The 227356-nt window shown below is 42.8% G+C and overlaps 4 protein-coding genes and 1 non-coding gene across 7 annotated transcripts; 2 read left to right on the top strand and 3 right to left on the bottom strand.

The window, feature by feature from the left end:
* Positions 1 to 5193: 5193 nt before the first annotated feature.
* On the top strand, positions 5194 to 76778 carry COL28A1 (collagen type XXVIII alpha 1 chain). The gene is made up of 36 exons (XM_053359616.1): positions 5194 to 5346; positions 7904 to 8073; positions 10412 to 10968; positions 13834 to 13854; positions 23358 to 23414; positions 24196 to 24249; positions 24470 to 24511; positions 25780 to 25806; positions 25945 to 25989; positions 30081 to 30125; positions 33586 to 33639; positions 42114 to 42182; positions 42300 to 42368; positions 44145 to 44213; positions 46725 to 46793; positions 47654 to 47722; positions 48279 to 48347; positions 49631 to 49699; positions 50141 to 50212; positions 51038 to 51106; positions 52352 to 52423; positions 53279 to 53347; positions 53451 to 53519; positions 55828 to 55896; positions 56871 to 56939; positions 63908 to 63976; positions 65524 to 65592; positions 67988 to 68056; positions 68409 to 68489; positions 68581 to 68616; positions 69515 to 69551; positions 70670 to 71224; positions 73115 to 73296; positions 73855 to 74089; positions 75291 to 75467; positions 75934 to 76778. Exons 2-35 carry the CDS (start codon positions 7947 to 7949, stop codon positions 75461 to 75463), a joined length of 3507 nt encoding a protein of 1168 aa, XP_053215591.1. The 5' UTR covers positions 5194 to 5346; positions 7904 to 7946; the 3' UTR covers positions 75464 to 75467; positions 75934 to 76778.
* Positions 76779 to 82468: 5690 nt separating this feature from the next.
* Positions 82469 to 89619, bottom strand: C1GALT1 (core 1 synthase, glycoprotein-N-acetylgalactosamine 3-beta-galactosyltransferase 1). Its single transcript, XM_053359619.1, has 4 exons — positions 89277 to 89619; positions 86651 to 86891; positions 85009 to 85676; positions 82469 to 84483 (listed from the first exon to the last, which is right to left on the bottom strand). Exons 2-4 carry the CDS (start codon positions 86874 to 86876, stop codon positions 84259 to 84261), a joined length of 1119 nt encoding a protein of 372 aa, XP_053215594.1. The 5' UTR covers positions 86877 to 86891; positions 89277 to 89619; the 3' UTR covers positions 82469 to 84258.
* Positions 89620 to 95314: 5695 nt separating this feature from the next.
* ASNS (asparagine synthetase (glutamine-hydrolyzing)) lies at positions 95315 to 109199 on the top strand. Of its 2 annotated transcripts, none has more exons than XM_053359617.1 (12): positions 95315 to 95506; positions 97018 to 97284; positions 98171 to 98408; positions 101570 to 101755; positions 102385 to 102486; positions 102729 to 102856; positions 104236 to 104362; positions 104677 to 104783; positions 105408 to 105508; positions 105984 to 106065; positions 106455 to 106610; positions 108825 to 109199. In XM_053359617.1, the coding sequence occupies exons 2-12, from the start codon at positions 97036 to 97038 to the stop codon at positions 109032 to 109034; spliced, it is 1686 nt and encodes a 561-aa protein (XP_053215592.1). In that variant the 5' UTR covers positions 95315 to 95506; positions 97018 to 97035; the 3' UTR covers positions 109035 to 109199. The 2 variants fall into 2 exon arrangements, with proteins under 2 accessions (XP_053215592.1, XP_053215593.1); XM_053359618.1 differs by having other exon boundaries at positions 95316 to 95438.
* Positions 109200 to 117387: 8188 nt separating this feature from the next.
* Positions 117388 to 117465, bottom strand: TRNAK-CUU (transfer RNA lysine (anticodon CUU)). The gene has a single exon. It is a non-coding gene; the product is annotated as a tRNA-Lys (tRNA).
* Positions 117466 to 123077: 5612 nt separating this feature from the next.
* Positions 123078 to 144578, bottom strand: TAC1 (tachykinin precursor 1). 2 transcript variants are annotated; one of them, XM_053359620.1, is made up of 5 exons: positions 144125 to 144578; positions 136250 to 136346; positions 134531 to 134554; positions 130062 to 130115; positions 123078 to 123767 (listed from the first exon to the last, which is right to left on the bottom strand). In XM_053359620.1, the coding sequence occupies exons 1-5, from the start codon at positions 144245 to 144247 to the stop codon at positions 123718 to 123720; spliced, it is 348 nt and encodes a 115-aa protein (XP_053215595.1). In that variant the 5' UTR covers positions 144248 to 144578; the 3' UTR covers positions 123078 to 123717. The 2 variants fall into 2 exon arrangements, with proteins under 2 accessions (XP_053215595.1, XP_053215596.1); XM_053359621.1 differs by lacking the exon at positions 130062 to 130115 and having other exon boundaries at positions 144125 to 144570.
* Between the last annotated feature and the right edge of the window lie 82778 nt (positions 144579 to 227356).

The following is a 227356-nucleotide window of genomic DNA, read 5'->3' as shown; positions in this document are numbered from 1 at the left end:
ATGTAGCGGAACATATGAGAGGAAGATTACAACATTCATTAGTCTTGTAAAGGTTGCAGAACCAGCTGTTTAACGGGACCTGAATTAAATGATGTGCTCTTGAGACCCACAAGGTGGAGCTCAAATCATCTTTCTTTCTTTCTTTTTGCAAAACTAAGGACTGAGAAGAGTGAGCCCCACATTCAGTGCTGTCAAACAGGCAATGGATATTAACAAAAGTACAAAACTTTCGACACAGTTTATTTAGTGTGAAATACCAACTGCTTAATGGTTAAAGATACAATAAAATACAACTGCTAGCCCCTCAAGTCTGCCTGAAAGCTACATATAGAGTAGCTCTCTGTTGCTTCATCACAGATCTTTGAGGGGCTAGCAGTTGTGTGGGAAATACACTTTGCAATGAGTTGACTCTGGCAATGGAAACGATCTCAGATGGGGGGCACCAACATGGTGTCCTCCAGATGTTGTTAGACTCCCAACACCCATCTTCCGCAGCCAGCATGGTCAATGGTCATGGATTATAGGAGTTGTCATCCAGCAACATCTGGAGGGCACCCTGTTGCGTTGGGTACTCCTGGGAACCTTGTTCGGTTTTGTGAACAGGCAACAAATTGGTCCCAGATTGAAACTAAATACCACACAGGCATCTTGTATCTGTTCAGCTTGTCAAAAGCAAAAACTTTGTTGGACTACAGCTGAAGCTTTTTCCTGTTTGCTGAAAAACTGTAGTTTTTATTCATTCATTTCTGAATTTCTGAATTGTTTACTACACGTAAGGTACATCTCAAATTAATGTTCACAAAGCAATTCACAACATAATTACATATGTAAAGGTTAAAAAAAGGTAAGGACCCCTGGATGGTTAAGTCCAGTCAAAGGCGACTATGGGGTTGCAGCGCTCATCTTGCTTCAGGCTGAGGGAGCCGGCGTTTGTCCACAGACAGCTTTCGGGGTAATGTGGCCAGCATGACTAAACCACTTCTGGCACATGGAGGACCGCTGTGAGTGCCAGAGCACATGGAAACACCATTTACCTTCCCACCAAAACGGTACCTATTTATTCATATTTGCATATGTAAAGCAGTTATATAAATTGGTGTGTGTGTGTGTGTGTGTGTGTGTGTGTGTAACAATTTATATTTTACAATTTACATTTTATTATGGAAACAGTTGAAAACAATTACATTTTTTAAAAAGAACAACTATATAAAATATGAAAATATAAATCTATAATAGCTGCTTCCCTCTAATTGCAATCCAACAACCACAGAGTACAATGCCATCTATTTTAATCCATTATTTACTCTTTAGATATACAGTTATCTCACAATCAAAGTAGTTAATAAGGAGTAGTTAATCCTTGATTTCTGTGTATGTGATACAGGTAGTAGATCCCTAATTTGATCCTAAATGATTCCCAGTTTAGAAAATAACAGACCAAGATATGTGCATGTTGGTGGATTTGTTTAACCTCTCTCTTTAGGTTTTCAGGGAAAGTGAACTATAAGAGGAAAAAGTTTGGAAGCTGTGAGGCAGCATCCAGCCAGCCTGCACATCAACCTTTTCCCAATATTCCCACACATTCAGGGTTTGCCAGGTTTCCAAGAACATATCCATGAAAAGAGGCTAATGGAAGCAACATTTCCCAGACAGTCTGGAGACCAGCCTGAAGTTGTTACATAACAACTACCAAATGAGAAAAGAACTACTAACTTTCCTATAGACCAGGGGTGGCTAACCTATAGTTTTCCAAATGTTGTTGGATTCCAGCTCCCAAGAGCCCAAGGCAAGGCTGGCAAAGGTTCAATGGACCTGTCATGTGACTTTCATGAATGCTATGAAAGATAAGAATGCTAATAGTAAACTGCTAATGACACAAAGAAAGAACTACATGATAAACTTGACAATAAATTTATTTCAGATAATTCTGAATTAATAAACATAGTGACACAATGTTTGCTCCAATCATATAGGTCCCCAAAGGTGGCAAACTGGTTCATTTCTGATTAGATTTTCTGTATAGCTTGAAATAATTCATACCCTTACAGCAGCATATGTTAGTCTGCTCAAATTACTTGGTTTGGGAAATGCTGGAGCTCGTAAGTGCACTTCCTGGACTTTACATGACTGAGTCCTTATTTTCTTTGTAAGGTATTCAGAGGCAACAGTTGCCATGTTGATCTCAAAGAAACAAAGTTGCTGGCATCCATCTGTCTCAGGAGACAATGGAAGAGTGCAACTTTCGGGGTGAACTCAAATTGCTGGAAGGTTGCATCGCCTGCTGTGGCTTTAGAGAAACGTAGAGACATGTTGATCTCAAAGAAATGAAGTTACAATTACGTACATTAACATTTACAATAGTGAGTGGAGAATAGTGAGTGGAGCCTTCATCCCCTGTCCTGAGGAAATAGGTCTGTATAAGTGGACTTTGAAGACTCATCCCCAGAACCACCAACAGCCCAGGAGAACCATCTACTACAAAGGGAGGCCCACTGTGTGCATTCCAGTCCATTGAAGCACCTGGCTGTGTAACAGAATGCCAGCTTTCTCCAGGGAAGCTAGGATGATGATCAGAATGATAATGATCATTTTATGAATTACTTTCTACAAGTGTATGAAGACAATTTACAAACACAACTAAAAAAACAACTAAAAAAAGTTTCAAAAACAGTACCAAAAATAATAGAAGATCAGTTTACAACCAAAACAAGATAACATGCAAGCCAGAGTCAAGTTGGAAAGGCCTGTTGAAACAAAAGTGTGTTTAGTTGTTTGGGGAAAGTACAAATAGTGGATGTCTGTCATATCTCAACAGGAATCCTGTTCCACACAACAGGGGTATACACACTGAGAGCTTTGCTCCATGTTGCTGTGGAGTGGACTTCTGATATTTTAGGAATTGGGAGGAGAAACTCTCTTGCAGAATGCGGAGGCCTACTGGGCATATCAGAGATAAGGTGTTTTCTCAAGCTGCCCCTGAGCTGTTTATGGTCATAAATGTTAGTACCAAATCCTTGAACTTGACCTGGTAGAGTATTGGCCACCTTGCTCTAAGACAGCTTGCCATCAGTTGGCTCCAAACAGCACAAATAAGCAACACTCCAAGCTCCGAGTGAACTTGGTATCTGGCTGCTCTCCTGAATCCAGCTTCACAATGAGCTGTCCCTGGTCCTGATCATTTGCTGCCGGGCCTGCACCTTTCCACACACCTAGCCAGAGCATCTCTGTGGGACCCAGCCTGGAATGGGAGACAGACAAAGACTGCAATCCTAATTATGTCTACTCAAAATTCAGTGGGACTTTCTCCCGAGTAAGTAGGATTATGACTGCAGTCTTAGGCTGCAATCCTGAGCCTATTGAAGAGGAAGTGAATCCTATTGGGCACTGAAGCTTCTGACTAAATGTACTCAGGCTGTGCCACCTCTGCAGTACTTATTGTGCTTGCCACACAGAGGCATAACAAATCTGATAAAGTGGACTGTAATCTATGAGAACTTCTACCATTATCAATGTGTTAGTCTTTAAGGTGCCAGAAGATTACAGTGGTATCTCAGGTTACAGATGCTTCAGGTTATAGACTCCGCTAGCCCAGAAATAGTACCTTGAGTTAAGAACTTTGCTTCAGGATGAGAACAGAAATCGTGCAGCGGCAGCAGGAGGCCCCATTAGGTAAAGTGGTACCTCAGGTTAAGAACAGTTTCAGGTTAAGAACGGACCTCCAGAACGAATTAAGTTGTATTTGCTTATTTTTTTCTGCAGCAGGCCAACCTTTGGAAAGAAATATTTAGTAATAATTGGAGTGGTAACAGAATGTGTTGATAACTGCAAATGGTTGTTTGGTAGGTGTTGTCCCCTACCCTTTGCAGGACACTGTGCAGCCTGTTTCACGCCTTAGACTGAATGCATGGAGGGCAATTGTAGGGTGCTGCCCCTGCTTACAACCTCCATGTGTGCAGTTGATTGATAGTGTACAGCTCTATGTGTGTAGAGCTCTCTCCCCACTGCTTCGGGACCCTGATTTCTCCTGATTGTGAGTACAGATCTTTACATACATGTAGTCCATAGCAGGGATGAGTAGATGGCCAAGGACTTAGGACACTCCAAAGTAGCAGCTACAAAATGACTCCCTAATTTATACTGTTGAAGTGAAAAATGTTGAAGTAGATATGTTTTTGGAAGCACTGTGAACTCTGTTTCTTTTTGGTATTTGAAATAATTCATGGGAGCAGAATTCTTCAGTTCTAATTGTTGAACCAACTGTTGAAGAATACACCAAACCCAAGGGAGAGCCTAGAGAAAAAGTACCTTCGTAGGTTGTGAAATTCATTGCTGCACAGGTAAGATAATGTGTATCTGAGTAGAGTGGCTGGGAAGTCCACCAAAGCACCTTATGAGCAGTCTGAATCTGCACAAGTGTGCAGGTGGACATGCTCCAATTCTAAGCACAAAAAATAGCTCCGCCTACTTACACCCATCTGCCAGGGGTTCTAGTTTGGCCTATAGGTCAGTTAGCTGATATCACACCCATAGGCAGGTGATGGACAGGAGTGTGGCTTTCAGTTCTGTATTGGCACACACAACCTAGACATCAGGATTTAACACCAGCAGCTGATGAGTGGTGGTTAAATCCTGTTCCGTTTTTGGCAGTGCATGCCAGTTCCCAGCCATTGTGACATCAGGTGATTGACAGGTAGCAGCCCAATCCTGATAATGACCTGGCCCTTGGCACTGAAAAGCTTCCCCGCCTGTGGCATAAAGGTAACTGCTAGCATTCACTGGTGTGTGTGTAGTGAATAAACAGGTGTACCTGTTTCCAGATGTTTTCAAAGCTCATCTATAACCTTCCCCAAATTTTGGCCATTCACTGTAATGCACACATAGTATCATGGTTGCTTTCTTATATCATACAGGAAGCATTATTAAATAATAAGCATGGGTATGTTTTGGAGGCATGTCAGGGACAGCCACAATGCCAATAGAAGTTGTTTGTAAGAAGTACCGCTTTCATTTACCGAATAGCAAGCAGCAACCAACTCTATAGCAAACTCTCTGAATGGCTGTTCCTTTAAAGTTGTTTATGCTCCCACCCAGATTGCTAGACCTGGCTGCATGCCTAACCACTCTGCATTCAACTTGGACTAATAAAACATGAATAAAGGATCATGAAAAATCCAGATGCAGGGTTCCCTGATTTGCATCAGGACTAATTATTTATTTAAGGACAGCTGTGCTTAAAAGTATTTAAAAACAAACCAAAAAACCCAGCGACCCTAGGAATGCATTTTCTAGTTCATTTTTGTTTACAGAATATTTATTCCCAAGCTTGCTGATTTGGTGTTCTATAAGGTAAGATACCAATATTTTAGAAGTTGTTTTTCTTAGCAAAAAATTCAAATGGGACTTGAAACAAAACGACATAATAATTATTGTCATATTGTTAAAATGACATTGTATTGTATTTTTTTTTGGGGGGGGAGAATGAATTAATTAGATCAAAGTACTGGGTGATGTTAAACAATATTCTGTAAGGAGAGTTTGGAACTGGAAAGTGAAGCATATTGTTTAAATGTTTCATATTAGTGATGTATTGTAAATGCATTTCTCTAAGATATTCTTGTAAGTTGCATCTAAGGCTAGAGGTGCTTTTTTACTAGGATAAACTCAGTGGAATTAACTTCTGCGTTGATATGTATAGGATTGCATTGTAAGGCTGCAGTCTAATGCACAATTACCTGAGATTAAGTTCTACTGAGCTCAGCTGGATTTACTTCTGAGTAGACATACATGAGCAGCATTTGGCTGTAAGTCACAGTATAAGTGTGTTCAATCAAGCTGCTCATCTATCTTGTAAATCTAACCAAATATGCATATGCCAAACAACATCCCGTGGACTATGTTAAAGATAATGCTATAATAATGAAAAACTTAGTAGTGGCTTTTTGTTGCTGAATAGTTTTCTTTCTAAAATATGGGGTTACATAAATTAAAATCAATGCCTATGAATTATTATGGACACGCCTGTGTGTTAAAATGAAATTTTGAGGCACGCTCACTTCAGGTACCCAAATGAGCAGCATTGTAATAAAGGGGTAAGGGGGGCTCAAAAGGTTTTCTACACAGAATGGAAAGTTTGAATTTTGCACATATCTCAGAATATAACCTGCGGCATGATCTCATGCATGCCTACTCAGAAGTAGGCCCCATTCACTTCAATGAGACTTGCTTCCAGGGAAGTGTGTGCATAGGATGACAGTGCTAATTCCTGCTATTTAAAGTGATTTCTCTGCATCAATTATTTCCAGTGTTTATAATAGCTGGTATTAGACCACAGGGCAGCTTGTAGGAGAATGCCAAGTACAGTATACCTGAGAATATTTCAAAAAAGTGAAAAGGTTGATACGGCTTTGGACAACAGGAACATAGGAAGCTGATGTAAACCAAGTCAGACCAATGGCCTATCTAGTTCAGTATTAGTTACTCTGACTGGCAGCCGCTCTCTGGGGCTTCACTCAGGGATATCTTTCAGCCCTACCAGGAGATGCCATGGGATTGAACCTGGGACCTTCTGCATGCAAAGCAGATGCTCTGTCCCTGAGCTATGGCCCTTTCCCCAAGGGAAACGTTTATCATGCTTTCTGGAAAATATGTGTATCTAATTCATGATCTAGAAGGGCAAAGCTGTCTGTCTGTCTATCTGTCTGTCTGGAACAGGGGTAGTCAACCTTTTTATACCTAGCGCCCACTAATGCATCTTTCTTGATTGTACAATTTCCTTACCGCCCACCAGCATTCAATGGAAGGAGGATTCAGCTTGTGCTGTAGAACCCCCTACTGCCCACCTAGAATCCAGAAACGCCCACTAGTGGGTGGTAGGAACTAGGTTGACAACCCCTGGCTTAGAACATTTCCCCACAATTTCCTACCATATACAGTCGTACCTCGGCTCCCGAGTTTTCCAGTTTTCCAACGTTCTTTCGGAAGCCGAACGTCCGATGGGGCTCCTGCAGTGGCAGAGGAAGCCTCTGGGGCACCTGGGGCGGTGTGCCCAGGGGCGGGGCAAACCGCCCATAGGGGCCCATAGGGGCTAGGGATGGGGAGCGCCACGCGGTGCCCCGATGGCACCCGGGGTGCACTGCACCTGCTGCGCCCACCTAGCTATGCCTCTGGGCTTCTGCGGCTTCCGATTGACTACAGGAGCTTCCTGCAGCTAATCAGAAGCCACGCTTTGGAAGTCGGACATTTTGGAAGTTGAACAGACTTCCAGAACAGACTCTATTCAACTTCTGAGGTATGACTGTATACGCGAGGCAACTTGCAGTATAAGAGCTTAAAACAAATCATTTTAAAGCCAATAGTAAAAATAAAATTAAGGAAACAAAAACAAAAAGCAAAAAAGGCAGAACAATGGAAGGAACATTGCTTAAAAAGATAATGATCATAACTTAAGCATAATTTTAATATAAAAAAATGGGAAGTAATTTTATTTTAATTTTTAAGCCTGGGAAACTGGCGGCACGGGGGGGGGGGGGGAAATGCCCCCAAACAAGGAGCTTGCTATCCTTGTCCCCCATTTCTGAATTCATTGAATAATAATATTGTAAAGTTGGAAGCGACCCCAAGGGTCATCTAGTCCAACCCCTGCAATGCAGGAATCACAGCTTAAGAATCCCTGACAGATGGCCATTCCATCTCTGCCACTAACATATGCTGCTGTTTTCTTTCTTTCTCGCCCACCCAGAAATATAGTACGCCCCTTCTGTTCTTCCCCCAATATTTTTTATCGGGTGCTGGCTCTGGTATGTGGTATGGTTGCATTATATTCATTGAGCAAATGTGTGTTAAGTAGTTACAGATTTATTATTAATATGCACGAGACATTAACAGCTCTTTTTGTTTTTATTAGCAGGAGCAGTAAGTGACCCTTTGATTTTTGAATCCCCGTCACTATGTGGAAAAAACATTCTGTCTTTTGCCTTTTGGTTTTGGCTGTTGCTACAAACTGTGTAGTGTATGGACAAAACAGAAGAAGGGGACAGAAGCCAAGTTCTCTAACAGGAAAAGCGAACCTTCAGGGTAAAGTCATTTTCTTAGAATTTACTATAGGCTGCATGAAATGTTTCCAAGCGCAATGGAATAATCTCCAAGGGAAAGTGGCAAATTATTAATATATGGGGATTTTGAATCATTTTGGTAACAAGTCCTGAGTTCTATGGGAACAGCATGTTTTCCATTAAGATCAGACTACAAGGGCCATAATTATTCTATTCTAAAAGGCACGTTCCCTTTCACATAAAGAAACTCTACAGACTTTTTTTCAGGTGGAATGTGCTACTGGAAAATGCATATCGCACACCCACAATTTCAGAATAGATTGGAATATTTATTTCCTTATTGAATAAACAAAATATCTTGTTGCAAGGAAACCTCTAAGCAGTTTACAATAATGGAAAATGAAACACTAGCACTATAAAAAATTTTATTTAAAAAATCCCAGTTGAAACCAGGTATTTAAAAACTTTCAAGAGACGATTCTAGCCAACAGTAGCTAAAAAGAGATAAAGCACATGTGACTTCTACATGTTTGGATTGGCTTGCTGAAACAAAAATGTTTTAAGCAGATGCTGAAAAGAGTATGATGAAACCATCTGTCTGGTGTCAATTGGCAGGGAGTTCCAAAGTATAACTGCTGCTACACTAAAAGCTTGATTTCTTACAACTGCACAGCTAGTATTATGTGGCACCTACAATAGTGTCAGTTCTGCAGATCAAAGTGGTCTAGAAGCATATATGGGATCAGGTGATCCCAAGCTATTAAGGGCTATATATTCTAGTTGTGACACCTTGAACTTGGCCCAATAGCAAATGGGCAAACAGTACAGATCTCTGAGCAGGGGTGTTATATGCTGAAAGGGTCTCACTCCTGACAGCAATTATGCTGCAGCATTCTGTACTAACTGGAGCTTCTAGATCAAGGACAAGAGAAGCGCCATATAGAGTGCATTGCAGGTATTCAATTTTGCAGTCACCAATGCACAAACTCCTGGCTTCTCCGGACAGCCCTAGATTCAAACTGCATGCCTGCTCCTTCAGGGCAGTGCAGCCCCATCCAGCTCAGGCAATTGACTCATTTCTAGTTGTTGTTGTTTTCATTTTCCCTATAATACACACATAACAGGCAAACTTCTTAGGGTTTTCTTTAATACAGAGCAGAAGAAGCCATTGTCATGTAAATAGATACAGTGCACAAAAGGTTGCCTTCAGCAATATGCAGGCTGTCCTGATTCTATGAAATGTATGTCATATTAAAGCAGATGTGAGAAACCAATAGCCCTCCAGATGTTGTTGGATTCCAGCTCCCAACAGCTCCAGCTGTTGGTCCAGCCAATGGTCAGGGGTGATGGAAGTCGTAGTCCGACAGCATTCAGACGTCTTGCAACAAAAAAAATCCCCTGTGTTGCAAAACAGAACGGTCTGATAAACATAAAGCAACACACAGGCTAATAGTATACTAACGATATTTATATGAAAGAGTTGAACTGTTTCTTAATTTACAATCAGAAAACATGCAATATTTACATGGAGTCATGAACTAATAAGAGAACATTCAGACATCAGCAGGTTTCCCATGCCTATAGTAAAGGACTGCAGCCCTATGTTAAATCAACACTTCCAATCCCTAGTGAATGAATATACTTCAGCAATACTATTATGGCGGAAGACCTTAACGTCTGCAAATGACAACATTTTGGAGGTCCCAAGTCTCAAGGTGGTTAGATTGGTCTCAACTAGGGCCAGGGCCTTTTCAGTACTGGCCCCGACTTGGTGGAACGCTCTGTCACAAGAGACTAGGGCCCTGCGAGACTTGACATCTTTCCGCAGGGCCTGCAAGACAGAGCTGTTCCGCCTGACCTTTGGTTTGGACTCAGTCTGACCCTTATGTTTCCCTCCCCTTATGGTTTTGATCTATGCGCTACTTTTAAAATGAGGCTGCATTTTAAATTGCATTTTAACCTGTATTTTAAATTGGTGCTTTTTTCTATTATGTTTTTACTGTAATTTTACTGGTGTTAGCCGCCCAGAGCCCGGCTCTGGCCGGGGAGGGCAGGGTATAAATAAAATTTATTATTACCATTATATTATTGTTATCATGTGAATTGAGAACATAAGAACTGCCCATCTAGTCCACCATCCTGTTCTCACAGTGGCCAACCAGATGCCTTTGGAAACCCACAAGCAGTACCACCACTGACTCCTGCTTGTTCCACCATCTTATGAGAAGAACCTAGAATTAGATTGGAATCCCCCTCACCTCTTCCCTTTCTATTTGAAACCACCCCATGTTGTTGTCTTCTCCCACTGCGGCTTTGTTCCCCGTTTTTGAATGATCTCTGTCCCATCTTGCCCTCCACAGCTTCCGTCTGCTTCATCGATATCATCTTCGTCCTGGACAGTTCCGAAAGCGCAAAAGATGTCCTGTTTGATAAGCAGAAGGAGTTTGTCACCACCTTAAGCGACAAGGTTTTCCTCATGAAGCCCACCAGAGTCCGCAGGTACGACTTCAGACTGGCAATCATGCAGTTCAGCAGTTCGGTCAAAATCGACCATCCTTTTACCGAATGGAAAAACTTGCAAACCTTTAAGCAGGAAGTCGCCGGGATGACCTTTATCGGGCATGGCACGTATTCCTATTATGCTATTTCCAACGCTACCCAGTTGTTCAAAACAGAAGGCCGTAAAATAGGTGTCAAAGTGGCTTTGTTGATGACGGATGGGATCGACCACCCAAAGTCTCCTGATGTGCAGGGCATATCTGAAGCAGCCCGGGCCCTTGGAATATCGTTCATCACCATTGGCCTTTCTAAAGTCGCCAATCAAGCCAAACTGCGTTCGATATCTGGCGATTCGCCCGGGAAGCCTGTGCTCATCCTCAACGATCCCAACCTGTCAGACAAAATACGGGACCAATTGGTAAGTAACATTTTTTAAAGGGTTCTTCTTCTAGTAATAGTTTCGTAGACTTGTAGAGTTGGAAGGGACCACAAGGCTCACCTAGTCCAACCCCCTGCAACACAGGAATCTTTTTGCCCAACAGAGGGATTGAACCCATAGCCCTGAAATTAAGAGTCTCACACTCTACCAACTGAGCTATCCCACAGCAATAGTAGCCACCAATGACAGGGCCCTTTCAGTAGTGGCATCCCAGTTATGGAACAGCCTTTTAAAAAAACTGATGTGGCCTCTCAGTTTTTTAATCTGAGGGGGTTTTCTTTAACTTTGAGGGTGCAATGATTTCATTGGCTCCCAGTACGTTTCCGAGCACAATTCAAAGTGTTGGTGCTGACCTTTAAAGCCCTAAACGGACTCGGTCCAGTATACCTGAAGGAGCGTCTCCACCCCCATCATTCTGCCCGGACGCTGAGGTCCAGCGCTGAGGGCCTTCTGGCGGTTCCCTCATTGCGAGAAGCAAAGGTACAGGGAACCAGGCAAAGGGCCTTCTCGGTAGTGGCGCCCGCCCTGTGGAACGCCCTTCCAGCAGATGTCAAAGAGATAAACAACTACCTGACATTCAGAAGACATCTTAAGGCAGCCCTGTTCAGGGAAGTTTTTAACGTGTGATATTTTACTGTATTTTTGGTTTTTATGGAAGCCGCCCAGAGTGGCTGGGGAGGCCCAGCCAGATGGGCGGGGTATAAATAATAAATTATTATTATTATTATTATTATTATTATTATTATTATTATTATTATTTGCTTATTTTGATTGTATGGTTTCATGCCTAATAATAATAATGATATTTATTTTGTACTCCACCCATCTGACTGGTTTGCCCCAGCCACTCTGGGTGGCTTCTTCATATCAAAATTGTTTTTCTTACTCATTGATTGTAAGAGAAGTTAATGTTATGAAGTGGCATACAAAGGCTGCAAATAAATGAATAATTAAGAAATAAGGACTTGTAAAGAACCAATTTTTTTAGCATGGCAGCATCGACACTTTGGAACTCCCTGCGTGTTGACATGTGGCTAGCGCTTTCACTGTACTCTTTTCAGCACCTGCTTAAAACATTGTTGTTTAGGCAAGCCTATCCAAACATGCTGAAGTTTCATGCAGCTACCATTGATTTAAAATAATCTTTTGGATATTTTAAAATGCTTGTTTTAACTGTTTTTTAATTGCTAATTTCAATATTTTTTTCTAAATAGCTTAGCGGGTTTAAACACCCCCCCCATCAAGTGGTATTTAAATTTTGTTACATAAAAATCAAACGGTCAATCCATCAATACGGTGATCGCCTAAGAGGCCACAAAGAATGACTTTAGCCATGTAAGTTCTCCATTCCTGCTCAGCTCCTGTGACACGCAATGGCTTGAAACAGTAGCATACCAGCCTTTTGCCCATTCAGATCATACACCACTCTTAAAGTGCTAACTTTAACATATGAATGGGGCAGCACATGTTATTGGGAACATTCACGTGGGAAAAGAGGGCTTATGTTGGTCAGGTCTTATTTATTCATTTATTTAGAACATTTGTACCCCATTCTTCAGCCAATAATGCTACCAGAGCAGCTTACATGTAATCAAAACAAGGCAGACCCTACCCACAGGCTTACAATCTTAAAAATGGAAATGACACACAAGGAAAAGGGAACAGGGAGGGAAGAGGAAAACCCAAATTCCAACTCTGGCACTAATTTCTAAACAGCCGTTTCCATAATGACCAGCTGGCACAGTTCAGGGGCAGGAGGTGCCTGATGGCGATGAGACGAGCCCTGCTCCATAACTCTTCCCCCGACTGATGGAAAGTCTGCCCCCGGGTTCACCGTTAGGGGAGAGGAGGCCTGATGGAGCTGGCCTGTCACAACAGAGCGGATGCACTTGAGTTCTACTTCCCAGCTCTGCCACTGCTGGAATGGCTGCCTGCAGGTGATGGTTGTAGGCAGAGGAGGCCTGATGGAGCTGGTCTGTCATAGCAGAACCTATGGAGATCTTTCCCCATGGCCAGCAGTGGCCTGTGGCTCAGGTGAATGAAGCCTTGTGGCTGGAAACAGAAGGAGGGAAGAATTCTCTTGTGGTCAGGTTGTGCTTGTGGGCTTCCCAAAGGCAACTGGTTGGCCAGTGTGAGGAGGTTGGGTTAGATAGGCCATTGGTATGTGATCCAGTAGACTCTCATTATGTTCTTATCTGGAGATGCTGGGGATTGAACCCAGAACTCTTTACAAGCAAGGCAAATGCACTACTACTGAGCTATGCCCCTTAATTATACCATGACATAATGAGAAAGATTAGCAGTTTGCTGGCAAATAAAAACACAGAAGAAGAACAGGATGTGGTAAGGTCAGACAACAAGAAATATTAGACATTGTAGAAGACCGAAGCTCTCAAGGGAGAACTGGATGCGGAAGTTGTGAATACATACATGACAAATAAGGAAATGAGCCTCTAGTGGCTCATTAGAAGAAAACATATTACGGAAAGGAATAAGTGAGGCAGATGGGATTTGTTCTGATCTTCTAATAGTCAGCTGGGTTTGAGCCATGCTGTTCCATTGTACATATTCATACTCACCACAAAGTTTGGGTAAACAGAGCTAATGACTCTATCATATCAGGTTTACTTCAGTATTTCCAGAAGTGTTTTTCCTGCTGCACCTTGACTTTTTATGATATTGTTTTAGTAATGCTTATTCTTCCAATATGTAAGCAACTTTGTGAGATTCACCTGAAAAGCGATTCATAAATGCCTGAAATAAACATTGTTGTTAACCAGACAAATCTAAGTTGAAATGGCATGTCATGCTAATATATATATATTTAATTGTTTTATCTTCCAGGCAACTCTGTTTGATGAGCGGGTAAGTTGATCAGCTTTTGCGTATTCAGTGGCATGTCCACCATCCCTTTCCATTTGTTCAAGCTGTGAGTGCCGTTGCCTTTGTAGTCAAAGCAGCACCATTCGCACATGCACAACAGTGAGGTATCAACAGACATGAAGGGGAAGGTTTGCTGAAGTACAACAAAATGATCTTTAAGAGGGAAGCTTTAGAATGGAGGGATGAGGGGACACACAAAAAAACAGACCAATGACTTGAACATGTTCTGTGACAATGACATGTTAGAATATTGTGGGGGGTGAAGAAAACTGGGTGGGAAGAGGAATGAAATGGAGAGTCTGGACTCCTGATCAGCAGCACTGCACACTGCAATGTTTTGTTGCAGGCCCCACTTTTCATGGGGAAATAAATGCTGATTCTCAGATAACATTTCCCTGCAAAAAGATAACGTCCTCATAAGAAAAAGGGATGCACATGTGCACAATCATGTGATTCCTCCATGATCCAGCTGGCCCCACCCCCCAAATACACGCCATCGCTACCATCATCATCAACTTGAGCTCTTTCCAACCAACACAACCCAATAGTGCCATTCCACTGAATGGCACATGCGTTGTTAGAAATTTGCCAGGTGCCAGGCGCGTTTTGCTGCTGGTGTGGTTCCAATTGCAACCACGTGGAGATTTCTGGGCGCAAGGTTGGCAGCCACAGTTTAAAAACCTCTGCCTTTGTCCATCATTTATACCATTTCCATTTCCACTTTGTGTGTTTCTCCTCCTTGCATACTGGGACAAGTGAATTGTTGTAAGAGCAGTCAAGCAATGTAGTTGAGATCATAGAATCATAGAACTGTAGTATTGGAAAGGACCCCGAGGATCATCCACAGATCAGCATAAACATGGAATTCCTCTCCTCCCCCCATGTTATCTTTTGCTGTGTATACACCATATATTTAAAGCACATTCCACACACACCACACAGAATCCCAGGACCTGTAGTTTTTACCTCCCACAGAGCAACAGTTCCCAGCACCCTTAACAAAATAAGCTTTACGTAGAATTTACTGAAAGGAAGGGACCTAACTTAGGCATGCTAATTAACTTCGATGGGTCTGCTGTGAGTAAAATATAGTCTGCATCCACACCATACATTTAAAGTGCTATGATGCCACTTTAAACAGTCATGGCTTCCCCCAAAGAATTCTGGGAGTTGTAGTTTGTTCAGGGTGCTGAGAGTGGTTAGGGAGTATCTATTCCCCTCCCAGAGCTACAGTTCCGAGAGTTCGCTGTGAAGAGGGATTGATTGACCCACATTTCCCAGGATTCCTTGCGGGTGGAGGGAGAGGAAAATGTTCTTTAAATGTATGGTGTGTATGCAGCTTTTATCTCTTTAAGAGGAATAGATCAAACAAAAACAGCATGGAAGTGTTTTTTCTCTCTGAGAGGCCCAAGCAGCTGTGCAAGGACTAAAGGTCAGGAGCATTCCTCCTTTTCAAGGTGGCTGCCTGGGCCTGTGGGACCAGAGGAGCGGATGCAGGGGTGGGAATCGGAGTGACTTGTTCTCAGAAGCAAGAAGCCAACAGAGGCATGAAAGGGAAGTTGCAAGGGAAGGGAATAGAAAAGATTTCATTCCATTGGGGAATCAAGGCCACTTTGGATGCGACAAAACTTCCCACAGGGGAAGCACTTCTTTGTAACCAGGCAAGATGCAGGATGATAAAAGCACATGTGCGTTTTGCCTGCGCATGAGTTTTGCATGTTGAGAGCTGAGCTAGATGTCATGGATCCAGGTGATCTACCAATTTCCTATCAAGTGGGAGAAGGGGTGTGGATTGCTCTGTAAGGTGGGCAGTAGTGTGGTATGCGTGTTAAATTCTTCTCAGCCAGTTTTCTCCCAGTGGGGTTTTGATAGTCATCTGAAAAAAATTTTTTTGGGGAGGGAAGTATTTTGAGAGAAGATCACATCAAATAAATGTCTCCTGTCTAGCCCTGCTGGGCTTTAACTTTCCCTAGACTTCAATGGAAATCTGCACTACCTACAATGTGGCACATGGGTTGTGTTGCCATGACATCTAGTCAGTCTCTGAGAAATTGTAATTGCATTTAACTGCCTGGTGCATGGACACTGTGATACCCATAGCTATACCCATACCCAACACACTTTTGTGGGCCTCATGTAGCCAGTCTTTGTGGGTGATTGCCACTTAACTTGTGTGCGTTCCCATAAGGACCAGGGTTCAACTTTGATGCTACCCTTAGCTTCAGAGGCACTCAGAAGAAGCAAGACCTTTCACTGTTTCCAAGTGGCTCTGAAGCCAAGAGTGAGGACAAGCTGGAGATCACACTCTTATTCTTAAGTTCCAGGCTAAGGAGAAGGGCAGGCACTTTCTGTATGGCCTTGCACTGAGCCTGACTTTGTGCAGGCACCAGAGCTCTACATAATATAATAGACAAGACACTTCCCTTCTCCTGGGGTCCAGTAAGAACTTCTTTCTGATTATGGGAGCCGCCAAAGTCCAGCATTACGTTGGAGATGAGACTTAACTCCAGTTCTCCATTTCTGGTGGATAGTATCAGGTTTTCACCAGACTAATGAACCACTAGTATCCTGGGACAATTTGGGACAATTACGTTCATAGTTGGAAAGGTGACATTCTAGGACTTCCGGTTTGGGTCGCGGACAGCGAGGAAGCGCAGAGAGCCCCGGTAAAGGGCTTTCTGAACAACACGGAGGCTTGGGGGAGTCGCAAAGGCACTGCGCCCCCCAAAAATCCCAGGGGGGAGACCCCTGGGGGATAGGCTTCCCGGCAGCGTGGGAGCGGTTTCCTACCGTCTTTTCGGGTTTTTTTTTTCGGAAGAAACTCGGGACGGGACCGTGAGCGCAAAATGGGAGAGCACCGACTCCGTGTTGTGATGCCTCTAGCTTCTGCTGAGAAAGGCGACGAACCTCTTTAAGACAAAAATGGATTCTCCTGCGTGCTGTGATTTAAAATATCCTAAAAAATTGGAACTTAAGCGAGGAGAACCCTGGATGTACTAAGATTCGGCAAAGAATTCATCCGGCTGAGAGCAGAAAATGGCGCGGGCTACAGAATCGCAGATATAAAAAAAAAGGAAGTAGCTGCTTACCGGCCTGACTGAGTGAGTACAGAACGCCGCGACAATTCGGCTAAGGCTAACAATTTACCAAATACAAAGTAACAAAGAGGATGCCTGCTTGAACCTATTTTTTACCCCCCCCCCGCACACTTTGTTTCTTTGGCGGAGGGACACAGTTGCAAATAAGTAACGGAACTCAGCGGTTGGGGAGGATATCTATATATGTATTTAAAGGCTGCAAGAGCTTACTGTAAGTGGCGCTGAAAGGCGAAACATAAAGAGACTGAAGGGAGAATTTTATTACAGACGTCGTGGAAGTTTGAACACAGGGAATATAGCGAGGAACGCAAAACCACTTTAAGGAGACTTATAACCCCCCCACAACTTTCTCCCTTTGGCAACTTCACCTTCTCCCGTTTCTCTTTCTTTTTTTTACTCCGTTGAGCGGCATCAGTTCCTCTTTGGCTACTTAATAACTACAGCGACCAGCCCCGTAACCTCGTAGCTGTGGGAACATAGTGCGAAAGCAATTCTGAGCACCAGACCACCTATTTATAATATAGAGGGACCTGTGTATTTAACCAACTAGAACTGATCTCTTATCCTCAACGTTACAGACTTCTTAAACTTCTGCTGGATAAATTTCCTGTTGGAGAGACATTTTTTGCCTACTCCCTGGAACTGTGTTAGATACCTTTAGAAAAAAAAAAAAAGGAGAAAGAAGGTGGTAGAAGGTGGTAGAACAAAGACAACCATTTCTCCTTATTTTTATGAACTTTAAGTGGACTGGACTATACTACCATGGTATATACTACCACGTTGGATTAGGCCATCAAGTGGCTGAAGAATATAGGACCACGCTGATCTGGCCAAAGTAGCTTTTGTGAAACACCTTGGGTAACATCTTTGAACTTTCTCCTGTACACTTCAAAAAGACTGTTGACGTGATTTAGCCCAATTAATTACCTTATATAGAAGGAAAAATCTTTACCACTGGGCCTTTAATCTGACATACATCAGTGTGGTTTGACCCTCTTTTCGGTTGGGTTTACACTCTTATTACTCTTGGAAAGTAATTGGAAAATATTTACTCACTCCATTCCCCCTCATTTTTGCTTATTTTTGTGAGATAAGATTATCTGTCTTTTGGTTTATAAGCACAGTAAATTGGGTTTAAATTTAGATATCTGAAGGAGATATTTTATAGGATCTTAGAAGAGATTGTGAGCCCCTAAAGGGAGAGAGTCAGTTGCAAAACATAAAGTGTGAAAATAAGGATATAATGTCGGGGAAAAATGGGAAAAAGATGGGGGGGACCCCAGCTGAAAGGAAGATATCCAGGCAAGAGGAAATTAAAGATTTAGATTTTTTATGGTTAAAAATCAAGGATGAGTTTAAGCAGAGTGAAATACATATGGAAAATAAATTAGGAGAAGTGCAGGAGATGATAGACAGGAAAATAGAAGAGGCAGTAGGTGAGCTCTCCACTAAAATCCAAGAATTATCAGTCAAATCAAAAGTATTTGAAGAAACTAATAAAAAAATTCAGAAAGAGATGAGGGAACAGAAAAAGGAGACAGAAAAGTTAAAGGAAGAAATGAAAGAGGTGAATAAAATGCAAGAGCAAATATGGGATAACTTAGCGATGACAGAAATGCGACAGAAGCATCTTCACTTGAAATTCAGAGGAATAGGAGAAGAAGCGAAAGAGAATATAAAAGAGAAAATGATTAAGGAGCTAACTAAATGGCTAGAACTAAAAGAGGAAGAGGTAGCATATGCGATAGAGAATGCCTTTAGAATAAGAATGAGAGGTCAACAAAATAAGTTAAAAAAATCCCTTGGGGACTGTCTAGCAATCTTCAACTCAATAGAGATGAAGAACTTAATATTAAAAACAAGCTACCATAAAAAATTAATAATTGATGGCAGATCAATTATTGTTCTTAAAGAAATACCAGTTAGACTCCTTCGAAAAAGAGAGGGATACAGACAAATAGTAGGCGCCCTGAAGAGAAACGCCATACAATATAGATGGGAGTTCCCTGAAGGGATTGCCTTCTTTTTTAAAGATAAAAGGTTTAAGCTGACAGACGCCCAAGAGGTGGAAAATTTTTTGAGAAGGTATGAGAAAGAACTGGGTAAGGTTGAAGACGGGATAAGAAACAGCGAGGGAAGCAAAGCCGAGAAAAGAGGAAGGAAAGAGAGGAGAGGGGCTCAGGAAGAGAAAGAAGAAGAAGAAGTAGTAGAAGAGGAAAAAGGCGCCGTGGGAGGTGAAGAAACAGAGGAAGAAGAATACACAGAGAACGGAAGCTCCAAAACACAAGTTTGAAAATTTAAATCGAACAAATAGAAAATAATTTTAACAATGTCTTTGAATTTTTTGTCCTGGAATGTTAATGGTTTGAATGAAAAATCGAAAAGGAATAAAATAGAGAAAGTTTTGAGGAATAAAAACTATGATGTGATTTGTTGTCAAGAGACACACGTGGCCAAAAAACACAAACATTTACTGATAAGTAAAAAATTGGGAGTTGAATTTATTAACTCAGATGTAAATAAAAAAAGAGGATTGGTGACCTACGTTAAGGAGAAATGGGAACCGGAATTAATCTGCAAAGATGACGAGGGAAGAATCCTGGGAGTACAAATTAACTACCAAGGCGAAAAATTTAATGTGGTAAATGTTTACGCCCCTAATACAAACAAAGCAGAGTTCTTTAAAAAATTAGAACAAGTACTATTAGAATTAGAAAATCATAAATTAATTCTGCTTGGAGATCTGAATGGAGTACCAACACCAGAATTAGACAGAAGTGAAAAAAAGACGAAATCGAACCAAGGGAAACTTCCAAAATCCTTTAATAACCTTGAAGAAAACCTAGATTTGATCGATATTTGGAGGCATAAAAACCCAATAACGAGACAATTTACACATTTCTCAGAACCACACCAGAGCTGGGGTAGAATTGATCAGATATGGGTCTCAAGAGAACTATCGACAAGAATAACGAGATGTGAAATACAACCCAGAACCCTTTCTGATCACAATCCAATTACTTTGGAAATAAAATGTAGGTCATCGGGGCCATATAGGTGGAGAATGAATGAATATTTACTTGAAAATGACGAGACGGCCGAGAAGGCTAAAAATACTTTAAAAGAATATTTTGACATAAATTTAAATAAAGAAACAAAAATTGATACAGTTTGGGACGCAAGCAAGGCGGTTCTCAGAGGATTCTTAATCCAACAGAACAACTATAGAAGGAAGTTAAGAGAATCGAAGAAAGAAGAAATTATTAAGCAACTAAGAGACTGTGAGAAAAAATTAACAATAAACCCTAGGGATGAAAGGACTAAACAAATTTCTGGAATGTTGCAATCACAATACTCAATCTTAATAAGCCAAGAAGTAGAATGGAGAATCAAATTAATGAAGCAAAAATATTTTGAATCTGCGAATAAAACGGGGAAACTACTGGCGTGGCAATTAAGAAAAAGGAAAAAACAAAGTGTGATCAACAAAATTAAAATAGAAGAGCAGATAGTAGAAGATCCCAAGGAAATAAAGGAAAGGTTCCTTCAATTCTATGAAAATCTATATAAAAAGGAAGACGAAAATATAGTAGAAATAGAAAAATATCTGGAAAGGAATGGAGGAAAACACTTGATGGATGAAGAGAAAGTTTATCTAAATAAATTAATAACAGTAGATGAGATTAAGGAAGCAATTAAGAAGATGAAACCAGGGAAAGCACCAGGTCCAGATGGTTTGTCACAAAAGTACTATAAAGTTTTGGAAGAATACTTGACCCCGGTTTTATGTGACGTGATGAATAATATTCTACAAGGAGGGAGGATACCTGACTCCTGGAAAGAGGCACACATCACGTTAATACCCAAACCAGACTCAGATAAACTGGACATAAGAAATTATAGACCGATATCACTACTCAATAACGATTACAAAATCTTCGCAGAAATAATGGCGAATAGACTTAAGAAATATTTGACAAAATCCATTCATAAAGATCAAGCTGGATTCCTCCCTAACAGACAATTAAAAGACAATGTAAGGCACATAATAAACATTATTGAATATTTGGAACTCAAGAATGAAATTCCCGCGGCATTAGTCTTTGTCGACGCCGAGAAGGCTTTCGATAATGTATCCTGGCGGTTCTTATTAAAATGCATGGAGAGGGTAGGAATAGAGGGGCCTTTTATGGAAGGTATAAAAGCGATTTATTCAAGCCAAAGGGCTAACTTAATCATTAACAATAATTTAACTAACCCGTTTATGATTGCGAAGGGTACAAGACAGGGGTGCCCTCTGTCCCCTCTATTATTTATTATGGTGTTGGAAGTAATTGCAAATAAAATAAGGGAAACCTCAGAAATAAGAGGAATTAAAATTGGAACAAAAGAATATAAATTAAAGGCCTACGCAGACGATCTGGTAATATCGTTAGAAGATCCAGTGAAAAGTATCAGTAAAGTCTTAGAATTATTAGAAGAATTTGGGAAATTGTCCGGCTTCAAGCTAAATAAGGTCAAAACCAAGATGCTGACAAAGAATTTGGCGGAAGATCTAAAAAATCAGTTAGAGTTACAATCAGGAATTAAGGTGGTGAAAAAGGTGAAGTATCTGGGTATTTGGGTCTCCACAAAAAATATAAACCTAGTAGAAGATAATTATGTCAGGACCTGGAGAGAAATTAAAAAAGATTTAGACACTTGGAGTAGGATAAAACTCTCCTGGTCGGGCAGAATGGCCGCAATTAAGATGAACATTCTTCCAAGACTGCTGTTTCTATTTCAGAACATCCCGGTGATTAGAGGTATGACAATGTTTAAAGATTGGCAGAAAACACTTTCCAGATTCATTTGGCAGGGCAAGAGAGCAAGAATTAAGTTTAAATTACTCACAGACCGAAGAGATAGAGGAGGGTTTGCTGTCCCGAACCTGAAATTATACTATGAGGCCTCGTGTTTGTGTTGGATTAAGGAGTGGGTCATTTTGAAAAATACAGACTTGTTGGACTTAGAGGGATTTAACACCAGATTTGGCTGGCATGCATATCTATGGCATGATAAAGAGAGGGTACATAAAGGATTCTCTGACCATATTATCAGAGGTGCGCTAATTGAGGTATGGAATAGAAATAAAAGATTCTTAGAAAAAGACACCCCTTGGTGGTTATCACCAATTGATATCCTAACCATTAAAAAACTAAACATGGAAAGCCAAAGATGGACTTATGAAGACCTCCTGGTAAGAACAGATAAAGGGTGGAAAATCAAGACATATGAAGACTTAAAGGATAAATTATTGGGTTGGCTACAATTCCACCAAATTAACGCTTTATGGAATGAACATAAAAAAACAGGGATGAATGAGAAAAAGTCTAGATACCAGGTGGAAATACTAGAAGGAAACTCCAAACTCCTATCTAAAATGTATAATCAATTATTAGAATGGGACACCAAGGATGAAGAGATAAAGGAGGTCATGATCAAATGGGCTATTGACTTGGGATACAACTTAGATTATGACAGGTGGGCAAAACTTTGGAATAAGGATATGAAATTCACAGCATGTGTTGGACTCCGAGAAAATATGGAAAAAATGATGTACAGATGGTACATCACTCCCGTGAAATTGGAAAAAATGTATAAGACAGGGGACAAAACATGCTGGAAATGCAAAACAAAAGAAGGTGATTTCCATCATATGTGGTGGGCTTGTGAAAAAGTGAAAAGGTTTTGGGGACTTATTTATGATGAATTAAAAAAAATTCTGAAATACACTTTTCCAAAAAAACCCGAAGCCTTTCTCTTAGGAATGGTCGGAGAGGAGATTAGGAAAGAAGACCAAACTATGTTTCAATACGCAACGGTAGCTGCCAGGATATTGCTAGCGCAAAATTGGAAAACCTCTAATATCCCAACTGTTAGAGAATGGCAAATTAAGCTATTTGAGTATATAGAACTAGCTAGGATGACACAAAAAATCAGGCATCAGAAAAATGTAAAATTTATTAAGGATTGGAATAAATTCGTCACATATATAGAAACAAATTTAGGATACAACAAAATCACAGTAGGTGAAATATAAAACCTGCGAAGTAAAGATAGAGGAGGTAAAAAAAAATACCGTAGAAAGATACTGTGGTGATATAGCTCAAAGCCGAGATGGAGGGAAGTCACTCACTGTTATGATGTTTGGAGTTTGTTTTTTGCGTTGTATGTTTTTCGTGTTGTTCTTTTTTTCTTTCTTTTTTTTTTCCTTCTTTTTTCTTTTTTTTTCTTTTTTCCTTTTTGTTTGTTGTTGTTGTAAAAAAGAGCTCAATAAAAAGAATTTAAAAAAAAAAAAAAAGGAAAGGTGACATTCTAATGTTGCTGTTTCTGTTGAACCTGTAGTGTGAGCAAAAGAGCTGTGAATGCGAGAAGGGAGACCGAGGACCTCCAGGACCACCTGTGAGTATATATGATGGGCAGTAGGAACCTTCAGATTTCCCGCTTATAGTTTATAGAAGCAAACTACCACACATAAAAGCTTAAAGGAGAATATAATATGTTTAAGTGTGCCTGAAGGAAAAGAAGGAGGAATTGTTCACTCAAGAAGAAAGTATAAAAAGCACCAGGTTAAGTTAGGCTGACCATGTGTTCTGCTTTACAGGGTACAGTCCTCTATTTTGAGGAGTTCTCTGTTTGACAGACTGTCCAGTCCAAATGTGGTTTAAAGATAAAGAACTGTAGGAAGGGAGAGAAAGCAGGGACCTTGTAGTTATCCATCAACATTTAGGACCTGGACAGCTGTCTGAGCATGGACACAGGTCACCTGGTCACACTTCCCCCCGCTTTGGAGCCATGCATAGCATTTCAGTACCAGTAATGATTTCTAAAATTGCATCTATTCACAGAAATTGGGATGTGCAACCTTTATGCAATTCTATGTCCTGGCATTCTATGTCCTGACTCCCTGGAGAAGACACTGATGCTGGGAAAGATGGAGGGCACAAGGAGAAGGGGGCGACAGAGGACGAGATGGTTGGATAGTGTTTTCGAGGTTACCGGCATGAGTTTGACCAAACTGCGGGAGGTAGTGGAGGACAGAGGTGCCTGGCGTGCTCTGGTCCATGGGGTCACGAAGAGTCGGACACGACTAAACGACTAAACAACAACAAATGTCCTGGCAAACAAAGAGGGTACGGTATATACTCTATTAATGATATTTCTCTCTCCTTGTCCCCTCAAGGGTGGTCATGGTGGCAGAGGAGATAAAGGTGATCGAGGAACTAAAGGAGAAAAGGTAAATCACCACAAACGCCTCCCTTGTTCTCTTACAATGGCAATGGAGCCTGCCTGAGCGGTGCTAGAACTGAGTTCCAGCAAGTTCCAGTTGAAGAAAAATGCCCTGGCCTTGACTGTTATATTTTTTAACAAGACTATGGTCAAAGTTGGGTGTAAATGTAGTATAAAAGGAAAAAATATTTCCAAATATTTTCACTGGTTTCTACCTTTTCCCCCAGGGTGAGGCTGAGAAAGGAGAGCCTGGAGAAAAAGGTGCAGAGGTACGTGAATTATTGCTATTTCCAATAATTCAGTGTGAAGTGTGTTTCTGCTTTCTCACAAGCCCTGTTCTTTAATCTGTCTCCTCTCTAACTGTTCTCTGTTTTGATACGCTGTTTTGTCATAGTGGGACTCTGCAAGCAGAGCCATCATCGTAACTCCTCTTGCGGCCTTTAACTTATCATCTCAGACGTCACAGCAGCCTATGCAAGACTTAGCTGCTCTGCCCAAGGCTAAGAAAGATCAAGGTGGAGTTGTGTCTAACCATAGCTGGTAGGACAGAAGGCAGGGAGCCCAACAGTAGGTTAGAGACAGAGCTAATGGTGGGAAGAGCCAACTAATGAGAGTTTTGTCTTCTTCATTGCTGAGTTCTATAAGGGCAATGATGAGACTAAGGAGGAGGAGGAAGCTGATAGGCAGTTCTTCCCCCTGGGCTGGTACTACCTAAGAAGACAGGCAGATGGGGCTGGCCAAAGGCAGACTGAGATTGGTGGGGCAGTGTTTCATTTGCCCAAATGAACCAGCCTCACTGGTTAGAGTGCTGGACCATGACTGGAGAGACTCAGATTCAAACCCCTGCTCAACCATGAAATCCACTGGCTAATCTTTGGCCAGTCTCTCTATCTACCTTACCTACTTCACGGCGTTGGGAGAACCGTGTCAACTGCCTTGACCTGCTTGGAAGAACGGTAGGTGGTAAATGTAATGGTGAGGATATTAATCATAGTATATAGCGAGGTCTACAATCACAGTGTAAATCAAGTTGCCAGTGGTACTGAAACAATGGGTCTTCAAATGACGCCTCCAAGAGTTGATGGATTTTGAAATCTTTGGAAGAATGCTTATGTATGTGGTGTATAACCATTGCCTCAATATCCTATAGAAATAGCAGCCTGTCTTGCACGTGGAAACACTAATGCTAACACTTCCTTTCTCTCTGCATTTTAATGAAGGGAGCCAATTTGTTAATTCATTTCTTTGCACATGAATACTGCCTTCCTCCAATTAAACGAATGGAGAAAGCTCTGTGTGAAGATCAGAAGCATGCTATTCTCTCTCTCTCTCTCTCTCTCTCTCTCTCTCTCTCTCTCTCTCTCTCTCACACACACACACACACACACACACACATTCTTCCAAGGATGGCATTTCATTCTTTCTCCAACCAGGTTATTACTCTGCCCTCCATGCTGATTAAATAGCATATTTATTTATCATATTCTTGATATTGTATTAGCCACGTTAAAATAACTTTATTTTGTTCTTTTAATAGGGAGGTGCTGGTTATAAGGGAGACAAGGTGAGATGATGCACAAATGCTTACTTATATTGTCAGAATAACTGGAGAATGTGACACTTCAACTTCCTATACAAAAAAAATAATAATTTGTATGAAGCATCACCATGAAATCGTGCCAATAATATATACTTTTTGCAGGGTGAGAGAGGGGAATGCGGAACACCAGGACTAAAGGGAGACAGAGTAAGTACTGTAAACAACTTGCCATATGCATACATACAAGCTGCGTCAAAATTCTGTTCAGAACATTGTGTGAAAATGCAAAGAGTGTTTTTCTTAAAATGGCAAAAGGCAATTATAACTGTTCTCGTTGAACCTACCGGTGTTGGTGGAAGGTTAGTTAATTGTTAGCTTGAAAGCGTTTCATCAAGAGAAATGGATCCAATCAGTCAAAGTGTACCAGTTTAATTCTCTGGGAACACCGTGGCAATAGTCACACTGTTTCAGACCTCTGGGTTGCTTTGAGATTCTGCTGCCTGAACAGGCTTTCCTTAACCTGATTGAGAATTTCCATACCGCTCTAGATTTGAAGTGGCCTATAAAATAAAGGTGCTTAGCAAACATACATAAATAGAAGAGTGTCATGTTCTGGCCCCATGGAGGAGCCCAAAGGGTGCAAGGAAGCAAAGCAGGTTGGTTGTTGCAGCACCACAAGAGAGCTCCTGGAGAGCAACTTGCTCCAACTCAGACAGAAAGTGAACTGGGGCCTTTTTAGTCACTGTTTCCAGTCCACCTTTCTTAAACTCCTATACCTTAAGGACCACTTTGCTCTATATGCTCCAAGTGGATCACTAAAGCACTTGAGGGAAGCACCATTAGTGGTCTCCCATGGACTCAAGTCAACAAGTAGTTTAACAGCCAGTCCCAGGGAATGGTAGCTTTGTGAAGGGAATAGGGGCCTCCTGACAACTCTCAGCATCCTTAACAAACTACATGATGCTTTGGAGGAAGCCATGACTGTTGAAGTGGTATCACAGTGCTATAAATATATAGTGCAGTCAGGTCTGTTATTTTCAGTGAGTGTCCTCTGAGCAAAAAATAATTGAATACCACCCTATGTTTTAAATTTTGTAGGCTTTTTTGTTGCTGTAAGAAACATGAGGTATATAAATTTCTTAAATAATATAAATTTCTTAAACTCTGCCCCCTTTTGGAGAACTAGGGCTAACTTGCTGAAGACAAGACCTCCTCCTTGGAGTGCTCCCACATACACCATTGAAGTTGTGAGGAAGGCACTCAGTTTCTCAGGTCCAGGAGAAGGAACCTGTGATGGTCCTGGTGTCATGGGGTTTGTTTGATCAGGCCTGTAGCCTCTGGTTCAGTGCTTCACCAGTCACTAGCATCAGGCCTGGAGCTAGGAACCTGGTCCAGCTCCTAGGCTGGTGACACTGTAACCTCCAACCTAATGTCCAAGTCACTACTTCACTTATGGGTCACAGCAAGGAGCTGGAATTGGGCAACCGAAAAAATCAGTACATCTAATATAAATATAAAATTATCCAAACTCAGCCTGAAATGAGAATGAACTGTGGCTTTCCAGATATTGCTGCTCTTCTGTCAGCCCTCAAACAGCATAGTCAATCTGCAGGGATTATGGGAGTTCTAGCCCAACAACATCTGGAGGGCCACAGGTTCCTCATCCCTGATTCAGACTCAAATTTGATTGGCCTGTTTTGTTTGCTCAGTCTGGTTTTTGTGGTTGATGAGAGAAAAAACTAGTGCTTAAATATTTTAATTTGCTAAGAAGGAATCCATGTGAACTGTCAGATTCTTAGTTCTTATAGCTCCATACAGCAGTGTCAGTTTACACGGGTAGCAGGTGAAGAAGTTGTAAGGGAGGATGTGAAATGTACACATGTGCAAAGTTAAAAGAAAATTAGTTAGCAGCTGGCAGTTAAAATGGAAAGGGGAAAAAATGGACATAAAGACCATATGTCAAGATTGTAGAAATGTAAGGAAATAGCATTTTAGTTGTTGTTTTTACTGAGGGCAAGGAAGGAGAAGGCATTGAACATCTGTAAAGGATTAAAAGGCCATAATGGATTAAGCACTTGCAGAAACTTCTGAACAGGCCAAAGTTCTCATCACCCACAGGATTCCCACTTACAACAGGAGATGAAGCGGCATTGCCAAAAATGAATGAAGAGGTTTTTTAAAAAGAAAGAAAGAAGAATAAGAGGCAGCAATCATGCCAGTGGAAAATGAGCAGACACGGAGAACACACAGCAGAAGCACAGAGCAAAAGATTGGGACACACAGCACTAATATTCTGGAGCACATTTATGATCTGGAAAGATCAGCACAGCAGTATAATTGACTGTACTGTTGGGTGTCCCAACAAAATGTAAAAAAAGAGAAAGAAATGAGGGAGATTTATTGCATAGTATTCATCAGTGTTTACTGGTGTTTCCCACTGCCCAGAATTCTGGGTTTCCCTAAAGGGCAGTCAGCGGAGGGTACAGCTTTTATATTAGCTGAAAATGCAAATAACTGCTGGCTATTTGAATTCAGGTTGGATGTGGATTGTGTGCACAAGTCTGCAGAGGCCAAGCTTAGCTGTAATTGTTTCCATTGCTGGTTTTGCTTCCTTGATGCCGGAGCCCACTCCTCCCGCCCAACGGCTCACAAGTTCAAAGGGGGCCACTTGAGATAGCAAGCAGCTGGGGCTAAAGCTAAGGACGAGAGGGGTGCTCCCAAGGGAGAAAGGCACATATTTTGACCACAGAGTTCCATCCCGGCCCCCATCCCGCCCCTCCTTTAGCCTAGAAAATGATTGATTTTAGGATGGAAGAAAACATGTGCTTGTCTGGGAGCATTTTTATCCTCCTTTTCAGTCAAAGAAGGCTCCCTGAGCAGCTGAGCAAGAAGATGGTCCCTGTAATCGGACTTTCCATTTAAAAGATGTGACATGAAAGAAAAGGGGAATGAGAGGAAGAAGAAAAAATAGCAAACTCCAGCATTAGTTATTAGATATGAATGACTGACTTTATAACTTGTTAGTCATTAGCCATACACAAGAGTAGACCCATGGAGGTTAATGGGCATGACAAACTCAGGTTCATTCATTTCAATGAGTCTGCTCTGGGTGGGATTTAATTGGCTACCATTCAGAGTCCCGTCCCCCTAATGACCAGATCAAATGGAAACAGCTGGAGAAAAACAGGAGCCAAAAGCTGCTGGTCTCTCAGCAGGGTGGGTGGCGGGTCCTGCTCCCCTTCCTTCCCCCTGGGGCAGGCTGATGGAATGACGGCTGCCAGGTGACACTTCGTGGATGGAGGTGGCTTCTTTGAAAAGCCCGCTTCCTTTCCTCTTCTCTGCTGCAGACTGATATTCCAGCCATTCAGATACACGTCCTCATTTTTCAGAGACTCCATTCCCAAACCAAGGCATTATTGCTAGGAGAAAGAAAATGATCTTGCACGGTCTGCATAGCAACCTAGAGAGAGAGAACCTTATATTGACTTCCGTTCAAAATATATTTTGCGATTGATCTGTTTTAAACCTTCATGGCTTCCTCTCAGAAACTGAGATTTTTAACTTCCTAAGGGTGCTGAGCAGTCTTTGTTTTCCCCTTCCTTTCCTTTTTAGAGGGTAACAATCCCCAGGAATACTTGCCCTGCTCTGATGACAACAAACAGGGGTACAATGGAGATGGGGAGGAGCAGAATTGCTCTTGTAGGTCCTTTCACAGCCTATGCCATGTACAATGTTGTGCAGGCTTTGTACATGAGACGAGGAACCCTGCAAAAAACAAAAACCAGCAGCCTCACCAGCTACATTTTGAGAACCTGAGCACGTGCAACTGTACAGGGAATGGGTTTGGGATTTGCTACCATGGTCCTGTTTTCTCCTTTGTACATTCAGCTAAAGCTGCTTATATTTTGAGTGCAGTGTGCTACATGATGCTGAATATTTCCCAACATAGATCTACTGGACCAGCCTTTGCCAACTTAGTGCCCACCAAATGGTTTGGACTGTAACTCCTATCCATCCCTGGGGCAGAGAGGAGTTGTAGTGCAAACCATCTGGAGATGACTAGGTTGGCCAAGGCTGTGGCAGCCCATTGACAAACCCTAGTTTCAGGTCAGAGATCTGAAAGGGGAAATTTAGGCAAATCTGCCTAAATATATATGTGCAGATAACACACATATATATAATATATGTGCAGATAACAGCAACCACAGCTGCAGGGAGAGAGCTGAGAAGTGTTTTAGTGAGCCTTGGCTGAATCAGAACATGCAATTAATCTTTCTATTTTTGTTTTATTTAAACAGGGGCTAGAAGGCCCTTTTGGCCCAAAGGGACCCAGAGGACCTCAGGTACGTTTCTTTAAAACCTAATTCTATGTGAATATTATTATTTGTTTGCATTATTCAACTCCAGGGGACATTTAGCTTGTCATGTGTGGATTTATTTGGCTAGAGGTGGTCAATCTGTGCCCGGGCTATACTTCAGCAGAACTAGGTGGCACCTTTTCCTGTTCCATGTGCAAAATATGACTGGACTGATAGCAATTGAACACTTGTGATAGAACAGCATCTTCCACCACACCACACCCAACTCTGTCTTCCAACATCACACACACACATCACTGTACACACAGGTCTGCCCTACAACAGTTCACCACCACTGTCTGCCCAGCATCATCTGCCACTACATTCTGCTGAATGGTAGAGCTGGCCCTACATTTCAAGATACATGACTGAATGGCCCTTTATGTGAGTTCCTCCCTTTCCAAAGCCTGAAGAGATCCAGCCTCTGTACATTTATCACCTCATTGTCTTGTCTATGTATGCATCAGTTGTTGCTTGCCAGCATTCCATGCTCTGTTTCAGAACTAACTCGAATAGAAGTGTCAAGGGGATGAAGTTATTGGACAATTAAAAATTAGTAAGTCAACAGGGCCAGATGGCTTATGCCCAAGAGCTCTTTGAAAACTCGAAACCAAAGTTATTGATCAGCTAACAAAAATATGCAACTTAGCGCCACAGTGGGCCTCCTTACCAGAAGACTGTAAGATAGGTAGATAAACACCAGTTTATAAAAGGTAGGTGAAGCAGAGCCAGGAGATTACAGACCTGTCAGCCTAACCCAGGCATAGGCAAACTTGGCCTCCAGATGTTTTGGGACTACAACTCCTATCATCCCTGACCACTGGTTTGGGAGTTGTAGTTCCAAAATATCTGGTTAGGCCATGCCTATGCCTGGCCTAACCACATTTCTTGGAAGCAATTATTAAAGTTAACCCCCTCTCCCGCAATAATAAGTAAATATGAGAAGAACAAGTCATGCTGGAAAAAAGTCAGCATGGCTTCTACAGCTGGAAAAGTAGAGTTTGGGGGCAAGGAGAGTCATAATAAAAAACCCCAGTGTCGTCATGTTCTTATATGAATCTATAGCTGTAACAAAAAAGGCATATTGTGCCATTCAGTGAGGAACATTGTGTGATGATCCAAGATATGATCATTTCCATGACAGCACTGTGGGGCTCCTTCCCTTCTGGAATATGGTTGATGCCATCTATGTCCACCTTTCAATGACAATTAAAAGCATTTTTATTCTCCCAGGCTTTTAGTGAAAACTGATGGGAGAAATTCTGTTGGCTATATCTGCTGCTGTAATGCTGCTGTAATGATTTTGGTTATTGTTGCTGTACTTTTGTGGGGGAAGGTCTTGTTAATGGCTGTTGACTGCTGTTCTACATTATGTTCGAGTATAAATTCTCTTTGTGTGTTTCTGTCCGACAAACACTGTTAGTAGCTTTTTAAATTGGTTTAAATTTGACTAAGATAGAACAGACTCACTGAAATTAATGGATGGCTACCTTAAGTCTATTGATTACAGTGGGTTTACTCTGAGTAACACTTGGTGAGATATAACCCATTGGCACCTACCATGGAATCAACAAAGTGATGGATGGGATATAAATGCAAGCAATAAAAATAGATAAAACGGAAGATATATATCTGAATACCAGATACAGGAAACAGCAGGAGAGGGCTATTGCCTTCACACCCTGCTTGTGGGCTTCCTGGAGGCCCTTGATTGGCTGTTGCTAAGAAACCAGATGCTGGGCCTTTATTCCGACCCAGTAGGCCTCTTGTGTTCTTATATGGCTCAGTAGCAGCATATCTTTTGTATCCAAGGAACTCAAGCAATGGAGAACTTTGTGCTGTTCTGTTCTTGAAATGTACAGCTTTCCTTCTGTGTGATTATTTTTAAAAGCTGTCATTCTCAAGGGGAACCTGCTATCAATCTCTTCCTTGTCACAGTGTCCTGTTCTGCAGCTACAGTGCTGAGCTTAAAGTAGAACTGTGAGAACATTTTTGACTTCTTAGTGGAACTGCTGAACCCCCTCCCTTGCCAATTCTTCAGCTTTTATTCCAGTAGAAAAATGTCTAGTATTTCTCCATAAATGCTTTGTTGTGATCAAGAGGAGTTCCCATGGTAGAAAATCATACTGCTACTGAACAGCACCAGTGATAATGTCAGGCAAGACTTAAGCAGGGATTTCCCGGAAAGTTTGATGAGTTCTTCTTATAGCACTGTTGTATAGCTATATCCCTGAAATACCGCTGAAATTGAAATTACAGTATCTTAGCAAGACTTGTGTACTTTAGCTGATCTGTACAGCTCAACTACTGTATATCCACATTGTACACTTGTTGAATGTAATGTCTGAACACCCTATATTCTTCCTGGAAATGTCTTCCCGGACATTTGCACGGCAGCAGCTCATTCTGAGACTGCACTTGTTGATGTTAAGCCATGAGAAGTCTCCTCCCACAAACCAATATTGCACCCCAGAATCCGATTCTCTCCCTGCCCACAGGATAGTTCTGACTGACAAGAACATTTCTGACAATGTACATACACAGTTTTCTTCTGTAAACACTGAAATCTTTGAGTGGGCAAGCTCATGTGCTTAGAGATAGAGGACAGAGTTCATATATATTCTGTACATGTCTGCATGTACACATCTTAGTATTGCCTTGACTATAATATTGTTTTGCTCTGACTTCTTAACTGATCGCAAGTTATTGGCTCCTACTCACTTGAAATCCTCCAGAATGTCAATAAGACAAGAAGATAGTAATAAGGTATACCAAGAAGCTGAATGGTTTTTAGCCAGATTCCAGCAATTCCTTCAAATTCACGTTGAACTCCTGGGGTTAAGAATAGTGGATACTATTCTTATTCTTATTATAACCCCCCCATTTTATATTATATTTATTTCATCTCAAATGTAATAGGAAGTTTGGGGGTCTGTATTGAAAGGTACTGTCAGTGTGTAGACCACTGGCCTGTGAGCACTCCAACTGGAGAATAGCCTCTACCAAAGGCGTCATGGACTTTGAAGAAGCGCATACTCTGGGCGAAAGGAAGAAATGAGCTAAAAAGAAGGCACGTTTGGCAAACCCTCCCCGTGATCAACTCCCACCCTGAAACCTATGTCCCCACTGTGGAAGGATGTGTGGACCCAGAATTGGCCTCCACAGTCACTTACGGGCTCACTGTTAAGACTGTATACATGAAAGACAATCTTACGTGGCTATGAGTGATCACGAAAGAAGAAGGTCAGTTGGAAAGTCCCCCTGAACAAGGGAATAAAAAAGTTTTACAATGAAAATGAATATACACAGTTATGAATTCTCTCTTATTGCAAGGATCCACACACATATTTACAGGTTTGTGTTTATTACTGAGACTGTGCCTGTGGTTATGCATAAGATGCTTATTGGTAAAAGTCAAAATTCTCCTTTCTTTATCCTTCTAAAGGGGATCAGTGGCCCTCCAGGTGAGCCTGGTCCAAAAGGCATTCAAGGAAATAAGGTAAGATGTACCCTTTTGCAAGTGGGATTGGCAACAGAATGTTGCAGAGTGGGAGTACAGGCTGTAACAGTTTTAGGTGCGTCCGATATGTGCGTGACTTGAAACAGAGGCATTTTTTGAAATTTGTACTTCTCTGAAGTGTGCCATGCAGTTCTCTCACCAAGCAATGTGCACAAAAAATGTATCATATAAGGGAAAACTGCTCTGGAAAAAATATGTATATTAGACAAACTTGAGTGCGAAGATGCATATATTAGGAGAAATTCACACCAAAATGCTGAAGGATTTTCATGAGGACTTGGGTTTGTTAAAAGTGACACATTCTGCCATCCCTAGTTACAACTCTGTGTATTTCCCCTATGCCCCGTAATTGCCAATCATTGGCACGCCAGTATGTATCAATATATTTATTGTGCTACTTGGGTCTCTTTGAACATTGAATAGCTAAATATTTATAAATGCCAGGACTAGTGTTAACAATACTATTTTGCACTTGACTGTCAAGACACGGGAGTTTTCATGAATGCGGCCTCTATTACATTGTATGTGGGCGTTCATTATGTGAAACATCCTGGCCTTGTTTCTGAGGCAACCAGAACATTTGAAGATACAGAGGAACTGCTATATGTGGAAAGTATTTGTGACAGTAAAAGATGCTGGAATCTTGGCCTCACACAGGCTTTTTCCTTGCCTTGAATTTTCTCGTTCTTTGTTTGCTGTCTTTCGTACAGATCGCTACTGTGCCATCTCAGCAGACAAAAAAAAAGGGGGGGGAGAATAAATCCCACACGTTATCAGAATCTTAAGCTTTTCCAAAACAGAATGTATTTTGATTATAATATTGATTTGATGTGAGTTTTGGGGAGCAGAGACCACGTGCAGACAGGGGGGAGGAAAAAAAACACATGTCCACAACTTTTATTGGTTGCAGTCATAATAGCATAGGGCAAAGAGCCTGCTATAAGGCTGCCCAACTGATGGCCCTTGCCTCCAGCTCTCCTGGATGGGGGACCAGAAGGGATTTGCTTGGGGATTAGGGGGCCATCCTGGCACAAGCCATTCTGGAGAGCCATACCCACAACCTGGGTGTGCGGTGACCAGCCTTAGCCCTTGGGCTCTAGCTGATCCCTTGGAATAGCCCCATCCAAGGTAGATTAAGCATCACCAATTGCCCATGCGTCTCATTGGCCAATCGTCTGTGATGCTGTGACACACCAACAACCTGTCTCCCACTCATTGCGCCAGTAGCGGGTATCATTTTAGGGGGTGAAACGTAATTTTTGCAAACGTCTTCATTGAGGGGGGTCTTAAAAATATGCTTTTCAATGTGATGAATTCAAACCAGTTATTATTTTTGTGACTGGACAACATTTAGCTTGGCAAATCTGCATTTGATTCAAAAGCACATAAACTTGGTCTCGGAAAAACCAAAAAATTTAAATTTTCTGAAAATGTCAGGTAATGCAATAAATTTTTAGGTTTCTCTGCATAAAACATATCCTACTAAGCATGCAACATCACCTTGTTTCATTTTTTTCACCTTTTTAATAAATAGGACAAGTTTAAAATTAATGGAAGTTGCATTAAAAAATATAAAAAGCATTTATCTTTATAGAGCTATACACCAAGCAAAACTAAATTTAACCACAATATCTTTTGAATCCCCAAGTCATGATACAGCTTTTCAGCATCACTCGTTTTTGGAATCTGAAAGTTTAAAAATTCAACATGCTCTATTGTGCATACCTTAATGAGCTACCTTAATGAGAAGAGGGAGAAGTGGAGATTAACTGTTTTTTTGTGTGTTTTTTTAAACTTATTTCTTGGCTCTGACACATTTATTTGCCTTTTGTACATACAGGGTAAGTTAGACATGATGTTAATTGTGTGAATGCAGTGACCATGCATATTTTGCAAAGAGCCTCCAAGGACAAGTTTGAGCTGCCTTAGAACCAAGCATTAGGGCCAGGGAGTAATTTTCTCTCCCTGCCACAGCCCCAACAAAACTCTCCCCTCTGAAACTGCCAATTGTATTTCAAATATAGCCGTTATTGGGACCTGTGGATAAACCCCTCCCTGTGCTGTGATCATGATCCAGGTTGGGGGATGCCACAGCTGCAGTTAGTTGAAAGAGAATCCCAAGAATCCCAACCATGTGATTTAAAGGTGTGTTTAGCATTTTTGAATCTCTCCCTAATAACTTATTTAGAAGCCACCCTTGGAGAACAAAGTGGTGATCAAAAAGGCATTTCTGGGATATTGTATCACAGAGAAGGGAAATCAATTGACTGCATGTACCAAATGTGAATGACTGTAACTCAGGGACAGTTTCTATGTGTAGGTTTTATATACATTTTTAAGCAGTTGGGGTTTTTTTTTTGGGGGGGTAGGTTTATCTAAAATTTTGGGAATTATCAAAGTTGTTCTGAATTACATTCAGGGCCGGATTTAGGTTTGATGAGGCCCTAAGCTACTGAAGGTAATGGAGCCCTTTACATGTCCAGCTGTCCTTTGTCAACAACAAATTGTCGCTGTTTTTTGTGTTGCATATATGCTATATGGTACCCTGTATATAGAAATGAGCAAACCAGTGATATTTTAGGGAGCAGGCTAGCAGGCGGGGCCCATTACTTACTTACACTGTTGCTGTATGTAGGTTTTATTTTATTTGTTTTTTATTTTATATTTTGGAAATGTGCATCCAGTTTTTTCCCCTTTATTTTTGTTTTGGGGTGCCCCAAGAAAGTGGGGCCCTAAGCTATAGCTTCTTTAGCTTATACATAAATCTGGCACTGATTACATTCACTACATTTTTAAAGCACATGGTTTGTCGTGATCTTTACACATGCTGGAGCATTCAGAATAATCTCCAATCACTGGAAAAGTTAACTTGTATTGACTTCACCATGTAAAAAGCTGTAACGTCACTTGCTTCCTGCTTAATTCCATTTAAGAATTGGTCAGTGTTCTCCATCAACAACAATAATATAGAGATGACTCCCTTGTTGTGGAAGCACTACCTTGAAACAGTATATTTTTTATCTTTAAAGCACTTGATTAAAAAGAGTAGTATTGCCAATAATCTGCTCTTAAGTTACATTGTTGTTTTATGGGCTGAAGGGAGATACAGAAAAAAGCTTTTATGAATAAATGCATTTTCAGCAGACAAATCCTGAGAGATCTCTTGCTTTCTGTGTTTGCAAAGTAAATTTGGATCTGAAACATTTCCATCCTTAGCAAAGCCTTGGCAAGTCATTATTTACAACTCCTTTATTAAACAACTCCGTTATTTATCTTCTGGACTGAAAACTGTATACAAAGATACAGAAGCCATCCATTTTTTAATTAGCGGGTTTTAAAGTGGAGTTTGCATCTTGGCACCCTTTGGTTCTCAGACAAATGAGCTTCAGCTAGTAAATGAACTTGCCCAAGAAAGAGTTTTGCCCAGTAAAATGAATGGCTGTTTACAGCTCAATAAATACCCATTCAGCCTGTAAAGGTCAGTGCCTTTTTCATGTGAGTACTATGGCAGACAGATACTTAGCAACCTCTCCAAAGTCTGTTATCTTTACAGAAAGATCATTCAGTGCCCCCCTTTTAGAAAAAAAAAGTTTCCATACACTTATGAATGAATTCAAAGTCTTGCAGTTATTTATATGGTGGACAGCTACTTTCCCCAAGTGTATAAATAATAAGTCTGTTCTCAGGACAATACCCGTGGAGCAATTCAACTGCTGTGGAAGAGGTTTCCGAAAAAATTAATGGAGAAGCTACCGATGGCTTTCCAACTGGGACACAAATGTGGCATGCATTTAGGATTGCCACTGCCAAAATTTTCTGTGGGTCTCCTTAAGCACTTGATGAAGGCATTTGTTTAGTTTTGTAGGTTGTCAAGGGGGAAAGAGAATTCCATTCTTGTGAAACAAGCCAATATTGATAGCCGTGGATGTTCCCTCTGAGTCATATTCTAGGAAATTTCGATTCTGTGCTAAAAATACATCCTGCGAAGCAATGAAATTAATTCAGATTTTTGGGCAGGGCTAGCCTAACTCCCCAAACCTAGACAGCATCTTAAAAAGTAGAGACATCACCTTGCCAACAATTGTCCGTATAGTAAAAGCTATGGTTTTCCCAGTAGTGATGTATGGAAGTGAAAGCTGGACCATAAAGAAGGCTGATTGCCGAAGAATTGATGCTTTTGAATTATGGTGCTGGAGGAGACTCTTGAGAATCCCATGGACTGCAAGAAGATCAAACCTATCCATTCTTAAGGAAATCAGCCCTGAGTGCTCACTGGAAGGACAGATCCTGAAGCTGAGGCTCCAATACTTTGGCCACCTCATGAGAAGAGAAGACTCCCTGGAAAAGACCCTGATGTTGGGAAAGATGGGGCACAAGGAGAAGGGGACGACAGAGGACGAGATGGTTGGATAGTGTTCTTGAAGCTACCAGCATGAGTTTGACCAAACTGCGGGAGGCAGTGGAAGACAGGAGTGCCTGGCGTGCTCTGGTCCATGGGGTCACGAAGAGTCGGACACGACTAAACGACTAAACAACAACAACAAAAAGCCTAACTCCCAACCCATTGCAGCAGTTGGGGGTAAAGATATAGCAGAAGTGTCCCTCTGTTTGGCTCTACAAGTTTGGCCTTGAGGTGGGGAGGGGGAAGCACAGGTGAGCAGATGCAGAAGCTACCACTGGTGACATCTTTACCTGCAGCAGCCAGAGTAAACCCCTGAAATATGGTGTTAGGTGGGAGAGGGATGGGACAGGTAAGAATTAGCTGGGCCATCTGCCAGTGATGGACCCAATCTGGAGCTCTCTGCTGTGCCAACCTGGGGCTGGTGCACCTGAAACATAGATGCAATAGGCATCTTCTATACCAACTTTTAAACATTTGCTAAAAACTTTTCTATGCCACCAGGCTTTCTCAGACAATTAAAACAAATAGTTTCTGGAATAGTTAGCTGGACAAGGGTGGCGCTGTGGTCTAAACCACTGAACCTCTTGGGCTTGCTGATCAGAAGGTCGGCGGTTCAAATCCCCGTGACGGGGTGAGCTCCCCTTGCTCTGTCCCAGTTCCTGCCAACCTAGCAGTTCAGAAGCACATCAAGTGCAAGTAGATAAATAGGTACCGCTCTGGCGGGAAGGTAAACACCGTTTCTGTGCGATGCTCTGGTTCGTCAGAAGCGGCTTAGTCATGCTAAGTATTGCCAAAAGTGGCCACTCTGAACTCATCCCTGACTATGCCGTGGCCTCTGGATTCCCAGAGTCTGATTTGCTTGCACTGGCTTTGACCTTGCCTGTTTGGTTCACGTCCTTGTCTCGACACCTGACCATCCTGAGGCACAATGGAAACCTTGTGATTCTCAGCATTCTTGCTTTGTACGGGAGGAAAGAAGCACAGAAGTTGCCAGATGTAGCCCCTTCCCTCACACAGATAAAATGGGAGATATTTCTTTTTAAATGGCTTACATAAGAAAAACCCCAGTCTTCACCCTACCCCACCCACAAAAGGCATTGCAGCCTTAGGGCTTCAGCTTAATGCCAGAAAATGTCATGGGTGCATATATGTTAATTGTATTAGCAGCTGCTAAGAATCTGGAAACAATCCAGGAGTTACTTGAAAGGAACTAATAAAGTGCATCTTACATAGCCAAGAAGAAGAAAATCCAAACAATTATATGATCTTCATGGGTAGCCTTTTTCATTCCACTTAGTCAGACACGCATGGATGTACATACACCTCTGGATAATGCTGGGACAAACAAGTGTTTTAAATTAGGAAATGTTCCATTGTGCTAAATATTCTGGATGATTTCTTGTTGTACAAGCTCTTGGAAGCAGGGATATTTGGAAAGCAGAAAGCCAGCCTTGTAAGAAAACTGCCAGTTCCAGCACAAAGTGAAAACACTGGGTCAGGTTAAGAGATTTCAGATGTTGGCTTTCAGAATCTTTCCACCGAAAGAGGCTACAGTCAATATTATAGATCTTGGAGTAAGGTGGATTCTGGAGGACGTCCTCATAAACCAAAACGAGCGTGTAAGCCATGCTTTAAAGTTATGCTGCTAAAAAAAAAAAGTTATGGTTCTGCCTGTGCAAGAAAAGTAAATGAGAGATGTTAAAAATTAAACCCCATCTTACTCTATGTACTAATAATGAACCAAATTCTCTTGAGTGTGGGTCTTTCTGTAGTCAACAGATCCAGACAGAGTAATCGGTAGGCTTCAATGAACCCCAATATTTGAAATGTACAAAATGTCTTTAGGGAAAAGCCTAGCCAGGAGCACACCAAAAGCAACCCACCTGAGGACTGAGCATGTCTGGTGGCCGCAGAATGCATGCTGACTGTTTGCTGGTAGAGGGCGGGGAAGAAATCAGTGGAGAGATGAAATGGTGTTTCCTAGAAAAGAGCATGTCTGATTGATTGGAACTCTAAACAGGAGTGTACATTTTGTTGCAGGTTCCATTTGGGGGGTGAAACCTATTGTTCTTAAGGGGTGGAGAGGAGAAAGACCTTCTTAAGCCTTCCTCTCTTGATGTACATTTGGCTGGCTGATACTTGCTATAGAGAAGCCTGCCCTAGATACCTGGAAAGGGAGATTGGGGTTTCTTTTTTTAATATCTTGATATCATCATGGATGCATCTGGACATTAAAGATCCTTGTGCCATTAAGAGTTAATTTGCCTGGGGGGACAGAATCAGATGCTTTTGGAATGGAATATATTTGACCAAATGACAAAAATCGAGATACAATGTCTTCTTTTTTAGAAAGGCTGGTTCTGATGTCCTCATAGGGCTTTCTTGCATGAATCCTGTCATTGTATAGTATTTGCGGTAGAAACTCTGCCAAGATCATTAGAAAGCAGACATGTATTAGCTCTCATGTTGTTCTTGGCTTTTCTTCCTTTTCCTGCTGTTGGGAAAAAAGAGATTTCTTGTTGATAATTAACATTGAAAAAGTATTAACTTTTTCACCACCAAAGCATCTGTGTGTAGCAGACTTCTGAAAACCTCACATTTCTTCCTAAGATATTTTAGTCTAAGAAAGAACAAATAAATGGAAACTTAAGGATGTGCCTTCTAATTTGAAAGTCAATAGTTTAAGGGTGCAATCCTATACTTGATTTCCACTGGCTGAGGGCCTCAGAATTTGGGGGATGCCTTATTCTGCCAACAGGCCACCACCTATGCTGCTGTTACTACAGAAGCCCTGGTAAGGAAAGAGCTAAATGGGGCTTACTCCCAAGTAGGGATGCAAGAGACTTCCTAAGAAATGGGAGTGGAAATGGCTGCAATTCATAGAGCTCAGGGACAGAAAATATGAATATGAGCAGTATTCACTTTTATTGTTTATTATTGTTTTAGTTTGCAGGCGTTGCATAAGCAATTGCTTTGTTTTCTGCATTGGATTTGACAGTAAAATGCTTTGAAATTAATGATGTCATTAATGATGTCATTAATTCCATAGCTAAGTGTTAGTTTTGGCCAGGGCACGTAGAGAGATGCATAACGTAGGTTTTAGTGGAAGGCGAGCTGTAGTGGAATGGAAACAGTACTGATTGCAGGAAACACAGAATAGGACAGAAATTGCTGCCTCATTACATTCCAACTTCCAAGTAAAACAGGTGTGGCATTGTAGCCTTGGAGTAGTGTGTTAATTCTGCTGAACACAGTGGGACTAATTTAATCCATTCCGAGGTACATGTTACTTTAGAAGTAAAATCCATGAGGTTCAATGGGACTTACTCTCAGGGGACTGTGTAAAGGATTGCGCCTTAAATTCCATTGATTTCACTTAGACAATTCAGCACGTGCTTAAATCTTCCGCAAAAATAAATGGGGCTGGATCTGTAAGTTTTGAGTCCTTACTTTCTTGTAGATAAGCTGGCATTTTCATGAATTTGACATACACCCGTTTATAAATTCAATTATGTTGTCTGAAGATGGAAAGCCCATATTGCTTCAGATTATCTCATCTGTGCAGTGCTGCTGAACTGTACCCAAACCACAGGAAATCCAGTTTCTTTGCTTTGTTATTTTAACTTCTAGCTAAAGTAAAAGCACTGAAAAAGATTCTCTGTGCTCGTTCACTGCCACATGAAGAGCAAAAGATACAAGAGAAACATATGTTTAAAAACAACCCAGTCATAAAGGGACTATTTCCTGGTATGGGAATATGTTAGTGTGTCAGAACACCTGCTATTTACTGTGTTCAGTGGAGTCACACACAGATAACTTAGGAGCCAGAGCTGAAATGCAGGGCAGCAATAGAGCTTGGGGAAACGCAGCAATTCCTAGAAGCCATTTTGCTCGATCCTTGTACTCAAAGTCCAATGGGATTGTAAAGGATCAAATCAACACGGTTCTCAGCCTGGGTACTGTGGATCACGAATTCATTAAATTGAATTTCTTATTCACATTGTTTGCCACTCTACAGACTACTCATTTGTTTATTTCTGCTTCTTTTAAGGGGGAGCCAGGCCCAGCTGGTCCTTATGGCCCTGCTGGAGCCCAGGGAATTGGATATCCAGGACCTAAGGTAATGTATAAGATCAGCATTGGTAATATGCTCATGGAAACATCAATGGTTATTGGACTGTGTTGCATTCAGAACAGCAACACCTTCCTTTAAATTCTTATCCTTTAATTTTACAAGGGTGACAGAGGTCAGGAAGGAAGAATCGGGCTTCCAGGACCTATTGGGATTGGTGAGCCAGGCTTAACAGTAAGTAAAACGGTCAAGTATTTCAGAATTTTTTTCTACGCTGTTGGAATTTTTGGGTGCATCTGATTGAAATGCAGTGGCAATGTGTATTGATTCATTACGAAGAGTAATGAACAAAAACAAAAGTAAACCATAGGTTTTCTGCTTCCTGCAATAGAAAGTTGTGCAAGGGATCAAAATGAGACTGAGAATTAAAAATAACATACTGTTAAAGAATTTCTGCATTTTAGCTGGAAACAAGTGGCACAATGCATTGGGCACCTCTCCTGTATAAGTCCCATTCAATTGAATGGAGTCATTTCAAGGGGATTTGTGCAGAACTTTCTAGTTTGGTATATTAAATCCACCCATTTGACATGGCCACTGGAGCTCTGATGCAGAATTCTACCATCTGCAAGACTGTCCCATGCATTTCAATAGAGGCAATGTGTTTTCCTTAGGATCATATAGTTTGCCCAAAGCATCCCTGATTATAGAACATTTATTCATTTTTTCACCCCTTGTATTCTTGCTGTATTCAGTGCTGTTTTGTTGCCAGCAGAAAATAGCAAGGGGTTGGCTCAAGGCTTCATCATGCTTAGAGCAGACCTATTGAAAACCAAGGGGTCTTAGGTTGTTTCTTTTGTTAAGGGACCTTATTTCCCCTACCTCATCTTCTGATGGTTGCATACTTGAAATATTAACTATAGCTTTAGCAGCTTTAATGGAGTGTACATTCTTGATCCCAACCCAAGTCTCTGGCATGCATGCAGGGGATTTAGTGCATACATGAAGTTTTGCAGAGTAGCTTCCTCTAGTGTCTTAAGCATGGAGACCTAACTTCACATGGTGTTAGGCTGGGGAAGAAAGTCAATTCTGTTCACATTGAAAGATGAACCTACCTAATTTGGGGCAACCCAGTCAGATGGGCAGGGTATTATTATTATTATTACTTTTCGAAACAATACACAAACTGAAACGCAGCCCTTCTTCACAATTTGCACCTCTCCAAATTTTACAGTGCAGCTCCCCAGCCAAGGAATGTATACAAAAATGCCTAGGATGAAGTGAGCATATAAATGCATATATTGGTCAAAAGGTAAAGGTAAAGGACCCCTGACAGATAAGTCCAGTTGTGAACGACTCTGGGGTTGCGGCACTCATCTCGCTTTACTGGCTGAGGGAGCCGGCGTTTGTCCACTGACAGTTTTTCCAGGTCATGTGGCCAGCATGACTAAGCCGCTTCTGGCGAAACCAGAGCAGCTCCCGGAAACGCTGTTTACCTTCCCGCCGGAGCGGTATCTATTTATCCACTTGCACTTTGATGTGCTTTCGAACTGCTAGGTTGGCAATTGGTCAAAGCCACATGCAAAAATGCATTATATTTGAGGAAACTGGGTTGCAGAAAAGTGTATGTTAGGCAAAAATGACATAGAAAAACATGTATGTTAGGAATATGCTAAAATGTTGGGGTCTACATGAAGACTACTTAAAGTAAAATCCATGAACTGATGTGGAAATGTGAACCAAACAATGGTTGGATAAACAAGAAACTGAAAGAAACTGAAACTGACAGATGAGCCCATCCCTGCTTAGCCAAATGTGATTTGCTAATAGCATCCAGTTAAGCCCCAATGTGGAAATACAGTTCATACCTCATATCCCTAAGATGCATTTTGTAACTTTGAAGAAACTGGAGGGAAACTCTTTCATGTACTGTGGGATCCAGGTGTAGTTCAGAGACCCAGAGGGCTTTGCATCACAGCCTCTAAACACCATTTGTCCATTCAACTCCAGGGTCCACGTGGTCCTGAGGGCGTGCAAGGCGAAAGGGGTTCACCAGGAGAAGGAGTTCCAGGACAGAAGGTAAATGTTTCAGTCAAAAAATTTGAAGATTTCCAGTTCACTCAATTTATTACCTCCCCCTCCACTTCTTTGAGTGAATTATTAGGCATGAATTTGGTTCTTCAATATCTTCTCGCCACAACTTTCCTTTCCTTTGTCTAAAATATGTTAGTATTTCCTCACTTTGTCCCAGGGTTACCATTTAAGGAGGTTAGGAGTGAAGTTTATCTTTTCTATTCAGGAATACGTGTGAGAATGCCTCAGTAGCCATCAATATCTCTGGTCAACTCTGTGTTGTTAACAAACAACCTTCATAGCGAAAATTGACAACAGTTAAAACACCCTAAAATAACTAAATTCTTTAAAAATCACTACTGTTTTCTCTTAATCCTTCCTTAAACAGGGCTTTCCTTGGGTCTTGTAGACCTCATCAGCCAGATGTTATTGACAGTTCCTGCCTCTCAAAACACTCAGTGGTGGTAGCTATTGGAGGTGATGGGGGTAAACAGTGGTGACAAATGTTCCCCACCCCAATCCTTCAGTTTCTTCTGTTGCTGCCTTGTTGGGTCTGTGGTGATTCCTATTCCATAGATTTATGTTACCAAACACCAGGCCTACGTGACTCCTTCGCAGGCAGTTAGCATTCTCCTCCCTCAGGCCAATTAGTATTAACAGCCTAGTGATTGCTATGAACCATTAATTAAATGGATCTCTGTACTAGGCCTGCATCCCAAAGCACCAGTGCCTGCTCCAAGTTTATTTAGAAAGGGAATTGTTTGACCTAGCCCAATAATATTCCTGCAGTCGAGGAAATGCCTACAACAAAGGCTTGGTTCTATTTTTTCTGTAGCAAAGTGGGATAAAAATGTCAGAAGCAAACCAATAAATCAAATGCTCTTTGATTTATTACACAAAAGGATTTGTGTGTCTGTAGTATATGCAGAGCTTTTGTTCAGTTGGAACTCGCCGGAACTCGGTTGCAGTGCCTTTCAGGTGTGTGCCATTGCCATTCTAAGAGAACAGGGAGGTGTTCATGGTGAGTTCTGGCACCTCTTTTTCTAGAAAAATGGCATTGGGTATATGGATCAAATTTCGTGGGTTGGTAACATGGCCAACAGCCCAAATCCCTAGGAGGGCCCACAGCTGAGTCTCTAGCCAATCCAGAATCCATCTGCAGTCATCTGAGGTTAGTGGTCCTCTCAGCACCTCTTTGGAGCCTGGGTGGCTGTAGCTGGCATCCATCGTTTTAATGCCCCCACAATGTCTCTGGGACCTTGATATGGCATCATGAGCTCTCTGTGTGTAGCATTTAGGTTGTGATTTCCTGTCTGAAATGACTTCCTTTTGTAACTTCAATGAGACCATCAGGAACCCAGCTGTCCTTAGCAGCCCCAGCTGTCCTCCTACTCTCAAAGTGGACCTGGTTTCTCAGCATCTTCATGCCACTCATTCTTCACCCTAAAAGATAATACCATTTGCAGTTGTATGTTGGGAAAGCAGGGTCTTTACCTGGGGGTACAAGGGGTATGGGGCACCTGGGTGCCAAATTCTGGGGGGCACCAGGCGCCCACTGCTGAAGCCACCTAAGCTTCTACCTGTTATGAAATAATAAATAATTTTGATCAAGCTAGAAAGACAAAATACATATATACCTAGTTATTACCGAAATGTATACCTACTGTTTCACGAAAGGACTTTCGACTTTGTGCGCTCATTTACCAAAGACATGGCGCGCTTGCCATTCACAACGGCGGCGCTTGTCATTCACAACAAGAGATAAGGCATAAGCGCGGTGTCTGAGATAAGCATAATAAAAATTAATTTGGGGGCTAAACTAAATTTGGGGGCACTGGGCGGATCTTTGCACCCCAGCAGCGCATATGCCAAAGTCAGGGCTGTGGGAAAAGTCTAACATCAAAGAATGCTAGACTAAATCTCTGTGGAGACTTGCATCTTCATGGACCATTAGCAGTTTCTGGAAAATTAAACAACCTACTCATTAACATACAAGTTTAAATATACAAAAGTGATTAACTGTGGGGGAAAAAGCAGTTTTTATTGTCCTGTTCCCACATATATCCTGTCCTAGCAGATATGTACCGGAAGAGCCACAACCTCCTGTGGCTTGAGAGAACTCATTTGTTTTTCTACAATATTTTTCCCTCCAGTATGCAAATATTGCATTCCACGTACTCTAACTGAAAAGTTGCCTGCAACTTTTACAGAGTCTAGACTGAAACTAAATGCTCATCCCACTTTAATGTTGCTGTATGTGTCCTACTACTTCAATATTGCTATGCCTGTTTTATTTCGCTACTAGCAGACATTTAGCTACTAGAGGAGATACGCATAAATTGGTTGTTGCCTGTATATAAATAATCTAGGGGTTAAAGAACTGAACCTTGCTGTGAAGTAGTTGATGCCTGGCCATATCTGATTCTAATCCGATTTACATGTATGCATTTGCGGCAGTCCTGAAGGAATGTAAAAAAAGAAGAAGCTTAATTCAAAGCTAACATCATGTATTTTCAGGGTGACAAAGGTTCTGAAGGGCCAGCAGGACCTGTTGGAGCACCAGGGCCCTCCATCAAAGGAGATAAGGTACAATGTGTGGAACAGAGGGTATAAATTGTCTGCTGCAGTGCTGAACCAGTAGAATTAAAGCTTATATGAAGATGGTGCCCTAGGAAACTGAAGGACAAAGAAGAAATTCATTGTAATGAATGCAGGAAAAGTGTAATGAATAGTTGCCTTGATTGTGAGAGAGCCTACATAACGTCTGTGTTCAGGTATAATGGTAGACTGTGGTTTGTTGTGATGGAAATGAGCCTAGCTTCCCCGTACCCTCCAGACTTGCACAGTCCCCCTCTCAACTTCTTTTCTGGCATGGCTGTGGGGAGGAAGCTGAAAGCTTTCACTGATGATTTTGATTAGCCACAGTATAGCATTGCATGTGAACTGCATGTGTTTAATCACTGTGGTTTGTTTAAAGTCAGGTGGCTTCCTAAATCACAATTTGGAGTTGGCTTGATTCAATAAAACCATAGTTGATGTTTACCATGGTTTGTCAGATTTGGTTGACGTGACAAGCTATGCGGAAGCAAAAGTTCCTGAACTTGTAGGCATGCTAGAGGAAGAAGCGAGGAGGTGGAAGTGCTTGAGACTGGTGGGAGGTTAGGTTTGTTCCCAACATGATTTATTGTGACATCCAAATGCGCCCCATGATGTCATGACCACATTTTTTCATAACATTTTGTCCTGACTAGGTCTCATTATTTCCCCAAATGTTCTCTATCCCATGATCTTTCCCCCCGGGAGATGTTCCTCTTGAATAGCTTGTGAGCCAATGTGCAAGAATGTGGGAAATGCATTATAAACTTAAAAATAGTATGGTGATGAAGATGATGAAGAATGCCTTGACTAAAGCAATAGCTTATAGGAGAGACCATATTTTCATGCAGGGCGAACGAGGGATGGATGGACCACAGGGCATAATGGGACCACCTGGAACTGGCATCCAAGGAAAGCAGGTAAATGTACATCAGGGGACTACCTACTTTTGACCAGGTATTTGGTTGACTTATGAACAAATCTGAGAAGGAATTGTGGATATGTGATTCCTGTTGAGGATGAGGGCATTATGCAACCATAGCCTGGACAGATTTATTGAGCTTTTGGAAGTCATTGCCCAGTCCTGATTCACTTCCATGTTTGGATTATGCTTTTAGCATACAAGTCATGTGTGAACAGATAATGTAGAACACATAGCCTTTAAAACAACAACAACAACAACAACAACTGTCACCCTGTTCTTCCAGGTTTATAATACAAAATATGAGATAAAAGAAAGGCTAGAATTTAATAGAATTTTTAATGGGGGAGAATAAGGAAAGTCTTAATGTTGGGTTGAACTTACAAGTTACCCTGCATGCCTGTCGGTGTGCACACAAAATCACAATATGCTTTTGTGACCTACCTTTCCTTGTGAATAAAGCTTGTAAGGTCACTCCCCTTGGCTTTATTTTTAGGATCTCTAGCGTCTAAGGAAGGGCAGTTCTGATTAACTTCATAGTTTTATCTCTTTAGGGCATTCAAGGTCCCAAAGGTGTGCCTGGGGTGAAAGGGTCACGAGGCCTCGGTCTGCCTGGACCAAAGGTATGCATTGAACTTGGAATAAATGTATTGTACAATGGGGGAAAAATCAGATTCAGTTTCAGATTTGTCCATGGCTACACAAAGATACCATACACATGGCTGCCTCATTGTGTTTATTTGACCCTTACAAGGACTTGACAGAAATCTTAGTAAATTATAGGTTTTGAACCATATCTGTTTTGATAAGCCCATTCTTATCCACCTAAGCCATCATAATGGATAGGCTTCTGGGTTGCCATATTTTGAAGAGCAAAAAAAAGGACACATTTGCCGACATCTACTTTTAACTATGGATGACAACTCTACCCATGAAAAAGAGGATGTGTCCTGGGAAAAGGACAACCCTACTAGTAGAAAATTACCATTTCTGTGATCTGCTACTACATCTGCATTTCCATGACTGACTGAAAATCAAGAGCTGGGAAGTGTGTGCACAGATACTCATCAGACCAACTTCCTGGTCAAAGATAAAACATTTCTTGAAGGATATTATTTGATGGGAGCAATGGAAAGAAAACACAGTTCTCTTCTCTTTTGAGCCACATTCCATCCTTGATCTTTGTGGGAAACATCCACAATATCAGTGGGTGATCTCAAAGACATGTACATCACCACATTCTGACCAGCACTTAAAGCTTCCCCTCTGTTGTATTGGAGGAGTGTTCTTGCCTCAAAACGCACAATGCCGTGTTTTAGAAATGGAACAATCACTGCAGCTAGGGATGCATTAAGGCAGCGGTTTCTGTTCTGACCTGTCTCCGCCATAATTAGTTCAGTTTCTGGGAACCACTGCCTTCAGGTATTTGGATTCCAAAGGGTGCAGGCTAAAACCAGCACTTTGATTGCGATGTGGAAATGTATGGGAAGTCAGTGAAGGTGAAAAAGGACCAGAGTTGTGTGTTCATGCTATCTGGACTCAGTTGCCTGCCTGCACCCTTAAGATCTTCAACAGAGGCTGTTCTTCAGTTGACCCCCTTCAGCAGATGGGTATAGCCGAAAGGGCCTACTCAGTGGTAGCACGAAGACTGTGGAATGCTCTCCTGAGAGAAGCTTGGCACCATTTTACCTTCAGTCTCTCTCTTGGAATTTTTAATTCTGTTGACTGCTTTCATCATGCTTTAGTTTGTTTTATTGTAAGTTTAACTTTTTGTTAGGTGCTCTGAGAACCTGTTGAAGGAAGGGCTGTTGAATAAGTACACACACATACACACACCCTACATTAATAGGAAATTAGGAGAAAACGTTACTTAGAATGCTCAATATAAATACTTTTGTTTTCTAAGGGACAAGAGGGTGCATCTGGACCAAAAGGAGAAGTTGGACCAACAGGAATTGGACAGCCTGGACCTAAAGTGAGCCTGTTTTGAACACTTGTATCTAAATGTTTTAAAACTGCCTTTTTAAAGGAAATTGAGTTCCAGAGCTTCCTTCCAGTGGTGTGCCTCGCTCCCTGATAGTTCAGCTTTGTAACACTGATGGCTACTTCTTGTGATACTTTTGGAACTCTGGTATAGGTACCAGATATATTCCAGTTGCACCAATTGCTAATAGCTCAACTATTAATAGCAGTGCTATTTTTGACAAAATGTGCAGAAGTAGTGGTCCATAAAGCATCAGTGCCTCACTGATTGTTGACATTATCAAGGGAAGTTAAAATAAGGAACAGATATTCAAACAACCTATGCTGAGCCCACTAGACCACATCGTAGGATAAAAAGGAAAAAGCATCCCTCCCCAACTGATCCAATGGTGTGTTCCAACTTGTTGTGTTTTTTTTTAACCTTCTTCCAAAGGGCGAACCAGGAAGACCAGGATTTCCAGGAGAAAGTGGGAAGCCAGGTCTGTCAGGAGGATCTGGGAAAAAGGTAACACCATTTTGTTTGTCAGCTGCTTGTCTAAAACAAAAGGTCCAAGTTCGGTTTGCAGTGTACTCACCCTTGACAAACCATTCCTCAGCATAAAGACCCGTGGTTTCGGCTTTCGACCTGCAAAATCTTATTTGTGCCCCCTGCAGTGGTATAATGGAAGGGGAATGTGAGGGAGCACAGCTCATGGCCTTTTCTCAGAGCAAGAATGACAATACCCTCAGTAGGGCTGCCATGTAATTGGAGGATAATTTAGGAAATTAACGTACAGTAAGGTAGAGATTGAGGAAAATAATAAAAAAGAGAGGCTTTATACCATGTATTTATTTACTATCTATATCCCACCTTTATCTCCAAGGAACTCAAGGTGGTATACACGATTCTTCTCATTTAATCCTCAGAAGAACCCTGCGAGGTACATTAGACTGAAAGAAGATGGTGACTGGCCCAAGGTCACCTAGTGAGCTTCATAGTCTAGTGGGGATTTGAACCCTGGTCTTTCAGGTCCTAGTCTGACACTCTATCCACTACACCTCAGTGGCTCTCAGCTGCTTCCAACGCTACCTAGAGATACCTGTGATTGTGCCTGGGACCATCTACATGCAAAACAGATGCTCTACCCCTGAGCTATGGCTGTCCTCCAGATGTCTTGTGCTGCTGAGATTTTCCTGTTTCAGATTGTTGTGTTTCCCCTTTGTATTTTATTGTATCTATAGGAAGTATTTAAGCTGCACTGGAAATGCAGTTTACTGAAAGGTGGAGCATAAATCAATAAGGCAAATAACTGCTGTGTGAAAATTAATACCCTCTTTTTATTTTTGTTAGGGGGAACAAGGATTACCTGGCCCAAGAGGCCCAGAGGGAATTCCTGGAAAGGGCGAGGTGGGTCCAAAGGTAAGATTGAATAAATGTGTTTTAGAAGTGTGAGAGTGAGTGAAGTAAAATCTCTCTCTTTCAGTGAAGGAAGTTGTAGGACTGGCGCCTTTTAATCACTAATATTCCATAGTTCAATTGTTTTCAATATTGCTTATGAAAACAAAACTGGATAGAGTTCTTGTGGGCTGCAAGTCTTCCCAACTGTGTAGAGATACACTTATGCACCCGTACAGATGGGGAATTGAACTTGCGAAGTTCACAGGCAGATGCTTCCACTGCTATGATGTCCCTCTGCATTCCTACCTGCATTTGTTCTACACACAATTCATGTCAGGAAGGGGCTCTAGTTTCAAGTCAGGAAGGGGCTCTAGCTAAAACTACAAGAACTTCCAAGTGTGCACATCCTTCTGAAAGTTTTTCTTTTTAATAGCAGATTTTATTAATTGAGAAAAGAAGGGGACTCCAAGATTTGAAGAAGTAACACAGAACAGGCAGTTATTAACAAGGCAGGACATTAATAATGAAATTAATATTAGTACACGTTTGTATATATACCAATACCTGTACAATATATACAAATAGAAGATCACATAAGGATTGCTGCAATAAAAACATCACAGCACCTTCCTTATCCTTAAAAGTAAGTCGCCCTAATAAAGAAGATTCCACAGGGCTGATTGTGGCAAGCTCTGATCTGTAGGTTCACCCTATCTGTACTAAAAATAGGAAGAATAAAATTACAAGATAATGAAATATTAATAGCATATTCTGAAAGTCAACACCAGAATTTTCGTTGAAATTAATGTTCGTCCAGCTGAAAAATTAGGCTGCTTTTTCCTCCTGGAGACTCTTTAATGAAATACTGGGCAAAGGCATTAATCTAGAAGTTTGACCTCATGGTCTGTTGTTTCTGGAGCTCCTTCTGTCCCTCCACTCTTATCTGGGACCATGGCACTCATCAGTATGTGACCATTGTGTGGTGACAGCTCAGAAACACTTCACTTGCAGTTGTCCAGCAGCTGAATGGCAGATTTCATATGAAAACCCAAAGGAAACTGTGTTGGCCAATAAGAACCCCACCCCCCATTTTGCAGACCTGCCCTAAAAAAAAAAAGAATTCATGGATTGAATTGATAGTTAACCACTTCAGGGCCCATCAATTATCAATTTTCATTTTAGATATTCTTAAAAAAACCCCATAAATATATGTTGGATGGAAATAACTTTGTGCCACAGTTTATTTTATTTTATTTTATTAATTAGGGTGAAGAGGGACAAAGAGGAGCAAAAGGAAATGATGGTCAAAGAGGTTTGCCAGGTGATCCGGGACCAAAGGTGTGTTACTTTCATTTCTGTGTTTCTTCTCTGTGTGTGGGTTCTGTCTGCTAAGAGCCTGTCTGTGTGCAGGGCATCAAATGCAATTCATATAACACACCTGACTTCCATAGTCCATGTTGCAGAAGCTAGTGCTCAACTATCTTGGCCACAAGTGGGAAAGACTTTTCAGCTCAAGGGCTGCATCCCCTTCTAGGAGAACTTCCTAGGGCCACAGGTCATGTACACATTATAACCAGGCAGAAATACTCAGGGAGGATGCAAGTCAGAGCCAGTGAAGGGGGTGGCCTTGGGAGAAGGGGGTGGCCTTGGGCAGAGTCCTGAGGATTAGACGGAGAGGCCTGAGGGCCTGCATTCAATGCTCAGGCTGAGACTTCCCATTCCTGGACCTGGCAGCTGATTGGTATGAAGGAGGGACAAACAGTGTGGGCAGAGAGGTCCTTGGTCTTAGCTGATTTCCAAATGAAGACAAGGAACCTGACTTCTCCACAATCACAAACACCAGAGGGAGAGCACAAGCTACGTCACCGAAGACGCATCCCGCTGAAATTAAAATTAGCAGAAAGGAAACAAAATGATAGAATAGTTGCTAGATTGTAGCTATCCTGAAAAACGCTATGATCGAGATGAAGAGCAATTGTTGTGGGTCCAAAACCTTAGTTCAGAAAACTGAGATGATCCTTGAAGTCCTTTCTAATGAATTCAGGAACCAATTATGGATATCCAATCATCATTTTGCAGCTAGGCAAAATGTTTTAGGATCCTCTTGAAAGCCAGTACTTTAAGACTCCTTGTCATTGTGTGAATATGTTGCTGATAATATAGACATGCATTGATTATATATTTCTTCTGCAGGGTGAATCTGGTATCAAAGGTTCAGTTGGTAGCCCTGGACCTTCCATTCGTGGGCTTCCTGGCCCCAAGGTAAATGATGCCAAAAAGCAATGTGAAACACCCGATCCTGGTACTTTCCTCCAAAATTGAGCGATCCTTTAATAAAGATGTGTTCTTTTGTGTGTATGTTTAGGGGGAGCAAGGATATGCAGGACCTCCTGGGAGCGATGGAAACCCTGGAAATTCAATCATGGGACCTCAGGTGTGCAGTTTTAATAAAACAAAATATTGGCAATATGATTCAATATGACCACATACAAAGAAGCAGAAAGAAATACTAAATTGGGTGTTTTTAGGCTTGTTGGGCAGGATCAGGGCTGGTTAAAGACATGCTAAGGCCCTAAGCCTCAAATTACTGACTGGGATTCCATTTAAATCACATATCACCTCTGTTTTGAAACATTAGCTGCCAGCTTGTTTGGGGCCCACTTCAAGATGCTCACATTAGTGTTTAAAGCCCTAAATGACTCAGGCCCCAAATGTCCCCCCTCCTCTGCCTACAGACCTTCTCAAGTGTTAAGATTGGCAGAGGGGGCCTTTTTGGTAGTTCCGTCACCCTCAGGAATTTGGGGTGGTGGTGACCCAGAAGAGGGCATTCTTTGTAGCAGCCTCTAAGTTATGGAGCTCCCTCCCTACAGAGGTGCATCCGGCCACTTCATTATACAGTTTTTGGCAAAAAGATGCATCCCTTTATCCTGGGTTTTGACACCTGGAATGTGTATTTTTAGGACCCACCTTATTTGTTGCAATACCATTTTTTGTACTTGTACATTTTTGAATCGTTTTTAATTTTGTGTTTTAAATTGTTGTAACCTGTCCTGGGACCTTAGGGTTAAGGGTAAGTAATAAAATAATAGTGATATCAAGCTTAAGTGGCCCACTTTATTCAGTAATCAAATGTTATGATGTCAGCAGTAAACTGAAGTTGTATCCAACCAGGTGCAATGGATTTATAATAGCAAGCTGCCATCTGAGTCTTTGTTGCAATTCATTGTAAAATATTTTGATTACCCAATACAGTCGTACATCGGAAGTCGAACAGAATCTGTTCCGGAAGTCCGTTTGACTTCCAAAACGTTCAGAAACCAAGGCGTGGCTTCTGATTGGCTGCAGGAAGCTTCTGCAGCCAATCAGAAGCTGCAGAAGCTGCACTGGACGTTCAGCTTCCAAAGAACATTCGCAAACCAGAACACTCACTTCCGGGTTTGCAGTGTTCAGGAGCCAAAACGTATGAGTGTCAAGGTGTTCAGCTTCCAAGGTACAACTGTAAAGTTATTTTTTAAAAAACAAAACATTGTAAACACTTGCATTTTAAATGCAAAGACACATTTAGTGGCATGTCTAGTCTGGCCTTCAGAAATCCCAGGAGGTAGAGGAGTGGAAACACTTCAGTTAACCACATATTAGGCAGCTAGAGATTGCAGATTTCTTATAGTTACAGGCACCAGGAAGGAAAATTGTAAGCTGCTATTCCATGGGCCCTGGTCATCCCAACCTGCCCAAAGATGGGGACTTGTTTTTATCTAAGTACATTATGTTTTGGGTCAGGAAAAAAGTGTCCATAGTTCAGATGTGGTTTATATTATTTATTTCTAGTAAATATTGGTTGATGTATTCACCCCAGGGAATGAAAGATAGAAACAGATAAATTATGATGGCAATAATCCTGACATGCTAGTTTTATATGTACACAGATTTTATATATATACATATATATAAAAAAACATACTTAGGGGAGCATTCAAACACCCTCAGTCTGAAATGCCACAGTCCATCAATTGATGTAAGCCTTTCGATGGCGTGGATGTCAGATTTAGGATATTGTGTAATGAAGATGCAGCAATACTTATGCCTTCTAAAATCAGGAGGAATATGTGGGACAAAATCCTCAGTTCATAAGAGAAGGGTATTGTTATCCTATTTTGGTTGTTCACAAAGTGAGAACATCTGTTTGGCAACTCTTCCCAGTGCAGGAATTTGGAAGTCAAAATAGAGACAAGACCCCTTGCCCCCGATTTCCTTCGTTATTGAAATAATTAATGGGGAAACTACTTGATATTTTAAAACACTGGCAACAAACCAGAGGAATCCTTTAGGCACACCCTGAGGACTCAGACAATGTCCAGCATGACTTCTGCTCCTCCCATCTTCTTAGAAGAGGAGCTTGCCTTGCACTATATCGTATACCACTTCTGAATTTCCCCAAGCGCGGCATGCGGTTCATTGTGGCTTGTGGTGCAAGCCAGTTCTCAAGTATTGCCAGTTCTCAAACTTGCAAATTAGCTGTCAATGTCCAGACCATGAACACTTTGCCTGGTAGTATTCTGCCTGATGAGCAACAGCTCCAACCTTCCTCCCCGAGTCCTTTTCAATCAGAAGTACAACAGGAAGGTGACATGGCAGGCTGCCAGTTTTGCCTTCTCACATGCCGACATTGAAGTCTGGCAACATTAAGAGTTAATAATATGATGTTTAGATAATTTATATTGACGTTGATTATTTGTCTTCAGGGTTCTCCAGGCTTACCGGGGCCACCTGGACTTCCTGGAGCAAAGGGGGATGGTTTTCCGGGTGCACCAGTAAGTGTAATTTCACCACTAATTTGTGATAGGTAAGAGGTAAAAGGTAAATGGTTAAAATAATTTTTCCTTTATTATACATAAACAATGTGATACAATTCAATACATACAATACATACCACACCTACCAAACCACACCATACAAAACATGCATACCTGGAAAACATACATTACCTACATACCTACTCAACATAAATACACCATCAGTGTTTGACTTCCGACTGTTCTCATTGTGCTATTTTGCAATTTATTAATCCATACGCATTTCATTTTTGTTCGTTCTATTTTTCTAAACGAATTTTACTATGTGTTTTCTCTGCTTTTTTAGATTCATTCTATGTCTGTCAGGAGATCCACCTTATCTGTATAGTTTTTGAGATATTCTTTAAATATCATCCATTCCTTGTTAACTTTTTGTATAGTGTTTCCTCTTAGTCTCCCTGTTAACTTTGCAATATGCTAATATCCAATCATTTTTGCTAAGCAGTCTGTTTTTGTGAGGACATTGTTACTTTTCCAGTCTCTCCCCCCTTCAAGGTTAGGGCTCTTCTCTGCCCTTGACACAATATTAGGCTGGTTTATTTATGTTTCTGCCACTTAGCCCATCACTGGGGATATTCTGCCCCCAGCTTTAGGTATCTCCTTCCTCTCTTATCTTATGTATTGAAATTGGTTTTATGTTTTGATTAGATCTTATCGGTGTTTTACTTGCCTTGTTATTATGCTGTTCAATTTCTGTTATTGCTGTTTTGTTTTATTAAATGCATTTGTTTTAATATGGTTTTGCCACCCTGATGGAAAGGTAGGATACAATTTTAACAACAGATTAAAATAAATACATAAATAAATAAATGCAGTTGTTGTTTTTTAAATGAAGAAATAAAAGCTTGTAGATGGAGGCCAAAATCCCGTTATTTGTACATCCTTCGGTTCTGTGAGACTAACCAGCCTGTATTTTTCTGACGTCGTTCTAGGGCCCTCAGGGAATGCCTGGCCTTCAGGGACCAAGAGGTCTTAAAGGAGCAGGGGATCCTGGCCAAAAGGTACTCATGCTAAAGTAACACCTATAATTTTAATAGATAACTCTGTCATTAAAAGAGAGCCAGTGTGGTGTAGTGGTTAAGAGCGGTAGTCTTGTAATCTGGTGAACCGGGTTCGCTTCTCCGCTCCTCCACAAGCAGCTGCTGGGTGACCTTGGGCTAGTCACACTTCTCTGACGTCTCTCAGCCCCACTCACCTCACAGAGTGTTTGTTGTGGGGGAAGAAGGGAAAGGAGAATGCTAGCCACTTTGAGACTCCTTCAGGTAGTGATAAAGCGGGATATCAAATCCAAACTCCTCCTCCTCCTCCTCCTCCTCCTCCTCCTCCTCCTCCTCCTCCTCCTCTTCTTCTTCTTCTTCTTCTTCAAACAAATTCTATGCACTGTTTCCCTCCATACTGAGGAGAATGTTCTTGTGCTTGGATGCTTGTATGTTTCCCACAGGCATCTGGCTGGCCTCTGTGAGAACAGGACGCTGGACTAGATAGGCCATTGGCTGATCCAGCAGGTTCTTTTTGTATTCTATTTCCTCGGAAATGAACATAAATCACAGTTTCTTCTTGATCGATAACATAACTTTTATAAAGTTGACAGAATCCATCTTGACATAGCCCTTTAATTGTTAACAGAAGTTAGACCTCTGGCACGACGTTTGCTTATTTGCTTATGTCAAGCTGCCATTTGAGGTAATGGCCCACCCAATGTGACTAGCTTGCATTTCCAAAATAAATAAATTAAAAAAATCTATACCAACTCTCAGAAATCAGCAATTTAAGACTAGCAGCAGTACAGCAAGTGTTTTCAAAGCATAGGCCATGTTTTCTTTTTAAAATAGAGAAAACAGAAAAACAAAAACGCTGTCCTCTCACCTGTGGGTGTTTAAAGAAAAACTGAAATTAAGGAAAGGTGGCCCCAAATAAATGGCTTTTTGAATGCTACTTTAAAGTTGGAGAGTCTATAGAAACTCTGTGTGAAATATTTATGTGTGCTTGTCTAAATCTGCCCGCTTTCAATCAGTCCTCTGCTTTAACAATGTAAAAATCTGCTGTTGCCTTCTGCTGCCCAATTTACATTGGGAAATCAAAACCTGTCACAGCTGAGCCATTGAATAAAATGCACATTTCAGTATGTCTTGAGCTCTTTGGTGGCTGCCCTCAAGGCTGCTAAACACTTCTGTCCCCATGTGAACAAAACAGCACAGGAATTTGTCAAAACAAACAGATAAATCACTTATAGTACTCTGGAGCATATTCTGGCAATGGCAAACCAGTTTGGTATTATCCTAGTAAATAGAAGAGAGAGAGAGAGAGAGAGAGAGAGAGAGCACTTCCTACATTCCATGGTTGTCATATGAGCATTCTTATAAAATCATTCCATTTGCAGAATTAGAGCTATTAAAAATTAGAAGCAGCAAAAGTTCTGCTGCTTTTTCTTCTGAGGAATGCAGTGTGCTAGGGACTCTGCCTCTCTGTTTGTTCTGCTCACCGTTCCTCCTTCCTGCTTCTCCTCACTCCACTTCCCTGTGGTAACCCTCTAGACCAGTGATGCCCAAACTTGGCCCTCCAGTTGTTTTGGGACTACAACTTCCACCATCCCTAGCTAACAGGACTAGTGGTCAGGGATTATGGGAATTGTAGTCCCAAAACAGCTGGAGGGCCAAATTTGGCCACCACTGCTCTAGACCATGTGGGGGGGACTTCTTGACTCCATGGGGCAGTTCCTTATCGGGACCCCTGTATATTTGTATCCAAGAAACTGAAAAAACAATAATCCACATGTTCATTAAATGAGAGACACAACCTGTGCTTCAGTGGCCTTATTCTTTCAGACAAATCCTTGAAGCCTATTATGGATCCCTGCAACTGTAAGAAGGAACAGTCTGTGTGGTGGAAAACAATCTCATATACAGTGGTACCTCTGGTTACATACTTAATTTGTTCCAGAGGTCCGTTCTTAACCTGAAACTGTTCTTAACCTGAAGCACCACTTTAGCTAATGGGGCCTCCCGCTGCTGCCGCACCGCCGGAGCATGATTTCTGTTCTCATCCTGAAGCAAAGTTCTTAACCCGAGGTACTATTTCTGGGTTAGCAGAGTCTGTAACCTGAAGCGTATGTAACCTGAAGCGTATGTAACCCGAGGTACCACTGTATTGACTTTAGTGCAGTTATGCAAATAATACCTTTTACCCCTGTCCAGGGGCTGACACAGGTATAGCCATTGATGCACGAGGCCCACAAGCAGAACCTGAGCATTCTCCCCAACTATGATTTCTCGCAATTTGTATTCAGAGCCATTGTCAGGCGTCAGGGACTCGGACCCCCCCCCCCAGTAGGTTGCCAGGAACAGATAAACAAGGAGAATTCTTACCAATGTCTTTTATTCAATATTCACTGAGAGAGGCTTAGAAAAGCTGTCTCTTGGAGCAACAGCATTGCTCCGAGTAATCTCCACCCCATTTCTCTCCTCAATTGTCAACAGTACCACCCATCTTATGGTGGCCGCTTAGGGCCATTTGCCTCCGAGCCCTTTGCTCTTCTACTTTCAATGCTTGCCTGGTTCTGGGAGAACAGGGAGGGGGGTCTGGCATGCTTTCTAGTGATAACATGTCAGCCAGCTGCTCCCGCTCTGCTTTCCCCTCTCCCATTACTTCCCAACTTTTCCCCTCATCTGCCTCTGAGCTGTGACCTCCCACAAACCCCTGTTGTAAATCTATACTGTCTTCCTCTTCTCTGGAAGGCCTGGGCTGGGAAGGCGGTCTCCACCATTCCTCCTCTGTCCAGTCCCTGACAGCCATCTTGCCTCTGCCTGTGGAGGTGGAACACAGCCATTGTGGTTAGAAGCCATTGGTGACCTTGTCCTCCATGGCTCTGCCTAATGTTCTTTTAAAGTCCTCCAAGTTGGTGGCCATTACTGTCTCCTGTGGGAAGGAGTTCTATGAGGAAGCGCTTTCTTTTATCTGTCCCAAATCATCCCAGATCCAGCTTCATTACTGGTTACTGAGATAATATTTGGAAATGTGGTATAGAAATTGTTCCGGCTATTGTTTTCCTTCTCACAGAGGTTTGGCAGCCACTTTCATTGTCATTTATTTTCCGTATTATTGAGGTATCGAAAACACACACACACACAGAGCGACCAGTAGGACTTGGTTTCCTGCTCCAATCCTTCTTCTGTACTGTTCTAATTTCCTCAAATTTTTTTTAAAAAAACAAACAGCTTTGTTTAACCGAAGAGCCCCCTATAAACACATTTACATACAAGTTGGAATTCCACTAAGTATCACTCCGTAAGAATGTTCCCTCAGTCTCAATTGGAGCTCTGTTCTTTGGGCTTGAGAGATGGCTCACATATGCAGGCAGCAGAAAGGAGGAATTTGGTGAAACAGAGGCCCGATTCACTCAAAACCGCCTGTGGGATGCGGGAACACTATAGGCGTGACTTTCTTGTTGTGTATAGGATAGACATGAAGGGCAAAGGAGCAGGCTGTAATCACAACAACTGAGTATATATATAAAAGGCATGCAAATTGTAAAGCCGCAGCCTTGATACCACAACAGTGGGAATAGCTTACCCTAGCATTTTTACTGAAGAACAGAGCCAAAGCTTTTTTGGGGGAAGGGGAACCCACCAACAGTGGTCTCTGGGGGCAAGGTAGAGCCAGCTGCAGGAAGCGTATCATGTTAAGATCCTGGCCTATCAAACATAGGCTCAACTCCAGTAAAGAGCTGAGTGTCTGTTCCTCGCCCCAGGCGTCTTAATTGATCTCACACACGGTAACTGCCCCGAGAGCTCAATTTCAGCTGACTGCATTTTCTTTCTCCCTCGCCCTTTTTAATTAAGAAAAAATAAGTATGCAGAAAAATTCCTGCGGTTCAAAAAAACAAAAACAAAGCGAAAAGCCCAGCATGGTAACTCTTTGTATATCTTTGGATCCATTTCAATAGATATACATAATACTTCCCTTATATAGAGTTGTTTCTAACCCATAACATTCCATAAATTTATGATGCATGTGCAGTTGCTCAGAGAACCTTACCCTTGTGTTTCACAGTAGTGGAACAATTTAAAAATAAATGCACCAGAGGTCACAGAGTTAATCGAGAGGAGCAAAAAAATAAGACATACACCCCTGTCTATATAATATATATGCAAACTGTTTAATGTTTGATTTCACACCAATTTAGACTACGTATCACATAATAACTATGATTAGCTCCAAAACAAGTCAACTTCAAATCACAGGCTATGAAGCTGTCTTGCTGAAACTAACCATAATGCTAAACCACAGCCACTGGTTCAGACAACTCCAGAAGGCATTGTTAATTTAAAAAATTGAAAGAAAAGCTTCTGATTCCTCGTCCCCCCTGCCCTTGGACACACAGGGGAGAAAAGAGGGTTGTGTGAGCTTGGGAGGAGAATAGGCCCATTCATGTAGCTCTAAGTCTGTGGTTCTTCAGATGATATAGGTCTCCAGCTCCCATTATCCTCATCCATCATGGTCAATGGTCAGGAATGATGGGAGCTGCAGTTAAGCAATAGTCCTCCTGTGGCACAATGGGTCAGTGCTCCTGGCTCTTAACCAAAAGGTTGGTGGTTTGAGCCCACCCAGGGCCGGCTGTGGACAGGATTCTTGCATTACAGGGGATTGGACTAGATTACTATTAGGGTTCCTTCCAACTCTGTGATTCTGTGATCTGGAAGGTCATGGAATCCCCACCTTTGACCATGCAGATGTTGTCGAACTACAAATCCCGCCTTCCCTGACCCTTGGTGATGTTGGCTGGGGCTTCTGGGTGTTAGAGCCAAACAACATTTGGAGGACCATAGAGTCCCCATCTCCGCTCTAAACTGTGGTTTAGCTCCAAACTTCCAGAAGCCCCAGCCAGCACATACTATTGCACTCAGGTCCTGCTTACAGGTTTCCCATCTGCTTGACCTGCATGAGAACATAATGCTGGACTAGATAGATCTTTGGCCTGATCCAGAAGGGAGTGCTGGTTTAGCAACATGTCTAAACTGTATCTAAGTATTTACAGTAAATGTTTTGAACAGCCTGTCTTTGAAATGGTTAAGAGGAGAAACATTTGCTTGCAGTAATCCTGTTAGAGTAGCCTGGTCCTATTCAGGTTTACCTGAAACTGAGTGAGTGAGTTCAGAGGGGCATAATAATAATAATAATAATAATAATAATAATAATAATAATATAACCACAAACAACAACAACAACAACAATTTTATTATTTATACCCCACCCATCTGGCTGGGTTTCCCAAGTAGCCTGCAATCCAGTTAAATCACAATGTTTTAGGTAAATAAATCAGAAAAGCCGGTGGGTGGGTGGAGATACAAATTCAACTCATCCACAAATACCAAAAGGCCCATACAGAAATTGACCCATCCTCTGGCACCACCTGCTGGTAGCACATGGAATCAATGTGCCTCTCAATGTGCAAATAAGAACTGCTCGGGGGATGGGGTTGGAACAGTGCCATCATGAAAAAAAAGGATTTGACACTTCATGTGTCAGCTCCCCCTCCCCAGTCCAAATGGGAACATGTCACAGCTGCTTTCAGATGTTTTCCAGTTACAGATCTATAACATGTAGTTTGGCCCCATCTTTAGCATTCAAGATCAACCATGTAAGCCTACACGTGTGTGATCCATGGTAAATTCCTCTGAGTTTAATAGGACTTATTCCCAAGTAAGATTGTTGAGTTTTTTTAAGGACTGCTGCAGCTCTAATCTTCATGATCTTTTCACAGTCTGATCCACAAACCAGTCAAACAGGCTTCTCGGATTTAAGCATTGAAGTCGCAGCATTCCAGCCCTGAAAGCTTCTCCATTAACTAGTTTTTTAAGGTTGGGCTGCCCCCTCTCTAATATCACAGACGTCTCCTCCCCCTAAACAAACCACAGTTGTACGCAAATTGTCAAACAGACCTTTGTCCTTTAGGGATTTCACCAAGATCAAGTTGCTCTCAGCCATCTGTCAACAGCTGTCCTATTATTTAAATCTCTGGCAGCTTTGCTGAACATTTCTCCATGATGTGTTTGAATTGTTAAACCTTTAAGTGCTGGGCTGGTTAGAAACTCTGTGGGAGAAGAAGGTTGCTCCAAATAACAGTTCCTGCAGCTTTCCCCATCATTTAGAGAGTGAGAGAGAACTTCGTGAAGAACGAGTTAGGTGACCTCTCTCCACACTCCTCAATATTTACCTGCTCTGAATTGCCTCCCTCTCTGCCATAGCAATTGAAAACAGGTTGAGAGATCAAGTGCAATATTCAAAAGCCAGCCCAATGTCTATACAGACATTGTGTTTTGCAACACCGGTGGCACCAGTAAAAAAAGTCTGTCTTTGAGTTGCCCCAGGCAACTCCTTGGACTTGGGCAAGGATAACCTACTCCAACCCTGATATCTTTATCCCAATGCTTTCTCTGGGTGCCCAAGCCAAATGAGGTGTCTGTTTGTGAAAGGGGCATCTCAGTGGCTGTGTGTCCAAACTGCAGAATGCTCTTCCCAAACAGGGCCACGTGTACCTACTTTAATGCCTTTTTGCCACCACATTTTAAATGTCTTTTATTTTCCAAGACCTTTTTGAATTTTGTTGTAGCTCCTAATATTCCCCTGGCTCTGTGGCTTTGATTCTCTGCTCTTTGGTTTGGGTGTGCATTTAAATATTCTTTTAAAATAATAATAAAAAAACACCTTAATTGGAAATTGCTTTAATGGTGCTTTACATTTTACTGTATTGTGCATTCTTTTATTCTATGGGCTGCCCTGAGAATGCACATAAATAAATTAATAGCACATGTAATGTGGCCTTTAGCTATTGATATCTATGGGAGGCTTGCCGGCTTTTAAGTTGGAACATCCTCTGCTATGATTTGTTTTGAAAACAAGCAGGCTCGTTCATAAAATTCTGTGGATGTAACACCTGTCTTGAACCTCTTTTTGTCTTTCTTTACTTTAGGGAGAACCAGGAGCAAGAGGATCCCCGGGGCCTCCTGGTCAAAGAGGAGTAGGAATACCTGGGCCCAAGGTTAGCAAGAATCTCTGCAGAGTCTAGCAGAAGGATTGGGAATATGCAGTGTGGCCCTCCAGATATTGTTTGACTACAATTCCCATCTTCCCTGACCACTCCCTGTGCTACCTGAGGCTGATGGGAGTTGGAGTCCAACAACATCTGTAGGTACCACAGGTTCTCTTTCCCTGATCTAGAAGTTCCTGCCCCTTATATATTTAAATTAAACCTGATAGCTACCTTTCTTGGAATGCTCTGGAGCTAACTTACATTCAATATCTTAGCAGCTGCTGCTTCTTTTTTGCCTGATTTAATCTTAACGAGTTTGTGAATGCCTTGCAAAAGAAGCACGTCTTTCTATAATATTGCATTTTGTGGCTGAATTGTTAGACGCAGTGCACCCAGCAAAGGAATGCAGAGTTGCCTTTGTTTGGGGGGTTAGTTGCAGAAGAACGCTACTGGTCCTAGGCTCTTAATAATGGGGACTGAGTGATTCACTCCAGCCATCAGGCTCTTTTTAGCCCGAGACTTCAGGTGACTGCTGTGGATGTACATTTGCTTACCTTATGGAGCAAAGGATAAGCGCTTGCACACAGAGAATCAGCATGTCAGGGGGAAGGGTTCAGCCTGTCTTCTTTCTGTGTGCGGGGAGTTGCTTTGTTTTTAAAATGTGTATCCCAAGCCTGAAATGGTATAGTCTAGACAGCTTTGCCATTTAATTCGGCTGGCTGTTGAACATGACCAAGGGCAGAGAGCAGGGGAATTAGGTGGGGTTGTGCTATCAGTTTCCTTACTCCCTAAACACTTCCATGGCTGCCCTTACTCTGCTGGCCTCTTATCCAACTTTTGAATTACCTGGAGTGACTTCAATAGGACTTATTTCCGAGTTGCGGCAGGGGTGCAAAATTGAATTTGTTTGCATTTTAATGAGAAACCATTTAATCCACACTTTTTGAACCAATACGTGAACCGAAACATGGCTATCCTTTGAAATTTGTACTTCTCCGGATTTTTCAATGCAGTTTTCCAACCAACCAATGCATGCAAGAATACAGACATGACTGGATGGCATGCATAAAGAGACATCTATTCACGAAAATGACTTACAAATGAATTATGTTAGTGGGAATTGCTTTGCAAAAGTGTATACATTAGTCCAAACTGCATGTGAAATTTCATTGATTAGGAGAAATTGCACTAAGATGCCGATGGGTTTCCACAAGGATTTCTTTTTTAAAAAAAGAAAAAAGCCAATTGCCAAAGAACTGAAATTAAGATGGGAAAGAAGGAGAAGCTGTAAGAAACTGAAATAGATCAATCTGTCTATCCCTGTTTCTGAGTAGACATATATAGGAATGCACTTAAGTGCCCCCAAGCAGTTACAAAGGCTTATATATGTAATTCTTTTCACAGTTTCCAGCATTTGGAAAAGGCAGAGATGGGCACAAAATTTTACATGACACTATGCAATTCTGACTTCTTCCTGGAGTTGTCTTAAACTACTCCCACCTCCCCTTAATCTGAGACAATTTTATTTCCTTTCCCCCCTTTTTTTAAAAATTTAGGGTGTTATTGGACAAAAAGGTCTGCCTGGGCCACAGGGTCCTCCTGGAGATAGTATACAAGGAATTAAGGTAAGAATGTAGGTGCTGACATAAGTTTGTTTTGCAAATGACTCCCCCTCCCCTGTCTTCATTACACAGTTGTTTCATGGAACTATTTATGTTGCTGCTTAAGAGGGGAAAGAAACCCCAAAAACCTAAATTTTAAATGTCCACTTGGTTGACAGACAGTGGTTTCTTAACTGAGTGCCAGCTCTGTTGGAGTGAAAAGATCAGGCCTTTAAAACTCTATCTTGATCAAGGACAGAAATTTGTTCTGGAAGAACTGATGAACTGTGGATGTACCATACCCTGGACTTTCCCCTTCCATGGAAGTGAAATAACTGAGTAACTGTTTGCTCTAACAAATTAAAAGGCCGTCATGTTGTGTCAGGGTGTCCTAGCAGTGACATATCCTTTAAACTAGAATTTAACTTTGGCCTTTAGAACCTGATGACTTCACACAAAGAGAGAGACACACACCTGCTGTCATCCAGACTAGGCAATTACTTATACCAAAGCTATAAATATCTGGAAAAATGTTGAGCTGGGAGATAACAGAAATCACTGAGTTAAAGTTGACTGAAAATGCAGAGGTGCCATTATTATCAATTTACGATGGGGGGGAAAGTTCACAGGCTATGAAGGACTTGCTCACATATTTATTGACAGCTGCATGAATTATGATAGCTAGAGAAGTGGATGGGGCAAGCAGAATATAAAATGGAGGAATGGTATAAAGAGGTGTAGCTATTAATGATAAATTGAGATGTGCCATTAAGGTAAGATGGGGAATATGTAGGAGAAATGATTTTGATACGGAAGGTGTTTGTAGAATTTGTAAAGCGGAAAGGGGTCAAACCATCAGAAGAGGTGTTGAAATTTTGGGAGGTTGGATAGTTACAATGGAATGGTCTCAGTGGTGGGGTGCACATTTTTATTCTTATTTATTTATGATTATTACTTTGTCAAAATTAAACAAAAGCAAAACAAATGTTGAGCTGGATCCTTCCCACAAGAATCTGACTTAGAGCAATGCATTTTAAAAACACTTTCCCATTTACGTGAACCTCAGTGAGGGCGCAGAACACGGCTTGTGAGGGGCGTGGTCTGGGGAGGGGGTGTGGCCTGGAGGAGAGTCCCAAATGTTGAATGAATGGAGATTCCAGGAGGGACTCCTCTGGGGCAATTCAAAATTTAGAAAGCAAGTGTGTTGTCACCTACAAAAATGTCATCGCTCCTTATATGGCCCCAGAGATGTCAGGAATGTGACATTTCTTGCGTATGTAAAGCTCCAGGTCTTATGGTTTGGACGGCTAAGAGCAGTGGTTCCAAATATTTTTTTGGGCCACTGTTCCCTTGGCTCCATAAACTCATCCCCGGCGCCCCTTGCCCTATAAAGAGCATTATTCAGAATAGTGGTTGAATCACGATGCACTAAGAAAGGTGATTAGTAAAGGTAAAGGGACCCCTGACCATTAGGTCCAGTTGTGACCAACTCTGGGGTTGTGGCGCTCATCTCGCTTTATTGGCTGAGGGAGCCGGCGTACAGCTTCCGGGTCATGTGGCCAGCATGACTAAGCCGCTTATGGTGAACCAGAGCAGCGCACGGAAACACCGTTTACCTTCCTGCCGGAGCGGTACCTATTTATCTACTTGCATTTTGACATGCTTTCGAACTGCTAGGTTGGCAGGAGCAGGGACCGAGCAACGGGAGCTCACCCCGTTGCGGGGATTCAAACCGCTGAACTTCTGATCAGCAAGTCCTAGGCTCTGTGGTTTAACCCACAGCGCCACCTGCGTCAAGAAAGGTGATTACACAGCAGCATTAAAAGCTGTAACCATTAGTTGCACATTTATTCAAAATCCAATGTAGCTTGAGTCAACAAAATTGATAAACTTGATACAGCAATGCCAGCTTTTCAAAGCCTGATAGTCATTAACACCTCCAGTGCCCGCTCAGGTTTGGGAACCACTGGCTTAGAGCCATAGAATCGAAAACTGTTTCCCATCATGTGAAGCTGTCTCACAAGAGGAGCATCTGTGTATTAGGTCTCTGGGTCATGTAAGTAAACCCTGTGGCTGAGAAATATTGGTGGCTGCTTAAGCTGAGCAGCTGAGCCCTGGAGATGCTTTTGGGCCACATTTAACATAACTGTTCCATATGGAAGTGACAGGAAAGCTGCTCTGCTCAAAGGGATAAGACGGCTGGCTAAACATCTGTCAGTGGATTTCCTGCATGCTTGTTTCCTGTATGTTTAATAAATGTCCATATGGGTATAGCCAAATGCAATCCTTGCAGACAGTTCTGCATTCAAACAGAAAACGACCTAAATAACCGAGGGAACAGTAGCTTGCCTGCAGCTGCTAAATGTTACGGCCTTTTTTACAAAGGCTATTTCTAAGCAAATCTCTATGTTGTTTTTAGGGAGATCGGGGTGTTCAAGGCTTACCAGGACAAAAAGGCTCTGTGGGGGTTGGACTACCCGGGTCTAAGGTAAGAGGGTTGCCCATCTATCTCTTTTTTAAAAAATCAGTTTTTATTAAAAGTTTTCAACATAAAATACAATAAAAAGCAAACTAATTTAGAAAGAAAAAAGAGGGGAAACAACCAAGATTAAAGAAATAAAGGAATAAAGAGAAGGAGAAAGAAGGGGGGGGAGAGGAATTGGAAATTAAAAAGCCTTCTATCCATAGGAGCTAAGGCTCCTTCGGACCCCCCAATAAAATATTTGAGGGGGCTGCCCCCCAAGTTGATGGGCATTACCATTCAAATGGTGTCTGTGTGCTGTATCATGTGACCAATTATGTAGGGCCAGGCTTATAGCCACGTTGTGTCTTCTTATTAGGGGGATTCTGGAGAGAAAGGAGACCAGGGAAAGAGAGGTAACAAAGGAGAGATTGGAGAACCTGGACCTGCAGGACCAAGGGTAACACTTAAAAAAACACAACTACTTTATTTATTCTTTCACAACAGAAGATAGTGCACTTAATAATTTATATCATTATACAACCTTTCAGGGATTTTCAGGACTCAAAGGTGAACCTGGTCTTACTGTAAGTATATCCTGATGTGTTTTATCATAAAAATGTGACTGTTGGTAAAAGCTGCATCTTGGCACTCTTTATGATCAGAGATGGGGAATCAGTGGCTCACCAGATGTTGTTGGATTACAGCTAGGAATGAATCAGTCTTTTCCAGGTCCTGCTTGTGGACTTACTATAAGCTTCTGGTTGGCCGATATGAGAACAATATGCTGGACCAGATGGGCCACCAGCCAGATTCAGCAGGGCTTTTTGTATATTTTGTGTTGCGTCAAATAAAAACAATATTTCTGTCACAGATTAAGTATCATTTAACTACATATTTTGTTGGAAAATGTGTTCCAACCTGTTCTGAGCCATGTACACAGCGCTGTTTCTAATCTGCTACAGTTCAGCTTTTGGGGGAAACCATGTTGTTTGTCTTGCCGTGGCAGACAGAATTTTATGCAATCAATTACATATTGTAGCATTGTGCCATACCATTAATTTCAATGCAAAGGCCATTCATTTCAACGCAAAGAACACAAAATACAAATGGCAGGGGGAGGAGGACAACAACAATACACATTCTCAATTATGTTTTGTTTGCAAAATGTTGTGAAAACAGCAGAAAACACGGATTGCATTTGCTGACTAATTTCCATTCTGGACATGAGAGAATTGAGTGAACTTTGACAATTTCCACTCCCATGCAAGTAGACATGATTCTTTCCCCTTTTAGACATGTTCAGAGAACCATCTGAATATCACTGTAACAATATTTTTTAGTGTTTCAAAACATCCAGTCACTTGCTTTATGCAAAGCAAGCATCCAATTTTCCATTAGAAAACAAAACAAAAACAATTAGGCAATGATGCATAACTGATTTCCAAATCTGAAATCACAACTGAACTGGCTCCTCTCTTTCAGAAAGAAGATGTAATCAGACTCATAATGGAGATATGTGGTAAGATCTACCTGAAGGAATGAAACCATTTCATCGTATTAGTTGTTTTCCCTAAAAGAATTCAGAATTGACCTTAGAAGTGTGTATATTTATTGGGTAAGGTTGAAAGAACCATGAATGGAAGGAAAATAGCTGAGAGTGGTGTGTCACAAGTGCTGGCCCATGTCTCTGCAGTGTTAAACAGTTGCACCCTGGAAGTCAAATGGAATCTGTTCCGGCAGTCCGTTCTACTTCCAAAGGATTCGAAAACCAAAGTGCAGCTTCTGATTGGCTGCAGGAAGGTCCTTAACCGTCCAGGGGTCCTTTACCTGTTTTTTACCTTTACTGTCTTGCTGCATCTCTACTTCTGTGTGAGGTGAGGAGCACTATACCAATGAAAAGAAGAAGAAAAATCACATGTATGAAGCCACCGTTAGTGGAACAGTTATTCGAAATAGCATGAATGTGCAGTGTTCACCAGTGCTGGGAACAAAAGACTCACATCCACAGAAAACAGGTGGCGTTGTCCACTGTCTTTCCCAATTTTCAACAGCATGTACACACTTATTCCAAGATGTATCTGAAGTTGCTGTCAGAAGGGAATGTAGGAAAGCCTTTCTCATGCACACGGACAGAGGAAGCACCTTGTGTGCACATCAGAACATTTATTTATTTTTTGGACCCCAGTCTGCAACTCTTGGGGAATTATTTAAAATCTACATAGCAGATAAGGTAAAGGTAAAGGGACCCCTGACCATTAGGTCCAGTCGTGGCCGACTCTGGGGTTGCGGCGCTCATCTCACTTTACTGGCCAAGGGAGCCGGCGTACAGCTTCTGGGTCATGTGGCCAGCATGACTAAGCCGCTTCTGGCAAACCAGAGCAGCACACGGAAACACCATTTACCTTCCCGCTGGAGTGGTACCTATTTATCTACTTGCACTTTGACGTGCTTTCGAACTGCTAGGTGGGCAGGAGCAGGGACCGAGCAACAGGAGCTCACCCCGTCACGGGGATTCGAACTGCCAACCTTCTGACCGGCAAGTCCTAGGCTCTGTGGTTTAACCCACAGCGCCACCTGTGTCCCTACATAGCAGATAGCTGACTTAATTCTAACCCCATCTCATCCCCTTTTTAACAGGCTGCGGTGTTAAGTGCAAAGAAAACCCTCTGGAGCTCGTGTTTGTGATTGACAGTTCGGAAAGCGTCGGGCCCGAGAACTTTGACCGGATCAAACGGTTTGTGAAAACGGTGATTGACGCCGTCACCGTCAACCAAGCTACGGCTCGCGTCGGCATCATCAACTTCAGCCACAAAGTCGAGCTGGTGTCCACTTTGCAGCAGTTCCCCAACAAGGACAGCTTGAAAAGTGCCGTCGATGCCATGCAGTATCTGGGGGAAGGCACATTCACTGCCACAGCTCTCAGCAACGCCATTGATGTGTTCCAGGCTGCCCGGCCAGGGGTGAGAAAGGTGGCTATTGTGATAACGGACGGGCAAGCAGATCGCCGCGATCAGAATTCGCTGGAGGTTGTTGTGAAGAACGCCCACGCTCTCAACATTGAAATCTTTGTCATTGGGGTGGTTCAGAAGAGCGATCCCAATTTTGAAAGTTTCCGGAAAGATCTGGACCTCATCGCTTCAGACCCGGACCCAGAGCACGTCTACCAGATAGATGATTTCATGACCCTGCAAGGTAAGAGGGAGCAACCTCTCTGGAATGTTATTTGCTGGAATATTAGCAATGCATATTGGTATTATAAATGTTAGTTGCTATAGATAGCAGCGGGAGCTTTTGCATGATGATAAAGTATAATAAGGAACATCAGCAATGCTTGTTTTTAGTGTGTGTATATATTCAGAATACCTATATAGCTATGGAAGCATTTCATGCTGGTATGTTGCTAACTGTTGCATTTGCTGACTTCCTTGTTTTAATGTTTGCATGCAAAATCGTTTTAATCAAGATGATAAGGATAAGGCATCAGTCCTTAAAACTTCCCTAAACAGGGCTGCCTTCAGATGTCTTCTAAAAGCCAGATAGTTGTTTATTTCCCTGACATCTGAAGGGAGGGGGTTCCACAGGGAGGGTGCCACTACCGAGAAGGCCCTCTGCCTGTAGTATGTGAAGGGTGAAGGGAATTGTAGTTCTGGGAGAGAGAAACTTCCGTTCCCTTGATTCTTTGGGGGATGGCATGTGTTTTAAAAGTTTTTAAAGTATGGGGTGTACAAAGCTCTGGCCCAGGCATAGGCAAACTCAGCCCTCCAGATGTTTTGGGACTACAACTCCCATCATCCCTGACCACTGGTCCTGTTAGCTAGGGATGGTGGGAGTTGTAGTCCCAAAAATCTGGAGGGCCGAGTTTGCCTATGCCTGCTCTAGTCTGTCTGCTCTTCCCCCACATCCCAGGTTTTCTCCTCAGCTGAGCTCTACTTCTCAGTTAGCTAAGCTATTTAAAAAGTAGTAGTGTGATATTGCAGAGAGGTATGTGGCAAGCACTCTTCACTTCTTTATAAAGATTAGATTCTTATCCTGCCTGCTAGGGTGCTCTTCCTTCCATGGTGGCTTACAAGTAGTATTAAATCACATTACAGTGGAACCCTGGTTGTTGAACTTAATCCATTCTGGGAGTCGGTTCAACTCCCGGAACCGTTCGAAAACCAATGTGCAGCTTCCAATTGGCTGCAGGAGCTTCCTGCACACAAGTGGAAGCGGTGTTGGAAGTTTGGCTTCCAAAAAACGTTCGGAAACCGGAACACTTACTTTCAGGTTTTTGGCTTTCAGAAGCCGATTTGTTTGTCAACCAAGCCATTCAAGATCCAAGGTTCCACTGTAGAAAGAACCTAACAATGGACAATGTCGACATTGAAAATGTCCTCAGTAGTCTTCCCAAAGGACGGTAGTAGAATGGCCCAGGAGGGATGGAGGTGAAGAGTCCATCTGGCGATGGTCTTCTCCGGAGGGGGCCTTCTCCTGCCTCCTCCTTACTCCTGCAGTCCTTCCCACAAGACAGTTTAATGCCCATAAGTTCACTCTCTTTGCATAAAAAATATACAATTTTAACCCTCCCACAACACGTACACATCATACAGTGGAGCGGACCTCAATTTAAACAGGGGTGAGGAGCCTGTGACCGTCCAAGATGGTGTTGGGACTATAATTCCCATGGGCCAAATTTTGTGGGATTGCTATAAAACGTAGGGAACAAGCTGTCATATCATCATGATTAAGGTTTTAAATGACAACTTCAGGTTATATTTTAGTGAGTAAGATCTAATTTGTATATTTTAACTGCTGCTATATCTGTACTGTCCCTGTTATACCGAACTGCCAATTTAAATGTATCCCTATTGTGTTCTGATTTTGTATGTGAGCTGGAACTGGTCTGTGACCAAAATAATAAATTCATTCATATAATTCCCATGGTCCCTGACCACTAGCCATGCCAGCTGGGGCTGCTGGGAGTCCAACAACATCTGGAGGGCCCCTGGTTGAAGCAAACGGGCCTGTCACCATCAGCTCGGTCTCATTCCTGGTCGATGTGTATTTCCATCTAACAGCATTGACTTTTTCAAACCCTTCCAGCTCTTGAGAATAAGATCTTCAAACAAATTTGTGAGAATGATTTCAGTTCCTACATCACCAAAGTGCTCAGCTCAGCCCTTTCTCCAGGACTTGAGACAAGAACGCAGCACACTGGTCAATTTTCTGTAGTTGAGACACATGAGCCTTACGTCCCTCCACGTAAGCCAGAAGATACTGATTTTGTAAGTATTTCTAAAGATTTGTGCTTATATAGGAAGGGCTATAGCTCAGTAGTAAAGCATGTCTTCTTCTTTTTTGCACTTAGGAGTTCCCAGGTTTCAATTCTTGGCCTTGGTATTTAAGTTCACCTACTTTTACCATGAAGGCTGGAAAGTTTTGTCATTTTTCCAATCTTCAGTTCGCCAAATTTCTGCAGGAATTTGTATTCAAAAAATCCTCCTGAAAATTCTTCAGCATTCAGGAGCAAATTTTCCCTAACAAATACATTTTTGCATACAATAGATGAATGTACACATTTTTGCAAGCAATTTCTCCTAATACAATGCATCTTTATATGTTATTTTCACTAATACATTAATTTTTGCCATACACATTCATTTTCATACACTTTGGTTGGTTGGAGAACTGCACTGAAAAAACGGATGAATGATGGCTGTGTTTTAAATTTTCATATTGTTTCAGAAAGTGCGAGTTTGATAGATCTGAGATGTGAACTGAATGGAATTTCCCCCTATTCCCATTTGCCACTGACATTTAATTCTTTATTTCCTTTTCTATAGCTATCGCCAGGGGTTCCTAGTGAGAAAGGAGTGTCGTATTCTGAATGGGACCGCTATGTTACTACAGCTCCTCCTAAGCAACTTCCTGATAGTCACAGGCGACCAGCTGCCCCTTCTGTTCATGAGACACAAGAGTTTTTTGAATTCAGAACTCCCAAGCCAGATATAACTCGCATATCTAATGTAACTAGAGATGTGCAACCTCTGCCAGCTGTTCTGCAGCCTCATACGAAAGGTGTGAAAAGATTCTTCTAATGGAAAGTGTTAAGGGATAGAATCCTAGAAGTTGGAAGGCACCATGCGCCTCATCTGGTACAGCCTCTTGCAATGCAGAAATCTTTCACCCAATATAGGACTTGAACCCACAGCCCTCAGATTAAGAGTCTCAGGATCTACCAACTGAGCTATGTACAGACTTTATGGGCCTTTATGGGTCTTGAGTTTGCTTATACAGTCGTACCTTGGTTTTCAAACAGCTTAGTTCTCAGGCGTTTTGGCTCCCGAACGCTGCAAAAGTGAATGTTCCGGTTTGCGAACTATTTTTGGAACCCGAACGTCCGAGGGGGCTTCCGTGGCTTCCAATTGGCTGCAGGAGCTTCCTGCAGCCAATCAGAAGTCGTGCTTTGGTTTCTGAATGTTTTGGAAGTCGAACAGACTTCCAGAACGGATTCCGTTCGATTTCCAAGGTACGACTGTATGGGCCATCTCCCCACAAAGTTGAAGTTATAGAGGTAGCAAAACTGAAGGCTATCACATGGCAACAGAACAAGGCCACCAGTTAAGGAGAAAGCTTTCTTCCTCTTTTCATAGATCACTTCATGGCCTGAAGCAGGTAAAGATAGAATAAAGCACAGGTCTTTAGCATGTCATCAGTGGGTTTGTGGGACATAACAGCCACAAGAGGGGCACATTAACTAGACAGAGTTTTGTATGTCCAATCCCAGCCTGGGAGTAAATGCCATTGACATGTTGTCCCAGGTTATGTGTGTGCAAGAGTGCCTAGTCAGTAAATGATAGAACAAAATAAGCCTCTGTAGTTGAATGGAACGCGGACAAACTTGAAGGGCTTCAACACAGAACGTAAAAAGAAAACTATGGTACAACGGCATTACGTCTTCTAGGGTTGGGGAAGAGGGACGATAGCTGTCAGTTAGTGCTGTGTACAGCCCAGCTCTGTAGCAAAACTGGCAGAACCGGCAAACACAGGAGTAAGCTAGGTTTGCCTTGGTTGTAGAAAAGAGGGGAGTGGCTGTTGTTTACAGATACACCCTCCCATTACCAAATACCTCAGGTGCACCTATTCACAGCACCATAGCAGGGGAAGACAAGGCCCAAGATTTTGTGCTTCTGTAGAATTTGAGCAGGTCTCCGTAGATGTAAAAAAAAAAAAACCACACACACAACCGAAAACAAAATCCAACCCATTTTGTTTCCAGATGACAGATGTTTCGAACCAATGAAAACCGGAGACTGCCGAAACTATACAATGATGTGGTATTATGCCAAGGACGTAAATTCTTGTGCTCGCTTTTGGTATGGAGGCTGCGACGGTAACCAAAATAGGTTTGAGACAGAACAGGAATGCCGGGAAACCTGCGTTCGTGACTGAGCAGGTACGTCATGTTAATAGCCTCTGTAGTTGAATGGAACATGGACAAACTTGAAGGGCTTCAACACAGAACGTAAAAAGAAAACTATGGTACAACGGCATTACGTCTTCTAGGGTTGGGGAAGAGGGACGATAGCTGTCAGTTAGTGCTGTGTATAGCCCAGACCTCTGCCAAAGAGTGTTTTCCTTATAAGAGTCAGGCGCAAATCTTATATGCACAAGAGATCATGCTGACTCTTCTCTGACTTTGCAATTATAGTACCTTAAACAAGTGTTAGTGCCTCTAAAATCTATTTATCTCTTGCCTGCCTTTTCTTTAAAAAGTTCAAGGCTGCTTGTTGGAAGTTTGAGCAGGAGGGAGTTAATATTTAGAGCTGCACTAGTTAAGAGCAGAATACTCTTATTACAGAAGTGAAAAGGTTCCATTGACGTATTTCAGGTATGAATGTTGTTTTTGTGTTCTTTTACAGAGAGAACTCGAGCTTTGAGAAGAAAACAAAGCGAACTATTCCTGGAGTTTGTATAAGAATACTAGAGAGTTCCAAATGCTGTGTTAATGCAAGTACTAGTTTTGTACCACGCCTGCTGCTTTTTACAATGCATTCAATGGATTTTATAGAACATATTATCTTCGTAATTGATAGCTTCACTCGCCAAAAAGCCTCTTAATACTTCCGTGTTTGTGTTTTAGCTCTAGTACTGCCCATGGCAGCGTTTCAGGAACTTTTAACAAGAAAGATACCAAGGATTTTAATGTTTAGCTTTAGTAGAGCATGACCTTTTGTTATTTGGAAATGAAGAGCAGAACAATGGAGGATACCTGAAACTGGTAAAATCTGTCAAAGCAACAAGTGGAAAAAAGTGCCTTTGAATGGGAACGTCTACATTTAGCAGCCAAGGATCATCAAAAGACGTGGCATTTGCTTTCTTTCCCTTTAGATGTCTACAGTAGCCAAGATCCCGTTGTAGTGGTGGGCAGCTCAACACACAGGACTGGTGGCTCTCCATATGTATCCTCATCACAACAAGAGCCACCAAGTTACTCCAGTTAAGCTCAGACGAATAACAAAAATGGCTTATGGCCAGATCAGGGCTGGTAATTTTGGGATTTTTGTTAAAGCTAAGTCCACACATTTTTATTTCTCAGGGCTCTTGTACAAATGAGTGCAGTAAAGAGTAGAATCAATTTATAGGGGAATTTTAACAGAAAAAAGCACTGAAAGATGTACATAAGTGTATTTTTTTTGGACCTTACCACTACGCAAAAGTACTGTACAAGCTAAATGGGTAATGATTAAACTGATTATATGAACAAGAGGGGGTGTGTCCACTCTTTTTACATGGAAATGCTGCAGTTACGCATTTGTGTAATTTTCTACATATTGAACACTAAAACATGGATAATTCAATTATCTCCTTTAGGGATGTCCACAGCATGTTTCATTTATGCCATGGTTCCTCATTCAGAAAGTGGTTTGATACACAGCAGTAGTAGTTAACTTGTGGTCCTCTAGCTACTGAGCTACAGTGCTGACCTGTAGTCCAGGATGATAAGACACTGTAGTCCAACATCATCTAGAGGACCAGGTTAGCCACTTCCACCCCCACAGTAGAAGCTTGCTCATGGACTAGTGGAGTAGAATTAATGTACATGCCTGTCATTTGCAGTGCCTCCCATTTATACTAATTCTTTACATAGACCTAAGCCAGGTGTATCTGGTAAATGTCATGAATGTGCTTATCATCATTCAGCACACAAGGTCTTGCCTTGTTTTCTCTATTATACTCCAATAAGGTTTTGCCCTTGCACTTTATAAACAGCAGAGCCATCAGGTGTCATCACATAGGGGCCTTCCAGTGAAGAAATAAATAGCTACCACACCCCACCTGAATCTTGGCCATAGGTTTATTAGTTCACTCTGACACCACACCGAGTCAGGCTCTTTGTGGTGATTTCTAGTTTAAATTTTAAAAAGTAATAAATCTACAGTAGTACAACATAAGTAAACTTTAATTCAGGCACACGGTTAACCTATTGGCGCACAGAGAGATTGTTCTGAAGCTCCAATGAAGAGAGTAGCTGAAAACACAGGATAAAGGGGCTCTCTTGATTTGAGGTAGCAGAGCTGGCAGAATAAGTGGGACCCTATAAAGCTTAGTTTAATTTCTTATCCACCCTTCACCACAACATCCAGGGTGGGCTACAGCAATTTTAAAATACAATGTTAAAGAGAGTTTAAAACAAATATATCAGGTGACAATAGTAAAGTAAACATGTCAGCTGCTGCATCAGAATAAAGTTGAGCTGGATGAGCCAAAGATCTGACAGCTCTTTGATTCTCTTTATATGATCCATCTTTCCAGGAAGAAGCATCATAAACACAGTATCCATCCATATAAGGGGATTTTAACTAGTGTTAGTTACAGTCATGACTAGTATGGGTCCATTTAAATAGGTGTCTACTTAAGTAAAACTCAGATACAACTCAAACACTTTGTATCTCTTGATCCATTGCTCAGAACACTATAATGGAATTCACAACATATACCATTGAAAGCCACAAGGGAGTTCTTTTTTAATTGAGATAAGTTATTTTTATTTGTGCACTTCATTTAAATTAATTGCTAAAAAATGGAGAAAGGCACTTCAAAGATGATATTTAAAAACAGTGATTTATATTTATCACATGAACAAACCAGTCAGCCACCGTTTGCTGTGAAAAAACCCTCAGCCTGTCACTTAAAAACTCAATACACTGCTCAGCAGTTAAGTCTATCTTTTCAGATGTGTTTCTAGTAAGATTTGTACAGTTTGTTGTACACAATATACATTGTTAATACACGAAACACAACAAAAAAAGCTTTACAATCCGACTATGGTATCATTTTACAATATACATCGAGATCAAGGATGGGACCAGCTTGTACTTTCTCCACAGATAGAAGTCTCACAATCTTAACCTTTATTATTATAGTTAAATGGAAACACAAAGAAGTTAGAAGTGTAATATGTACAGAAGCAATCTCATCACTCTGGCAATAAAGTAATTTAAACACTGCTTTAAAAGACGCTTTAAAAATGGTTAAGTGAATTCAACGAAAAGTGATTAAAATAATCTGATTAGGAAACAATTCGCAGAATGTTTTTTCACAAGCTGAACAAGACAAGCACATTTTGTATAACACAAAAGAATACGAAAGCAATGCAGATCAAAACTGACATTCAGTTCAGCAATGTTCATATCCACACTATACGCTGGAACTCTACATTTGTAGCACTTTAATAGTTACGGCTTCCCCCAAAGAATTCTGGGATCTGTTGTTTGCCCCACCCCCTTAGCTACAATTCCCAGCACCTGTAACAAAATACAGTCCCCCAGTTCTTTGGAGAAAGTCATGCTTTAAGCCTATGATGTGGACGTGGCCAACTCAGCTAGTCATTATTTTATGCCAATCCACAAGAGTGTACACCAATACCTAAAGGGATCTCTTGTGCCTTTAGATGCAAACATGCTTTTGTAATTAAGAATACTGGATATTTAATAGAATACTACAATTTCCATCTTTTAGAACCAAGATCAGGGATGCGATGAACAAGGAGTCGAGCTTCAGAATTTGGCAGCTGGGTGCTATTCTGCTTCTCTACACTGAACATACAACACTGAGAGAGAGAAAACAGTTTAAAGAAAAGGGTGGAAGAAAACTTGAACCCCACAGTAATAAGCTGCTTCCCAGCAGATAACCTGTGCCTCCTCCTGCTAAAGGCACTCCTGGTCAAAAAAGTAAATAAATGTTTAGCTGGCTCAGTGGTAGCCTTTGCACTCCCAATACTGAACAATGGTGGCTCACTCAGACTAAATAATGGTGCACACTCAGACTTCCAGCTACAGCCGCTGCACTTGAGGGTTGGGGGGTGGCTGGGGATCTTCTAGAATGATGTGTTATGTAACATGTGGAGGTACCTGGTGGAAATAGATCCAAGCCTTTACTTTGAAAATCAGCAAATAAAACAAGCGCCAATGTATGAAGCAAAACACTGCTCCCTACGTGGTACTATTGCTGCTGTGCCAATACAAATGATGGACAGACCCCAACTGAAATAACTTTAGATGTACAAGTGGGACCTGCGGTAAAATGCTGTAGTGCATCCCCAAGCCCCCAAAAGGGCCATTCCTATTGGGACCTCTAAACAGCATGAAGCAGGAGCCTTGTAGTGATTTTTGGATGTCATGGGGGAAAGGAAAGTTACAGGGGAAAGGAAAGGAATGAGGAATACCCCCAACCACCCTACTAAGGACTTCTGTAACTGTGCTTCAGCAAATAATGTGAAACTGCCTAAGATCCACTGTGGAACAGAAAAATCAGTAGAATAATGACTGACAGCAAGGGTGTATGATGGAAAACTGGAATCAGAACAAGAACAATTGAGGGGAGCGAGAATAAAGGCATAGGTAAGAGTTATGACAGCTGTAAAGAGAGAAGTCAGGTATGCCAGGTTAGTATAGTAAAACAATTTGTTCTTCTTTATCATTTGACATACTATTTTCTATAAATACAGCCAATGTTCTTAAATTCATCTAAGTGTTCTGGCTTTGATGATTCTAGGATCAAAGTGTCATGCCACATCTTTGGCTGATCCACGCAGGTAGCAGGTTGTTCTGAGAATAGGAAGTCTAGACTGAGTGAACCAGCTGACAAAACAAGCCTAATGATGCCCAGGGGCCTTCTATAGGACCCCAAGATGTCCCAACTTGGCAGCAAAGTGGTAGCATCCAAATTCATAGAATTTAGAAATCATGGGATAAAACTGGTGAAGTCCTGAATACCCCAGAATTTTGGTGACCCGGAACTTTAAGAGAAGACCCAGAGCCGTGCAGTCAAGTGTTATTTTGGTCTGGAGAGGTAGTAGAGGCTAGATAATGCCTTATAAGAAAGCACCAAATTCAAATGGAGGTAACAAAGATGCTGGGATGAATCCCGATTCCATAGAGGTTTAAAAAATGGCGCTTGAGCTTGAGGTGTCCTGTCTGGAAATTCAACTGACTGGATGCAAACGGGCAATTGTATTCATACATTAAACTTGGGGATACAGGTGAATATGCAATTGTCACTGCAGGAGGGCAAGGAACTGCTAACCTTGTGGGAATTTTGAATAATCATTCTGTGACTCCTACAAGAAACATCCTTGGAAATGTATGCCTAGATTAAATGTGGGCCTCATTCTTGTTTCTGAAGAAACAGATATACTGAAGGAGGCTGAGACTCTGAATTACCAGTTGTGGTTCTTCAAATCAGATTCCTTAAAAGGAACTATCAACATGAAACCTGTGACAGTTCAATGGGCATTGTACATATTGGCGCTATTAACTGTGAAGTTTCCATTTGATCCAGGGAAGGGGTTGTTACAAATGAGTTCTGCAAGTGGAATACAGACCTGTGGAATTCAGTAGTACTGTTTAAACTATGATTTATATTCTTTTCTGTTGTCATGGAACATCAAATTCAGACAATTGTTCGGAAGGGGGGTGTAACAGAAGAGGGAGAATGATTAACAGCAGGGGCGTGTGACGAAACATTTGGGTGGATTCTGACAGATTTTTAAAATGACATGTTGAGGAGAGAGTTAGAAGCGCTGAAAGAGTGTATGGGGGGAGGGAATGAGATGAGAGAGAATAGAGGCATTGATAAGTGTTCAGATAGGTATAAACAAGGGGAGAGCAAAATGCCAGGTTTGAGTAGAACACTGATCTTCTTCATGAATTGACTATTTGTTCTGCTGTTATTTCCATAAACAAAAAAGTTTCAATATTTTAAAATTAAGGTGTTTTAGTTTGGATGTATTCTAGGATTTAAAAGTCTCATCCCATGCATCTTGTAACAATATACACAACTAAGCATATAGAGGGAAAGTCTTATACTATTCACAATAACTCAGTAGTTGTGGCAACAAATTAGGGAAGTCTGGACTCAATGGACCAGCTGAGTTACTGATCTATTGAATTCCCAGGAGCCAGCATTTTGTCTCCTTGGAATGCCAGGAGCGGCCATGTCAATACAAATGATTGTCAAGCACACCCCAGATGAAAGAATATATTAAGCATGCAAGTGCCACCTGCAAGAAAATGCTGCAGTGTTTCCCAGCACACGAAAAATAACTGCTCCTGTTCAGGGCTCCCACCAGCCCGGAACGGTAGCCTTCTATTGTTTTTCAGATCTCACAGGGGAAAGCAGGGGCAAAGTCCTCTCCTCCAAGGCCTTTGGATGCTTAAAAGTATCCGGTAGAAAGTGATGGGAAAGTCCTCTGCCTGAGATCCTGGAGAGTTTCTGCTGGTTCGAGGAGACAATAAAGGGCTAGGTGAACAAGCAGTCTGGCTATAAGGCTGATTTCTGTGTTTTCTATGTTCCTATAGTTAGTGCTAGAAGGCTCAGGTTCCAAACCAGAATGCATATACATATATATTTTCCTTTATTACTAAAACATCTCTGTATAATGCAGAGAGAAGAGGTTTTTTAATCAGATGCAATATATCCCATCATACTTCCTGTAAGCTGTTAGGTGCCCGAGAAGGTCAATTCCTTCTAACCCCACCCCTATATCTGGTTTGCTTTATCTTCACTCAACTGACATCAATATTCCATGCACCTTGAGGAGAGTTTAATTTTAATTTTAGTTTCTGTAAACCTAGAGAGTCCCTCAAGTATGCAGATATGAGTACCCTTTTGCTGCCAAACAGACAGCAATTCAACTACCTAAACTCATGAATAGAAAGGGTCTAATAATTAACAGACATTCTGATGCTTTAATGCAAAATGACTTAGAATAGTTCACTCTCCCCATCCTAAGATTAGCCACACACTTCACTAAAGCAGTGGCAATTTATACCAGGTGCTTGGAAAATACTTTGAGGTAGATTGCCATGTGACAAGGGTCGGACAGATGAATGCCACTAAAGTTGAAACGAGCAAAAGAAGAGACGGGTATAAACAAGCTGGAGACTAAAAAGATGTTACATATCACATAAGCAAAAATTTATTCTACTACTGAGCAATAGCTTAACATTTGTCTCAGCAATGCATCTGTCACCAGAGATGCTCTGAGAATTTGGTATGCCTATTATTTTTTGCACTTTCCCCTTGTGATGGATGTAACAGAGAAACAGCAGGTCTAAAAGCCAAGATCTGCACCATTCTGGAAATTTCAGTTTTCAAAACTTCACAGACAGTTCTATAGTATAAATTTTAAAAATCTAGTCTGTTATTTTCATGTGCGGTAAAGCCTACCTAGTTAAGAAGAAACATTAAGATTGTACTGAGCATTCATTAAGAGCAACAGTGGCAACAGAACAATACTATTATCCCATGCCTAAACAATGGAGAGAGGCAGAGGTGTACTGCATATGGAAACCTCGAAGTAAACAATCTTATAAGACAGTGGTAATTCTCCAGAGCTCCATTTCAATTAAAAAGCACATAGTAATGAGTTCAGGAAACTTGGTGATGATTTCTAACCAGCAAACACCATCAAATACAAAATCTCACTGTTATCATCAATATGATGAATTTAAGGCAAACATAAAACAAGCCTTGGTAGATCACTTTAGCAGGACTACAGAGCGAGAAAGTCTAAATTTGAAGGGGGGGGGGAACTAGTATATTTCAGTACACAGTATCTAGAGTGTGAGTGCATGATGGCTACAGGAAAACCGCACTACTGTTAAGTTTAGCACAAAGTACACAACTCCTTCATGTGTGGATAAAGATCTATGTTTTAAAACAGCCTAACACAACAACACAACCATCTGAAACACACAAGGGAAATCATGTTTTAGACTGACCAAAAGGATGTCACACAAGAAATAGGAATATACTATTAAAGTTGAACTAAATAATAACAGCCATCTAACCCTAAATGGAAACTAACAAACACTTAACATTCTAGACAGGCAACAAAATATCACATTATGTTGCAAGTCCAGCTCTATAAACAAAGAAAGATTTTTCTTTTTTTAAAAAAAGGAATCAATAGCATTAAACCAGAATGGAGCTATGGACAGTTTGCTGCTTCCTATAGTACTATCATAGTAGTTCTTATAGTAATCAACTTTCTGGATGAAGCATGATAAATATATGTGGATATGTTTTTAATTTATCTAGTGAAACTGTGCCCATTATAATACTACAGAACTCAAGATTCTCATTCAAGTTTCTACCTAACCTTCTGCCACATCTCAAACACTCTCAGACTTCCTTCCAATGTATGAAACTAAAACCCAACATATTCACCAACATTTCGAAAATTAGATCTAAATGTTAAACTTTGGCATCTAAGCAGGAGGCTTATTTCTTGACTGCTAACTTTGACAGGATAAGCTTCTGTTTAAATACTCCACATTTGAATCCTTTCGCAAAGAATGCAACAGTATCTAATGTAATTAATTGAAGTGTCCAAGAATTGACACAAAGCATTGTTTCATGATAAAAACGATTAAAATACTGCATATTGTGGGTCAATGTGGAAAACAGATATTTGTTTCAATATAAGATTTGTGTGCATACATTACTGAATCAAGATTAAAGACATTTAATTCCTCACTACGAAGTTTTATAGACGTGACCTTGCAGTCCTCATGGCATGTGAAACGACCTTGCTACCAGCATGATTAGAAAAGAATCTGCTGGCTGCAGCCACATGAAGGAACACTTATAATTATTTAAGAAATCCATCTAGCTCCACTGTAAGCTAAATGTTTTAGTTCAGCATTCCATAAGGCGCCTTCAGTGCAGTACCAAACATGTTATTTAGAGGATTTCAAAGGCTTTTCCATTTCAGCTTTGACTTTTATATCACCCTTTGCTGCATCACTTAAATTTTGCTTTTCTTGATCCTTAGGAGCATCAGGATTGTACCTGAACTGGTACCCATAAGGACGGAGATGATAAAACAAATACTCCAGCTGATACATAGTGATGGCGTCAACATAATGAAAAGAAACTGCCAGGTCAGAGCAGCAGCCAGGACCCTGCCGTGAAAGAGAAAAAACATGATGAACAGGCAAGATAAAGAAATAAATGTTTTAAATATATTTTAAGTGTTAATATGGACTATGGTTTGTCACTTAATCAGTGCTCAGGATGTGTTTTTTTGTTACGTAAAAGCAAAAAAAGAGTTTTCTTTTGAAATGTACTTTGTTTCAGAGTTGGTCATAAGAGTACCAAACTATAGCAGAATCACTTTGGGGACATAAGAAAAAGACTATTTCAAACTCTTTCTTCCCCCACCTGCCCAGTTTTATTTGGCAAGATAGTCATAAAGCTTAAGTGTTAGAAAAAATAGATTCAATATAGAAAGGCTCAGATACATCCAAGTGTGTGTGAGAGTGTGTGTGTGTGTGGTAATCAATCAGAATACATTTCTCAATTGGATGGGCCAACAACATGACAGTATATGGCAGCTATATATAGACAAAGTTAAAAGGTATTTTCTAGTGGCCTATTTAGACTGTGAAAAGATATTATAATAGCTCCAATCACTGCAAAAATCTTACCTCTATGGGAGGGTAGTAGTTATAATTCCAGTACCAAAAAGTTTTGGGTAGGTATCCCTTAATTAAGTGGTGCTCTGGAACAAATGGATGAAAAGTTTCTTTGCCAGTTGTATCCCTGGAATCTCCAGCTTCTACATTAATACTCTCCATGCATTTGCCTAATGCCAAGTCTTCAATAGAAGAGCTATGAGTACATTTGTTGGTTTTAAAAGCATCCACAAATCTCTTCAGAGCTTCTTTGCTGAGCACATAACCTGCGCCTCCGCTCATGTAGCCCTGTTTCACAAAAGGCTTAAATTTCCTTCCAAAATAAATTGGTTTTTCAGGACTGTGTTTTGAAAGAAGCCACCTCAAGTTGTCCAGTGCAACATACGTGTCATCATCTGCCTTCATGAACCAGTCCGCTTCATCAAGATGGTGATCGTGTACATACTGGAAAGCTTTGATGGTTTTCCAGTACAACTGATCCCTGCCTTCTTTGGTTTTTAATCCCACTGTTGGGAAGTCTTTGTTCTCCTCAGAGCTCATAAATAGCACTCTGTTGCAATGCTGGGCCCAAGTAGCTTTGACATGTTTGGCTTTCGTTTCCAGATTTTGAGGTCCAGTCATCACCCAACAAAGTATTCTTACTTTCTGGTACAATTCTTCAGCAATATTTTTATTTTCATCTGGGATGTGGGGAAGCAAAATTGCAAAATACCATTAGTATGTTAGAATTCTCACACAAGTAGAACACCACATATTTAAGCACTTCCAAATACTTATATGCCACTTTTTAGAGCTACACCCTCAAAAAACAAAGTATGTTGAACTAAATGACAGATACAATACCTAAGTTGGCACATCAGAAAGGTGTACTTCTAAAGAAAGCTCAAAACAAACACGGTTTTGCCATAGCTCTGGCAGCCACAATAAGGGGACAGCTGCTCCAGCAGTCTTTATGGTGCAAGATTCTACAAACTTGGAATGTTGAGGGAGGGGTGATACTGAGCAAGGCTAATGGAATAAAGATTTGTAAAAGTATGCTGAAAGCTTTGAACTAACCTTGTCTACTCTGCAAATGAACATCACCTCAGTTAAAGTTTATCATGACATCCACTTTCTTTTAAATGATAAATTATGTTAAGATATTCTCCATCCCCTTTAAACAGGATAAGAAAACTATTTCAAGTTCCCAGGCACTTTTACAATATCTGAGTGCCAGAGTTGGGAAGATGGAGAAATTATCAGATTCCCAGATATCAGCACTATGGGGTTTTTTTGGGGGGGTGGGGTGGTAGAGCCACCAGCAACAAGTTTTCAGCTTTACAAGCTTAAACACAATCATATACGCACTTCCATGAGAATAAGCCACATTTAATGCAATGTAACTCACTTCAAAGTAGATGTGATAATGAGCTGCTGGCTTCTTTAGGCATTTGGTTTCTCTTGGCATTTAATTGTGGACTCAGAACATTTTAATGTTACAAAACAATTGAGGGAAAAACTTAAGCCTGTATCCTAGAAAGATACACAGATTATTTATTTAGTTTGAATACTTATAACATGGGATATGTGTACAATCCATTTCCGAGGGGAGTACAAGGTTATATATTGTAAAGAAAATTAAACTGTAATGCTCTGTACAGCTGCATAAATATACCTTTATGTTGCCCAGCATCTGCATTGAAATTCATTTGTCCTTTCAGCTGATGGCTTTCATCATCATCATCTGAGTGATGGCCATGAGGATTGTTGTAAAGGAGATGAGGCTCAACTTTAACTTGTTCTTCCAACACTAAACTAAATAGCAAATAACATAAGAAAAATCCAATTGCTGATCCAAATGTAAAGGTCAAAAAATGCATTAAGGATTTAGGAGATGCCATTTCCTGAAGAGATTTCTGCCGAGAGAGAGAAAGAACACTAATTATGTTATGCTTGAAAACATAAGATAAAAATGCAGAAAAACACTGACCATATAAACATACTGTTTCTTTCCATGCAATTAGTTTGTGATTATACCTCATTTTGAAGATGCCTCATACTTAAGATAATATTTTACTATGTTTTGAACTAGTATAAAAACATTTTGTTTTTCTAAACATAGTAAAATATAAATCTTGGCCATTTCATAAGAAAGTATAACAATAAAGTAATAACCAACAACGGCCACATCCATAATTTCATGTTTAAAATTTTCCATTTGTAAACTTGCTTTAAAATTGGGGAAGTGTGTAATAAAAGGCATCCAAGAAATCTGAAGACTGACAAGTAATATTGGTCAACAACTTACACTGAAAAATATATATTGTGTGTTTCATCTTCTAACAGCACAAATTCAAAGTGTGCATGCTGGGAGAATAGTGTGAGCACCAGTATGGTATAGTGGTTAGAGGGTCACTCATTACTTTCAGCCTAACCTTAATCTCCTAGCCTGCCACCATGTAATTTGCTTTACATACACCTTTCCAGTTCTGCAGTGAAACTTGACAAAGCTAGGTGGTTTTGTCAGTTTCACCAATACTACGACACTTTTCTTTTTTATATATACACCAGTGTTTATACACTTTTTATCCCACTCCTATCCTGGGAGCAGCAACAGCAAAGAACTGGAACACGTTTTCTAGGAGTTGGTGCAAGTTACACGGCTCCCTCCTTCCCACATATTCCCATACTGGGAGAAGTGGTTAACGTATGGGGGGGGGAAGCATTCCCTAATATTTAAAACTCCACAAGAAAAAGATATGTGCTGGAGGACTAGAACTGCTATAGAAAAGAATACATTTCATAGATGGTGTGATACAAAAAAACTACAGGAAAGTTTAAACATTTTAAAACCACCTTCCTGTAGGACCACAGGTGGTTTTTTTAAAAAATCATCCCTTTTTGTCTTTCAGGCTTCTGCACCAACAGCAGCAGAGAGGTACGAAACCATCTAACGAGAGAATCCAATGCATGTTTAAGCGAAAGTACGGTGAGTCTCACTGCATTCAATGGGGCTTTCTCTCAGGTAAACGTACCTCGGACTGCAGCCAAACAGATCTATCCTTTGCAAGCAGAAGTACCATGTCCTTGCTTTAAATGGGATTTGCTCCTATGTTGCAGCTCATGCAAGATCTGCTTTTCAAAATGTTCACAGAAATACTCCCTCGGGGCGGCACCTCGACACAGCAGAGACGTCAGAAACTTCCTGTTTCTGACAATTGGTTTCCTCAGATAGTGTTATCTAGTGGTATCAAGGCCCAGCGCCTGCCACTCGTGAGGTGGCCTTTAAAACCCTGCCAAGCTGCCTCCCTACTTCCTCTTGTGAAATACTCAGCTTTCAGTCCTTCCAGCAAGCTCAAGCAGTAGGCTGGTATAGAGGTAGTTAACCTATAAGATCCCCTTACACACACACACACACACACCGTGCCCACTGAACTTTGATCTGCGGAATTGGCACTGTTGCAGGTGCCACATGATCCCCGTTCCACACTTGTAAGAACTCGCATGTTTTAAGGTGACAGCACCTACACTTTGGAACTCCCTGCCTAGTGATGATAACCAGGCAGGCGCCTTCGCCGTCCTCCTTTCGGCACCTTCTAAAAACATGTTTGTTTAGACAGGCTTACCCCGAAATTCAGAAAGTCTAAGTGTGTTTTATCTGTGGCTTCCCACTGTTTTTGAAGGTTGCCAATTCTCCTATTTTTTTTTATTTCTTTATTATTTCCACAGGCCACAATCAAGCAGTGTGTATATAAATTCTATGAAATAAAATGATTTCTCCCTCCCAGCACTTATATGGAATCCTCCGCTTCCAAGTATGGGGCTGGGAGCCCGCGGATCCTGGGATGCAACCCAGAAAAGCCGCCCCAGCCCCGCTTTCCTCCAATGGCGACGGTGTGGATCCATCACTACTGTAAGATGTAGTAAGCGAGCCCAGCTGCGTTTTTTTGGGGGGGGAGCCGATCTGCGTTTAGTGGGGACTCTGAGTTTCTGCCCGTGGACACAGCTAAGGGGGCCTCCCCTCAAAAAACAGTAAAAATCAATACAAATCTGAGGTCCACCCCAACAAAAAACCCCTCTGGCTACGCCCATGTTTCTGGCCCCAGGGCGCCCCGGCTATAAGGGCGGTTGACACCTCTCCCTAAAGGCTCCTTGGGAGGCTTCGTCGGGGTCGAACCAGGCCGAAATCTCCCACCCGCGACATGGTTTCCACACGACACTTGTGACCCCGACCTCGGGGTTCGCCACGCCGCCCTCCCCGCCTCCTCCGGGGCGAGCCCACCTCCCTCTCTTCCCCTCACCTTGCCCCGGGCCTCGGCCAAGACAGCCGAGGTGGGCGGCGCGGGGCGGTGGAAGAAGGCGCCTCCTCCTCGTCGTCCTCCTCTCAGGCGCCCCGGAGCCACGAGAGGCTTCCAGGCGGCGGCGGCGGCAGCGGCGCTCGGGAGCGAGGTCCTGTCACGGCCATCGCGCGAGGGCTCCTCTGAGCAGGCCGGCACCTACTCGACGCCCATCCTGCTACCCTCGGGCCGCCCGACCTGAGGGAGGAGGAGGAGGGCCTAGGCCGGCCCGCCCCGGAGCCAGCTGCCTCATGAGGCCCGAGGACGGAGCCAACCAGCCCGGCCCGCGGCCCTGCGATGGGGCGGCGCCTGGCCGGCCTCGCTTCCCGCCCACCTGGTGACACAGCTGAGGGAGGAGGAGCAGCCCGGCGCCGGCAGTTGCTTTCTCTCTCCAGGGCCGTTTTCCGGGGATGGATAACTGACAGCTTCTGGGGTGGAAATACCCTTTAATCCCCGAGGGCTTCATTTCCTCGTGACTCAGCTGCAGCCCGAGGAGTTGTCGCTTAAGGGAGTCGCGCCCTTTGACTAAACAAGCAAACAAATAATAAAAGTTCTTACTAGGCAACCATAGCCTCGGCCCGGCATTTCATCCCCAAAGCCAGCTTGCTTTGGGGAACAATAAACGTGCCCATTTGCTTTTTGCTCTTTGCCCTGGGTGCAGGGCACTCCCTGTGTGTTTTATAGGGCTGTTGCAAAAGATAGAATATAAATTATAAGATTAATTTGGCAGAGCAGGGGTGAGGAAATTCAAGCCTGGGGTTCAATGTGGCCCTGTCAAGGGCATAGCCAAGGGGAGGCAGGGGGGCAGCTCCCTCCCCATCAACATCAGTACATATCTGAGGTTCTGTGCTCCCCCAACAAAAATCCTGACTATGCCCCTGTTAAAACTCGGGGCATGAAGTTTACCCCATAATACAGGTCAGCACAGTGTGTGCTGCCATGCAACAGAAGTTGCATTACCTCTTCAGGCTCAGATATAAGTAGCATTTCCTGTAGCAGCCAGAAACAGCTATGCTTGGAATCATAGAGTTGGAAGAGACCACAAGGGCCATCGAGTCCAACCCCCTGCCAAGCAGGAAACTTGTAAAATGCATGAACAGCCCCAGGGACATGGGCACTCAAGTCAGTTTTTCAAACAGTTTTCCATGCAGGCGCACCACATCATACTACATACATGTACCAAGGGGATGCTTAGGATGATTAAAAGAAGGGGGAGAGAGAGAGAGAGAGAGACAGAGAGACAGAGACAGAGAGAGGTCTACTGTTAGGGAGGAAGACATGGGTGTAGTCAAGGCGGGGGCAGATCAAGTAAAACAACTAAGTGACCAATCAAACAAAAGTCCCCCCCCCCAGTCCTGCCCCCACTAACAAAAATCCTGGCTACGCCCATGGAGGTAGACAACAGTTTGTCTGTCATGCGTAATGTTTTCACCTTCTGTGCATTTTAAAATGGCCCTTAACAGTCTGACGTTTGGATAGAGTGAACTCAACTACAACCACCAACACACTCCTTTGAGATTGGCCACTATGCATTTATTTTATCTCTCGTTGTGTCAGTGAAATAAGTGGCAGGATACCCAGATATTATTAAACACACACAGTTTTTTTCCTCATACAGTATAGGCTTTATGGAGCCCACACCAGAAATGTCTAGGTTCATCTAAACCTGATAGCCATCAAGTCATATGCAAAACCAACCAACCAATTTTTGCATAAATACTCAGTTAGCACACACAAAATGTTTCAAAAGGAAATGTTCCTAGGCAAGAATGTCACAGCTGATTTAAGATAAGTGATGTCAATGGTATTACAATCAGATAAAAGCTGTGTATACACTAACCTGTTTGTAGCACACAAATGTAGTTTTTATTCATCTGGAATAATTTATCCTCATCAACATGTTGCTTTCAGTCTAAATTGGTTCCTGATCCTGCTGTCCACAAGGATGTTTGAAAACTCCTTGATTGGGGGTCCATGCCTTTTCCACATTGCACGTGCCCGGCCCCCTTGAATGTAGTGGTGATTGCAATCTTGTTATACACTCACCCACAATGTCAGGTGTGAGGGTACATCACACACACCCCTCCACAGCCACATCTGTTTTTAAATGGACACACTGCAGGCAGTGCAGGGTCATGCAAAACTTACCTCAATGTGATGAGGATAAAAGTATTTGGAAAACGAATAGTCCAGTGAACCTTGAAGTTCTGTTTATGCGCATAGCAGGAAGTAACTGCAAGCTTATGGTAAAACAGAAGTGTATTTAGCAGTGTGTTTGGCTTCATCTGTTTAATTAACCTCTGGTGCCACTTTAAAACAGCTTTTTTATTACTTTATCTAGATCCTGTTTGTTTTTCTGGTAAATGAGGAAGAACCATTGTTAGGATCCAGCCTGCTCTGTAGAGCAAGGTCTAATATCCTGGTAGCCCTTCCTGGAGTCCAACTCAGCATGAGTCCAACTCACAAAAATATATTTGTGAAAGATAAAGGCTTTAATGAAAGGCTTGACTGAAATTATAGTTCATGAAATGCTTATTCATCTTTGCAAGTATGCATGTTAGGACCTGTGTGTGTGCCTAAAGGTTTCCTGCAGAGTTCTTCTTTCAAATATTCTCAGTGTCTTACATAGGATTGCATATGCTTATCCAGCTAACATACTCCATGCGCCTGCCATCTGTCCTTTCAATATATTCATCGTCAGCATTTACAACATGCTCCATCCCCAGCATTTTCAGGATGGGCTGTAAAAAACAAGTGTAAGCAATACTGAGCTAAGTGGACTAGTGTTCTGACTTTAAAAGATGCTTTTTGAATTGGACATAGTATAATTGCTTTGTGGTGACTATAGTATATCAAAAGGCTGTGTGATAAATGGGCATTTGCCTCTTCAGCATTGTGGAATGATCAATCGTTTTAAAATATTATTTATTTAGAAGAGTTTTAGATTGCTTTTCACCAAAGGACCCGTAAGCTGTTTCCAGCAATAAAAATACAGATTATACAGATTAAAACCATATACAATTTAAAATAAAAATGAAGATGTACGAACAATGCAGGCCTACAACCCCAGGGCAAACTAAACAACCCATCTGAAAGCCTGGGACAACCTATAGGTTTATGTGCAGGTGTCAAAAGGCCAGCAATGATGTTAACATCCATGCCTCTAGAGGAGAATATTGCCAAAGTTAGGTTGCTGTCACAGAGAAAAACCCATCCGGCATTCCAGCACAATGAGTGACAGTTGCCAACAGCACTGCAAACCCCACCCCACCCCCTGGCCTGCCTCTGGTTGTTTTCAGGGTCCAGGCTGGCTGATGTGGAGAGAAACACTCCATCAGATAGCTAAGTCCCAAGTCGTTCAGGGCTTTATACGCTAACATCTTGAATTGGACTCCAGTAACATATAGGCTGCTCCTGAGTGTCTTGGTATACTATTTCAGATCTTTTATCTTTTCCAGTATCGTTTAGCAATGCTCTTTTGATACTATTCCTCTGCACCATTCTAGGGCATGCCTTCTCCCAGGGAGAGTTATGCAGTGTAGCTGGAGTGTATGCCCTGTGTACTGAAAAATAAATCCCATTGAATTCAACAGGACTGAATTTCCAGTAACACCCATTTCCTTTTCTTTCCCCTTTGAAAATGGGGATGTGAAAGCTGAGTTGGGCTCTGACTTGGAATGAAGAATTGTGTTGAATGTGCACAGCAAAGGTTTTAATACTATCTCAATGTTTGAAGCAGATACTCCATTACAAACACATTTTCAGAGAATGCGAACCTGTTGAATTAATCCGTAGGTATCACTTTGCTTAGCTGAAACCTATGCCTCATCTATTTCAGTACACACCTATAAGGCACTAAGAAGAAATATTCCCATTTATTGTGTTTTAATATTTGGTACTTGATTATTATGCCAAATATACTGTAATGTGGTGTCTGAGTATATGCTAGTAAATGTAATACGTAGTTTGGTCCTCAGATTCAAAACTGCTTGGAAAAACTGACCTAATTCTGGCAACCTTCTTATTGAAGGATATTGCCAAATACAGGTCCTTTTTATAAGTGTTTTGTAAATGCTGCACACAATAGCTTTTTTTCATTCAGCTGAAGCTGAGTTGATTTGGATGTCAAAGCAACAGCTCTACCTTGTGACAAAAAAGGGTACTGATTCTTTTGTCCTTGGCCTAAAGTTTTCAAATTCAGATTGAACAATTAAAGTGGATTTGTAGAAAGGATTTTTGAGGTAAGAAAAGTGAAGGGGAAATGCACTGGAAAGTGTAGGATAACAATTTTTGGCAGAATGGTGTACAGTATAACCTGCCTGCAAACAAACTGGGATGAATGCTCAATAAACAAGATGCCTAGAAGAGTTCAAAGAGTAGCTGTGTAAATCTTACGGCTACATTAAGCGCACCCCCCCCAAAAGGTTCTTCTCATTCTCTCCCCTCTCCCCCTGCTTCCTGTCTATAAAATCTAGTTTGATGAAGAGTTCTGCTGAACTTTAAATTTTGCTCTGTGTTTTGTGATGACTCCCCGTGGTTTGTATGGGCAGCGTATGTAAACTGAATTCTCTCAAAATACTAGAATGTAGGGTCATCCAGTAAAATTGATTGGCAGTAAGTAGCCGCACAATACAAAATTAACTTACTGCAAGATAGTAATAGCTTAGGATAGATGAGATAATGACTATCGGCTATGTGTAGCTAAAATGGAACTGTTATTGGAGACAATCAGCAGAGGTTGGCGCTTGGTAGGAACTGAGATGGGAGGGACTGAATTTGCGGGGGGGGGGTTGTTGTGTGAATGTGGTCTCAGGGTGTACAGTGCTATAAACAAAACATTTCAATAATAATCACAGCCATGAAGTTACGTACATAGCAAGCAGGTGTGGTGGCCTAAATTAAAATCTGGGTTCAAACCCACTACTTAGCCAGTGAAGCCAGCTGGGTGCCTTATGCCAGTGGGAGGCAGATTAAGAAGAATACGTGAGCTGGTTGCCGCTGGGGGGGGCATAGGGCCACCTACCACCAGCTGCTCTTTGAGAAGGATTCGGAGAAAGAGAATCACAGGCAAAGCCAGTCCCACCCTGCTCCAGCTGCCTACTCATTCAACCACCAGGTGCCCTTGGGGAAGGAGCCTGGTAACGTCTTAATATGTCAATATTGCTTTTTCCCATTTTAAAAACAGTGGAAGGATTTGGATCCCCAAAGGTGGGAGCTCAGTAACTGTAAACATTAAATAAACACCAGTTATTATTCTCTCTCTCCTACTCCCTGCCTCGCTGGGTTGACGTGGGATGGAAATAGCTGCAAGAAATCAGTATCCATGACTTTCTCTCCCTGACCAACCTCCAGGGCTGGATCTAGGTTTGATGAGGCCCTAAGCTCCTGAAGAGGCCCTTTATATGTCCAGCTGTCCTTTGTCAACAACAAATTGTCGCTGTTTTTTGTGTTGAATATATGCTATATGGTAATTGATGGACCTAATAGGTATCTAAAGCCATTTGCACATGACAAAATATGTACTGGTATTTTATCAAAGTAATTGTTGAACTGAAACACAATTAAGAAGAATGTAGGCACCCTATGTATAGAAATGAGCAGGCTAGCAGGTAGGGCCCATTACGTACATCTCATAGGATAAGTTTTATTTTATTTGTTTTTTATCTTATATTTTGGAAATGTACATCCCGTTTTTTTTCTTTACAATTTTTTGGGGGCGCCCAAGAGAGTGGGGCCCTAAGCTATAGCTTGTTTAGCTTATACGCAAATCCGGCACTGCCAACCTCTCAGGGTTGTTGTGCGGGGTGACAAAACTGGGTGGTGCTGGTGGTAGGCCGGATATATACACAGCCTCGTGAGAAGAGCGGGACTAAACAGCTACAGGTGATAAGAATAGCGGGCGGCCACCCCCTTGACACGCCGCTAGCCAACCCGCCCAGACTGATCTGCATCGCCTCCGCCCAGCGGGACCGGGAAGCCCAAGCAGGAGGCGGGGCGTAGCGCGGGGCTGATGAAATCCGCCTGTGTGTTACACGAGGCCGGCGCAGGCAGCGGGCGGCTTCCGCTTGCCTCCTTCCCGTTTAAGTCCTAAGCGGGCAGCACGAGGTTGAGCGGCGGAGCTGGCCGGTGGGTGCAATCTCTTCTGGCTTGCTGCGGAGCTGTCATTTCATTTCCCGGTGCAGGATCACCGACAGGTAACGGGCGAAGCGACGAGGGGAGACTTTCTTGGAGTCCGGCTTGTACCTGGTCCTTCGTTGCTATTCTCGCCCCACCCCGGCACACTTTCTGCAAAAAGAGCTCAGGTGCGTGGCAGGGCGAGATCCAGCATTCAGACGGAGTGTGTGGTAGCTATTATGGAGATGGAGGGTGGGGTGAGAGGCAGGTTCTATGCTTAGGCGTCGTCAGGAAACGAGTTTGTGGGGCGTGTCATAATGCCGTTATACCGATCTGTGATGTGAGCACGTTAGCAATTATGTGAAAGGTCTGTGGTCTCCTCTGCTCCCTTGCGGAGTTGGCAAAGGTTCAGAAAAGGTCAACCAAGCCACTTGACAGGAAAGGTTGCAACATTTGGGACTATTTCGCACCTGTTGAATGTCTGGTTGTCATGCGGTTCTTACAGGTGCTTGGGTATGTTGCCAGGCAAAAAGAAAAAGGAGTGGTCCCCCCACCTTGATTATGTTAGACATTCTCTTCTGATAGCTATCCTTGAGTTATAACTAACTTGTGGTCCTCCATATGTTGTTGGAGGACAGCTGCAATCATCCCTGGGTGGTCGAGGCTGATGGGAGTTGTAGTCAAACAACATCAGGAAGAGCCCCCTTCTCAACTTCTATGAGTAATATGTGCTGAACTGCAAAATGACTAGAATCTTTTCTCTGTAGTTTGGGGAAAGAGTATAAAGTGTAAGAGTGTAGAAGTCTGCCCTAGGGATACTCTCTTGTCTTCTCCCCTCCCCATATGTTAACCTTTCTTGTCTTCAGAAATTAAGACTTATTCCAAATCTTGTCATTCACTGCGAACCAAGTCCTTAGCATAAAATGCTCCTTAGCATACCGGTAATTATTATTTATTTAAGATGCGTGCCACTGTGATATTTATTTTAACAGTGCAATCCTATAAACACAGAGTGGGTGGTATTCAACTAAGTTTTATTCAGAGTTGAAAGTAATGGACCTACAGTTAGTCACGTTCATTAATTTCAGTGGGCCTGCTCTGAGTAAAACTTACAACTGCTCCAGAAGTAAATCCCATTGACTTCAGTGGAACATACTCCCAGACTGGAGTTACAAAGTGATATACCTAGTGTTAGTCATACTTTGCATGGGTCTGTTCTGAGTATGAGTAAGTGTTGGCTATCACCCTTCACTGTCTGAAGAGTAAAACTTTGGATAGTGTGAATAGTTGTGTAATACTTTCAGACCCTCCAAGTTTTTCCTGTTGGCTTAGCTGGCAAGTGTCCATGAATCTTGCTTTCCTGGATGAAGGACAAAGAAGGGTGGCTGGGTGTAGAAATTTTACAAAGGTTAAATGTACATTTATTGTTCTGCCCCCTTGCCTCTGGTGCTTCCCATCACTGGCACAAAGCACCTGGAAGCTTGTCCAGAAGGCAGTGCAGCCGTTGGGCAGAACATTGTGCTACCCACCTTGCTCTGGAGGTCACTGGCTTGTAACTGAACTCAGGAACTTTGCTACTTTCCCCCAACAGCCTTGAGCAGATACCACCATGTGTGGCATTTGGGCCCTTTTCGGAAGTGATGAATGCCTCTCCGCTCAATGTCTTTGTGCAATGAAAATAGCCCACAGAGGTCCAGATGCGTTTCGGTTTGAGAACGTCAATAGATTCACTAACTGCTGTTTTGGCTTCCACCGTCTTGCGATTGTTGACCAGCTCTATGGAATGCAACCCATACGGGTGAAGAAATTCCCTTACTTGTGGCTGTGTTACAATGGAGAAATCTATAACTTCAAAAAGGTAAACGACAACAACCACCTCAACGCTTGCTTCAATGATCTCTTTAGAGCTAGCTTTGCATGTTCAAAATATTTATTTGTTGTTTTAACGAGTTTTTGTAAGCTGCTTTGGAAGGACTTGAGCTGAAATGCAGCATATAAATAAAAATTGTTTATAAACAACACCCCCCCCCCAATTTGGGAATTTGGGCTGGCCATTTTAAGTAACTGTAAAGCATTAGTACAGAAGCATCATTTATGTGATGCAGCAGTTAGGGTGTTGGACTTGGACTTGGGAGACCAGACTTTAAATCCCCACTTAGTCATGAAGCTCAGTAGTTGGCATTGGGCCAGTTATTGTCTCTCAGTAACTGGGTTATTATGAGGGCAAAATGGAATGGCAGGGGGCAGAAGAACCATATTTGCTGTTTTGAGCTTCTTGGAAGCAAGGTGGCATACAAATATAATAATAAATAAAAATATAAGTTTGTGCTACAAAATATTTTTTGCTTTGGCTCCGTGTTTAAAATGTTCAGTAGAAATATTTGATAGGATCCCTCCTTTTTAACCTTCACAAATGCACTTCTCTGAACGCATTCAAAGCTTTTTGTCGTGAAAGGTGTAGGATGAGGGGAAAAAACTTTATCCCAAGCTTAATTCATGAGATTGGATATTCTGAGACAGCAGCCCCTTAGTTTACTTTTTGAATCATTCAGATGGTTTAGTTGCATTCCGAAGAGACAACTGCACATCTTTCCAGCACCTGTTGACAAAACTAATCTATGGCATTTGAATGTTAATGTATAATTATTTCCCTTTTAGGGTGTAAAAATGCCTTCCTTTCATGTGTGCCTGACAATATGCATTGGTTTCATTCTTAAAAAAACTCATTTCTTTCTCTTTTGTAGCTGCAAAAGAAGTTTGAATTTGATTACCAGACCTTGGTTGATGGAGAAGTAATCCTTCATCTTTACAACAAGGGAGGAATAGAGCAAACAGCCTCCCTGCTAGATGGTGTGTTTGCATTCATTTTGCTTGACACAGCAAATAGAAAAGTGTTTCTGGGAAGAGATACATACGGAGTCAGACCGTTGTTCAAGGTCCTGACAGATGATGGATTCCTGGGCGTCTGCTCCGAGGCCAAAGGTAACCTCAAACTCTGAATCTCTTTTGAAATTGCCTTCATGTGGTACAGATATTGCTGCAACTTGATCCTGCCACAATAAACCTAATTGTTTAATCTCTTCTCTTTATGAAAGATGTTGCTTCATCTCACTTTTATGAAAGTATGTTTGCCCTGAATGAAGTAGTGTCTACTTGACACCTTGCTTTGACCAAATTTGTGACAGCTTTCAGCAGTACTTGCAGTAATTATTTGGTGCCTTGTTTTGGTGCGCACCTTAGCTTTCTGTTTGTTTTATCCCATGATAGAAATATGTAGGATGTGATCAAGTTTAAGATGGGTGTGATGGCTTCCAGACCAGTTTTCGCTCTGTCTCCCTCTGCCCCCATTCCTCAAATTCTTTATGGTGTGTATGCATTTTCACACTAAGCAGTATAAATAATGGAAGACCCATCTCACTGTCCAGCGCCACCCCTACACGGTTGCACTTATTCACTCAGCATAGTGGGATACGTCTAGACAGAGATAAGGAGTTACTCAGAAGCCTCCTCTTGCCTGTACTAGCCTAGCACACACAGTATCCATGCACACACTGCAGAAGATGGAGATAAGTTTGTCTATACTCTACGGCAGGTGTGGGGAACCTTCGGCCCTCCATATGCTGCTGAACTACAACTTTCATCATCCCTGGCCTTTGGCCAGACTTGCTGAGGCAGATGGGAGTTGTAGTTCAGCAACATCTTGAAGGCTAAAACTTTCCCTACCCTGGTACTATAGAGATCTCTCTGTGCTTGAGCGTTACACCTGTAGCAAACTGAATCGAGCTTCTAGTACTAATAAGAGGAAAATATGCCTCTCCTGGTATGTCCCACGGAGGACCTTATGGTCTTCAAACAAAACAACTTGGAGATCCCGGGCCATAGGGAGGTTAGGCTGGCCTCAACCAGAGCCAGGGCTTTTTCGGCTGTGGCCCCGATCTGGTGGAACGCTCTGTCACAAGAGACTAGGGCCCTGCGGGACTGGACATCTTTCCACAGGGCCTGCAAGACAGAGCTGTTCCACTTGGCCTTTGGCCAGGGCACAGCCTGACCCTCCCCCTTTGGTAATTCTTCACAGAGCTCTAGCCCAATGGTTGCCATCAATTTGATTTGAACTGATTTTATAATGAATTGATTTTAGAATGCTGTATTATTTTACTGTTGTTAGCCGCTCTGAGCCCAGCTTTGGCTGGGGAGAGCGGGATATAAATAATAATAATCAAAGAGTGTACAGTTTCTTGTGAACAAGCAAGATTTGTTAGTATGCAGGTTGTTAAAAAAATAAGAGATAGGTTTGCATGGTTAATTGTCAAGCTGGCCCAGCCATTGTCTGCTTAAACCGAAGGGGCAGTAGAGGCAGGAGGAATTCATTGAGGAGGGAGGCTGCACGGCAGGGCCGGTTTAGAGAGGGAAGCTAGAATGTGTTACATTTCCTTGCTGAGAAGCAGCAGGGGTATCTGCATCAGAGCTGAAGGGAGAAAGAGAAACTCTGTAGCACAAATGTGAGCTATTCTAATGCAGGAAAAGCAGAGAGCAGCTCTTCTTCAGCAAGCTGTGCCTGTTGAGGAGGCTGTCCTCTAAACCAGGGCAATAGAAGGAGAGGGGGCTGTTACTGGGGACTCTTGGGGATCAGCCCCCTGGCTCATGGAAAACAAGGTGCCTCTTGTTGCAAGCAAGCAACCAGAGGAAACACAATGAGTGGAGGCTGGGCCATTGTAAATACCCTTGAGCCCTGCATTGCATGGAGCTATTGTTGTGACAAAGGGAGCTGTGTGCCTCTTGTGGAGCTCTGGTTGATCAGAGTATGAAAACAACAAAGACGAAAGGGAAGCCATGCCGACTTGAATTGGCACCATCTAGGCAAGGGCTGAACCACAAATATTTGGGGAAATAACTCCTTCAGGTTCGGGTCATGTGAAGAAAGTGGAGGTTTTTGTTTTTATTAATAGAACACGAGACAGAGGTATCTAGTATACTGAGGGACCAATGCATCTCAGCTTGTGCGTCACTGGGTTCTGTTTCTCTGCAAAGATGGCGAGTTCAGAGGGTACCGTCTACAAAAGTGTAGTGAGGTGCTCTAACTCCTGGGGATGGGGAAGATGCTGTCGGACCCCATCAGCCCCCAGTCAACATGGCCAGTGGTCAGGAACGATGGGAGTTGGAACGTAGCAACACTGAGAGGGCCACAAGCCTTGACTAATGAGTGCTGATTCACTTACTGGCAGTGATTGTGCCTCCGGCATGGACTTTCTCCAGCAGGGCTCTCAGCAGGTCGGATGTGTGCAGGGTTTGATTAGATTTGAGGTCGGGTGAGAGAGAAAGACATTTGCATTTACTAGAGTCATCGCACTGATATGTGTACTTGTCTCCTTTATTGATAGACAAAAAAAATTGTGTGCCCTCCTTTTGCTTTGCACGTTTCCCCCTTCGTAAACTGTTCAAAATACAGTGGTACCTCTGGATGCGAACGGGATCCGTTCCAGAGCCCTGTTCACATCCTGAAGCGAACACAACTCGCATCTGTGCGGGTCGCGATTCGCCGCTTCCGCGCATGCACTGACGTCATTTTGAGCGCCTGCGTGAGCGGCAAAACCCGGAAGTAACGCATTCTGTTACTTCCGGGTTGTCACGGAGCACAACCCGAAAACGCTCAACCCAAAGCTACTTCAACCCGAGGTATGACTGTAGATATAAGTCATCTGCATCTGGCCATGCTAAAAGAAGAGAAAGGGGTATATGTGTAATAGTAGCTTTCAGCACCCTGGTGCCTTCCAGATGTTATGGATTACAATTCCCATAGTCACACACTCTTTCATGTTATATTAGACAGACAGACAGACAGATAGATAGATATAGATGATACAGATATAGATATATATAGGGTGTGTGTGTTGCAGTTTGGTCTTGTAGGTGGCTCCTCTATTTGCAAAGGTTGAAAGCTACTGTCTCCCTATATATCTTTTTCCTAACCTTGTGCTGGCCCAGGGTTAGATTTGCTACATTTCTTATAATGCTGTAGTTAGCTGTTCCAGTTCTGAAAATTTCTGATGCTTTGACAGTGCATATTTTATGTTACATGGGCAAAAGCTAACACCATTTCTGCCTTCTCTCCCCCTGTACCCCACAATGTCTTGTTACATATTTAGGTCTTATCAACTTGAAGCACAGCATGTCCCTTGATCCCAGAGTGGACCCTTTCCCTCCAGGACACTATGAAGTGTTGGATTTAAAGCCAAATGGCAAAGTTGCATCAGTGGAAGTGGTGAAATTTCACAGCCCTAAAGATGAACCTCTGCATGCTGCCTACAGCGCTGTACAAAATCTCCCCTCGGGTAACAGCAAATCTAAAATAGTCTTCTTCCTGCCTTAGTAAAGGTGCAAATTTACTGTTCTAGGGATATGATGCCTTGAGGCTTCGTACATTGCTGTTGGGGAATAGACTACGAATTATCAAACCATGATTAAATTATGTGTTTCTGATGGAGAACTTTATGTTCTGTCTAAACAGTCTAATTTCGAAAAGCCAATGTGTGGGTAGAGTGCTGGGTTCAAATACTTGGAAGATTCTGCTTTAAACAAGCCATAGTTCCCTGTGACATGCAAACCCAGGGAACTGCGGCTTGGAAACACCTCACCCTCCAAATGTTGTTGGATTACAAGTCTCGTAATCCTTGACCATTGGCCACGTCTGAGGCTGATTGGAGTTGGAGCCCAACAACTTCTTGAGAGCCACATCACTGGTATGGAGAGCCAGGATGGTGTCATGGATAAGGTCTTTGTCCACGATCAGGGAGACCATGGCTCAGCCATGAAAGCTCACCTTGGGCCAGTGGCTATCTTTCATCTTAACCTACCTTGTAAGAAAATTAAAAGCAGAGGGTGAGGAATACTTACATGCCACCACCAGCTTCTTGGTTAAAAGGTGGAGTATTAATAAATGAATCTTTTTTTCTCTTGATAGGTTTTGATGTTGAAACAGTTAAAAGCAACATTCGGCTTTTGTTTGAAAATGCTGTCAGAAAACGTTTGATGGCTCACAGAAGAATTGGCTGTCTCTTGTCAGGTAAAAAATAATGTGTTTTATGATTACCATTACCTTTCACTAATACAGCCACAACCTTACTGTAGGTGCATGGGTCCCCATCCCCCCAATATAGAAACAATTTAATGGAAACCATTAAACCAGACCATAAAATGCAGGCAACATTTTTTTTTGGCAAGTAATTCTGACTGGCAGGTGGCTGGATACGGCACAGAAAGCTACATGTCCCTGGTTAGGCATAACTGCTAATGATGTTTTGACAGGCGGCCTGGATTCTAGCTTGGTTGCTTCAATGCTAATCAAATTGATGAAAGAAGGAAACACTCGCTACCCATTACAAACCTTTGCAATTGGCATGGAAGATGCTCCTGATCTGCTGGCTGCCAGAAAGGTATAGTACTATTTTAGTTCAGAAGGCACAGGCTCCACATTCACCTGTATCACACTCTATAGAGAACCAGCAACCTCATACCTGACACTGATCAAAGAAACCAATAAATTAGTGCAGTTTTGAAATCCATGGTTAAAACCAGCACAGCTTTGAAAGGTTTGGTCTGCCATTGTGATTCAAAATGGTGTGCGGTCGTACTCAAACATAGGTGAAAACTTGCTCCTTTATCTCAGGATCCATATTGAAATTTTGGTTACAATATGTTTGGAAGTGTGTCTAAACACACAGCAAACAAACATCTTTCCAAAATGTGTAGTAGATGATACTGACACAGGATACGTCATGTTGAGAATCTAGACTTTTTTAAATGAGCAAGTTTGTAGCCCACTACACTGAAGGCACGATTCCTTGTTGACGTGAGCTGGGCTTCTGATCTATGGGTGATTCACTCATAGTGCTGCCCCAGATGATTTCAATGATAGACCTGGGACATAGGAGAGTAAGGTGGTTGTTAAGGTATCCTGAGCCTAAGTTGTTCATGCCTAGTACAGTTAGATTCGGGACAGGCAAAACAGAGAGCTTCTTCACACAATGCATAATTTAATTGATGGAACTCACTGCTACAAGATGCAGTGATGGTCTTTTTTAAAATGAGGATTAGACATGTTTGTGGAGGCTACCCAATTAAACATGAAACCTCCATCTTCAGAAGATACCACTGAATGACATTCGCAGGAAGGCGGCTTTAATGCCCTGCCTGTGAGCGTCTCAGATATATACAGTTGGCCACCCTGGGATGCTGGACTACAAAGGCCTTTTGGTTGGATCCTGCAGGGCTTTTCTTTTTGCACCAGCGCTTTGCATAACTCATTGCTCTACCCCATAACTAGCAGGAGCAAATTATATTGTACATAATTAAATAGGTTGGTTTGCAAAAGGAAAATAGTAGAATTCAGCTTTTCTTGACCTGGACTTGAGATTATTTGGGGGTGTAGATTTTTTAAAAAAGAAATAAATAGATTGGTGTGTATACAGTTGTATCTCAGAAGTCAAACGCATTGCGCCCCAAACGTTTTGGCTCCAGAATGCTGCAAACCGGTTTGCGAATGTTCTTTGGAATCCGAACATCCGGCGCAGCTTCTGTGGCTTCTGATTGGCTGCAGGAGCTTCCTGCAGCCAATCAGAAGCCGTGCCTTGGTTTCCAAACATTTTGGAAGCCTAACGGACTTCCGGAACGGATTCCATTCAACTTCCGAGGTACGACTGTGCTGCCTTGCCTAACCATAAGCTTCTTCTTCATTCTAGATGCAGCTTAACTTTGGCCTTGAATCCCAGTTGAGCCACTTCGCAGGTCACTTAATATAAATTCTTATTAACAGGTAGCAGCTTACATTGGGAGTGAACATCATGAGGTCATTTTTAATTCTGACGAAGGTATTCAGGTACTAGAAGACGTTATACTTTCCTTGGAAACCTACGACATTACAACTGTACGAGCTTCAGTGGGTAAGATACATATTTTCCCCCCTTCTTCCCCTGAGAGGAAGGTGCTGTTGAAGCAGGTCCATCCTTACAGGCCCATTTTGACACATGGGCGGGGTTTCCCACCTGTCAGTCACCTGATGTCACCCCTCCAGAATGGGCCTTCCATTCCTGCTATAAAGTGAAGCTTACAAAGATACGAGCGCCTGTCTTTATCTCTGAAACACCTTTCTTCAGACGATACTGCTTAAGTGGCATGTTAGGGGAAGCCTTGGCCTAAGGATGTAGTTTGGGAAAACAAACAAAGTTGTTTTTTGAAATGGTCTCTCCATGACTAGGCATGTATCTGGTCTCCAAATACATACGGGAGAAAACGGACAGCGCCGTCATTTTCTCAGGAGAAGGCTCAGATGAGTTGACGCAAGGATACATCTATTTTCATAAGGTAAAATGCTTGTTGTGTTTCTCAAATAATGCTCATTCTTGCCTGTGGATGAACACACCACAATAAGAGAGCAAAAGGCGAAAGATCTATACGATCTGAGGTGAAACCAGAGTACACCTGAAGGTGTATAATGAAGGCGCCAGGTGAACTTCCCTGGGGAGAGCATTCCACAGACGGGGAGCCACTGCAGAGAAGGCCTTGCTAGGGATGATGGGAGTTGTAGTCCAAAAACAGCTGGAGACCCAAGTTTGGGAAAACACAGGTGTACACAGACTGGCAGCAGCTCTCTGCCTAGTGCTCTCCTAGCTCTGCCTGAAAATGCCAGGGATTGGAACTGGAGCTTTCTGCATACAAGGCAACTTCTGTGCTATCGACGTCACATCCATAGCATCCATTTAAAGCACGTAACTTTCCCCCAAAGAATTCTGGGGACTGTAGTCAGTTAAGGGTGCGGGGAATTGTAGCTCTGTGCAGGGTAAGTTACAGTTTCCAGGATTCTTTGGTGGATGCCATGAGTTTTAAATGGATGCTGCAGCCCTGTGTCCTCTGCTGATTTACGTTTGCACGTGTTAGCCCAAGTTCCTTGCCCAGGAAGGTCATCTTTCTCCTATGTCCTTGATGCAGGCACCCACCCCAGAAGAAGCTGCAGAGGAAAGCGAGAGGCTCCTCCGAGAACTCTACCTCTTCGATGTCCTCCGTGCGGACAGGACAACAGCTGCCCATGGGTAGGTCTGCTTTGTAACGCTATATTGCAGTGTCAATGGGACAAAATTAAAGATGCATTGCCATTGCTTCTAAGGTAGATGTCAAACTTGGGGTACCTTTTAGTTTTTCAGTAATCCGCAATGAGTCTCCAGGAAGAACTAAAAACAAACTACGGTCCCTATTTAAAGTTAAATTGAAATCAATTCTTTAACACTGATTCTCTTTGGTGGTTTGGGGTTTTTTCAAGAAAGAGACGAGAGAGCCTGTTGTCCGGTAGGTGGCGCTGTTTATAGCCTAGCACAGTGAGAAGCTTTTGAAATGTATAGACGTCGCACAAGGAAAAATATTGCATTTAGAGCTCTGTGCAAGTGTCTGACTACAAATGGCTTTAGGATTTCTTAGTTGTAACTGTAAGTCTCTTAGATATATTCTCGTACAAAAACAACATCTACTTATAAGTTTAATAAGTAGCTATTGATGTTTTCTCTTTTTCAGTCTGGAAATGAGAGTTCCATTTTTGGACCACCAGTTTACTGCTTATTACCTGTCTTTGCCAGCAGAACTCAGAACACCAAAGGTAAACTATGCACATATAACCCAGCTAGGAAATTTATACTGTAATCCCAGACAGGTTTACTGAGAGGTTAGCCCTATTAAATTCAGCGAGGTGCCTTCCTTATTAAGCATGTTTAGAAGTTCAGGCTTAGGCTATGATCACCAGTGGACACATTGATGAAAGGTTGAGTCTCACCTGGGAGATCTATTTAGAATTCCAGCTTAATACACCAAACCGTATGATTGACTTTGACATTTACCTCTCTAACTTCATTCTTAAAATGCTGTGTTGTGTCTGGCACTGTCTAACGGAGCTGCTTCTGAAACAACGGATTGTGTTTCTAGTCTAAATCTTTTTTATATTTTAATGTCAGTCTTTTGGTGGCTGATATTTGTGGTATCTCTTAACAGAATGGAATTGAGAAACACCTTTTAAGAGAGGCCTTTGAAGATACCAACTTATTGCCTAAAGAGATACTCTGGAGACCCAAAGAAGCCTTCAGCGATGGCTTAACTTCTGTCAAGAAATCATGGTTCTCAATCCTCCAAGACTATATTGATACTCAGGTACACTGTTACATCTTTTATAGTCTTCCACAAGTCTGAAACTTATAGAAGTTGCTTTTTGTGTGTGTCTTTCAGGTGAGTTCACATATTTATACAGTTGACTCACCATTTACGTGGGGGTTATGTTATGCCCCCATGCATGCATAAGTGAAATCCACATAAATGGGGAACACCTTGCTGTGCCTACAGCTCACGAGGAGACCCTCTGTGGAGCCTGAAGGAGACACCCTCTTTTGGCTCCGGAGAGGGTCTTCTCACAAGCTGGAGAGGCAGTGTGGTGTAGTGGTTAAGAGTGGTAGACTCATAATCTGGTGAACCAGGTTCGATTCCCTGCTCCTCCACATGCAGCTGCTGGGTGACCTTGGGCTAGTCACACTTCTCTGAAGTCTCTCAGCCTCACTCACCTCACAGAGTGTTTGTTGTGGGGGAGGAAGGGAAAGGAGAATGTTAGCCGCTTTGAGACTCCTTCGAGTAGTGATAAAGCGGGATATCAAATCCAAACTCCTCTTCTTCTCTTCTTTGCTGAGATGCTTCAGGTCTCTCCCCCCACTTCGAGGGGTTAGTGGTTCTGGAGCCAAAAAATAGACCAGAGGCAATTGTACTTCATCCAGCAGAGCTTTACTGCTACTGAAGGCAATTGAGCATAATGTTCACAAATCCAATACATTCAGGATTGGCAGAGTCCATAAGACTGAATTTAAACTTACAGTAAGGAAGTGGCGCCCGCCCTGTAGAACGCCCTCCCATCAGATGTCAAAGAGATAAACAACTATCTGATGTTTAGAAGACATTTGAAGGCAGCCCTATTTAGGGGAGTTTTTAATGACTGATGTTTTAATGTATTTTTTTTATCTTCGTTGGAAGCCGCCCAGAGTGGCTGGGGAAACCCAGCCAGATGGGCGGGGTACAAATATAATAATAATAATAATAATAATAATAATAATAATAATAATAATAATTATAACTTATAATAAGACTAAACCTTAACACCATATCATACAGAACACCACACCAGAACAAAGAGATAGAAAGAGAAAGTGAGAAACCCAGGCCCCTCCCTCCTGGCCTGACTATTATAGTCAGCATGACCTTGACAGAAAGCATAACAGAACCAGTTTAAACCAGCTGTACTCAGCTTCCCAGAAGGAATAACCCAAACATCAGAAACCTTCTGCCTGTTTCTTACACATAGAAAGAAACCTTCCAGAACACTCTTGAACTCAGTAGAATAGGAAAGATCTCCACACATCAGACCAATACTTTTTGTACTAAGTAACACATGTGAATTGAATGTGTGTAAATTGGGGTGGTGGTGCCTGTATATCACTTTGTACATTGCACACCACCCTGACTACCTAACAAAGAAAAACCAAGTTCTCTTCCCTCTCCCATTTTATCCTTGCAACAACTGTGTGAGGTAGTTAGTCTGGAAGATAGCAACTGGCCCAAGTCACTTGCTGAGAGCTCTACAACTGAGAAGGGATTTGAACCCAGCTCCAAACCCCCATCTTTGCTTGAAGACTGCTAAACTAGCACTCTTACACTTGTGAATGATAATGCAGATGTGCCAATCACTTGTGAAGTGGTAGCTGTGAGATTACACCCAAGGATGCTTCCCTCAGCTGCAGTGCTGGCTTGCGAAACAAACTCCATGGCCTGTTGTGTTAAAGAATTTCAATCAGGGGTGGGGAACCTGTGGACCTCGAGTAGTTGTTGGGCTCCAAAACTGATCACTGTCAATGTTCAGAGATGATGGGAGTTGGGCTTCAGCAGTCTCTGGAGGGCCACAGGTTTCCCATCCTTTTCACAAGTGAAGATCGCTTGGGTCTTGCTTTGCTGGCAGGTAACTTTTGTACCGGGAGCCTCTCATACCCAGTGTTACTTGGGAGTTCTAAGAAACCAAAAGTTCAGTGCAGTTTTGAAAGTTCCAAGCCACCATCTTGATTGAAGATGCTGTCCTGTTGTATCCAGACATAGGCGAAAGTTTCCTCCTTGATCTCAGGAATCCCTCATGCAAAATTGAGTTACAATATCTTCAGAGGTGTCCAAATGCATTTCAAACAAGCAGATTTTCCAAAATATGTAACAGATCTGTCAGGAAAACATGGACTGATTTGGGCAGGGGGAGTCATAAACTTGGATAGCTAGTCAAAAACTGGGATTTATGTTTGCAGTTCTCACTGTTTCCATTTTCTTTCCCTTTTGTGCCCATAGGTTGATGATCTTCTGCTGGAGAAGGCAGCGGAGAAATTCCCCTTCAACCCCCCTAAAACAAAAGAAGGCTATTACTACCGCGAGATCTTTGAGAAGCATTTTCCAGGCCGCTCCGACTGGCTCCCTCACTACTGGATGCCGAAGTGGATCAAGGCCACAGATCCATCTGCTCGCACTTTGAAACATTACAAATCGGCTACGAAAGAATAGACGTTTCTAACCTGTTTTGAAGTTGCTCTGTGGGTGGTGGCTTGTGAGCCTATAATTGTCCTTAGCCTAAAAGAGAAAGCAAAAAACCCAAAGCATTTTTTTAAAAATAAAGCAATGTGCAAATTGGGATAAAATGGGACTGTACTACTGATTTAAATGACAGCACAGTTTAAATGACAGTTTCTGTTTATGCTTAAGCTGCATTTTACACCTAATACACTCCAAAGTAATTATTAAAACCTGTGGGATCACTCACTGACTGCTTTTCTTACTCCTGGGAAGAGGCCCTTGTGGATTGATTCTGCCTCTGTGGTGGAAATAGCTTGATTGTCATTGGGTATTAACATACCTTGATTTGGAATTGGATGGGGGGGGCACTCTGGGCGACTTCCAACAGAATATTAAAAACATGATAAAACATTAAAACTTCCCTAAACAGGGCTGCCTTCAGATGTCTTCTAAAAGTTAGATACAGTGGCACCTCGGGTTACATACGCTTCAGCTTACAGACGCTTCAGGTTACAGACTCCACTAACCCAGAAATAGTACCTCGGGATAAGAACTTTGCTTCAGGATGAGAACAGAAATCGTGCTCTGGCAGCGCGGCAGCAGCGGGAGGCCCCATTAGCTAAAGTGGTGCTTCAGGTTAAGAACAGTTTCAGGTTAAGAAAAGTACAAATTAAGTACTTAACCCGAGGTACCACTGTAGTTGTTTATTTCGTTGACATTTGATGGGAGGGTGTTTTACAAGGCGGGCACCACCACCACTGAGAACACCCTCTGCCTTGTTCCCTGTGGCTTCGCTTCTTGCAGGCAGGGAACTCCCAGAAGGCCCTTGTAGCTGAACTTCAGTGTTTGGGCTGAACGTTGGGGGTGGAGACAATCCTTCAGGTATACTGGGCCGAGGCCGTTTAGGGTTGGGCTCAACCTGATGGTGATTTTGTTGCTGGTTTTGCTTTCCTTGATCAAGTATTTGCAAAGAGAGATAAATAAGGGCAGGCAAGGAAGAGGTGTTGCTTTGTATTCAGGTCTAGTTCATGTGTGTCCCAAGCCATAGACAGCTCTGTATGCTTGTTAAACCCCTGGAAAGATGTAACATGATCCTCTACATACAAGAGCGGCTTCCAGCTGCGACTTGTATGACTGCGAGAGCATCCTCACCCACACCTGCTGAGAGTGAAGGAATCATTGTGGCTGTTCTGGTCAACCTTGTGGGTATTGCATTGTCTTCCATACCATTTCAACAACTGGCAAGAGTAGCACTCTGATGGTGACCCCATCACCAAGATGGGGATGGAGCTGGGTGGGGTGATGTGGTGAGAGAACTGGGCATCAGGTTGATTGTTGCCCTGCATTGGAAGGAACCAAGGGCTGCCACCATAGAAATGATGGGAGTTGGAGTCATAGGTGCTGGGGCCCTGGGTGCCCGAGCACCCACAAAATTCCCCATGAAGGGACCAGGCACCCACAAATTTCAGTGTTGAGGCCACGCACGTTGCAAAGGTAAAAAAAGGTAAAGGACCCCTGGATGGTTAAGTCCAGTCAAAGGCGACTGTGGTTGCGGCGCTCATCTCGCTTTCAGGCCGAGGGAGCTGGCGTTTGTCCACAGACAGCTTTCCGGGTCATGTGGTCAGCATGACTAAACCACTTCTGGTGCAACATGACACCATGACAAACCAGAGCTCATGGGAACACTGTTTACCTTCCTGCCACAGTGGTACCTATTTATCTACTTGCACTGGTGTGCTTTTGAACTGCTGGGTTGGTAGAAGCTGGGAACGCGAGCTCACCCCGTCGTGCGGATTTGAACTGCCGACCTTCTGATCAGCAAGCCCAAGAGGCTCAGTGGTTTAGACCACAGCGCCATCCGCATCCCTATGCACGCTGCATGGCACCCACAGCCCCAGGCACCCACGGTCACGGGGCCAAGCCTACAGACCTGGTTGCTCAACAACATCCAGAAGGCCCAAAGACTCTTGTTTCAGGAACGCCTGAAGAATCAGGCTGCAAGCCTATACCTACTTAACTGGGAGTAAGCTGCAATCAGCTCTGGGGGGTTTGTTACTTAATAGAAATGGAAAGAGTTGTACTCCTTATCAGTTTGAATCAGATGGTTATGTTTTCCCTTAGCAATAACCATTGTAACTTCAGTACAAAAAATACCATGGTTTTTTTTCCTTTTTGCAGATTTCCAAATTCTGGTGGTAATAATAATAATAATAATAATAATAATAATAATAATAATAGGTAATTATTGTACAAAAGCATTCACAGTCTAATATAAGCACCCTAAACATTAAGAGTTTGAGGACAGTTTTACACAAGCTGGCAAACAAGCCATAGCATATTTTTATTAAAATGTTTAGAAACAATTGAATTCAATTCTCGTTAATAAGAGTTTCCCCCCCACCCTCTTTTTTTAAAGGGATTATTTTTTCTGGATAGTGCAGTATTCTGTCTTTCCCTGATTTAAAAGCAATTTTGAAACCACAAGGTGGCACCCTAGAACTTTCGGATAATATTTATAGAGTGGCATTTGTACAACCTTGGTTACAAGAAGATTTGCACAGCTGTATAATTTACAGTGTAAGTCTGCAGTCAAAGAAGTGGCTAGTTTCATTTATTTAATACATTCATACTCTAACTTCATTTAGGCCTAGTGTCTTTGCAAGGCTGCCATCAGTAGATAAGACTGATATAAACAGAAAATATGAATTAAAGTATTTTGTGTATGTAATAATAAAAATAAAATTCATTATTTATATGCCACCCATCTGGGCGGCTTCCAGCAAAATGAAACATGTACAATAGGGTTTGGCAAATCTATCAGTTTTGGTTTCTGTCATTTTTCCAGTCTTCAGGTCAGTTCTCCACATTTCTGCTTCAGTTGGTGAATTTAAAGATAAAATAAGAAGTCCTAATGAAAATTCATCTGTGTCTTTCTACAAATTTCTCCTAATAAATACATTTTTTCAAAACATTTTCTCTTAATACAGCACATTTTAATATATATTATTTTTCCCCTAATATATGAATTTATATCTGCACTTTACCTTAGTATATGCATTTTTGCAAACACGACTTGACTGGAGAACTGCTCTGTATAATTCAGAGACGTGCAAATTTTGAAGGATGGCTGTATTTCGATTCGGGTATTCTTTTGGAATGAATTAGTTTTGCCTTGAAATGCAAACTCAAGTCGGATTTCTCCTGCTATCCCTAGCCGTGTAATGATAAAGAGAATGCTCTTCCTTAATTGCCATTTGTTTGCCTTGCTAACAAATGTTGCATCATTTCAGGGGAAAGAGTTTCAGACCTAGGAACATGTGGGGGGAAAAAGAGGGTTCTATTAACAACAGCATATCTTGGAGAAACTTCGTGGGCCCCCAAACCTTTGGAGTTGCATACATGCTTATTTTTAAAATATTTGCCTGAGCAACCCCCCCTGCACCTCACTGCATGCTGTGCTCTTTTACCATTAACTGGAAGTGTGAGAAAAAAGTCTACAGTTCTAAACCTGCTAGTATTTGGTCTAGTCTACTGCTTGGGCCAGTGAGGGAGGATTTTTTTGGCAGTGTCTCTGGGTACTGTGAAGATGCCAAGTGCGCTGTTCTAGCACACTTTAGCTTGAGAAATCCTCCTTTGCAAATCATACAGAACATTTCCTCTCTTCTCGCTCCCCCCCCCCCCGTTGCACACAATTTTTTCTTTTCACCTGCAGGTGGCAGTATCTGTTCCATCATACCTTGCTTTTCTTGTTTTAAAATGAAACATTGGGTTTAGAGAACCAATTTTGTTCATATTTTTAACCACACCAAACCAAATCTTGCTAGCTTCTGAGTTAGATGATAGCCCCGGCTTTAACAAAGGGGGAAGATATCTTAGATATTGTACAAATGCTATGTGCAATATGGGATATTTTTAAAAAACCAAGCCGAAAAAGAAAAGCTTATTCAATTAACTGTGGGGGCGCAATTATTATGCAAGACTATATGCCTTGTGCCAGAGATATTTTGCAAAGGGTGATGAGTCGGTGTTATTATTCTACATCATTATTCAGTGCTGAAAATAATTTAAATAAGTAATCCCTGATAATGGAAACTAGGGAGATCTTACAGTCTTATTACTTTACTATATTGAGTTGTTGCGGTCCCGTCCCCCCCCCCCCCCGCTCTGCATTGCCTTGAATTCTTGAAAAAAGCAAAACCAGAAAGGTAGATGAAGAAGCATGGGAAGAAAGGAAGAGGAAGATAGTTTGTTTGGTATCCTGCTCTCAGAAAGCAAGATGTTAGGCAGGGGAAAATAGGGCACAGGTTACAATGAACCAGGGTTGGTGCTTGTTTTGGGGAAGAGGCTTGGAGTGTGGAATGTTAAGTGGGAGGGAGGTTCTGAAAGGACCATTGAACAACATTTGGGGTAATGGGGAGAAATTAGTCTATTGAAAGAGGAGGAGGAAGGACAACATGAGCACCCAGGGTCTGGAGTGTGGTTCATTTGATGAACCACAACCCCCGGTTCCCCTTTGTTAATGAAGATCACGTTTCTAGAATTTGTGGAACCTGAGATGTGAGGCAAAATGTAAGTACATAGGAAGAACCTCCTGGACCAGTTTAATGGCCCCACCTGTTCTCACAGTGGACAACAAGATGCTCATGGGAAGTCTTCAAGCAGGATATGAGCTCAACAGCAGTCTGCCCAGCTGTGATTCCAAACAGCTGGTATTCTGAGGCAAAAGGTAAAGGTAAAGGATCCCTGGACAGTTAAGTCAAAGGTAACTATGGGGTGTGGCACTCATCTCACTTTCAGGCTGAGGGAGCCGGTGTTTGTCCACAGACAGCAGTCGGGGTCATGTGGCCAGCATGACTAAACCGCTTCTGGCGCAACACAACACCATGATGGAAACCAGAGCACACGGAAACACCGTTTACCTTCCTGCCACAGTGGTACCTATTTATCTACTGGAACTGGTGTGCTTTCGAGCTGCTAGATTGCCAGGAGGTGGGACAGAGCAACGGGAGCTCACTCTGTCACAGGGATTCAAACTGCCAACCTTCCAATTGGCAAGCCCAAGAGGCTCAGCGATTTAGACCACAGCACCACCCACATCTCTTTTTATTCAGAGGCATACTGTTTCCAACAGTGGAGGTAGGCCATAACATGAGGAGATTTCACCCCTCCCATATCCAAGAATCTCCTGATGAGTCTGCTGATTCTCCAGAGAGGAGGGGGCGTGTTCTGCTCTCTACTTATTCAGCTCCAGCACCACATCAGTCAGTCAGTCAGTCAGTCAGTCAGTGAGTGTGTCGGAGAGAGAGAGAGTGAGTGTTAGAGATCGTGTGTATAGATAAGGTTGCTGCTAAGAGCAGCTGCAGACACTCAGTGCAGTTCAGCATTCATTTATGCTTAGACTCCATTTAGCTCTGTATATAATCTGTATGATAGTTGTAGATAGAATAAAAGTAGTTATTCTACAGAGCTGCTCTCCGAGTCGTTTATACTCTGCTATACTCTGCTATACTCTGCTATACTCTGCTGTGCGACGACTGTCTTCTTGTGGGAGTGAATCCAGTGCTCACAACTCTAAGTTGTGAGTCCACAGCACTTTGACCTGTTCCTGTGCAGAAGGTGGTCTCTGGAAGTGCTACCCAGCTCGCCTAGCCCAGTCAGGGCTGAAGTGGATGAGTCCAGTTGGTGACACTGGCTCAAGGGCGATGCTGACATAACATTCATCGCCAGTAGCTGTTTATAGCCTTGTCCTCTGTGAATCTGTCTAATCCTCTTCAAGTTGGCACCATTCTCCTCCTTTGTTTTGAGAGAAACTTGCCTGCTCTTACCTTTATAATAAGAATAATAATTTTATTATTTATACCCCACCCATCTGACTGGATTTCCCCAGTCACTCTGGGTGGCTTACAGCACGTATTAAAACATAGTAAAATGTCTAACATTAAAAGCTTTCCAATATCTTTCAGTTATGTATTCTCGTTTATTTGAAGCCCCTTTACTTACCCCTGGAAAAATTACCGTAGACTCCCATGGCAGAGGGTGCACAGCAGATAAGATGGAAAGAAGTAGGTTTAGGAGATTACTAGTTCCGGGTTTTGTTTTCCTTCAGCCTCAACTAAAGACTTCGGGGTTCATCCTGGGCGATTGTCAGGAAAGCTCATCCCTTAGTACCTCACCCTAATGAAATACCTTCCCCTATACTCACAGTGTTGTTGTTTGCCTAGCTCATCCTGTGAAAAGTTCCTGTTAGCTTAAATGTTAGGGGTTTTTTTAGCTTATGCAACAAATTAACCTTGGAGCTTTTTGAGAGAAAATGGCAGTTCTGTCCTTACAGTTATAATAATGTGGAAGGACAGGACATTTTCAAGAACCGGCAGTTAACACCTTTCTCTGTTCAAATGGCCTTGGCTGTTCGAAAGAAGCAAAAAGCTTTTCACATACAATGACAGCATTGGTATGAGAGAGACAAAAAATAAAAAAGGCTTTCTGCATCTTTCAAGAGTGCACTTTTGCCATTCTGCTTTACCTCCTTAAGCAACTTCAGTTTTTATGGTTCTGGTGGTTTTTCTTCTCTTGGGGAGGCGGGGGCAGGGAGAAGCTGGGTAAGAAGCTGCACACACACTATGCATTTAAGGCACGTTTAAAGAACTTTCCCCAGAAGAAACTCATTTGTTAAGAGTGATAGAGTAAGCTACAGTTCCCAGGATTCTTTGGGAGAAGTGGCAGCAATGTTATTTCTGAAATGGAAGTACTAGTTCTTTGAGTACCAATGAGGTTTTTCTCCTTTCCATCGAAAGGCTTAAAGAATCTGTGTTTGCATGCATTTGGCAATGTAAAGATGTATTGAAGTGGTAGTATTTGCGTTTTTTATTTTTATGTGTGTGCATATTTTACATGTCTGCATGCCCTCCAACATTTCTCCAGTGAAAATAGGGACGTCCCCTACCTTAATTATAATTTTACTATTTATACCCCACACATCTTACTGGGTTGCCCCAGCCACTGTGGGCAGCTTCCAAGGTATATAAAAAGATAATAAAACATTAAACGTTTAAAAAACCAACCCTATACAGGATTGCCTTCAGTCAGCTCAGGGGGTCAGATAACTCCATACCCTCCAACATTTCTCCAATGAAAACAGGGACATCCTAAGGAAAAGGTTGTCATTCTGGGATCAAATCAGAAACCAGGGTGGCTTTTCTAAATCAGGGATGTCCCTGGAAAACAGGGATACTTGGAGAGTCTCTTTGTGTTGTTGTTGTTGTTTTAAAATGTGAAATCACATGTACAGACAAAAAAAAAAGGAAACATAATCAAAGCTACAAAATGCAAGAGCAGTGGAGGGGTTGCATTTTCTGAATAAACAGAGTGGATAAGATAGAAAAATAAAAGCACACCATGAATGCCAAATTTTGCAATATCGTATTTGTATATCTGCATTTGACATGTCAGAAATGAAACCCCACCAAATGGCATATAAATGTTCTGTGTCTTCCTTACCCTTAGAAGAGCGTAATTGATATTTATTTATTTAAACAATTTATGTATGCTTAGCTAAACTCGAAGCGGTTTAAAAGATACAATACAAAAACGTCAATCAAAATGCCTGTGGGGTTTGGTTTTGTTTTTGTTTTTTGGGTAAAGTTCCTCAGTAGATGCCAGAAGTTCAGTAGGGAGAGGACCTATCTGGCCTCAACTGAAAGGTGCTGGGTTGGCAGAGCAAGGTGTGACAAGACTCAAAGCTTTTGAGCATGATTTGTCTATTTGATTCCTGACAATTCGGCTCCTGACTCCTTCAGCCCTCTCCTCTCCTGGACACAGCCCCTCGGATGCCTTGTCACTTAGCTCCCCGCTGCCTTCTCCATTTTGCAGGTGCCCAGGGATGTGAATTGACACAGCTGGAGGTGAGGTTACCTGTCAGTAGTTAACAGATGGTGCTGTCTCTGTAGATGATAGTGGAAGAAAGAATGTCAGCAGGGTGTGAAACTTTTTCAATTCGCCCCCCTCCCGCAGGTCTTCGCAAAACATCAAACACACATGCACAATGAAATCATGATGTTACCCATGTTAACAGAAGGGCGAGAGAGAATGGTGAGTGAGGAATGTGTTTGGTGAGCATTCAAGCGCATGTCAACATCTCAGAGGGAAGCTGACTGAGTCATTCATTGCCCGGAGTCTAAAAATCAATGTGGAATGGAAAGATCTTCAAAAGATACTGGGGAAAGTACTGTTGAGGGAGGGTGGGAGTGGGTGGGGGGGTGGATGGCTTAAATGATGTCATGTTCCAATTTCTAAGTAATATAAAATCATAGAAATGTAGAGTTGGAAGGGACCACAAGTGTCTTTTTGCTCAATGTGGGGCTCAAACCCACAACCATGAGATTAAGAGTCTCATGCTCTACCAACTGAGCCAACTCCAAGACGCAAACTTGTTTTGCATGAATAAATGAAACATAGGAAGCTGCTTTTTACTGAGTCAGACCATTGATCTAGTTTGATAATGTTGACACTGACCAACAGTGGCCTCCTCTATCCTTTCACTTGACACATTCGTGGGTTAGTATTCCTCTGGGTTGGAGAGCTTTTCTCACTGCTCTGTGCCTTGCAAAAATCCAATTTTAACTGCTGTATTGGATCTTATCAGACGCGTGGAAAACCTGAAGAGAGATTTTGCTTAACTGAGTTTCAGTTCTGCAGGTAAGTCTGAATTTCTGCAAGGAGTAGCCATGTAGCAAGAGAAAAGCTCTCAGACCTGGGGGAATTAATCAGTATGCAATACAATCAAAATACAAGTCAAACAAATGTGTGGATGAGCCCAGTGTCCCTCCACTGTTTTAGGCACGAGTCTCTCCCCGCCCGACCTGGAGATGCTAGGGATTGAACCTAGGGCTGTCTGCATGCAAGGCCGATGCTGTTATGTATAATTGTTTCATTGCACACTGAAATGGAGAATGCCTGTATGTATATTGCTGAAGTGTTTAACACTGGAAAATTCCATTGACGCATACTGAAGCTCTTTGAGCTCTTAACAGGCTGATTATATAATCACAGAATTGTAGAGTTGGAAGGGGCCGCAAGGATCATCTAGTACAACCCGCATAATATGCATGAATCTTTAGCCCAACATGGGGCTCGAACCCACAACCCTGAGATTAAAAGTCTCACTGAGCTGTCTCCATGTTATTAATTAAGAGTGTGATAATTAGCTGTTGATGTTCTCCGCTAGCTCTCACATGGTGTTTATCTTTAGATCATGTGAAGGTCATTCAGTTACAAATCTTCATCTTGAATGTAGTTGCCTGTTAGTCTATCTCTGGAAGTCACAGAGAACAAAGAATGTGATAATTATACCTCTTCAGGAGCACATAGCCTTAAGCTGGAATGCAAACTATTGGGAGAGACAGAGCTTTGATTTTTGCTCTGGTCATACTTATGTTAGGTATTTCAAAAGAAGAACCTATGGTTGGACAAGCATATGCTTTATATAACTTTCTTATATAACTTATATAACTTATAAACAATCATTGATTGTTTTGTACCTGTTTTGAATAAGTTCTGGTTAGTAAAGCTTTGAATAATATTCACAGGTCTGGACAATGTTTTATTCCAAGAGGAGTCAGTTTTTATGTATCCAACTGCTTCAAACTGTGCAATATTAATATCTACAATAGATGCTCTACTATTGAGCTGTGGTCCTTCCCTTTGAGCCGTAGCAACTACCAAGATGCAGAGAAATAATGGTGTAGTATCGTTTCGAATTCTTTGCAAACTAATTCCCAGATCTCCATATTCAAAATGTATAAGACAACAGTAGCAACCTGTGTCAACCACATCATATCCTATCAGCAAAGAATGTGGCTGTCCTTGTGACACATGGAGAAACAGCTGGGTAGCAATAGTTGAGTTTTGCATGCACATAAGTGTGTGTGTGTGTGTGTGTGTGTGTGTGTGAGAGAGAGAGAGAGAGAGAGAGAGAGAAATGGGGAACAGTCAAAAAGCAATAAATGGCTCAAATTGAATCCTGTCTCATGCAACTGAGTTATTGGAGAGGCAAGAATGAAACTCTTACCCACTTAGAAAGGCCTGCTGAGAAATGACCTTTAATTAAAAGTCCTCCATTAAACTGGGGCCTTATGAAATCCTTTACTCCTTAGAACAGAACAATCATGGAGAAGCAGCAAACATAAAGCAATCTAAGCTGGCAATGCAATGTGGAAGAAATGCCAGGGCAAGTCACACGGGTGAGAAACAAAGAGCATAATTGATCAGGAACGTCTACAGTACAATTGGTGAGCTCCTTCCATGTGCATGTTACATGACAGCCTAAGGGCCCCTCCAGGTTTGTATTCTGCAACATGTCTCTGATGAAATAATTGTGCATGTAGCAGTGGGTTTATTACTCTAACCATTCACACACAAACCATTCTGCTTTATTAGCTGTTCTGCGATGGCTCCCCAGTGTCACTGCATAATTGCCAACCGGAGGGATGCTCTTGTGTTAACAAAACTGGGATGGAAAACCAAAGCAACCCTGAACACTGGTGATAGAAAAAGTTGCTTTTTACAGGTTGGCTCTGAGCAGCCAGTCACAGGAGTTACACTTAGCCTGGGGGTTAGAGCTGATCTAGGTGTTAATGGCAGGAAGATGAGGCCTGTCAAAGTAATAAAATACTACAGGAATTGTTCTACTTCCTTGCTAGACAACGATCTTCCCTCAGGTTGAAATAAAAAAATTAAAATAAAAAATTGCCCAGTAGCACCTTATAGACCAACTAAGTTTGTTCTGGTACAGTGGTACCTCAGGTTAAGTACTTAATTCGTTCCGGAGGTCCGTACTTAACCTGAAACTGTTCTTAACCTGAAGCACCACTTTAGCTAATGAGGCCTCCTGCTGCCGCCGCGCCACCAGAGCCCGATTTCTGTTCTCATCCTGAAGCAAAGTTCTTAACCTGAAGCACAATTTTTGGGTTAGTGGAGTCTGTAACCTGAAGCGTATGTAATCTGAAGCGTATGTAACCTGAGGTACCACTGTATAAGCTTTTGTGTGTGTGCACACTTCTTCAGATACACTTCCCTCAGGTTGTGTATTGAAGGGGAGACTCAATCTCGCCACTTAAATATGATGAAGGATTTAGGAAACTAGGGGATCTTGAAGGGACAGGCTAGGCAGGGTAGGAACCAAGGCTTTTTTCAGCCCTAACTCACAGGAACCCAGTTCCGGTGTCTCTCAAGTGGGCGCCATTGCCATTCTAAGAGAACAAAGGAGGCATTAATGATGAGTTCCAATACCCCTTTTTCTAGAAAAAAATAGCACTGGCAGAAACGCCACAGGATGCATATAGGTGAATATTTATGGGGGAAATATAATCAGTAGGACAAAAGACTGCAAGATGTACAATTTGTGATAGCTGTTTGTAAAGCTGGAATGCACTCTTATCTCTACACTCTTACCCAAACTACAGTCAACCTTTGCTCCTGAATGTTCCATTAAAAATCCATCATGGCAAGAAGTTTTGCTTGTAAATTTGTAGCATCCTTGAATCTATATTGAGGTACACAAAACACACAAGTATTCATAATAGTCCAAAGCTATGCGTGCACTTAGGGAATAAATCTCTGTACCCATGAAGGACACGCGCTAAAACGTCTTTTAAACATCCACTCGTTTTTCCCTCGTAGTCGTTGAAATGTTTCCACTTCACTGGTTTGAGAGGATAGGTAATTGCTTTAGCTCTCTGGAAGTTCCAACCCCCACCCCCCGCTTTGTGCAAAAATAACCTATATTATTAAAAGCAAAACTTTTCACAGCTGAATGTTGGAGGTAATCCAGGTTAGGGAATGTGGATCTATGTTCCACCAGTGCTTATGTGCTCTCCACAGAAAGCAACAAGTTTGTTTGTTAAACTCTTGTCAAAATACCTCCCTCCCACCCTCTTTTATAACACTTAGGACTTGGCAGTTGGTCACGTTCCTCCCCAGGCATCTATGCAGTAACCCACCCCCTTCTCAACCTGTTCAGTGATTTCACCAGTTCTACAGGTATGCTGATCAACTAGCAAGTAACAGGGCTGATGAACAGGAGAAGCTACAGCTGCCCTCATCTCTCATTGTTTTAAAGGAAAATCAATGTGAAGGGCCCCTCCAGGACAGGTGTTGGGTTCAGAGTTTTTTGCTGGTGTTTTGTGCAACATATCATTGCTGCCATTCTAGTTCATGAGTTGTGGATTTATACTGGACCATCCACACATTGCTCTGCTATAGTAATTTTGCAATGCTTCCCCAGTTTTACTGCATTATTGCAATCTGGAAGGGCTTTCTTGGGCTATACAGTGGTACCTCGGGTTAAGAACTTAATTCGTTCCGGACGTCTGTTCTTAACCTGAAACTGTTCTTAACCTGAAGCACCACTTTAGCTAATGGGGCCTCCTGCTGCGCCTCCAGAGCACGATTTCTGTTCTCATCCTGAAGCAAAGTTCTTAACCTGAAGCACTATTTCTGGGTTAGCAGAGTCTGTAACCTGAAGCGTAAGTAACCTGAAGCGTATGCAACCCGAGGTACCACTGTAGTGGAATGAAAGCAGAATAATGACCAGGAGTGCCAAACTGAATAAAATACTTTTTTGTGGGGGAAGCAGGTAAACTCTGTTTCACAGAATCAATCACATCACACGGCACATGCAAACCATTTGAATGGCAATGCCTGTCAACTCAGGGGAGGGGCTCAAATATTTTATGGGGGGGGCTGAAGGGACCTGTCCCCCTAGGAGTTGCTTCGTATGGTGATGATATTCTTCTTCAGGAATATTTGTGGTATGAAAGGTTACAGGATTCCAGCAAGGAACTATGGGACACACATACTTCTATGGCAAACGAACGGTATAACTGCCCCAAAATGCTTACAGGTGTGAGTGGTATTGAAAATACGATTGTGTAGAACCACCCCAATAACATCACAATGAATGTTTTTAAAAAAGGACATCTAACAACTCTTATTCACTGGAGGGAAGAGCTCATGGCTCTGCGCTCTTGAGCTATCTTGTTCCAGCCCTATTATTAACATATTAACAGCAATCTCTGCCCATTGACTTGCTGGGGGCAACCTCTACCGGTGTCCTATTGTCAGGCTTCAGAGCATTGGCTTCCTCCCCCCGTAGCAGTAAATAAGCCAGGCTTCCTCAACCTTGGCCCTCCATATGTTTTTGGCCTACAACTCCCATGATCCCTAGCTAGCAAGACCAGTGGTCAGGGATGATGGGAATTGTGGTCTCAAAACATCTGGAGGGCCGAGGTTGAGGAAGCCTGAAATAAGCAGATCAAACGAAAGGAAAGTCGAGAGACAAAAGAAAGTGTCTCCCTAGAATGACGGTGCTCCCAATTAAGGCTTACCACCTCCATTCCTATTAATCTATGTCACTCGTACATCTTGTAATCTGAGTTTGTACCCTCTGTGCTTTCTGTTCTAACACTCTCTGGGCTCTCCAGAGAGTGGGGTGGGAACACTGTCCAGAGACTGTGAATCTGTTAACCCTCTCTCTTCCAGTGTTTCTTCTCCTAGCTGCTCCCACCATTCCTTCTCAGTTCAGCCCTCCTCACCATGGTCCCCAACACCTAACACACGCTTCTCCCATATTTGATAGGCACCAGCTGTGTATTCTCAGGCCCCCTTTTGGACCCATTGATTGTGCTATGGAGATTATGAACTAACTCTCATTGAAAACAACTTCTGAACTAACTCTCATTGAAACGACTTCTGAGTATACCTGTGTAGGATAGTGCTATTAGCTAATTAGATCAGCGATGTGGAACCTGTGGCCCTCCAGATATTTTTGGACTCCAACTCCAATAACCTCTGTAGGGTCATAGGTTCCCCCACCCCAGACTTGGATTAGAGTCAAGAGAAGGTAGAAAACACAACTAATATCTAATTTGTCCATCTCCATCCTGCCTGCACGCCTACTCTGCTTTGTGTGTGTGTGTGTTTACATCCAGTGCCTTTCTGTTTGAAATAATTACATCATTCCCTGCAAGTTGCAAAATCTCCAGAGTAGATTTTTCTTTTATTTAAAGTGTTAACTGCTGTAAAATGCCAGATAATGAAACAAAGACTTCTAGATTCACATTTAAAGCTCTCTCTTTTTAAAATATATGTGTGTGCATGAAACAAACAAACAAAAAAAACATGCTGCAATGATACAAATATATTTTAGCTACAGAAATTATAGTACATTTTTTCCCCTTTTGGCTATGAACACAAATTGAGGCACTAGACACCAGAGCAAATTGGCGTTGGTTGTGAAGCTGATACAATTGCTATAAATTAACAAAGGTTTATTATTATTATTATTTCTTTACCACTTTTTAAAAACATTTGGTGAACATCTCTTTCACAGAACATATCAAATAATGTGCTTTGTTGTGAAACACCATGGATTTCTTTATTCCGTACGGAGTCGCCATAGTAGAATCCATCTTTCGCTTACCACTTTACTGTATGTATCAATGCCACAATAGGAAGGGGTGGGGGGAAATAATTGTGTTTTGTTTTTTTAATTAAATTTACAACGTTAAAAAAAGAAAGACCAGTCTTAAATAAATAATTCCTTGCAATGGCTCTTCTATATTACACTAACTTGGCCATTTAAACAAACAAATCTCAACATATAACGGACAGGGAAGTCTCATTTACGTCTCCTTTCGTACATCTGCGCTGCATTCCATTCAGAAGATCCTGGGAGGGAAACAAAACAACAACAAAGCATGACATGTTAATTTGAATGCCGTTCAGCTATCGGACATTGTATGAATCATGGTAAATTGGTCTAGAAGCATAAGCTTATTCCACTATAGCCTGCATTTGGACTTCCAGGCACAGTTCGGGTACCACATGTTAAGGAAGGCATTGACATTGAAGAAGGATGGAGAAGGACTGTGGGTCCATAGCAGAACATCTGATTTGCATGCAGAAGGTCCCCGGTTCAGTCCCTAGCATCTTCTAGGTAGGACTGGCAAAACCACTGCTGCTCAGTGTGAACATTACTGACTGTGACTCTGTATGAGGCTGCTTCCTATGTCAAACTGGAGTATATCCAGAGGAGGGTGACCAGGACAGTCTTATGAGAGATGGTTGAAAGAGCTGCATATGTTTACCCTGGAGAAGAGAACAAAGGAACATAAGAAGAACCTGTTTGACAAGAGAAAGGGTGGGCTCTCCTTTGATGGAGGTATTGAAGCAGAGGCTAGGCAGTCATTGGTCAGGAGCGCTATAGTTGCAAGATCCTGCCTTGTCAATTCCGAGTATGGAGTTAAGTCTATAGGACCTTCTACCTCTGTGGTTCTTTGAGTGTATGGAACTTTGGGGAGGCCAACTCCTGTTGAAATCAGGGTTGTCTTGGTAGCTTAGCACCCAGAGAGGCAAGTGCTGGGTGGGACCCATCCTTTTAGACAGTGCCCAAAGGTACCAAAAAGTAAATCAGAGAAAATGGTGGCATCCTAAGGTTTTGCATTACCTTTCTGCCGCTCCTTTCGTCCCTTCCCTCCACAGTAGTGCTGACAGCATTCGCTACAATAACTTTTGGACTGGCACAGATCTTTAAGGATGAGGGCTGCTCATGCTAAGCTGATAAATAAGAAGCCCAGTTGGTAGCCTCGTCTCATGTACCTGTTGCTGGGCTAAGCCACTTCAGATTACAGGTGTGGGAGGATCAAATGAACGTTCCCACAAGTTAAATGTTCCTGCGCATTCCCTAGCTTGTCAGGACAGAAAGCAGGAGTCTCTCACATGTTTATTTTCTGTGCAGATTCTTGTTAACTTTTAATATGGTAGAGCATCCGAATTTATGACACCCTCCCTGGCCCCAAATCTCCCTGGCAGTTGATCAAGACCAGGAAAAAGCTGTGCACATGGCTGTTGCGATCAGGTGTTTTGCAGCCAAGAGTGTCCCTCCTTCCAGTATAGTTTTGGTTTCAATGTGTGAAATGTACTGTGCTTTGCATTCCCCACCTGTTTGATCTCTCCTCTGTAGGTCTCAAGTTGCGTTTGTGCATCCCAATTGAAGTGTGTGCCTTTGCCAGTGCATTAATTTCCCTATAAATCAATCATGGCTAGTATACCAATTGTGGCCCCCAGATGCTGTCGGCCTCCAACTCCCATGATCCTTGACTATTGGCCATGCTGACTGAGGCTGAAGGGAGTTGGAATCCAACAGCATCTCAAGGGTCCTACAGGGTCTTCACCCCTGGTCTTCTGCTCCGAGTGGTTTTAGAACACAAGCTGGCAAAGAAGAGGAGCTCAGAATGGTGAGGAAAGAAAGTGGAAGTCCTTCGAAGAACTGTTGGTGCAGGATGTTGAGGAGGAAAGATAAGAGAGACTAGGGAAAGCAGCAGAAAGAAAGCAGTTAACTAGGGATGGGCAAATCTCTCAATTTCAATTTCTCATTTCCCTCCCAGTCTTAACTTCAGTTCTCCAGATTTCCATATCTGTTTGTGATTTTTTAAATAGTCCTCATAAAAATGTGAATTTCTCCTAATATAGGCCCTTCTGTGAATTAGGTAAGTTTGTCTTTAAATGCAAATAGAATCAAATTTATTCCCCATCCGTAGACACATCATAACTAACATCACTGACTCATTTATTCAAGAAATGCCCTGTGGCACAGTAGCCAGCATTGTTTTGGGGCTGCGATGAAGTGAGGTGTTTAATTGTTGATCTGTGGCTATAGTTGCTCATTTACTGGTTAACTTAGATGTCAAATGAGATGCCACTCATTTCTGATAGCGAAAAATTCTGAAGCATTGCAATACCCTACGATCAAGGCCAGCTCAAGGTATTTTGGCACCTGAGGTGAACCACAAAATGGCACCTCTGCTGCCAGTTGAGATGAGAGGGAGGAGTGAAAACCAGCACTGGAATGAAAGGAGTGGAGAGAAGCATTGGGATGAGAGGAGGAGGCGGTGATGGTGGTGGAGAAGGAGAGGGCAGCAGAGGTGGCAGCAGGTGGATCTGCCGCCCCACCCAGGTCTGCTGCCCGAGGCGGCTGCCTCACCCTGCTTCATAGGCGAGGTGGCCCTGCCTATGGTGTTGGAAGAGCAGCTAAGACCCCTTCACACCGGCTTTTCATATCACCAGCTGCTGTGAAAATTCACATCATCCAATAAGGAGAATGAGAAAAAAACACAGCATGCAACAGGCTAAATGTGGAAGGTAACTGCTCTGTTCTCTCTGCCCCTTCTATTTGCATTTCACTATTATGGGGTGGATTTTTAGAATGTCAGTCAAACGAAGGAAGCAGCGAAAGGCCCACACTGGCACACTTTTCCTTAAACATGAATTTTCCTGCCTTCAACATTTGCTGCAAGGTAAGAACCAGGGCTCCATCAGGGCCTCTACAGTCAAGATTTAGTTTAATTGCCCATTTGCTCTTACAGTTGGAGATAAAGTGGTTTTTCAAGTGGGGTTTTTCTAATCCACACTTGTGACGGATTAGAAATACAGAACTGGAAGTAGTTGTAGCAAAAGATGCCTCTAGTTTAAACTTGCTCTTCATTATGTTAAGAGGTTGGAATTAGAGGGGGTGTAGCAAACGAAGTGGTTAGGGACGCGGGTGGCGCTGTGGGTAAAAGCCTCAGCGCCTAGGGCTTGCCGATCAAAAGGTCGGCGGTTCGAATCCCCGCGGCGGGGTGCGCTCCCGCTGCTCGGTCCCAGCGCCTGCCAACCTAGCAGTTCGAAAGCACCCCCGGGTGCAAGTAGATAAATAGAGACCGCTTACCAGCGGGAAGGTAAACGGCGTTTCCGTGTGCGGCTCTGGCTCGCCAGAGCAGCGATGTCACGCTGGCCACGTGACCCGGAAGTGTCTGCGGACAGCGCTGGCCCCCAGCCTCTTGAGTGAGATGGGCGCACAACCCCAGAGTCTGTCAAGACTGGCCCGTACGGGCAGGGGTACCTTTACCTTTACCTTTAGCAAATGAAGTGCTTTGTATACTTTATATGACCGCTCTGATGTGCGGAACTGGCACTGCTACATGCGCTGCATAATACTCATTCTGCGTTTGTAAGAAATTGATCTTTCAGCAGTTGGGTCCATGCAGTTGGGTCAGCTGGCAACATTCAGGGCAGGCCTGAAGCCTGGAGTGTGCCTCTGACTCACAAAGCCTAGGCGGTCTGGTTGGCTGAAAGACTTGGGAGAACTGGTGGCATATGAGGCAGTGTGACAGAGGCTGGCTACATTTCCCTGGTGCCTCAGAGGGGCTAGACTGAGGAGATGAGAGAGGCTGAAAAATTATCCTAGCTACCTGTGAAAAGGGAAGGGCACCACATATTAGTAGCAAAAATCACTTCCAGAACTTTGACCGTCCCAAAGACTTGTGAACAACCCCTTCCTGTACAAGCAATGTTCCTAACTTGGTATCAGCCTGGCTGCTTGATGGATTCTACCAGTCATCTACTCTAAAAAGAAGTCCCAAAATCCTGAAGGCATAAGGAAGCAGCAGAATGTCACCATGTTCACTGAACAATAGGCCAATACCTCAGTCCAGATTAATGCCTGCTCAGAGGTTCATGGGATCATAGCTCACTGACAGAGTAGTTGACTTGCATACCTTCAAAAGTTGCCAGATTCAATCCTGTGTATCTCCATTTATAAAGGATTACATAGTAGGCAATAGGAATGACCTCCGTCTGAAAACCTGGATACTTACAGTCAAGGAAGACATTGCTGCATGAAATGGACCCACACAGTAACTCAGTTTAAAGTAGCTCCACACAAGCATTCAGAGTTTCTATCTGCCCTTCCCCTTAGTAGAACAGCATACCCTCCATTTTTTCTCCGATGAAAACAGGACAACCCATTCCATAATAGTAATTTTACTATATACACCCTGTCATCTGATTTGGTTGCCCTAACTACTCTGGGCAGCTTCCAGCATATATATAAAACATAATAAAACATTAAACATTTGAAAAACTTCCCTATACAAGGCTGCCTTCAGGTGGCTCAGGGGTCAGATAATTCCCCTCCAACATTTCTTCCATGAAAATAGGGATGCTAAGGAAAAGCAGGACATTCCGGGATCAAATTAGAAACTGGGACGGCTTCTCTAAATCAGAGACTGTCCCTGGAAAATAGGGACACTTGGACGATCTGGAACAGGCCTAGTCCCCATAGGCTTGGTTCAGTTCTCCTAGAGGCAGAGTCTTTCAATGAGAGCTTATTTAACAAAGGAAGAGACACCTAAAGAAAATGATATTATGCGATTGCACAGTCCTATATCAGCAGACTCAGGTGGCTGAGTGTCGACAGGACTGGACGCTGGAGAAGCGAAAGCGAGGTATCAACATACTTATGTGAACCCCAAGGAAGGCAGATGTACAAAACCTTTTTTTAAGAAAGAGCAAAACAAAATGAGGCTACCCTTTCCTCACAAAAAAACCTAATAAGGATTGAGCATGCTCAGTAGTTTATACAAACCATATATTCCCAGTTGGGAAACTGGGAGGCAATGACTTGCTTGACTCCCTTACAGCTCAAAATATCTCAAAAGCTGTCCTTCTGCCTGGAACCCTGGTGCCATCTCTAATATCTAAACAATATCTTTCAGAAAGGAGCCTTTGAAAGCCTCTCTTAATTTCAGGTTACTGTTGCATAATTTCCAGTAGGTGACTAATCCCAGAGCTTTGGTGTTGCACAGTGAATTTGGAGCTAGGTCACAATCTTGCTCGGACACTTTGAAGCAGCCCCACTGAATTTAAAAGGACCGCTCTAAAGTGAATAAATTACAGGGTATGTCAATACTACTTTCGTGTCAACATTTGATTGAACTAAAGTGTGGAAAATGTCTCTTTAAAAAGAAACCACTTCCCATTTTTTGGTTTGTTTTTCTGCAGCACACCAAAATGCAATCAGAGGTGGGTTTTTGTACATAAAACTCTGGTATATATCTCTAGCAAAGAAAGACACTGTCCTTTCATTTCTGCAATCAGATCTATATATTTCATTGTCTTCAGCTACTCAGGCTCTGTGGGTGACACCAGAGTAGAAGAGAAGAACAATGAATACTGAGATGATTGAAATCGGAACTTAATCTTCCAGGCTAGAATATTTCAGTTTCCAAGTGTGGTGATGAATATCTATTGTTCATGCTCACTTTAGGCAACTAGCTGTAAATTATTCTATACATTACAGCAATTCTGAAGTAATAAGATATTTTTTAAAAACATGGTTATTTGCACTTCTTGTATTTTCAGATCACAATAGGAACAGAATCTCAACTCGAGCTTGAATCTGTCAATTGGTATTTGCAAGTGCCTTAGTATCTAATGGCTACTCTACCCAGAGATAAACCCTACACTCAATTGCTCATGATTCATAGCAATTTGTAAAACTAAACAGAGTACCGACATAATATTGCAGTGATGAACGCTACTGGGTTGGAAATAAAGCAACCGGCAATTGGAATTTCAGAAAAATAGTTTGCAACGCAAGCTTAAATAATTGCTAAACATGTTAGGCAGTTTGGTTTCCTACGCCACTTAAGAAAATAGCAGAGGGTGTTCCTTTAAAACCTTTCAATAGTCTATAGAGCACATTTAAACTAACCACGGTCTCTTTTTTTCCTGTTATTCAGTAATTACATGTCTTGTGGACCCACTAGCAGACATCACATTTTCAGTGGGTAAATGAAGCCTTGATAAACCATCAGCAACAGAATGACAGCTTAATGTGAAGATAGGTTTGGCTGGAGAGATATGGCATGGTGCCTTTCCCCTCCACGAAGCAGTTTTGCCACCCAAAAGTATGCAACTGGTTGTTACTTCAGCCAAGAGCTGTTTGACTGAGGGAGGCACTGAAACTCAATGGCAGAGCTCAGGTTTGGCATGCACGAAGTTCCAGGTGCAAGATGAGCCAATGGCGGGAGGCAACTTCCTATGTGAAGGTGGATATGTTATGAACATACTTATTATTATTACTATTTAAAATAGTAGGTAAGAGAGGTTGTGCTTGCAGGCTTCGCTGTAGTTTATACATACCAGAATCTAAAGATCTTTTGCCCATGAGTCCAACAAATGAATCTGTTTTATGTCCTGAAAAATATATTTGGGGGTGTTTAAGTACATTTGAAATACAGCTTTCTCTCTCTCTCTCTCTTGTGGCAATGCGTGTTCATGGTGAATACACAGTAGAAACAAACTGCAAATGATTAAATGTGGCACCTCACTAGGTCTTAGTTTAAGAAAAGACAAGAGTACCCCTCATCTATTACTTCTATGTCCTACTCAAATAATTGCCAATGTTTATTCATTCAATATGGGTTTGGATTAGCAGTTAAATAGTGGTCACTGAGCTACCAGCCTCGTTTGAAAGCTACAGTTGTTCTTGAGCTGTCTTTAATGATGGAACATGTGCTGGGAAGAATCATGGCTTAATTCTTTCTTTTAAAATACCTTGAGGTTTCTTGGGGCTTAGCTTCAGTTACAGTTCCTTGGTTTTTGTAGCCAAGAGTCCCAGTCCAATGAGCTCAAATAGGGGGTGGTGACACATTTCAGAGTGCATTTACTAAGTTCTGTAAGAAAATGTTGCCTTGCAAAAATACTTTTTTTAGGACGAGGCTAACATTCTTTGGTGTGTGTGGGGAAAGTGAATTTTAGAGAGTCACACTAACTGGTCGGAGCACTGAGTTTGACTTTGCACCAGGGCTTACTGCAAAGCTTACTGCAAGGCCTTGGACAAATTGTGACCCTCAGTGTAGCTGTTTTTAATGAATTGTTGCAAGGATAAATAATAGAAACTGTCAAGTTGGAAGGGACCACAAGGGCCATCTAGTTCAACCTCCAGCAATGCAGTAATCTTTTTGCCCAAAGTTGGGCTCCAACCCATGACCCCAAGACCCTAGCTTTAGTCTTATGTTCTATTGAATAAACTATCTTGAACTGCAAGACACTTTTGCAAGAATATTGAGAGTCGTAGTTAAGTAACTTCTGGAGGGCGGCAGGTATATTACATGGGCTGAGCACCAAGAAGTGCTATAGAAAGGACCGGTTACTAGAAATGTGCAATCAAGGTGCATCACAAACAACTATCCCAGCTCAAAGTAGAAGATGCTGGCAGAATCTTTCACTCCCCGCTCCACACACTCTTCCTGATGTTACCTGTATCCTCTTCTGTGCCTTCTGTTTGCCAGCTATTGCTCTATCTGTTTCTTTCAACTTATCTGTTTTTCCTTTGTGTTTCTTTCATGCCACTGCCCCCTTCTTCCTTTCTAAGCTTTAGAAGAATGATGCTGGATTAGATCAAAGCTCTGGCATCTACTCACCAAAAGTCTCTATTTCTTTTTCCTCCCAAAGGAAACATACATTGTAAAGGCTCACCTGGGCTCCACTGCTTACAGATAGGAGAGAGCTGCAATAGGCTAACTTGACCAAAGACTTCCCCATTCTTTAATTCCCCAAAACCGAGTGGCAGCTATAAATTCCCCCTTTGGAGAGAGTTTTGTCTAGTTAAAACTATTGATCAAGACAAAACAAATGGCAAAGCTTTCAGAAGCCAGACATCTGCGTATATAAAAGATTTGTCTCCCAAGCTGAGACAGCGTTGTTCAGCACACTATAATTTTGAAAGCAGCCACTAAGTACAGCTAGATGAGTTTTGGCTGGAAGAGTTTTAATTGTCATTCAAATGGGTAATCCTAGTGATTTAATATAGCCACCAGCCTGGATGGCTAGGAGTCTTATTAATTTGTGGCAAAATACAACTCCCCCCCCCAAAAAAAAACCCTCTTAGCATTGGTCTTATTGAAATCAAAGCATCTGGATTTGTATGGCTTTGGGCAGTTTGGGGGGAAATATCTCTCTCTGTTGATATGCTTTTTCTCTATCAAAATGCAACCTGCAGTTTTTGTTGCCTTGGCTTATATATAATGTATCGCATGGAACAACCTAAATCGAATGACGTGTTCAAGCTAGTGCTGGAATTAGATTTAGGCTGTAATACTATAAACCCTTACTCGGAAGTAAGTCCCAATGACCACAGTGGGGCTTACTTCTGAGCAGACATGTGCAAGGTTGTACTGTTTGACCCGAAATCACTATTGGTGCAGTTTGCATTAATGTGTTAACAATTGTAACAATAATTTATGGTTGCAAGCTGTTCAAAGAACAAGACATCCCCCCTCCAGAAGTAATAATGTACCATTTTGTGTACGTGTCTGCAGACTCTAAAAAACGAGACCTTGGGCTATGAAGTTCGCATCACAATGCAATCCCATGGAAGCCTACTCAGGAGCAGGGCATAGGAAGGGGGGGTGGCCCCAGGTGCCATCATGGAGGGGGGTGACAAATTATCAAGGAACAATTACTGCCTTACTAGAGCGGTTCATAAAAAACTTTTTTAAAAAAATTCCTCCTCCGAAAGTCTTGTCTTACCACAGTAGGGATTATATAGCTATATATGAAATTTCATGCATATCAGTTAATATATTGACCCTCCACAAAAATAGCTGTTTACTTGGCCGTTTTCCTATGTTGTGAAGGCTGAAATTTCAATTCAGTGGAGCACTTACTGTTCCCAACCCTAACCTGTGGAAAGCCATCTAATTAGACTTTAATTTGATTTTGACATGTTTTTAGGAGGTAATTTAATTATTGTTTGATTTTATACCAATGCTATGTATCTGATGTTAGCCACCCTGAGCCCGACTTCGGCCGGAGAGGGCAGGACATAAATAAAAGTTTATTATTATTATTATTATTACTTATTATTATTCCTTTGCTGGAAAATATGAAATAGCGTAAAACCATTTTTGCAGGCAAAAAAATCAATGAAGGGGTGACAAGAAATTTTCTGCACCGGTTACCACCTGACTTTCCTACGCCTCTGCTCAGGAGTTAGTCTCACTGAGTTCAATTGGACTTTTACTAGGTAAGTCTGTTTACGATTGCACCTTAAACCAAATTGATTTAAGAAGAAGAAAAAAAACAACCATAGGAGCCTAGGTCAGGAGACCTGGTTTTATTCTCACCTCTGGGTAGATTTGCAAATTTAAAGTTTTGCTACTGTTCCCAGAGTTAAAGCCACAACTTTCTGAGTGCTGGTGAAATAATGTCAGTAATGCTGTATGTCAGGTGGTCAGGTATATAAGTGAGCAGGGCTCCTGAACCTTAAATAGTTGTGTGTAGAAGCCTGGACTTCAGCAGGTGTACCTTGTCATGCAAACAACATCTGGGAAAATTCCGTCTTCTACATACCTATTAAAGGTGCTAGAGCCCTGTCCCTTTTCTTTGCATCTGGTCACCCTAGCTCAGGCATAGGCAAACTCCAGATGTTTTGGGACTACAACTCCCATCATCCCTGACCACTGGTCCTGTTAGCTAGGGATGATGGGAGTTGTAGTCCCAAAATATCTGGAGGGCCGAGTTTGCCTATGCCTGCCCGAGCTGGACAGCTAAGCTGTGGGGGGGTGTAGCCCTCCAGATGTTGATGGACTCCAAGTCCCATCAGCCCCGGCCAGCATGGCCAGTGGCCAAGGATGCTGGGAATTGTAGTCCAACAGCCTCTGGTGGGCCAATGCATGACCTTTGTGCATAACTATAAGCTAAGGTTGCCAGATTTCAAAAAGTGAATTTCCGAACACTTGGGGGGGGGGACAAAGATGCTGAGGCGTTTTTTTGCTTTTGTTTTGCAAAATCTCCAAATGAAGTTTTTACCTATTTTTTTTATAGAAATCACCAAAAAACCAACACTTCCAATATGGGCTGCCTTCCCCCCCAGGTTTTCCTGGATATTTTAGCCGCTTTTCGAAAATTCCACGCGGAAGCCATTTTTGACAGATGAATCCTGGCTATGTCAGGGAAATATGGCAGCCCTACTATAACCAGCCCTGACTATAAGTGATACTGTTATTACTTTCACAAAGTGGCCGTGATCCAATGACACACTGGGGCACATTTGTGCCCCTATCAACAGTAGATAGTCATAGCTAAGTCCCATTGAAATCAAAAGTTAGTATAAATTCATGTTGCCTTCAGGGGAACCAAAGCTGGACTCTCACCCCTCTTACTTGGGAGTAAACTCCACTTCATTTAGACTTACTTCTGAGTAAGCAAGCTGTTGCCACAATGGAAATTCAGAGCAACCCTATGCGTGTTTACTTAGAAGGAAGTGCCACTGTATTCAGAAGTGCTGACTCCCACTTAAGAGTCAGATTGGAGCCACGCAGTGATCACCTGATTCCTTCCAGTGGGCAAAAATTATCCGTGAATTATATTGTTTGCAATTACACGAGGTCCCCTGTACAGACAATCACAGAGCAGCTTTTGTTCACGTGAAGCCCCAGAATGTACATCAGAATTTCCCTGTTTCTGGTTTGGAAGCAATGAGAAACAGGTGTAAACTTGCAGTCCTGGATATCAGTTGCATTGAAATCAGCCGGAAACGGCACACTGGGGAATGATTGTAGGGAAGGGAATCAGTATTATTTCCAGCAAAACCAGCATTAACTTACTTTTATGGGAGAGAGGGCTGTATCCTGGAAAACAATACAAAAAGAAACAATTAGCTGAAGTAGTAGAGATGGCATTTCAATGTGTCGTTTTCATGAAAAGAACAAAAGCGTTTAGCACCAGCTCAGTAGCGTTACATTGCAGTTAATGCACTGATTATTTTCCAAATAATTCATGGCCACGAAACACTTTTCAATACAGGCACAATATGCCAGGATTGCTTCCTGCACGAGCTTCCTTTAAAAAAAGAACATGCCTTTATACATCCCCCATCTTCCCCACTAAATCCCTCTGCAAGGGATGTTCCAGATGCAAAATATAGCAATAAAATGAAATGGATTTTGTTAACGACTGGTTTTATATGCAGTGTAATTTAGCAGATTCACTGGTATTGTTGCAACTACTGTGTGTGTGTGTGTGTGTGTGCGTGCATTGGTGGGTGAGGAGAGATCTTTTTACCTGAGGACCAACTTTCCTTCTGGGTAACTCCCCAGAGGCTGTATGGGGGGACAGAGACATGAGTGGGTGGAAGAAAAAATGTATATTGGTTAGCGATAGCTCAACAATGGAAGAACCTGACTGAAATACCCCTGAACATATGAGAAAGTAATATCTGGGATACAGCAGTGTCTGAGCGTCTCACCAGACACAGGAGGGCAATTAAAGTCATAACGAACAGAGACACCTTCCAAGAAACATGGGCCCCTTTCTTTAACCATGTTAATGATCAAAATCAAGACCTTGTTATACCAACAGCTCAATATTCTCAGTGGAGAGGTCACGTTAAGTTATATGTTTGAACATTGAATGTGTAAGTTTCTGTCTGGAGTCAATGGATAGAACATACACCATTAGATGTACTGCTGGGAAAGTGTTTAACGGTTCTTGTATTTGTTTAAAAACCAATAACAATTCATTTCTTTAAAAATGAAGAAGAAGAAATGCATATTTAACCTTTATACAGTTAGATACTTTGTATGTACCCCTCTCTGTCCATTCAGGCAACCAAAGGGCATTCTCAGAGCTCAAAGACATATTTTAGTCATGCAAAAACTCTCAAGAAGGACGGGAAGCAGGGCTGGTGAGGGGTGTGGCCTGGGGGGAGGGGTGTGGCTGGTGAGGGGGTGTGGCCTGGGGGAGGGGTGTGGCCTGAGTTGGAGGGCTGCATTCAGCATCTGAGTTTGAGGCTCCTCACAATGGCCTGCCCTGATATTACGCACAGTGAGGCTGCAACCCTAACCCTCAACTTGTGTAGCAACGGTTAGGTTTTGGTGGTTAGGTTAGGTTTAGAGGCAGTTAGGTTTCATTGGGCATCCCTGTCTGCCAGTAGAGGAGGTGAGGTGGTCCTGCTTCTGCAGAGACCCCAATGCTATTTGGAGTTTCCTCCCTCCTCCAAGATTAACCCCATATTTCCAAATGATGAAGAATCCCTGGGTCAAATTCTTCAGCCCAGCACTAGAAAATACTTTGATTGCATGCAGCAGGGGGGTTTATTTCCATGGGACTTTTCAGGATGGGAATGTAAATGTTTTGGTGTTTTGCTAAACGCATTGTGTCCAACTGCTAAATGTTAGTTGCGGTGGCTTTTAATTTTAAACTGATTCCAAAGAAAGGGAAGTTTAAACAATTTTGGTAAAAGAGCCGACAGTTTTAGCTGAAATCATCTTGCATATAAATCAAGTGAGCTGCATGAAAGAGTGAGATCGGAAAAGGGTTCTCACCAGAATCTCGTTTGCCCATTAAGCCGTAGAATTGCTGAGGTCTTGGTCGCCTGGCAATTCTCTGGAGGAAGTGCTCGAAGGGTAAAGGCAACTCCTCCTGAAACAGAGATATTGTATCATTAGCGGAGCACTCTGTGTGCGATACTGACAGCGCAATGTTGGGTGAACAAAAAAAGAAGCCCTTCAGTCTGGACGTATTAAGTATCACTCAGCATATGGTGCCTTGGTTTCCTCACTTTTCTTGTCTGCCTTTTCCCAAAGTCTCCAGGGAGAAATGATCCTGTTGCAAAGGAAAATGTCTTTTCCTCTAAGGCCAGATTATGAACTAAACAGAATCCAGACAGAACTCCAATCAAAATCCAATCTGGAATCGAGTTACCCTATGTTCTGTCACAAGGAGGCCACTAGGGGGCAGTGGAAATACAAAGTCAGAAAATCCCAAAACTAGGGGCAAACTACACCTGATGCTGAAGATCTGTGATGAGCATTTTGAAACAGGCGTGAAGAGGCAAACATAAGAACAAGGATGGACAATTTAGATCAGAGGAATGTATATGTTTGGAAGTGTAAGATGCAATTTCCTCCAGTGCTCCAGTGAAATTTAGAATCTCATGAAAATATCCAACTATTAGCATCATTATCCTTATCATCACACAGTGTTGAATTGTTTTAAATTTGCAGCACATTTTAAATTTGCTTTAGAACATCAAGTGAGTCACATGTGGTTTGGCCCTATGGGGATGCATTCATTAAGGGATGTGCTAATAGTTCTCTTAAGGAGCTTTTACATGAGAAGCTTATGTGTGCTTTTGAACCTTTCTGGCACTATTTGTGGCAGGTGCAAATGTGCTTATGTATGTGAGAGTTGACATGGAAGGGAAATTAAATGGGTGTGGTAAGCAATGGAGCTTTCATATTCCCATGTCATGTGGATTAAAACTCGATCCATTGTCACACGGGACACATAAAAGCCACCACTGTTTTATATTTAGGAAGTTTGGTTATGCTGGGCCAAAAGCTGAGCCCAACATACAATGGATGATACAGAAAACATGTTTCCTGGACGGAAGCTGTTGGCAGTCAAGACTTGTGCACATAAAAGCACATTAAAAGTACATTCTTTCCTTTGAAGAATTCTGGTTCCTGTAGTTTAAGGGTTGCTAGGAACTCAAACTCTAGAAAGCTGCTGTCAACCATTGTAGACATTACTATGATGATGATGATTACTATTCATTACCAGCCCTTCACCTCAGGGTCCCAGGGCAGTTAAAACACAATATTAAAACAGTTTAAATTAACTTTAAAATACAGAAATAAAGTGGTCCCCAAAATATACATCTCAAGTGTCAAAAGCCAGAGGTAAAGAGGTGCATCTTCAGTGTTTACCGAAATCTGTATAATAAAGGTGCCAGATGCAGTGCTGTGGGGTGGCAGTCTCACAATTTAGGGGCAGCCACAGAGAATGCCCTCTCTAGGGCCACCACCCCACCACCAAGAGGGCTCCCTCTGCTGATTTTAGCACCTGAGAGGGTCTGCAGGGAAGGAGGCCATTTTTCAGGCATTTGAGACCTGAGTCGTCTCAGTTAATGTGGTCCCCTTGAACTGGGCCTGAAAACGAACTGGCAACCAGAGCAACTGTTTTCAAAATAGTGTTATATGAAATCTGAAGGGTATACCAGCCAGTAATCCAGCTGCTGAATTTTGGACCCATTGACGTTTCCAAGTCATCTTTCAAGAGCAGCCCCACGTAGAGCACATTACAATGATCCAGTTTGGAAGTTACCAGACCATGGAGTCCAGCAGTCTAGTAGTTTCTATCCAAAGGGGGCTGTAGCTGGCGAACCAACCAGAGCTGGAAAAAGGCACTGAGGCCACCTGAGGCTTCAGTGGCACTGTTGAATCCAGAAAAAAAAACCCAAACTGCAAAGTTGCCCCTTTCAGGGCAGGCCACCTCCCAGATGTAAGGACTCAGAACTCATAACATGTAACACCTCTGTCTTTTCAGGATTCAGCTTCAGTTTATTGGCCCATATCTGACCCATCACTGCCTGCAAGCATTGGTCTAACACCTCAACTGCCTCTCTTCATTCAGCTGGGTGTCACCTGTATATTGATGGCAACGCACTCCAGATCTCCTGATGGCAGCTCCCAGAGGATTCATATAGATGTTAAACAGCATAGGGGAGACTACATAACAACTCCCATGGCACTGAATCAAAGTCTCCCATGACTACTTTCTGGAAATGGCTCTGGAGATAGGAGCGGAAACATTGAAGCATAGCCCCCCCCCTTTGAGATGCTCTAGTCTAAACTAGGCAGCTTCCTATGTTCTTCTGTGTGAGCACACATGCAACAAAGCTCACCACTGCACACCAAATATACACAAAACCATCCCTGCTGCGTCTCTTGTTTTTAAAAAATAGGAGCGTGCTGGACGTAGCGTGCTTTCTAGCCTGAAACCAAAATATATTGCTGTTCAGGGTTTTGGGAGAGGCACTCTAGACATGCACAGAGGAGCTTTTTTCATAATTAATCCAGATGTTCCCCAAATCAATCAATTCAAAGCAAGTGCTGGAACGAAGGTGTGACTCACATGCGGCACTCAACCCACAATTTAGATTTGCGTTACTTCTCATAAGCAGTGGTTAGGCATGTATTAACACTTACTTAAAAAAAGAAATAAATAAAATCAACAACAACACAGCATCCTGTGCCACAATGATCCCAATGTTGCTATTTTTTTATTTACTGAAAACAAATTGCTTATTTTAGCACGACTCCCTCTATTCCCAAAGTTCAGAGGAGAGTGCTGCTGTTCATGTGGCCAAAATAGTACCACCCGTACACAAGAGGGAGGCAACAGCAGGCACTGGGGAACCCCAAGACTTTCAGATGATGGGAAACTCCAAAGGTAGTCCAGTGTGGATTGAGTATTAGTGTCTTGGTATGCTGACTGATTTGGGGGGGGGGGAAACGAACAGAAAAACAAACAAATGTTGGAGAGGGGAGGGAATGGAATGGAATAGCGAGGGGAAATGGCATGGCTGGCTGACCAGAACTGTGAGCACAGGGCTCATCCACATGGTGTTTTGCTACCCGAGGCAAATGAGACAATAGCATCCCTTCCCTTTCCATGTACCAAAGGCAAACGTATTGGCGACTGAAGCTTATTCAGCACTGACAATGGAACAGCACCTTCTAACAGCACCTGAGTAGGACAGGTGAGGGGCAACTGGGCAAGCTGTGCAGGATGTGCAGCTCTGTTTTCCAACATCTTGCCCCTGCTTCCCGCTTTTCAGGCAGCCAGCTCACTCTGCCTGGTGATGGGGGCCAGCCCTGACACACAGCACACTGCAACACTTCATGGCAAGTCACACTTGTTAATTCTTTTACGGAGAGGGGCAAGAGAATCTGCACAGCAACAAAGACTTTCTCCCTCCAGCCACTGGAATTGTGTCAAACCCTTAGGCACCCACTAACTGCTGAGGTTATAAAAGGTATTGAAAACCTGCCTGCCTGTCAGTGTAGACTGTGGTCCTTTGGGAGAAATGGTGGGATATAAACAAACAAACAAACAAACAAACAAACAAACCAGACCAGACAGATAATTTCTTAAAATTCAAGATTCTCAGAAAGTTGAATGCTGCAGCTAGTATCAAATTCCAAATTCCATGATCAGTTTTGATCATCCACCAGATTTTAAAAGTGGATGTTGAGAGAGAGTGAAAACTGAAGGAATAGGTAGAATGTCTCTTGCTTACGGAACTACTTCAAATTAACTTAAAACATCTTCTTTAAGCCTTCAGACATCACAAGGTGTTGTTAGTGGTTCAGAGCAAGACCTAACAACAATCTATTTCTGCTCAGTTGTGCTGCCCAACCATTTCTACTCAAGCCAGGTGGCTTTTGGTCAGGATGAAGCCGGATCCATACATGCACATTGCTTGATTTCTCATCCCTCAGTCAACTGTCACTTGATGTCTGTCAGCTGGTTCTATTGAGTCCCATACTTAAGGTTTTGTGGGGTATGATATGAAAGCTGTTGTGTCTGGTCTGTTGTGGTTGTTTCAGCAGTCACTTGGTGTATAAGCTCACTTTAAATATGATAACATTTGAATGTGTGTTGGCTAGTTAAGGAAAAAGATAACTGAGGATTAAGGATCCTGTGAAAATGGACAATGGATGCTATGTTTCTCTAGGAGCTCCATCTCTCCAAATCTTTGGGAGACTCCCCCCTCCAGCAACTTTTTGTCTTTATCTTTAGTCATCTTTATTTTTGATGACTATGTAATAATGATGTACTTTTGCTGCCCTGAAATTAGTAGGCATTTACTCAAGGTGTAGCAGAATCCCTAGCATTTCCTCATCAGCACTAAAAAACCCCCACACTAAACTGAAGCATGATTCTGAGTCTTAACTTCTGTGTTGGTGCCATCTTCCCTGTCCAGCCCAAGCAACCTAACCAACTGGCAGAAGATGGTCTTATTCCATGGGTGAGGAAGCTGTGACTCTCCAGATGTTGCTGGACTCCAACTCCAGCCAGCATGGCCAATGGTCAGAGATGATGGGAGTTGTAGTACAAGAATGCCTGGAGAGTTACCTAGAATCATAGAATTGTAGAGTTGGAAGGGACCACGAGAGTCATCTAGTCCAGCCTCTTGCAACACAGGAATCTTTTGCCCAATGTGGGGCTCCAACCCACAACCCATGCTCTACCAACTGAGCTAGGCTTCTAACCCCCCTCCCCCCCATTGTAGGGAGCTAAAAGAGATTCAATTTCCCTGTTCTAAACCATTGGGGAACAAATAGCAAGCAAACACTGGCATTTAGTCCAGATCCCACCTCATTGCGTTTTGCAGGGTGAAGAACCCTGGAGTGATCTGCACTATGGATGCACTCAATTTCACATTCTAAAACTGTATTATTTGAGCAAACTGCAGAGGAAGTCTTGAAACCGACAAAATCTCACACTGACTCACATTATTTGCTTAAGAAACATGCCTTTGGAGAACAGCACTGCAGAGCAAACTTAAGAGCCCATTGCAATTCACCTATTGCCTATATCCATTGTTACTGTGGGCAGAGACAAATAGAATCAGTTGCGCGTGTTCTTTTGCACTGCCCCTGCTATCAGACAATTCAATCTAAGTTTATTAATCAGTTGGTTGTTAGTAGGGAGTGGCATGCAGACAAATGTAAGGTAGCCTTCCTTATGTTTACTCAGAATGGGGATAAGATAGAGTTAGTTGCGTGGTTTCTGCAACACACAGTGAGGATTCATGGATGTTATCCAACATTAACTTAAGTATTAGATGCAGGTTTTTGATGAGTGATTTTATGGTATTGAAACCTACTGGAATCCTGTATATACATGCCAATAAAGATCTGAAAATTCCATTGCTATGGAAGTTTTCGCAGAACCCCAGTATGACAAGGTAAAACAACATAGTTCAGAGAAACTGACAGCTGCAGCTCAGCCTACATATTGTATTTATTAAGAAATATATAGCTTGCCCTTGAGCTTTTCCTCTTTTATCCTGTGCCCACTGGTAATCACTCCCTATTTCTCATCCCATTATAATTTGCATTACAGTTCAGGAGTACTTTGCTGTTGTTTGTGTTTGTGTGTTAGCGTGTTAGTGAATAGCTACCCATCAGTATGCAGATAGAGAAGAATCCTTGTCATTGTCTCCCATCACCCTTAAAGACCCCCAAAGACTGATGTTGTATCCAGTACTGGAAAAAAAGAAGGGGGAAATGACAGCAAGAGAAAACCACCACTGCCACCACTCCAATCTGAAACAAAGCAGGGCATGGATAGAATTGACCTGACAGGATGGAAAGGACCTTGGAGTCTTTAAATAATTTGGATGCATGTCTGCCCAGAAGCCTCCTGCTTCATATTTTGTGGTGCAAAGTTGGAAGCAAGACCAGGAACTGTTGCAGGAGGACACATGTTTCATAGGCTCCGAAGCATCTTTCTATTTTATGGGCACCGTGCTACCGGCATAGTCTAGATCAGGAATAGTCAATCTGGTGCCCTACAGATCCTGTTGGGACTCCAACTCCCATCAGCCCGAGCCAGAAAACCAATGATTGAGGATGGTGGGATTTGGAGTCCAGCAACCTCTGTTTACCCTGGTCTAGATAAAGTGTTTTCCCACATCCTGCTGTTGCAGGCAACCCTGAATGTGGGGGATGCACTCTAACCTTGGCATGCAGGTGGCTTGCAAATAAGCAAACTGAATAGCACCTGGGAGACCCACAGATTCTTATCCCTATATTCAGGCACTACCCGGCAGAGCTGTTGTTGTTATTCTCAATAGTAATTTATTATTTGCCCTCCAAGCAATTGCCCCAAGGTGATGTACAATAAAAGCAGTGAAAAACAGCAAAACACAAACGCACAACCAACCAACCAATACATTTAGTACAAAAGTAACACAATACACAATAGACACTAAGGGCAAAGACCCACCTATCTGGCTGGGAAAGGCTGTTGGAGCAAATGCATCTTTCTAGAATGTAAAGATAGTGGCACCTGTGGAGCTTGACAGAAATGTTATTCCACAGTACAGGAGCGCTTTAGAGCTGACTTTTCTCTACAGTGGTACCTCTGGTTAAGAACTTAATTCGTTCTGGAGGTCTGTTCTTAACCTGAGGCACCACTTCAGCTAGTGGGACCTCCCGCTGCTGCCGCACCGCCACTGCACGATTTCTGTTCTCATCCTGAGGTAAAGTTCTTAACCCAGGGTACTATTTCTGGGTTAGTGGAGTCTGTAACCTGAAGTGCCTGTAACCTGAAGCATCTGTAACCTGATGTATTTCTATCCCTCTACCCTATACCTGGAACCTGTGTGACACTTTTGCCCCATGAGCTAATGTAACCAGTCTTGGGAGGGTGAGGAAGGAAGTTCAAATCTCAAAGAAGTAGCCTCTCTACTTTGTTATCTATTATCTCTGGTGGGGTCTGGCAAGGAAAGAAATGGGAATTTTTAAGGATCAAACTCCAAACGACCCCTGCGCCCCGCTTCCCAGTGCAATCCGCTCAGAAGTTAAGTTCCACTAGGATGGTATAGGAGTTCTTATAAAACACACTGCACCTTCGGTGTCCGAAACGAATAAAAATTTCCCATTTTCTCAGCTCTGGCTGCGCAGCCAGCCCGATCTAAAACACGCCTAACTCCGAAGTAAACTCCCACCCTCTTGGCTCGGATTTACTCTCAGATTAAGCGTGTATCGGATTGCAGTTTTGCGGCGCTGTCCGATGCATAAACCCCACCTGCGTTCATCGGGGCATGACCGTTTGCAAGGAAAGGACGGCAGCCTTAATATGAAAGAAGAAATAAGAAGCAAGAGCACTGGGTGGCGTCCAACTGGGTGGCGTCCCTACTCAGAGTAGATCCGTTGAAATTAATGTACATACGGGAGCCATGCCCGTTACTTTTAAGGGATCTGCTCTGAGTATAGCTAGCGATGAAAAAAATACATCTTTCTCTCTCGGTCTCCTTTGCTTCTAATCTTTAACGGGGCATCCACAGTTTCTCCGACGACGCTGTGAATTCCTTTGCTGGGGAGAAACATGTTGGCAAGTTGCATGGACAGACGAGGGTTTTGAGAAAAACCCAACCCTGTGGATTTGCCTCCCTCTCACTGTCTAATAAACACACACACAGACACCCCCCGGAGAAAATCGCTGTGCACCCGTGAAGTCCAGGACTTTCCCCAGACGTGATCTCTGGTTTTAGAACCAGTTCAAACTCAACAGCAAAAACCAGCACGATCCCAGTAACGCCCCACCGCCCGTGCGCCACCGTCGAAAAAAAGCCACCACCGGACTTAGCCGTCGGGGCTTGAAAAGCATCTTTCGCTCACCTTGTTTTGGTCGCCATCGGACCAGTCCGACCAGTAATTCAGCTCCTCGTTGTCTCCCAGCTCTTCCGCAAAGGCTTGAGCCGAGACTAGGAACAGCACGGTCAAAACCGCCAGGAATTTCATCGTCGCCGCCGCCCGCTTTCCTCCACGTCGAGGAGCAGCCCGAGGAACCCTTGGTGGGGACGGCAGGAGGTGGAGAGGATGCCGTCGAGGAAAAGCCCGGACCGTCGTCCCCTCCTCTCGCCCTACGGCTGCTGAAAAGTTCTGAGAAGCTGTAGCAAAGAGACAGAGACAGAGAGAGAGAAAAGTGAGGGGTGGGCGTGTGTTGAATACAGGCTTTCCCCTCCTTGCCAGCGCATCTCAGCCTAGACGAGATGAAAAGAAAGCAAAGGCGGCTGGTCCTCCCGCTGGATGCTGCGGAGAGATGCAGGAACCTGGATGCAAGTGATGCCTAAGGCAAGGAGCCAACGCTGAAGCAGGGAGAGGGCACTTACTGAGAGAGGAACGCTGCTGCTTTCCTGGGTGTGGGGCTCAATGAATGCACACCAAGCCAACCCTCTCCACTTTATATTCCTGGCGGTGGGGAGGGCCAGAGAGCTTCCTCTGCCTCAGCCTAATTGCTCCCTGGTATTTATCATGTGAGTCACATGAGAAGACCCCACCCGCACAGGCCGCCCCAAGGCGTGATGGAGACAGATCAGCATCCAGTCACCTCAGGGCTCGCTCGCTTCCTTCCTTCCTTCTTTTGGGGGGTGGCCCCCTACTTGAGAGTCCAAACGCAGAGAGCCGTCTTCTGTGTGGTTTTTCCAGATGATGCAATATGGGGTTTGTATCTACGTAGGAAGGAGCCCTCTCCTTCCAGGCCTCCCCAAGATGCCTCTTGTGCCATTGTCCCAGGAGGCCCCCGATGAATCATCAAAGCAGATCTCAGTGACTCATCCAGGGTGACTTTGTGAAGATGTTTTTGGATGCCAGGCCCTGCTTGGTTTGAAGATGAGGGGCCTCAAGGCCTCGCTTCAAGGAGTGGATGGATTACTTCTTCTTTACAAAGCCCTAAATAAACCGCTAGATCAGGAGATGATAGATGATAGATAGACAGATGATAGATAGATGATAGATAGATAGATAGATAGATAGATGATAGATAGATAGATAGATAGATAGATAGATAGATAGATGATAGATAGATAGATAGAGACATCAAATTTGCAAATGATTGCACAAGCTGTGTGACTTGGCTGCACGAAATGCTTATGCCATTGATAATGCAGATGCAGAGAAATCAATCTTGGGTTGCTGGTCTGCAAACTTTTTCTTTGCTTTCTCCATCATGTACTATTTCCAGGCTCAGTTGCTAAATGCCACAGAGATGGACAAGGACATTCATTTGCTAGGCAGTAGGATTGCTAACGTCCCTGTTTCAACACCCCCCCACCTCTGCTTCAGAACTTGAACTGCAGTGAGAAGGAAGTCTGCTCTGTCTCCTGCCCAGTTGTACATCAAGGCACAACCCAATTGCATTGTGGTACTTAGATTTCATATATTTTGGCACTTTGAAAGATATGAATGGCTCTCACTCATGTTATATGGGTAATGAGGAATGTAGAAAACTTTGACCTACTTGGTTAGAAGCCAGTGGAGTGGAGCTGCAGAATGAATCCATCTAGTGTCATTTCAAGATCTCATGTTAGGATCTTGGTGCTAGGGCAGGATCCAAGTTTAGGTTCCTCTACTGTAATCAGTAACGGCTACCTCAGGAACAAAGAGACAATCTTGTCTGAAGGAGAAAGGCTTTCCTCTGTTTCTGCTGACCCAGAAAGGTGAATTCGGTGGGCAATATCTTTTAAATTCTGCTTGTGCAACAGTGCAATCCAAGACCTAAGATTGCAGCTCTACGTTTGAGGGTGGCTCACACAAAACAGCCATTGCAATTCCCAGTTACTGCTAATGAAATGCTGTGGGGGTTATTGTTTCTGTTTGTGACTATGTTATGTACTTTCCCCCCTTTTTATATTGTAACCCCCCCATCCTCAGATGAAGGAATTTAATACAGTGGTACCTCGGGTTAAGAACTTAATTTGTTCTGGAGGTCCATTCTTAACCTGAAACTGTTCTTAACCCGAAGCACCACTTTAGCTAATGGGGCCTCCCACTGCTGCCGTGCCACCGCTGCATGATTTCTGTTCTCATCCTGAAGCAAAGTTCTTAACCTGAGGTACTATTTCTGGGTTAGTGGAGTCTGTAACCTGAAGCGTCTGTAACCCAAGGTACCACTGTAAATGAAATTAAATAAATGAACATGAAGTACAGCTGCTTAGATTAACTCCCATCAGCCCCAGTCAGACCAATAGTCAGGGATAATGAGAATCCAACAATATCTGGAAGATCACAGGTGAGCCACGCCTGCTATACACATGTCTCTAAAAGCAACCTTATTTTCAAGGGGAACCATATGCTTCCAGACTGATAGGCACTCAGCCACTGGGGTTGGCTGTTAGAGGGAATGATCAGTCCATCTCAGTTTGATGAACTTTCTTGGCCAGTTTACAAAACTCATCATAAGATTTTAGCTCTGTGTACTTTGTTGTTGTGGTTGTTTTTTTAAAAATAACCCATGTATTTTATTCTTTTGTGTTTTTACCCTGCTGATTGATGATGGACAGAAAATAACCCTCATTTGATTCAACCTATGAGTCAGATATGATATCAGGTACTCATCCAAAAGGTTTTTCTGGCAGGTGGTAGCAGCGTGATGGAAACTGAACTGGTCTACTTGCCTTTACCTGTAGATTCCCCCATTCCTTTTTATTCTCTTTGCGGCTAGAAAGAAAGTTGTCTTGACAGTAATTTCCACTTAATGGCTCAGGGTGTGATTAGTGGCAAGAGAGGATTATTTGAACAAAACAGTCCAATTAGGAGAAATCTTTACTCTCATGTGGGAAGAAAAAAAATATTCTGGACGGAAAGTTCCTGCTCACTTTGTATTCAGGAGCACCTATTCTGATCCTTGAATGCTTTAGAGACGTTTGCAGATTCGCTGCCCGGGAGAAATATATATTAGCGTCCTTTTCTAATTTTTATGCTTAGGGAGCTTTAAAATATAGTTTGGGGTCTTAACCTGGGTGCCAGCCCACTCTAATCACTGGATCCAGCAGGTGTTAGAATTTAATCAAAATTCCTAACTCTTGGAATATCCAGGCTAGCCTCCTGGTGAGCTCATAGAATCAAAGAGTTGGAAGGAACCCCAAGGGTCATCTAGTCCAACCCCCTGCGATGCAGAAATCTCAGCTAAAGCATAGATGACAGATGGCCATCCTACCCCTGCTTAAAACCTCAAAGTAAGGAGAGTCCCCAACTTCCACTGTCAAACAGCTCTCACTGGCAGGTGATAGCCTGGGTGGGTGATGAGACATTAAGGGTGTTTAAGGGGCTCGGTGTGAGACAGCAAATATGTGGGGGCCCCTCCCTCAACAGATAAAACCAGAGTTTAGAGTTAACAGGAGCAGTGATGTGACCTAGCAAGGAAAGAAGCAATATGGAGAAAGAGAGGGAGAGCAATACAGTGGTGCCTCGCAAGACGAACGCCTCACAAAATGAAAAACTCGCAAGACGAAAGAGTTTTCCGTTTTTGAGTCGTTCCGCAAGACAAATTTCCCTATGGGCTTGCTTCGCAAGAAGAAAGCCCATAGGGAAATCTCCGGGGACCTCTTTTAAATGCTGGTGGTGGGGAGCAAAGCCTTTCGCCCCCCTCCGGCCTTCAAAAGAGGTCCAGGAAGGCCGGCGGGGGCCGAAAGGCTTTGCTCCCCACCGCCAGCATTTTAAAAGCAGTCCGGGATAGCAGGGAAGCGCGCCCCGGGACAGCGGAGAAGTCTCCGCTGTCCCGGGGGCTTTTAAAATGCTGGCGGTCGGCAGCAAAGCCCTCCTGTCCTGGGAGCTTGCGGGGCGGGAGGTGGGGAGAAGGGCTTTTCTTCCCACCGCCAGCCTTCAGAACAGCCTTCTGAAGGCTGGCGGTGGGAAGAAAAGCCCTTGTCCCCCACCCCAGCCTTCAGAAGAGGTCAGAGGACAGACTGTCCCCGGACCTGGTCTGAAGGCGGTTTCCATAGGAACGCATTGATTGATTTTCAATGCATTCCTATGGGAAACCGTGCTTCGCAAGACGAAAAACTCGCAAGAAGAAAAAACTTGCGGAACGAATTAATTTCGTCTTGCGAGGCACCACTGTATTCGAGAGCAATGTTTGATTTCTGTTTGAATCCAAGGTTGCAGCTATGGGAGAAACAAGGCCCTTTCGGGGTGTTTACGCTGTGAGCCCGTCCATTGTAGGCTCAGGTTGTATATAGGTGGAAATAAACCATATATTATAAAGACACCACAGTCTCCACTATGCCTCATTTCCCAGAGGAATCATAAACCCTCGGCAGGCACCCGGAACCCCACTCAGAGATTGGAGTGGCATGCAACAATAGATATGCGTTCAGGCATGCAACCCCCAACCCCAGCTAAAGTGGCTCAGTCTGGAACAGTTTTGCCCTGTTTGTCTATAAAACCTCTCATATTATATTCCTGTGGTTTGCATCTCAAAAGACACCCCTGTGGCTGGATTTATCATAGAAAATTACATTCAGTCTGCTAATGAACATTTATTTGTGCATAACAATATGCCTGAATCATCTCCAGCCTCCTTCCATGATGGTCCTTTTTCCCCACCAGGGTCTTCTCTAAGGGACAGAAGAACATAAAAAGAGCCCTGTTGGATCGGATGGGAGGCTCATCAAAGTCCAGCCAACCAGGTAACCAAGGGAAGCTCCTAAGACATGAATGCAGTGGCACTCTCCCCATTTTGGATTCCCAGCAGCTGATAGTCAGAAGCATCATACCTTTGAAAGCTCAGTCAGAACATAATCTGACACTCTAACCTAGCGGTTCTCAACCTGTGAGACCCCAGATATTGTTGGACTACAACTCCCATCAGCTCTGAGCTCTGGCCTTGCTAGCTAGGGGTGATGGGAGTTGTAGTTCAAAAACATCTGGGGACTAAGGCTGCTCTAACCCCTATATCTCACTGACCTTTTTCAAGCAAATGTCTGGTGTATCCTGTGTTGGAAGCCGCCCAGAGTGGCTAGGGCAACCCAGTCAGATGGGTGGGGTACAAACAGTGCTTTTTTTTAAAGAAAAAACGGTGCTGGTGATCACCATGAAGTCATTCTAATAAATGCCACACTTTTAACATTTGTGGGGGAAAGGTGCTGGTACTCCCAGAAAAAAGCACTGTGTACAATTAATCAATTATTATTACTATTCTTATTCTTATTACTACAAGGAGAGAGAACACTTGCACACTGTTGATGTTAAATAAATGTAAAATAAGAAGAGCATATAAAGTAAAATATAGCTCAAGGCTGATGTACACATCCACATACATTACTCAGTGATTTGCAGCTGAATACATGAATTGCCTCCAATGGAAAGCATAGTCCAAAGTGGTGTCAGGGCACCTGAACTTTCCCTCTGCCTTGTTTAATCAGTGGTGGCCATCTCACACAGTGATGTGTCCACGTGTGAATTCACTCTCAGTGACAACAGCTTTTTTGGCATGGTGGATCTCATTTTGTGTGTGAATGTAAAGCGAACATTCGTTGTGACAGAGAAGGTTGCTTGTGATCTACATTCCCTCCCCAGGATGACAGCCCCGCATGAGTTACGACATTCCATTTGAATAACAACTTAAGTTCCCTTAACAGATCTTGGAGCTGGTTTGTTTTATTAGATTCAAGGTTACTTAGGCATGATTGTGCTCATTTAACCTTGGCTCTTTCCCAGTAGGCACATTGTCAGGATGTTGAATATTCTCTAGACAAGCCATTTCATTCAAAGTTTGGCACTAGCTGCTAACCATTTTTAAAAAGAAAAGGCATGTAAGAGAAAATAGTATTCATGTAAGACAGAGTTGTTCTGCCTGGCCTTTGGCTTGGAATCAACTTGATCCCCTTCCCCTCTTTCCTTTTTCCTTTCTCCTTCTGTGATGGAACTCCTATTTGGGGACTTCCCTGGCTTTTTTCTGGCCCACATAGGACCAGTCTAGATAGTTGGGCTTGGTAAAGATTTGACGTTTTCATCCCCAAAAAGTTTTTGATTTGAGTTTCTACTGAAATGAGGCTGCATTTTAACGTTGTATTTTAATCTTGTTTTTAAGTTGTATTTTAATCAATTGTTTTTATCAATTGTTAGCCTCCCTGAGCCTGATCTTGGCTGGGAAGGGCGGGGTATAAATAAAACTTATTATTATTAACCAAGTCTTTGCCAACCTGGTACCTAAGGGAAGCCCATAAGCAAGACCCAAGCAGAAAACCACTCTCCTCTTCTGCGGATTCCAGCCACAGAATTATTCCAGCCACAGTATTCAGAAGAATATATAATGGAATGTGTGGGGTGTTAGGGGAAGGGTAGTACCACGGGTGGGGACACATCATGCTCCTTCTGGGGTAGTTTGTCCACCTTTGGCCCCCTACCTGAACTCAGCGCTCACCTGTGGTTCATAGAAGTTGTCAGCATGCGACAGCGGCCACACCCCAGGAATGGCTTTGACGGACCAGTTAAAGCATTCAGACATGCATTCAAAACAATCAAAGGATTCTCAGATTTGATCATTGCCACCCCACCCAAAGAAGTAAAAGCCCCAGTTTAGAGCTCTAATCCTATGTACCTGGAAGTGATCCTCACTGAACCTCAATGAACTCACTTCTGAGCAAAAATGCATTGGATTCATACGCAGCGCTCTGTTAACTTAAGCAATGCTATGATCCTTGGAAGGAAGCCCCACTAAACAAAGTGGATCTTCCTTCTTATTAAGCATGAGTAGTGATATGGACATGCTTGATGCAGAATATCTGATACCTGCAAGAAACAATAGCAATCACATCAAAAAGAATTGCATTGATATGCTTATTAAAATGATTGGTTCTTTCCTGCTGATGACAACAGAGCAGCTTTTGAAAAATGACAGATGCCAGCTGCTTGCTCTGCGCTAGTTTCAAGCAGACTGGGAAATGTACATCAGAGAAAGGCAATGCATTGGGAACTGACTTGGTATTCTTTGGACCACTGAAATGAATGATGAAATATTTGGCACCAATTCTACCCTTCCCACATGCCTATGTATGATATACATCAGAGAATATTGGGAAATTTACATTTGATATTTTTTTTCATTTGCATCTTCTAGAATTCATTTTGATGTTACGGATGAAAGGCTTGATGGTGCTTTTGAAGGATTCAGGAGGAAGCAATTAGGTCTCCCTGTTGCAAAAAAGGCTTGCTCTGATCCCATGGTTGTGTTCCGGCTGCAGTGATGAAACTGTGACTTGCAGTGATATAGCTAAAATCTCATCCTAGAAGTGTTTTTTTGTTTAAAAGGTGACTTGCTCTGTGCTATAAGCAATAAAACAACGAACAGGGCAGTGATACAATGACTTCTGCAATCGACACAAGATAATATCACAAAGGCAACTATCTGCAAACCAACAATAAATGTCCAGAAAAATGGCAAAAGTAGTTGACAGAGGTTTCTGGAGATATTTAACTCCATGAGCTAATAACTTCAAGCTAGTAGCAAACAATGTGGTGGGCTGGAGGTGCTTACCTGTTCTCCTGGCAGGTGAGTCCCTCCTGCTTACTGAGATGGGGAGGGACGAGGTGGTAGAGTGGCTGGTGCAGTGCAAATACACCAGTGGAGCTAATTCAGGTTTTTGGGAGTAACTATCGATCAGGGCATGACTTGGAGCGCAAATACCACTGCTCTGGTGAAGAAGGCCCAGCAGAGAATTTATTTCCTCAGACTTTTAAAGAAGAACAATCTGAGTGAGAGACTGCTGGTGTCCTTCTACCGAGGCTCCATAGAGAGCATTCTTACATACTGTATTTGTGCTTGGTTCTCCAGTTGTACAGCTAGGGAGAGGAAGGTGCTCCAGAAGGTCATAACCACAGCACAAAGGATTATTGGTCAACCTCTCCCATCTTTGGAAGAATTGTACGGTTCCCGTTGTCTTAGGAAAGCAAACAACATCCTGCAGGATTCATCTCACCCGGGATACAGTCTGTTTGCACTACTGCCTTCTGGCAGGAGATATAGAAACATCAAGTCAAGGACAAATAGACTGAAAAACAGTTTTTACCCGAGAGCTGTGGCCCTTTTGAATGCTGTAACTCGATAGTGTGACCTGGGAGATTGATGGGTGTGGGTGTGGCTGGAATGTGGTTTGTTGGTTGTTGTTGTTGTTTTGCTTTTGTTGTTTTTAAGGGATGGCATCCAATTTCGTTGCACTTGTGCAATGTTGCACGTGTGTAATGACAATAAAGAATCTATCTATCTATCTATCTATCTAATCTGCTGCCTCTGTTGGTGTGTTTGCACCACACTTCCCTCCTCACCATCTCAACCCTGCCCTTCTCCCTCCAGGTAAGCAGCAATGACTCACCTGCTGGGAGGTCAGACAATGATATTAACATGTTGTCTTCTACTGCTTTAGGTACAAGTGTGGTTTTTGAAATATACTCTCCACCGGGGGAATCTTCATGGAATATATTGTCAATGCTAGTACAAATGAACTATATATATAGATCAGAGATGAGGAGTCTGTGTCCTCCCCCCCCCGCCAGTTGTTGCTGCACTACAACTCCTATCACCCCCAGACCATTGGCCATGCTATCAGGGGCTGATGGGAGTTGGAGTTCAACAACATCTGGAAAGCCATAGCTTCCCCAGCCCTGCTATGGATGGCCCTTCTTTCATTGCCAGTCAAAGGCCTTGATTGTTTAATGAAGGAATTAGATCTTCCTTTATCAATGTCCTCATATATAATTTACATGCTAAAGGGAAGGGGATATTCCTTTCATGAGCGGAGGAATTTATGCACCAAACAAGCATACTAAATGATCTATACACTTCATGTCGAACCACATCAAAGGAGAAAAAGGGTATTCCTAGAATTTAGGTCTACAAACCAAGGATATATAATGCAGCCTGTTTTTCTCTTGTTCTACTTCATTAAAACTAGAACATTTTTTATCATTCACCTTCCAAACCTTTTTCTTAGAAGAGAATAATCCTTCCTGCATCTCAGATAATAAATAATTTTGCGTTCTTATAGGTTTTTATAGTGGCAGATGGTCTTCTTTCATCATCTGTGCCGCAAAAAATGAGCAATTTTAGAATGTATGATTATGGTGTGATTACTTTCAATATAGCCATTTGGTCATAATAACCCAACAATTGTATTGGTAGGTCAGATCAAAGTCCATGCAATTCAGCAGGTAGCAAGAAGATTGCAATTCTGTGTTCCCAGGATCTCTTCTTCAGAGGTATACTGTACCTGAACATGGATGATTCATTTACAGAAACACACACACACACACACACACACACACACACACACACACACTTCCCTTGCTTAAGAATCCTACATGCTTAACATTATACATATTAGAATGACACAGACTGTAAGGATAAAATAGCACAGCCCAATTAAAAAGCCATATCTATATATCTTAGACTATATATAATCAGGAAAAGCTGAGCAAAAACACCACATGTTGGCTGGCATATGGGTGCTTAGTGAAAAAAAAGATCTTAGAATTTTATGAGAAGCAGGTTCCATACTGAGGGAGCAACTACTAAAGTGGTGCCCCAAATGTTCTCTTATTTTGATATAGTGGTTTCCCCAATACTAGAGTACTTGCAAAAACATTTCCTATTCCCCTATCCTGTTTGCTCCCATTGTTCCCATCTCCACAATTACTATTTTTTTTGGCCTCATATTCCATCTTCTCATCACTGCATTTTCGTCTTCCTTGATTAGCCACATGAGTAATCCCGGCCAACTAGGGTTCACACAGTGAAGGGAATAACATCTGATGCTGCATTGGCAGTTGACTATACTATCACATTATCGAGGGCAAAAGGCCAGTGGAGAGATAGTGCCAAGCTTCCGGGGTCCACTAGCTGGATGATGCTAGCCAATCAGGGATCATGGAATGCTGTGACAAAGCTATAGTGCAACCAATCATATTTCAGTATGCACTGGTGTCACTGAAGGCAAACAAAGCCTTCACTCTTCATAGGTGAGCATCTTCACATTCTTTTCAAATAATAATAATAATAATAATAATAATAATAATAATAATAATAAATGCTTAAAAAGAGGCTCCTTTTGATGCTCTTGGAAATGTTTGAAAAGCGTCTCCCTTCGGCTCATCCCCTATTCCCTGCAGCTGCCTAACTTAACTTCAGAAGGCAGGGGCACTCTGAGCAGTGCAATGGACTTCCTTTAGATGGAATCTATGAGTGTGGCATCTTTAACAAATAACACACAACCACAAATGGCAACTGCTAATTCTTTTACAGAACTGATGTCCGTTTCCCTCCTTGTTTAAACATCGCAGTGTGGTTTCTAAATATCCACAGCAAGACTAAATTTATTATAGTACCCCTATAGTTCCCCTGGTCCCAATATATGGCACAACTCCTGCAGATTGTACTTTTACCATGAGAAACCAAGATAAGAAAGCTGTTTCCTCTACCAGACTTTGCTGAGGGAAGCACCACCTGTGGTGGCATGCATATGGGAGACACCAACCCTTAAATAGACTACTAATAGATGTAGCTTCCTTCTTTATGGCCTGAGGAAGAATGGACTCTGGAGGATACAGCTATTACTACAACTTTTACTTTGCTGTTCTCTCAAGGTGCCTCGGTTAAATGCTAAGCTGCTGTGCTGTCATCCAGGATACAAGGAAATCATCACCTGCAAATTCAAGACTGGTTCACGCACCATCTTTTTGCCCCCAGGGTGTCAACACCTGCCCAGTATAGATGCTAATTTGCCTTAAATGAATATGCTGACTAGAGGTAGGTTTGAGGCTGCCGAGAAGAGGATATAGCCCACAACAAGCAATGTTGTACACAATGTGTACAGAGAAGCTTTCAGCCAAATGCAGGAAAACCAGGGGCAAAAGTTTCATTGACTGTAATGAATAAGAATGGTGTTCATAAGATGCAATTTCCTTTTGAGCTTCCTGTCTATCATTCTGTACACTGGATGCAGGCTGGAATTTTAAAAGGCTCTTCTCCACAGCATCTATGACAACCTTTTTTCAAATTTGACCTGCCAGGCTTCTACCAGGGCATTATCTTTTCTTTCTTTTTTCGAAAAAGAAAAGAGTAATGTCAACATGAATAACTTCGCAGCTTGACACTGTTGACTATGGGGAAAAAATAGTTCACTGCTTTGCCAACCAGCCATAAGAGCATGTGGGTGAATCAATTAATTTTTCAAACTTGAGAAATGCAAAAGGTTAGTAATGACCACAAACTCTACCCAGGCTTTCAAAGAGAGGAATGATTGTGAGTTTTAGCCACCTGTATTCCTTTGGCTATGTCTTTTGTGCAAATATTCTATCTGATCTTCTTTGTGGTTCAACGTTAAATGACAATGTATGCCCTTGTGCCTCCGAGCTACTCTGTTAAATATATATATATATATATATATATATATATATATATGGGCATTGATGGGAATATTTCTGGCAAGTTTGTTTTGCATCACCTAGAATCATTCCATACACAGTCAACAGGGATCTGAATCAAGTATCACTAGTTTTAACAATGCAGTGTTGGGCAAATCATGGTTTCAAAAGACACTTTCCATTGCATATGTCTTGAACCATTAGGCAGAAAATCACACACCGCCTAGAAGTCTTATGCTTTTAGTGGCAAATCATCATATTCAGCATCAGGCATTCAGTTTATAATGAAAACAACATCCTCCTTTGCATAGCTCCAGTGTGATTTTAAGGAGTTTCACAGTAGAAGTTTCAAGCAGATTGTGCAAAGTTTAAGTGTAAAGTGGATGGCACTGTTTTGTTCATTTTCAATCACGCCATGTATTGCATTTATTGTAGAAAATGTATACTGTTTCCACTTCAAAGTGCTCATCTTTGCCACATACAGAATGACTCCAGTCCAACTAATGCTAGTTGCACTTAAACCCAAACAAAGTTTCCAAGAAGTATATGGCTTCTAGGAGAGCCAGAGTCGGGCTAGAACCTGAAACACCAGGAAGCTCTGCCACTGGGCAACCCTAACCTTAAAAGGTAAAGGTAAAGGGACCCCTGACCATTAGGTCCAGTCATGGCCGGCTCTGGGGTTGCGGCGCTCATCTCGCTTTATTGGCCGAGGGAGCCGGCGAACAGCTTCTGGGTCATGTGGACAGCATGACTAAGCCGCTTCTGGCGAACCAGAGCAGCGCATGGAAATGCCGTTTGCCTTCCCGCTGGAGCGGTACCTATTTATCTACTTGCACTTTGATGTCCTTTCGAACTGCTAGGTTGGCAGGAGCTGGGACCAGGCAACGGGAGCTCACCCCGTTGTGGGGATTCGAACCGCCGACCTTCTGATCGGCAAGTCCTAGGCTCTGTGGTTTAACCCACAGCGCCACCCGCGTCCCACCCTAACCTTAGGAAACCATTTAACACTCAATTTATTAGAAATATGAAGTGGGTATATTAAATACTAAGTTCTTTGTGAAATATTAATCTTTTGACATTTGAAAATATCTTGAATGTGTGTTTGAAACAAGGCAATGGTTAGCTAAAATGATGAAGTCTCCCCCCCCCCACCTCCAGCGGCTCTTGGATCATTTCGAATCAAACTACACTGAGTTCCGATTTCTGAATCATCCTGCATTCCGTTATGCTGTTAAGATACCATCATACATACATACATACATACATACATACATACATACATACTTACATACAGGAACTGCTCCAGGCAGTGAATATTCTCATTGAAGAATGAGCAACAGATCTAAAAACAAGAAGGGTTCTTTACGATTTTGACATATAGTTACTCTAATTGTGGGTTGTCTTATGTAACACAGAGCAGGGAAGTGTAACATTTCATTCCTGGATCAGTAGCTTTGAAAAGTTTACTTTTCAGCCACTGCTGAAGAGACAAATCAAAATCCTCACCAGAGGTTGTTTCAAAGCTGGAAGACAGAGCTTTGATTTTTTAGCTCTTTGTGTAAGATATCAATAATCTAAGATATTATACCTGTCCTGGGATCAGTGTAAGATATTATGCATCTATCTGAAAGTAGCTTTATTTGTTTCAAGTTGTTTTGGAGTAAAGTTCTGTACTAACGCTTTTGAACCATATTTTTCTGCTAAACAATTTTTAAAAGTCAGCTTTTATTCATCCAATTTGCTTCCATATGTGCTGTATTAATAACCTCAATAGAGTTGTCAAAGCAAAGCACCGAAAATTGCTTAGTGCTGAACAGCAACAGCAAAAAAACTTCCCCTCTGCACCATCAGTGCAATCTTACACTATAAAGTTAAAACCAGCAAAACATATTTAGTAAAGTAAAAGGGAAGGAGGGCAAGATGGGTTGGAAGAAAGGAAATAATTGTAAAGTACAAAATTTCCAGTGGATTAATATTAATGACTTTAGCTGGGTAACGCCTCTTTAAATATAACAGTTGAATAATGATTTCACTGGATCAGATAGGCAGCAAAATGTTTAAGGAAGAAAGATGGAAATGTCAAAAAAGGAGGAAATGAAGCAATCATGATACAGATCTATCTGTTTTTATTATTTTCTTTTTCTGTTTTCATTTATAGCTGTATGTTATTTGAGTGTTTTTTGTACACTATCCCCAATAAATATGTGTTTAAAACAAATATTACCTCTGAAGAAGGGGAAATAATTCAATAGATGTGTGCAGAAGAAGAGAAATATTACTAATTTCATTTTTATCTCCTTCTTGCTCAAGCACTCTGGGAAGTGTACATGGTTTGAGCATATGAAATTACCCCACACTGTCAAACCTTTTGTCCACCTGGCTCAACTTTGTCTACTCCAGAGATGGGGAACCTGTGACACCCCCCCAGACGTTGAAGGACCACAACTCCCATCTTCCCCAGCTGTTGGCTGATAGGAGATGGGGCTGATGGGAGGTCAAACCAAGGGATGCTCATTTATTTAGTCCTACTCCAAGCAAACCTATTGAAATCAATGGAGTTAGGTTCATTGATTTTGATGGGTCTGCTGTTAGCATAACTTGCTTTGAGACAACCCCTTATTTATTACTCTGGTTTCTCTTCAGATCATATATATCTTTCTTATTTATTTTCGAAAACCCACATCCTGCTTTTCTTCCATCATGAAAACCAAAGGCAGCAACCCTGTGGTCTCCAAGCACTGACCAGACCCAGACTACTTAGCATTAGCAAGGCTGTGGCTTCGTCTGTGCCATCAGACCATTATCCTGAGACCTCATGTATCCCTACCTGGACCTATCTTAAATTTTGTTAGGCTATATAAAAATTTAATTTCACCGCTATCTACAGTATATTAGTCAGCCAACTATATGGTAATTTTCCCTATAAATGACCAGCTGTTTCTTTTACTTAGGCTATAATCTTATTTTCACTCCATTGGGAATAAATACCATTGAATTCAGTTAGATTTCCATCTGAGTAGATATGCATGGTTTTATTTTGTTAATCGTAGCATTACTTCTTCCTTATTTTAGGAAGAATTTACTGATTTCATGACTGACTTCTGCATGGTGCTGTCCATTTTCTTATATCATTATAAACTATCCAAAGGACTGACCTAAATGAAAACAAATTTGAATACTGTTAAAATCTGATTTTCTTATGAAAATCAGAACCACAGCCAAGTCGTTATACTGTACTCCATAAGTGCCCCATTTTAAGTGTGGCATACTGGAACAAAGAAGCCAAGCCCAGCTTCTGCTTAGATCCTGGAATGTCCTGTTTTTTGGTCCCCCAGGGTGGTGTAGTGGTTAAAAGCGGTGGACTCATAATCTGGTGAACTGGGTTCGCTTCCCTGCTCTTCCTCCATATGCAGCTGCTGGGTGACCTTGGGCTAGTCACACTTCTTTGAAGTCTCTCAGCCCCACTCACCTTACAGAGTGTTTGTTGTGGGGGAGGAAGGGAAAGGAGAATATTAGCCTCTTTGAGACTCCTTCGGGTAGTGATAAAGTAGGATATCAAATCCAAACTCCTCCTCCTCATCTTCTTCTTGCCTACTTATTTCATGCTACTGTCAACTGAGAGCCACTGTGGTGTCGTAATTAGAATGTTGGACTAGGACCTGGGAGACCAGGGTTCATAATCCCCATTCAGCCATTAGGCTCACCGGATGACTTTGGGCCAGACACTGCCTCTCAGGCTAATCTACCTCACAGGATTGTTGTGTGAATGAGGAGGGCAAGGACCAGGGCTTTTTTTTTTTTAGCTGAAACTTGCCAGAACTCCATTCCAGTGGGCGCCATTGCCATTCTAAGAGAAGATGTTCGTGGTGAGTTCCGGCACCTCTTTTTTCTAGGTAAAATAGCACTAGTGCCAATAACTTAGTATGCCACCTGGTGTTCCTTGAAAAAGAACGTGGGGGAAATAAATGCAATAAATAAATAATTTATGGAGGGTTTGGTCAGGGCTCAGCCTGACTCCCCTTCCCTTTTTGTATAAGAACTAGTACGAAAGAGGCCTCCCAGCATTTTCACAGGCCCATATAAGATCAGCATACACAGTTGGGCCTGATGAGAGTTTACTGTTCCCAACCCAAATCTGGGTGACTTGTTTTTAAGATGTGATTTAATTATTGTTTGATTTTTAGATCAATGTTTATATTTGATGTTAGCCGCCCTGAGCCCAGTCTTGGCCACGGAGGGTGGGATACAAATAAAAGTTGTTTTTTTTTTTTTATTATTATTATTATTATTATTATTATTATTATTATTATTATTACCTAGTCACAAATACTTATGAGAATGTAATGAAACTAGAGATCTGCTTTATGCATTACACTCTGTTCCCCTCCCTCTTATTCCCTATTTGTTTTCTTATGATGCCTTAATTGCTCTTCTCCCGATGCTTCGTTTTTTCATGCCCTTACCTTTCATCAGTCAGTTTAACTTCCTGTATTTACTTTTAAAGTAATGACGATGTTGCTACGTTCTCACCCAGTCAGCTTAGTTCCACCTCCACATTTCCCTGTTCATGATTAATCCCCCTCCCCCTGGGGGAGAAAGCCAATGAGTGTAACTTTCTGCTTTCTCTCCATTATTCGAATGAAGTTGGGACAAATTTGATTGTCAACTACTTATATTGATTTCCTGTGCCTTCAAACAGGGTTGCCTCCTGTCATTCTTCAGAGCTCAAGGGCAAGGAGATTTAATAAGCTTGATGGTGTCTACAGTCCCATGGCGATCCCAGTATGTGACGAGTCCAAATGCTTATGGAATTGCTCATGCATTACTAAAGAATGACGATAGAGAGATGCTACAGGGTTCACCTGACACGTGCTCTCAATGTATTTCCTATGTGAGGAGTAGATGGAGCTTGGGGATGGAGCTTTGCATGCAGAAGGCACGAGAAGAAATTGAGGGATATGGGCATAGGTGAAATTGGCAACGTGATATAATGATGTATGTTAGCTTTTACTCTGCCTCCATGGTCAAAGGCCAGAAGATCTCTGAATAGCAGTTGCTAGAAGTCCTGAGGGAGGAGATGTCAGGCTTCTGGGACTTGGCTTCCTCCCCCCCTTTGGCAGTAGATAAGCAGAACAAAGCGAAAGGGGTCTCTTACCAGTTGGAACTTTAATGGTCACAGTGAGAGAACAAAGAATCCATTTCTAGGAATGAAGGTGCTCCCAATTAAGGTTTCCACCCACTTCCCCCCTAGTCTCCCCCATCACTTCTGCGTCTTGCAACCTGATCTCGCTACCACTGTGCTTTCTGTGCAGCCACCTTATCTGCTCTCCTTGACCTTGGACTGAGCGGATGGACACCTTCCAGCGAAAGGGAGTCTGTTAACTTACTCTCTCCCAGTTATTCTTCTCTTAGGTGTTCCCCACCCAGTACTTCCCATCTTCTGTCTTCTGAACTATGTCCCTCTGCAAACCACTGTTCCAAATCTATACTGTCCTCTTGCTCCTGGGAAGATTCAGGAGCAGGAGCAGGGGGAGGGGGTTGCTCCCACCATTCCTCCTCAGTGCAGCCCTCATCAGCACGGTCCCTGACAGGAGAGCTCTTGTGCTTGGGTCCTTTGTGCCAGTTTCTCACAGGCATCTGCTCCTGTCTCTCATTGTCTCACAAATAGTCATACTAACACAGAAACCCAACCGGAACACTCAACGCAACCACAGCCAATTGCACTCACGCATCACCGCTGCTGTAAATAGCCCACCCAATTGCCTCAGCCACAGCCAATCGTCAGGAGGCCTTGCTGCAGCAACCAATCATGTGCCCAATCACCACTGCAAATCTCCTGCTGGCTGCTGCCACCAATCGCCCGTTCCCCCACGGCTATCGGTGTATAAGACGACCCATGATTTCTGCCAATTATTTCTAAGGAAAATATATCGTCTTATACATGGAAAAATACGGTATGTGCCTTTCATTGACCAAACAATGCGTACACTCCAAGCCACGCAATACGAGGAGCTTGAGGTCAGTCTGGAAATATGGTTGCTTGTGTACATGCTTGCTATTACTTTCAATCACTTCTTTGTATCTACTTTCTCCTCCTCCATTTTACTGCTTCGGGGTTCACTTTCCCCCTCCTCCCCAGAACCCTTGCCATGTAATTGTGGCACATCTTTATGTTTTTAGATATGCTGTAAGCAGCTCAGAGTGGCTGGGGAAACCCAGCTAGATGGGTGGGGTATAAATAATAAAATCATCATCATCATCATTTTTCGAGGAACACTTTGTATACTCAGTAAACAAAGGCATTGCCATTCTCAAAGTTTGTTTTTGTTTCTTATTCCCCCAGCAAAAGGAGACAAAGGCCCCAGAAGCCATTTACAGAACCACTGCAACGTTAATCCTGCATGCTTTTAAGAAATATGAAAAGCTGCCTGTTTCGCTAAGTATGGCAGGTCAGAAAAGAGTGCCCTCAGCTTGTTTCGTAGATGTGGCTGCTTGCTGTTATGAGTGACACTATTATAAAGATGAGGCAATGTGTTTTTGTTCCTGTTCCTGACCTGCCAGTTCTCCTCATTACGCCTAGTTTCCCCCCATTGGTGTAATGCTGCAATTGTTGATAACACTGGAATTCAAGATTCCATATAGCTCTGAACTGAAACTCAGAAGCATTCTTGAATACATTTGCCTTCCTGTGAGAAGAGCACACAGCGATGGATGTAAACTCGGTACTGCTATCATTGAATAAAACATGTGTGTGTGTGTGTATATATGTATGTATATATATATATGTGTGTGTGTGTGTGTGTGTGTGTGTGTATGTGTGTGTGTGTGTGTGTGTGTGTGTATATATATATATATATATATATATATATATATATATATATATATATATATATTCTCAGAGCATACAGGATGAAAATAGGATAAAATGCACAACTGCATTACTTAGTTTTGGTTCTTTTCCACCTGGGATGGCTGGATGAAAACAATCACCTCCTAAGAGGAAGGAATGCTTCTGTTAAAGCATTTCTTTCTCTGTGTTCAGAGAGCACAGTTAAGCTATAAAACTTGCTCTCTGATGGGAAAGTGATGGCCAGCAACTTGTAGACAAATCTACGGAGGACAAACCTGTCACTGGCTGCTAGCCATGATGGCTATGTTCTGCCTCCACTGTCAGAGGCATCATGTTTCTGAATAATGGTAAAGGAAAAGGACCCCTGGATAGTTAAGTCCAGTCAGAGGCAACATGGGGTGTGCCAACCTAGCAGTTTGAATGCATACCAGTGCAAGTAGATAAATAGGTACTGCTGCGGTGGGAAGGTAAACAGTATTTCTGTGTGCTCGGGTCTCTGAATACCAGTTGCTGGTAACCTCAGGTGGACAGAGTCTTCTTGCGCTCAGGTCCTGCTTGCAGGTTTCCCACAGGCATCTGGTTAGCCACTGTGAGAACAGGATGCTAAACTAGGTGGGATTCAGCAGACTCTTACATTTTCCAAAGGATGTCCCCTGAGTGTCTCTCATTAGGAGTTGGCAATAGTACCTGTGGATGAAGAACTCACCTTTTGGCGGCTGATAGTACAATCAAGTCTATAATCTCAGATGAAATGCCTTTCAGGTGTGGAAGGCTGAGACCCAATGGCTGTGCCTCCATCACTGAGATTCATGTAGGGATGTAGGGACATGGGTGGTGCTGTGGTCTAAACCACTGAGCCTCTTGGGCTTGCCGATCAGGAGGTCGGCAGTTCGAATCCCCGCGATGGGGTGAACTCCCATTGCTCTGTCCCTGCTCCTGCCAACCTAGCAGTTCAAAAGCATGCCAGTGCAAGTAGATCAATAGGTATGGCTGCAGTGGGAAGGTAAACGGCATTTCCGTGCACTCTGGTTTCCATTACAGGGTTCTGTTGTGCCAGAAGTGGTTTAGTCATGCTGGCCACATGACCCAGAAAGCTGTCTGTGGACAAACGCTGGTTCCCTCAGCCTGAAAGCGAGATGAGCGCCGCAACCCCACAGTCGACTTTGGCTGGACTTAACCACCCAGGGGTCCTTTATCTTTACCTTTTTAATGTAGGGATGCCTATATCAGGGTGCAGGAAGCTGTGAGCCAAGGGTTCTTGACTTTTGTATTAGTTTTGCTCCTCATTCATGGAATTGCAGACCAATGAAGCAACAAATAAACCAATCTCAATGTTAACCATCAGACTCTTTTTTGTTTGTTTGCTATGCTCACTGCCTTTAATACATGGATGAAATGCCTTCCAAGCCTCTCTGCCTGGCTCGTCACACCCTCCCCAGACCAAATCCTTCATCAGTTCTGATTCGCAACTTCCTTGAGTGTTTTTGCCTGCCTAGAATTTGCCTTGAACTCAGATCATGCCTTTTGCTAACTTGAATGTTGGATGGAGAAGTGTGTGTCGGTTTCTGTAGAAACCAGCCTATTGTAGAAAGGTAACATTATTGATGCCATTGACTTTTGACTCTGGCCCCGTCCTTCAAGGGCATGTGGTCCATCAGGCTGAAAAAAGTTCCTCACCCCTGCAGTGGGAAGATTCCATACAGGTAGTGTTAGGACATATACAGTATCTCTGTTTTTGTTTTGTCTTGTTGGGAGCTCCGTGGAGGTCAGGTGGTAAAAGGCTCTGAAAGCTGCTTCTCTTAGCTTACAGAACAACTGCCACAAAAATAAGTGCTCAGGCTGCTAGAAGCAAAGAAATCTGTGCTGTTACATGAAAACCTCTAAGCATCTCTTGAGTGCTTTGCCTGCGTTGCTGCCATAGTAATGGCTGCGGTGAATGGGAAATATATCTCCATTAATCTCTCCAAACTGACAACACTCTGATTTCTTTTTGCACAAGTGTTTTTCAGCAATTCTGATGGTGGCAATTAGCACCTATTAAAAGGATGCCAAGGCTAACCTCTGCATCTTGATGTGAATGTCTGGATGGGGGAGATGAGGACTAGAACTAAGTTAAATTCAAGCGCAATGTGCACCCTTGTTATTTTTCAATCAACTTTAATTAGATTTAGGGTGGGTGATGATGCGATGATGGATGGATGGGGTTACTGAAGATGAAATGTTTCTGCGTAGGTAAATGAATTGAACTGATTTTGGGTAATCTGTACTGGAGTGAAAATGAATGTTTATGGGGGGGTTGGGGAAGAAAGTTGGCCTACCTTCTGTGAAATGCAAATCCTGGTCATCATTTCTAAATGTCAGGAGCTGGACTGAGGAGGAATGGTGGGGGCTGCCCCCCTTCTCCTGAACCTTCCTGAGAACATAAGGACAGTACAGATTTAGAACAGTGGTTTGCAGAAGGTCGTAGTTCAGAGGCTGAAGAGGGGAGAAGCTGAGAAATATTAGGAGAGGAGCAGCAGGAAGAAGAAACAGCAAGAGAGAGACAACTAACAGACTCAGTGCTCAGTGTCTTTGGAGAGCATTCTGCCCTCACCCCCCAAGACCAGGTGAGCATTAAAGGTGGGAGAACAGAAGGCTCAGAGGCAGAAAGTTCAGATAAGCCATCATAATGGTGATGTAGAATAGGAGGGATGGAGGGGGTTGGACTTCATTCAGATCAACACCATTATTTTAGGGAGGCTGCATTCCTTTGTCTCTCTCTGTGATCTATGGAATAAATTACTTGGTAAGAACTCCTCTTGTTTGTCTGTTTACTGGCTGCCACCAGGGGAGGGATCGGATTCCCTGAAGCCTGACACTAAATTTGCATGTGTGCATATAAGCTAGCACATAAAAATCTGTGTCTCTGGATCTAGACCTTGGATCTTTCAAGTACGTAGCAATGCCTCTGCTCAGAGGAGCCAAGTTCCTCACATTCTGAAACACCCGCCTTATGGGGAAGTGAGGAAATATCATAACCCTGGAGTTCAGCAGTGACCAGAACACAGACGCTACAGAGCCATTGGCTGAGGAGCCGGACTAGGTTCCTGACTTTGAGCCTTGATCATGGGCCCCTGAGACTGGTAGGCATGAGGCTACCAAACCAGATCCCCCAGTACCAGGCCAATAAAAGCAGAGGCGGGATCCACACAGGTTCCTTCGCCTGGGCTTGAGGCAGTCAGCACACCAGGTGGGAAGCCCTGGAGGAGAAATAAACACAGAACAAAGGCAGGCTAGCTCCCGCTGTGGGGGGAAGTAGGTGTGTATTTGTGTTTCTTCAGGCAATGCCATCAGCTCCAGGGACTGGATCCCTGGAATGTCCGTATTTGGAAAATGTATTTGTTTTGTAAATCTCTCCTGGCATAGAAATTCTAGCTAAGTTAGCCATCACAGTCCCCTTGTTTCTTGGCTACTAGAGAACACGGGTACCAGAGGCTCATTGTGGCTGTAATCCTGAAACAGGTGTCTATACTCATGTAATTCCAGTTGTCTGGTGGGGGAAGAGATGAGCTACACAAGAGATGGTCAAATCTGTCAATTTTGGTTTCTCTCAGTCTTTACACTCTTCAGTACAGTTCTCCAAATTTCTACGTCAGTTTGTGATTTCCCCCCAGAAAAAATCCTCTTGAAAATTCACCAGCAAATCTCTGCCTATTATACACATTTTCACAAAGCCGTTTCCCCTAAAACAATGCATTTTGTATGTTATTTTCACTAGTATATTTATGCAGTGCTCTTTTTTTCTAAAAAATGTTTAGGGGTACTCTCATTTTGACTCAAGAAAACCACCATTTTATCAGGAAAAATAAATACAATAATTGGAGAAAAGTACAAAGATTCACAAAATGTTTAAGGGTATGCATACCCCTGCGCCCCCCCCCGAGAAAAAGCACTGTATTTATGCATATTCTACCCCAGTATATCCATTTTTGTACACATTACTTGGCTGGAGATCTGCACTGCACAATTTGGAGAAGTGAAAATTTAGAAGCATGGTTGTGTTTTGGCTTGTGTATGCTTTCGAATAACATGCATAGGGTCCCCTTTCAATGCAGTCTGAATCTAATTTCTCCGCATTCCCTAGCCTGCCCTTACTGGCCCAGCCCATCAGCTGCATCTCTGCCACAGCATCTGACACGTGTTTAGCAGGGAGTCTGAAGTGGGCGAGTCTGCTGTGTACACATAGGCTGCCCTCTAAATTGCACAGAGAGGCCGCAGCTGTAAGAAATGCGTTTAAACATACAAACAGAGCAAATGATGCCAGTTAATCATTTCATCACTCTCTGTTTTGCAATATGAAGAAATGGAAGTACAGTAAGTTCCTAAGGTGCATTGGCTATGCCGAGTAAGAATCGCAAGAAGCTGTAGGGCTGGAAATGGCCTTCATCTAGCTTGAATCAGAGTAAATCCAGAGGAGGTATGTTGAAGCCAGTGATGTCCCACTAATGTAACAAGTAGAAAGGAAGTGAACAAGACAAGGACTAGACCTAGGGATTCAAGAGATGCAGTGATATTTCACTCTGGCACTGATAAAAAATTCATAATCCACCCACGAGCCTAAGTGGGAAAGTGGGTTATTTGAGGTCAAGAAACTTCTGCGAGATAAATCTCTGAGAAAGTTTTTGGGAGCCCTGATGTCATTCTCTGAGATGTTTGGATTCTTTTCTTTCCCTCCTTAAGAGGTGGCCACAAATGCAAACAGACTAACAGAAGAGGTAAGTTGGGGGTAATGTGATCTCAGCGTTTCTTCGCTTCACTGGATGAACTTTCCTGAACTTTTCCTGATTGCCAGATGTGAAACGGGAAAGGAACTTCCTCCAGATCAAATAGTGGCATTTGTTCACCATCCTTTTTCTTTGCTTTTGCTGGTTATAAGGCATTGCTTCCAAAAATACGAAGAAGGAGAAGTAGTTAATTAGGCAGAGGCACTCTGATCCAACAGCTGCAAATTAAGCATGGAAGCGAAAATTTCCATGCAGAGATCAACTATTGGGGTATAGTTGATGTTTCTTCTGCAACCTGTCCGCCTGATGCTCCTGTGTGTGTTTGTGAATTCTCACCCCCATCTCAAACAGAAGATGGGTGCCATGAAATCCTTCTGAACAGAACCAGTTTACAATTCTGCGGGACATGTCTAATGAACTATTGACCTGTTATTATCAAATCTCCTTATTCATAACCTTTTTTTTTTAACTTGCATTAACACAAACTTACGTATCGGATGAAGCTGCTTTATTCCAGATCAGACTACTTGCCTTTCGTTCTCTTATTCCTGGAAACTTTCAGATTCATATTAATTCTCCTTTGGATTTCTCTATTAGGCCAGTGCCTTCTATCCCTACTCAATTCTTTGGTTTTTATGTCTGTGCCTAATATTGCTTGCTGCATCCTGAACGTAGTCATTTCTCAGCAACACAGAGTTGGAAGGAGCTCAAAGTTCATCTATTCCACCCACTTCCACTGCAGAAAACCTGCAACTGCAACATCTACGATAGTTGAGGATCCAGCTTCTGCTTAAAGACCTCTAATGATGGAGAGCCTTCTGTGACAGCTTGTCCCACTCTCAAACAGCTTGTACTACCAAGAAGTTCTTATTAATGTTTAGTTTATATCCCCTTTCTTATAATTTCAGTCCAATGGTTTGGGTGCTCCCTCTGGAGCAACACAAGGCACATTTGCTCCATCAACTATGTGTGCTCCAGTTAACTTGTTTATTGAACTTGTTTATCCCAATTTGCTTGTGCAAAGCTTATGTGGAGTTTAGACGATGTCTGTCTTCACTGAGCATTCATTCTGTTTGTGGGGAGGTTATTCAGCAATGGACAGTCATCTTGACTTGTTTGTGGGGTGTTTGTACGTCTTCTCATTAATCCCATGCTTATCAGTGCATTTCACTGTCACTTTCCTAACAACAAACAGTCCATTAAAATAAGTGGGTTTGTCGCACTAGGGCAACAGAGCACTTTAATCCACTTGGATTTTCCAATATGTGCTTGAATCTCTCCCAAATGTCACAGCCCAACGGATAATTGAATATGGATATCATATTGACTCTTAATCAGGCTCTTCAAACTATTAGAATTTGGTCTCCAGATCCTTTACCATCATTTCAATGGCTGGTTTTGACGTGGTCTCATTTAACACTATCTAGCTTGTTCTTAACATTTTCCCTTCCTTTCATTCCCCTTCTCTCCCTTAAAGCCATATAACTATGTTTATTTACTTTACACCAGTGCATAGGAATCATTGCTTGGAATAGCATCCTCCCTGTTTCCTTCCTTCCTTCCTTCCTTCCTTCCTTCCTTCCTTCCTTCCTTCCAATGTAACCAAAGAACAAAGCCTTCTCTATGTTGCTAGGTCACATATTCAGCAAACCTCAACATATTTCACAAGCTCCGAACTATAAATAAGTGCCTGGTTCGGGGCTTCTTATGTGTCTGAAAGCAAGAAGCAGATGTTTAAAAGCACTCAGCTTCTGCCATCTCTGCTAGAGCTAGACTTTCAGAACATACAGGGATGTCAGGGAACAGAACCCTTTAGAAAATCATCTGATAACAAAGATTCTTTGTTCAAAATTGGTCACTACAGCCCATGGACAAGAAACAGATGATATAGTTTACCAAGTTATTATTTTCCATTAGGCCTAGCAGTACTCTGGCCAAATGTTAGTTTCTGTTTCCCTGACAAAAAACCCCCACACATTTTCTCTTTCCCTCCCTACCTTACCATTTAGCCACTGGCTAAAATGGGGCTTGAAGTTTGGGGAGGAGATGCCCAGTCATTTCACTAAAAGCTTCCAGATCGCCTTGTGAGTACCTTGTGTGCTTGGTCTCATAAACAGAGGAGAGAAAATTCCCTGGAGGATTAATAAAATGATTCACTTTACAGTGGAATATCTATATTTTGATGGCTTGCTTGCCAGGGCGGTGGCTACATTCCATGATCAGAGATTGGCAAAACTGATATATAAACACAGAGAACACCTAAAGACAAGTGGTGTAAAAATATCAAGATACTTTAAAAATGAGGCCTCTCCTATCCCACTATTCCCCAGTCCTGCAACCTCGACTGCGGCACCTCATCAAAAGGCTGAATACCACACTTTAATTGATATAAAAGTCACTGAGGACTCGCCTAATCACCACCCAGAGTTACTTACTAATGATCTTCAAAGACCAGACTCTCCTGGGACTTTATATGAGGCGAGCCAAGGTAACGGGTTCGAAAGTTTTGAAAATAACTTAATTAACTCCTACTGCGCTCTCCCCCATGAAACTCAGAACAAAATACTCTATAGACTGAATAACCTTCGTTCTTGTCTGACAAATCTGACGAAGGACCAACAGGGACCACACAACCAAAACATATCTGATTATGTCCCAGATCAGACTTCATGCTTCTATCGTCACAAGCTGGATTTATGGGTCGGGAAACCCTCCGTCACCCCAGGCCAATTGGTTGTTGCGGAGATGAATCCATCCTCTCAGATCTTGGAGTCGAAATGCCCCTCCTATAACCCAGCTCGCATGCAACCCATCTCAGAGGCAAACCTGGTCACTACATTAGCATGGGATAAAATGAGAGAATTAAATGAGACTGAATTGGGCTCCCCAAATAAAGTCCCCAGCATGGGTGCGCCAGGTTGCAATCTTAGCATTCCACCCTCCTCAAATGTGAGCATACTGAATACATCTTTAAACATCATCGAATTAGCATCTGAACTATCTGAACCCGCTGAAAGGGCTAATAGTAAGAACCAGAGGGACTTAGTGTGACATCCGGAATGCACCACGCATACCTCACTAGCACCCTTAAATCAAAGATCTCTCCAAACTCTTTCTATTATGTCCTGGAATGTAGCTGGACTCTCATGTAAATTAGCTGATTCTGATTTTATAAATTTTCTTGAGTCTTATGATATAATACTTCTGCAGGAAACCTGGTCTCTTAAACCTTTAAATATTCCTAATTTTATTACTTATAATTTACCCGCTACTAAAATGTCAACAAAAGGTCGCCCTAAAGCTGGTTTGATCTGTGGTATCAAACAGTCTTCTAACCTTAAAATTAATTATATCAGAAATATTGGACAGTATGCACAACTGTTATCATTTTCCATTGTTTACAGGGAAATTCTTCTTTTAAATATATATTTTCCTCCCTTAGAGTTGGAAATTAGACCAGATTATGGTTGGAATATAGTCTCTGAAGAGTTGTATTTAATACGTAGTAAATCCCCAAATATCCCCCTGATTGTAATGGGAGACACCAATGCTCGAATTGGATCAGATAATACAGCTCTCTATAAACACTATGTCTCAAATCTAGCTGAAGATGCCCCACTTCCATTGAGAATAGGGAGGAATTCAAAGGACATCATTATTAATAAAGCGGGAGGAAAACTCTTACAATTGGTTTTAGAATTTAACCTCTCATTTTTGAATGGCTCAATGTGGCCGGATATTCCAGGAAATTTTACCTTCAGCTCCAAAAGGGGTAGGAGCGTAATTGACTATTCTCTAGTTTCCGTTGAAATGTTAAATGAAGTTGCCTCTTTTACAGTTGTACCTCGCTCAGAAAGTGACCACTTCCCAATAGTTTTAGAGATGTACAGGAATCCTAGAAATAATGATATTAGTCCTCTTATTAGTATTGATAAGACTATCTATGCCAAAAGAGTTTATATAAGTGATAAAAATAGGGAGGATCTATTAGCAGTATTTGAAAATAACCCAGTTATTCTCGAACCTGTGGCTAACCAAAATTTGATGCCCTTGGAGGATAATGATTGTTATTATAAGACTATCCAGGAATTATTTTCTTCTTTTTTAGACCCTCAGTTCAGCAACAAACCTTCAAATAAGTATAACTGGTTTGATAAAGATTGTATTAACTATAAGAAAGAACTTAGAACTTGTCTAAAAGAAGCCTATATTACCAACTCTCAAGGTCTCTGGAAGACTTATTTTGAAATGAAAAAAGCTTTTAAGAACATGCTCCTGGAAAAAAAATCTGAGTTAGCACTAGCCAAATGGTCTAAAATTGTTACTGCATTAGAAATTAAAGATACCAAAACTTTTTGGTCACTTCTCTCAATAAAAGATATCACTGATTTACCTAATATAAGCGATGAGGCTTGGATTTCACATTTTACTGCTGTTTTTTATGATCACCAAGTTTGTAAAAAGGAAAATTTTAAATTTTCTCTGGCAAAAACCACACAATTTCAAATTACTGTTGAGGAGATGAAAAGGATAATCTTTTCGTTTAAGCAAGGGAAATCACCTGGTATGGATGGCATTCCAATAGACCTGTTGAGATTAGATGTAAAATGGTGGGCCAATAAACTTGTACCGCTTTTTAATTCTATCTATCACTCAGCCCTTGTACCTAAGTCGTGGAACAACTCAATAGTGGTACCGATCTTTAAAAAAGGTGATAGGAATTGCCAAGAGAACTATAGGCCTATAAGTTTGTTACCATGCATAAGTAAAATCTATGCCAAATCTCTGCTTATTAAATTGGAAGAATGGATGCTGACAAAAGGTCTACCTGGTAAAGAGCAGGCTGGTTTTAAGGCAGGCTCGTCAACTCTTGACCAGTGTCTAGTGTTAAGTCATCTTGTGGATAAATATGTCATGAGAAATAAACGAAAACTCTTTGTGGCATTTGTGGATTTAAAAAGTGCCTTTGATTCGGTCGACCGCAATAAACTATGGACTAAACTAGAACACCTTGGTATCGACCCATATCTACTTACACTGATTCAAAGTTTACATTCTAATAACCAAATATATGTTAAAGTATCAAAAGATGGTAGACTTGCAGGTCCTATTCTGAATAATCGAGGAGTTAGGCAAGGCTATATCTTGGCCCCTACCCTATTTAATCTATTTTTATCTGACCTACCATTATTTCTTCAAAACGCAACCACTCATACTCCTTATTTAAACAATAGCCCACTCTTTTTATTACTTTATGCAGATGATGCTGTAATTATTTCACTCTCTGTTTTGGGTTTAAAAAAATTATTTAAGAGTTTCTCAAACTACTGCTCTCTCAATAATCTCAAAATTAATTATGATAAGACAAAGATTATGCAATTCAGAAAGAGAGGGATCCCAAAAGGCTGTATAATTAATGGACATCTAATACAGGAAGTTAAGCACTTCAATTATCTGGGAATCACATTCAAAAATAATATGAATTGGAATACACATATATGTGCTGCAATAGTTAAGGCCAAAGTGACAGCCCACCATATTAAATCCTATTTTTTTTCTCCAGTAGGAAACAGATTTATTCCAGCTGTATTGCAAGTGATTGACATGAAACTCTGTGCCCAACTTCTATACGGCACACCAGTGTGGATTTCAGGTGACCTTAAGAGGTTGGATAAATTTCACGCATCCCTTTTGAGGTCATTATTAGGACTTGCAAACTCTGTAAAATATGAAACAATATGTTGTGAGCTGGGAATATTGCCTTTATCAGTAAGAGCATGGCTGAGGACCTTGAAATATTGGATCTTCCTCCATTATAGAGCCCTATCCCCTAATTCTATACTTTACGATCTTTTAAGTGATAGTGCAATCTACAATCTATCATTGATTTGTAGGAGAAAACTGGATTCGATAGGGCTCACTCTAACTGATTTTGAAATCTCTGATCCCAAAGATATATGGGAAATTATCAGGAAGACCCTCACAGAAAAAAGTGTTCTCGCCATGCTTGAGGTTGCAAAGCACAGCACCTGCTCTCCTATCCACCTAAATCTCCCTTTGTGTAGAGATTTCCAAAAGGGATACATGACAAATCTGAAGAAACATGAATCGTGTAGGCTGTTTATGTTGGCCAGATTTAACATGTTTCCCTCGGCGGTAGTGAGAGGAAGATACTTAGCTATCCCAGAATCAGAGTGTCTCTGTAAATGCAGAAAACAGGAACCCGATACTCTAGAGCATATATTCTTTTCCTTTGATTTTGGCAGCTATGCCAGAAGACAATTATTTGAGGCTCTAAAATTTAATAGACAGTTTTTTACACAACCAACTGTTCAGGACCTGCTGGCGGACAGCGATGATCAAATTACTTTAATAGCGGCTGAATTTTTAAGTGCTGTCCATGAAGAAAGAATGGGCCATGATAAAGAGACTTAGTGGTTTTTAATGGTAGGTGATGTTGCTGTGTTGTATTATATTATTTATGTACATCGATTTATTTCTTGGAGTTAAGAATAGGACTGGGATAAATTGTGTTCGCTGAGCCCGTATTTTATACAGTCTGTATATGATGTTTGTTTGTTAATGTGAGGTGTGATATGCCTAATAAAGGATTTTGAATTTGAATTTGATTCACTTTACAACTTTTTTACTGTTTTATTTCACTTGCTTTTCTGGAACAACAGTGGAGTCGTGAAGTTTATGCCATCATACTTTATCCTAGATGTAGGAAAGAGTGTTGTAGGGGGCAGAATGTTCTTAAGGGTAACACTGTAGGTTTTGCCATACTAAAAGCTGTGTTGTTATGGACTCCAATAGGTTATTGTCTCTGCCATTGCCCATTAATGAATGGCATTTAAAGACTGAGCAATAGAAGCTGTAAAATAGTGAATTACTTTTAACGGAGGAGACTGTCCAAATGCATTCTAGGAGAAGACACCTTGTGCAGGACATTAATGACCAAAGAAATGAAAATATCAAATGACACTGATTCCCCACCCCCCCCATTAAAAACATTGCTCTTGGGTCACTTGGTTATGTTAATTTCCACTTAGGGATAGTTTTCACATTTTAAAAGGCTGCAGTTCCATGGAGATACACATAGGCTATAGCCAATTTACAAGCTGACAAAAGGCTGTGGATCTCTTTAAAATGCTGTGCATCGCAAATTTCTGTACATATGGGCAGGCTTCTTCCCCCTAACTACAGATTTTTGTCCACTTATGCAGCAGCTTTTCTGAAATCAGAGTGGTTATCATCTCCATCTAACATTTTTAAGACCCATGTTGCAATCTCCATTAGGTTAATGGGTTGACCTTGGACCACTCACCATCTTGCAAGCCCACTTGAGGTGTTCAAGAATCACACAATGAGAAGGGGAGGGGAAGCAATCTCATTGGTCCACTCCCTTTCCCATATCCCCTTTCCTGGCTTCATCAACTTCTCTGTGTTGATGGGAAATTAAAGATGGCGGCCAGCAGTGGTAAGGTTCTAGGATAGGCATAGGCAAACTCGGCCCTCCAGATGTTTTGGGACTACAACTCCCATCATTCCTGACCACTGGTCCTGTTAGCTAGGGATGATGGGAGTTGTAGTCCCAAAACATCTGGAAGGCCGAGTTTGCCTATGCCTGTTCTAGGAGGAGCACTGATGTGTTTTATATCCCTCCCTTCAAAATGTATTCCTCCCCCTGGAAGTAAGTAAAATCCCACCTGTGTCTTGCCCCATGCAAATGAGTCAGTGAAATAAGGCATGTTAACTCTACATGGAAGGAAGGAAATTTCATTATGTTCAGTGGGGCTTATTCCCTTGTTAGAGTGTTCAGGACTACATCCTGTGTATATATAGAATTACATTGTACAAGAATAATTTATTTCTTGCTAGAAAACAAGATATTAAACTGTGTCCCCCAGCAGACTGATTAAAGTTATTGCTTTATTATTAGCTGGCAGATCGCTGGGAGCCCTTATGTTATTCCCTGCAACAAGAAAAGACTGAGAATAAAACAATCCCCAAGGCAGAAGACATTGAGGAAGTGTTATCTGACAAAGGAAACTGTACATAAAAAGTAAGCAGACAGCACATTCCATTTCTATAATTCATTTGTTTTGTAGTACCAAAAAATAGGTATTATTTTCTTATTAAGGCCAATCTTATTCAGAAATAGACAGCAATGGAGCACCAGCTATTCTTGAGAAACTACATTCACATAGCAGTTTATTCTGCTCTCATATGTTCCCCTGACTGTTAATTTCTGCATTATTTTTTAGCTTTTAACACAATGTAAAAGCCACTTCCAGAAATAGAGCAAGTATACATACATACATAATTTTATTTGTATGCTGCCTTTCCGCAGTTCAAACCATGTTCCACCAGGTGGCTTACAATATGAATATATATATATATATATATATATGTCAGGGCTGCCCTAGGTTCCAGCTCACAAAGGACCAACGCTGCTTCGTTGTTAAGTATAAAAGTCTTTATTGAAGTTCAGTTTCACTTCCAGAGCCGCAGCGCGCAGCCCCACGTCTAAAGTGTCAGACCACTGATGCTCCGTCTGAGTCTCCTCCCCCCTGACACCAATTTAAGATCCTAGCCTTGCTCCACCTTCTCCGCTGCTCCTTCCTCCTCTGGGTCCGCCTGCCCGCCGGGGTTCCGCCCTTTCTAGCCTCTTCTCCCGCTGATTCCCCTGAGCCTTCTCCCTCCCTCTGGCGGGCTTTAGGAGCTGGTTCCCCATCCGGGTCTCCTGCTGTTCCGCGCGCCTGCACATTTGAACTTGGCGCGCGCGCCCAGCCAGCAGCTTTCCTCCTGACCGTTTCACTGCTGCTGCCACTGCTTCCCCCTTCGGGGGGGCTAGCTGCAACTGACCTCCCTTCCGTTCCCCCACTCTCCGATGGAGGCGTGGTCAGCCCTGACTCCCTCTCTGGAGGAGACGCTGGCCCTGACACATGTGACTCCTCCCCCCCACTATGCTCTGGTGGGGAAACTGGTCCCGATCCTCCACTGCTGCTTTGGGGTTCCCCTCTGGCTCCTTGTTTCTGGTGCGTCCCCCCTGGGACCCCCCTTGCCCTGACCATCGGCGCCCCCTTCTGGGAATCTTCTGATTCGCTGGAGAAGCTCATGGAATCTCTCGGGCCACTGTCATACTCCCCTACGCTGCCCTCAGATTCTTCCCCTTCGCTCTCCCAATCCTCTCTCCCCAGTGCTCCTGCTCCTGATTCCCTGACATCCATCCCCCCCTCGAAGCCCCCCCTTCCCCCCTCCCCCTCTTCGGGTGTGGGTTCCGGGTGCTCCAGTCCTGTGGGTGTGAGTGCGGGATACCATTCTTCCCCCCTGGTGTGTAGCCGGTCCACTGGATCTGGCCCAACCGCAACGGGCTCGTCGACGTCGATTTCCTCTGCTTCCATCTCTCTGCTGATGTGCTCGAATCCAGGATCCTCCCCCAACACGTCCATGTCCTCCCCTCCCCCGGGTACCTCTGGTGAGACTGCTTGCAAAGGTCCCCGCAGCAGCTCCCTGTGCCACCCCACCTCCGGTTGAGTGTCCCACCAATAGGAGCGGTCTGTGGCAAACCCCGAGAGAGACCCCTCCGAGGAGCTAGTGTCCGGCGTCATCTCTTCAGCTGATGAAAAACCCTGGAACGTACTGGCTGACAGTGTGGGTGTGAAGAGCCAGTCGTCGAAAAACTCTGCCGGCATAGGTCTGTGTGGGAAGAGTGCATGGAACTCGTCTTTAAGATAGTGCTCCTCCACGGCATAGCACGGTACCCACCTGTTGGCACTGGCTGGGGTACCTTCCCTGGCGAGGAGGTATTCCACCCCCTCTTCCCCCCACCTCGAGTCCAAAATCTCCGTGACCTCGTTGAGTGGCGTCGCCCTCCGTGACCCCTCCCTCTTTGGAGATTCACTAAGTGTGTCTGGCGCGTTCCCTGTCGCCTGAAACCTGTGGGGTTCCCTGTAGGGTGTGAGCACTGACCTATGAAAGACTGGGTGCATTCTGGAGCCCTCCGGGAGTGTCAACCGGAAGGCCACTGGATTGATTTGTGCCGCGACCTGGTAAGGTCCCAGCTGCTTGTGCTTGAGCTTCCTCTTAGCTAGCGTCCTGGCCGGCACTGCCTGGGCTGCTAACCAGACCCAGTCCCCCACCTGGATGTCCTCCCCGACCCTCCTGTGCTTGTCTGCCTGCATTTTGTAGGCGTGTTTCGCCAGTTCCAATTGCCTTCGGAGTTGCTCGTGGACCTCCTGTAACTCTGCTGCTAAGTGCTCTGCTCCCCTTGGCTCCCCCTCCCCCTTCGTCTCTAACCCCGGGAAAGTTCTGGGATGCCGCCCATTATTGGCGAAGAACGGTGTCACTCCCGTAGACCCGTGCTTCGTGTTGTTGTAGGCAAACTCGGCCAGCGGTAGGTAGTCCACCCAGGTCGAGGGTTGTTGATTGGCGTAGCATCGCAGGTACTGCTGCATGATGGCGTTGACCCTCTCCGCTTGTCCGTTGGTCTGCGGGTGTCGTGCCGACGCTAAGTTGATCTTGACGTTCAGGATGCCCAGCAGCTTCTGCCAGAAGCTCGAGACGAATTGGCGACCCCGGTCGGACAGGATGGACCGCGGCAAGCCGTGAGCTTTGAACACGTGGTCTATGAACAGCTTGGCGGTCTGTTCCGCTGTGGCCACCTTCGCGCACGGAATAAAGTGCGCCATCTTGGTGAACATGTCTACGACCACGAGCACCGCTGTTTTGCCTCGCGAGCTGGGCAGATCTGTGACAAAGTCCAGGGCCACTCTCTCCCATGGTTCGAGCGGCGTCTGTAGGGGTTCTAGTAGACCCGCCGGCTTCCTGTGTACTGGCTTGGCCCTTTGGCAGGTGTCACACCTGGAGACGTAATCCGCGACTTCTCCCCTCACCTTGGGCCACCAAAAGTCTCTGGTTACTAATTCCGCCGTTTTGTCCTTGCCGAAGTGCCCAGCGCTGGGCGCGTCGTGTAGCTGCTGCAAGACTTTCGCGCGGAGGTCGTCTCCGGGCACGTAGAGAGCCCCTTTGCGGATGAGCAGTCCGTCTCGTATCTGGAACTCGTCGTCCTTCGCTGTGCCTTTTCGCACCTCCTCCATCTTGGATTGTGCGAACGAATCCGTCTGCAGCGCTCGACGCACCGCGTCCAGGTCCACGGCAGCTGAAGCGCACGCCCACGCTTTCGGTGCGAAAATGTGCTTGGCCGCCACCGGCGCCGCTTCCTCGAGATACTGCGGCTTCCTGGATAGTGCATCCGCCATGACGTTGTTGTCTCCCGGGATGTATTCTATCCGGAAATCGAAATCCGCAAAGAACTCCGCCCAGCGGATGTGTCTCTGGTTCAGGAACCGCGCCGTGCGCCAGTACTCCAGGTTCTTATGGTCCGTGCGGACTTGCACTGTGTGTCTGGCTCCAACGAGGAAGTGCCGCCACGCCTTGAAAGCTGCATGAATGGCCAGCAACTCCCTGTCCCAGATGGTGTAGTTCTGTTCCGCCTTGCTGAGTTTCCTGGAGTAGAATGCGCACGGCCTCCATTCCCCTTGCGGATCTTGCTGCAACAGGACGGCCCCCACCGCTCTGTCTGAGGCGTCCGTCTCAACCCTCATTGGTCTGCTGGGGTTTACATGTAGCAACTGTTCTTCGGACGCGAAGAGACGCTGGAGTCTCCGAAAGGACTGCTCCGCCTGGTCCGTCCAGGTGAACTTCTTCTTCTTGGAGCTGAGGGTGTCCGTGATGGCCGCCGTCTCCTTCGCGAACCCTTTGATGAACTTGCGATAAAAGTTGGCGAAGCCGACGAACTTCTGGACCTCCTTCCGATTGCGCGGGCTCTTCCAGTCCAACACCGCGCGGACCTTGGCGCTGTCCATGGCGAGTCCCTTGTCGGACAGCTTGTAACCCAGAAAATCCACCTCCGTCATGTCGAACTGGCACTTCTCTAATTTGGCGTAAAGTCTGTGCTCCCGTAGCCTCTGCAGGACCTCCTTGACGTCCCTCTCGTGAGCCTCCTGCGATTCCGAGAAGATCAGGATGTCGTCCAGGAAGCAGACGCACTTCTTGTAGAGGAGTCCCGCTAACACGTGATGCATGAAAGCTTGGAAGGTATGGGAGCCATTTTGCAGACCAAAAGGCATTACGCGATATTCATAGGTGCCTAAAGGTGTAAACATGGCTGTCTTCCACTCATCGCCCTCCCGCATGCGTATAAGGTTGTACGCCCCTCGTAGATCCAACTTGGTGAAGATCCGTCCCTTCCTCACCGTCGCGAGCAGGTCGTCGATCTTGGGCATGGGGAATGCTGCGGGCTTTGTTTTGGAATTTATGGTCCTATAATCAACTATGAGTCTCCGTTGGGGCGTGTCCTTCTTCTTCACGAAAAACACGGGACTGCCCCCCACTGCTTTAGATTCTTGGATGAACCCCCGCTGCAAGTTGTGATCTATGAACTCCCTGAGTTCCTGCAGTTCATCTTCAGACATGGAATACAGTTTCCCAGTCGGCAGCGTCGCTCCCGGCAGGAGGTCAATCTTGCAGTCGTAAGGCCTGTGGGGAGGCAGCTTATCCGCTTCCCTCTCGCAGAAGACCTCCAAAAACTCCTTGTACTTGTTGGGTACCGCTTGCACCATGCCTAGGTGTAGCTGCGGTTCATCCTCTTGCCCCTCCTCCTCCTGGCGGGTCTGGATGCAGTGTTCTGCGCAGTAGGAGGAGCAGAAGGTCAACTGCCGCTGGTACCATGCCAATGCCGGGCTGTGCCTATCCAGCCAACTCATACCCAACACTATGGGCGTGTCCGACAGGTGGGTGACGTTGAAGCTGATGACTTCGCGGTGGTTTCCAATTTGCATCACCATCGGTGGTGTTTGCTGTACCACCTCTCCTCCCAGTAGCTTCCTGCCATCGACCGTGACGACGTTTAGGGGCATCGTGGCTGGCATGAGTGCTATGCGATGTTGCTTGATAAAGTCCACTCCAATAAAGTCTGCGTTGCTCCCAGAGTCAATGGTTATTGGTACTTGCATGGTGTGCCCATTGGGCAACTGGAGCGATGCGGCGAGTTGCACCACTGGTTTGGGTGGGAGGGGGTCTGTGGGCTGTAAAATCTCTGGGGACTGCTTCACTGACTTGCCTGGTTGGGCCCCAGTGGCTCTGTTTCCAACCAGGCTTCTTCTTCCCCCTGCAGCTGTTTCGGCTGCTCACCTGTTCCCTTTACTGTTGCTGAGGCTGCAGTGTGCTTCTGGAGCCTCTGGGGACACTCTTTGGCCATGTGCTGTGCACTGTCGCAGATGTAACACTTCCTGGTCCCTCTAGGAGCCTTCCCCTTGACTGCTCCCGGTGTTTGGGCTCTGCTGGCAGTCTGAGCCCTGACACCACCAATCTCCATCGGCTCTTCTCCCCTTCCCAAAGGAGGCATGGACAGTGCCCGCCCCGCCTCTCTGGGAAAGAAAGGGGTTGTCCTGGCTGGGGTGCTTGCCTTACATCCTTCCTCCCTGCTCCAAGGGCGTCCTTCCAGGCGCACACCAATTGCCAACGCTCTTTGGGCAACTTCTTGGGTACTTTGGGGTCGTTCCCCTCTTGCCAGCTCATCTTTCACCTCTCCACTTAGCCCCTCCCAGAACAGGTCTCTGACAGCAATAGAGTCCTTCTCCCAGCCCAGCACGTTCAGTAAGGCAAAAAAGCGCGAGTGATATTGCCTCACCGTCGCTTTCCCTTGCTGTAGTCCATGCATTTCCCTCCGAGCAATATCTACATCTACCGTAGATTTAAAGCAAGCGTCCATAGCTTTGATAAATGCATCGGAATCTTTGAGGGCGGGGTCTTTTTCGCGCCACAAATTCCGCAGCCACGCTTTTGCTTCCCCATGCAAATGAGTGATTATGAAGCCCACCTTCTCTTCCTCATCTCTAAAGTCTTTCCGAAGCAAATTGAGCGCGTAAACCACGTCAGCTCTGAAGTTAGGGTATTGCTGCAGGTTCCCATCAAAGTGGGCTACTAGGCTGCCCCCCCTCTTCCCGAGGCCAACTCCCTCCGGTTTGGGTCCTGGCAGCCCCTCTTTGCCCCAACGGTCCCACCTGGCCTGCAGATCCCGGCAGAGCGCTACTGCCTCTTCTTCTCTTTTCCTGGATGCAGCTACTTCTGCGTAAAGCGTCGTGACTGCTTCTTGCAGTTCTTTCACCTGGCTCTCTGTAGTCATCTTTGCCTATCTTCGTGAGCTTGCAAAACACCAAGTCTTGCCCCTCGCTGCACCAACTCACGCTGCGAGGTTTTTATTGGAGACGGAGCATACTGTCAGGGCTGCCCTAGGTTCCAGCTCACAAAGGACCAACGCTGCTTCGTTGTTAAGTATAAAAGTCTTTATTGAAGTTCAGTTTCACTTCCAGAGCCGCAGCGCGCAGCCCCACGTCTAAAGTGTCAGACCACTGATGCTCCGTCTGAGTCTCCTCCCCCCTGACACCAATTTAAGATCCTAGCCTTGCTCCACCTTCTCCGCTGCTCCTTCCTCCTCTGGGTCCGCCTGCCCGCCGGGGTTCCGCCCTTTCTAGCCTCTTCTCCCGCTGATTCCCCTGAGCCTTCTCCCTCCCTCCGGCGGGCTTTAGGAGCTGGTTCCCCATCCGGGTCTCCTGCTGTTCCGCGCGCCTGCACATTTGAACTTGGCGCGCGCGCCCAGCCAGCAGCTTTCCTCCTGACCGTTTCACTGCTGCTGCCACTGCTTCCCCCTTCGGGGGGCTAGCTGCAACTGACCTCCCTTCCGTTCCCCCACTCTCCGATGGAGGCGTGGTCAGCCCTGACTCCCTCTCTGGAGGAGACGCTGGCCCTGACACATGTGACTCCTCCCCCCCACTATGCTCTGGTGGGGAAACTGGTCCCGATCCTCCACTGCTGCTTTGGGGTTCCCCTCTGGCTCCTTGTTTCTGGTGCGTCCCCCCTGGGACCCCCCTTGCCCTGACCATCGGCGCCCCCTTCTGGGAATCTTCTGATTCGCTGGAGAAGCTCATGGAATCTCTCGGGCCACTGTCATACTCCCCTACGCTGCCCTCAGATTCTTCCCCTTCGCTCTCCCAATCCTCTCTCCCCAGTGCTCCTGCTCCTGATTCCCTGACAATATATATAAACTACAACATAACAAAAGTAGTCAGTTTAGCACTCATTTCCATCCTAATTGCTCCCAGAAAAAAAAAATGTTTTTGCAACCTTATTAACCCAGAAAAGTACAGGAGTTAAGTGATTAAATTTGTGGTGCTCTGCTGACATACAGTTATTTCCTGTCATTTCCATGGGTGAATCATGGGGGAGCAGAAGCAAGGATGCACAGAAAGGGTGGGGGAGTAGCAACATTGACCACTGGTATCAAATACAGCCCTCAGATCTTCCCCATTGGGTGCCTGAGACTCTTCCTAAGTCATGCACACTCCTCTGGCCACCCCTACTCACTAGTCCTGTTCTGCACCACCTCCCCCATGCATGGTTTGGCTTGGCTAGAATATGTACCTGAGTTGTGATAATGCCTCAAGCTTGTTGGGAATCTCAGGTAAAATACCCATGCAGTGAAAATTGCTCCTAGTACCAGTCACCACACAGAAGTAGAGAAGGTTCCAGCTAGTTTATTGTTGCAGAAGATAAGGCTCAATTAAACCATTCTGGATGTAGATATATACAGCTTGTAGGCTTTTGCAGATACAGATAAAGTGGTACTTCGGTTTAAGAACAGCCCTGTTTATGAACTATTCGGTTTATGAACTCTGTAAAACCGGAAGTAGTGTCCCGGTTTGCAAACTTCACCTCAGTCTAAGAATGGAAGCCGAATGGTGGAAGGGCACCGTTGGCAGGAGGCCTCATTAGGGAAAGCGCACCTCGGTTTAAGAATGGTTTCGGTTTAAGAACGGACTTCCGGAAGAGATTAAGTTTGTAAACTGAGGTACCACTGTATATACAGATACATACAAGTACAAAGTATGCCTATTGCTCTTAATAAATTCGGTAATTCTTTCATAACACTGGACAAGTAATACTGACTGATTAACAGACAGACAGACTAATAGACAGACTACTGGCATGCATTAATCACAGATATAGTCAGGGAACTGGGCTATTACAATAGCAACTGGCTTTGATCCCTTTGCTCCTGCGAATAGCTCATCCATGGGGTGATTTACACTCCTCAAGGAAATTAACCCCATCTCATGTCTAGTTACTCCAACAATGCTTGCTTGGATGTGTGTGTGTGTTTTGTGGGGGTGCACAGCAACCTCTGACATTTGTGGAATGTAGAATGATGTACAATAATAATCATCACATTCAGTGTTCCATCCACTTTTGCCTCTATCCCCTCTCGCCCCCCCCCCACTAACATGAGGCCTCTGGAAGATTGCCTGTGAGGAAATGTGGCCCTCAGATTATTAGATCATAGGAAAGGTCCATTATTCAGAGTTCAGGGGAATTGAAGCTGGGCTAAGGAAGGACAATATCCCTGGTGACACCTGACCTTATCTGAGAGTTCTGAAGAATGACCTTCAATAATAAATCACAGATGTGGCATATAGTGAGAACCAAGCCTGCTTCTCTTATCTAATCTACCACTAACTGAAAATCTGCCACAGCAAAGTGTACCACTTCTAACCTCCTTGCTGTACAAGCTGTGCCACAAGTAAATGTTCTGAACAGCAGTAATTTTTTTAAGGAACCAAGAACTGTAGATGGGAAAGAGGCATTCTCAGATATGTACTTTACAGAAGGAGACTAGGCCTGGGTGATATATCAATATATTGCCCAGGACTGGTTTGAGGAGCAGACTGTGATGTTGGCTTCACTCAGCAATATATCGCTGGTGAAACTGCCACCGTTCCTGAGTCCCTCAGCTAGTGACTTTCTCCAGCGAGCGTTGCTAGCAGAGGGACTCAGGAGCGGGAGCAGTTTCACCAGCGATACATCGCTGAGTGAAACCCACTCTGCCCTCAAACTGCACAGAGGCAGGAAAAAATATACATTGGTGTGGTATTGATACAGCTTGTTCCTCCCTCTGCATCTTTAAACTGCTTGGCTGAGGAGTGGGCGGTTGCTGCTGCCCCCAGCCGAGCAGTTAAAGGATCCCCCCCAGCCCGGCGCTGGCTCCCGCCCAAGCAGGGAGAGCACTGGGGATGGCTCTGCCTGGGATGGGGAGGTCTCCCGTGCCCCAGCTGAGCTGTACAAACAAGCTGTGTTGTCCCAGCCTGCTAGGTGCTGGGGTGAAACTTCCTCAGCTCCCGTGGTGCGAGCTGGTGCAATTTCACCCAGCAATGCAGGCTGATGCCAATGCAGCTTGTTTTTTCAACATCACGGTATATCGCCAGATCGCCATGTTTGGCTGGTGATATACTGCGATGTTGAAAAGCTGATATCGCCCAGTCCTAAAGGAGACCCAAATTCATAGCCCACTTAGGATCACTTCTCCTACATTATTTTGAACAGGAGAGAGATTCTGTGAGTCACACTTGTGACTCCAACAGTTAAGGCCCCAGGTAACAGTAGCAGGGGAGGCAGGTGTATGCGTGTGTGTGTGTGTGCGCGTGCGTGCGTGCGTGCAATCCCACTTCCCTTCCCTCTTTACAGAGAGACCTATGAGTTCTGGGTTTAAACAGTAGTGGGATGGATGGGAGTGGAATACTAGGGCCACAAAATAGTGTCTGGTGCTGACAGTCCTATGTCCCCTGTCAGGAGGCAAAGCAAATAATTGGTGGATAACTTAACAGAACTGTCAAACCAGGAGTTAATATTTAATAAACAGGGAGGGGGAAAGAGAGGAGGAAGGAAACAGAACACTTCAAGCAGGTATACAATTGAAAGTCACCCTCTAAACAGCTTAACAATACAGGACTGAATCCATGAACTGAGTTTGACACAAGTGAATATTCAAAGTCCCTCAGATTCAAGATTCAGCTGTAGGCTTATGGCCACCAACTTTGATGGCTTTAAAAGAGAATTGGATGCATGCATTTCTATAACCCAGTAATATGTTCTGAAATGCATGTGCTAAGGGGACGTGCATATAAAAATACATATATTATGGAAAATAACATACAAAACTGCATTACATTAGGGGAAGTTGCTTTGCAATCACATATATACTTATACTATACAAAACTGCATACAGAATGTGTATACTGGGAGAAATTCACACTATAATGCTGATGAATTTTTACAATGACTTTCTCTTTTTTTTAAAATTGCAAACCAGTGTGGAAATGTGAATTTAAGATTTTAAAAAACTGAGATAAATGGGAAGAAATTGCACATCCACCTGGTGTGCAGGGAACAGGAGCAGAAAAGAGAATGTGGATGTGCAGGTGTGTGAGAGGAAACATGCATGTGTGTGAGGACTCCTGCTGATGACCCATTTAGTGAACATTCATCCTGAGTCCCTTGTGCAAAGCTTACACAGAAGTCAAATGATCTGCTGTCTTTGCTGAGCATTCATTCAGGTTTCCAGGAAGGTTATACCATGATGAGCACTGATCCAGATTTAATCTTGACTTGTTTGCATGGTTATTCCATCCTGAGACTTAACAACGGTGGTTGTATGTCTTTCCATTAATCATTTGTTCACCCCACACTTTTCACTAGATTTCCCTACCACTTTCTTAACAGCAAAAAGTCCATTTTTTATTTTTTAAGGGAAGTGGGTTTGTTGTGTTAGGCCTGCAGAGCTCTTTAATCCATTGTAATTGCACAAACCTAAATTTCCAGTACATGCTTGAATTCCCTCCTGCAAAATATTGACTGTCTGAAGGCAACCTGAGAGACAGTGAAGAGTACAAGGAAAGGAGGCAAAAGGGGGGGTGCCTCTTTATCCTGTGTTCCCCTCGCAACCCACACATTCTTCTTGGTTCCCACTTCTAATTTTTAAATTTTTTAATGACACCTTTAATGAGGATTCTGTCAACTCCCGCTGGAAGCTGTGCTGCCACCTAACATTTTGCTTGTTCTTCACCGATACAGTCTTTAGTCAATGGCACATTTTCCCTTGTTTAAGTTTCAGTTCATTACAGCTAGGAGCTTTTCACATGAAAATAGCTGGCAATTTTCCACGAGAAAATTACAAGCCTCTGCATAGGGGAAATTCCCCTTTTATTTTCTGTAAAGAATCCCATGTTGTTAGGCAGTTCCAAATGAGGCTTCTGGAGGAACAAACTTCCGCATTTTGCTACGATAGACCACGCACTGCATCTCGTGACAAATTTAATGCCCGGTGGGACAAATAAAGCAGAAGAAAACTGCACAATTCACAGCCTTACTCCTGTGCTTAAGAACTCCTTTGGATGCTACGATATGTGAACTGCTTTCATATTGCAAAACTGCCAGAAGCTGCAGTAATTGCAGATGAATGCAAATTACCTCTCCTTCCCTTTCTCTGATTGTGTCCCTTAATGCAATGAACAGTGCCGGTGGGAATATCCGCACGGCAGCTTTTTTGTCGGAGCTGTTTTGCTCCTGAATCTCCTGCCAATGAATCAGCACAGAGATGACACCAAAATACCATGGCTCAGATCCAATGGAAGCCCATGTGTTAAAATCCTATCAAAATTAATGAACTTCATAACAAACTTGTCTTGCTTGTTTCAGCGGGACTTTAAAACGACTAAGTTTCTTGGGATCTGAGCCAGTTTCTCATAATCTCACCTTGTGGATTTGTATACTCAGTGGACTGAAGAGGAAAAGGGAGACGGTAAAATGCTACTTGCAATTCCTCCCCCCCCCCCGCTGCTCCTGCCACATCCCATTTCGGTCCTACCTCAAAGCACAGACTGTGCTGGGACAAGATGCACCAGTGACGTAATTCAGTATAATGCAGGTTCATTTCTACATGCACAGATTACAGTGATCCTTGCCCATGCCATTACATGACCTTAGAGAATGGGCCAACTGACTCACATGCCATAAGTAAAACCTGCTATTTTTATAGACCACTACAAACTTCTTCTGCGGTCCTCAGCCAGACAGCCATCCCAACTGTCAGTTTCATTTATGTCAGGAGTACTTATGTCCATCTTCTGGGTCACAATATAAGATACACCCTGTGTATGTGAGCATGTTGTTAAGCTACTTGTGGGTTCCCTTGCAAAGTATAAAGAAAAAGAAGAACTATCTTAAGTGGATTTTTAAAAAAAACAAACCAAAAAACTGTCCAGTAGTAGAATAGTTTCAACAGATGAAGGAATACAATTCCAGTGGTTGACATACAGTGACCTTAATCAGCAGAAGAGAAACACAACAGAACAGAATTCAGTTAATGAAAAGTAAATATATTTGTGGTTAAGTAGCTCACATTCCTTCAAGGGGTGGTTTTGGAAGAACTAGATTGAGGGAGCAAAGGTGCAGGAAAGGTTATTATTAGTGGAGTGTGGATTTAATGAGTGAAATCTGGGGGAGCAGAGAAGGTGGGGAACCCTCTGCTAGACTAATGACTGGAATGTTGATGTCCCACATGCTTGTTGAGTTTCCATCTGTGGTTTGGCTGGCCCTGAACATGGTAGTTCAGCAACGTCACCAATGCAACCAGTGTCCTGGAGTACACATGATTTAAGACTGGTCCCAACTCTTCCTTATAGGGAGCTACAAAAGGCATGTTGAAAGTTCCTTGGGGGGGCAAGTGCTGAGACGGAAATTCTCAGAATAATTCTGGCTGCATCCACAAGAAGCATGAGTGTACCACTTTGGATCATAGCCTAATAGAGTGATTGATAGAAAGCTGATTAAGAAATCCTAGCCAAATAGGCATCTGATTTATTTGATGGGCTGCCCCTGCGTACCGAGCTGGATGTTCTGCCAAGTTCACAGACATCCTGGAAAGTTATTACACACAAATGCCAGTGCAGACAGTTGAGGGACAAGTCAAGGGGATGGAAGTGGAGAATGGACCAGGGTGGGCCTATGCATGTCCTCTGGTGGACCACCCAGATGCAAGGGGAGAAGGGGCTTCAGTATCTCCCCTTTTGTGTAGACTAAGGGATATCTGCAGGTGGAGCATTTTCAGCCCATCATGATGTGCTAAGCCTGTACAAGTTCTCTCTTCTTCATGCATATAAGCATGTATTTTGCTACATTAATATCTGCCTTTCCTTCAGAGATCTCAAGGTGGTATACCTGCATCTTTCCTACATTTTCTCCTCACAAGATGGCTGGGTTGGCCCAAGAGACACAGAGAGAAACTCAAGATCATCCAATGAGGCTGAATGGGGATTTGAGGACTCTCCAGTCCTCCTCTAACCCAGAGGTGGGGAGCCTTCTTCAGCTTGAGGGTGTCATGGGCCAGGAGTCAGTTTTGCCTGCTGAACAGCACCCTGAAGGCGGAGAAGGCAGAGTGACTCCATCTGCAGCTGATCAGCCTTCAAGGACTCAGAGGAGAAGTCGCTGATGAGAACCAGCTGGATTCAGCCTTCGTAAGCAGAGCTTCCAGCAGAAGTCAGATGCTGGTAACAATTCTTGTAGTTCCTGGTCCTACCTTGCTGCTTCCTGCTCATCTTGATCCCATGATCATCAGATTCCCAGACCCCTGGATCACCCAACCATGCAGATTGCTGTTCACCCAACCCTAGGACTGGACCTGACTTCGGATGCTGCCTCTGCCTCTAGGCAAGTACACTTCATAGACTCTTCTGGTTGGCTGGTCTCCCACTCCACTGAGCTCTGCCCGTTGTTGTTCAGCAATGAGACTACAACAGGGGGCCCCATTCCATAATAATAATAATAATAATAATAATTTATTTATACCCCACCCATCTGGCTGAGTTTCCCCAGCCACTCTGGGTGGCTCCCAACAGAATATTAAAAGCACGATGAAACATCAAACATTTAAAACTTCCCTAAACAGGGCTGCCTTCAGATGCCTTCTAAATGTCAGATAGTTGTTTATTTCCTTGAAATCTGGTGGGAGGGCGTTCCCCAGGCTGGGTGCCACTACCGAGAAGGCTCTCTGCCTGGTTCCCTGCAACCTCCCTTCTCACAGTAAGGGAACCGCCAGAAGGCCCTTGATGCTGACCTCAGTGTCTGGGCTGAACGACGGGGGTGGAGACACTCCTTCAGGCTAAAGGGCCAAAGCCATTTAGGGCTTTAAAGGTCAGCACCCACGCTTTGAATTGTGCTGAGAAACATACTTCTGGGAAACCTTCCAAGGATCACCTAACAGCGGTGGGCAAAGCCAGAGGCAAAAGGGGATAGAGATATGTTAGCCTTGTGCAACAGGCGTTTCTACACAAGCTCACACACCTTTCTCTGTCTTCTATCCATAACAAGCAAGAGCCATTATCAGAGTTTGAGGGCAAAAACACTTTGGGTTGTGAAGCAGGGCCAGTAAGAGGAGAACTCTGAGGGCCAAATGGGGAGGCCTGGAGGTTGCCTACCCCTGATCTAAAAACTGCAGCACACTGATTCAGCTAACAATTCAGAAGTCCTGTCTTCTTTGCACCTGATCATCCTATTCCTCCAAGCAATGGACTGTCACCACGGCAGGGCATTTCTCTAATCATCTCTGCCCTCATGTTAGGGTTCTTCACCCTTCCAATATGCCCATTTTCGCCGCCTCCTCGCTTTTCTGCATTGGCCGCACTTTGGAGAACATTTTCCACTAATTATCAGCCTGCTTATCAGGTACACAAGATATGAAAAAAATGATAATATTCTGAAGACAACATTAATTGTCAAGGAAACTGAGACTAATAATAGCATGACTTTGTGTTCACAAAGGAAGACTGATAGCTAGAAATACAATATAAGGATCCCGGTTAATTCATTTAGCAGAAAAAGTGTTGAAAGATCATCGCAATGCCACCCCAAGCATGTATTAGAAATTTAGTATGGTATAGTGTGAAATTTATACTTGTCCTGTTTGCAGAGGGAACACAACTAATAGAGGACAAAAACAAAAGTAGATGACCAGGAATAAGTAATTGCAGCCAATTTATTACTTTCCTAATTGTTTTCATTAGTTTTGTCAATATTACTCACAAACGTATATGGGAGACTGGCTGCAAATATTTGTCAGAGGCTCTGCTGTTATTATGCCTTTATTAATGATGGTGATGATAATTGGGGGAACTCTGAATCGATGGTTTTATAGCATCATTAATCCTTTTCTGATTTTATTACATTTGCTGTTTTGTCATGAATAAGATGTCACATTGATCCTGAAGCAAACACTTTACTAGACCATACATGAAAGAAGTGTGCACACAAATGAAACAAGCACCTTATGTGATTCTAGCTGCTGAACTGTGGATGTAACGTAACATGGATGTAACACACTGGCTCCTGAGAGCTGAAATACCACAGTGAATCGTAAAGGATGTCATCTGTTCACTCGCTAGTGGAATGCATTTGTGAGCATGAAATATTTAGAATATACCTTGAAGCAAGTAGTGCTTTTCTTCTCCAGCCTCCCTCCTTCTCCTGGATCTGGGGAGATGCTAAAAGCCAATGTGAGTGAAACAGCTTTACAGCACAAATGAACTCCCGTGGGTCATGCAAGAGTCAGTGTGGTATATGTGTGTTATGTAGTGTGGCCACAACAGGACCAAGGAGGCCTGTGTTCAAATCCTCCCTCAGCTACGTAGTATCATATTGGTCTACTTCATGCCAATTGCTCTCTTGACCCAACCAACCTCACAGAATGGTAAATACAGTGGACACTTGGGTTGCAAAAGTGATCTGTGCGGGAAGCACGTTTGCAACCCGCAGCGTCCGCAACCAGTAGCGGCAATTCGGCACTTCTGCGCATGTGCAAGAACTGAAACCCAGAAGTAACCCGTTTCGGTACTTCCAGGTTCGGCACGGTGTGCAACCCGAAATCACACAACTCGAAGCATCTGTACCCCGAGGTATGACTGTAAATGGATAAAATGGAGGGAAGGACCATGTACACCATCTTAAACTTCTGGGGTTGGTGGTGGTGGTGGGGAGGTGTGATTAGTGTAAAAAGTAACTAACCCCACAATCCAATAGAGCAGGGACGTGAAAGTCCCACTGATTTCAGTTGGAGGTTAAGTGTGCATCAAAATGTGGTTGCTATCTTCATGATCATAAGTTGGGTGCTGAAAGTCGCACGCTTGTGTTCTGCTGCTCCAGAGGATATGACTCGAACCAACGGATTAAAATTACAAGAAAGAAAATTTCCAACTAAACATGAGGAAGACCTTTATGATGGCAAGAGCTATTTGGCAGTGGAATGGACTCAGAAGGCTCTCCTTCCCTGGTGGTTTTTAACAGAGGTTGGATCTGATGGGGATTCTTTAATTGTGATTTCTGCATTGCAGCAGGTTGCAATAGGTGATCCATGCGGTCCCTCCCCACTCTACAAATCTATGATTCTATGGAACCTTGAGCTATATTAAAAGATCCTCCTTTTTCTATAGGGCCGGTGTCCAAATGCTTCTAGTGTAGTTTTCCAAACTTAAAAATAGATTATATTCTTCAAAAAAACCCTGGAGGGTGGGGGGGAATGCAATAGTTTTCATGAAAGTTGGTGCATTTCTGAACTTGACACTCCACACTCATATGTTTGGGCTTTGCTGCTTAGCTATATATACTTCCAAACACCAACTCTTCTTTCAAGAGGCTACTGAGAAGAACTCATGGATGAAAGTAGACGGGGTGATTAAACATGCATTAAAACACAATTGAAGCTATCCAGAAGCAAACTACAAACTAAGTGTACTAATATGGAAACCATTAAGTAGTTTATTAGAGACTGCCAGCTTTGTGCTTTGCTCATCTAAGAATCACATCTAGTGTTTGCTTATCTCATTGTAGCCTAAATCTACTTTATTTCACCTAGGCTCAGAGCAGCTGTTCTTAATTTAGTCTGCTATAGTCATCCATCAATATCCGTTTAAAGAACAGTATCAAACTCATTATCTTTTACTTCTTCAGTAAATTGTTAGAGCTATATTTTCAGATAATTTTTTCTGCTAGAGATGAACATGGGGAACATATACGGAGATGAGTAGTGTCCCTGTTGTGAATGTTTTTGTTTTACTCCAATTCAAGATTTATTATTTTTGTTTAGTTTTCTTCGTATTTGTGTTCTGAGGAATCCATACAGATGATTAACCACTAACTGGACTGTTGCTGTCTGACAACTGTGAATAGGTTATGCTATCACTATCTTCTAAAGCATTACTCAATTAGATTCTGTGATTTGCTGAAATAGTCTCCTGAATGGGAAATTCACTTGCATGGGTAGGATTTGTGATGAGCACTCAGGAAGCTGTGTGTGAGAAGCAGCTTTATATAATATATATGGAACTGTTGTGTTCTGGTCAGATGTTGGAGGCCATGCTGGAGGCAAGGCTGGAGTGGAGGCAAAGCTAGTAGAAGGTTGCTGGAAACTAACAGCTAGAAGAAGTCCCAGCAAAAGAAGAATGTATGCAAAAACTTATGGAATATGCAGAAATGGCAAAACTTACCGGAAAAATAAGAAAGCAAGGTAACAAACTTTTTATAAAAGAATGGAAATGGTTTATTGAATATTTACAAACAAACTGTAAACAGATAAGAACATTGGCAGGATTATTGTAATAACCTGCAGTTGTGTTGAAGTAGATGAATAAATGAACAAATTAAGTTAATTTGGATATGCAGAAAATATTAAAAATTTAAGGAACGGCAGAAAGAAGGGGAAGGAAGCCAAGTTTTGAAATGTTAAAATGGCTGTAAAATTATTGAAATGTATAAAACTGAAAATCATAAATAAAATATGTAAAAAATAAAGAAATTAACAGCTAGGGAAACGTCAGGAAAATGGAATAAACTGCTGTGTGAATGCAGCCATATTCTAACTTCCATGGAAGCTTTGTGCAAGCAAATCAGATTGAATGCTCAATAAATACATCATCTGGAGGGTTCCTAAAACTCTTCCACCCCTTGACTGTGTGCTGATTTCCCTGGAGCCCTCCGCAGGCATTAGGCTTCCCTGCAATTACCATTGTTGGAGGGAAGAGGGTGTGAGAATGTGCTCTCCGAAATTACACCCTTCCCATTGCTTGGTCCTGTAACCCTCCATGCTCTGGAGGAGGAGGACTGCACTAGGGAGCCTGATGTACTCAAATAAATTTACCGCCTGGTTTAGAACCCTGCATGATCAGGGTTCTAGATTGCCTATGGAAGCCTATGCATGTAGAGAAGTCTCCCCCCCCCCACATATCTTTGGTGTGGGTAATGGAGTTGAACACTGGGAATGCAACAGAAGGGATGGAGCAAGCAGCCATGGCCCCCATTCTTCCTCAAATGCATTTAGCACTGGACATTTGAATAGGGGTTAGGTAATTCAACCTTTAGCCCTAGCCGGTGAGGTAGTGTTCAGCAGGCCTCTAGGGAACTGTGAAGGATGAACACCAGCTATTCTAGCTCATTTTCTTGGCTGCTCATAACACACAGGCATCCGTCCTGAAAGTCAGTGTGACACTGAGAAAGCGCAGCACTTACAATCACTTAACGCTGGGTGTGAATTTAAAGTACAAGACTCTTGTCAGGCAGCATAAATTATTTCATTCACCACAACAAGCTATTATGGAAGTCGGTTTTTTGGCCTGGATCAACACGTAAAAATTAAATATGCCAGAGCTTTTAGCAGGAAGATGGAGCTTTGAGTGTGTGAGACAACCACGCTGATGCTTTCATGTGACCACAGCTAGAAATGACTGACTTACAGACTGGAAAATGGAGAAGTCCAAATAATGTAGTTTCTGTTATATAAGACTTGAACCTCAAGTCAATATAAGAAAACTGCTGTCGGCTGACTTTCCTTCATTGTGTCCAAGGGGTGAATATTCCAGAGCTGAACTGAAATTTCTCAGAAAATGTTCTGTTAACATTTTTGACCATTTCCTTCCTTCCTTGTGCTTTTCAGTTTCCCTATCCTAGAGAATATTTAGCAAAATAGCTTGTCTAACTTCCCTGTCCAAAAATATGTTGAAGAAATTTAAGAGCAACTGTGGATCTATTGTTAGTAAAATTGAAATTAAATTTCTTCAAATCACAACATAAATAAAAGCATATCTCTTTATACCTCCCCAATGCACATCAATGCACAATGGAGATCAAACCTCTCCATTCTTAAGGAAATCAGCCCTGAGTGCTCACTGGAAGGACAAATCGTGAAGCTGAGGCTCCAATACTTTGGCCACCTCATTAGAAGAGAAGACTCCCTGGAAAAGACCCTGATGTTGGGAAAGATGGAGGGCACAAGGAGAAGGGGACGACAGAGGACGAGATGGTTGGATAGTGTTCTTGAAGCTACCAGCATGAATTTGACCAAACTGCGGGAGGCAGTGGAAGACAGAAGTGCCTGGCGTGCTCTGGTCCATGGGTCATGAAGAGTCGGACACGACTAAATGACTCAACAACAACAATAATGCACATCCATGAAGATTTATTCTATAATCAACCCAATGAAACGATCAACCCAACAAATATAATCATGAGCCCACTTTTAACAACAATCACTCAAATAATCAAGGAAGGGGGAAATGGTAAGGAGAAGAGGAAGGATGAAAAGGAAAACACATTATGTTATTATTTTAATATAGTTTTATTTTATTTTATCAGTAAACAAAATATACCAAAGATAAAGAACATAAAGAAATACTGTTACAGAAAGTAGTATAAGACTGGGCATTATCATTGAACTTGTTGTTCCAAAACACTACAAAAAAATACCAACTTTTCCATAAAATTGATGGGCTGGTATGTATGTAATAATATAATAATTTAATATTTTTGAATTAAACAATGACTTTGGCTACTCCTTCCAGTTCCCCTGTCTTAGACATTTCTTTCTTCCTCCACAGTGAACTAACAGCAGAGTTCCACTGTTCTAGGACAAAATTTTTGTGTGAGCTCCCAAACAGCTCTTTAGATCCAGCAAGTAAAAGAACTAACTTAAATGAAGTAACACTGATATATTGCCTTAATGCCACATGAATAAAAAACATCTATTGGCATTCTTGGCAAATATGTCATTGATTTTAAGGCCTCTAATCATGCGGTACTTGTGCCTCTGGCCTTTAAAACATCCACCACTTTTATTACTGATGAAACAAAGGATGATTTAGAGTTTTGGTGCCTGTGTTTACTCTATAATATGCAGGGGAGGAAATTCCTGTCTGTAACTTCTACAACTGAGCCCTGCCTCCTCTCTGTGTTGGGAATATTAGAAACCCAATATGAATCAAGTCAAACTCACTTTTCTATTTCAACTCGAAAGTATCATGTCTTAGATAGCCGTTCTTGATATGAAGACACAGCAAAGAGGTATTTGATTTAGAGACCTGAAGGAAGCTCTGTTTGAATAACAATGACTTCTTTTCTGGCACAATCAATAACAATTTTTTGAAGATTATGGTTCTGTAGTGAGAAAATACAAAAGAATGCTCCAATAAAGAACGAACCCAGCAGTTCCCCATAATTGATCTCTTCACCTCTGCATGGGAATTCATCTAAATGATTGCAAATGTATGCCATTTTAATTAATGCCTTTACGAGAATTCTTCAAGGTTAATGCCGCAAAGCAAGCAAACTGCTGAAAACCCAATCCATAAAATAAGATAACCGAGATACATCGATAAATAAATAAATAGATAGTTTGTACTGTGCAATTTTATGCATTTTTCTTGTAAACCACTTGGATATTTTTAATGAAACAGCAATATATAAGTATCATTTAATAAATAAGTAAACAAAAATACAATGACTTTCGCAAGCTCAACTGGTCCTGCGCCAGGGCCCCTGTTCTTCAGATGGCAAAGATAGCGAGATTTCCCCCTTCTCTGATGTGTATGCTTCAGTGCATGAATTTACTGCTTTCAAGAATGAAAGGAAATGCATGTAGGAATGCGCAGAAGTTGTTGCTTGATTAGTTTTTTGTTTCTGATTTGTTTTGACAGCTGATAAGCAGAAGATTATTTGTTAGCTCTAATATTGCTACCATAAGAACATGCTGGGAATAGTTGTAGCTCTGCAGCAGCAGGAGCATTTTTGCTTGCTGGGGATTTTATTTGCTTTCTTCTCGTTTTTAATCTTCCTTTTATATTATTCTACCCGGCCCCGTGGCATTTCCCTCCCACCCTCAATATCCTTGGAATGCCAGAGAGAGTTTGAAGCTGTAATAAGAACCTAAGAAACTCCTGCTGGATTAAGCCAATGGCCAATCTAATCCAACCTCTTCTTCTCTCAGGGGCCAGACAGATCCCTGTAGGGATTCCATGCATTTAGTCAATCGATTTCAACTGTTGATACTCTCTCTCTCTCTCTCTCTCTCTCTCTCTCTCTCTGTGTGTGTGTGTGTTTATGTATGTGTATGTATGTACCTCAGGTTACATATGCTTCATATGCTTCAGGTTACATACGCCTCAGGTTAAAGACTCTGCTAACCCAGAAATAGTGCTTCAGGTTAAGAACTTTGCTTCAGGATGAGAACAGAAATCGTGCTCTGTTGACGCAGCAGCAGCGGAAGGCCCCATTAGCTAAAATGGTGCTTCAGGTTAAGAACAGTTTCAGGTTAATTACGGATCTCCGGAACGAATTAAGTACTTAACCACTGTATGTATGTATGTATGTATGTATGTATGTATGTATGAAAGTATGAAATCATCAGTGCACAAGGTAAAATAAGACATGAAAAGAAAAGAGAGAAGAAATAATGGCTATATAATATATTTACATGTACATATACATGTCATGAAATTCTACTCAATATTGATCCAGAGCAGAACTCTGACATATAGTTAGCAGAGTAAAAACTTAAACGCATTGCAGGATTCCCCCCCAAAATAGACCAGAGGCAATTATATTTCACCCAGCAGAGCTTTACTGCTACTGAAGGCAAATGAGCATAATGGTCACAAATCCAATACATTCAGGATTGGCACAATACATAAGAAATCCAGTTGCAGCACACTTAACCTAAATTTACAGTAACTTATTATAAGACTAAACCTTAATACTATGGACAGAACACCACACCAGATGGAAAGAAAGAAAGAAAGAAAGAAAGAAAGAAAGAGAAAGTGAAACCCAGGCTCCTTCTGGCCTCTTATTATAGTCAGCATGACCTTGGCAGAAGACAAAACAGAACCAGTTTAAGCCAGCTGTACTCAGCTTCTCTGAAGGAATAACCCAAACATCATGAACCTTCTGCTTGCTTCTTTCACACAGAACCCTCTTGAATTAATTAGAATAGGAAAGATCTCTACACATCAGATCAATAATTTCTGCACTAAGAAATGCAAACAGACAATACGCACACACATTATATGATTGTTATTGTAGATGACCTAAACTTAACCCAATATTGTACAGTGTTTATAAAAATGAATTCCAAATATCATTCAATTTGTCTACATTTGTACACGACTTGTTCATGTGCTGCGAGTTTATACCTAGCTTCTGTGCATTCATCGAGGGAGCCACATTTGATACCATGTTTTGAGCTTGCATTGTCAGCTCCTGAACCTGAACTTCCACATCTGGGATGTAACGATGGTGTGACCTTTTTGTTTCAACTATTATTACTCATCTCCCTTCAGAAAGGAAACACCTATAATTTTGTCCTGAGTGTGGATTGCTTGTTGAGTTGGATGTGAAGAATGCACAGTAACATATAAAATGTTATTAAAGGGAAAAAATAACAAATTGAGATTAAAGGATTTTGAGGATGTTTGTATATGTCTGTCGGATTGGCTCCAATATGTCCAACTTAATGAAAGATTAAGTAAAGACAAACAAAAAGGGTCCACTGGAGAAATATCAAAACTAGAGGAAAATTTAATCCAGCCGAAGGGGAAATATCTATCTAAGATGTATTATCTCCTCCTTGACCGGGAAGTCATTATGGTCCATTGGGCCCAGGATTTTGGACATAATATCTATATAAATGAATGGGAAAGGCTCTGGAGAGAAGATATAAAGTTCACCGCATGTTATAACTTGAAAGAAAATGTGATGAAAATGTTTTACTGATTGTATCTGACCCCGGCCAAACTGGCCAAGATGTAAAAAAAACACACCCCCAAACATTTGCTGGAGATGCAAAAAAGGGGTAGGTACTTTCATGCACATGTGGTGAGACTATGTGAAGATACGAGAATTCTGGGACATAATATATAACAAACTCAAAAAGATCTTTAAAATCTCAAAAAGATCTTTCAAAAAACAACCCAGAAGCCTTTCTGTTAGGCATTATGTCCATCAAAATACAAAAAAAAACTTTAGAACCTTTATGTACACAACCACAGTGGCTAGAATTTTAACAGCAAAAAACTGGAAAGGTGACTCGATCCCCACAAAAAATGACTGGCAAACGAAGATGATAGAATATTTAGAACTTACAAAAAGGACTGGGAGAATAAGAGGAAACTCAAATCAGAAAGTGAGTAAAGATTGGACAATATTTAAATAATATCTAAAAAAGTACTGAGACAACGCAAATCTCCTGACAGATCTAGACTGAATTTTGAATATCAAGGAAATTATAAAAGCAAAAATCTCTCTTGATATGTTACGGGGGGGAAACCAAAGAAGTGCATATAGACCAATAATGTGTAAAAAGTACAATGAGGTGCATCGGAAGTCAAAAGTGTGTGTGATGTTAAATGATATGTTGTTAGTTAGTGTCTAGTTGTTATGTGGGTATGGTAATGGTCTGTTTGTGTTTTTTTTTATGTAAATTGTTTTGCAATAAAGGTACAGTGGACCCTCTGGATAAAAACTTAATTCGTTCCGGGGATCTGTACGTACCGCGAAAAGTCTGCAACATGAGGCGCTGCTTCTGTGCATATGCGTGGCGCGATAGAGTGATTCTGCGCATGACTGAAGAGCACAGAGCGCTTCTGTGCATGCGCATGCAGAGAAACCTAGAAGTATACAACCTGAAAGTTACATTACCTAAAGATAATGTAACCCGAGGGTCCACTGTGTGTGTGTGTGTGTGTGTGTGTGTGTGTGTGTGTGTGTGTGTATGAATGCACAGTAGGGTGCTCATTTAACACATCACCAAAATAAGACCAAAGCGGGTATACAAGTGCACAAAATTTGCATGTGCTAATTTATACATATACATGCAAATTAAGAAACAATTGCTATAGCATAAATAAAAGTGCAACAGGCCTCGCCTTAGTGGGGAAGACTATGATCAGGTCACCTGTGTGTTAGTGGACAACTTCAAGTCCCCACCTGCTTCTACTTGTTCGTTAACCTTAAACTGTCTTCAGGCTGGAGAGTCCTTCAGACAGAGGATGTCATCACACAAAGGGCTGTCCCATGTAGAGTGTATAAAGGTAAAGGTAAAGGTACCCCTGCCCGTACGGGCCAGTCTTGACAGACTCTGGGGTTGTGCGCCCATCTCACTTAAGAGGCCAGGGGCCAGCGCTGTCTGGAGACACTTCCGGGTCACGTGGCCAGCGTGGCAAAGCTGCATCTGGCAAGCCAGCGCAGCACACGGAAACGCCGTTTACCTTCCCGCCAGTAAGCGGTCCCTATTTATCTACTTGCACCTGGGGGTGCTTTCGAACTGCTAGGTTGGCAGGCGCTGGGACCAAGCAACGGGAGCGCACCCCGCCGCGGGGATTCGAACTGCCAACCTTTCGATCGGCAAGCCCTAGGCGCTGAGGCTTTTACCCACAGCGCCACCCGTGTCCCTGTAGAGTGTATATAGCCACCTAAATATACAGTCATATAATAAGACTAATATGTGGAGCCCTAACAGAGTTTGTCTTCTAAAGCAGAAACATTAGTGGACTCTGTTTTCTGGCTGGTGACAAGCAAATTTGCCCTTGTAGATAAGTTTGTTGGCAGACCACATCTGGTACGGAAATGAGCGGCCTTAATGTTGCATTCATTTGTGCACTCAATTGAATTATCTGAGTTTGTATTATCAGCCATTTTAACCTTTATTTACTAGTGGACAACCAAAACGTATTTCCTTTCCATAGATAGAGGCTCTCCATAAAGAGGCAGGAAATTAGTAAAAAAAGAGGGGGGGGGACAGTTAATCTGCCCCATTGAAATGGCATTGTAATGCATCTGAATGCAAAACGTTTGGACTTTGAGCAATGTTTTCCAGGAGAATGATTGAAACTGAAAGTTGGCTATAAGGAGAGTGGCATTCTTTTAAACAGTAACAGTTAGTTGATTATGTAGGACCTGCATGCATACTTCTCATAGGTGCATGCATAGCTGTATAAACAGTGAACATGAATATTTATATACTGTATTGGCCTGAATATGCCTCACTTTTTCCTCCCCAAATTCCGAACATGAGAAGTTAAAGTGCGGCTTAAATTTGTGACCTTACAAAAATAGGCTTCTACGATATCGCTGCTGAAACTGACATATGGTAAAACGGAACGGGTGTGAGTGCCTGAGGAATTTTAAGGGACCGGCTTATATTCAGATATAGTCTCCTCTCTCTCTCTCTCTCTCTCTCTCTCTCTCTCTCTCCCCCCCCCCGCTCCCCTTGAATTTTAAAGGTGCGGCTTATATTTGGGTGCGGCTTATATTCAGGCCAATATGGTATTTAGCCTGCCAGCCAATACAATGGAGCCACAAGGCAACTAACTTCTTTTTCTTTTAATTATAACAGCAACCAAAGCAACCCAGTTAACTTAAGCAAATGGCAGTATTCATCAAAAACCTGGGCCGCACAACACTTTCCTAACTGACTGTCTAAATCAATGGAATTCAAATTATAATACAGTAAAAAATAAGATAATATATAAGAAATAAAAGAACCCATAAAAATACAATTTAATAATAATTACAGCATCTAGCACAGCGCAGTTGCTACAGCAGGTAGAGAAATCAAGTGATTGGCCAAGACCTGCAGGAATTTCCAGTGGTTCTTGGGCGGGGGCGAGGAGTTTGGAAACAAATGATCTAGAACTAGCACTCCTGAATAGCCAATACATAATTGGAATATTTTCTGGTATCTCCTAACAAAAATGAAATTTTAGAGCTGGTATAATGTGCTGTTGTGGCTAACATTGCGAACTGGAAGTTTCTGATTTAGCTTGCTGGGTGATGTGGAAATATTTAATTTTGAAAGGATGCTGTGGATCCCAATGAGCCAGTCATCCAGCCTATCCTGGCATACTCTTGCCTTGAAATTTATGGCTTGCCTGAACATCTGCTTCATGGTACACAGATATAAAACAAAAGGATGTTGAATCCTTCTCAAAAGCAAGGGATGTCATTTGTGCAGTTCTTGGAAAATATATGGCCAGCACAATACTACCTGATGCTTCTCCTGAAAGCTGCCTCTTCTAGATTTGCTTTGCTTTCAATGTCTTTTTAATGAGCCTTATACAGGAAGAACCAGTCAGGTGCCTGCTGTGAACACATATATTTCACATTTCATATGGCCTGAAATTTTAACCAAACTGTTATTTCATTAAAACTGTAAACCATACAAGGTAACTGTCAATTTGAACTTGGTAGCTGTATTTGTGTAATTGAATAAGTCAAATAGCATGACATTTATTTAGTCTAAGACTACAGTTTCCTGTATTGGCAATCATTGATGTAAGTGCTATAATTGAATTTGAACAGATTTTACTCCTTTGGTAGTAAAATAGCAGATCTTTATTTTGTTTTGTTTGTACAAGACTGGTCTGGAGAACAGTGGAGTAAGAAGCGATATGGGAGAGGGTTTTGGATGGTTTTTTATGTTGCAGCATGATCCTGTTTTGGTCTACTCAGAAGTAAGCCTCAGGCAAGTGTGAGTATAGGATTGCAACCTAAATTACTAGAGTCCTTTGTATCACCATCACTCCAGGCTGGTAAAGATTCCTGTCTGAAACCATGGAAAGGCAGTGTCAACAACCTTCAACTAGATGGGTCATGTCTGGTTTGGAATAAGACAGCTTCCTAGGTTCCTAAAGCTCTGAGTTCAATGTGAATCCATTGCTACCATCAAAATATTGCACTACTGCAGCTGGGTTAGTTTTCTTTGGTGCTACTTAAGCACTAATGTGAGGAGGATCTGAAAAGGCCTTTAAACTAACCCCGAGACAACTGTTAAAAACTGGGGTTCTTACAAGTCGAGCTTCAAAATTATGTCCTACAAAGGTGGCATCGCACCCAGGCTCAAACCTGGAAAAATCCAACTCAACAAGGACCAAAAAGTTATAGCTGACAATCTAGCCCTGAGTAAGGATTAAGACCTGGGACTCGGCTGTATTAGAAAAGAAAAAGTGTTTTATATGCGTTATGACACTGGCACCAGATGGTGCTGTGGAGCCCCGTCTTTCGCTAATGTGATTTCCCATTATGAAGTTTACAACGCATTTTCCTGAAACGCTTTTTTGAAGTGTCTAGATCCAGCCCTGATCTACATGTTCAGAGTAATCATGAGCTACAATGCTCATTCATACGAAGGATTGTGTGGTGAATACATTTCAGGAAACCTCCCTTCATGTGATAATTTATTCTAGGGGTAGCTCATATGGTGGTCTCCAGATGTTGTTGGATTGCAACAACTCCCGTCATTCATGGCATTTAGCCCTGCTACCTGGGCCTGGTGGGAGTCATGGTCAAAGAAATTTTGGTGGTGTGTCCCTGATTTCTGCATTCAACTCCTCACCATCTCACCAAGCAGTGGTGGCATCCCCAACAGGGCTGTACCTCTCAACTGTTCTGAATGCGCATGGTAGCTCATTACTTGCACTCATTGGAGAGCAAAGAACTCAGCAGGTAGCACAATCTTTTATTCTACATAGGGTAACAATTATGCAAATTACACCGCTATAGAAAAAGGCTTTATAAAGAGATTAGAAGTCATTCGAATGAGACTCTCTCTGGAATATATAACCAGGGTTTCTTTTGTTTCACAAGTAAAATGCCATTAAAAGTTTAGACTTCTAAAAGCCATTTTATTGTCTTTCTTTCTCAGGGCAAAGCAGGAGGTATTCATTTATGGCTTTAGTCATAACTTCCCATTATGAAGTATTTATGCCCATAACCATCATTTAAGACTTTAGAGAGAAGTGGGGTAGAATTATTAAATAATATGTTTTGCTTCTTCTTAAATGATGATGAAAAGGCTGCACGCCGTACTTAAAAGTGCATAGCTGGGAAGATAAGTGTGGTTTAGGAAGAAGACATTCTGCTGTCTTAAAGGTTATGGAAGTCTTTCAAAGAGGAAAACATTGCCATCCCCTTTAGAGCTTTGCTTACATAAGCCAACTGTGAAATAGCTTGTGTCAACAATAAAGTCAATCTATTTTCTCTCCGAACACCCTGTTCAGCAACTCTGGGTCCAATAGGGGAAGAAGCCATAACTCAGAGGCAGAGAATCTGCTTTGTGTGCAGAAGGTCCGAGGTTCAAACTCTGGCATCTACAGGTAGGGCTGTACCCTGCCTGAATTCATGGAAAGTCACAGCCGATTAGTGTGGACAATACTGAGCTAGATGGATCAATGGTCAGACTCAGAATAAGGCAGCTTCCTGCATTCCATTGTGTGCTTCTGCCTAATTAACCAAGACAATGTTTCCATTCTTGCATCTCATGAACGACAAAATAAAACTGAAGACCAAGTCACTGTGGGGAGTGTAGCTGACCCAGAAACTGGAATTTCATCTGTTCTTGATGGAATTGCCCCATTTGCTCCCTCCAAGAAGCAGGTCCGGGATTGTGAGTAGATGCAGGACTGGCCAAAGACATTTTGCTGCCTGAGGCAGACCCCCAAATTGGTGTACTCCTACCCACTAGGGAAGAAGATTTATTAGCAAAGTTGGGCAGCAGCCTAAGCCTTTGCATTGAGGATAATGAAGGCAGATGCTCACCTTGATAAATGAAAGCTAGGTTGACGTGCTTCTTTTGCCAGTGGTAGGGGTGCAGGTATTTGTGGCATAACTGTGCACTTTCCAGCATTCTCCATCACACAGGAAGGCAATGACAGCATGGCCTGAAGCATTTAGTTAATGAGAACATCCTTCTAGGATGGTGATCAATATGCAAACTGTATTGAATCATGGAATCAATTTGGTGCATTACACATAGAAGAAGCCAGCTTGCTCTCTTATAAACAACCATATCAGTGTGAAGGCTTTGATCTCATTTCTTGTTAAACCCTGAAACCTCCAGCCCAAGAGGTGGCTGGTTAGTACAAACCAACATGCCCATTTCATCCCATCCCATCCTCTCCTCTTGGACCAAACTGCTCCTTTAGGGTTGCAGCTTCCTCAGAGCTTATACCCGGCTTCAGAATAGCTTGGTTTTATGTCTGTATCATGACCCCAGGCACATCATGCTTTCTTCCAGCAATAAATATTATTTGTAATACTGTGGGATTTTTTTTTAAAAAATGTAATTTCTCCCTCCGATGTCTCACTTCTCTTAAAAATGGCCCCTTACCTGGGTCAAGGGTGGGCAGCGGTTGCACCCCGGCACGACGGCTCCCTCGCCCCACAGAGCATCGCCATTTCCTCTGCGGCCCTTGTTCCTCCCCCCGGCTGCTGTGAAGCATCTTGAGTCCAAACCAGACCCAGCTTGAATCCTTGGCCTATCCATGGCGGGGTGGGATTTAGGGAGCAGGCCTTGGAGTGACGCTCCAGTCTGCTTCTCACCCATATAAACGGGGGGGGGGGGCTTTTTATGTAATTCCCCCCTTCGATTTCTCATTTCTCTTAAAAATTGTTTTCGCTGCTTCTGTCTCTGTTTATTCAAGACCACGGCTGAAATTATGAACGTACCATGTTTACACTTTGTTAGGCTGAAATAGTGACTGGTCCAAAGTCACCATGTGAGCCTCATGGCTGAGTGGGGATTTAAAATGGGAACTTTCCAGTTGAATCTGACACTTTCACCATTATGCCACATTGACTCTCTCACCTTTGCTATTTAGGTAGCTTGAAGGCTTCTTCTGTTTAGTGCCTCATCGTGATTTTACTGCTTCATTGATAAATAGTTCTTTATTTTATGCATTAATTTTGTTGCATTAACATTTAGTGATTTTGAGCCCCTTAGGTAATGTTTTCATTAGAAAGGCAGGCTGTAAATGTGAATATGCGGGGGGAGGGGATCATCAGCTTTGGCCAAAGATCAGACCATTAATCTGATTAAAAAGCAGCAGCAACTTTGAGTGATACGCTTTCTCCCAATCCCTGCATACCACTCATATGTACCATGCAGTGTTTATTGCACCACTCTTGCAGGTATGAAAATGGGTTTACCCAGCTCATAGGAGCCATGGAGCCAGCAGCATACTTTTGGACAAAACGAGAAGCCTAGCTTATGATCTGTCAGGTTCAAAGCAACTCACAAGCCAACCAGCAGTGTTCAGTATTCTGATTTTTCAGCCTACCTTGAGCTGCATAAAAATGAGGAGTTATGAAACCACAAAGGCCACCTGATGGGCTAACATTGAACATGGTGGGTCACAAATTGTGTGGCTTACAAAGGCTTTGTGAATATTCAGAACCCTAGGAATATAGGAAGCTGTGCTATAACGCATCAGACCCTTAGTCCAACTAGATCAGTGTTGTCCACATTGACTATGAGTGGCTCACGAGGGTTTCAGACAGGGAACATTCCCAGCGCTATGTGGAGGGGCCAGGGATTGAACTTGGGCCCTTCTGCATTCAAATTGTGCATTTTATCATTGTACTACAACCCTTCTAGTCAACTTGTTTCTGTAATAACAAATTGTGCCAGCAACTGCAGGGCACTGTGTTTGATGGTCCAGCAAATCTTGTTCCCCTAAATGAACTTTCCACATTGGGGTTGTGTACCCAATGCAAAATTCAATAATTTATTCATTTGGAAGCTGGAAGATGGGAGGCCCCATTAGTCTTCTCTGAGGCTTTTATTTCCTTTGCCACTTGGACAGGATATAAGACAGTTGAAAGACTAGCAGATATTGCTCATCAACATCAGAACTTTGATTTTAATTGGTAACTGGTGTGTATGCTTAGGCTTTGAATTTTAATGGGTTGATCTATATACTTTCTCTCCCTCGACTTGTCGACCTCACTTATCTTCTCTTATTTCCTCCTGCCATCATCTTCTGCAGAAGAAAGAAGGGAAGAAAAACTGCTGTTCCCAAAACCTGTTTAGTCACATGCTTTCATAGTATTTGATTTCCATAATTTCATGTACTTCTGTAGCATTGTTTGTTTCAGGGTTCACCCACAGTATCTGGGCATGCATGTTGCTGAAATAATCTGTGGGACAACAACTGTTCATTTAGAAAACTAACAGGCACACCATTTATCACAATGGGAGAGGATGGCATGACAGCCAGCCCGAAGCTATAGCCCTATGTTGCCAGTGTCATTGTATTCATAGGACAGTGTTTCTGGAAACAGGAGATGTGAGAACAACTATGTGGCTCTATTGCTACATTAGAATATTTCGAAAGTTGCTCTCATGATCCTTTCTCAAAGGAGAGGATACAAAAGTTACAAACGTTTGCAATACAAAATACAAAAATTCTCTCCCACCAACCCCCGGCCCACCAAGTTTATTAAAAAGTTCCAAAATATAAGCATTCTGTCATTCTAATGTGCATCCAATCACTTACTGGAATAGTGGCACTTTTACAGAAATCCCAAGAGGTTGTTCCAACCTTTTTGTGAGTCTCTTGTGATTTCAAAAAGCTAACTTTTCTGTGAGAATATGTGAGTCATTTAACAAATAAGAGACTCAACACAGGTCCTGCTTAATTCTATCGTGTGTTCTTGTAGTTGAAGTGGATTTCCCCCCACCATGTGCTGTTGCTGCTGATGTTGGTTTTTTACCTGAGGCAAGGAGCCTAGCCAATCCTGGTTCTTGTCAGTGTGTGCATTTTCCCGACATGTTGTTGAAGTGTTCAGACATTCGTCTGGACACCCATAGGGGGGAAATGAATTGCACCTGTTGATCTTGCCCCTGACTCTTCCTGGTAGGACAACTATGGTTATTCCTGGATCAAGATAGCTTGACCACAGTTGCCCATGCGTTGGTAACCTGATGTTCATATTACTGCAATGTGCTCTATGTGGGGCTGCCTTTGAGGTTGGTATGGAGACTGCAACTGGTGCACCATGCTTGCAGGCAGCAAACTACAGGCACCTTCCTTGCAGAATCTGCTCTGTCCACCAATCTGCTACCAGATCAAGTTCAAGATCTTGATGCTAACATATGAGGCCATATACCGCTCAGGACCAAGTTACTTGTGAGACCACCTTATCCCTTACATGCTTATAGAACACTGTGGGACAGTTTCTTCTGCAAGCTCCAAAAATATCAGAAGCCCACTCCGCAGGAACTCAGAGCAGGGATTTCAGTGTGGCTGCCCTTGCTCTGTGGAACCAGGACCATATTAAGACCTTTATAGGCTCTAAGCATTTAAAAGATTTTGGTGCCTCCATATATATCTAATTGAAAATATAATCAATAATATTTGTTGTTGTTTAGTCGTATCCGACTCTTCGTGACCCCATGGACCAGAGCACGCCAGGCACCTCTGTCCTCCACTACCTCCCGCAGTTTGGTCAAACTCATGCTAGTAACCTCGAAAACACTATCCAACCATCTCGTCCTCTGTCGCCCCCTTCTCCTTGTGCCCTCCATCTTTCCCAGCATCAGTGTCTTCTCCAGGGAGTCTTCTCTTCTCATGAGGTGGCCAAAGTACTGGAGCCTCAGCTTCATGATCTGTCCTTCCAGTGAGCACTCAGGGCTGATTTCCTTAAGAATGGATGCGTTTGATCTTCTTGCAGTCCATGGGACTCTCATGAGTCTTCTCCAGCACCATAATTCAAAAGCATCAATTCTTCGGCGATCAGCCTTCTTTATGGTCCAGCTCTCACTTCCATACATCACTACTGGGAAAACCCATGGCTTTAACTATACGGACCTTTGTTGGCAAGGTGACGTCTCTACTTCTCAAGATGCTGTCTAGGCCTGTCATTGCCCTTCTCCCAAGAAGCAGGCATAATCAATAATATAAACAATAATAAACCCTATATCATAACTTGACAAGTTCCCACTACCTGCACTTTCTGAAACAAATTGAAGACATTTTTGATCTGAAAGGTTTTCTTAACTGGATGACTGGGTCTCTGCCATGGGTGTCTCTTCTAGACTGTATTGTTATTGTTTTGTTTTTCAAACATATTTGTTGATTTTTTGCATTTTTAAACTGCTTTTCGCTGTTTTTATGAGCACCTTGTGTGGAAGGCAATAAGAATAATAATAATGATTCCCCAGAAATTCATGCTGTTGTGATTACGGTGTGGAAAATGGTTGCCAGTGTGTGATAGGCGCCTACTGACTTCTTTCAAAATGATTTGCAATAAATGATGCAACAGCCATGCAGGCATCACTTTGCAAATATTTAAAAAATACTGAGTGGTTAACGAAGGCGACTCCATTCACACTCATTCATTGCTCACGACTTTCATTTTGTATCTGTAAATTTTGATCGTTTAAATAATATTGCCTTGTGTGTGTGCTCCAAAAATGAACCTAATGGGTCTCGTCCAGTTCAATTTCCATTCATTACGACATGGACATGCCCATGGATGGGCTTAGAGGGAATATTGTGTGAACCTTAATTGTGAGTGGCACATACTGTGACTGATCATACTAAAAGCTGCCTTGTTTTCAGCTCCTCTAAACACCCCAATCCACTGGCTGATATATAAGCAATATATTTCATTCTGTCTCACACACAAGCTTAATTCTTAATATCCGATGCTGTATATCAATCTCCTGTGCACAGATATAAAAGGATCTGGTTTACACTGGAACAATTGTTTTCCCTAGGAAACATAAAATATTGCTTCTGTTATTTCTGAGTGCTTTTTGGCTCTCTTGCTGTTTAAACAAATAAAGGAAGAGATTATGGGGCATTTCTGTGATGAGCGTACCTGTAGAGAGGAGCACTTCCATGCTTTCACTGATAAATATTTAGATGCTGTGAATTTGTGGTGTTCGTGGTACAGAATACAAATGTATCCCGTGTGTAACATAGAGCTGTATTACAAATCAAGCAGCACTGTCCCCGAACATTCTACTCCAGCTCAAAATACTAAATGTCCTTTGTGTCAGTGTCACAACCACAGCTCTGCAGACAAAGATGTACAAAAAATTATTTAATGATCATTGATTGCTGTGAAGCTATGTGAGGCCTTAAGATCAGCTTCTTTGGAGGTTCAAATGCACACTTCATTTAATAGTAAGTCCAGCTTCTCATGGTTTGCTGCGAACTCTATGGCCAGACTTGGTTTTATCATGCACATGGCTGTTCTGCACCATCCCCTTCCTTCTTTCATCTGAGAAACAAAAAACCAAGCTGTCCGGCTGGGGTGAAAAACCTAGAGACGGCAAAGGTAGAGAAGTTGGAGGGAATAGTTTGTTTTTATGGACAGGACTAGCTTTTAATGGAGCCAGGGTGCTCCAGTCACAGTGATTTGTGAAAGGGGTGTTGTAAACACGAGTTCTCATTTCCCTCCAAAGTTAGGCTGTGAGACCAGGGAGTAAGCAGGGGAATTAAATAATTAGGGGGGTCTCCTTCTTTCCCATTCATTCTTTTTTCCCCTCAGAAAATATTTTAAATAATAGCACTCTCTTTTTCTTATTATTCACAGAGGGTATCTCCAGGAAGGGAGAGCAGCAAGAAAAAAACCTGAGAGTTTTCTTTTGTTCACTATAGCTAAGGTAAATTCACCCAGCATGATAGTCCTTCATTCTATGTATGTGAGCTTTGGTAGGATTCTTACCCTGCTGTTTCTTCCTTACTTTGCCAGTTCTCATGCTAATTTCACTCACCCCCAGAAAAAAATAAAACTGAGGGAATGAAAGTTATTTCTATTTTCCCTTCCCCAAATGGTAAAGTCTGAGAGAATGTGTACACCTTTCTTTTAGCATGCTCCATTACTTCAGAAGGGGAAGCTACGCTTACAATTTGCCTGCAGTTATGGCAGAAAAGAAGAAATTTAGATGCTTGGATGTTAAGCTCAGCAGAGGGGGCCCCCTTGGTAGTTCCACCATTCTCAGAAGTTATGGGGTGGCAGCCCCTCAGTTGTGGCATGTGAAGACACCTCTCTTTACCCTCACCTTTGACCCCTCAGGTGTATGTATTTAGGACTCGCCCTTTTCTTCTGACTGCCGTTTGTTTTAATTCTGTTTGAATCATGTCTTTTAAATTGTTCTAAGCTGCCCTCGGACCATACGATGCAAGATGGGTAATTGTCATCAACATGATTATAATCACCATCCTTAAATGTTCTCTACCTGGATGTAACTGCCTGAAATTCGGTAGGCTTAATCCACTCTGGAGGGAAATCCTTAGCATGCAAGTTTCACCCATGTATGTGAAAAGAAAGAAAAGGTGCAGCCATTTTTTAGATTCCCAATTAGATTGATGAGGGCAAAACAGAGTTTCAGATGTAACTGTTAGGGTGTGAAACCTAAGACGCTGGCAAGTTAGCAATGTCATGTGACTTTAAGTAGTCAAGCTTGTTAAGTTGTTAAGTTGCTCAGTATATAAAGAGTGTTTGTTTTCTCTGCCTGGGGGGCGTGAAGCAAAAATGTCTGAAAGCTCTGGAGGTGTTTCTGTTATCTTTCTGCAATAAACCTGTCTTTGGAAAGACAGGCTTCCCTGTGTCGTTATTTCTTTGCTGCTGAGACTTTGAAGCTTGTACTGCAACAAGAATCTCTGCACTGGACTTAATTAAAGCTCTGCAAAGAGAACTGTTGCTGGTGGCGCAGCGGAAGCGTTTACTGGACCAGTACACAGACTCTCTTAGTAACGTACCAGTTTGGACTTGAATAACAAATCAAATTCAAATACAGAGCAGATCCAAAACAGATTGAGATGCTTCCAAATGCTACTGATACCAGTGCAAGGCAAATTGTGTAGTCACTACACACCTCTTAAGACTCTCTCTTAATCCCAGGTGTGTTTGGGGAAGACAACAGGCAGTTTCAGAAATTCCCAGAGGGAATTTGTACAGTTGCCTAGTTTCTACACTTATTGAAAGATCCCCCTCCATCCAGGGAAGAAGATGCATCATCACAGGTCAAGGACACATTTCAGCCAGGCAAAAACACTCAAGAAGGATGTGAAGCAGGGGCAGGGAGAGGCATGCGCAAGGACCAGATAAGCTTGAATGATTGTATGTTGGTCCTTGACTCACCAGCCCTGTTCTGGACTGATACATGGGTCAGAGCATAATTACACCTTGGATTTTACACTTCTAGCAATTTTGCAGTAGAGATTTTAGCACAAACAAGTAGCAAAATGATTAACCATTTGTGCAATTTGGGATAAAATGTATTTAAATATGTATTTTGTGATTTTTAAAAAAGTCTTCAAATAGGTATTTAAATAATGCATTGTCATGGGGGTTTCTTCTATGGACCAAGGTGCAAAAGACACTCTCTACAGATGCAATGGAGGCAGAAAAATGCCTAGTAGAGGAAAAGATTTACTAGGCTGCACATAAGCTATCACTTCCTCTTCACCACCATGCCCTACCGTCAGGCTTCAGGGAATCGGCTTCCTCCCCCCCCCCCTTTGGCAGTAGATAAGCAGAACAAAAGGAAAGGAGAACTTTAATGGTCATAGCGAGACAACAAAGAATCCATTTCCTAGGAATGAAGGTGCTCCCAATTAAGGGTTCCACCCACTTCCTCCCTTGTGCTTCCACCTTATTTGCTCTTTTTGACCTTGGGCTGAGTGGACGAATGCTTTCCAGTGACAGTGAGTCTGTTAACTCACTCTCTCGCAGTTCTCCTCCTCCTAGCTATTCTCCCATCCAGTACTTCCCAGCTTCTGCCTTCTGAACTATGTCCCTCCGCAAACCACTGTTCCAAATCTATACTATTCCCCTGCTCCTGGGAAGATTCAGGAGCAGGAGGAGGCTCCCACCATTCCTCTTCAATGCAGCCCTCCTCAGCACAGTCACTGACATCTACAGTGTGTTATAGCTATCAGCCAGCCAAATGGGCATCTTAATGGCCAGAGTCTAGTGGCAGAAGGAAGGGAGATTGGTCAACCTGGCTTTGCCAACCTTCTGGAAGTCTTACTGTTCTAGTCAACTAGTGAACACTGGTTTCAAAAAAGACATATAGTAGCTGAGCTATTAAAGTTTCACTGAAGTCTGGCTCTTGAAGGGTATGTGAGAGTGTGATGGAATGCCTAATCTAAACAGAGTGTGTGTAAGACTCTCAGTGGCTCATTTTCTGGTTACAGCATCAGCCTTCAAATGCATTAAGGCTGGTCTTTGATGTATGAGTATTTCTGTGTTGGAACACTTTCATGTTCTTTTTCCAATCAGGCATCAGTTTGTCAATCCCTAAATCATGTATACAGTCCTATGTTGCTTTTGGACTGAAAGAGTATGCTGTGAGACCAATTAAAGTAAATTATGGCACTTAAACCCCACTGCTGATAAAGAAATGTGATAGTTACTTTGATAACTATATCCCTTCTTGAGATGTGGTGTGATATGAAGCCTTGTTGCTGGTTGAGTTTCATGCATCAAATTCATTAGGCTCCAGAGAATAGAGAAGAGACCCTATATTTTTATTATTCGAAGGAATCCATTTTATATATATATATAAAAGGCTTCCAACATTTTGTAGTTTATTTCTTTGCTGGGACCCCAGCAAAGTCATGCTAACTGAAATGTTCTCCAGGTAGTTTTACATCATCTTCCAGAGACAGAAATTTAGATATGTAATTTTCAGCAATGGTAAAAAAGATGTAAAATAAAATCTAAAGGTTCTACCTTTATACAAAGCAACCCTGTGTGTTTAGAGTGACGTTCTTCTTCATATGAATATTTCATATGGTTGCATGAGCACACAGGGCCAAACTAAATGTGTGAACATCCTCCTAGTTCTTCATTATATATATTTTCCATGAAAACTTTATTTGTAGGCTGCGGTCAAGAGCTGCTGCTGAGGGAGAAGAAGGGCTGCTTAACCATTTCCTTTCCCACCATTTGTCCACTTCAAACTACCACTGCTATCCCTGGTGGAAAAGATACTGGGTCCCCATCTTTCCCCCCACAGAGACAAAACTGGCTTGGGCAGGGCCATTTTGAGCACATACATTGATGTGTGGGGCTGAACCTGTGACTCTTCAGGTGTTGTTGCACTACGAATCCCATAATCTTTAACCATTGGCAACATTGGATGGACCTGATGGGATCTGGAGTCCAGCAACACTTGGAGAACCACAGGGCTCCCGTCCCTGGGTTGAACACCCCCCATTCCTCTAATCAAACAGATATTTTCCATTAAAACAACAACAACCAAGCCATCCTCTTAGACACAAGGGACCACCTCAACCCAAATATCTCTGCCCAGCAACTACGTTCCTCAGATGGGGCCCAGCCTGTGTGTGTGTGTGTGTGTGTGTGTGTGTGTGTGTGTGTGAAGTGGTACCTCAGGTTACATACACTTCAGGTTGCAGACTCCGCTAACCCAGAAATAGTGCTTCAGGTTAAGAACTTTGCTTCAGGATGTGAACAGAAATTGTGCTCTGGCAGTGCAGCAGCAGCAGGAGGCCCCATTAGCTAAAGTGGTGCTTCAGGTAAAGAACAGTTTCAGGTTAAGAACGGACCTCCGGAACGAATTAAGTACTTAACCCGAGGTACCACTGTATACATGTGCATGGAGGGGTGCCAAACTGGGTCTTTGACCTGGTGAAATAAAGCCTGGTTTCACTCCTGCTTGAGTCTCCTAAATTCCTGGGTCTAGCCACATAGTGAAGGGCTAATTATTTTCAGGACTGCAGCAAAGGAGAGAGGAAAGTCTTGATAACTGCTCTATTGTGACCCAGACATTATATATTACGTCAATAGGGAATTCTAATTCTAAAACCCTCTCCTGCCTCTTCAGTTCCCTGTGGTCTCCTTTTCCTTATTGATTACACTAAATCAGCTATGCCTCCCTAATTTCCTTTGCAGGCCTAGAGAGATTCACTATTCTAAAACTTTTTTTTAAAGCAGATTCAAGAACATTGTACTTAACTCACACAGCAGGATGTGAAATGCAGAGTGGTAACTTGGGAATCTCACCTGTATATTACAAGTAATCTGTATATTACAAGTAACTCTTGAGAACATAGATCAAGGAAATACTCCTTGTCTTGGCATGTAGATGTGTAAGTGGTTTTTAGAATCATCTAACATCTAACATAAGTGGGACACGGGTGGCGCTGTGGGTAAAACCTCAGTGCCTAGGGCTTGCCGATCGCATGGTCGGCGGTTCGAATCCCCGCGGTGGGGTGAGCTCCCGTCTTTCGGTCCCAGCTCCTGCCCATCTAGCAGTTCGAAAACACCCCTAAGTGCACGTAGATAAATAGGTACCGCTTTATAGCGGGAAGGTAAATGGCGTTTCCGTGTGCTGTGCTGGTGCTGGCTCGCCAGAGCAGCTTTGTCACGCTGGCCACACTCTTAAGTGAGATGGGCGAACAACCCTAGAGTCGGACACGACTGGCCCATACGGGCAGGGCTACCTTTACCTTTATTTAACATCTAACAAAAAAGCAACATGCAAATTAGCTCAGCCGTTTAAAAAAGCAATGAAACTGTAAGACATGAGGCAATAAAAACTGAGCTAGCCAACATGTGAACAGTGGTGGAGTGTATGCCCATGCTGCCCGGGGCGAGTGCGCAGGGTGGACCCCTGACGGGGGGCAGAGGGCGCCCTCCATACATGGAATAGCACAAAATGGCTTCCATATCCAAAAGGGCAAAGAAAGAGACGGGCAGAAAATAGTACAGGTATGTCCCCTTCACCACACACCCCAAAAAGTGGAGAAGGCACCTACATCAGTCACCACTGCACTCCCTAACTAGAAGTTTTCTGTTTATTTATTCATTACTCAAGGGATGTGGGTGGCGCTGTGGGTTAAACCACAGAGCCTAGGACTTTCCGATCAGAAGGTCGGCGGTTCGAATCCCCGCGATGGGGTGAGCTCCTGTTGCTCGGTCCCTGCTCCTGCCAACCTAGCAGTTTGAAAGCACATCAAAGTGCAAGTAGAGAAATAGGTACCGCTCTGGCGGGAAGGTAAATGACGTTTCCATGATCTGCTCTGGTTCACCAGAAGTGGCTTAGTCATGCTGGCCACATGACCCGGAAGCTGTATGCCGGCTCCCTTGGCCAATAAAGGAAGATGAGCGCCGCAACCCCAGCGTCGGTCACGACTGGACCTAATGGTCAGGGGTCACTTTACATTTTTTATTCATTACACACTCATTTACAAAATGCATAATAACTTGATTACAACCCACAAAATCTATAAGGCCACATTAAATTTAGTGTAGGAAGCCACTTAAAATGGAACCAAATTAAAACCATGTGTCATAAAAATAATTCATAGCTGTAGGTAATAGATGCCATAAAGCATAGGAGATGACAATGGGAACAAGCAAACTCCCTTCCCTGCTGCTGCCACATACACACCCTTGAAGTTTGACATGGATGCAGTATACAGTTGTACCTCAGAAGTCGAACAGAATCCCTTCTGGAAGTCCGTTCAACTTTCAAAACATTTGGAAACCAAGGTGCAGCTTCCGTTTGGCTGCAGGAAGCTCCTGCAGCCAATTGGAAGCCAAAGAAGCTGCATTGGATGTTCGGGTTCCAAAGAACATTCACAAACCTGAACACTCACTTCCGGGTTTGGGGCGTTCGAGAGCCAAAACATTCGAATCACAAGGCGTTTTACTTCCAAGGAACGAATGTACATTCATAGGATTCGTTGATGTTCTGCATGTTCACATTTCTGGATCTTTCCTTCATTTGGAACTGCAAGACATGGGAAATCACGTGAATCCTATACATTCATTAGCTATTTTAATTGCTGACTCTAAAATTGGCAGCGCTTCCACTTTAATGGAAGTTAATGATACTGTAATTGCAGAGACGTATCACAGTGAATTGTACCCTGATTACATTCAGGATTATTACTGTATGTAAACTAATCACCAAGTGCAACAACATTTCTATAAACACTCAACATTGCCACATATCCTTTCTTGATATTATTGTTGAGAATGTACAATAGAAACTACCATTGCTGCATTAACATTTTATTTCTTAAGCAACTGTTTGCTTAGTTTCCCCCGTTAATAAATGAACTGCATAATCCTATTCATGTTTACTCAGAAGTCCCATTTTGTTCAATGAAGCCTGCTCCCAATTAAGTGGCCATAGGCTTGTAAGCATAATTTAATATATGATATCTGAGAAATTACAGCTACAGGTCTGTAAAATTATTTGCGTATTAAATAATCAAAGCCACTTGTTAAGACATTTACATTCCTATTTCTTTCATTCATCTGCTACAAGGAGGAATTTAGATGGCTGCAGAGTTTAAGTAGGTGCTTATGGGAAGTTTCCTTTTATGAAGTCAAGTCATTAGCCAGCACTGGTGATGGGAACTGTGGTCCAAAACATCTGCAAGGCACTAGGCTGGCAAAAGCTGGATTAGCCCCATATTGTCCACACTGACTGACAGCAGTTTTGCAGGGTTTTAGATAGGGGTCTTCCCCAGATAGCAATAGCAGAATATATAATGAAGATTTTTCCAGCAGAGCAGATGGTCAGTGCTATGAGCTCTTATCTAGTTTTTATTCTTTGCTAACAAATGCACAACTAGTACATGTGAGAGGAAAAGGTATTATTAGCATGTGTCCTTACCATTCTGGTGGACTTCTATGTAACTCAGTGGATGTGCCTTTAAAAAATGCAAAGCTTTTTTACAAAGCATCTGTGATTCCATAAGAATAAAGGCCTTTATAAATGGTCATTTCTCTCACACCCACTCAGTTAACCTGCAGCTGACTGGGTAGGTCAGTTGGTTAGAGTGTGGAGCTGATAATGTCAAGGTTGCAGGTTTGATCCCCATATGGAACACCTGCATATTCCTGCATTGCAGGGGGCTGGACCATATGATCCTCAGGGTCCCTTCCAACTCTATGATTCTATCTCATTTCAAACACTGCAGCCCTATGCACACTAACCTAAGAGTCCCACTGAACACACTAGGACTTGCTTCTTAGTAGAACTGTGTAGGATTGTATGGTGTGGATATATTAAAAAAACAAAACCCATCAGTTTGACATGTGCCTTAAGGTATATTGGCATGCCATATAGTTGGAGAAGCAGGAAGTACATGTGTAGGGATGGGTAAATCTGTCAATTTCAGTTTCTCATTTTTCCAGTTTTAAGTACACTACGACACCACTTTAAAAGAGCCCCAAAGTATTCTGGGAGCTGTAGTTTTTGAAGGGTGCTGAGAGGTGTTAGGAGGTTCCCTATTCCCTTCACTGGGCTACAACGCTCAGAGTAGTTTAACATTCAATTAGTAGTTTTAACAGGGAACACTGCAAATTGTAGTTCTGGGAGAGGACTTAGGGGTCTCCTAACAACTCTCAGCACCCTTAACACACTACAGTTCCCAGGATTCTTTGGAGTAAGCCATGACTGTTTAAAGTGGTATGATTTAAAGTGGTATGGTGGGAATGTGGCCTAAATATTCAGTCACTGCCCTGTCTAAATAAAACATCCCCCCCCAATTCCGCTGAAATTTAAGTTACTCATTCCAAGATATAACATGCTATTTCCTTTCATTTCTTCTAAAAGCCTCGATTCAGCCCAGATAGAGTGGGATTCTGTGATACTAATTTCACTGAGGGCAACATCCAGCTTGATATTATTTGATCTGGGAAATGCATCTTCTGCAGAGAGCTTCTGTAATGCCGAGAGAGCCTTTATGCTATTTGATGTGCCTGTAGTGAAGCAAATTGAAAGGCCAATAAATTTGGCAGCTTGCCCAGCTCCTTTTTTTTTATGACTAATGAAGCTGTTCATTGGGCAATATTGTTTCATTCGGCAAGCGGTCCTTGTGTGATTCCAAGATGTCACTTATGTTTATTAACCCACTAAATCTTTCCATCCCGGCAGGAACACTTCCATACATCAGCCAGCGGAGGTGAAGGACGCAGAGAATATCCTCTGAGAAAATGGTCTCATTTGTATTAGAAGCATGCTATGGTTGTGTCCCAGAGGCTTTATATCTCAAAGGCACAGAGAAGAAACAGGAAAATAGAAAGAAGCCTGTGGCATCTTCTCATAAATTTTGAAGGAAGTTGCCACAATATCCTCCCCCACCCTTTCCTATTTCTTTCCCAGTGTCACTGAGAAATAAATCAATGCACTAAAGCTTCCACTACTTTAAGTGGGCAGGCCGGGTCTTCCTGTTATATACCTGCTGGGATTAGCAAGGCATCTGACCCTCACCTGACTCTCATAGCTCTCCTAACGAGTGCTTTGGTCTGCCCACCAGATACCAGGCACTCTACTATTCAAATTAGACCCCAGTGTTTTTGTTACAATCCCCTTCTCAATTAAGTAATCAATTTTAAACTAGAATTTAAATTCTCAAAACTTTCTTATTTGTTAATTCGAGCAAGTAAACTATTGCTCTCACTTCATTAGAAACGGTATTTCTACCTGCAACACACTTGAGCAAACCTGCTCCTCTTCCTTTCACAGATATTTTGTTTCCATTTGCAACTGTAGCTGCCTCTGATTAGTTATCATGTAACTCTTGGGGAAAATAATTAGCATCACATGTCATGTGCATGAAAGTTGCCGAACCAATTAACCAACATGAAGGATTACTGTTAATAGCACCAGTTTTCCTATAACTTGATATTTCTGGATAGTTTTGATGAACTGCAAAAGCATTTTTAGTTTGCTTTCTGTTGCCACCCTGGAACTTTTCTTTATTAGTGCCACTTTGTTTTATACGATTCCTTGCAAATTAAGGAAAACAACTTTTCTGCTTGTATATGTTGATAATATAATTTTGGTTACTGAGAACAAACAAGATTGTACAAAAACAAGATTGGGTGCAGGCCTGGCCAGGACATAGGCGTCCTGACTGTGACAAAGGTGACCTGTGTGCTTGCTTGCTTGCTGTTGGGAACTTCAAAGTCCCTGCTCTCCCTTCTTGTGGTCTTTGTACTGTACCTGGAGACTCCAACAGAGAGTATTCCATGTCAAGAAGGAGGGCAAGTGGGCACCCTATCAAATGACAGGGCAGGAGCTGGTGGTGCCCATTATCCGCCTCACTTTTCCCAGACCTGCTCTCTTTTGGCCTGTATTTTGGAGCTTTATAATTTCAGAAGACTTTGAAAGAACTGGTTGACAAGTCTTATCAATTGCTGACATATGAGCGGATTTTATTTGCTGCTATTATGGGCTTCTGGTGCACCAGGGTTTACACCAGCATAATAGAGTTGGCCAGGATGCCAGAAGGGATACAATTTATGAGCTTTCTCCATTATCTGCATAGCAGGGGGTGTTAAAGGCTGCTTTCAGCAATAGGGGTCGCTATTTGGTAGTACCCAATTGGTTAGCTGTCAGATTCTAGAGCTCCCTATTGGTGGCTCTTACGTAATTCACAAAATACAGAGTCCATTCATAAAACATAGTGTTCATTCATAAAGAAGTAACATAAATCTCCATTGCTACATATTGGGTGTATATTTCAGCGGTTGAACGTACAGGTTTATGACCATGCTGTAGTGTAGTGCTTATGTGACTGTGAATAACAGGTGGCTGGGCTCATTGTCTTGGGGTTTGGGGGGAAAGAGGTGACAAAACTGATTTCCAATAAGTGCCCCCCCCTTTATTTCCATAACAAGTCCTTGAGTCTGTACTTGTACTGTACTTGAGTCTGAATGGTGACACCAGGGACCTAGAAGGTGCAGGGCTTGTCAGTCCAACCCCTGCACTGTCTCATCAGGGCTGACCTTAAGGCAATTGGGCCAAATTGGGACCCGTGGGCTACTCTTAAGGGGGCCCGCACACCAGGGCAATCTAGATGGATTTTATTTATATCTATAAGATTTTGCAGACTTCGGCTGTGAACTGGGGCCCTACAAAAAAAAAAATTCAAGTTGCGCCCCACTGCTTCAAATTGTGCCCCACTGGCTAGCCCCGAGTCTCATAGTTGCTGGGCCTGAGTTGCCCTGCCCTTGCATGAAGTCTTGGGTTCACAATTTTGTGAGAGAGGGGAGACTGCAGCACTAGGGAGTGGGCAGGCTGGTGACACCCCCAAATTTAGAGACCCGAGTTGTCCTGCCCTCACATGAAGTCTTGGGTTTGCAAATTTGAGAGAGGGGAGACTGCGGCACTGGGGAGAGGGCAGGCTGGCAAGCCCCCTTAGATTTAGAAGCCCTAGGCATCAGCCCACTTAGCCTATACATAAATCTGGCACTGCTCTTAGACTTGGTAAACCTAGGTACTTTTCTACATAAGAGCAGGAAAAAAGCAGTTTTTGCAACTCAATTCCATACTTAATGACATCACCAGGGCCTCACCCCCTGTGACTTCACTGGGGTGGTCCCCTCCTTGTGACATCACCATGCACCTGCCCGTAGGTCTCAGGTTTGGACTTTGCAATCTCAGAGTCTTGGATGCTCCTGAGCTGGCAACCCTAAACATAGGTTAGCAACTGAGTTTCTTTTAGATTAAAGGAAGAGAGATGTCTGGAGACTAAAGTGCACTTACAGAGAGTGCTGAGCTCATTCACTGGGTCTGAAGATAGTGCACTTTAAAACATCAGATGTTTATTTTTTTAAATAACTTATTCAGAATTTGCAACTGTGCAATTCAGTTATGAGGCAGTCACCAACACTGAAATCTTGGGGTGAGACAAAGGTCTTCAGGAAATAGCTGGGTTTTCCCCCTGTCACATCACTGCAAAAGAGACAAGCCACCATTTAAACACAATAGTAGCATAGCACTTCTGCAGTGGAGACTACTCGGGCAAGAGAGGAGAGCAAGGAAGCTCATCTGGTGTGATGATACTGCTTTTGTTCCCCTACAAGGCCAATAAGATGTTCTTAGTTGACCTAAAACAACCCACTCGCAGAAACAAAATGTTAGGCGAATTGACAGAAACATGAGAAGCGGCTTTCATCACATCCTCCTCATTCTGGAGAAGTGTGTCTCCTGTCTCCATTTCTCTTCTACCAAAGGCAGAATTCCCAGTGTCCACCATATTGAGAAAGATGTGGACCACAGAGGGAATGCTCCCTCTTTGTTAAAAGAGAACTGAAACAGGAAATCCTGCCCAGCCATCTGTCATTCTGCCTAGAAATTCCATTGATCTTGGTGGAAGCTACATACGCAGATCAAATGGACTGAGGATGTGTAGTGAAGATGAAAGGAGCAAACAAATGGGGTTAGCAAAGGATTAGCAAGATGACTTCTTGCATGTTTCATAAGCAATGGCACCCTGGATTCAAAACCTCCCCCCAGCCCTGCCAACCCACTAGGTTTCTTTCAAAGCCAGCTAAACACCTTCGTCTTCTGTCAAGCCTATGGGTAATAAAATCCTTGACCTACAAGGCACAGTGGAATTGTTTTGATGAGGATATTTAGACTGATTCAGGGACCTGAGAAGTTCCCTTATATCAAGTCAGACCACGGGTCTGTCTATCTCAATACTGCCCGCACTGACTCTCGATAACAGGCATCCCCAAACTCAGCCCTCCAGATGTTTCAGGACTACAACTCCCATCATCCCTAGCTAACAGGACCAGTGGTCAGGAATGATGGGAATTGTAGTCTCAAAACATCTGGAGGGCCGAGTTTGGGGATGCCTGCTCTATAATTTCAGCCAGGGGTCTCTTCCACTCCTGTCTAGACATTCCAGGGACTAAACCTGGGACTTTCTGCAAAGAATTAGTCTTGGAGCCCTGTAATTTCTGCCCTAGAAAAGGGGGCTTTTGGTTTTCAATATATTGTGCAAATAATTGGGTAGCTGAAAAAGACTAATATGTTTATGTTAAATAGCTCACTGCTGGCATCTGGTACAGCTAATGGATAATTGACATTCAATACAGTGAAGTTCTCCAAATTTCACCCTGCTGACATCTCCACTTTTAATTATGACATGACTCCACAGTTTACTTACAAGTACTGTGTAATGAGCTGGCGTCAGAGGTTACAAAACAAATGTGATGTGTCTGGAATACTATAGCCATTGCCATCTATTACGGTGTGTTATGTTAGTGTCAGGGGACTCATAGTCTTAAAAAGGAGGTGATTCAGAAGATTTTCATTTGCTGTCATTTACTTCTGTCCCAACTGGACTCTTGAGGCAAAGACTCTCAAGGCAACTCACAACTTTTAAACATAATAAACATAATAAAATGTCCGCCCCCGCCCTCCTCAAAGTTAAACTAGAATCAATAGTCATAAATAAGCCTAGTTAGATTACTGTATTGTCCATATGAGGGGATGCCCTTGAATCTGCCTTGTAGCATCTGTTGTAGCATCTTTCCAGATGTTGTTGAACTACAACTCCCGACTTTGCAGGCATAGCCAATGAGCAGACATATGGGAGTAGTAGTTCATCTTGCCTAAGATGTGAAGATGATACTGAAACCTATCTGCTTTAGTTGCAGCAGTCCTTTTAACAGGTATCTGAACATCCCGAAGGCTGAAGAAGTGACCTGCTAACCTGTCGGGCTTCAGGGAATCCTATCCCTCCCACGGTGGGATGCCAAGAAGCAGAAAAACAAGAAGAGTTCTTACCAAGTCGTTTATTCAATATTCACAGAGAGAGATGAAGGAATGTGGTCTCTCTTAGATAATGGCGTTGCTCCAAGTAAAGTCCCATCCCTTCAGTCCCTTCTATTTTACATCACCCGTGCGCCGGCTGATCTGTGCTTTCTGCCTCTGAGCTTTCTGTTCTACTACCCTCAAGGTTCACCTGGTCCTGGGATGTGTGTGTGTCAAGAACACTTTCTAGAGATGTGTCTCTTCCCTGGTGCTTCTTTTCCCTGCTGCTCTCCCAATATTTCCTAGCCCTCTGCAACCTCTGAACTATGGCTCTCTGCAAACCACTGTTCTAAATCTATACTGTCCTCCTCTTCTCGGGAAGGTGCAGGAAGAGGGTGTGGGGCAGTCCCCAACTCTGATGCAGGTGGGAGTTACAGCTCAGCCTATGAACAATAACTGCATATAAATGATGAAAGCTTTATTGAAAAGACTGATTTGAGCGCCTTGGATGCCTTCCCTTCTCACTTTTTTAAAAGAAAAAAATAAGCTGCTTTTTGATGTATGAGAAAAGGTAGTTTTTCAATACTATCGTCACATCTGACTGTGGTGGAAGCAAAGAGCTGATATGCAGAACATATATAATTTAATTGTAAGAGGAAGATGAAGAGGAATTAACCTGATGTTATTCTTAAGGCATGGCCAGAGAAAGTGGACTGCTCACATAAGACATGAATTGAGGTGAGAACCCATTTGTGGGTTTCCCATAGGTATCTGGTTAGCCACAGTGAGAATAGGTGGCTAGGCTTAGATGGGCCATTGGCCTGGTCCAGCAGAACTCTTCTTAGGTCCTTATGTTCCTACATTCAGTTCTTAGCATCTCATAGGACTTCTGTCTGAAAGCCTAGACAGACAGTGCCAGCCAAGCTGGAACTGAACTAAATGGATCTGTGGCCTGACTCAGTATAAAGCATTTTGTTTTGTGTGACTTCATGCCTTTTGGAAGCCTTCCTAACCTCCCCTCTAATTCTGTTACTGCTCAACAATCACTAGATATGTAACATTATAGCACTTTGATGCCCTTACCATAAAAAAAAAAACTAGCTACATACACTACATTAAAACTGCCAAGGTAATTCTGAACTTCTTCCATTAATTGCTGTTGTCTCGCATGTTAACCATTATTTTTCTCAACCCCACACACTTTTCTCGGTCGGTGGGAAGACAATGTTACCGCATTGTTCTTTTGTGAATCATGCCCTCCCACAAAACTGTCTCCCTGATTGGCATTTCTGGTTGACAAGAGTCGTTTTCAGGAAATGTGAGCAGCAATTATCCAGATGCTTCCCTGCTCTCCCCCTCCCATCTGGAACTCGGAGGGTGTTCGTTTTCCTTGAGCTCCAGTCTCCACTTTTGATTTTTTTTCCATGGAGGACATCTTGTGATCAAGAGCTTGGTTGGAGGAAGACCGCATTCTGGAGCCTGTGTGTGTGTGCTTGTGTATTTTTGGCAGATGTCAAAAGCATCTACCCTGTGTGCTCAGTTTTCCCTCCTCATTAATGTCTTCTTCAACTTGACAAAAGTAGACTCCTCTCTTATGGACACCCAGACTGAAATGAACGAAAAGTAGCGGAGAGGTGGGAGTTGTGATGGTGGAGGAAGGGTTTAAGAAAGTGAAAAAATGATGGTAGTGGTAGTTGATTTCTCAGGGTGCTCAGCAGTATAGAGTACCAACACTTTTTTTAAAAAAACAGCAACATCATGTCCCCATCTCTTATAGGAGGGCTTAGTGGGGTTTACTACTGAGTAAGCATGCAAGTGAAAGCTGGACTATAAAGAAGGCTGATCGCCGAAGAATTGATACTTTTGAATTATGGTGCTAGAGGAGACTCTTGAGAGTACCATGGACTGCAAGAAGATCAAACCTCTCCATTCTGAAGGAAATCAGCCCTGAGTGTTCACTGGCAGGACAGATCCTGAAGCTGAGGCTCCAATACTTTGGCCACCTCTTGAGAAGAGAAGACTCCCTGGAAAAGACCCTGATGTTGGGAAAGATGGAGGGCACAAGGAGAAGGGGAAGACAGAGGACGAGATGGTTGGATAGTGTTTGTGAAGCTACCAGCATGAGTTTGACCAAACTGCGGGAGGCAGTGGAAGACAGAAGTGCCTGGCGTGCTCTGGTCCATGGGGTCACAAAGAGTCGGACATGACTAAACGACTAAACAACAACAACAACAAGCATGCATAGTGTTATACTCTTGAGGTATATAGGGTTGATGTAAAAGAGAAGCTTAGTGAGGTTGACTCCCTCCCTTCTACATGTGTTTAGGCTGTCCCCTGACCAGTCATATTTTAACAGTTGGGTTTGAGGGCTCATGCTGCTCCTGATTGCCCTGGTAACTTGCCATGAACTTAAATGAATCCTATTACCTGTCAGTCAGCAGCTAACCAAATTCGTAAATAATTTCCCCCAACTTCATGATTTAATATGGCTGCCAATTTGTTTTAAATTGTTTTATTGGTGGCTCCTAGAAACCAAACTGGTTTTGATTTCTCATATTATTGCACAACTAGAGTTGACAACGTCAACACTGGGTTGTTTTTTTAATTAATGGAAGAGATTGCAGATATTGGGAAATAAAGACATCCCACCAAAGATTGTGTGCACATCAGGATGGTCGATGATTTAGACAATCTAGTGTGCAGTCCCTTCTAATTTGTTACCTTGATATCATTTGCTAGCAGATTTCAGATTGCAGTTCAGTCCATTTAGCCTTGACTGATGTGCATTTGAGCAGGCAATGATGCCAGCATGTGGCACTACACTGACATCAGAATCATGTGAAGAGGAGAACAAATTAAAGAATTTAAAGAATCATAGCAGCTTACTAGTGACCCTATTCAAAGGATAGACCAAGCTCACAAAGAGCGGTTGTGCCCACTGCCACCACTCTGGAAGTCCACAAAAAGATATTGTGATCACAAGAAAATAAGTGGCATGTAACAATTATCTCCTTGATGCCATGTTTAGGGCCTATGTAGGCGTCTGAATCTTTTAGGCTAAGTCCTTTAAGGAGATAATTATCTACAAGAATGTATTATATGAGAATGTATTCTGTCATAAAATGGTTGTGGGCTTACATGTCAAAAAGCCACGACCATTTTTAAAGGTTCAGTCCACTGTTTTGATTCAAAATAGCATCCAATTGTGTCCAAATATAGATGAAAACCTGCTCCTTGAACTCAAGGTTTATTGGGAAAGAGGGGTTGGTTCTTAAACCACTCTGTGAATTGTAGCTCTGTGAGGAGAATAGGGGTCTCCTAACAACTCCCAGCACCCTTAGCAAACTACAGTTCCCAGGATTCTCTGAAGGAAACCATGACTAGTTGAAGTGATATGTTAATGCAAAACAGTATCTAAAAGATGTATAGTGCAGATGAGACCTCCATGTGACACTGTTGAAACTCCTAACATTGTTTTCGTTTTCAAAACGCAATTGTAGAAGTCCTAATCTGAATCAGAACTACAGTGAGGAAGAAGCGGCTTAACTCTCTTTCTCCCCCCCACCCCCGCCAATTGTTTCTTTGCCAAAAAAATATATGGGCATAACCCCATCTTCCCAACACAGCTTCAGGGTAATTTGTAGTGTGGGAAAACTGCATGAAGGCGAAAGTGTTTCTTCCTGCCAGCTACTTTCTGTTCCCAATGCAGGTCAGGCCAAAGAAGCATTCCATCTCAGGGTCAGAGGTAAAACCAAGATATGGGTATCATCCAAAGTTTGCTATGAATGCAAAAGACAAACAAACAAATGTCTCTTTCTTCTGAATGAAATAACGTCTCACTTTTGCCTGGAAATGTTAATAAAGATAAGTGCTTTTCCCCAGCCATATGTAAGACAAAGGCTGAAAGATCGTTAATAGACCTCAGTCTCTGCATTTGACTTTTGCTAGAGAAAATAATAATTATTATTATTGCATTAAGAGCTTAAATGGTATCCATTAGGTTTTTAAACTTGCATACATAATGTTCCTTGTCTTAGTTTTCAATTATTGCCTTTGTTTGCTTTGTTTTGCTGGAGTTTAAGCCAACAGTGGATGTCAGAGGCTCAGGAGCAGAAGAGCAGGGGAGAGAGCAAATAGAGAGCGGAGGAGAGGAATCAGAGGGGAGCGTAGGGGAATATGACAGTGGCCCGAGAGATTCCATGAGCTTCTCCAGCGAATCAGAAGATTCCCAGGAGGGGGCGCCTATGGTAAGGGCGAGGCGAGTCCCAGGGGGGACGATCCATAAACAAGGAACCAGAGGGGAGTCCCAAAGGAGTAGCGGAGGATTAGGACCAGTTCCCCCACCAGAGCACAGTGGGGGGGAAGAGTCACATGAGTCAGGACCAGCTTCTCCTCCATCGGGGAGTGGGGAAATGGAGGGAAGGCCAGGTCCAGCTAGCCTCCCCGAAAGAGGGAGCAGTGACACAAGTGTAACGGTCAGAAGGAAAGTGGGAGGCTGCGCGCGCGCGCGCCAAGTTCAAATGTGGAGGAGCGCGGGACAGCAGAAAACCCGGATTGGG

This window comes from Podarcis raffonei, chromosome 12 (assembly GCF_027172205.1).
Source record: "Podarcis raffonei isolate rPodRaf1 chromosome 12, rPodRaf1.pri, whole genome shotgun sequence".
Taxonomy (NCBI): domain Eukaryota; kingdom Metazoa; phylum Chordata; class Lepidosauria; order Squamata; family Lacertidae; genus Podarcis; species Podarcis raffonei.
This window is presented reverse-complemented; position numbering and strand designations above follow the sequence as displayed.

Excerpts from the sequence above, each read along its gene's own strand:
- COL28A1 (XM_053359616.1), top strand. The coding sequence starts at position 7,947 with ATGTGGAAAAAACATTCTGTCTTTTGCCTTTTGGTTTTGGCTGTTGCT. Across the intron at positions 69,552-70,669 it reads ACTCATAATGGAGATATGTG|GCTGCGGTGTTAAGTGCAAA; the intron begins GTAAGATCTACC and ends CCTTTTTAACAG. Across the intron at positions 74,090-75,290 it reads TCTGCAGCCTCATACGAAAG|ATGACAGATGTTTCGAACCA; the intron begins GTGTGAAAAGAT and ends TTTTGTTTCCAG.
- C1GALT1 (XM_053359619.1), bottom strand. The coding sequence starts at position 86,876 with ATGGCATCTCCTAAATCCTTAATGCATTTTTTGACCTTTACATTTGGA. Across the intron at positions 85,677-86,650 it reads AGATGCTGGGCAACATAAAG|ATGAAAATAAAAATATTGCT; the intron begins GTATATTTATGC and ends CCCACATCCCAG. Across the intron at positions 84,484-85,008 it reads ACTACTACCCTCCCATAGAG|GGTCCTGGCTGCTGCTCTGA; the intron begins GTAAGATTTTTG and ends CTTTCACGGCAG.
- ASNS (XM_053359617.1), top strand. The coding sequence starts at position 97,036 with ATGTGTGGCATTTGGGCCCTTTTCGGAAGTGATGAATGCCTCTCCGCT. Across the intron at positions 98,409-101,569 it reads CGTCTGCTCCGAGGCCAAAG|GTCTTATCAACTTGAAGCAC; the intron begins GTAACCTCAAAC and ends TTACATATTTAG. Across the intron at positions 101,756-102,384 it reads TGTACAAAATCTCCCCTCGG|GTTTTGATGTTGAAACAGTT; the intron begins GTAACAGCAAAT and ends TTCTCTTGATAG.
- TAC1 (XM_053359620.1), bottom strand. The coding sequence starts at position 144,247 with ATGAAATTCCTGGCGGTTTTGACCGTGCTGTTCCTAGTCTCGGCTCAA. Across the intron at positions 136,347-144,124 it reads CCGATGGCGACCAAAACAAG|GAGGAGTTGCCTTTACCCTT; the intron begins GTGAGCGAAAGA and ends TCTCTGTTTCAG. Across the intron at positions 134,555-136,249 it reads AATGGGCAAACGAGATTCTG|GATACAGCCCTCTCTCCCAT; the intron begins GTGAGAACCCTT and ends ATTGTTTTCCAG.